This window comes from Centroberyx gerrardi, chromosome 18 (assembly GCF_048128805.1).
Source record: "Centroberyx gerrardi isolate f3 chromosome 18, fCenGer3.hap1.cur.20231027, whole genome shotgun sequence".
NCBI classification, from domain to species: domain Eukaryota; kingdom Metazoa; phylum Chordata; class Actinopteri; order Beryciformes; family Berycidae; genus Centroberyx; species Centroberyx gerrardi.
In genome coordinates, this window is record NC_136014.1 from 7,452,845 (window position 1) to 7,695,832 (window position 242,988).

General features: G+C 41.5%; 12 protein-coding genes across 17 annotated transcripts in view; 5 read left to right on the plus strand and 7 right to left on the minus strand.

Annotated features, from left to right (window-relative positions):
* Window positions 1-6,294, plus strand: part of ptprk (protein tyrosine phosphatase receptor type K) — a 107,224-nt gene extending 100,930 nt beyond the window's left edge. For 2 of the 3 annotated variants that reach the window (XR_013507432.1, XR_013507433.1), the window contains 7 exons: window positions 1-9; window positions 1,899-2,030; window positions 2,521-2,646; window positions 2,862-3,025; window positions 3,758-3,893; window positions 4,046-5,005; window positions 5,517-6,294. The exon at window positions 1-9 is cut by the window's left edge and continues 165 nt beyond it. Coding sequence is in view for 1 of the 3 variants with exons in the window: in XM_071906994.2 (XP_071763095.1) it covers window positions 1-9; window positions 1,899-2,030; window positions 2,521-2,646; window positions 2,862-3,025; window positions 3,758-3,893; window positions 4,046-4,099 (621 nt within the window). In the remaining 2 variants the exon portion in view is untranslated. Of the gene's footprint in view, window positions 10-1,898; window positions 2,031-2,520; window positions 2,647-2,861; window positions 3,026-3,757; window positions 3,894-4,045 lie in introns of all 3 variants that reach the window. The other variant, XM_071906994.2, reaches the window with a different exon arrangement.
* A 23,969-nt stretch (window positions 6,295-30,263) lies between these two features.
* Window positions 30,264-136,475, minus strand: LOC139917769 (disks large-associated protein 2-like). Of its 2 annotated transcripts, XM_078289810.1 has the most exons (15): window positions 136,458-136,475; window positions 135,788-135,842; window positions 83,921-85,071; window positions 67,852-68,063; window positions 65,219-65,228; window positions 64,863-65,012; window positions 62,664-62,883; window positions 52,332-52,367; window positions 46,875-46,937; window positions 39,040-39,398; window positions 35,384-35,469; window positions 34,276-34,682; window positions 33,458-33,549; window positions 31,079-31,231; window positions 30,264-30,479 (listed from the first exon to the last, which is right to left on the minus strand). In XM_078289810.1, the coding sequence occupies exons 1-15, from the start codon at window positions 136,473-136,475 to the stop codon at window positions 30,264-30,266; spliced, it is 3,228 nt and encodes a 1,075-aa protein (XP_078145936.1). The 2 variants fall into 2 exon arrangements, with proteins under 2 accessions (XP_078145936.1, XP_071763057.1); XM_071906956.1 differs by lacking the exons at window positions 46,875-46,937; window positions 52,332-52,367; window positions 65,219-65,228; window positions 135,788-135,842; window positions 136,458-136,475 and having other exon boundaries at window positions 64,863-65,016; window positions 83,921-84,604; window positions 84,674-85,060.
* Window positions 136,476-153,047: 16,572 nt separating this feature from the next.
* grcc10 (gene rich cluster, C10 gene) lies at window positions 153,048-155,276 on the minus strand. The gene is made up of 4 exons (XM_071906962.2): window positions 155,200-155,276; window positions 154,187-154,240; window positions 153,799-153,975; window positions 153,048-153,630 (listed from the first exon to the last, which is right to left on the minus strand). Exons 2-4 carry the CDS (start codon window positions 154,236-154,238, stop codon window positions 153,491-153,493), a joined length of 369 nt encoding a protein of 122 aa, XP_071763063.1. The 5' UTR covers window positions 154,239-154,240; window positions 155,200-155,276; the 3' UTR covers window positions 153,048-153,490.
* A 17-nt stretch (window positions 155,277-155,293) lies between these two features.
* On the plus strand, window positions 155,294-157,278 carry saysd1 (SAYSVFN motif domain containing 1). 2 transcript variants are annotated; one of them, XM_071906961.2, is made up of 2 exons: window positions 155,294-155,781; window positions 156,338-157,278. In XM_071906961.2, exons 1-2 carry the CDS (start codon window positions 155,557-155,559, stop codon window positions 156,659-156,661), a joined length of 549 nt encoding a protein of 182 aa, XP_071763062.2. In that variant the 5' UTR covers window positions 155,294-155,556; the 3' UTR covers window positions 156,662-157,278. The 2 variants fall into 2 exon arrangements, with proteins under 2 accessions (XP_071763062.2, XP_078145824.1); XM_078289698.1 differs by having other exon boundaries at window positions 155,297-155,764; window positions 156,315-157,278.
* A 646-nt stretch (window positions 157,279-157,924) lies between these two features.
* On the plus strand, window positions 157,925-163,107 carry bpnt1 (bisphosphate nucleotidase 1). 2 transcript variants are annotated; one of them, XM_078289697.1, is made up of 9 exons: window positions 157,925-158,026; window positions 158,611-158,732; window positions 158,932-159,036; window positions 159,243-159,350; window positions 159,550-159,598; window positions 160,890-160,981; window positions 161,062-161,259; window positions 162,278-162,383; window positions 162,701-163,107. In XM_078289697.1, the coding sequence occupies exons 2-9, from the start codon at window positions 158,613-158,615 to the stop codon at window positions 162,850-162,852; spliced, it is 930 nt and encodes a 309-aa protein (XP_078145823.1). In that variant the 5' UTR covers window positions 157,925-158,026; window positions 158,611-158,612; the 3' UTR covers window positions 162,853-163,107. The 2 variants fall into 2 exon arrangements, with proteins under 2 accessions (XP_078145823.1, XP_071763061.1); XM_071906960.2 differs by having other exon boundaries at window positions 157,932-158,022.
* A 412-nt stretch (window positions 163,108-163,519) lies between these two features.
* LOC139917770 (serine/threonine-protein phosphatase PP1-beta catalytic subunit-like) lies at window positions 163,520-170,899 on the minus strand. Its single transcript, XM_071906957.2, has 8 exons — window positions 170,847-170,899; window positions 169,645-169,776; window positions 168,672-168,902; window positions 168,068-168,172; window positions 167,869-167,940; window positions 165,961-166,112; window positions 165,453-165,587; window positions 163,520-165,359 (listed from the first exon to the last, which is right to left on the minus strand). Exons 1-8 carry the CDS (start codon window positions 170,896-170,898, stop codon window positions 165,255-165,257), a joined length of 984 nt encoding a protein of 327 aa, XP_071763058.1. The 5' UTR covers window position 170,899; the 3' UTR covers window positions 163,520-165,254.
* Window positions 170,900-172,764: 1,865 nt separating this feature from the next.
* LOC139917800 (phospholipase B1, membrane-associated-like) lies at window positions 172,765-188,897 on the minus strand. Its single transcript, XM_071906999.2, has 43 exons — window positions 188,846-188,897; window positions 188,245-188,298; window positions 187,034-187,094; window positions 186,915-186,949; window positions 185,806-185,890; window positions 185,662-185,713; window positions 185,298-185,378; window positions 184,774-184,839; window positions 184,606-184,667; window positions 184,424-184,499; window positions 184,208-184,315; window positions 183,920-183,994; window positions 183,605-183,676; window positions 183,343-183,420; window positions 183,179-183,239; window positions 181,831-181,889; window positions 180,602-180,675; window positions 180,116-180,159; window positions 179,828-179,936; window positions 179,452-179,503; window positions 179,236-179,316; window positions 179,081-179,146; window positions 178,896-178,996; window positions 178,391-178,472; window positions 178,197-178,301; window positions 177,870-177,965; window positions 177,334-177,405; window positions 176,921-176,998; window positions 176,748-176,808; window positions 176,596-176,654; window positions 176,028-176,095; window positions 175,889-175,932; window positions 175,387-175,486; window positions 175,237-175,288; window positions 175,032-175,112; window positions 174,879-174,944; window positions 174,674-174,768; window positions 174,134-174,215; window positions 173,927-174,031; window positions 173,747-173,842; window positions 173,568-173,642; window positions 172,993-173,040; window positions 172,765-172,911 (listed from the first exon to the last, which is right to left on the minus strand). Exons 1-43 carry the CDS (start codon window positions 188,895-188,897, stop codon window positions 172,765-172,767), a joined length of 3,216 nt encoding a protein of 1,071 aa, XP_071763100.2.
* A 2,710-nt stretch (window positions 188,898-191,607) lies between these two features.
* LOC139917797 (protein yippee-like 5) lies at window positions 191,608-195,001 on the plus strand. Its single transcript, XM_071906996.2, has 3 exons — window positions 191,608-191,777; window positions 192,364-192,530; window positions 193,050-195,001. Exons 2-3 carry the CDS (start codon window positions 192,390-192,392, stop codon window positions 193,269-193,271), a joined length of 363 nt encoding a protein of 120 aa, XP_071763097.1. The 5' UTR covers window positions 191,608-191,777; window positions 192,364-192,389; the 3' UTR covers window positions 193,272-195,001.
* An 861-nt stretch (window positions 195,002-195,862) lies between these two features.
* Window positions 195,863-201,237, plus strand: slc35a1 (solute carrier family 35 member A1). The gene is made up of 8 exons (XM_071906977.2): window positions 195,863-196,087; window positions 197,077-197,257; window positions 198,015-198,174; window positions 198,382-198,534; window positions 198,758-198,824; window positions 199,039-199,215; window positions 199,317-199,451; window positions 200,323-201,237. The coding sequence occupies exons 1-8, from the start codon at window positions 196,078-196,080 to the stop codon at window positions 200,454-200,456; spliced, it is 1,017 nt and encodes a 338-aa protein (XP_071763078.1). The 5' UTR covers window positions 195,863-196,077; the 3' UTR covers window positions 200,457-201,237.
* Window positions 201,238-201,789: 552 nt separating this feature from the next.
* On the minus strand, window positions 201,790-210,737 carry rars2 (arginyl-tRNA synthetase 2, mitochondrial). Its single transcript, XM_071906976.2, has 20 exons — window positions 210,605-210,737; window positions 210,239-210,312; window positions 210,009-210,111; window positions 209,471-209,554; window positions 209,266-209,363; window positions 209,109-209,164; window positions 208,722-208,805; window positions 208,515-208,591; window positions 207,069-207,227; window positions 206,811-206,917; window positions 206,292-206,387; window positions 205,963-206,023; window positions 205,182-205,258; window positions 204,935-205,059; window positions 204,700-204,767; window positions 204,442-204,551; window positions 203,601-203,696; window positions 203,361-203,435; window positions 203,150-203,213; window positions 201,790-201,983 (listed from the first exon to the last, which is right to left on the minus strand). The coding sequence occupies exons 1-20, from the start codon at window positions 210,638-210,640 to the stop codon at window positions 201,897-201,899; spliced, it is 1,737 nt and encodes a 578-aa protein (XP_071763077.2). The 5' UTR covers window positions 210,641-210,737; the 3' UTR covers window positions 201,790-201,896.
* A 757-nt stretch (window positions 210,738-211,494) lies between these two features.
* On the minus strand, window positions 211,495-215,410 carry akirin2 (akirin 2). The gene is made up of 5 exons (XM_071906970.2): window positions 214,895-215,410; window positions 214,097-214,231; window positions 212,993-213,142; window positions 212,825-212,896; window positions 211,495-212,147 (listed from the first exon to the last, which is right to left on the minus strand). The coding sequence occupies exons 1-5, from the start codon at window positions 215,076-215,078 to the stop codon at window positions 212,137-212,139; spliced, it is 552 nt and encodes a 183-aa protein (XP_071763071.1). The 5' UTR covers window positions 215,079-215,410; the 3' UTR covers window positions 211,495-212,136.
* A 2,903-nt stretch (window positions 215,411-218,313) lies between these two features.
* cnr1 (cannabinoid receptor 1) lies at window positions 218,314-222,564 on the minus strand. Its single transcript, XM_071906992.2, has 2 exons — window positions 222,446-222,564; window positions 218,314-221,445 (listed from the first exon to the last, which is right to left on the minus strand). The coding sequence occupies exon 2, from the start codon at window positions 221,395-221,397 to the stop codon at window positions 219,991-219,993; it is 1,407 nt and encodes a 468-aa protein (XP_071763093.1). The 5' UTR covers window positions 221,398-221,445; window positions 222,446-222,564; the 3' UTR covers window positions 218,314-219,990.
* Between the last annotated feature and the right edge of the window lie 20,424 nt (window positions 222,565-242,988).

Consider the following 242,988-nt stretch of genomic DNA (forward strand, 5'->3'; position numbering starts at 1 on the left):
CTGATGGATGTAAGTCTATAACACACTCACATGCACATACAAAAAGGATGTGTTATCTTCAACACATCTAGTAAGGGTAGTTTGGGACAACTCACATTGTGTGTTGTTTTGCGACCAGTACATGTGCTAATAGACTTGAAAACTAGCGGATGTGTTGCTTTTAACACACATCTCTAGCATGTGTTGTGTAAGAAGATAAAAAGTAATGTATGATGTCTGTCGTCCCAAACTGCAATCACACATTTGTTGAAAATTATACATTCTTAACAGGGTACACACAATTGTAGACACAGAGATACACATATACATGTACATGCAAATATATGTATACATATATTTACACAGGCAACACTCACACACACAGACTCCCCTCCCTGTTTGTGTGATGCTGTGTTTGTGGTTTTAGCAGCAGAAGGCTAGAGACAAATCCAGGTTCTGAAAAGACCACTAGCTTCTCTGGCCACCAACCAATCCCTGAACAGCTCACTGGAAATTAACCAATCCCTGAAATGCTGTTTGGCCATCAACCAATCCCTTACAGCCTCATTGTTTCAGGACATTGCCTCCTGGACAGTTTTACACTGGCAACAACTGACATTGCCTCATCATGTTGCCCATGTGCTATCACTTGAACAACAAAGTGATTTAATAGGTAGAAATATAAGGTAAGATAGCAATACCTGATCATCACTTTGTCATAATTGCAAGATAGTGTTTTATAGCAGTTCTGTTTTAATAGATAGTATACGGTGGAGAGGGAAGAAAGATGGGAAGGGGAGGGGTGTAAACATGTGACAAAGTTCATGATCAGAATTAAAACACAAAATGTTATAATAAATCCACAGTATCGACCCTAGTCCATTGAACCAACAGCTCATCCCAGAACAGCCTGGTTTAATAAGGATGTAAGTCACAATTTCAGTGAAATAGAAGTAAAATGCAAACCTGTGTCATAAAACCTGGCAATTAAAGTCAAATGTAATTGCTTACTGTTGCCCCTTTCCAACTAAGCTGTCAGAGGGTAAAACTATAATAATCATGCTAAAACTTATGGAATTCAGTCCAATTTCAAAAAAGATATACTTACTTTTGGCCTCTCTCTAACCAAGCTGTCAGAAGAGTTCCAGGTAATGGGATTTTAATTCAAATCTCCGATACTGGATTTGTTTCATGGCTTCAGTGTCTTTCTGCCACCAGGTTCATGCTTAGTACAGCCATTTACACCCTAATCCCCAACCCTAACCCTGACTCTGACCCTGACTCTCTCATGTTAGATTTGTCTCATGACTTCAGTGCCTCCATCACCAAAATCATTCACACCCATGTCACACATTTGAACAGACATTTTCACTCAGGATGAGTTGGGTTCGGTTCATTTTCAGTTCAGTCAGTTCAAAATGTAAACAGAAACTGCAAGTCTCTTGCTAATTTTAAGGGATTTTTTTCTCAGTTATTTTTAATAGGTTGTTACTGACAAATTTGTCATGGCAGATGTTTATTCAGTATGTGAACTTTGAAGAAAGTCAACTCCCTGAATTAGCTGAACAGAAAGTTAATTGACCCCAACCCTGATGTATGTATATGTAGATTGTTCAATGTATTTGTATGTGTAAGTGCCATACATATGTGGAACCCAGGTAGTAGGTCCCATGCATGTCCCTCACCCTCACATTTGATAGGCCCACTGCATGATCATGTGACCACACATCACTCATATGCTTGCTGTATCATGTCCCACATCCTGCAAAGTGTCCCATTCTGTTTGAATTCCATTTGAATCCTACTGATCTTACTGCTGGATTCAAATAAGGCATTTAAAGTTTGTGTGTATCTGGAGGAAATGACACCACTGTGTGTGTGGAGGAGGTGACATCATTTTTGTTTTCTGTTACCTACAGAGCTACAGACAGCCTGCGGCATTCATCGTTACCCAGCATCCCTTGCCTAACACTGTCAAAGACTTCTGGCGTCTGGTTTACGACTACGGATGCACCAGTCTGGTGATGCTGAATGAGATTGACCTGGCTCAGGTACTTCACTCATATAGTATAATCATTTGTTACATACACCTACATACAGTACACACATAGATATACACAAATAAATACACAGTTACATAGACAGCCAGGCAGATACATGTCAGGAGTTTGTCTGTAATGTAAGTGGGACTAGGGTTTGACCAATATTGGTGTGCCAATATTCAGTAATTTTAAATTTGACCATTTTCCTGCCCAACCATATTCAGTAGCTGCGGTCTGGAAGGAAACTCCATGATGACACTGACTGGCCAATATTAAAGTTTTAATGAAAGGCCAATATCAGCCTAATATATTGGTCTAACTCTAACATGAACTGACACATACTCACCATATTCGAATATTATACTTAATAAAAGTCTTCTGGCATCTGGAAAAGATGTGTCGACCAACTGTCTATCCATTTATTTCTGACTCACTTTCTCTGTGTTTCACTGCAGTCGTGTCCTTTCTATACATACTAACTCTGTGTTAATCTGTCCAGGGTTGTCCCCAGTACTGGCCAGAGGAGGGCATGCTGCGTTATGGTCCGGTCCAGGTGGAGTGTATGTCCTGCTCTATGGACTGTGACGTCATCAGTAGGCTCTTCAGAGTCTGCAACCTCACCAGGGTTAGTACTCTTTAATTACATGATGTTGTCATGCTGTGGTTTATGTACAGCGAACTAGCTAATGTTCAAGTGTTCAAGACAAGTCTGTGTTACTGAAGTATGTGGTTATACAAACATACTGGAATTCCTCTACACAATCATATCTGTGATCAAGACAGTGCCATTGTTTAAATAGTTTTAAAATTGTGTGTGTGTGTGTGTATTTGATTTTCCAGCCCCAGGAAGGCTACTTGATGGTTCGTCAGTTCCAGTATCTGGGGTGGGCGGGGCATAGAGAAGTCCCTGCCTCCAAGCGTTCCTTCCTCAAACTGATCCTTCAGGTTGACCAGTGGCAACGCGAGGGGGAGGAGGGAGAGGGGAGAACCATAGTGCACTGCCTGTGAGTACACACACACACACACACACATGTTGCAAACATACAGTATCTCATACGCTTATTTTTTCTCCCCCCCCCTTTCTCTGTATAACAGTGATGTGCTTGTAAATGCAATCTGAGGCTCAGTAAGAAAAAAGAGAGCATTCTGGAAAATATGAGTGAATTTGGTAAAGGGAAGATAAACAGAGCCAACAAACAATGTGTATATTTCTTTGGAAAGAGATGGCACAACCAGAGTTTAAGTGTTTAAGAGGTTCATATATGAAGACAGTACTCCTACCCAGTCTCTTGACCTGCCCACGCTGTTCGTATTTGTGATGAAGTTCTCAGTCTTGTAGTTTCTCAGGTAGATCTACTGTATGTCTGGGTCAGATACTCCTTTCAGATCAGGGTTTGAGGTTTTGTCAGGGTGGAGGCAGAGCAAATGTCACTTCAGTCTGCATGAAGGTCCTACATGACAAAGAAACACTTTGTAGCACCAAGTCTTTGGCCAGAGTGGCCAAAGTCTGTCAGAGAGAGCGACACTATGAACCAGCAAGTCTGTCTGCCTGATAACACTCTCAGTTTACTGACAGGCCGGTTTGTTGCCAGTGCGCCAACTTCCATGCCAGCAGCATTGTGTGTGAGGTGGCAAAACCACAAATAAAGTATCAAATGCATAATCTCTCACACTCATGTCACATAACTCCCTGTTATTCTGTGTGTGTGTGTGTGTGTGTGTGTGTGTGTTCATAGGAATGGCGGTGGGCGTAGCGGAGTATTCTGTGCCAGCAGCATTGTGTGTGAGATGGCCAAGAGACAGAGTGTGGTCGATGTCTTCCACGCTGTCAAGAGCTTGAGGAACAGCAAACCCAACATGGTGGATACTCCGGTGAGTTACAGCGAGGGAAAGATGGGTAGCGGGAGATGAGATACTAAACATGCCTACTTTATTCAATATAATCTTAGACTTAACTTCACTGTGTCATTGTATATCTAAAGTAATATGTATGTGCATGTGTGTCTGTGTGTGTGTCTCTACAGGAGCAGTATCGGTTCTGCTACGACCTAGCGCTGGAGTTCATCGAGTCCTCCTAAACAGAGGAGAGAGGAAGAGGCGGAGGAGAACGGCAGAGCGTCTCTTCACCTCCAGTGTGTTTAATCCTTTGCTTTCGCTTGACGTCCCAACTCCCCTCTGCGGTGGCCGTTCTGTAGCATCCATTTTGCGTCCCTACAAGTAATATAGCATTGTGATCAGTTCAGTTGGGGATGACAAGTGGCACAAGTGAAATCAGCTCATTGTACAGTGTGTTAGTGTCCAGCAAAGGGAAACGTTTCGCCTCTCAGACTTCTAATAAGAAGCATGATGGAGAGGAGTGGAGCGGAGTAGGAGATGTCATCTCCCTTACACTTATTGTACAGATGTTTTTTGAGTGCCAGCGGGCCCCTGTGTGTTTTGGGCCCCATTCAAATGTTTAGCCTCTCGCAGCCCTCCCATGGACTCAACGCCTCATGCTGTTACAGCCGCAGTCCTCAACATGCACTGTACACGTCTCCCTTCCTCTTGCAAGCCACAACCACAGCTATTGATTAAGAGCGTGGATCTCGCATATTCACTTTTCAGCGGCAGACATGTTAGCCCCACATTCCTGCCCACGCTAGTTTCTGAGTAACTTTACCTACCTGATCATTACAATGTTGTGCATCTCATCATGGTGATGGAGGACACTGTTCATATTCACAGCCAGTACTGGTTAGTTTTACAGCAGGGGGCAGGAGCAAGGGGCTCATGGTGCAGCCTGGCCAAACTCTAATGGTTTTGTTTTCTACGCCATACACCAGCAGGATCGTCTTTGCGTCTTCACCTTACATTTCTGGTCATTTCAGTCATCAGTCAGAACATATTACCATTATGTATTTGAGTACTTTATAGCCATTTTCAGAAGTTATTCTACATTGGTTACAGTGGGAGGGGGAGAAAACTAAACTGATTCTTGGGAGACTGTCAGATGACATACCGTATTTCCTCTAATATTGGCCCGGGCCTTTATTTACCTCAATTGCAGAGGGTACCAGGCCTTTATTGGAAGCAGGCTTATATTAGAGACAGGCCTTTATTTCTAATTCCCTCTGTTTGATAAGTATATTTGCTCATATTTTAGTACGAAGCCTCCTTGTTTTCTGATCTGCTTCTGTTGGGGTACATTAGGTAGCCGTTTTTTTGTTACTGCAATGCATTGCCGATAATTACGGTAATCGACGACGGCATGCTCCAGAGACTTCCGCCGGCCGAGCCATCTTGTGACATAGTGCCATCTTGTGGCACTTGTACGTTACTACAAACTACAGTTACATTATATAACAGGCAGCAGGAGTTTACCGGTATCCACCGTTGTTTTTTCCTTTGTTTTTTCCCATGGCCTGTATTTGGGGCCGGCCTTTATTTGTTCGTGTCGACCACGGCCCCGGCCATTATCGGAGACCCGGCTTTTAATTGACTACCAGCCACTATTAGAGGAAATACGGTAATAGAATAGAAAATAACATATGTCAATATAAGTTTGCATATAAGATTATATAGTGTCTTATAAACAATGGAACAAAAAACAGCACGTTTATGTATGGAGTATCAGGCTTTTAGAGGCAAGAAAGTTTTTTTTTTAAAACTATCATGAAGTGGAAAATGTAAAAATGTTATGTGTAGGATTTTCACTAAAATGTATACAGTAAAATAAAATGTGATATCAACCATCAGTGCTATGTTCTGCAGCCCCTGATAGCTGCTTTCTATCAGCAGAATTAATTTTCTCTGCTCTCTATGCTTTTGAAGCATCACTTACCGATCTACTGGAAAATGGTACCCCAAATTGTAAAACCCCAATTCAACACGTTAGCTTTTGTATCAAGTGCAACCATGTATCATATGGCATTAGCTTAATCATGTTTGTTCCAGGGCTGGGCCCAATGCACTTTGAATTCAGCCAATTCAGGAATAGGATTTTCTTCAAAATTCAAATATTGACAGACTTTGTGTATGAGGAGGTTGGCTTATCCGTCCTCAGAAATGACTGAGAATGAAAGCTCTTTCATGAGCTAGCAAATTGCAGTTTCCATTTATGGTTTGAATGGAATTGGAAGTGAATTGACCCCAGGCCTCATTTGTTTTGTGCACTGATGGCCGACATGTTTTTTTGTTTCGTTTTGTTTATTTTTATTATGTTGTAGCTGATGTTTATTCATAAGCCAAAGACTTTGTGTAAATATGTCTATATGGATAAAGCACATTGTTTGTATTTATTGTTTGTTTACTTGCATTGCTTATAAGAACAATCATTCTTCATTCCATGTTTACTCTACCACCAGCGTTTCTTAAACTATGCGTCGGGACGCAAAATGGGTCGCGAGCCTGTTTCCGGTGGGTCCCTACAGGACAAGAGTATTAGTATGTTTTAATGAGCCTGGGTCCCAGGATAAGAGACTACATCTACTCAGTTTGGGTCCAGGCAGAACAAGTTTAAGAACCCCTGATTGAAGCTGTATATTAAAAGCATTAGATGTAGTTTTTGAATATTTAGGTGGAATTCAATAGTAGTATCTTGTTTTCACTTATGAATCTCTGTGATGTTACTGTGGTTTCTTTGTGTAAAAGCCCATTGCTCTGCTTGTGGACAGTAGAACGTCAGTTAGCCTCAGAAAGGCGACCTCAGTGCGCTGACATGCACAGAGTATTTTGGATATTGGCTCATATCCCTCTTAAGGTTTTAGTTGGGATAAGCTGTTTATCTGCACCCTCATGTCCCGCTCACCAATATCCCTGAATACACACACCGACTTGTGATGCAAACAGGCTTAGTGAGCGAAATGTGCAGGAGTATGAAACAAAAACATGTATTGTGCCTAATCGTTTGAATTTCCTTGTTGATACAAGCATTTGACAGCATTTTAACCGCATCGCAGACTGCAAACAGGGCTTTGTTGAATGCGTTCTCATGGACGATCAATGTTTTGAATATGTTTTGGACCATGATTCAATGTGTTTCGTTAATCAAAACTCTTCATGAATTCCTAGTGAGGCTTAACAGGATTATTGAACACCAGAAGTGTTTCTTTTGTGCACAGGCTGGTTCTAAAAAGTTTTATTGTAAATAAAATTCCAGAGGTTCTACTTTAGTCGGAACACTAGCAGTTCTACTGTTAAAGGTGTTGCTGTAAATAGACTCACCAGTACACTATAAGGCTCTATTGTTGGAGGAACAGCAGAGATTTCACTGATAGATGCAACGTCAGAACGTCACTTCTGTTGTAGATAAAACAGATTGGCCTCCTAGAGGACTGAACCTCAAGCTGATGTTGCCTAATGAACATCCGAAGGATTCACTGCAGACAGAACCTCAGACGGTTCTTATTCTGTAGGTGGAACCTCCGATAGCTGCCACAGTTTTCAGTTTTTCTCTTCAGATTTCTGGTCCGACCCAAAGAATAGAGAGAAAAGTCTGATGAATAATATGAGGCCATAGTACTGAGTTAATGTAGTTGGACAACATTGCTTTCAGCGACAATGGGGATTTGCAAAACGGACTAAGTTGATGCAGATAGCATAGTTGGCTATTTAAAAAATCACAAAGACAAAATACTGTTACTTACTGATACTGATCATTGTTGGCAATATTGCCCATCTACATTGCTTCATAGGGTTAAACAGCCAGGCAATAGACTAGTGAAGCAGTCCAAGTAGAGGCTGTTACCAGAGATTATTGAATGCATCCTCATTGTTAACTATAGACTTAAGAGAAAAAGTGAGGAGAAAATACTATTGAGATGTCAACCATTCCTCCTTATTGAATCTGAACAAATGCCCCTGAAGAATAGCGAATGAAGCTGGTGTCTGGATTGGAGGCCAGTCTGAATTTAAAGTTGATATTCATGGTTCATAATTATTCTTGTCTGTAATGTTTGGCTTCTTTGCTGTAATAAAGACAACTTCTTTAATTAAAACTGTTAAGTGTTTGTTGTGTCTGTGGCTCGCAAATCAAAATGGTAGAAATAAAAATAATAGATACATAGATCATTTGTACTAAACAGTCAATGCTTCATAATCAACTTTCTCTAAAAGTTTAGAAAGAAATGGAAGCTAATAAATTGGTCTGCAATTGCTGAAAATGGAATGATTCAAACTGATTTGTAAGAGGAAGCTGGGCAAGGGCATGTCTGAAATATTATGGAACAGAGAGATATGTCTAATATAATTTCAATTTCCTCTTGGATCCTTGGAAATGTTTAATATTTCCAACAGGGTTTCTGCTTCTTGTAGAATCTGAGCCAAAGCACAAAAAAGCAATTCCAACTTTACATGAAACCTTATTACACTTCATGTTGGTGTTTATTTTGGCAGCATTCTGGCACTTTCATAGCAAACCTGATATTGCATGACTACTTTCTCTAGGGATACAAATGCTGAACAAAAATATAAATGCAACATGCAACAATTTCAAGGATTTTACTTAGGGATGAACATTTGAGAGAAATAAGCTTTTCATGAAAAAAAATTATGGGATGTTTTATTTTAGCTCATGAAACACGGGACCAAAGCTTCACATGTTGCATTTATATTTTTGTTCAGTGTATATTTGATTTATTTGACAATAGTGGGCCTTTAATGCACTGTTAACAGCATGATATAAATGAAATAAACTTGGTCCCTATAAAGTAATCGGTATTAACAGACATGCTCTCATTTTGTCTTATATTATCTTTACTGTTTTGCCAACTTTTAAAGCTGCACTAGGCAAGATTTTCAACAAGGACACACAGTGGAGTGCCAGCGGTGCAAAGCAGCCTACAGTGTGTCTGTAGACATTGTCATGCCTCCTAACAGCCACTAGGGAGAGAGAGAGAGGTTAACATGCAACAAAAGTCATGTAGCTTGTCAGATTCAAACTTTGTTACATGGCTGAACACTCTGAGCTACTCAGCCACTTGGGAGGAATGGACTTTGGTGAGTATCTTTGTGTTTTCAATCACATGGATATACTGAATATTCTGCTTCATGTTAACTTCCATGTCTCTCTCAACAAGATACTCTCACCTGATTGGACATCTTGGTCAACGGCAACACTAACCCACACAGAAATGAATCAGAAAAGCCCCATCTATCAAACTATTCTAGATCAAACACACCAATCACTGCTGCATCCTAGATATTTTCCAGTGATGCAATCCTTTCCCTAACTTATCGCATTTTTCACGTTGCTCATTAGCAGGACATCGTGTTTACCGATGTGAGATGTGGCGGTGTTTGTGTTGAGAGGTCATTAGATGGTCTTGTTCTTCATCATTAATTGGTGCTTCTGTTGTTGAATGGCAGCCTGACAGTGACCCTGTGAGAGGGAAGGAGCTCCCAGGTTGTTGAGGTGAGAGGAGGCGGACGGGGAGAGCCGTAACAAGTGTGAACAGGCTGAGTGCGTCTGTACGTACGTGTGTTTGTGTGTTCAACTTACAGCTATGGAAGCAGCTGAGGGAGCAACAGCACCACAGCTGTTCACACCTCTAATAAGGCGGCTGTGGAGTGCATCACAACCGGTGATTGACATTAACCTGTTCCGATTTCACTTGTCCCACAGATGAACTTACTTGTCCAAATTTCCAGGTAAAAATGACAAATATCACATCAATGTAAGTGTTAAAACTGTAACACTCAGAGGTAAAAATGACAACTACATAGAATAGAATTACTAGAATTTCTTTGTATCATTTTTATCATGATTTTCCATTTGTCTTTATTGCTTTTAAGACTTTGTCAATGTATGCATTCTTTTTTCTAACTTATTAACAATAAACATGATGGCCAGAAATTCAATTGAGGGCCTTTTCTATGACAGCAACCAGTTTGACTAAAAAGACATACAGCCACACCAACTAAATATAAAATAAACAGTCAAATAGACAGCAAGACTAAATCCATTCACAATCATTGTATTTGTTCCCAAAGTAGTTCATTGTCGTGTCAATTAACAATTAACAGTTCAAATAGTAGCAGTTCATCATTTCTATTTTTATGAGCCTACCGGTATCATTTTGACAAAATGCAAAACGTTTCATATTGAATTATGGATTGTAATGTTCATATACTTATCAGTCTTTCCTTTGGTTTGTTTGTAAAAGCCCCAGCATGTCACTTGAAGCTGGTTTGGACATGGATGGATTTCGAACCCACTCATCCTTCACATTCTCCTCTGCAAAATAATTTGCGAACTCCCGACACAACGCCCTCAGGTGTTCAGTGAGCACACGTTGTATTGTGACCACCAGAGCCGTTTCTTGCTATACGCGGACTACGCAGCAGTAGGGCCCCCGCGACCGCTAGGGGCCCCGTTGTGCCACCGTATTTTTGTCCTCCTCGAATATAAATGGCCACTTTTGGTAACCAAGCGTCCTCATGTGTTGTTCAAAAACACATACATTATAAGCACATAATGGCGAAAATAAAATGCATTTATTGTATGCTAGATAGATCAAAAAGCAGCTATTCTTTTGAGAGCTCTTTGCCTTACAAGCAAACCAATTTCAAAGTCAGCATCAGATTCTCACGTATTGACGTACTACGTTGTTGATGACCTTCGGACAGATTACTATTACTTATTCCACAGTATGTCACCGATACTGTGGTGTCCAAAAGGACGTAACCTTCGGGAAATGAAAAAAGAAAACGGAAGAAAGCAGAGGAAAAACAACACTTGCAGAGCAGAGGTAAGACATTAATTAAACGTATTACCTGTTTTTATGGGCAATGTATTTCTACAGGTCAGCGATCGGTGTAGTTACCTGAACCACTGGATAGCTAACGTTAGCTATGTAGGTTTACTATAAATAAGTAACATTGAAATAACATTGAACATTGAAATAAGTATAAAATGTATAAAAAAAGTATTGAAAAAACAATAAAAATAGCCTGCACATTTACAGCTAATCACCACTACAGAAACTATAGTTTCTGTAGTGGTGATTAGCCCAGGAATTAAAAACAACTTGTGATTGTCAATTTCTTTTTGTTTTTGAGATAGAGCTGTTTGTTTGGATTGAGTAAGAAAACGCTCATTTAAGCGAGGGTTCAGTGAACTGCAGCAACATTCTAGAATTCTACTGGGGTCTAGAGGGTTAAATACCCTGTTTACACTTGGTTTTAAAATGCGTCTTGGGCGATCGGATCACAAGCGGACAGCCGAGACACATCGCCGTTTACACCTGTGTTTATCATGCGTCTCCAAGGTGTCCAGCTGACCACTTGTGTTCAGATGTCGTTACTGCCTACGTCACTTCCGCTAGAAGGTCAAAGGGCCCCGCGCACAGTTATTACGTCAGTCTGTCGCCAGACAAGCGCCAGATTTGTTTAGCACGGGCTAGCTAAGAAAACAACAATGTTTCAAGAACTACTATACATGTACGGGCTGTTCCAACTGTTGAGATTGACAGGACTGTTGGTGCGCTGTCACCAAAACAACCACCACATCCTGCATTGATGATGTATTTTCCTGTTACGTCCTTGTCGGGGACGCATTAGGACGCATTAGCGTTTACACTACAAAAGATATGTGGTCAAATGTGTCCCAGACCACCTCGGCAAGTGGTTTGAGTGATCGGATCACAATGCGTCTTGGTGGTCGTTTACACTTGTATTTAGTGCTGTCCACTTGTGATCCGATCGCCCAAGGCGCATTTTAAAACCAAGTGTAAACAGGGTCAGAGAGATATCCACGTCAACTGCCCCAGTGGGGTCAGTCCCCGGACATATGGAATATGTAACTGTGTGGAGAGATAGTCTCGATACGATAGAGAACTGTAGTTACATCCGTAACTCTCGTTTTCGTTGCCTCACCTTAATCATAACCTTAACCATAACCTTTAAGGATAAGTTTGGTGATTTTGGACCTATATATAATTTGTCTCTTACATACCTGTAGTACTTGGACCCGCAGAGAATACTGACTCCTGAGAAACGGCGAGCTCACATTGCTAGCCTCTTGCTGCTAACAATAAGTCCATACCTGGTCCATACATGTCAAAATATGCCCAATGCTAAAAATACATAAATAATAAATAAACATGAGATAAAGAAATACTTCCTTGACTGATTAATGAATACACTCAATGTCTCTGTCTCTAATATGTAATAATGATAATGATAATATGATACTCTTTTAATCCCTGTAAAGAAGTTCTCTTTCACTTGCCCCCCTCCAGGCAGGTCAGAGGTCAGGACAGCTGCTGTACAAATCAGTGCATTTGCATCTGAGAGCATGGCCGTAGCCAGCTATGAGCTCATCGAGGTCCGGACCTCCTAAAACAAGACTAGGTCAAAACCTAGTATATGGCTGCACCGTGTATGAAACGCTAGAGGGCTTTTAATTTGAAACGACGGATACAGGAAGTGGCGACACGTTGCGACACCTGGCCGAGTTGAGTGGCTGTGTTCGGAACCGCATACTAACTGCATACTGATGTACTATTCATACTAAATATGACGTGAAATTGAGTATGTAGTGCGTTCCAACTGCATAGTATGTGAATTTTGTGTACGTGAGAAATGCCCGGATGTATACTAGATTAGCAAGAATTCCTGAGTATGCAGCATGAGCTTACTGGACATACTCAACCGCCCCAACAACTGAGCTGTAAATGTGGACGTGTGATGAGTAACGTTAACCGTGATTAATAACGCCGTATCGTTGTTCCTTTCTTCAAGGGACTGATGAAGACACCGAGCGCCTTATAAAATGGAGGGCTAAAAATGAGGACCAGTTCACCGGCAGGCGCAATGCTGCCATGAAAGGCTTTGAGTAAGAAAATTAAGTGTTGTAATTTTCATGTGCATGGCTCATTATAAGTTACTGTTCTGCTCTCCTGAGATGTATAATTGTACATATTGCTGGTGACCAGTTAGTTTTGTCGTTAAGGGATCATTGCAATGAGCCTAAGGGTGGGAAATTAGCACCTGCCACCAGCCAAATGCTGGTAAAATATGAAAGTGGCTGGTAGATTTGAGACACAATATAATGATTTACTATTTAGTGGCTGGTGAATTTGAATATTTATCTGTCAAAAAGATGGAGCGCCACCTGGTCTTCTGCACCCCAAATGCCCTCTCCACCACACACCTTGCCCCGGACAGCCTTGTGTTGCACCTGCCCTCAACAGCGTTCCGGACAGGCTCACGGAATGGGGTCATCAGGCAAATGGGTTGAGCCAAGCAGGGATACCCTCCGTCACCTATGAGGCACCATCCTGGAGGTGGGTACAGCTGGTGCACATACAAGGGGCTGCACCTGAGGACCCTGGCATCGTGCACACCGCCAGGGAAGCCCACGTGGACATCCAGAAAGCGACCCTTGTGGTCACAGACGGCTTGAAACTGGATGGAGTAGAACCCCCATCTATGCTCCCTGCCACATTGCTGAAAGCTGGGGAACCAGACAGCTGCTGGAACCCAGCCCCGATTTCCTCCAGCTCATCCCTGTTGGGGAAGCGGATCAGCCTCCTAAACATGCCTTGGATGCCCTTGCTGACCCGGTGCAGCGTGTCGTGACACGTGGTGCGGGGAATGTCAAAGGCCTCTGACACAACCCTGTAGGATGTGGCACTAGCCAACCAGTACACAAATACAAGAACCTCAAATGCCTTCCCCCATCCATGGTTGGTGATATTTATGAAATTATTTAGATTGACTATTTATTCTTATAATTTATTTGTCTATTAAATGATTTATGATTACTATTTATTTTGCTTATTAGTTACTTATTTTTTTATATATCTATTGATGATCAAACATACTGTATGTATCAATTTCTATGATCATGTAATGAGGCCTTTTTCACTTTTAGAAATGTGTTTGATGCATGAAGATTAAATGATCACTTTAAAGATTAATTTATTCATGAGTCTGTCAGTGTTCTGATGCTATAAGAGATTGTAATTTAAGAAGATTCTCACTTTTTCTCTCATCTCAACTCTTCACATCACATTAATATACTGGGAGCTAGTGAGCTGACTGAAACTATCACTATCAACTATTATCAGCTCACTAGCTGACTGATAGTTTAACTAACAATCAGTTTTTAATTCGGCTAATCATCTTTCTCGGGAGGTTCTTGTTTCTCAATCAATGTTTAGATCCGAAGCTTTCAGAGGTAAGTTGCCATGAGCAAAAGAATAGAAAAGTTTTGTAACATGTTCACATCAATATTAACATTAACGAATAATATAGATACTAACCAGAGAACATTTCTCTGAAAAGTGATAAATAAATATGTAGGGCTGCAGCTATCGATTATTTTAGTAATCGAGTATTCTACCGATTATTCCATCGATTAATCGAGTAATCGGATAAGAAATACTTTTGCTTTATTAAAGAGCAATAGTAAATATACAAAAGAGAAAAGCTGTCCGCACGAAGCTGTCCATACGACACTGTGATTTACTGAAAACGAGGTGAAATAATAATTATTATTGATATTTATTACTAGGCCTAAATATCATACAAGTTCATAAGACTGGCTAATGTACATTTATTTACTATGTTGAAGGGTTGCCCTACACCTGCTGACCCTACTCACTGCAATCAAACTAAACTGAATATACCTGCTGTATTGGACTGGTGCATTTTAGGCTCCAATTGCTACTTACACCACCTGATATTTTGCTTTCTGGGGTGACCATTTCACAGCTAGGCTACAAGTGTAAACTTTTAGTTTTCATATTTGGCAGCCTGGGTCATGTGCACAAGCTAGTTGTGAGGGGCCTTCAGATGGCTGGTCTCCCTAAAAGAAGGGCCAAGCAGTTAGCGAGGTATTGTTCAGTATCTGCTGTCATTGGTAGCCGCTCAATATGGAGAAGGCGTTGTTTTTTATATCCTTGAAGTAGATTCTGTCTGTTATCCCTCGACCTGCCACTGTTATCATCTTGTGTGTACGCAACAATGTGGCTGCCAATCAGGCACTTTTGTAACTGACTGACCCAATATCTGATTGCATTAATAGTGTTTATGTCCTTTGTACCTTGTATTTATGTGGACATAAATAAATATTCTAAATGTGTGTGTGTGTGTGTATGTGTGTGTGACTATCATAATAATAACATGAATGAAGCTCAGGCTTTCACAAATTGACTGCAGCATTTTATTTTCTGTGGTTATTTTCTTGAGCAAAACTTAGCTAACTTAGGGACATCATAACTAGCCACCATATTGATTTACGTTCTTAACTAGCCATTACATATAGCCATAATTAACGTGCATTCTTTACTAGCCTTCATCTCATCCCGTTTTAATATTAAGTGCTGACTCCGCCCACCCGGGCCAGTTTCGGCGTACGCCGGTAGCAATTACAAGTGGACCCTATCCTACAGTCCCTGCTCTCAGCGGAGGGAGGGAGCCACGCTGTGTGTGGGAAGCGCTGTGACCGTCAGACCTCTCTGGATTAGACAAGCAAGTAGAGAAAACCGGCATCAGCTGAACCAATTTATTGCCAAATGCTTTGGGATTCAACACATTAACATTGCTTCCCATGGTCAGAAAAAGTCGGCAGATTTGTCGCTAGTCGCTTTTGAGAAATAAAGTCGCCAGGGGGGTCTGAAAAGTCGCTAAGTCTAGCGACAAAGTCGCCAAGTTGGCAACACTGGATCCGAAACTTTGGACACTTTCTGTCGTTTTCTCTGGCCTGTCTCTTCTCTTCGCCCCTCGCTATTTTCTCTCTCTTTCTCCAGCGCGTTGTGCAACAGTAATAATCATCCGTGCGAAACACTGAGTGTGTATATAGTTATATGGATTAAACGAAGCTTCGATGCAAAAAATTTGCATCGATGATTTTTAGTAATCGAGTTACTCGAGTTTCTCGAGGAATCGTTTCAGCCCTATAAATATGATCATTATATAAATTGATGCAAGTCAATTCACCAGTTACCAGGCCATTTTAATACATTTATATTTATTGAAATGTGGTGATATCTGTACATATAGAGCCCCAGAGGCAGCGCTGTTGTTCTGTCCAGTAAAAACATGAAGCTTCACTTTACATTCAAACTAATGTGGCAGCTACAATTGTTAGATTTCTTCTGTGAGACCAACATTTATCTTCCAAAAGGAATTATATCATATATCAAAATGCTACGGAGACATTAGAGCCAGAGCTCGAATCACCAAAGAGCTGCACAGACCAGTTCATCGGATCGTGTTCTCCCCGGTGTGACGACGGACGTTGACCGGCCGATCAGCTCAGGAGTCGGGCTGCTAGCAGCTGAGATGACCGGCTGGTCCCGGCCAGCGGCTCCCATAGGCGGCTCCTCAGATCTCCGAAAACGTCGGTGCAGATTTCCAAACAGGCGTTATTTGGATAAACTGATCACATATTGGGAATCTACATGGTTACTTTCTCGCCTGAAAAAATATTAAAACTTAATAAAGTGACATATTAACAGTCGTAGAGCCAAAATTACAACAGCTTTTAGCCTGCTTTAAAATCCCCGGTATCGCTGCCGGGTGGTGCGAAATGCATTCTGGGATACTTGGCTGTATACTTCAGTGTGAACAGTCTGCTGGTAATGGCATACTTAATTTCATAATTTCAATCATTTAGTAGGCAGTATGCAGTACATACTCATTGAGTATTTAGTAGGCAGTACGTTAGTATGCGGTTCCGAACAGGCCCAGTGTCTCTCCCCTATCTGTGCATCGACCAGGCAGCCTACTGTGTGCGGTAAGTAAAAGGTTAAGTAAAAGATAAGTTATTGCTAAGAGGCTTTCATTAACAACATTAACTAGAGCATCAGTGTTGATACAGTATGCAGCATTTCACTTATTTGAAGAGTGCAGGACTCAAGCGAGGCTAGCTGGCTTGAGGCTGATAGCTAACTAGCTAGTTAACATGTAAACACTAGTTAACAGCAAAGAGAGAGGCCAGGCTGAGAGTTGGTTTTCTCAAATGAAATTCTGTAATTAATATTTTTTACATTGATCAAATTATTTGGCTCAAGAAGTGCCTGTCCTTTCACATTTTCAAATGCACAGATTTAAAAACGAATCTTACAACTATAGAAATTAAAAGCATGGAAAATAAAAAAATAAAAACCCTCTAAGTACTCAGATTATTTCCAAAAGGTAATGCATGTTGTGAAGATTAGTATACCAATATTTCCCTGTCGCATTTGCACTAACTGATCATAACTTATGTGTGTCTGTATCTGTCTTTCTTATTTTATGTAATTTCAGTGAGCCAAGAAGTGAAGAAGTGGAGGGAAAGACCATGATGTATCAACACAAGGGAGGCTAGTGAACGGCCTGTAGTTACTGTGTTCTTCAACCAAACATCACACACACACACACACACACACACAGAAGAAGAGTGAGAGTAAATTGTGACAAATTGTGCAGCGTTAACAAAAGTATTTTTGCCAACAGGTCCCTCTGTATGTATTTAATTATAGATAATGAGTTTGTGTGTAGTGTATAGCTTCGGTTGTGTTTGTAGGTGTCATTTTGGTATGAATTTTGCTCGTCCAGAAATGCAGTAAATAAGCTCCATTAAAAGAAAAAATTCTGGACCTCACTAATTTCTAAACCCTGGCTACAGCCCTGTCTGAGAGGGACTCAGTGTCTTGCTCAGTTATTATTATTATTATTATTATTATTATTATTGGTAGTATTTACGGTATTTATTAAGATTCATATTTCACATTATTAACCACTGTACATCAGTTACTCTATACGATAAATATTCATTGTTCAACTCATGGTTGGCATGGCATCACTGCATACAAAGAAATACCTGATTGGTCAACAGGAGATGAAGTGTTTTATAATAGGTGAGGGCTTGATAAATATTAGAGGTCCAGAGTTGAACAAAGTCAGTCCAAGCCTGCAAATACACAAGACCTGACCTAAGCTTATATCAGCTGACACTGGCTGACAGGTGAGTATTATCATTATATCATATAGTGTATGTGATATATATCCTGTATAGATTTAATCCTAGAGAAAGAAAATAATCAATTAAACACTATATGTAGTATAGATACATTATACTGCCTGCTTTATTTTGCAGGATGATTAATGATGTACTTGTTTGTTTTTATTTCATATGCCAAAGTGCAAGACCATTTTATGTAATGGACATGGTATCCTTAAGTCCATGTGTCTTATTGTACAAGTACTGTTTTTCGTAATATATTATGTCTGCATCAAATGCTGACATAGTATATATATTTTTTGAGAATTTCCATGTAAGCTAAAAGATATTTTTTATCTATTTCAGATAAAACTGTCGGCAGCAGAACATGAGAACAAAAAGAAGTAAGAAAATGTCTGTTGTTGGGGAGATGAGTTTATGTTTTGGGTCGGTGAACGATTCCTGCTTAAGAACAATCTGGCCAGTGTCAGTGCGGGGACTGATGTATTTCTTCTTATGCTTCATGTGTTTTCTAACGGTGTGCGGGAATTTTCTTGTCATCGTAACCATCGTTTGCTTGAACAAATTCCACACTCCCACCAACTATCTCATCCTGTCTCTGGCGGCGGGAGACCTCCTGGTAGGGATTTTAACAATGCCTCCTAGTGCGGTGCGCAGTATTGACGGATGCTGGTACTTTGGAGGCGTTTTCTGTCAGATCCACACTGGCGTTGATTTTATGCTGAGCACTTTATCAATTTTACATTTGTCTATCATTTCAATTGACCGGTATTATGCAATTTACCATCCTCTGCTATACAGTAGTAGGATCACTGGCCAAACTACATTGATTATGACCCTAACCTGTTGGATTGTTTGTATCTTACTTGGACTGGGAGGGATTTATGTGACAATCCTTGGTGCAACTGAAGAGAATTCCCGTAAATATGATTCATGTAAACTGGGATGTATTATAATTTTCAGTGCGACTACCACCACCATCTACTCACTATTCTCATTTTATTTCCCAACAATCATCATGGTCTGCATATACCTGAAGATTCTGCAGGTAGCGCAGAGACAAGCATGCAGGATCGCTCAAGCATCTATCAGCAAGAAGGAGCTAAAGGCCGTCAAAGGCCTGGCTATGGTCACTGGCTGTTTCCTTGTATGTTGGGCACCAGCTTTCATTATTGGCAACAGAGAAGCTTTTTCTGATATCGCTTCACCCCAGTACTCATATGAAATATTATTGTGGATTTCTTATTTCAATTCAACATTCAATCCTTTCATCTATGCATTCTTTTACAGTTCTTTCAGGAAGGGATTCAGAATGATCATTTTTGGCAAAATATGTAAGTCTAGTTAAAAATCAGTAGTTACTTGACTGTTTTCTCACTGATTATTGTAGATGTTCTCCATTATTGTTTGTGCTGTGTAATCTCTATTATTTCCCTCTAGCAGCGATTGCCATGCAGAGCCCATGGGATTGATTGGCAGCCTTGTGAGATGTGAATGTTTGCCAATGCTTGCTATTTACATCACACCTGAAGGAGAAATGGTTGCAAGCAACATATGCAAAAATTAATTAAGCATTACTGCAAAATTAACTAGATCGTGCTTTTCTTCACCATTCAGCAAGTATATTGCTGATGTCTTTTTTTTTTTACCAATCAATAACATTAAATATTGCATGTATGGCAGTTTAATGTTTCCTCGCCGTTCTTGTCTGTGCTGATCAGAGTTAAACTTATTTCATTGGGACAAAAAATGACCAATGTTGCACTGACATTTACATTCAACAATATTATAATCTATAACTTTTGACCTGATGGAGTCCCACCTTAACTAGATCTGTATGTCTGTTGTATGATATACCAATTTCATATCTATAGAAACACTGTGGTCAGCTGGGTCGACATTACACACCAGCCTACAACCACAAGGCAGCCTACCAGTCACAGCTCTACTCAAATGGCAGTATTACAAAGAAAGTGTAGACTACATTTAAAATCTATATGCTACAACATCAAGTGTATTGTCGTAGGTTATAACCTATATCTGATATAAAATTGACTTGATGACTTACTCACATTTGGCTACTGCAAGTCTTTTGCAAAGCCTCTATATGACTTATTTACTTTATCAGCTCCACTCTGTGGTGCAGCTGCATCACTGCACCTTCTGGAAGCTCCAATATTTTCATTGCTAAATTAAAATAGTGTCTCTGACAAGCTTGCCGTTTTCTTCAAAAAGTTTAATTTGCATAATTATTTACAACTGATGGTTGATAGCAGTACTTCAAAGAGGCAAAATATACTGAACCACATTGATAAAGCAGGGAAATAATAAAATGATATAAATAGTTCAAACCTTTTCAAAATGTTGCATTTAGAAAAGAAAGTTTACAATTCATTTCTAGATAAACAAATATAGAAATCAAATATTTAGCTTAATATGCAAATGAATCATACAAACACAAATTGATCTGTAGAATGCTGCAATACTGAACAGCAATGAAACACCAAATAATACATTCATTTTCACTATCCTGCATGCTATCTGAAGAGCTTATAAAATAATGTTGACAAAGAAAAGTGAAACAACAGAAACATGGTCAAGAGCGGAAAATAGTTCCATTTAAAGTAGGCATATATTATATATTTATATATGTATATTTCTGTACAAATACTGAATATTTGGCATTATATTCATCCTCATTATTGATATATCTAACAATTCAAAATAGTTTTAAGCTAAACATCTACCTTTATGCTATCAAATGTTTCTCATGTCACATTCCAAAACCCATAAGAGGCCTTTTGCCATTTGTACCCACAGCCACAACACAAGACATTTCTCCACCAAAGGCAAACAAAATTGTGACTGCTCTCTCTCCTCATAAAACATTTCAACAAAAACAACAGCACAGGTATAGGAACCTTTCTCTTCCCAGGGAGGCTTGCAGTAGCTTCTAACGCCAAACAATGCAAAAAAATGCAAATGTGGGCATACATATGCCCTATATTCCAGTTGAATTATGAATGTGTCTTGCAAATGCTGCAGAGACAGTCAGTACTGCCACTGACTACAATGTATGTAGACTGACTCAGATTGACTAAGACCCATAATACTGTTCATGGGCATTGTAGGTGCATGTTGCCTACAACAGGCATGGGGATTGGCAAAAAAATGGGACAAAACCAACCTGAATAACATAAAAGGACAAGAAAATAGGACAAAATATTATCGATCATAACTGTAAGCAATAGCTTTGCCTCACAAGGTTTTCTGTTTATCACGGCCTAAACAAAACAAAATGTCTGTTTAAGCAGCTCAGCAGCTTAACAGTATTTTGGGTTTGTCAGAAGTCTACAGAGCATGATGAGTCCACCATCTGAATGAAGCTTATTGCTAGAGGAGCACATGTACTCTGGTACAGTCCGGTATTCATGTAAGCATCATATCAAATATGGTCCATAATTGCTCAGTCCATATGTCATATGTCATATCATTGTTAATGACTGATATTTGGTTCGTGACAACATTGGTCTAATCTATGTCTTTAAAAGTCACATGCTTTATGAGAAGAGAGAGCAAGCAATAGAAAGAGATCTTTGCAGTGCAACTGCATCAGAAACAAGGAGAAAAGTTTTCATTGAAAATTTGACGGGGGTCTTATTTGAAAGGACTTGTACTGGAGAGAGATCCTCAAGTTTAGGGGAATTCAGGGCTCCTTCTTGAGGATATATTTTGTCACTGCTGTGGTAGTGTGTAGTGTTGTGTGTGTGTGTGTGTGTGTCTGTGCACGGGCACGCGTGCATTTGATGCTTTTGGTGTGTGCCGATTGTCAGAATTAACAAAAAATTGCAAATTTAGGAAAAGTACAAGGAGAGAGGTCGATTAATTTCAGCACCTATACTGACTTCGCTGAGGTTTATCTTTAGGACAACTATCAAACAACAATGTTAGTCCAAAATATGGTGCCACAAACTGTGTTGTAAAAAGCGTTAAATAATTCATATCTTGATTCAGTAGTGACTCAACAGGAGCAAAGAAATCAAAACCTTACGAAAACTGACCGCTTTAAAGGGGTCCACTTATCACATCCATATGAATCATTTTAGAGTCCTATGTTAGCCAACTTTTCTTTAAATTATGTAATTAATCAACCAGCATACAGTAAATCTGGGAATGAAGTGGCAATGGGCAAACTGTATCTGAATGAGTTAGTGTCGGTGTGGCATGCATAGGATGAGGATGACATCAAAAGTTCCATACATCTTCACTGCAAAGCCAAACTATACTGTGTGGCTCTGTGTGTCTGTAGCACTCATCCTGGCACAATGAACACTATGCTGTCAGTGCTGTGTAAATGAAAGGTGATCTGCACTGGGGCCTGCAAGCTGTGCAGCCCCACAAAAGGTACTGCTGCATAGTACACAGGCATGACAAAGTGCTCCTGTGGAAATTAGAAATACTCCTATACTTCACCGTGAGGTAAATAGCTGTATGTGTGCCTGCCTGTCGTTGTATGAAACACTATTGCACGTTTTTTAGCTGGTCAAGTTTTGTCAGTCTCCAGTTTCTGTAGATGAGATGCCAAAACAGGCATTAGAAAAATGTCACAAGATTACAATATCACAGCTAGGAGGCAAAATAGAAGAAACCCTTCAAATACATTATCTTTTATGACTTGCTGAGAAGGATCTGACATGCAGTCTGGTACGTTTGGCACACACGCATACACACATACAGTTCATACTAGATACTGCGCGGTATACACCTTCATATCCATTCACAATAATCCTGCCCATTGCATTTCCTGTGCCAATGAATTCCTAACAATCACTATGATTTCAGTGGAGCTTTGTCTGATGTCATCAATTGAGTTAAAACTAAAAACAAAACAAACTTAAAATGCAACATTGTGCTATGGTGAATCATATCCAAACATCTGCATGATCTGAACTCAAGAGGCAGTAACTGTCATGAAAAAATAGCCAAATATCAAGTAAAAGAAAGAAATCCTTAGGTCTCATTTTATCAAATCATCCTTTGATATCCCCTTAACTTTATTGTGCTGAAGTTTTATTATGGTAGGACGTTTGAATCGGTCAAATAGAAGTGTAAATTGCTAGTTTGAATTCTGCAATCCAACCCATCCTTTCCAGCCCTTTGTAATGGTATTATAAATCAAACCTGCACTCGCAGAGGTGTTGCATTCCTTTCACATAGCTCAACCCAAAACATTCATTCACAAAGTCCTATGAGAATCAAATTGTAAGGCACCTGAGGATTTGTCATTTACATAGTTGCCAAACTCCTAAGTCCCTCTTAACGTGATGGAAAAACATATGAGACACAAGCCTGAAAGAAGGGAAAAAAAATAGTTTGGGTTTCATCAGAAGCGGCATGCTATGACGAATAATCCTAAGGTATACAACAAAAAAAAATGGTACCATAATTATACAATAGCCCCACATGATACCACAAAAAACATTTCCCTAATATCTAGAATTCTGATGTTATCATCCACAAGTTGTGTTTTATGCAACTGTACCACGGAGCAGTACATCACTAGCAGCAGCTGGTGTCCCTGTGATTTTTGTGGACGTTTTCTGATATAAGCCTTGTTGAAGTGGCACGTTTTTGGTGCAAAACAGCGTAAGTGACATCATTTTTCATTCAAGCTAGTGACTGTGAGGTTTTGAGTCCGGTGACGACGACAGACCATCATTCTCAATGGCGATCCTTGTCATTCTACTGCCCCTCTTACTCTCACCCACTTGGTTTGAGTCAGGCTTCACGGTCAAGCACGGACTAGTTGACCAAATAGAAAAGATAATTAAGTTGGATTTTTTGTGCTAAACCAACCACATATGGGTATACAACATCACCACCACTTTCACTTTTCAATTGCCTAATCGAGTTGGAAAGGTAATAAAACAAGTGCAAAAAAAAAAATCAAAAGACGAAGAACTCTATGTAGGTAGGATTTGTTGAGGCAAGCCTGGATTGATTACGAGAGTACCAGATTGTTGACCACTAAACATTATGGAATCACAGTATGCAGTCTGTGGGAAGTAGACTCGATTCGCATGACTTGCAGTCAGGTGGAAGAGCAGTTAGATTGTTAATCCATAAAGTGTTGCCATACTTCGGAAAAGCTGTCATTGGTCCCTCTGATTGCAAACTTACATAAAGTTACTGTGAAGGTGGAGTTAGATATTTCTAAGCTAACAGTATTCTCCACCAGGCCAAAAGAGCAGTGAAGGCAATGATATGAGTCACGCTAGACGTAGCCTACAAGGGAAGAACAAAGATGGAACAGCAACAATCATCAAGTTTGTTTTTCTGTCCCTAGAATTAGTGACGATATATTGAAGAAGTTGTTTAGGTGAGGACTAATACATATGTGTAATATCTGTTTAAGGATTATCACAGTGCTTACATTTTGGGACATTATCAGAATATAATGAAACCAGCCTGGATTAGACATAGCTATCTATGCAGATGATGACCATGTCTACAACTCCATCTCACCAGTCCTCTGTCAGCTCTTGACAGAAATCGTCCTGTTCCCATTTGGAATTGTATAATATTATTCATTAAAGACACCAAATCAAAAATAAATATCAGGAAATGTACCGCTTCTCAGTTAGAAATAATTTAAAAAGTCTTCACAAAAAGATTCAAAAATCACTACAGCAAAAAATAATGGGGGCAGTGGACAGCCTTGGCGCGTCCCTCATGACAAAGGTAAATAAAGTGAGCAAGTAAGTAGTATTTACAGTAACTGGAGGGAAAATGAAAGAATCCATGTAATTTGAGTGCCACCAAATGCAAACTTCTGTAAAGTGAAAACAAATAATGCCCTTGTATCTAGTGGAACACCTTCCCTGTATCTAAAGAGATGACCAATTGTGGAGAAAGAGAGACGTCCAAGGTATGGGTAAATTTTATGATTCGTTGGATATTAGAAAATTAACTGCCAGCCTGCTCTTCAGAAGTATTGTGAAGAGGAAAAAACTGAATGTACTGAGTTGATACTTGGTTTTTAGTTCCTGGTTAAGGGGGCAATTAGATAGAATTAGTCACAATCTGTGGGATCCTTGTACTTCTTTGAAATAAGATTTGATTGCTTGTGTAAGTGTTGGTGGTAAAGCTCCATAATTGATAGATATATTTTTAAATCTGTCAATAAGGAAAAGCCTATATGGGAAAGGATTGGTGAACACTGATAGGGTTTGATGGTCGCCATGGTCTTACATGTATTGTCCTCTGTATAAACCAACAAAGATTCAGACATTTTGGAAAGATGTGGTTAGGGTTGGAAACGTCCAAAATTTGGTCAACAACGCAATTCTGCTCACCCTAAAAAATAAGTTAAATTTGGAAGAGATGATGGAAGCTTGTTTATTAAATGAACATCCTACCAACTGGGAGCATATACCGTATAGTATGTTCAAAGTAATGTTTAAAAATAACACCACAGGAATTTGAAATGAAGACCTTGTCACAAGTATGAACATACTGCTTGGATATGACTGAATCTGTATCTGAGATGGTAAACAGAATTTTCTTGTTCTTTAATATTGCAACAGCTCAAGCCCTTGTATTGAATTTAGAATGATAGTTTATGCAGTCTTTTCCGATTAGCTCTTTAAGCAGTTCTTTTGTATAGAAATACAGTTTATAAAATTAAGTTGTTAAGATGGACAAAAACCTTAGAATGCAAATTCTAAGCAAATGCTGTGCCAACACAGCATACTAAATGCTCTAAAACGATGTGTATTAAAGGATGTGGAAGTGATGTTGGGGCTGTACATCCCGAATTAAAACCTTGCAGGTTAAACCTAACTATGACTTCTCCAAGCCAAACTGCAACAACACAGATTATCACAAAATGCACATTAAATCCAAAACCGGTGGTAAAACAAAAACAGACATACAAATCTGAAAAGCTAAATTCTGCCCAGACTGTGGGAACTGTATGTATGTGTTTCCACCAATGACTTTGCCTAACTGGCTAATATTATTACAGAAAGTGGCTCTCTAAAACAATTTTTTAAATAACAAGCACAAATGGTGAGTTGGCAAACTATACAGAAAGTCCTTCAAAGCAATTTGGTTCAAGTAAGACAAGAAAGGGGGAAGTGAAACAAAAATGTATTTCCCTCGTACTAAGAGGATGGGTGTGGCACAAATTGGATAAAATGGAAACAAGTAAAACATCGATTTGGCAGCTATTAGAATAGGTTTTGCTGTGCACTATGCAAAATAATCCATGATTTACTCCATGAAAACATCAAAGCAAGTGTTCCAGAGCCCTTGTTAACGGGAGTTGGGTCAAGTTAGTTGCAAGTTACCATCAAGTTGGATCCAAGCGCCTCTTTCTATTGGATAAAAGAGAGGCTACTGGTTGTGCCGTTAAAATAGTGTTGAAATGAATCCCCTTGTTAGCAATATTTTTAGTGTTAAATTAGATAAATATTTCTTTGTATTGGTTAGACCAGACCTGCCCAAAGTAGGGCCAACCAATACAAAAACATATTTATCTAGTTTAACACCACTAAGTAGAGTGAGCTCACCAACTCAGAAAGCTTATCACTGTCATGGTAGATACTTGTACTTAATAATGTTACCTTGTGAAAGTGGAAAAGAAGGTGAAAGCAAGAAAGAGAGCCCCTATCTCTAGCTTAGCTCCAGCAGCAATACTAACAGCTGATAGGGCAGCTTGTCTTATCTAGGTGAACCGGTATGTTGAACATTTTTGCAGATATCTGTCCACAAAAAGAATCCTATCAAGACACCAGATTTTTTTCACAGCAAAATGTAATGTAACTCTGACCCCCATCACTTTGTGTAGCGCTCGGTAGCCTTTGCTGCTTCAAAAGATTGCGCTCATAAACAGTCATGCTCAGCAGCCTATCGAATGCATATGGAGAAACTGTCCGCCCAATGATATATTACTCATCTCAAATCAACAGCCAGGTACCCATCCACACTGAGTGACTCTTAGCCCAGATTGGTGTCAGGAAAAAGCCTTTGTCATTATGTCTTTACAATGTTAATTAAATGAAATGGAATTGTAGCCATAGTGCGTTCTGACTGAATATTGGACACACCATTTGAAAGATACTTGGTTGAATATTGAACATCTGGCAACCCTATAAAGTTGAGATCACTAAACATGGCCAATCAAAATGAATCTACACAGATTGGCCTATCAAAGGTATTCCAAATCATAGAGTACTGGGTTGCGACACATGATGTCTGCAGTGGTATCTGTCTGACTTGGCGAGGACACGGGTTGGTTAGAATTGACATGGATGCTCGTTGGTTTGGACAAGTTTTTCCTCCTCGTACGTTGCAGTTTTGTTTCTAATAAAATACATCTGAGACACAAAAAACTAACTACAGTTTAACAAAACGCTAAAAGTTTGGGAGCCACTTCTCACCTGCCTTCTATTTCCTGCATGCTCAACTGGAAGTCCAATTGAGTTGGGCTTTCAGCGCCTGTTCGCGTCCTTCCTGGGACCTTTTTTGCATTGTTAGGGGCTCTACATTCATGAGTGTTTTGGTTAAGGCTGTCTGGTAAAATAAGGGTTTCAGATTCAGCACTGATGCACAGATGTCACAAAAACAAAATACGCCAGCTGTTGGTCAGACAAATGCAAGCTTCAATGCAAGCTGGATGTACGACACCTTAATCTCTTTCAACAAGTCCGTCTCACTACCTGAAACAAAACAGTTGCAGGAGAAATGGCAAATTATCAACTGTCCAGGTACTTGCACAGACCGCTGTCCCACACTAAAATCCTTCTAATTACAATAACATGGGTAGCATTTAACATTGTACTGCAGCATAATTCGAGTGGCCCTACATCAACATTTGTCTTCATCAGCTGTGTTTAGATTGGTAAATGGGGGATGGATGGGAATGTATTGCAAATGTTAGTGAATCATCGTCGGTGCAGTATAAAATATGGACAGGTACAGTACAGTATATTGAGCTAATACCAGTATGCCCTTGGCTCAGGGTGGGCATATTACTATTCACTTTAAGGTTGGTGGAATGTCAAAGCCTGCAATCTCTCCCATTAGATAAATAAATATCCCTGACCTTCTCTTTGCATGTCTGGAAAGGGAGTTAAACCATAATACCGTCTCCTCATTTACATCACTGAGGCCAAGAGCATTGCAAAGATGATCTTTTCTAAAGTCACAATCGACCGCAACTCATTGGAGAGACAATGGGCACCATATTAATAAATCTCTGTTTAAAAAGTCCTTGAGTGTGTGTGTGTGCGTGCACATAGGACTGGGTAAAGGACAACAGTTTTAGAGTAAAAAGCAGCACCATTTACTATAGTAACTGAATATTGTTAAAGTGTCATTTGCACCTGTCTTTCCTAGACTACGTGAGCAGATCAAAATAACAACAGAAAGTACTTCATTATGCGCCACTTGGAACAAAAGGTTGGATGCGGTCCCTTTGGGTGATGAGACATTGTTTCTGTTGGCTAAGAAACACCCTTTAATAAGCAGGACCATTCCACTGTCAAATCAACCCACAATTGTTAAACTATAAATACTAAATGTATACTGTAGATTGTGATGTTGGTCATATGATAGATAAGTAGAATTAAAAGTCTTAGCATCACAATTGTAGTTAATCGAGGCTTGAATGCCATCAGAAAGAAATGAAAACCAAACAACACATGAGGTGCAATTCATATGAACTATAGATTAATGTCATGTTCTGTAGTAAATTTTCCATATCTGTCCTTGCAATTCAACTGCAACAATATCACATGAGCTTCATAAACTACATTTCCCTTGGAAATACAAACATGAATATTATAAGGTGCAAAATGCATTGTTTGATACAGTCAACTCTTCCAGGCTGCGCAAAACTGTCTTTTGTTAATAATTCATATTTGTTCTGCAATGGAAATGTATCCAGCAGCAAATAACACACATATCTTAAAATGTCTAGTCCTAAGAGTGATGGTAATACATGAATGGAAAATGAATAAATGTTGAAATGTTAGCCTAGGATTCATAGCCATTTTTTCAGATCTCATTCTCAGCAACATTGGTCAACAGCTGCAGCATGCCCGGTAAAAAAAACTAAAACAGAATTTATCCCCTTCAATTCTAGCTGTTTAACCACAAACTTACCAGGAAATGAATAAACAGACTTGACAATGAGCAGTACCAGTTTTTACCCTCCTCCATAGAAAAGATAGGGTGTTCCTCCCTGTCTAGAGAAGTTTGTACCCATCTACCATCATTTCATCTGTACTCCTTTCAGCAGTGTGCAGATCATAAACATGCTGTTTCAGAGGCCTTTCCACCTCGCTCAGATACATTCTGGGGCAAACACAGCTCTCTACTGCCGCTGTTCAAGTCCTTTACACAGGGTGCTTTAGCCCGAGACCACTGTTGCTGGTGAGAGACTCTTTAGAAAAGTTGCACTTTGTGATTCCCTTTGAATATGGTGGGAAAGTACAGAATTACCCTTACTCGCCCGGGGGCAATGGCAGCAATGGAAAAACTCTGGATTTTTCAAAGCTGACTGGATTAAAAAAAAAAAAATGGTTATGAACAGAGGAATCACTAACTCAAATGAATGTGTTTTCTCAAATTAATTCCAGGTGAAATGTTTGTTCTGGGGTGTAGCAGCTCATTCTCGTGGGACGGGATCTGCGGCAAACGGTCCCTCTTGGTCTTAAAGCTACACTAGGCAACTTGGCACGTTAGCAGCTCCAAATGGCAGCGACAGGTAACTGAAAACTGTTTGACCTTTAATACCCACAAATCCTGTAACGTGATGTCAGTAAACTGCACACAACATGCTCATGTTTACCAACCTGGCCGGTCTGTGATGCTTTCTAACAAAGGATACCAAAGAGACAAGAGAGGCAAAAGATCTAATGTTGGTGAGTCCAGCTTTCTCTGGACAGAGTGCTCAGTCACTGCTGTTTATGAGACAGTTTGTACTTTGCTCTTAAGTGTCAATACCCAACACCAGAATTTAATTTGGGTAAATGTGGTGAAGGTCTCAATTAGTGGGGATGGGACACTCTTCTCTATTGCAGCCCCAGTTTGTGATTTAGGCCAGGTGTATTTTTACATAAAAACCTTGCCTAGTGTAGCTTCAATAGGGACGACCCAGAGAATGGCAACAGATGACAAGATCAACGAGCAGTGAGAGACGCTGACAGTGATATAGGAGGAGGAAGGAGGCTGGGTGTGACGCCACTAGCTGGTGTTGGGTGGAGCTGGGGGGGGAAGAGGAGCCGGGGATGAATCCGTGGACCTCAAAGCCGCGTCTGGGCCTCGGGGATGTAGATCTCGATGCTGTCTGCCCTCTCTGTGGCTGAGTTCTGTCTGAAAGAAGCTGCCCGTTTGGCGGCCATGAGGCGTCTGCGGGCTTCCTGCCGCTGGCGGTCCTGCAGGTCCAGAGAGCGCTCCCGCGTCACGCCGCCACGCCCCTTGGCTGGCCTCTTCGGCAGAGGTGGTGGCCACTTCCGCTCCTTCGTACACAGAATGGCATGACTCAATCAGTTAAATTGAAAAAGTGTGAGGCCTATTATCAGAGCAATGTATCCTCCAAACAAGCTGATTGCGTGAGAAAAGTGCCAATGGAACAGTGTATTATTAACCCTCACTACAGTTTTGTGGATATGTGCCAAATAAAAACCCACTTGACTTTTACATTAGTAAAAGGCGCCAGCACCTGCACTGAAATTATCTGTAATTGTAGGTTTATGGTCTTTTAAGAAAGAAATACTGATGCACTTTTTTCATTCAAGCATACTTTCAATTCAACCTTGATTTTTCATTTTTTTATTTTTAGGTTCCCAATCACATATTCATATCAGCAGACTTTATATTATTATATTGGTGGGAAACTGGCCTTCTGATCAGTCATAAAATGATCATAAGGTGACAGGTCGGTAAAAAAAACAAAGGGTCCTTGCTCTGATCCACGTGTCAACCCTGTAAAAAAAAGCCTGTTAAAACACCTCTGCTAGTTAATTTGTCTGTCAGCAGGATATCTCAAAAACGTATGAATGTATTCCATCAAGTTTGGTGGACAGAAGCAGCCACTGCGTTTATGTCACGGTCGTACCTTCTTCTCTGGGCTCTCCACCGGCTGCCACTGGTTGCTCTTGATCTGCTGCAGCTCGTCGAACTTGGCAGTGACGTCATCGATGGAAAGCTGCAAGAGGTCCCAGAATCCAGCCAGGTCCTGAGATGTGGGTCTGGGCATGGCACTGGGGTCCTGCAGGGAGGTGAGGAGTTAACCATGGTGACGGTAAGGAGCAGGAAAGAATCGATGTACAATGATTGAATATGGTTTTTTGATCAAATCCCATACAGTGAACACTGCGCTTCAGCCATGCTTTCTACAGAAAGGTTATTATTGTAAACTAAAATGATAACTCGGTGTTAAAAAATATAATCATAAACTGAAATCAAAATTTAAACAAGGCTTTGTGAAAAAAATAAAACTGAACTAAAACTATCTTGTCTACTTGTAAAACTAACTAAATTTTGACTGAACTCTAATTGAAAAATGTATGTAAATAGATTTTATTAGAATTTATGATTTATTGCATGTATTACACAATACCTGTTGCAAACATAGAAAATATTCTGAACTAATCTGTTCTGAATTTCTATCATTATACCACCCCTATTAAAAATACCAAAAACTAAAACTAAACATTTGATAAAAAATAAAAAATAAACTAAAACTACCAAACCCGACTGAAAACTAAACTGAAATTGAGATTAAAAAAAATGCAAACTACATAAAAATAAAAACTAATGAAAAATCCAAAGCTATAATAACCCTGATCTATAGTAATGTATGACAGAAATATCAGATTTCAGTATGGATATGTCAACATAACATCAACTGAACTGAATAATCTCCAATATGATCTGGAAAATATGAAGCACGTATTGCCAGATCATATTCTAAACCAAGTCTGATTTCCCACTTCACCATTCCCACCACTGTGTGGCAGTAAAGCACCAACATTGGTTCATAACCTCAAATGAAAGTGATCAGCCAGTTTTCTGGGCCCTTAAATAACCTCTCATGACATCATTCTTATGACAGCAGAGGGGATCTAGTCTTAACAATTATTAAAAGTTGTTTTTCTGGCCATGTACAGTGGAGAAGTTGAGTCAAACAGTGTGTCCAGTACTGTGACATCTTTTTCCTTGAGAAGTTTGGGTTTCTTTTGTTCAGTCATGGTGGCCATCACTGCTCATGCTAACACAGTTCTTCTTCACAGTTCACACAGTTCTTCTTCTGTTTATTACAAACAAACCTGCTGCTGTTGCTGCTGCATCACTGTGCACCAGAGGACTTTTCTACCTCAGACCGGGTGTTCAGAACAGCAAATGTTAAAGCTTTCATGAACTGGATTGAATCACTACTGTTTTATCAAGCGGCAATAGACAGCAGCACATCAGACATTTATTTATATGAAAACGTTGCGGAGGATTACTTTAATCTTTAATTGCAAGTCATGGCACTTCATAGCCCCATCTGCATGCATGTCTGCTCCCTAATACACATGAACGTTCTGGGCTAATGTTACGCAACGCCTCTCTGTCAAACTTCAAAGCACGTCCGGAGCTGTTTAGAGATGCTCCGTGCACTTCTTCCTCTGTCCGGCAGGGAAACAGAGTTGTTTTCTCGCTCAGACACGTTTGAAAGCTCAGGGCAATCTACGGCCTGTCACTACCAATGTTGGACTTAATCCATCATCCCATTATCTATGGGGAGAGAGGGAGAGAGAAACGCCCCAAAAGCATCCAAAAGAGAGCAACACGCCGCGCTCAGACAAAAAGAAAAAAAACAACACATGTGGGCTGAATTCACAAACGCCTCCAAAAGGTTTTTGCATTTCACTGAAAAAGCCAGCCATGCTCTGGAAAGGTGTGATTAAGTGCCTGTCTGTGTCTTTCTTTCACTGTCTCTCTCTCTGCTGTATCTCAGGAAGCATTCCCACTCGTGACACTAGCCTTTCCTAATATGTGCTGACTCTGTGAATAATTAGCATCGGAAAATGTGAGAATTTCTCTTCGACGTGACATGAGGCCCGAACAATGAGGCGGCGTGGCAGTCCATTATTCAAACTCCGAGATCCTATTCAAACCGCTGCCTCTGTGCATTAATGGATAGTTTGAACACAGGTGCTCCGCTTCCCATTGTAATTCCCCTTTCGTTTACTGCGGGGTCAATAGCAGTGGAGGGACTGTTTCGCTATCGATCCCGCCGGTGTATTTCTGGAAGGTGCAAGTGCGGCTTCGGGGCCGGCACTTTCTCAAATCTCCGAGACAGAAAAGCCCATCAACAAGTTTACAGTAACACCGGATTTATTTTCTCACTGCAGCCATGAGAACATGTTTTAGCACCATGTGGGTCTATACAACGTTCTTATTCACAAATACAGAGATCCTTCACCAGGGGCTGTTACTGTCCACTTACCAGGTTCTGCTGACACAGCCAGTAAAACTGCTGAAACTTTTGAGACATGAGGAGCTGAGCGCTGCCCACCGCACTCCGGATTTTCCCTAGGACTGGAGGAGACACACACACACACACACACACACACACACACACACACACACAGACATCCTGATCTCACCACTGACTGCTTGGCAAAAGTCAAACGTCAACGTGTTGAGCATTGTTTTTCACTAGGATGCAATGTGGTCACAAAAACGCACTTTATGATTCTGTGTTTTGATAAAATAACTGACTTGGGCCCCACTGACCTGGTGTTAAAACTCCAATATAGGTAAAATATGCATCTATATTGTGTTTAGATAAGGCATTAAAACAACCAAAAGCTTTGTAAGAGTTTGGAAAAATCAGATTTCAGTGCAAGATTTACACCTGTGTTTTGGATCCACAGAGACAGAATTAATACATTTTCTATCTGTATTGTGATTTTGATGTAACATGTAAATGGGGCCCTATATACTCAAAAAGAGTGGTGTGAATTTTCAGTACTTTCCTCAATCGAATGTGGTTTAAACTCCTCTAAAAAGTGAATATGCTGTTTAGAATACCTTCATAGAAAACACACTGATGTAGCATAAATACAGGAGGCACATCTCATGCTTAAAACAAACTGTTAGCATACATTATTATTTGGTAATCTCATCACTGCATGCTCTAAAACTAGAGGTCCCCTGATTGTAAATCATTCTCATAGACTTCTGTGCATCTGTGATCTCAGGCAACAAAAGCAGCTCCTGCTTTGACAAGTATGGAGTATGTTTTACCCTCAGGACACTCACTCTCCTCCGACAGGTCATGCTCCTCCGCCTCTCTCTCCATCTCTTTACACCATCCCTCCATCCGCTTGGTTTCATTGTGAAGGAGCTGCATGAACCAGCTGCCGTCCCTGCGGAGGGGGGACACTCGGCCCGTTTCGGGGCCCTCCAGGCTGGGTTCGACCAGCCAGGGGTCGGGCTGGGGGCTGGGGGGCCCGCTGGAAGGCCGGTAGTCCTCCCTGTAGCTGAACAGGCCCTGGGTGCGCACCGTGCGGATGGCCCCGTACTGCGTGGGCGTGCTGGGCTCAGAGTGGCGGCCGAAGGCCCCTCCGAACTGCAGGCCCTTGTCCTCCATGGAGGGGAAGCCCTCCAGCTCCATGTCTGCTTGCACCGCGGTGGTCACGCTGTTAGAGCGCTTGAACCGCCCGTGCCTGAAAAGACCCACATGAATATGTGAAGAGAGTCAGGAGGGACAATAATGAAACAAATCAACTTCAAATGTACTGACCTGAGAACAATAGAGTACAAGAGGCATTTGAGTTGCTTACTTTCCCAACATAATCACCATAATATATATGAAATATAGCCAGTTATGCTAATGAGGTCATTGATTAAGCCAATTAATGCATTAATAAGCAAATATTACTATGTCAACATACTTGTCTTCACCTAACACATGGGCGGTATTAACATGAACTCAGTATCTCAAAGCATTAAGGAGTTAAAGTAGTTTCAAGAAAGTCAGTTTTTCCTCATTAATGTGCAAATTTATGCAGCAAGCTAATTAGATGATCTACTCTATAGGGGGAAACTGTGGTGAAAGCATTAAGTTTCTATCATGTCTTGTTCTTGAGTGATTGTGTTCACAAGAATGTGTCTACGCACACACACACACACACACACACACACAGACAGACAGACAGACAGACATTTTGGCCATTATTGTTTAGTAAATGTTTCCTTTTCACAAACTAGTTTCCAAGTATGGCTGAATATTTCCATTTAAAAAAAAACTGCCTCAACACACACATGAAGGCAGTGAGACAAGAATAAAGCCAAATCAATTTAAATACACTGAGTGAAAACAAGCGTGCACTGTGTACGTTGTGCTCTTCCTGTTTGTGCCACGTACCGTTTTTCATCCTCCACTTGGATCCCGATAGAATGGAACTGAGGAAGGCCTTTACTTTCAGACTCGGAGTCTGTCACAGTTTCCACCTGGTAAACACAGACAACAGCACTCCGTCCAATTAACGTCATTCACAACAGGATTCTGCAGACACAACACATTACTAAACCATTCAGAAGGACAGCTTGACATTTAGGAGTTTTTTATTTTTAAATGTTTATTCGCCAGACATTTCTCACTTATCACACACTGGATTAAAGTTTCAATTTTTGTCTTTCAGCTAGCAACAAGATTGCTGGACCCACTGGTTTTGATGAGGACTCTTAACAATGCCAAAAAGCTGTTTTTCAGTTAGAGACCAATCCATAATAACATCTATTCAAGAGTTTTAGTTGTACTCTGAGGCTGCAAAAGTTTTGTTTTTGGTGGAAAGGTCTGGAAACACTCAAGTAAAAAAGACCTGTATTTTGAGTTATGATGGGTTACTTTCCAAAGCTTGCTTTCCATGTACAGTATATGTTAAAGGTGCTACATGTAGCATTTTGTGTTTCTCAAAATTAAGAACACATTTCCCATAAACCCCACTGCCTGTCACAAAGAAGATGTTGCTACTCCCCTTCCTGGTGTCGCTCTGATTGTTTTGAAGGAGGAGAAGAGCCAATAACAGCCTTCATAACAGCCAAATACGCATTCAGACCAGGGAAGCTAATGTCAAGATTATGCAGTTAGAATAGTGGAACGGGAATAAAGTTGTGAATTACTTCTCCATTTGTGCCATAAAGCAATCCAGCAGATTTCCCATGAAATCTGACCCAGTGTCACACATTTAAAATGCAGCATAGAGGCTGGTAGAGGCTGACAATCTTATCAGCAATGGTCTTGTTTGTTTACAGTAATTATACTCATGTCTCAAATTTATTGTGGTAATGATTTATTGATGTTAAAATGCTACATATAGCACCTTTAATTTCCTTGAGACGGTATATGAAGGGTTAGGGTTAGACCTAAAATCTGCCAGATGTCAATAGAGACAAAATAATTTGTCAGCTACACAAACCTAAAGAGCAAGTGGAGAGAAATAACAGACTAAAATTCAATATGTCAAGATACTTCTTAAAATGTCAAGGCATCCCGTTAACCATCAACAGATCAAATCAGAGACTTGAATGGAGAGAAATGGGGGTGTGGGGGGGGGGCTGTACTGTAAACGGTGACAGATTAGGTTCCTGCTTTGTCCTCTGAGCCACTGACCCTCAACAAATGACAGAATCTTCCTACAAGTGATGGCATTTATGTGGTCCATCCCTCTCTATATCCCCGTGCACACACACACACACAGACACACACACACACACATATTTGAATTATATCAAATAGATTATATTATACATTATACCCGATAGATATTAGATCAAATGGCAAAGATGAATTTACTGACCTGAGATGATAGACTAGAATGATAAATATTGTGCTATTATGTGTTGATGATACAGATGACAGTGAAGAGGAGGAGGATGATGATGATGATGATGATGATGGTGGACTGTCTATCACAAGAGAGAGAGGATCCATATTGAAAATGGCATTATTTCTTCAATTCTAGACATTATTCTTTTGCATTTATTCTTTATTAGACAGCATATGAAAGCGAGAAGCATGAAGATGGGAGAAAGAGAGGGGATGGTGTGACAAATGCCACTAGCCAGATTTATACCTACAACAGTCTTAGGACATAATACCAGGGCACTGAAAGAATTACTCTACTTGTGAAATATGTTTTGTGTGGTCGAAATCTGCTTCAAGTGATTTAAGCCTAGGCTATAAAATAAAAGTATGTTCTATAAAGTAAATATCCACAGCATCCAGTAGGCTTAAATCACTTTTCCTCATTATTACGCTTTTGTGGCCAGTGTAAAAATGATAAAGCAATCAATTTACAGCTATAAATAATAATCACTAACAATTATTATGTCGAACAATTTGATACCGTTCTTCTCTAGCAGCTCTTCCTTCTTTATTAAAGCCCAGATATGTGTGAAAATGTGTGAAAAATAATTTTGCCCTACATTCACTCCGACTTACACCCACACAAAGGGCAAATAAAAAAAAAATGTTTCCGGGAGCAAAGCAATTTCGGCTCATCGGCCAAGATGGCAAGGGACAGTATCTTCTTTATTATGGTGGGGATGCCAGATAGGTCTGCATGATATTATGACTCTATTTGGTCTGGTGGCATTCTCATAAACTTTCATGACTGAGGGCGGGCTGCCAGGTTGACATGAGCTGTGAGCAGTTTTACAGTCAGCTGTCAGGACAGAACATGCCTGTCATGATTATGCCCCAAGAGGACGGGGAAATTAGAGACATTTATTGATGAGTTTAAAGATTATGGATCCTGTCATTAGCAGTCATGCACTTCTGAACTACAAACGATCCCATGGCTCATAATTCCTGTGGTCTTTTTTCTTTTTATATCCTCTTTGTCTTCACTGTATATTAAGCCATTATTTGCACACAGCTAATTCTCAATTTGATGTCTTCTAAACAAAAGAAAGATATAGGTCCCAATGGTAAATACATGACTTATAATAGTGTCATAACCTGGTCATAACAGATTCATAATGCATTCTAGTGTATTATGACATTTTCTGATGCCACCAGGATGTAATTCTAATGTGTGCATATGTGTGCATGATGTTATAATCAAATACATATATAAAGGCCCCAGAGGATAACATATTACTTATGACTCATAACCTGCTCATGATACATTCATGATGCATTATAGTGTATTATGACAGTTATGATGTAATTACAATGTGCTTATGATGCATGTATGATAACTCTGTGTTATAACCAACAATTCAAGTGGTTTGTTGTTACAAAATTAGTTCTCATGTAATTCAAATTTAAAATGTGTTTTCTGTGACTAAAAAAGTTGAAATCTCTTCACTTGTTGGAACAAACAAGTTAACGACTTGTTTTGACAGACTGCTCGCAAGAAGTGTTTTTGAGTGGATTTTCAGTGGATTCAGAGAAATGAAACATGCAAAAATATGATGTCACATAAATATAATTACATAACAATTCCTTGATTGTGAGAGGATGAGATACCAGAAAAAGACATAACTTATGTGGTTCTTACTACATATTCCAAATCACAGTTACAAAGTTGCTAACAGCACACTGACTATTTCTCCAGCAGTGATTGTGTCCCAAATTTTTTGCCGAACACATTGAGAGTTGAACATTTTGAAGTGCACATGCCTGGAGGCACAGCCAGAACGGCCCAGCTATCACTAGGGACACCTATTCTTGTTTTCATGTAACAGTCCAATGGCTCTTTGGCCTGAAAGTAGTCTAAAAACCAGTGTGAGAGCTATAGCTGTAACTACCAACATTAAGATTCTTCATTGTAGTTTTCCTCATTTTATAAAAGCTTAAGTTAATTTCAAAGTGATTTTACTGAGAGCCATGACAGATGTTCTTCCAATCACTTGGAGTCCATTTTCGCCTGCTTTTTAGACAACTGTCAGACCAATTAACCATCTGAATATCACAGGGAAAAAAACAAACGAATGGGAATTATCCTTTCAGCGGGCGCCAGATGTAAGCAGACAGATGAGATCGGTGTGAGAGTTAAGGAACAGACAGCATACCTGTATCCCGATGGAGGAGCGCGGGGTTTTGAGGTACTCCTCGGCCTTGGACACCAGCACCGCCTTGTCGCACGTCTGGACCGAGGTGTGGCTGCCCAAGGAGGCGTGCCTCTTGCCTGCCGCCGACTCCATGGCCATGGTGACGGCCTTGGCGCTGTCCAGGCTGTCGGTGGAGTTGTAGATGGCGCGGCCGAGGCTGTCGGTGGCCCACAGGCCGCCGCGCGGGTGCCTGCCCTCCTGGTAGGCATCTTGGGTGGACTCTGTGCTGCTCTGGGCTGTCACAGAGATAAGAGGCTTGGTGGTGGTGCGCGGGGGCACGGGAGGTGGAGTCTTCTTGTAACTGGGGGTATATGACACCGCTGGATAGCACAAGCAGGATGAGAGGGAGGGAGGACAAGGCAAGACAGAGGCAGAGGATAAAAAAACATGAGAATGAAAGATGTGGCCGGAAGCTGCTGTACACCGGAGTACAGTGTGTGATAAAAGAGCATCGCAGCATGATGGGAGATTAGGCACCGGGGCACTTTAGCACATAAAGCGAGGGAAATGTCAAGGAGGTGGGAAGCAACAGCAGCTTTGTGGCTAATATGCCCGTGTTTATTGGGGAAGTGCAGCAAAGGATTATGGGAAAGATTTGCTCTTTCACTTGCAAATGAGAATCTGATGGTAATCCATCCAGATGGACCTAGCAGCAGTTGGAGATGTGCCAACTTCGCTTGCTGGATGTTTTTTTTTTTTTTTTTTTTTGCAAAGCTATGATAAATCTGCTTTGATAAAACAATGATTTAAAATGCAGTTAGTCAACATCTATCTCATTATCAAAATACTTTATAATGTTAACTTTTTTTTACATAATTGAAAACAAAGGCAAATTGACAAATAGATGGTTAAATAAGATCTACATACTGTAAAAACATACATGCAGTAAATGCTTATTTAACCTCAATGTCAGCTTTCACGTAGCGTCTATGTCATTTGTGGCATAGAGGTGAAACTGTGAGTCAATTAAAGCGAGGATGTCAAAAAAAATTCAGAGCGCGTCTCTGCCGAGATGTTCCCAGTTGACGAGAGGATCCAGACATTCATTAAGGTTCCGCCACCTCCCAAACTATGGAAGTAACTGTTGACATTCCAAATAGGAATCAATCTGGATAGATCTAATAATAATCTCAGTTATGAATGTCTTATAAACCCAATGCTATCTATCAATTCAAACTAGTCACTAGTCAAAAATGTTTTTACTGTTTTTAAACTTAGCAAGACAGAAAGGTGATTATTTAAAACTTCAAAACTTGATAGACATATACTTCTTACTTTATGTTTTAAAAATTGCATGTCTTACATCAAGTGAAAAAAGCCTTCCAAGATCTTATCTAGTTGACAATAAAACGATTTTCAAACAAGGTCGTTTGCTCCATTTACTTCAAGGTAATGTCACTCGTTTGTTCAAATCTTGCAAAAAAAATTGGAACTATTTGGAAACAAAAGAAGTTCTCTTGGCGCCACGAAATCGGAAGGGAGAGTAAGCATCGGTCTCCATCCGCAAGTTCATTTCACACAACCTCGGAAACTACTCTCCTGATTATTGATAAAATTTGGGTGAATGATAAATCTTGCCATTGAGATTGAGCATTTACAGTCCATACTGACTGGTCCAACTGTATCAGCAACTATAACCGAGAACTCTAAACAAGCATATCTCCAGCCTCATGCAATTAATAATTAAACAGACCTATGAGCTTTTCCCATTAGAATTTGTAGAAATCAGGATTTTTGTCTCCCATATGATGATATGATGTTCCACTTGTTTGAACATGTTTTTTAGGATTGAAGATTATAACTCCTGCTAAGATGGAAAATTGCTGCATGAATCACTGAAGAGAGCCAGACTGTGAATCATAGCTCTGTGACAAAAACAGGCATCTTCACAAGTAGAAGCTGTGTAAGACAGAGGCACAATAGCCCTTATGAGCATCCAGTCACTCGCCCCTTCACTGTTTCATTCATCCGGAGAGCTGACCCAGCCATCGAGCCGTCCACTTGTGATGTTGCACAGCAATTCATTCGCCCATCCATTAATTTATAGACTCAATTGAATACTGAACGCAACCTTCCTTAATACAGCAAGGTCAGTGTGCCTTGTCCAATCAAACATACATACTAATGTGAACAGGCGCTGGCATGGCATGTGTGTGTGTGTGTGTGTGTGTGTGTGTCCACCGCTTTGGATTATAGGTGATTAAATGCAACAAGAAACCACAGTGAACTCCGTTTGGCTAAAACAAGTCACACATTTGACTTCATTTCAACTTGAAGGGGCTGCAGCTCTTGTACAAGACACAGTGGGTGGATACCGAAATGGAACGGATAGGGTGACTCAGGCAGGATGCACCTTCACATATCTGCTTTTTTTAGCGATGCTCGATTTGGGAGAGCGGCTTTCAAAATTGAATCTGTTAGAGATTACTTGTTACCGGCTTAAATTTGTAGTGAGCGACATAAGCCGCTGGATTTCCCAAATTCACTAATCCAATATCTCTATTGCTTGCAGTAACTTTTGAATTAAGCCTACTTTGCCTCCAAAATTCATACTGTAAGTCATTGTCATTATCATCATGTGTAGTACAACCAAACATTACATCAAGATGTTTAAAATGATTTTTCCATGCATGTCTCACAATCAGGATGCCTTTTCCCCAAACGTATTCAGAGTTTGCTCCAGTGAGTCTAACAAATTAGTAACCATTGTTTTTTGTAATAAATCATCAGATTACTGTCCATGTATATGATGTGTTACTCCCCAACCTTGACTGATAGTAGATGAAGGAGGCAGGAGGTTAAACTCACAACGCCTTACAACCTTTTTAAAGAGGTATGAAACATCAACCTAACTTTTATTTTCTGATGGAAATGTATGTTCTATTGAAAGACATCCATCCTGGTCCCAATCACAAATTTACTCATGCTCATTCTTATATGTTCTATGAAAAGCATGGCTTAGTTGCTCCCTCTGGCAGGTCAAATGACAGTGATGAATTGAGGTTGTGTTGTACTTTAAAGTCCATCCCCCTCTCTTCTGTGTCTCGGAGGCATGAACACCCCCTCTAGATGATGTGCATTTTGGTTAGGCAGGAGTGAGTGGCAAAGACACTCACGCTTAGCTGCATTTGAAATGCAAGAGTCATATGTTGTATTTTTAACTGTTGCTATTATTACTCGCTGAACAGAATCTGAATGTGTCTGAAGATGTCTGTATCCATAGTGATTTCCTATTGATCTTCTTCCAAATCATACAGGGTGGGTTGAAGAATAAATGATGGATCGGATGATATGATAACCGTTAACAGCTGAGTTGAACTTTATTATAATACATAACTCAAGATTGAGATGTTTTTAAACTATTATTCTGTATTTCATTTGTATTTTGTATTAAATAAAGACTGAAATATGGTAGAAAACCCCTTTTTCTAGCTATGGATTTTTGACAGATGTCCTGTGAACAATGATTTTTTTTGCGTGGAAAGCTCAGACTAAAGGGATGACTGACCTTTCTGACCTGAAACCGTATTGTATCAGCAAACAATAGACTTGAATATATAAAAAGAATTAGGAGGAACTGTAGATGGTGTAAGACCCTCTTTCGCTATAACTCCTCTGCCATGTTAAATATATAAATTAAAACCTATATTAATAAATGAAGGTTTCAAGATTAGGTACGAGCGCGATTTTCCTACTTTGGACCTCTGCTCATCGTTTCAGCCTCTTTTCAGCTGCTTCAGAAGCTGCCTTTATGGCCGGACATGAGCTCTGACCACAAATCACTACCTCCTTGAATGAAGTGCCGTTTAATGTGGCTACAAATCCACAACACCCAACTTCCACAGGGGAACTTTGGCTTTCCAGCCCGGCTGCTCAGCATTGGGTGCTAGTATCTAAAGCTTCCTCTTTCATACGCCTCACTTAATCCACGGGCCCATGGCACAGCGAGCTCTGCAGAGTAAACAGACAGCTGAGGTGTTGGGCCACGTTACAATGTCAGGTCTTAGGCTGGTGCGGACTATCTCTGGTGGAACTCTTGGAACATTTTCGGCTCACACTTCCCAACCCCTCAAAGCCACAAAGCCTCCCCTGCTTGCCCTGACTTAGGAGTTCCTCTTGTCCTGGCCATGACGAAAGGGACGTGGATTTGGGCAAATGGAGTTTTCACAGGTAGGCTACTGACTCATAAGCTTGCTCTGAACCATCACAGAAAACATGCAACTGTCTAGATCGTATTTCATTGCTTAGGGTCATAATATGTAGGTATCTGGATTTGGGCCAAGTTAGGAAGCTCCTCTCCAATTCAGTCCAGGCTTGACAGATGACACTGCTTGGCGATATGGATTGACCTCATTCTCCTTTTTCATCTACACTTATGCAAAACAGTTTTGGGTCTGGTGGTGAATGGAATTATGGATACTCAGCAATCAAAGATATGAACAGAAGTACTTAATCCATAGTACCATAATCCCCAAAAACCTGCAGTAGAACATGCAACTTGGGAAAGAGGCACAGAAAACAGCAAATCCTCATGCTTTGTTACAATATCCAACATTTCAACTTGAGGTGATCTTCAGCGGTGGTGGGCTTTTAGCTTCCTTAACAAAGGAACAAATAAAGGATATATCTGCCTGACTGGGTTAGTCTCACTTATTAGTGTCAAGAATGGGTAATCTGGCCTTCTGGAGAGGAAGTATCTCCTTCAAAGGCCCTTGAAAGTAGAGATGGCAAATTTAAAGCAGGCATGCAAGACAGATTTGAGGGTGAAGAAGCGCAACTGTAATGATACCATGTATCACGCTTCTGTCCAAATGTAAAATCCAAATGATCACTCTTAATGAGGTTTCATACGTTATGCACAACAGTGTGTCAAAGTGTCTCAGCCTGAAAATTAATTTGACCACACTCCCACAATAGGCTAATGATAAAGGCTATGCATCAACTTATTATCAGCCTCTAAGTTGTGACTGCATTTACACAGTTCGTCTGCAGTTCATTCGTATATGCTTGCCTGGATGGATCATTTGGAAACGATATTTGTTGGCTGACAGACCTACATATCGGTGTTGCACATAAAAGATTCACTGATTCTTTTATTGGGCTAATGTTGAGAAGACACTTCATTTACAGTAGACTCCACCTGGGCTGTCATGTCACCATATAATAGTCCAGTGATTCTCAATCCCCGAGTATGGTTGGTTTGCTATCCTACCAGGAAGTTAATTGCATTCATCTTGCATCCAAGGTGTAAATCAGTCTGATTAGATGGCTAGAATGAAACCAGCAGGGTTCTGGGCCCCGAGGACCAGAACAGTGGACCACTGTAATAGGCTTTTCTACCACTGAGACTTGCCCTACTCAGTCTGATAAAAATCACAATGTACTGTATTGCAATAGCGTCTATTGGACACCAGATGTCCTTCTACAGACTGTATATGGGGCACTTTGAGATCTGCCTGAGCACTATTTTGTCAAAGGATCAAGTCTTGAAAGCTTTGTTTTGCCCTTTTACCCGAAAAGTCAGTTCCTCAAAGAATTCATTTCACTGATACTTAAGAGTGTTTTTCATTTGTGTTAATGTGTCTAATGACTCAACATAAGATGAGAGAGCAAGCAGCTCCTGATTTTTATCAACATCCCTCTGTCTCCTCTCCTTTCAGCAGGTGAAGGAACCAGGAGCTAAACCAGAAACTGAGACAGAGAGGAAAAGATGTGCTAGAAGAAGACCTAAAAGGGCCAAAGGATTGAATTTACTTATGTTAATTTCTATGTGTATATCAAAAAAGAATGTCCTGGTTGAACTCTCCTTGTCCTCCATGTTCCTGACTGCAAACAGTCACAGACAACTCTACTGCTACAAGTAATAGCGGTGGTGTGAGTTGACAGGTGAGCTAGCTACTGTATCTGTATTGGAAGTGGGCAATTATTAGATTTGAGACTAGTAAAGGTGAAGTGAGAGTATCTATGACCTTTATTGATCTCTATTGGCGACCAGTAGAAATTGCAACAGCATCGATAGAAGTTGTCTCTGGCCCAGCTGGTCGCTCTGGTGGAGTGTCTTGAAACTCCAATGGGCGGGGAGTTTTTGTTCCAAAAGGGTACGGGCCAAAAAGTTTTGAAAGCCAGAAATCTCAGCACCTGGAGAAGTAATTGCTGAGTTATTGATATTGATCAACAATCCTATCAAACCCCCGCAGATGTATTATGGTCATTTTGTGCTCATTTTGAACTTTTCTTATTCTGATCCCAACATAGATGACGTGACGCCACACCAATGCTCAACAATCATACAGGGAGAAATCCATCATAGAAGAGGCAAAGATACAAATTTCTCCACTTACAGTAGCCTCAATAGACCAGAATGCAATGCAGCCACAAGACATGTTGTGTTTTGAGTAACGGACAAAATTCTCACTTTTTCTTGATTGGAAAACTCGCTCTCCGCTATCGTTATTGCTCTCTTCACCTACAGGTATAACCCACAGCTGAATACAACGAGTTCCCACACTTTCTCTGGGGGTGCTGAAAGGCATTCTGGGAAATGTAGGAAATCACCAACTTAAGTAGAAGTAGACCAGGTAAGTTGAGGGAAAGCATCACAAAATAAATCCCAGAATGTGTTCAACATAATAAATACTAGTATCCGAGGGTGGATTTTCCTTTAAGTAACATGTACTAACAGCTACAGCAGCAAGTTTGGCTAATTCAAGCTAGGGAAGCATCATGTTCATTGTGTAGTCAGTTGTGTTTGGCTATGTTTGAACTTGGTGTTTGTTGGTAGAGCACTGCTGCACCGGGCAGTTCAGTAAACACACCCCACATATTGGAGGTGCGGCCAGGACTGAATGGAAGTAAATGTCATGCTGTAAAATAGTGTTGCTGCTCTGCCTAAATGTATTTGTAGTGTCGTAAGAAAACAATGAGGAACCCTGACACTTAATGGTGAAGCATTAATTTGAGCAAAACATGTAGTTTGACAAAATGTCATCTCTTGCAGCTGAGAAGCGGGGGCATGATTACGCACTACAATACAAACTCGCCAACCCACCCTTTTATCCTCATGTAATCTGTTCCCACTATTTTGCTGTTTTTTAAAAATTTCACAGAGCAGAGAATCTAGTTGCTTCCTGTTTCATCACTATTTAAATAACAGTAACATCTTCAACACCGCTTCCCTTTTAGGCAACAGGTGAGTCACAACACCGTCAGGTCAGCAACAAAACCCAATACAACATGACAACAACATACCTCAGGCCTTCACACAAACACAAGTAGGCTAGCAGGCACGGCTGGGGAGCAACAGATTACATGTCATGGGATTATACTTGGGAAAATACTTGAAAATGTATTGGATTAGATATAAACCTGATAAGGCTGTCAGACACTGTCAGATTACAGACACAAAAATATAAATATTATTCAAACTGGACAAATTGCTGTGGGTTAGAATACATTGTTCATTAAAGCGCACAATGCAGTGGATTTTGGAGGCCAAGTGACCCATAGGTAACGGAAGGTAATCAGATTACATTAATGAGTTTGATTATTCGAGTGGATTACAGATTTCATTCCAAACTAGACTGATCAGGCATAACATTAGCTCATGTTTTTTCAGTTAGATGTGTACAAGGAGACTAAATAACCAAAGAGGAAAAAATAAAAATCTTTTGCAATCAAAAACAAAAAATGAAAATGTTTAAGTGCCTCTGCGTTAGGACCAAGAGCAAAGTGAGGCTGCACGCTCCTTGCTAAGAGAGGTGCTAGTGCGGCAGTAAGGAGAAGAGGGGGAGACAGACTGGTACCTGGAGGTGGCTGAGCTCGGTCCACACTGCAGGAAGTAGGGAGACGAAACTGGATCCCTGCAAGGAGCAAGCGACACCCGTTAGAGAGGAGCGATGGAGGTAAACAACAGACTTGTTCACACATACTGTGGAGCATCTTTCCATACCTACCATAACTCACTCCCAACACTTGCAGAACTCACACTCAAGTGACACATTACGAATATTTACAGGTACATTTCCTCTTAGCTAACCATCGGCATTAACTCTATCGGTAACAGGCAGAGACAGAGACACAGATATGCTGGATTTACAATGCTAGAATGCTTCACAGCAGTCTTTTCCCAATTACTGAATGGGCAGAGCGGGCGACCTCGCTTAGAGGAGCTGCACCCTACAACAGTTTCATTTGCAGTCATTTAAACTGAGAGCTTACTGTCACAAAGCCTAAATGCTCTTTCACCCTGTAAAGAAATAATTCTGGGGGAAATAATGATGTCTGATTGACACTCAGTATCCAGCATTAGCTGTGTTCCTATCCTCAATATGCAGACACCCTAATGGCACCGGTACACCGGGCAACTTTATGGACAACGCTCACAGGTAACATTGCCTAAGGAGTTGCCTGAGTCTTGTTGCACTGATTTCAAACAAGCTTATTTTTAACAGCAAACATTTAAATCAGTTTTTGACGTGGTTTGGTTTGGTTTCCTGTTGCTGGGAAAGTTGCCTATCTACGTTGTCCAAAAATTGCTTAATGCATTATAATACCAATAACAGCATCAGGCTGGTAGTCTGATAGAACTGGTAGAGGAGGGGAGTAGCAAGACGATGATCCATGGGACCAAACTTAAATGGGCAATACTGCCTTTAGCAGGGATAAGGATTAACGACTGGGGCAAAGCTAAGTAGGATATACAATACAGCAGTAAATAGGGTCATGAAAAATCACTGTTAGTCAAAGTTGTTAGCAAATTTGCCCATCTGCATTGCCTGAAAATGTTGCCCATGTATCATGAAAGATCAATCCATATTTCTCAGACTAGGCTCAACAGGTAGGTCAGTAAAGCACTACAACACACAACAGGAGATAACATGCAGCATCTGAATCCTTAAAGGCATACTGTACATACGCATACACAGATATAAGACAAAGAGCAAAACTCAAACAGAACTATGAAGATCAAGTCAAATAAATAAGGATGTTTTTAGGGGCTGCGTTATTAAAATGGAATTAAATGATTCTGATTCATGATTCTAAATTGCTAGGTGATTTACTTTCTTGCACATTTTTCTACAGTGAAATGAATATAATTAAAGAATTCAATTGGTCTTTGAGCTGTGGTATTTTTTCAGCAAGGCCCCAAGTGATGAAATATAATATGTATGTTAAAAGAACTGGTTATTTAAAAGTAACAGAAAATAAAAAAGACCAAAATGAAAGAGTTTGTAATTGTAAATTGTTTGAAAAGAACAGAACATTGCAATAATTTTGAGTGTAAAGCCAACAAAAAATGTCATGAGCAGACAAAGACTGAGAAGAGAGACAGAGACAGACATTAAAATCAACTATTGAATTAGCCAAACAGTAGACTACTCCACTACTGTGGGAAAATGCCACATGAATGTGAGCTTGAATTGGAACATTTTAGTTTGTGTCAAGGAGCTACAGTGGCATTTTTGTAGCGCTAAAGGCAGCAATGAGGTTAAGACAGCGGGGATACACAGAAAGTCAGACAGAGTGAGCTGAGAGGACAGACAGAGAACCCTTTAAAAAAAAAAAAAAAACAGAAAAGCAAGGCAGTCACATCAAAGCCTGGACTGCTTTTGGTGATGCAACAGTAGATATACATTGAAAATAGGTGCAGACTGAGGACCTCCTTGAGGTTTTTTAACAATCATCATTCAAATCTTAAACTGAAACGGTATAAGCCTTCCAGTTATTTCTGTAACCGAGGGGCATAAACCTGGCAATTATGGTCATGGTCACAAAACTTGGTTAACTTTTGTCATAAAGAAGAATTAGTCATTTTAAATCCCTTTTGCACTCGGCTGCATAAGATTAAGTCACACTTTACATGAAGTACTGTTTATCCCATGCTGTTACAGTGCTGTACTTGGTACATAATTAGGTAATTACAGAGTAGTTAAATTATAATTATGTCTCGTGTTCAATCTTTGCAGTATGCAGTTAAGAGACGATACACAACTGGTTACCTAGGTAGCTAAAATATAACTGTGGTACATGCATGGACTTTATGTAAAATGTGACCTAATGTCATATCATAAAGCTTTTTGGTATGGTGCAGAGAATATGTCACAGACCTTCAGCCTCTTGCTCTTTCAACAAGACCTCTCAAACCTTTGCTCCCTTGAGGACAAGACTTTATTTCAGAAAAATCGCTGCAAATGTTCTGACGGACAGCCTCTCCTCTCCGTCCGCCTCCCTCCATTTGTGCCAGAGGCCGTCCTTGCCATAGATGCGGACTCAGATTGGCAAAGAGGCTGGTGAGATACTGTTCTTACTCAAGTCAGGGTGGATTGGCTTAATGACGTGGAATGACTGACAAGCGGTGCACATGAGCATGGGGGCTGCAGATGTAACGGAGTCAGGGTGAACAGGCGTCTTCAGATTACTGCGGCAGGTTAAACAATAAATGATGATCATGCTAAATCATTAGTAGTCTACAGCCTCAAAATCTTGGCGTACAATAGTCACAATGCAACTCTTTCTCTCTGCCCTTTCTCTTCTCTCTTAACAACTTGCTCTTCTGTCTGAGCTGTCAGAGCGGTAAGGTCACAGGTGCACAGAGGCACATCAAAGCATATACCAACAAACAATCAGCTTCAAAGCATTGCAGCTATTTTACACTTTTGCATAAATACGGCCTGGACTAAATCAGATTTCTCTTAAACCAATGCAACTTAAGCATTTTCTTTTACAGCATAACACATTACAGCATCCTCAACCTGAGAGTGACTGAGGACAAATCTGAATCTGTCTAGTTCACTTTATATAAACTGGAACACTGAGGTTCTATGCAACGTTAGAGAGGGGAAGCTGACAACACAAGAGCGAAGAAGCTGCACAGTGGGAATGTACAAGATAGGAAGGCTGCCCAGTGTGCTGTAACAAATTAAGAGATTAGGACTTCATGTAAAGGTCACCAATAATAATGAATTTAAGCTATACTGTGCTTTTCTTCAACAAAAAAAAAAATTCCTTGAGGTAGATGACTAAATACTGTAGGCCTTGTGTTGTGCCAATTAAAATGCCAATTCACTGATGGATCCTGGCATTACGTAACAGGGAAGTAAGCCTCGTTTGAGCTGAACTGGCCCATAAATTCTGGCCCATAAAGTGATTTTTTCTCTTGGAAATTTTCTGGGAAAATATCAGTTCCTATTCTAAACCTGTATTTTCCTAAATAATTGATGCTCTAACCTAAACGACATCTTTTCAGGATGTGCATGTAAGACAGATATTGCCATGGGCAAAATAAATTACCGTGTTTAGCTGAAAAAGAGCATGGGCTAAGGAAAATAGATGCTTTCCTCCTACCAATGTTGCCTGATCCCACAAAATTGAAGTTTGTTATTTCTTCAGACCTAAGAGCTTGAGTATGGCACTGGTGGTTTGCAAAGATGGATAAGTGGAGGGATTGATCAATGGATGACTGAATGGATGGATGATTTGACAGAGGACAAATAGCAGGACTGGTTGAGGGTGTGTATAGCTCATTAACCCCCAGCAGATTCCACTGGAGGTGGTTAAAAAGTAAGTAGTTGTAGCCCTTTTGTCAAGAGGTGTTGGAAGTACAATAAAACAAGCATGTTGTCCATAGCCACATACATATATACATACAGTGGTGATGCCCCCATGGATGCAAGGTGGATTAACCTTTTATGTATGAAATATCACAACAAACCATTACAAATCAATGGCCTGAAAGAAACATTTCAACAAAGACCAAATACCAACAAAGACCAAATACCATCCTTTCATTGCCTTTGCTCCTATGATGTAGTAAGGGTACAGCTGAATTTACACTAAAAAGTTAAGTGTCTCAAATAAATACGCAAACAAATAAAAAGATTTAGTAACCTTCTCCGCAGCCTAGTTAACTCAAAAAACTTGCAACTAGAGCAACTTACCACGTTTTAACCATTAAATTAACTTTGCTGCTGCAATTGCAGTTGAATATAAAGTTTGCCACCCAATATAAATGTTTCAATGTGAATAGACCCTTCTCAACTGTTATTGCAGAATTACAAAGCTAATGCATGTTCAACATCCATGTAACCTAACAGCCATATATAAAACTCTATCTACCCAATAGTATATCTGACTACATAACTAGATTTTGTTGTAGATTGCAAGAAAAGTTGCTTTTCACTTTTCAACAAGTTAAAGAACAGAGGTAACATTTTCTGGGATTCACCAGCGGTGAATGTGTAACCATGTGAAAATGTAGACTATTCTATCCATCAACCTCCTTCTAAATCCTCCCTAGACTGGAGTTTAGCAGTAGCAGTATCTATCCTTCCTCTGAAACTAATGTTGGAAAGATGAGGTGAATTAAACTATCTTTACTCAAATTCAAAACTTCTGCAACAGTGAATCACTTTGCTATAGATATGGAAAGACAACAGTTATCATTTTTCAACATTGCAAACTGCATTGTTCACTGGAATATGACAACACTAATTACCTAAAAGCAGCATTGATTTGTGGTGGTTTGTAGAACAAAGCTGTTATGTTGGTCATAACCTGCCTTGCTGCATGCCAGAAGATCTAAAATAGAGACACAATACTGTGCTGATTTTATTCCCCTCTATTCATTTAAAGAAAAAAATATATACAATGGTTAAAGCAAGAGGGTGATTCAGTACTAATACCAATGAATTTGAACTGAACTATAATATTAAAACATAAGAAACAAATAAAACCAAACCAAATGAATTATCCTGTACCAATAAAATGTGGGTTTTGTTAAAGGTCACACGCACTTCTCAGGTGAAGTACGTTAAATTAACTAAGGAAAAGTTGTGCAGAAGAGATTTTAAATGGAACAATTATTCTTGTGTCTTACTCTGTGCAATTCCAGTGGATACTGTAATTAAAAATGCCAGTGTGTTAACACAAGGCCAACATATAAGATAGCAGTCAACAGGGATTTTGTTTTTGTTTGTTTGAATAGGTCAAGTAGCGTAGAAATCATTATCCAGTATCTGTGCATCAAGCTGCACAAAATTTGGGGATTTCCATTGGATTCAATGTATTCAGTGGCAAACAGATGAAGACATTTAAATGTATCTTCACATACTAAGTGAGTATGACAGCGTCTTCAACTTGGGATGTATTTTACTTTACCAAGTGGCAAATGTCAATGAGCGGGACAAAATGTATGAAAAAATGTATTAACAACATAGAAAAAAAGATATAATAAAGTGGTTCCCTACCAGACCTACCGTACACTCTACGCCCCCCAGCTAAGCTACGGGCGCCTAAAATGAAAACAAAAAAAACAAAAACAAAAACAAAAAGGGTGATAGCTTAGTACAAAAGCAATGCATATTGAGAGGATCAAAGTAAAAGACACTGTGCCTGGCCCATGCTGTGTATTCCTGTGGTTTTAAGTGTGTGAACTGCCCTCCACTATGGACAAGTGGAAACAAAAAGTGTTGCAAGAATTTGTGCTCAATATCAGCTTACATTCAGTTTCATCTTTGGATGCCATTGTAAAGCTATGACCCCCATTCTACCATTTAAATTACCATAAACATAAACATCATAAACATCTTGATCAATTGTTTTATATCAATTTATGAAAAATACATAAGGCCAATAAAAGTTGTAACTGAAAATTCACAAGAAACACCACAATAAGCAAAAAATAGAAAGAAATGAAAACAAAAATACAGTATCACATACTGGAATAATTTGTATAACAAAATCAAGCATAAGCTAACAAATGCAGGCTAAACTTCATGGTCTTTAAAAAGGATCCTTTATAATTTTGACAAAATCTGATTCACTAAACATTGCAGTCTGAGATCCCTGAAATTTGCGACATGATTGGTGCAAAACAGAGAAGCACGTTTCCTCCAACAAACTTTGAATAAATGCAGGAGGGGAACACAGGGGTAGAAAAGGATTTATATTCAAGCAGTGTTACAGGTTTCAGGTGATTTTTCAATGAGATCAGATTCCATCCAAAAACCTTGGTCTCAATAACTGGACATCATAGAGGTGGCACAGTAGTTGCATCAGATCTCTGGATGGCAACAAAATGTAAACATAAAAAACTCATGGGCTAATTGACTACATAACAACATATTGGATAGACACAATCTGAAGTTCATACACATAAGTATATATTTCATTACACAAAATATGGTTTCATGGATAAAAAAATATTTTAGATACCCTTGTTCATTTTTTCTTCAGTATTTTTGTTAAATATAAATCTTTTTGTGATAATCTTTAGATCAATCTCAGCATTTTTGCTACATCTCAACATATTTTAAGGGAATGTTAATTTCTTTGGGCTATGTGATGCAATGATAGTGAAACACTGGATTAAACTTATTTATAGTATGGGTGAGTTCCCCGGCATCGACTAATCACTAGAATTCACAATTGAACATGTTATAAGAATTTAGAGAACTTTCTACAGCACTAATAATCAGAGAATAACATTTCCAATAATATTATCACAGGCTTTGTTTACTAGTCAGTTTGAAATCGGAAAAGAAATCATGAATATATGATGTGCTTGTAATTGCTTTAAATTCTTTGATTTATGATATCAAAAAGCACACCACTGCTATGATGCTACTACTATGCAGGTTATTCAGGTACAGATATGCACTGTGTATGTCAGCTCTTTGAATGCTTTTCATTTCTTGTCGATTAAAGGATGTTTTTGTTTTTTTCATGTGATAATCTGACGGTTCGATTGCCTGAGAGAAGTGAAACCAGAACACAGGGGTTGGGTCTCTGATTACGGCCAAATAGATTCATATACTGTATGACAGAAGCAAAATTAGAAGACGTGACATCACATCCAGATATTTCCAGTGCAGCTACAATGGAGTTTGATAGCAGAACATTTGGCAGCTATCTAAACCATGAACAGTAAACGTCGTTTTGTTGTCAGTCCTTCAGAATCAATGAGCGAGAGCTTCTTTCTAGACTGAACATTTTGCACCGACGTTCAACAATCATACAGGGAGAAATCCATCTTGGAAGAGGCAGAGAGACCAATTTCTCCACTGACAGTAGCCTCAATAGACTAGAATGCAATGCAGCCACGAGATATGTTGCGTTCTGAAGGGCCGCGATCATAGACACACCCCAAAATTCACAAACTAGTTAGCTAGCTAGCTATATTTCTATGCCCACAGGCCGCTTTGATTGAAAGCAATAAGTTCACGTCCTTTTTCTGAGGGTTGTTAAAAGTCATTCTGAGGAAAACACGGGAAATCTAACTGAAGTAGAAGTAGACGAGGCAGGTGGGGGGAAAGTGGGGATGCACTGAACATCACAAATTGATGATATCAAAGAGTGTGAGAGTTTCCAAGGGTGGATTTCTCCTTTAAGTGTTAATAGTGGCAAAATTCTCCAAAATCAAATCCGCCATTCCAATTTCACTTGGGCCATATACTGCACAGGGTCAAGACCCATGAATTACTACATGAAAAAAAGCCAAACTTGTACTTTAATGTTGAATATAGTGTCATGTGTCATATTAACAAAATGCGCATGAGTAGGTTTCGATGTAATCAACATGATTAAAATTAACTTTCTGCTTTGTGCTACAGTACTATACTTTCAGGAATCTCACCCACAAACTTATAGATTATAGTATATATGCCAATAGAAAAAAATAAATAAGACAATTGTTTCTGACAAGATCATGGAAAGAAAAAGTTAGCGTTGCCTGAGGCTCATGCAAATAATTATCCACTGAAAGTTTCTGAAAAATCCACTCCATTCTGGGCGTTGATGACTTGCATGAGGGTCTAACATAAAGAGCTAACATCTACGACTGCAAATATTAAGATGACATAACAATATAACAGAGAACAAAGGACTTGCATAGAATGAATGAATGTAGTTTTGAGACATCATGATTGGCCAGTCTTCATCATGGATTCAGCACCTTTAAATTAGTTTGCACTCCCCAGACATGGGGAAGGATGCAAGTTAGGAATGCCACTGCAATCCCCTCTTAATCATTCAAAAAAGGAAAATATGAATACAAGCCTTCCCAAAGTTTTTTTTAATATATTAAAATGATTATAGGCTGATTTGTTAAATGCTCTCACAGTCATATGCCTTTCACTGAAACATGAGGATTTATGCCGACCCAGCATGTGGCTGGTCTCTACTGAGAAACTCAAAATCTTTTTGTTTTGGGTTGATAACAACCATAAATCGGTGTAGAGCTATATTATTGTTACTCTGTATTGCAAATGGTGGAGAATGGCAACAATACAGTAGAGCTCATTCATAACTTATAATTCTTTGTACCAAAAGCTGAAAGTTCGGCTGAGTTTCGGAGTTGCTGCCAAAGAACAGAATTGCCAACAAAACATGCCCTAAGATAGTCTGCCCCTGTAACACAAACATTAGATTATCAAGGCAAATGACCACTCAGCTGGGCATTTAACCTCAGGTTCAATGAGTTACTGTACCAGGTGTGTGGGGGATGGAGCTAATAACTCAGGTGAAAATGACTGTCTTTATTTTCCTCTGTGGCTTCGATTTTAATTTTGATCTTATCTCTAGTACAACCTTTGTATAAATATCATCTTTTCAAAGTGCCACTTGTTTCTCAAGTATCGTCTTTTGGTCGTGCAAAGGGGGAAGAAGATCCACTTTCCTGATAAAGTGAGAGATGTTGCCTCTCCTTTATAGAAAGTCTTTTGGAAAGGTTCACATTTCAGTCAGGGGTCTGATACATACAGGCTTCCCATGGTCCTGTGCTGCAGTGACCGTCCAGAGATAAGTGCTGTGAAACTTGGAGAAGTTTGATGTAGGCCTCAGTTCCATGGGCCTCAGTAATAACTTTGGTACGCCATGTTGGTACAATGGGACAATGGAGCAGACGAGCGGTTAAGGGGAATGCGAGTGGCTAATGACCAACTATTTTTTATGAGGAACAGACAAAACGAGCAATTGGCCCAATGTAGCAGATGATTGAGGGCTCCCACCCATTAAGGTTTGCCAGGAGCCCGGCTAAGCCATCACTAGTGAGGCGGTGTTAGTACATTCAGCGGTACTATACTGCACCTCTGGGGACATGGTCGGAGAGGTAGAGGCCCTCAGCGGCTCTGATTGTCTACGAGTATGGACCAGTGTTTCTCTCTAATCTTTCAGCAGTGATGAACCAGAGGTGTCCTGGTGGCTCAGTGGTCTAAGGCGCGTACCATGTAAGCATTATGTCCTGGGTTCGAATCCGGCCCAAGACCTTTGACGCATCTCTTCCTGCCTCTCTCAACTTTTAACTATCCAATAAAGGCAAAAAAATAACAAAAAAAAACGAATCTTAAAAAAAATGCAGTGAACCACCACAGCAAGAAAAATACCACCATGGCTTAAGAAAGCATTAAAGTAGCATTAAAGAAAAAAAACCATTAAAAATTTTGCCCAAATTTCTACTCAGTGTATGAAGAATTACAGCGTCTATGTCTAAAATTACTACTTTTATCAAAATAAAGCATCGCGATACAACCTCCACTAGAACCAAAAATGGAACTAGATGGGAAAGTCATTGAACCAAATGTTAAATTACCTCCAGCCACCACTGCTCAAACAACTATAGGGGAAACACTGGTATGAACTACTAACCTATGAGGTGCGCAAACAGCTGGGTGATGTACATGATGAAATGAATGGAGACAGACCTCTAAGGTAAACACGATGGAAAAAGTGCTGGGTTTGGTTTAGAACCACAATTACTACCGTAACCCCTCTCAGAGCTATGTCAGAACACAGTATGGTTATAATTGCAAACAGTACAAGTATTGAATATAAGTTTCTCTATATACAAAAATGGTACATTTATATACATATATAGAGTTCAAACATGAATGCAGTTTGTGCAGGAATGAATTGAAGCCAATACATTCATACTTCATGATCGTTCTGAATCCCGACTATTCTCTTATACTGTTTTCATCTCCACATGTTAGACTTTTAAGTAATTTCACAGTCCTGAACAAATGATCCATTGTAAACATTTTTAGCCAGGGACTCTGTACTGTAAGTCCACTGAGCCTTTAGACTATGTCATCCACACAGTATTCCAGAGGAATAGGCTTTCATAAACGTTTGTAGGGGTTATTGGGATTATTGGGTTTATAGGGGTTATTGGGATTGTATAGGGATTATTGATTACCATTACTTTCTGCTGTGTTAAATGATTACAGTTACCACTTTATGTTCTGTGGTTCACCAGTTCACCATTGAGAAGACTTTCTTAAAGATTACCTTAAAATTGGAAATTTTCAAAATGCCCGTTTCTAGTGGTACTGGCTACAAAATGGATGGAAGAGATAATGGTAAGGGAATGCTTTGCTTAGAATAACTAATCAGTAAACTACATACCAATATATTCATAAATAATGTATTTATCTTTTGATGCATTCATTAAAAAACTAGGGTTTATAAAGTTATTCACAGTATTTTATCAGTATACTCAGGTGCTCAAGAAATGTTTCTACATGAAGAGAAACTGGAATGAACATGAGCTTTTTAAATTCCTCATGTGCAGAGACAGGCCGACTTATGTCTCACCTTATACTGATTCTGACAGATTACTGAGCTTTGTGGCTAAATGACCCTCAGGTTTTACCATCACTATTTTCATGCTTACTTGAAGTGACTGTTTATCTGAAGGTTGGCTATTTAAGACAGGGGAGGGTAGATAATACTGCACTTGTTGGCACTTGAGGATCTTAACATCAGTCACATTCTCTTTCACATTCTTATGTCACCTCATTATGGTTTAAAAACAAAATTATTCTCTTTTATTCCATGGCTAAGCAAGACACTTGTTAAAAGATTGTTTGAACATCATCATAACCTGTTCAAGAGATGACAGACTCTGTGTCTGCATAGAGTAAAGGGACATCTAACAACAGCACTGCCCTGCCTTTCTTGATGAACTCCAGGTTTTCACCCTAGCTTCCTGGTCTGGCTCTATGTGTACAATGGGAATGATTAAAATGACATAGACAGGTATGACATGGGCCCACTGGTGTACTTCCTGCTCCACAGTTCCAGACTGGCGCTTCTGTGGCCACCTGAGTCTGACTGCTTGCGGGCCTTTTGTTTTTTGATCTCCCATGTGAAGTCCTCTATCGGACGCGGGCTGGCAGGGCTGCTTGACCCTTCCGGCGTGCTCTCGGGGGTTCCCTCTATGATCTCGATGTGGGGAGGGTCCATCAAATCCATGATGCTGAAGGGGGCCGGCTCCGGTTGGCACATTACTGACTTGTCCTCTGTATTCTGCCGAACGGGCCAACTCGAGCCCGCTTGGATTCCTACGGACACTCGGTCGTCTGTTTGTGTGGTGCTGTCGCTGCCGGGCTCGCGGCACAAAGTCCACATGTTGTAGCACTGGGTGAAGTTGAAGAAGTTGCTGTTGAAGGTCTTCAGCTCCCCGCACACATCCCTGCGCAGCTCTGCCAGCTCGTAGCGCATCGCAGAGATCTCATCCTTCCACTGCATGTTGAAGGCAGCCACCATGTTGGCAGACTCCTTGAAGGCCTGGATGGCCTGAGGGACAGGGGGCTCAGAGGTGGCTATGGGTGAGGCAGCGGGGACCCTGTACGTAGGTGGGGATGCCGGTGGGACAGAGATTGCTGTTACGGTGGAGCTAGTACTGTGCTGGCTGCGAGCAGCAGCCGTCTCTCTCTCCAGCCTCTCCAGCTCCACATAGGCAGAGGAGCTGGCACCGTCATCATCCTCTATCATGTCGTCATTTAGTAAAGAGGTGCCATCCAGAACATCATATCCCTCTGGAAGACAGATTTAAATATGCAAACAAAGGGACATTCAAAGTGAAAGGAACAGCTGGAGTGTGATTTGATTTGGATTCTGAACTAGGAAATGAACACATATCTATGGAAAACATACAGTATGTGAGTAGCGAGTCATTCCAAAGACTTAAAAGATGGGACCCAATACCTCCCTGCTTGGTACTCAGGATCCAAGAGTTGGATCAGGGGTAAGCACCCACCATGGATTGGCGTCCTGTCCAAAATGGTGTACTGTCCCTAAGCTGCTTCACCCCACAGAAACAAGAGGTAAGCTCTCACCCTATGGGCCACCTCAGCTCGAGCAATGATTACTGGTGTGAGGAAATGGTACCATCCCCTCGAATGGAAATCCACTTTTGATTCAAATTTAAATGTACTGGTGGTGGCATTCATAACAAAATGCTTTTTGGCAGCAGTGCTTATCATTAGTAAAAGCTTATATAGTTGGATATATGTTTATATGTACTTTTTATGTGTAGAAGTGTAGCTTTTTCCTAAAAATCTAGAATGGCAGGGAGGTTCAGCTCCAGTTAATGGTGAAGGATGAGAGTTAATTCCTATCAGAAACAGTACAGAATAGAAAACACACGTTACTGAAATAGGTTCTTGAGTGTCATTGAACTCACATACTACTGAATGTCATTGGACTCACATACTGTAGGCTTTTCATAGTGTTTTTACACTGCCTTCTCAATCATCTCAAGGAACATCAAGCTTCTTTCCATCTTTTCACTGCACAGCACAGTGTGGAACGGAATCAAACATAAGATATATCAATCATTTTAAAATCATAAATCCATTTTCAGAGAACCTCTCTCTCAAAACATATTTCTCAGAACGATGTTTCTCAGTGACTTTAAATTTGTGCCATTTTTGTGCAAAAGAAAAGATGTAAAGGGAATAGGAGAATCATTACCCATTGGGCCAAGAAGCAGATATGAACCCTATTGAACATATCAGGTCCATCGCCACAAGGCTGATTGGACCATGTGGAGTAACCCGGTTAGGGGGGGGCACTCCCCCCCTACAGGGCTGCACCAGGGAGAGGCTGCAATCCCACAGTCAAAGACAGCTGACAGACTCAATGCCAAGGGTTAGACTGCCACACGTGGCCTTTTACGGGAAGTCAACTTTCATGGAAGGAAAAAAAATAAAGTTCACACATGTACAGCAGACACATGCTGCTCTCACAAATGATTGGAGACAGTGGCAATGCGATAACATTCAGTGCTATTTTATGGTTGCGATATGAAAACATTACGAAAAGTTTGGGAAGTACATTTGTGTCATACATTTACACTGATATGGTGGTCTTAGCACACTTAAAATAGAGACACGGCAAACAACTCACAAAAGCCAGCAAGGCATTCATCAATATAATCAATATTCCTCCTTTCATTGGCAGAATTCATTCAAACGTAACAAGGAAAACAATAGAGCAAATCCAAGCGTCTGAGTTTTGTGAGTTGTTTGGAACCCTGTTTGCTGCTCAGTATAACATAACGGGATATTTCTACCTGCTATATTTTTTTTATTTTTACTGAGAAGGCAGTGCAAAAACACACATATACATAGATATATGTATGCGTGTCAACATTAAAATACCTGCGACAATCATCACTGACGCCTCCAGCTGTTCTTTCCCCCTGGTTATCCTTCAAGTGATGGCTGGTCAAATGGAGAGGGGTTTGCTGCTCGTCTGCCCTATGGAGCATCATGGGATCCCTTCCCCACTCAAGGGCCCGCTAGCCTCACATGGGGTTTGGTTGGTAAGCCACTTACAATCAGTTCTTAACTAATATACTAGCATATAGATATCAAGATATCAATACTTGTCCTAGCCAAGATAGGCTGGATAATTTCCTTTATTTAATTTTGAGGCCACTATTCCCTCATATCACTGCAAAGAGGACACCAAAGGTTGATACCAGAAATATTTACAATATGGCTTGCTTGGGAGGTGACAGCATATAACTAATCACCCTCCAGGGAACCCTCCTTCTGGGTCGCCATAACCTTGTCTCATATACTGTAATTGATGCATCAAGCCAATCTTCAAAATACAGCTTCATAACATATAGTATAGTCAACTGCTTTTGTTGCCCATTGAGAGCTGGCAGAATTGGAGCAGAGAGCTTATTGGGTGAATAGAGTTCAGCAGGTAAGACGGTGGGATTGGAGAACACTCCTTTATCCTCTGTACTTCTGTCACATCGAAGAAATCGTAGATGGAAACCCAATCGAGCATGAGAGGATAACAAAACAAAATTCCAGATTGAACAAGAAAACAAAGCCCACAAAATGAGTAAAAGTGCAAATGTCTCCAATATTAAATTGACAGAATCAAAAAGTGTAGAAAAACAATAAAAATCCAGGTCATAATATTTTAAAAATGCACGTAATTAAATGAAAGTGTTTCAATAGGGTTCATAGCTTTACTCTTGCAGGCAAACACCAAATGCACTTAGAGTGAGGGAGTTATTGCAATGGCTCTGTTTGCACAAAGAACCTGATATGTTGATTTTAGGGCTATATTGTGTGTACTGTGTTGCATTAAGCTTTAAAAGCCTTGCAGTATGTAGTACAAATAACATTTCAAGAGTCCATAAACTTGGACTACAAACAACATGCACTGTAATCAGAAACTCTAACATAAACTTCAAATCTATTTGAAAACGCGCTGTGCAAGTTTGTGTCCATTGTTACACAAAAATGGAAGCTCAAATTGAAATATAATCAATAATATTACATTTGCTCAATCGGAAACTTGCAATTGAAGGGAAAACTGATTAAGACCCTTCAAGGAGTGCTGTGGTAATATTTACTTGGCATTACTAAATTAGTTATTTGGACTGAGAACACTGCTCAAGCGCTATACAGTTTCATGCAACACAATACAACAATATTGTAAATAACTGAAGGCAGTACTCTTCAGGAACTATGAAAATCCCATCCCTGGACAGTTCCTTTGTGCAACCAGTGTGTGTGCATGTGTGTGTGTGTGTGCGTTCTAGTCTCTAGAGGTTGTTGACTTACCTTAAATTGGTTACATGACTGTTTGTATTTTTCTGCCTTGTGTTCTGTAATCTTATGATGTCAATTACAAGGTCAGTTACAAAGTGTTATGCTAATCTATTAGTGTAACAGAGCAGGGGGAGGAAAGGCGGGAGGCTTGTTCAGTGTATCCTCTCAACACAAATATGTCAACAACCTACCCCTCCCCTACCCCTGGCCCGTTTCCTCCTTTCACCCCCTCCCTATGTAACTCACACTCTCCTCACAACACATATAGAACACCACAGTTTCACATGCTTAGGGTAGGGCCTGGTCCTCTTTAGGCATGCCATGTAACGTGACTGTGCCGTGTTGTGATGTCGTGTACAGTGGCCGTGTGTTGCCGTTTGAGCGGCTTGAATGCGACCCTCCCACCACCCTTACCCTCGTCTCCAGCTCTGCAACACCACAAGTGACCGTCCGGAAGCTTGGCTAATGATGCGTGGATCGTGCAAAGTAACACACACAAGCAAACCCATCTAAACACTCGGGAGTATGCAGAGGCAAAAACAAACACACACGCACACACACCATAGCTTCCAAAGAAAATGACTGGAATCATTCAGCCCGGCATCTCTCAAGCTCAAGGGTACCCCACTGTACATATGTAGGTATGTCAGGTTTGTGCGCATGTATAGGATGTATGAGGATATGTAGTCTAAGCCCTCTCTCGTTTGGGGGGGGGGATTTTTTTACCTGTTGTGGATCTGAGAGTTGAAGTGACAGTGGAGGATGTCATTGAAGGCAAGCAGTCGTCATCTTGGGAATAACCAGCCTGAATTGCACGGAGGTAACTGTGGCTTCGAGTGCGGAACGAGCCAGGCAGGTCCAAGGCCTCCATGGCCTGGGATTCTACTTCACTAAAAACGGACTCGCAAACTGACTCAAACTGGCCATTGATCTCAGTCTCACTCACCTGAGAGACAAAAACAGGAATAGCAGTCCTTAATTTTTCCTCTTCCTTTCTCTTTCTCACTTTGATTCTTCCCCTTTGCACAGCAAATATGAAGGAGTGTTAGCATAAGGAAATGCCACTGTCAATTCCGACCTTAAACTGAATCAATTTCTTGACCAAATGAAAAAAATAGGCAGATAACAAAAAGACAATCAACAAAAGTATTCAATTTGTGTTATAAAGCATTCCATTTAGCACAAACCCATTGTAAGTTATCAAAGATGTATATGTTACTACATGGAAAATAGGAAAGCAGGTGTCCTTTCAACCTAGTCAGAGGCAGAAAAAGATTTAACACAGTAACAGAAGAAAAAAAAAAACACTGCAGTCTCAGTTTCCAAAATCCAAAAAAATGGTATCTGGTAGCTCTAGCAAGTCTCTTTTTGTGATAATTTGGAAATATTCTAAATTCTTCTAGCTGACACAAGATGATACATTCATTTGGTTCATATTTAGAACATGCAGTAAAATCCTCTCACTATAAAACAGAAACAGTCTATCCTAGCATATTCATGCTGTAAACTGTATAGTTTGGATATTATGACTCTATTATGTATATAGCTTAGTAGAGAAAATCAAACAATATTGATGGATGCTTTAAACATGCAAAGACAATAATGATCTGTTCAGCAGAATAGCATTAACATAATATTTTCTCATCTTTTCAACATTTTCCATACTAGTATATTACCAAGGAGAGTTGGGTCCCACAATTTATTACTAGATTAGAGATCTTATTCCAGCAATTTTGACTATCAGCGTGCTTAAAATGGGTCATAGCACCCTCAACAATAAGTAGATTGTTCAACCATTCCTATGGACAGAAATTCCTCCTTCTACTCCTACTCATAGAGGCTACATAGAGGCTTTTCAGTTGTGTCACGAATCTCCTAGCAACCACAGCTGGCGCCATCATGGAGGTCCACTAGAGAATTCGCTGTGCACAAATAATGGCTAAATATATAACAACAGGGCAAGAAATGAGAACTACCTTCAAAAGATTGTTGAGGTGTGGGTGTAGGTCAATTCAGTAATGTCATGAGCAAAAATGAATAGTCTGATAAGGTAGATTTGTTTCCAAATGTAGGTTACTGTGATACAGTAAACTGTCTTGTCTTTAGCCCTTGTCTTTAGCCCTCTACTCCAAAACACTCTGAGCTCTAGCTTGAGAAGAGTCAGCTCACTCAGTTAACCTGAATAAACAGCTGGTTTTTGGCTTTGTTAGCTAGCTAACTAGCCAGCAGGCTAATTTATCAAAGCAACTGATGTTAATGTCAACATGCAACTACTGGCCACTACTCATGCTAGCTTCAACAAGATACATTAGCTAGTGTGCAAATCAGATGTGATAACAACAGGACAGTGTTGGATAGTTACCATACCGGTGGCCAATTTCCGACATCCTTGGGCCAAATCCGGACACACAATTTATTGATATGAAATTGAAATTAGTTAGTTTCTCAAATGTGTATGATTTCACATCACTTGCATTTTGGTAGGAAACTCTTATGCTAAAAGACTGTAAACCACATCAAAGAGCGTGAGAATTGGCCACTGGTACATTAACTAACCAGATACTATGGTTAGCTAGCTAACAAATTGACATTATCTAAACACAGAATTGATCAGATGATGAAATGATCAATTCTCCGTCAAAAACAGCACAAAAATTAACCATGTCTATTGAATTCTGTTGTACTTCTAGACAATTAGCAATTAGCTGTTTTCAGCTGTTGTTGCCCCAGAGCTGTGGACCTCCAATATGGCCGCCAGAGAGTGCGTTACGTCACCTGAAAGCCCTCTATACTAAAAATAACATTACTGCTATTAGTAATAATACCAATACCCCAATTAGCTAATTCTATGTCCTGCTCCACCTGTTCTTCCTCACCCATGTCTCCAGGTGTTTCCTCTGTGCGATGCATGTGTTTGAGACTCACCTGGCTGACGCAGCTAGCCTGACTGAGGGTGCTGACGGCGCGCATGTAGCTCTGGTTGCGAGAGCGGAACGGCGGGGGGTTGAAGGTGGCTGGGTCCAGCGTGACACTAGGGTGGGGCCGCATATCTCTTGTGGTTTGCAAGTGGTAGCCCTGGCTGAACAAGGACAGGGGGTAGGGACAGACACGAATGTACAGTTCAAAAGCCACACGTAGTACATCACTGGATAATACTGTACTTAGTCTGCCTGCTAGCATTTTATCTGTCTGGGATAATTCATGGTCGAGTGTTTATATCTGAACAGAATATTAGCCGTGAATGACTTATCTCCTTGCAACACTAGCTGCCCTGTTAGGACCGACATTTGACTTTTTTTGATGGCTTGTGTCGTTACCGCCTCAGAGAAGATGGCGACTCTTCCGTCCCAAAACTACATGCGTACAGCTTGTCTTTGATGCTCCTTACTGACACAATGACAGCAAGGAGCTGCAATAATAAGACATGCTGATATTCTCCACTGGAGAGTAGAAAAAGAAAAGAGCTGATTTGTTTGTGGACAAAAGCAGGAAGTGATCAGCATCCCAGTGCGATGACAATAAAGTTCTGGTAACAAAAATAGAGAATCTGAGCGTCGAGTGGCAGTAGGGATGACGGCTACATGAGACTTCCACAGGCTCACAGACTTTGGCTCTATGTGGAAGCTGCACCGCCTGAAAGTAAACAGCCGCACGGATCTGCTAGAGCGATTTGCAACACGCAGTGGAATAACAATAGGCTGAGCAGCAATACGAAGGTGATGCAACAGCATCCTCTGGGTCACAATTACACTTAAAGGAACATACTGTAGTTTCTGTTGATTAACCAGGCTACAGACACCCGTCACCAGGGAGAGATGATTAAGCAATGTGCAACTACTATTAGTGCACTCCAAGAAGCCAATTTGTTTGAAAAATGGTTGAGAAATTGATGACCTGTAATGTTTTGACCACTCAAGTCGCCGTATTCTAATATTATATTTAAGGCCTGTAGTTTTCTGAATTATTAATCCTTACTGTTTCACTCTTTACTTCACCAGTGCAGTGACTTTTATTGGTGCAGTACATGATTTATACACTAACAATATTTATTTTCACCCTATTTATCCTCACAATGTACTGTCTGTTTTAATGCTACACACAAAATTGCTCCTCTGGGGATAAGGAATATACTGAACTGAGCTCTACTCTACTTTTAGATGCCATACTGTATCATATCATGTCATATCATGTCATATCATATCATATCATATCACTGTATAATCAAACGCTTACACATGGGGCTTCTCATTGTATACCTAAACAAAATAGTCAATCATTAATTTTCATAGTGGCGATTTATTCAACAAGAATCCAGTGACTTCCACATATCCCCTTCCATGTGTCAATGTTTTTTCCATCCGGTAAACCCAGGCGCACTGGAGCCTCCTCTCTTGAGTCTGACATTGTAGAGATGTGACAGTTTTTCTACAGACTTGTCAACAACACTGCGATAACATGAGGCACGCTGCCCGGTTAAGATGTTGGGCAAATATTGAGCTAGCAGATGATAAAGGTCACAAACACAAACCCATTTGGTACTGTGACACTCAGCAGAGCACTGTTTTACCTGATCTTATGAAGCCGCCAGGGCTCCAGTATTAAGCCAACAACACTCAAGAACAAGTCAATAATGTGGTTACAAAACAAGTCAACAAGCAAATGCAGCCCAGCTCTTAGTAACAACTTACTGTAATACAGTTGTCCATGCATGCATAAAATGATGTCAGGAACAATAACAAAAGCTGGTCCTCTTATTTTGTTGCCAAGCAACATCAGTTGGCATCACTAAATAATGCAAAATCTCTCCCAATCTCACAGGGATAGCAGAGCAAAAAGCTGCATCAGCAAACAACAGTTTTACTTAGTATAGATATTGGACAGCAGGCAGACAAAACACTCAGGTTCACTTGTCTGTGTTAGTTTGATCAGATTTAAAGTAGAACAAAAAGGCTGAAGCCATGAATTAAAATTTGAAGCAGGCTGTCAAGAAGGGAGCTATTGAAGGCAAAGTTCAGTATGTTTACAAGCCAATCCTATTGATCTCTAATCAAGCCCCCACTTAACACATTCAATGAGTTTTCACCCCAGAGCTTTTGTTTCTGAGTAACTGACACCAGGCTACAGTTAGCAGCGCAAGTGCAAGTCAGGTGGGCATGAAACATTCACTCGCATAATATACTCACATCCAGGTACTTACTTACTACTACTTACACTACTACAGCTGACATGCACTAGCATTGCTAACTATCGCTAACAGGGGGCTGATGCAGATTTGTCACAAACAAGAACTCGGGCATGAAAACCTTTTGGATGTCCTAAGAAGGGCATTTAAGGGTGATCAATGGGATAGACTTCTATTGTTTAGTAGAAACACCAGACACAGGTTACTTGAGATGATTCCATTAGAATAATGTCACAGGCTAGCTTCTTATGTATGGCATACTTTTGAGAGGGCATTCGTTATTGTGATTGTGGGTATAATGGTGACATAGCTATGTGTGTATGGATTCCATTAGATATCCATTGATTCCCTGCTTCAAATTGTATATAATCGGACAAAATGCATTTTGGTCTCATAAAACACAGTTGGAACACCTACTGGACCAATCAGATTGCTTGGCTGCAACTACACATTGTATAAGTAATGCAGAACATGTTTACCAACTAAATAGCGACAACCATTACCAATAAGATCACATAATTTTTAAGAATGCCAATTTTAGAAAAAGGCCAATTGTGTCTGTGAGAATTTATGCATCATTCCATTCTGTCGTATTTCCCCCATACCCTGTGGGTGTAGTCTGTATCTCAATCTCTGTTACCTCTCCTGGTTCCCTGATAGATAAAAACATTAACTTTGACATGTTACACAAAGCTTTTGCATAGACATAATAGGCATAGTGGCCAGGCCTACCTTTCTAAGTGGGGTCTCTGCATGGCTGATTTGAGGACGAGAGCATCAGGCCGGATGGCCTTCTGCGGGGAGGTCTTGGGGCTGGTGTCAGAGTCACCACTCTCATCATCCACCTCTCCCATAGCTTTGACATAGCTACTGCTGCGCATCCGCCGACATGGGATCTCCTCATCCTTATCGCCTGGGTATCCACTCCACTCGTCCTGAGGCACCTGTGGGAGAAAATCCACCTCGATCAAACACCTCACCTTCACAACCTTAAAGCCATTACATCTCAAGATATTACATGTGCACTTCAGGAAGTGTCTGATGATAGAAGCATGTTGAGCTATGCTGGAGGAGAGATGTAAGTGGGTTGTCCTGCTCAGAGACAAAATATCAGGCTTGTACAGCGGGTTGTGTAAGTGGCTTTATTTGCAAGTACAATGGGGCCCAATTAGCCAAACAAGTGTGAGAACTGAGTCAGACAGGCAGTAGGATGAGCTCTGGCTGAGCTTTTTCCCCAAACAGTAAATTTAGCAGATTCACATCCATCCCCAGGTCCAAGTTCCACCTCTAGCACATACCCCTCCGAGCCTGGGCTCTCTAATTAGACAAGCTCGCTGCTCAACCGTACCCATGAGAACAGTATCCAACTGTTTTCTCCTCTAACTCTTGCTCACGCTTTGCTTTCGCTTGATGTCACAGTTCCCATCTGCAGCCATTTAATAATGGCCACTTTGTATCACTCTCTTATGATAAACATTAACTTTTGTTTGGAGAGGCAAAATGACTTGGACCAAAACAACTATGGAACCTGGAAATTACAGGATTAGCCAAAGCTTTCCAATGTCTCTAATACTTCCAACCACTCATAAGCCAACACTCATAAGAAATGGTCTCCGTGGTATGAGATACATAAACCTAGATTATACAAGTTGCCTATACTACAGCCTAACTGTTATTGTGGCCAAACGATATAATAAGATGAGATGGGTGAGAATAATAAATAGTGATACATTTCTGGTATAATTCTTCAAAATAACAATAAGGTGTAACTTTCACCAATTATGGCATTTTCAGAATTGACAACACACAATCTGTTCAGCAGATGGGTATTAATTAGCACAACTAGTAGGGTCTTCAGACTGAAAAAGGCACTTTCAGCTTCTCATGAACCATCCTCCACGCCAGTGAAGAGAGTTGCTTTCCAGTTAGAAAGAAATTAATCATGGCAAACCTTTTAATTTACTGTCTCCTTAATCCTTTCAATAAAGAAACATCTCAGCTCAAAATGTCACAATTCTAATTAAAATGTGGTTTGCGTTACTCATCCCAAGTAGCAGGAAAAAATAATCAGGGTAGTTTGTTAGTATTATTAGCAAGTACCACTAATTTAGCCAGCCAATAGCAGGTTAACGCTAGTTAGCATTAGCAGTAGGAAGAGTGCTCAGGAAAAGATAAAGATAAGATGGAGAGGTTAATAATTTTAAAAACTGTTCTTAAAAAGCCGTCTGACATTCATCCAGTTAATGACTCAAAAAGAGAAACTGCTCTAGCTAAAAGTTTTGGTCAGGATGTAGTTTTAGACTCGAGGTGTTTTGGGGCCATCCATGCTGTTTTATATTGAGACAGACGACTATGTTATGTGGAGCAGCATGTTTTTATGGTCTAATTTTCATCGCACAACAACGTATATCACACTTGCTTGCTGCCATTTACACAAGCTGATTAGGTGCTTTTTTTAACTTGCATGATCATTTGTTAACCTTTTTATTTCATATGATAACTTTTTTTCTACAAATAATTGCAAGTATTCACTGTACAGTTTAACATTTCGATAATTACATTTAACCATCATCCATTTTGTACAATGCTGCCCCACTGAACCCCTGCCATCACTTGCCATGATTCAAAATGTTAGTGATAGTCTTCCATAGAAAAACTGGACATTCAAGACCTTCCTTGCCATAAATGGGACACTTGGGTGCAGTAGGGCAGAAAACACAACATATACTCACCACAGAAATATACAGAAAACATTTAAGACATGCTAAATAAACACATTAAGACACATTAAAAGAACCATGAATTTATTTACAGGGAGAGACAACTGCTAAAACAATCCATGCCTTGACGTTTCCTAGCAACAGTGTGACGATTGAAGGCAAATGATTATTTGGAAGATTGTTGTTAAGATTTAGCCAAATACTGCAATACGGTAACTACAGTCCAGAGCTGAATTCTCATTACATAGAAATGCAAAAAGGTTGAGAGAACCGGACAATTACAATCTAGTCTCTTACTGGCCATGTACACACAGTCTGTTTTTTGTATCCACAGATGAACTTATGAATGAGAGTAAACATGTATATTTCTGGTTCCCATAAGAACAGAGTGGATGAACTGTATGTAAGGCAAGGAGAGTCACTCCACTCCACAGATCCTCCAGCACTTGTAAACACCAGTGACCATAGGAACGACTTTGCTTTAAACGTCTGTTGTAAACAAAGTATGCCCACTGCAACTGCCAATAGAGGCTTCTTATTATGTTACTACTTATAATTTATGCACTTCTGAGTGGCATGCTGGTTTCCCTTGGCACCATTAAATTAATTTTGAATTGTGTCCTTGGCCCCAATGCTGATTAATGGTTTTGTCTCAGACTCTGACTGCGACAGTCGTCCTTCCACCATTTTTTGAACAAATGGAAACACGTGAGTTCTGTACAGTAAAACACTGCACAGATAGCAACCAGTTGTCTAGCTCAAACACACATACAACACACACACACTGTTTCAGTAGAAGCAAAAGAGTAGTTTGATGATTTTTTCATTCAGTTGTCAAACGTAAGGGTGGGACACAACTGACTTTTTGTGATCAATGAATGAGAATTAAAAGCCGAGTTATATATAGTTGCCCTTCATTGAAAGCAGCTCAGTCACCACTTTCAAGCACTGACTGAGTGAAGTGGTTTGTAACTGACATGTTCAACATTCAAGACTCCCAACAATCCTTTTAATCACTTGGACACATGTTCTAAATATTACTTTCTATTCCCTGAAAAGTTCACAATGAACAAACTATGCACATCATCTACAGGGAAACCACCACTGGTATCACAGCCAGAGAAACTTATACAAAGTTCTGTTACTGTAGTTTGTTGAAGGGGCACAATAATCTTAGTAAGTTATAGCAAGTATGGTGCTAGAATCGGCTTTGTTGTTTTGTATTGACACCACAAATTCTGCGTAATCCGTTGCTGCCATTGCGCAGTTGGCTTGTGTTGTCACCAACATGATCTGTCCTCCCACAACTTACATAACTCCCATCCATATTTCATTTTTTATCAGAGCCACACATCATGAACTCAGCTCTGATTTCCATTTCATGGATCTTTTAAAGAAAAAAACCCTGCAATGTAGCTTGTTGTTTTGCGTATGTCGGGTTCTGTCATTTCTATTTCACAGAGAACACAGACCGAAAAACAGAATATGGTTGTGTAAATGAAACAAAACACAGAGCAACATGTAATTCAGAAGTATTAGTGGTGTAAACAGTATAATCAGTCTTTGAGTCATTTGTAACATGAAAAATGAGCCATTTTAACACCACTGTAACTTGTAAGGGGGGCGGGGCTGTGCGTGGGAAGCGTGCTTGAGCATTTTCCACTGACTGCATTTGCAGTTGAATGTGTTTTCTGATGTCTCAAATGTTTTGGACAAACTTAAGAATTGAGGAAGAGACTAATAAGCTCAAGGGGAAAAAATGCACAATGAATTAGGATGTGAGGCCAGAAGTTGTGTGTGTGCGTGTATACATCACTGGCTGTAAGAGATCTGGGGCAGACGGCAGGATCAAATAATAAAGACAGACTAGTATAGGAAGAGGAACTCAAATGCCCTTTATGGAGGGAAGAAAAGAAGGAGGAAAGGAAAGGCTAGTATGGTAGGAATTAAAGTAATAATCCTCCATCCGCCATTTTCATGTAACACAACAGTGATTCATCCTATAGCCAGTTCATGAAAGCTTTGACATTTGCTGTTCTAAACATCCGGAGTCTGGTCTGGTAGGTCTTTCTCGGGAAAAATCCTCCGGTACACGGGAAGTGATGCGTTTTACGATGTATTTCTGACAGCGGCAACAGCGGTTTGTTTGGAATAAATAGAAGAAGAACTTTCCCTTATATTGTCTGGAAGTGAGTGAGGGAGAGTGTAGGTGAAGGCTCCGTCCCATCTGTATTCTTTAAAATAGCGGGTGGAGATAACAAGGAGCCCTGCATCCTGTGAGGGGAGCGGTCAGCTAAGTTTACTATATAGGGAGTGAGCAAATCAATGGTGCTGTCTAAGTTATAAGCAGGACTTTGAAAGAGAGACTCGGCTGATGTGATCACAATTTTGTTTGGTTTGGGTCTGGGTTGGCTGTGTGATAGACTGGCGACCTGTCCAGGGTGCGATATTTTTCCTCCTACATAGGCGAGGGGAAACATTTGCATATCATACTCTGATTTGCCGGTGAAAATGCCCGACTCCTCCGCTGAATCATAGCAGAGGACAGACAGGAGCGGGCTGCTTCTATTAGCGCTGCTGAAAACGGAAGACTGTGCCTGCTGCTGGCAAATGTTATGTTCAGCTCTTGCTTGGTTCAAAACGAAGCGTTGGATTGGATATGGCTAACTCTTCTATTGGATTTTCTACAAAAGAACAAACAAAACAAAACAAAAAATATCGATAGCTGACATACCAATGTTACTTAGCGGAATGAATTGCCAGTAAAGCTAGATTGGCAGTGAGTGCCACACTTGCTTTCTGTCATGTAGCCTAATTCACTTGATGCACTTGAGCATTTATCTGGTTTTTCTGATGCTGTGAAATTATACATTTTACACAATTTTTGTCAAATGTAAAGAGGCGAATATTACATCTGACAATGATCTCTGAAATATTTGATTCAATTCAATTTTAAAATCACATTTGATATTGTCACTCTTCCCATACCATGCAGTCCAATATGATGAAAATATATATCAATAACATCTTGATTATCATATTTATTTTTTTCCACATATTTCCCAGCCATGGCACAGCAGATAACAATTTAATGTACTGGGAATGCATAAAACTGCACAGTTGCAGAATACTTTTAGTTCATTATAGTTTAACTTCAACAACTGTATTTAACTTGCCTATAGTCAGTTTTGATTGGTCTGCCTCCCACTGCATAAGCTTGCCCCAAGGCGATGCAGCCATAGGTCAGTGGATGCAGCAAAGCAGAATCTCTGCAATAGCCGTGTTAACATGGCAATATTTGACAGTTAGGTAGCATTAGCTAAATCAGCCTCCTGCTGCTACCCCCAGCCTAGAAGAAGTGAACTCCTGTCATAGATTAGCCTCAGACATTTCTGTTTAGACCTAACCTTAAGATGCTCCAAGGTCTCTGCATCTTTAGCTCTACCTTGGCAGATCTCACACCACTTGACAGCCACAGTATAATGTGTCACACTTGATGAGCATAGTGCAATTACCTCACTTAGCGTAACCCTTTGCGATCCCTCTGTCCGACCTCTCCTTTTACGAGTGCAATATGCAAATTTGTGCAAATGCTTCCCCTTGCCTATGTAGGAAAAAACAATATTGCATCCTGGGTGTCTCCCTGCCTTCCGCCCAATGCATGCTGGGAAAGGCTCCAGCCCCCCATGCCCCTGAATAGGAATAACCGAGTTAAGAAAATTAATAAATTAATAAATGAATGAATGAATGAATGAGTTGGGACAGCAAGAGTGTAGTGCCTTTCAGTAATTAGTTCTGGTGGAACCAAAAGCATGGTTCAGTTTTTCTTGGTCAATAAAGGAGAGAAAATGCCTCTTCCTAGAGGGTAAAATATACTATTGAAGACTTTGGTAATTGTCAAAGAGGAGGTCTGGATCAAAGATAACATTTTTTAACAGCTTTGTTTGTGGTAACTGTTTTTTCAACTGCCATTGAAAAAAAAAGAGAGATCTGACAAATGAGTCTTTGCTGTTTAGGGTCTAAATGCTTGATGTCTAAAATCAGTTTGGTTTGAACTGAGGAGTAAAAAGTTGTTTATCATCCATTTTAGATGTCTAAGATTATTGTTCCAGTATATTACTTAATAAAGGCACCCTGCAGATTTCCATCTACTGCAGAGAAAATAAATGTGGGTTTGTTGATTCAACATGACATGTTAATTCAATAACCTGAATGACAAGTAAGTTCCATATTTATTTTAGTAAAAATAAATATGGAATTAAGCATCATTTCGAGTTGTCTGACGAACCATATATTCAAATTTTATTTGACAGTTTGACTCGAGAAATGAGCTTTTTTCAACTTTCATAAATCATTGTAACCAAAAATAAGTCTAATTTGAATATTTCGAGACACTACCAAAGTCAACAAACCTTTTAAAGGCTTGAGATATAGCCAGTCAATAAATTTGAGAGTAAAAAAATGTTTTATTCAGTAACTCATAATGTTGGAAGCTGATGTGTTCTTTTGTTAGTGCTAATGTTATATCTTAACAATTGCAGCCTTATAAATTGTTTAAATTCTACAAATGCGCTTCTATTCATAAATGTTTGCTGGAGACCATGTTTGTGGTTTTGAAGCTTTGCCAATAAATGTGTAGTACCAGGTGAGACTCATCAGAGCATCTGTAGAAGGAATTCAAATACTACTTTACTCATGTCTGCAGGATCATCTAACTGGTTTGAATGGGAAAGGGATTCAGGTGAAGCAAACTATTAAGAATTATACCCATAGTGCAGATCAAAACACAGGCATACTTTACCGAAGGATTTTCAGAAAAGGAGCAATAGAATTTTCCTCACACTCTTGCCAATGATGCACTTTGTATATTTTTATAATTCTGCTTGCACAGCAAAGGCTGCCAATCATACCCCCGAGGCTAGGGTTGGAACTTTCAAACCAGCACACTGTCATTAATGGCACAGCGTTAATTAAGGTGGCAGTGATTTTGAATAACAATTCATCTAGGTTATTAATAGCCATGATATCACCTATAATACTAAACAAGGCACTGGCTACTGAATTAGCTGACTACCAAAAGAGCACAGCACGTTTGTGGCATACTGTACCTTAACTATCTAATATCAAATTCAATTCTAAGGGGAATGTTGGCAAGTATCTAGGTTGCAGCCATAGCAACTGGAAAAGAACTATGGACACAAACACATCATTCAAATACATCAGCACAGCCGTTACTTTATGTTACTGTAAATAGCCATTAAAATAGAGTGTTTATAAAATATTCAATGGAAACAGTGGTTGCGCTAAACCTTACAGCAACAGGATTAAAATAGTGATTAAGTGATTGTGTGCTAATTATATGGTGTTGTGTATTGTTAGTTCTGCACCGTTAACATGTGTACAAATAAAAAGCTGCTCATGTATTGAATGTCTATAGTGCAGTAGGGTTTAATTAGATTTGAGTGTGATGAAAACAAAGTAGAGTACATCCAGGTCAATTCCTATAAAGGAATTACCTTTAATATCATTGATGATCATGCTCAGTACAGACTAGCTGCCTTTGAGCGTAGTTGTCTTTGCCGAGGATGAACTGTAATTAATATTGACAAGTCAAATTAGCCACGTGATCTAAATCAATGTGACAGACTCGCTGTGGCTTCCTTTGCCTGAAGATGGCGATTTACGCCGGCAACGTGCCGCATACTATATGTTCCGGTGCAGTATTGATCAGGCATGCGGTTCGGTAAGTACAACTTTGTGTCAGCGTGTGCTGCAGATGTAGCAGTAGTCCCGGCGGACCGGGTAGCCTCGGCTCTTGGAACAACAGCCCCAGGCTCAGGGCTCTCCCTAATGCTCTGCCAGTTACTCACTTTACCCAATCATGCAGCTTGCCTGGCTATTTCTCTGCAACAATCCCTGGGCTGCTCTCATAGAAAGCAGAGTGGCTGATAGACCCTTTTTCTTTGCCTGGAGGTAACGCTCGCTCTACTGTATCTCTCCTTTTCTCACTATCTGTTCCTCTCCTGTCCGTCCTCCCTCACTCTGTCTTTCCTTTCATACCGTGTTCCCTCTCTGATTCGTCAGCCCGTCTTACCGGGGCAGACAGGTGAAGGACTCACTAGCATAAGGCACTCGTGTGAAAATGATGAACATTTGTCTCCTCCATGGGGGGTCAGATAGGGGTAAGGGAGGAGGGGTTTGAGGATGCCGTTAACACTGGCCATTCCTTTCCACCACACTTATAGGTTAATGCATATTTTACAATATTTTGCAACGTTTTCCCCAATATGTTTTTGTTGACGAGGTAGAAAGGCTTCTGAAGCATTTAGACCATATGCCACTATAAAGCTCCTTTGAACCCAACACAAATGAAATTCTTTGGGCCCATTCTGCCTCAGGGAAAAATATGCGAACACCATCGTTCAGTATGCAACATATTCAACACAGTGGAGCAGGGACAGTCGAATAGCTTTCCTCGTGGGTTAGATTGTTTTCAAATGACTAGGAAGCCAGGTGAGCTGTAATGTGAGTGAAATGTTTGAAGCTTTACTATGGGTCTCTTACAGTTACACTTGTATAGAATATACCATAGATGTAACTAAGATGTCCAATGAGCTTTAAACTGGAATGTTTCTAACCAATGGTCCGGTGCAGTATTGATCAGGCATGCAGCACAGTAAGTACAACTTTGTGTCAGCGAGTGCTGCAGATGTAGTAGTAGTCCTGCACAGTATGAACTGGAGTTTGGTCCCGCTTCTAAGGAATGGAGTGTAGCTTTAACTGCATTGTAGTTGGCTGGAAGTTTAACAGCGATGAAGCTGCCTGTGGTTGTGACATAAGAAGCCATCTTTGCGTGTCATCTGCTTCAAAACAGAGAAGAAGAAAAGTTCTCCCCACCCATGCCCGACTTGGGAAGGCAACATGATAATTAGCTGGCCTGCTTGTGTCTTCCTTCAAAGACCTATCAGCAAAACTATCACGCACGCTAATCTGCTATGCGTGCATTTATTCTCTCCCACATGAGAGTAGGAATAAAATGCAGCAATTGTCTGGAAACTAAATTAATCAGGCTTAAAGACAGCAATAAAGAAAAGGAATCATTTTCCTCCTAATGCACTGCCATTGATCGTCTGGGGCTGTGGTTAACAAGGCAGCCATCACTCACGGAAGCATAGCGCTAGCTCATTAGCATTCCCTTATTTCTGTGCTCATTTGATGCTACACCTGAAAGAACATGTTCTGCTGTGCCTCTGGGGCAGCGAGACAGGCAAGCAGCATTACACCATCATTAGTTACTACTACACACTGAGAATACTTTGTTCAAAAATAACCTTGGGACAAAGCATCCTCGCAACGCAGAAGTTGATATTGTATGTCTGTGTGGCAGAGGTAAGCATGGGTCCAACACAAAATACAAACACTAACCTATGAGAAGTGCTACAGAAAAAGTGCTAGTGCCTTTGAAAATGTTCAACTTTGCCTTTGAAACTCAATAAACTAATAAAAAGAATTTCATAATTTCTAACTTTCCCATAACAGAATGCTAGTTAGTTGAGTCAAAGTACTAAAAATAAACTTATACTACACATTTTAAAATCATTCGACAGTGTTAACTAGATCCCAGAGAACCCAGAGATCTGAAAAGAAACCATGTCCTTCCACCATGACCTCTGCTGAATATATAAACACTGAAGGTGTCATTCCAGTTACAGACTTATACTGATACCATGTTGTTTTAAATTGTAGTTAAAATTTTCGGAAGGAAAGTTTCTGTATTGAGATAAGCAAGTTAGCAAAAAAATGGCATCTTAGCATTGATAGCGTTCCTTATATAGGGCTTTCAGGTGATGTACTGTAACACACCCTCTGGCGGCCATATTGGAGGTCCAGAGCTCTTGGGCAACAGTGGCCAATAATAGCTGATATCACTTCTATATGTACAACTTGGCTATCTCACAAGAACTGAGTAGACATGGTCATTTCTATGCTGGTTTTGACTGGGAACTGATCATTTCCCCTCTGATATCTGATCAATTTTGTGTTTAGATAATGTCAGCTTGTGAGCTAGCAGCTAACCATCACTCTCTTGTTGTAAACACATCTGATTTGCGGACTAGCTAACGCATCTAGTAAAAACAAACATTAGCTCTGCTAGTAGTGGCTAGTAGTCGCATGTTAATATTAACCTTGGGTGCTTTGCTAAATTAGCCTGCTGGCTAGTTAGGTAGCTAACACAGCCAAACTGTTTGTTTAGGTTTAATATGCTGACTCTTCTAAAGCTACAATTCAGAGTCCTTTGGAGTCGAGACTAGGACCAGATGGGACAAGGGCTAAAGACAAGTCTACCTTATTGGACCCTTAACTTTTTCTTATATCATTACTGAATGGACCTACAGCCACACCACCACATTCCTTTGCAGGTGTCTCTCTTTTTCTAGCCCAGTTGTTATATATTTATCCATTATTTGCACACAGCCAATTCTCCACTGTACCTCTATGATGCCACAAGATGTGGTTGCTAGGAGTTTTGTGAACTGCAAAGCCTCTATATACTGTATACTGGCAGGTTATTTATGTAACCCAGGCTTCCTGAACAAAAGAAATGAGTGCAACACAGACTATGGGAAGTGTTCCTTCACAGGCCCATAGATAAATTCTATTTAGAATTATTCCCATAGGCCGCAGTACACATGATATTTAATACATTCATATTAGAGATCATAGGGTCCTGAAATCATAGTTTGCATTTGTTTAGGTGCTGGGATCTATAACTCTATAACTGAATGTGGTTTACAGACTGCCAGTTTCCCATCACTGATGTAATGCCTGGGACCAGGTTTTGACAGCTTATTCATTACAATTACTGGATGCATGCAAGTCAGCCAGATGTTGAAGCATACCCCTTGGACGGGGATGCAGACCATTACCCTAATCTGTCTCCATAATTTCAGATGGAGCATGTACCTACACACACATACGTAGAGTGGGAGTGGGCACGCCACACTCTCTAAGCACAGAGTGACTGGGGTGTTTGGGCTTTAGATATATCATTTGTTACAATGGCCGCTGTACATCATAGGGAGGACGCCAGCTTGACCTTCAGAGATGTTGCAGTGGATACTCAAATGGAGACATCAAGGAGAGACAGAAAGTTTCTCCCCAGACAATCCTTTCAAACTCACTGCCATCTCCAGGGAGATCTCCTGATTACACCAAAGGAATAGGACTGCACTAGCTATATTTCAGACAAGGACGTGCAATAACATTTGATTTATAGATTATCTGTGTACTGCAGAAACCTTCTATGTACAATTTTGCCGTTTTTTACTGCACACTCAACATGGTTTCTCACTTGCACAACATGTTTCAAGATCTTGGGACCAGGCCAAACCATTAAATTAATTATTTATCCTTTATTTATCCACATTAATCCTGTTGCGATCAAGTATGCCTGACCAAGACCTGGCCAAGACAGCAACAGATTTATTTGCAGACAGAGTTACAATAAAACCATTTCATAAATAGTAATAGTCAGTCTCAGAAAAAGTAAGAAAATAGGAAACAATCCATTAGAAAATGCCCAAAGAATGCATGGGTGTCAATAGTATAATCAACCAGTTTTATCAAGTTGACTTTTTGGAGATTCAGAAACTACATGCATCATGCACCATGCATCTTCATAGGTACAGCAAGTTTGCTACAGTCCAGGGGAAAGACAAGGACAAGCATTTAACAACAAGAAGCCCAATAGATTTTGGGGTCAAAGAGAAGGTGAAGGAGCCACAAACTGACGGCAAGGCATTTCACACACACCCTTCCCTCTCTTCTCTGTGGCACACACTGTCTGGTAGGACAGTCGGCAAGAGGCATGCAAACATTTATTGTTCACTCTCCATATTAAATAAATATACATTTTTAATACATAATGGTTCAAATGCATAAACCAATGTGTAGATGGTGTGTGTGTTTTATTTGATGTCACTAAATTGTATTTGTTACTATAAATCTATTGTCCTGATCTTGTTTGATTCCTGTTCTTGGAGCATAGCCAAAACCTCTGCAGCATCATACAGTATCCAGGCATTCCTGGCTCATTGCATAGCCAAGGCCATCAGTGTTTTATGGTCAGAAGGTTGCTCCTTTCAATCTTTAAGCCTCTCTCAGACCTTAGAAACTATAGCCAGAAATAATAAGAGAATTCTCCTCCCATTCCTTCATATCAATACTGGAAGGCTAATTGTTGTTATGGGTATTAGCAATGCCAAGAAGTTTCAGTTTGGTTTCAGATATGACAATTAGACTGTCCTCACAATAAAGCAACATTCTTGATGATATTGTCATCATTATCAGGCAAATTAACTATTTGATAATAGTTTTGCACACACATAGCTTGATTTTTCCACAAGAGTCACATGCATGATACTACTGAATCTGCTTCCATGGGAACGACCTGTCAAAGCGTGCTGGCAACTGACGGTAACTGATATAATTAAAACTGCTATTTTCTTGCATGATTTTGAAAATCTAACAACACTGGTTTGTACAAAAAGTGGGTCAAGGAAAAGTCATGGAAGAACAGTGTTGCACATTTTTTTAAAGCTCAGATGCACTCATAGCCACTTAATTATGTACACATCCCCATTTCCGGCAACAGCTCGCTCCTCCAGACAGTGAGTCACATATAAATAAAGCACAAGTATAAAGCATGGGGTGGAGAAGTTAAGTTACTGTCAAAATAGGCATGAAGCGTGATTTAAGCAACTTTCAACGGGGTTTGATTGTTGTGTCAGACGCACCGGTTCCAGCATCTCAGAATTGGCCGACCTCCTGGGATTTTCCTGGACTATAGTATCTAGAGTTTACCGAGAATGGGTGAAGGGCATCTCAGAGTTTACAACTCATTGAAAATTGAAACAGATGGGCAACAGCAGCAGAAGACCATGCCAGGTTCCACTCTTGTCAGCTAAAAACAAGAAGACGAAGCTACGGGGGCACATGATGACCAAAACTGGACAACTGAATAGTGGAAAAACGTTGCCTGGTCTGACAAATCCTGGTTTCTTGCAACATGCTGATAGCAGGGTCAGAATTTGGCATAAACATGGTGTCAACAGTACAGGCTCATGGTGGGGGTAATGGTGTGGAGAATGTTTTCTTGGCACACATTAGGACCCTTACTATCAACTGAACATTGTTTGAATGGAACATTGTACCTAAAAAGTGACCATGTTGAACAGGTGCGTCCCTTCACTGCCACAATCTACTTCCAGCAGAATAAAGTGCCATCGTCTCACGATAGCTCCAGGAACATGACAGTGCCTTTAGTTCAGTGCCCAGTTCTCATCCCATATAGAGCAACTTTGGGATGAGGTGGAACAGGATGTCTGTAGCGTGAATGTGTCGCCGAACAACCTGCAAACACTGAACAACCCTATGGAGTCAACACGGACCGGTGTGGTACGTTTCCAGCACCTTGTTGAATCCTTGCCTCAAAGAATTCAGGCAGTGGAAGCAAAAGATCGGGTACTAGCTTGGTGTAAAATTCCACACAGCGGTAAATTGGCAGCGTGGGCATCGCTTCTTAGTCTTAACAGGCAGTATATCTACTGTAGTGAACCATTAAAATGAAACAAAAGTAACCAAATTAGATCCACTGAAAGTTATTACACTCCTGATGCCAACATTTCAACATCTACAGCTGGCTTCCATCATTTCCACACCAGGTGCTACAGAAGCTAATTGGATCTCATTAATAATTACTAATATTACTTCATCAATTACGTCCCATGGAAGAAACAGCTGATGGCAGATGATGGAGGAGATTCACACCATTTAATTTAGAGTGCAGTGTCTCCATGCCCTGCCAGCTGCCTAGACCTGCATAGCCTTGATCAACGCACATTGTCTGGCATATACAGTCTGGCATATACAGTATGGCATTATCCAGGCAGCTTCAAATACGCTATCATCATGATAGTTAGGCTATACCATAATATGGAAGCACAATTCATTGTTTTGCTATACACTATGTAGCGCAATTTTGTACTGCAATGTTGTGATTTACAACATTTTACAAAGTTTTTCTTTCATTTGATTCTAATAGCAAGCAAATATAACACCCCTTAAAGCAACACTTCACTGATAATTCGCCTCTAACTAAATGATTCCCCTTTAAGATTTTCACTGTGGTCTTTAGTTCATCTGGTTTTTCCTTTGCAAATCAATTATACTTGATTTTGATATACTGAGCAAAAATAAGGAATCCATGAATCATTTACAAAGACCTTTGAGATTTTCATTTTTGTAATTTTTTTCAAATTCCATTTTCAAGAACTGCCATTCCCTTGAAAATCATTGTGTAATCTTTCATTACTAGAGTGGAAATGCAGGTAAAATACTGGTATATTATGGCATCACTGTCAATTTAATATCTTGAGGGAAAAGGCTCACAATATTTTATTGGATTAGTTGTACCTCATCCCTACTGGGCTATAGATCTACTTATCATCTGGACGGGTCAAATTTGTTACTCAGTGTGCTAGCTACAGTAAATACAGTAATTAGTCTAATCTTACATCATCTGGCTTCAAGAATGGGTACTTACTGCTTATCAAAACTGCACTGATACAATACAGTGTTGTGCAACAACATCTGTTGTCTCCCATCAAAGTCAACTATTCATAGCTGCTATACACAGTAACATGAAGGCAGACATATAGTGAAAAGGGTATTGGGACAGTAATCTAAGCTAGTCTTTAGCTGTTGACTCATCTGCAATTAATGTAATATGAATTTCAAATCAAAACATGAATATGAAGCAAAAGAATGGATTGTCACCTATTAATTATGGACCTTAATTAACCTCCATGTCAAACCATTTGAAACAGGAATTAAAGCTATGCTACTGTTGCACCCATTGTCAGTTGCTCTGGATAAGAGCATGAGGTAACTGCTGAAAATAAAGGCTTAAGGTTACTGTCCCAACACTCAGACTTTTGATTGTATGCTTTTGCAACCAAGCTTTTTGAAGCCAATACCTGTGGCTAAAGTAGTTCAGCCCCTTTAATGTGTCAGTGGGGGAGAGAAGACAGAGGCCTACAAACCTGGATATTACATCATGTGTTGCTATTTTAGTGTTCAACGTCCTACCACAGCTCTGGTAAGCATACACAGACTTACAGCACCAAACCTGCATGTTTCCTACCTTGCTAGCCTATTATCGTCAGTTCTCAGTGTCTTCCGCCATGACATTGATCCACTCAATTGATCTCTACATCTTAATAGACAATAACTCCCTGAGGTGACCACACAAAGGGGAATCCAGATTAAATATATTGGCTTCTCACACTCATGGACACTGTAATTGTCCTCAGGAGAATAACAAAAACAATGGTTGAATCCAATAGGTTTTCCTGGCTGGATTTCTAATCAATACATCAATCAGTGCACTTTCTCAGGAGGGCCTCTATGGGGATCAGTGGAAATTAATCTCAATTATTGGTTGTTATATCTTCAGATATGTGATGCTCAAGGTTTCCCATGCATTTACCTCACTTTTCCTTTACCACTAAATTTCAGCCTTGAAATACGTTTCTCGTTTGCCCTTTTTGGGCAGTTAATATTCACTGCTGTCTCCCATAGTTATAATGAAAAGAATTTGTCCCATGCATTGTATGATGTCACACTTATGTAAAAATAACATACTGTATATGAATTCTTAAGTTGAATGGTATCCCGATATACAGTTAATATCATTAACAGAGCGCTCCCTCTCTAGTGGATTACACAGAGAATAATGCTAACTATGCTTTATCATAGAATAAGTTTGAGGAATAGAATTTTATTGCTAATAGTGCCAATAGTATTGCCAAAACCAGCAGTAACACACACACACACACGCGCACACAGTCTAGTGGCTCTGCAGGCTAAGGCACATACCATACCTATGCAACATCATCAGTCTGAATCCCCTATGTTGCCTGTATTCTCTCTTTCTTCTGTCTTTCCTGTTTCTCTCCACTGCTCACTTTAAAATAACTATGAATGACAGTGGATTTAAAAATAAGTATAGTCCCACTCACCTGCAGGTAGTGACAGGCCCGCAGTGAAGGCTTCAGGTCCGTGTGCATCATGGGTTTCTCCAGATTGAGCGAAGACTTCCTATAGGCCTCCTTGGCCTGGCTGACAGTCAGTGTGGACCAGGAGCTCCTCTTCATGAATTTGCCCTCGGGTGCCATGGCCATGCTCTCGCAGGCCGAGCACTTGACATCGTTGTTGCTCTTGGAGGTCTTGAGCGACAGGTCTCCAAAGTGGTGGCTGTGCATGGAGTCTGGGTAGCAGTGGGCAGCATGTTCCCCATGGTGCCGCGACATGACGCTGGGTGTGCGGTAGGTGCTGTCGCTATCCAGGTTGTCGTCAGAGCTCCACCAGCCGCCAGAGCGGTGCTTACGTTCTTTGCTCTTGCTCCTCTTGCTACCGTGTTTGGTGGAGTGGTGGCCGTGATGGTGGTAACCCCCCTGCCCTACCATGTCACCTTTGGTGCCGTTCATTTTGGACGAGCCTTCCAGCGAGTGGGACTTGGTGAAGAGCTTCTGGACGGAATGAACAAGGTGTCGGATGCGGCCGGGACTCTCGCTGCGTTGCTCGGTGGTGGTGGAGGTGCGCTGGTACTGCAGTGTGTGGAAGCCGTCGCGGTGTAGTGGCAGCTGTTTCTCGAACTGGTCCAGCAGGTTGGCGGGGAGGCGGTTGCTCTTGGTGCTGGCGTGGTGAGAGGACGAGGCGGCTGCTGCTGCAGCGGCAGCAGCGACGGCGGGGGAGGTGGCGGAGGCTGTGATGGCAGCACAGTCGTCCCGCGTGGCGGAGTCGTAGTACTGGGAGCTGTAGTGCATTCTGGGGAAGGTGCTGCTGGAGATGTGGTCAGAGGTGGCGGCCGGAGGTATCATGACCGGGGACATCATCATGCAGTCGGAGTGGATCGAGCTGCGCGGCGAGTAGCGGTGGTGGAAGTCCATGGGGCAGCTCTCTGTGGGGCTGAGCAGGTAGGACGAGTGGCGGGAGTCGGAGCCATGGTGAGCGTGGAGGTCGTGGGGGTGGGGGTCGTAGTCCAGACCGTGGGGTAAAGGGATCTGGTGCTGGGAGCGGCTGCCCGATAAGCCCTTCATGTTCCTGTCTGGAGGGAGGCGTCTGCCTTCATTGAAGTGTTGAGACGGGGACCAAGGTGAAAACTTCTGGTCTGTTTCGGAGGAGAAAGAGAGAAGAAGAAGAAATGAGATAAGAGAGAAAAGGAGAGTGAAATGCACTCAGCGACCTTAAGAAGTCAAGAAGGAGTCACTCTGTTTCAAGTCCAAATCCCCATGAAGTCAAAATTACTATTAAAGTTCTCCTCCTATACAGCAGCATGAGAGACGAATACTCTCATGAGATACATTTGCATTCATCATACGTTCTCAATGAAAGGGGAATCCCCTTATCCCAGAGGCAAGATTGTATGTGCGTGTACATGTGAGTGCGTGTATGTGAAAAATTTCCCCTTCCCACTTCCCATCCTGTATCCAGCACAATATAAACCAGGGATCTTATAAGGAGAGTGAACATTCTCACAAGGAGAGATGCAAGTTAAGTGCAAGGTATTACCTATCAAATGAGGATATTACAATACATACTAGCTGAGGGTGACAACTCTTAATTACAGCATTATGAAGTTGTTATTCCCCCTGATCAAGCTGCCAGTCACAAACCTGGGTCACCTTATAACTATTACTAGAAGAAATTAGGCTATCAGAATCCATTTAGAAAGAAAAAACAGTATAAACCCTGGTGGGGTTTTTGTCCAGAGGTATATGTCTGTTGGCTGTGGACCGTCAGGTAGAAATTCTCTCTTTTTTCTGCAGGCATAGGGTTTATACTAGGATTCAGTGACACACACTCTATCTGTGTGTCAAATCTCTCCACCAGAGAAGAGTCTGTTCCATTTCTGCCCCCAAAGCAGCTCGGAGCTATTCTTGCAGGCTGAGAGGGAATGTTACTTTTAAAATATAATCTGTCACAGATTACTGATTAACTCAAATTGTAATGAGTAAAAAAAATCTGTTGGATTACTAGCTTTTGTGCGCAATTGATTTTATTGTTTTCCATAAGGGTAGAGGTGTGCAGAGCAATTTTCATTTTCTCTCCGAGCCAATAAAGAGAAAGCTAGCCAAAAATAGAAACAAAGATAAAGAAAAAAACAATACTTACTTGTTACTTGTTCATATATTACTATATTAATAGTAGTAGTATATGAACAAGTTAATTAAACTGATCATTTAAATTGCCATAGTAATTTAGAACAGAAATAGTTGGCAAAAACAAAATTCTCACCCCCTTCCCATCATCCTATCGTTTACCTACAGTATGCTACCCAAATCCAGCCATCAAAGTTGCCAAGTCCAAAGACTGGATGAGATTTGCCAACAATGGCTCTTGTTCAGTATGGCATATGTCATTCAATGCCTTCATAAGCAAGAAAAGGCTGAAGGGTCTTTCTCAATATGCATTCCTGTGTCCTCCATGCCATGTTTGACATAATATCTAACAGTCAAAATACAATTCCAAAACACAAGAACATCGAGGATGGAGCACAGATAAAGTTCCCATAAGTTTACTTGACAACCGAGGATGCACCGGATGGTGACGAGAATGAATGGGAAGACTCAAGATTCATCGAGAGAACGACACGTCACGTCCAAACAACTATAGTCTATAGTATAGAACCGGTAGAAACAGCTGGGAAAATGAATAGCTGTGTGTTTTAATTCATCGCACATTGTCAAGCACACAGCCCATCTCAAACCTTAAAGATACGTCCTCTGTACTCGTGTTCTCGAAAAGTTCATTCCCTTCCAAGACAACTCTCCACAAGGACTTTCAAAGTGACACGAGGGGCAACATGACACAGTGGCAACATGACACAGTGTTGAAAATCCTGTGTCCTTTTCCTAAGACACCATGGTTGCATCCCAGTGGCTGGAATTTATTCATTTTGAAGAGACCATTTGTGACTGCTCAAGATGACATGCAAAGCATTTCACATGGGTTGCTTCACCAACTACACAGAGTTTTCAACAATCCCTCCGCTCATCATGTCTCAACATCCTGTTCCAAACAGAAATACATTACAGAAGAAGGCACCATCAAAATGCTTTTTCCTTCTGACTTTAATAATCAGCTAAAGATCTGTTAGACCAGCAGCATTTCTTACTCCATGTTTGTAAGCTAAGCCCCTACTTGCTTCAAATCATCCAATATTGGTCCGGTTCCCAAAAGGACAAGGTTACCTGCCTCAAGAGCTTCAGGTTCTTAAACGCATAACAAAGCACTCTGGTATCCCCTGTAAGGAGGTGGTTACCTTCAACAAATTGAGCTACCTGCTCTGGAATCTCTGATAAAAGTATTATTTTTCAGCCCTGTAGTAGTGAACCAACATCTAGCTGTATACTTAATTATTTTGAGTGTAGCTTTGCACATCACTGGGAGGTGATCTCAAAAAGCAACAAGTAGAACATCAACATTTTGCAATTCTTCAAAGAGATTTTTAGATGAGAAAATGTAGTCAATTCGTGAAAAGTTTTTATATCATAAGGAGAAGAAAGAGTCCCGTCTATATTAGGGGTTGATAGTTCACCGTAACAATCCCTTGATGCCAATTGCTGCTCTGGATCTCTGCCATGATTTTTCTATACGATGTTGAATAACAACGTTTAAATCACCTCCGATAATAAGCTGGAAGTCTATAATTTGTGCATACACTGACATCATGGCAATTCTCATTCCACTGATCATGATATTATTGACAGTTGGTTTTCCCTGCAGCATCACCACCTAAGCTTAGTATACTGGATGTTGTCTGACCAAAATCCTTTCTTTCTACGATGGGGCAATTACCTTCTAATGTTTGTTCTGCAACCCGACAGTAACCTTTTGCAAATGAAATGATGCTTGGATCATAGCAAGGTCCTTGAAATTCCTGGTAGCTTATATTTTTATGAGGGACGCTCAGGCCATGCAAGTTCCAGATTAGTAAGTTTAAGGTGGTCATGTGTATCCAAGGCAAAGAAAAAAGACTGAAACAAAGGCTGAAAATGGACTGGTGAGAACTCACCTAGAGACCTCTCCTCCCACAAGTTGGTTTCCTGATGATAAAGCCACACGCTCCATGTTAATATCCAAGAAAACAGAAACAAAATTCACTGGACTTAAAATTAAGTTAAGGACTTAACATTTCGTCACGTTTCGCCACTCGTTTCAGTTTCGTAGAACTGATGAAGTCTCTCGGATGAGTTCATACTACTCTTGAAGTCCAATAGATTTTATTTCTATTTTCTCAAATAACTTACTACCTGGATGACTGAAATGAATCTACACACACACATTCCATGCTAATGTAGCCAAAATACCCCCGACCCTGTGCTGTGTCTTCCCTGTTCCGCTCTAAGCATTTTATATGGAAAAAACCCTCCATCTGAGGAACCAAACGCAGTCTGAACTCCTCCCACCCAACCCTGTAAAAACCCCTTTGGGTCCTTGAAGATGATGAAAGTAGGCAAGCCTTATTATTATAGCCTTTCCATAATATCTGCTCATTGGTGCTGTCAATTAGCAGTACATCATTTCTGATTGTGTTACCCATGAACATTGAGATGTGGCACATGTTTAGTCTACAACATTGTGCAGTACAGTACTACAGTATGGGAGTATGAACCTTTGCTCCCTCTAGGTAATAGTGTGGCCACTATAATCTGTAACAAATGCACAACGGAGCAGTCCACTTCCAGTGGTGAGGCTTTCAGGACAAGGTCCCCATCCATGAAACACAGGAGTTTCATAATTAGTATCTGGGGGCTGCTTTGTGCGCCAACGGAACCAGTTCTGTGTGCCTGCATAATATCCATTGGCAATCCTTTGAAACTCGGAAATCAGCAAGCTTTAGCCTCTTTGGAGCCTTCTGGTAGTCTGAATATACACAAATGATCCATCCCAGATCTGTCCTCAATTCTCCTTTCCAGATTTATTGAGGCTGGCTCTGCTGGTCTTTGTGACTTTGACCGGTATGTCCAAAAAAAAAAAAACCTCTGCAATTTATTAAATTTCCATCCTGCAGCATTCTGTGTTGGTTTCCATGTTATTAATTTTGAAGTTCAACAGCAAAAATCTTCCTTTGAACTTCTTCTCAACGTGAGCAAAATGCTTTAATGAGGCTTCATCAGTGAATTTGAGTGATGCAGTGGTTTTAGGATCAACCAGCTCTGATGCTGCTTTCTGTCTTCCCTGCATCATTTTGGTAAAAGTTGCTTAGTAGTACCTGGACTCACATTAAAAATTAGAAATAGATATCAAATTAAAGAGGTAAAAAAATAGCATGATCACTAGTTCAGGAGAACTAGTTCTAGCATACAGATACACTAGATTATGGTGCCATATTTATGAGTTTACATGACACTATGTCTCTGTCGAATTGTAATATCACTTCTGAATCCATTAGATTACTTGAATTCAGAAATGTAAATGTAATGTGTCCTGTTACTTAAGGATTACTTTGCCTCAAAATGTTAAATTATTTCAGAGTGTGTAAAATGATGTTTGCCTATAACATCTATCTAATGATCAGAATTATTTTTCTCATTAAACATAGTCTGAGAAATCCAACGAGTAATGGACTACTTTTTTTGAATCTGATAACTGACCAAGTGTAACTGATTACAGTTGTCACGGTGGGTAATCAGATTACTCTAATCCCATTAGATGTAATCCGTTACTCCCCGGCCCTGATCAGGAGAAGCTCATCATTGTTTAGGCTTTAACAGGATTGAAAAAGTTCCCTCTCTTTTCCTCTTCTTTCTCTCCAAGCTTCTTACCTTTCCATTTTCATATCACACACACACACACACACACACGAACCTTGATCATGATTTTTACTTTTCTGAGGCCTATCAGGACATAAGCAGGCATCTGAACTAGAAAGGACTTTCCAACATAATGTGTTAGAATGAGCAACAAAAGCATCTGGCGCCATGCTTTGCCTCCCACCTAACAATTGCAGTCTACATCTTACCAGTATGTGATAAAGGCTGCAAGGTGCAGAGAGACAATGGTGAGGCGCCTTGAGTGTCTGTCACTCCCCTGTAATTAATTAGTTTAAGTTCTCTGCAGCAGGAAACCCCAGTCATGAACAGAGCACATCCTCTTACATAATGTTTGGGATCTCTGATCTCACACACTGTTTCAAAGGAGCCAGAAATAAAATGCACAGTTGTCATGGCAACCACTGCTGAAAACCCGGGAAAATGTAATAGGATTTTCAAGGCTGTTTAGGGTGGATCCTGGTCTTCAACAAAAAAAAAAAAAAAAAAATACATGTGTAATGTGATACACACACTTGAGCTTGATTGGTCATATGAGCTATTGTGTTTGGTGCACCGTTGCAAACAGTGCCGCATTTTGCAGAGTTCAAATGAATTATGAATTTAAGTCTGAGCTCGAAGACATAAATATGAGCCATGGATAGCTGTCCACTGAAACATTACATCAATAGAGTAGAGTGCAATTTTGTTAGCTGTTTTCATTCATTAATCCAACCAGGACCTGACTGCCAGTGTGATTATCACATTAAACATGTCCTATAATACGGCTTGCACAGTTTGCAGTGTCTCTCAGAGGGATAACCAGGCTGGACCTCCATTTTAAATTAATACACATGAGCGATAAATCAACACTGGAGAATCACTGACCCTGAAAATCCACCATCAATGGTAGAGGTTTACACTGTGCTGCAGGTTTTCACCAAGTTATTGTTGGAACATCGGTGGGTGGAAGTATTTCTTGTTTTGGTTTGATGTATGCCTTTGCCTCACTTCAAATTTTGGTTTTAGTGCAGGGGAGAACATTAATAACTGCTATTACTGCTTAGAGGGTGTACTCAGCTACATCATATCATTCATTTTCACATTTGACTTCTGCACTTCTTTTAGCAGTGGTGGTAAATTTAAATCTGTGCTGGACCCCCACTGCTGCCATTTATAGGTTAACACAAAACATTGCGGGTGATTAGGTGCAGCAGTAGATGGGTGTTTGCAAGGCTTGAATAGAGCAATTACTGTACAGTTTATACAGTACCATGCCTTCCCTCTCTTTATCTCATTTCCACCATCACATCTCTCTCTTGTCTCTCCAAGTCCTCTCTCACTATCTCTCTAATTCAGCGCAGTGAAGTAGATGACATGGACTGGTTGCCAAGGCAACAAAACGTGTCAAATTAAGACTAACAATAGTAATGTATGCACAGAGAGCAACTGTATGTACATACACAAGACATGTAATGTATGTACAGTATGGTATAGTACCTACATACAAACAATAATGAGGTCATCAGACACACACTGTGCCAGTATGTTTGTGGAAACAGTGACATAGACTGCATTCACACCATCCATCGACAAATCATTTAAATGTATTTCTCATGTAAACAACAGCAATAATTGGAGCATGCGTATTGCAAAAGACCAACCAAGACATTTTATGTTCAACATGGATGAGGAATACACACATACTCTATTATCACACAGTCTATTATCTGATTTGGACTAAGCCTTGTAATTGTAGTGAGTCACAATACAGTAAAAAGCCAGATACAGTAATAAGACAGCTCAGCATGCACACATAAAGACAAAGCCAGAAAGTACGCCATAAATAGCTACAAGAAAGGCAATTGAGGCCATTACTAATTAAGCCAAAAGTTTACCCTGGTTTGCTATACTGTATAGTCAGTGGCAAAAATATTAGGGCTGTTCTGTGAAAACGGTTCTGTTTGCAGTGTACTCCAGAAAAACTGCATTTCGCAAAAGATGAATATCTGGCATATATTGAGCTTAGATGGATTCTGATTTGAAGTTTCTGCATTGAATTTATTATGCATAGCTGCTACTGGGGATGTTAGAACCTTATATACCCAAGTTTTATGGCCAAGAGGTCGGCTACTAAACATGTAATCAAACAATTATTCCTTCCTCTCAGGATGCTGCTTACAGCTTACTTTAACTGTGTAGATTCTGCCTTTGTACTCACTAGTTCAGACTTCCAAAAAAGAATGCCATTTGACAGGACATTTACTTGATCAAATATTTATCTTTCACTATGCAGAACAGAAACCCCCTGTCTACCTGTAGCAGTCATTCCCTGTGCTTGCTTGGATAAATAGTGTGGAATAAGGGCTGTTTAACCCATCCTACAATAGCTGGCCTCTGAAACCTGCAGGCACTCAGCCCACCATTATGGACATACATTAGTGCTTCCCTATACCCCAGTCTGCACTGTAATTACCACAGTACAACATCATAGCCCAGGATAATCAGGCAGCACCATGGGCGCACAGCACCCCATACACCTGATGTCGCCCACTACACCAGACAATGGGGCATCAGGAGGACGGGATCACAGAGACATGAAAAACAGGCATTTAGAGGCAGTAGAGAGGGGCAACACTGACAGCTAAAAGACAGGGGTTAATATGGATAACATTGTGAAATGTAAGGACATATACTATGAGAAACACTGTTGGAAATCCTTTTAAAGCTACAATATGCATGTTGCCCGCCCTCCTCCCCCTCAGGTCCCACCCCAACACTTGTCACTCATCTTGATGATCTGTCTACCTTGAAACAGCATCTAGCCTGAGGCTGAGGCAACCGGCGTCCGTAAAGCCACCTCAGGCGTTGAAGAAGCAGATGTTGAACGCAGCCGATCTGCAATAAAAAAAAACAATGCTGATGTTCACTGTGTTTTTAAACGAGTCTTGTCTGTTGTATGTTTAACTTCGCTGTACTTTCTTTTCTTACTGCTTTCTGCTGCTGTTGCTGTGACTTCTCTGCTCTGTGTTATAGGCCACTTTCATGATACTCTATTAACCACAAATTATTTTTCACTCCACAGGGAGGTCAGATGTCAAGGTCATTTACAGAACAACACCTCTGGAGCTGGTAGGGATTCAGTGTCTTGCTCAAGGACACTTCAGCAGATGATTACTATCACAGAGGCTTTACCCTAGTCTTCTAGTCTCATTAACTCACTACGCCATTTGTTTTCTCTCTGGATTTGTGCAGACAGTTTTTCTGTTTTGAGCTCCCTCAAAATAGAAACAAACTTTTGGGCAGTACTAGATGCTACTGGGTCTTTGGAGCCTCTTTAGCCCTTTAATTGTGAACTTCTTTAATTTTCCTGTAATTGGTTGTTCAAGCAACTCTTGCTCCTTCCCCTATGGAGCGACATTTTTTTAATTTGGCAAACATAACAAGTGTAGTACAGCATAGATGTTACAAATTCGGCAATCATGTATCGCTGCACGATGAAACTGTAAAGGACTCGTGAATATTATGAAATTCGTAGTGCACTTTCTTAGAAGATACAAGACATCTGTTTGCTCCCGCAGAGTAGTGTCTATAAACAGTAATTTGTGTATCATTGTCAGCCTGATCTGCATTTTCTCTCTGCAACCACCCCAGGATCCTGATTACATTAACTCTCTTGAGGTGGTTTGATTACCCCATAATCAGCTGTTTAGAGACTAATCTCACAAGGCAGATTGGTCTCTCCAGCTATCAACCAATTCATTTCAAGGAGAGTCAATTTGACATAAATCATTTGGGAGACAGAAGGGACAAAATAAACTACCAGGAAGATGCTAAAATGTTTTTACTTTTTTAATCAATCACTGAGCAGAGGTAGGTTATGGGTGTAGTGTAATTACCTATTACCATACGATTGCACCTTCTCAGCTGAATACAGCCCCTTAAGTTACTTTGGGGGTAAAAGTAATGGGCTTCTAATGCTAACAGTGTCTCTTTATGCCTGTTAGCATAAAGTCATCATTTCTAACCATTTTACAGCATGTAGACAAGAGAAAACCAAAATGTTAAAGACATCATGGCTGACGACATGGCTAACAGAAATGTAAAATAGATGATAAAAATAATTTTCCAACAATCAAATCTGTGGTTTGGTATGGAGTGTGTACTGGGTGGTAGCCTTGCCTCTATTTATCCACATGTTGAATACAAAGGTCAAGGTGAAGAGAGCTGCAGGGAGGAGTTGGGGCAACAACCAGCAGTGGTAATGGGGAAGGAAAACACTCCCTCAGTATGAAACTTTCTTTGAGCTAGATGATTTTGTGAGAAACTTCTTTATAAAGCACATGAAAGAAAATTCAGATTACTTTTCTTAATTTTGCACCACTAACTGAAACTCAGAAGTGTAGACCAAAAATGTGTACTAAGAACAAAAATGCTAGTATGCAAAATTTTCATAGTACACCATTTTGAAAATGCCTCCTTGAACTGTACTCCTTGTACTATACTGTAAGGAGCTAGTAGTGGCTCTCCAAGCAGAGCAAGAGGCCACTGACACATGTCACCGTCCAGGGCGAGGATGTGGAGGTGGTGCAGTCCTTTAAGTTCAGGGGGGGTTCGAATCAACAACAACTTGGACTAGCCTGACAACACAAACGCACTCTACAAGATCGGACAGAGCAGACTCTGCCTGCTGGAGCCGGCTCATGTCATCCAATATTTGCGAAAGACTGCACCGCATCTTCTACCAATCCATAGTGGCCAGTGCGCCGTTCTTTGCTGCCGTGTGCGGGGGAGGTGACACCGAGGCAGGGGATGCCGGCAGGCTCAACAAACTGGTAAAAAAAAAGGCTAGCTGTGTCATAGGGCTGAGACTGGATACCCTGCAGGCAGCAGCAGAGGGGAGGATGAGATCCAAACTGAGCTCCATCTTGGACGATATGCCTCCCACTCTCTCTACGATGAGCCGATGCAGCTGCGGAGCACCTTTACCCTCTGGCTCATCCGCCTGAGGTGAACCGTGGAGTGTTTCAAGCACTTATTCGCTTCTTCCCACAGCAGCCCCAGCCTCAGTCAACTAGGAGGGTGCCGAAGTCTGGTCGCCTGCACGTCTCCGTGAACTAACCCGCCCGGCCCGTTTTCTCTTCTCCTGTGCTCTAGAGTCGTCTGCACATCTAGCCTGCTTGACACAATCTGATCTCCATTCTTGCACTTGCACATATTCCTGTGCGTATTTCTCTATATGAGCCAGCACTTCTAAACATATTCCTGTACATGTCTTTCCCATCTGTAAATCTGATTTGATGATGTGAATAGCTAATAATGCACATTTGCACGTGTACATTTTAATTTAGGACTGACTACATAATCTGATCCAATTGTGGTGTGAGAGGATAGCTGAAGACGGAGGCAAGAAAAAGAAAGAAGACACGTGGAGTCAGAGAGATTGATGGACAACGGAAGAAAGAGAATTAAGCTCCGAAAAAGGCTTTTGAGAAAAGTAAGCTAGCCTATGTTTCCATTTTTAGGGTGAAGGGGAACATTTGAGGAGATTACATTTACAGTTGAGAAGATTATATGCAGCCACGGTTTGAATGCGAACAAAGCTGTGCGACATTTGAATGATACAGCCATCCATGAAAGAGAAGAGTCAAAATTCACAAACTTTTTCATAAAGATATATTGATGTTGTAGCTGAAATAAAAGAAAAAAAATAAATAAATCCAACGGGTCATTTGATGTTTTTACAGGTCACAATGATGATAAGGATTGATTTCTACATGGGATTTTTAAAGTGCAAATATAAACTCTAGATTTGCAAATCCTCCCTGTTGGCTCACATTGCAAGTCCATGAAACATTGATGAGAGCCATCCTGTATCATGGCTTATGCAACAGCTATTGTGGCGCAAGATCAACAGGCAATTTCCTCTCTACCCTAGATTTGCTCCTGTCAGCACCTGATGCAGCCTGTAAACGGGTTATTCCTGAGAAAGAAAAGCACACACTCGGGGGGGAGAGATTAGGGCCAGTGGGGGAGAGAGGAAAGAGAAAAAAAAAAAACGGGAAAGCCTCTCTGCTCTCTCTGCTCTCTGGGAGACCAGTGTGCTGCTGCTGCTGCTGCTAAGTTAAAGCTGTTCTGCTATGCTACAGTCAGCGCCTGGCCAGCTTCTCCCAAGATGGTTGCATAACTTGGAATAAATGAGTCCTTCCTCCTCCACACCAATGCACAGCCAGCTAATGCCATAGGGAAGAGGAGAGCAACAGGCAGCCAAACTGTAGCACATGAATCACACCGTTAAAAAAATAACATCCCGAGACGTTTCATCGACCACTGTGGGGCAATAACATCCTTTCTTAATCAATGGTTATTACTCGCCTGGTTTCTTTCCAAGCCCTGACCTCTAAAATCAAAGGTTGACCTAAAACATTTGGTGTCAAAGACAAACCACCATCCACAATTTTTGATGAGTGTTAAAAGCAATGCCGATCCAAGTGGGAACTAATAAAAAGGTCACTTGGAAACCAAACCAAACTAAGCCAGTTAAGAAGTTTTCAAAGACACCATATTGGTTCCCATTAATTCTGTCAAAATTGACCAAAAAAAACACAAAAAAAAACAGGGAGTTTTTCAGTAATAGGCAACTGGCTGGCAAAAACAAGCAGGCAGCTGAACTGTGAAGAACCAAAATTGCCGGAGCAGCAACTCTCCAACTGAAGCACTGGCCAGGAGGTTTTTACTGTATCTCAATTTAAAGTATTTGACACTTCACTTAACAAGATGGCTTCAGCAGGGAGCACCAAATCTGGTAAGAAACCAACTTCAAAGAAGAAAGCCGGGGTTAGGGAGAGGGTTACTGCCCCATGAACTCAACAGAATAAAATAGGATCTATAACAATGGAAAAGTGAAATACCAATGCATGGTGGTTAGGGAGACTCCAAGGGTGCTTCCATACTTGCCTTGTTTGGTGCTGTTGAACTGAACCCTGGAGCATTTTGTAACAATTTTTCCCAGTAAATGGCGGACCTGCAAGATCGCATGACTTTGCTTTTTGTATGGTTTGTTTGCCAACTGGCACCATATATACAATTTCACTTCTGATTCAAACTAATTAACTATAGGTGGAAAGATGGCCATGTAGCCCGTGTAGCATAAACATTCTTGGCTATGTTTACATACACAGAGGAACCCAGCTACTGGCCATACTCCAGTTAAGGCCTTCTTCGAGTTAAGCTGTTTACATGAACCTTTGATACCCTGCGATTGAGTCTATCTGTTTCCATGAATAAACCAATTAGCAGAATAGTCCTGTCTACCTGAGGTGTCCTGCCCACAGATAGAACAGTCTGCCAGTAAAAAATTATGAAAAGATTCGGCCGCCTGCTACCCCCTCCGTCTTTGACAGAGCAATAGCATTCATTCTTTGATTTGTTTTCTTGACTTATTCCTATTCAGGGTCACAGCGGTCTGGAGCCTATCCCAACGTGCATTGGGCATAAGGCAGGGGAAACAACCTGGACAGATTGCCTGTCCATCACAGGGCTAACACAGATCAACCACCAATCACTCACATTCATACCTATGGGCAATTTAGAGTCTCCAATCCACTTGAGTTGCATGTCTTTGGACTGTGAGAGGAAACCAGTGCACCCAGTAGAACATGCAAACTCTTCTTGCTGTAAGGCGACACAGTGTTAACCACTGATCCATGGTGCCACCCTAAGTAAGAGCAGGTTACTTCTAAGACAGGGGAAAGAAATGATGATCCCAGATCCCAGTAGTAACAGTAAGTACTGCTCGTTGCCATGCTTATTGGTGATGTCAAAATAGAACCCTGTGTCTGATTTTGCGCAGATGATGAAAACCAAAAGTGAAAGCAGTGAGATGGTAGAGGGTTTCTCATGAGTTTACTGGGGTTATTCCAACCAAGTTATGACGTTTACATGGACCGAAAACCAGGTTACTTTAATAACTGTGTTAGGAAGGAAATTTTCCATGTAGAGTATGCAAGTGTAGCTCTTGAAGCATGTCAAACCCTGTCAAATGAGTCAAAGAAATCCTTCATTCCTCCCTTCCTTCCGACACATCTATTATTTCTTTGATTCTCCAATCTGTGAGATCTGTGTCATTTTGGTGACACCTTTGGCGCTCATTGCTGTGGTGTTTCTGGACTGCACTGCCCAGAGATCACCTGTCAATCAAACAGTGTGTCCAGTACTGTTCCTTGGATTTTGTGTTGATTAAGTTTGAGTGTCTGTAGGTGGCGCTCTTTTCTTTGTCTGTTCAGCCATGGTGGCTATCACTGTTATTTATTCCAAACAAAATGCTGCTGCCAGAGACATAAAACGCATCACTTCCTGTGTGCCAGAGGATTTTTCTCAGCAAATGTAAAAGCTTTCATGAACTGGGTGCGGGTTGATTCTCTATTGTGTTATATCATTTAGTGACAGAGAGGAGCAAAATGGATATTTATTTACGGGAAAATGTTGTGGATTATTACTTTAAATGGAGGCATTGTCACTGCAGCAGCACTGCAGACAACAGGAAGGAGACAGATCTATTATAGTAACGTGTTTGTGCTCGTATGCACAGGGAGGGTAGTGAATATTATATAAGTGGAAAGAGTGGTAGACCCTGCAACTGAGACAAAACCATATTGAATAGGATGTAGCTTTGCAGCAGAAAGCTGCATTTCACCTTTTGATTTCCGCCCACTCCCTCCCACTGCTGCTGCTCTCTCCTCGGCAGGCAGACACTGGCTGATGTTGTAGTGATGCCACACACCCTGGACACTGCCTCAGTCTCTTTTCTACGCCCTTCAGCGAAGGAAACGCCAAATAGGGAGCTTCTAGTCCATCACTGCTCGCTGCGCGGCGGCCTCCAAAGCCTCCCACACTACTAACATTTAACACAAAGAGCTCCGGTCCTCATAGAGCTGTAACATACCCATCCTTAAGCGCACGTGTGTGAGTATGCGTGTATACATGCGTGGATCTGTATGCATGCGTGTAATCTGGTTATGATAATGAAGATGAGAGTGGGATGTGGAATGGAAGAGCGTTCAGAGCAAAGGAAATATGGATAACCTTTGGGTCTGAAATAGCCATAAAGGCCTCAAGAGCTCAGGTGAGATGTAGTGGCAACGCTCCTCTTTCTGTCTCTGAGTTCCACTTTAAGTCTAATCAGGTATGACACAGCAAACCAACCATTTGAGATGACGAGAAATGTTGTAATCGCTTTTCCATCGAGCCTGGTTCTTTTCAGCAAGGACTTATCCTACCACTGCTGCGGTTTCCAGCGATACATAATGAACTCTGACTTCAAAATACTGCACAATAACTGGCATATTTTCAAAGACTTTCCCAATATCAACTACTGACACAGGGAGGAACTGCAGGTACATCAATGTATTTGCATCAAATGATATTCCACACAATGGAAAGAAAAAGGGAAACAGGTGTGGGAGGCTTAAGTTTGGCAAGCTTGCCAACTTGTCTCTGCTCATTCAGGTCTTGTAGCAAATGTTGACACGTCTCCATGGAAACTGCTCATACAGATTGGAGACGTCTCACTTTCTACAGCCTGTGCTAGTCCTGGTTGGAGTAGGATGTTTAACTTAAATTATCCTTATATTATAATATCCTTTTTTATTAAAGCTGCAATATGCAACGTGCCTCTCAGTAAAATAACAACAAATAAATGGGATATATTCTACATTATTAGTCTGTTGCGACCCCCGTTTGCATGAAACTGGCTTTTCAGTGATGTTCGGGATGTTTTGGGGCCTTTTGCTGTGGGTGTGGACAGTGTTGAGCTGAGTTGTGGCTATCAAGTGCAGCGAGAAAAGACCTGTGTTTAGTGAAGCTAAACGTGCAGCAGGCAAGACCCGTTCAAAAACACGGTGAACATCGGTGAAATACAACAACACAGCTCAGGTTCTCAGTCTTGCAGTATTCTCACTCAGTATTGCTATAAAATAGCTGGATGAAATTAACTATGCAACAAATCCTGTTTTTTTCTTGCATTGCTCTTTGTGACACTGCTGCATGCTCAGAAAGAAAAAAAAAAATTCTAAATGAAAGCAAGCTCATCCCAAAACTGTTTTGCAATTCAATGATTGTTACAGTATGAGGAAACAGAATGAACATAAAAGCCATTTCCAGCAAATGTCCTCTACCTGATCTCTGCAACAACTCAAATATCTCAGCACAAGCCAGGATGTCATCCACTCTGTGTTTTGGAGATGCTTAGTTCAGAGTGCCAAAACTATCGCTTTGACCAGATGCTTTGAGTTTCATCACACTGATGGAAAAGTAACCCTCTTATATTGCGCAGTATAGGACTATATCTCATACATAAATCCAGGGTAAGAAAGATTTGTGAAAGAAAGATATGTGAAAAGTGTCCTGCATTCCGACATGCAATGACATAAGTGAAACATCCCCAACAAGCCTGACCCTTTCACTTTCATACTAGTAGCGACATCATCACTGACAATGATGGACAGCTTTAAACAAGCAAAGTCATCCAGTCTCAGCCCACACATGAGAAACACTGAGACAAAGTGGCACCAAAACAATTAAAAAAATCAGCATGAATTTGATGTTTTCTGACTGTTATGGCAAGTTGTTGCATCATCAGTAAGTATTGTAACATCAGTTGAAAAAATGTTTCTTCACCCCTTACAATATAATAACTAGCAGTTAATGTAATAACGTATTATATTAGCATGAAATACATTATTACAATATCAGTCTGAAGATGTTGTTACAGTATCCGGCAACTTAATACATTAATTTAGCAGGACATTTTATTACATTTTGACAAGCTATTGCATTTTCCTGCAGTTATTACATTATCAGTTGCTGCACTCCAAAATGAGAATGAGATCGCCCTTGGCAAGATTGTGCTTTTGTAGTAAAATGTATTTCACCATAAAAAAAAGCACTCCTACCTATATGGCTTATGAAACAGCTGCTAAGTAGTTGTTACCATGGAACTAGTTAACCATCTTTCAAGCGTTCTCCTTTTTTATTTATGTACACTACAATGAAGAAAGCTTTTCTTATTGCACACAGGCATTAGCAACTATTGCACAGAAGCCATAATACACAGGAGGGTATTTTACTGAGATTAAGGAAACTGCAACTGTCATGCGGCAAGGTACAAAGCACTTCCACAGAACATCCCCTCAAATATTCATGCTGTAATAATAATGCAGAGACTGTGCGTACGCCGGAGTCAGGTGTTTGCTTCCAAATGTAAACACTCAAGATACTGTAATGCGCTTTGGATAAAAGTGTCCTGCAGATGGCATAATATTTATCTGTGGGAATATTGTCTTGAAGAAAACACACACCAATTTAAAGCTTTTGAATTGCTCTGACACACGTCATTTGGCATCACCAATCGCATTAAACAAAATGCTTACTAGAGTGATTCAAAATGGCCACAGCAAAATGGCTCCAGATGGGGGCTGTGACATCAAGCAAAAAGCAAGAAACTGCCATACTGAATATCCCACATAAATTGTTTTCTTTTTCTCGCCACGTATCTATTGATTGTGCAGTGAGCAGCTGTTTCATCCTACTGGTAGTACGTAAAGTAACATGACCTTAGGAATGGCCATTTTTTCGAGCCATCCATAAATAAGCAGTCAGAGCCGGGGGCCTTCGCTGTCAAGGAAACACACCACTTCTCTTGATATGTCAATTTGCCATTTCTGATCCATACGTATATTATTTTCAGCTCCTAAATGTATTCAGCCATGTAGTTTATTATGATTTTCATCTTGCTGTTCCATGATGTCTGCAGGTGATGCGCCGTGGAAAGCACACAACATTTTAATGGCCTATTTGTTGCATGCTCTTTAGTAGGGGCTTCCAGGCAGTCGTAAACGCCGAGCACTTTGAGGACAATGATGGATGATGCAAATTGAAAAATGTTTTTCCTCTTTCCTGGCTGCCAACATGTTCTGTCATGGTTTTCTGGAAAGGGATTCCACATGTGGGAATTAAGAGGTGCACCACTCTCTTAATTAGGCTGTTTTGTCATGTACTGCTCCATCTGTCTTGCACCCACTGCAGCACAGAGAGAGAGAGAGAGAGAGAGACAGACAGAGAGAGACAGAGACAGAGAGACAGAGCGAGGGGGGAAAGAGGGAGAGAGGGAGGGGACCACTCCTCCTCAATACCTGTACAGCTTGCACCGGATTATCAAAGAGCCAGTTGGAAAAACCGAGCTTTAATGATGGCTAACCAAACGCGAAACGCATGAAATATAGAGGACGGGCCCTCCCCCTGATGGCTGTGCTGAAGACAGATTAAAAGATACTGCTCGCTGCTCGAGCAGGCGCAGAGGGAGCGCTGCTAGGAGAGGAGTCTTACAACAGGCTATAAAAAGAAGGCAATACTTGGCAGCAGACCTAAACAGCAGGGCTGACCCACCCAGCAATGTTTGTTAAGGCGCACGATGGAAAAAGGGGGGGCTAGTGAAATTTAAAATCGATACATGGGGAGAAAAGACCATTTGCACCATTTCCAAGAGAATAAGAATGAGGTCTAACTGTATTACCATAATGTCTGGAGGTTTAAGTAAAACAGCGCTCGTAGAGGGGACAGATAGTTCCAACAAACATGCTCTATCAAATTCATTTATGTGGGCTTAAGTATGGCGAGTGGCGATGATCGTGGTCAATAAGACCCCTGCCTGTTTCCAAGGTCAGGGAGAAACCCCTTCACTCAGTCCATTTGTGCTTTGGTGCGTAAAAGTGGAATATCATATATAAAATAGAGAAATGTCTGCACTCAAACTAGTAATCATTGTATTTTATTCAGAATAAATAAAAAAGGTCATGTCAAGAGGCTGCTGAGATGTCCAGCACAGGACAGGTCACACTATTAGTCCAATACTCAAGAACTGGTAGAACAGAGGCTTGTTGCTGTGGCAACCTCCTTTCTATCGCCACAGAGACGAAAGGCTGCATTGTGAAGCCAAACACAATTACAAAAAAGACACGATTTTATATAAACTTAAAGTGTAAGGTAAAATAAGGAATAACGTGTGAAACAAAGTTTACAGCTAAGTTATAATCTAACAAGCTGTGACCACTATTCTGAAATTTAAAGAAAAGTGCCAACTCATTCGCTCAGATAACTCATTCGCTCTGATCAGATTTTGATGAAACTTTGGGGGAAATAATGCATCTTGCCACTAGATTCTGGCATTTTCATAATAACACTGATTGGCCCAAGGGGGCTCTGCAATTACAGGTCAAAACAAGGTGACATATTTGTTACCAATTGGCCCAGTAGGTGCCAGAAGGGATGACATGTTTACTGTTGCCTTGTTTTTAATCCCTTAGTCACATTGTGGGGAAAAGTTTTTGTTTTCACAACTCAGTCAATAGGGAAGCTGTTTTATTGCCACTGTTAGCATTCCTCACTGAGACAAATCGCATAAATCGCATAAAATTCCAAATGTCCCTTTAAATTCACTGCAACATACCCACTATACATCGAAGCTTTGAGTCTTCCTACAGTTCACGTTTTGCTTTCCAGCCCATCTCTTATTTTCAGGTGCTGCCTCCTTCCATGTTCTGATACTGTATTGATATTGTGAACAGATAACAATGCACATGCGTCTTTGCACACTGCCATTTCTTCTGTACAAATGGTTCCTCCATTCTGGAGTTTTTGTAAAGGGGACAGCTGCTGATGCACATTCTGTACATGTGCCATCGGCATCCGTACAGTGAATATATTTGATAAGGTGTATAGTTTTTAGCCCCGCGACAGCAGGGCCAGTTAAATCAGATGTGTTTACAACAGGACAGTATTGGTTAGCTGCTAACTAGCAAGCTGACATCTAAACACAAAATCAGTGGGGAAATTATCAGTTCCCAGTCAAAACCAGCACAGAAATTAATGTCTACTAAATTTTTTTGAGATGGCAACAAGCTGAGCTGAGGACCTCCAATATGGCCACCGGAGGGTGCATTGCATCACCTGAAAGCCCTTATTTGATAGTTCACAGTGGAGAGAGACAGGAAGAATTAGGATAGAGAGAGGGGATGGCATGCGACAAAGGTCCTGGATTCGAACCCAGGATGTTGTCCTTACATGGTATGCACCTTAGCCAACCCATCTTATTTTTTCTCATCGGTGCTCTGTGTGAGTCGCAGCAGTGCTGTGCTGTGTCGCCACACCGCTCTGTCTGTCACTCTGCTGCCGGCGAGAAGACGGTTCAGACTGTCAGGGAGCTGGCCGAGTGGAACCCGCAACCACTAGGTCCCAGGATTCATTACAGATGCTGTGCTGTGACCTTCACTGCGCACGCACTTGTACATGCGCGCGCACACACACACACACAGTAAACACGCAAACAAATCAACACGCACGTCACATGTGTCCCTATGGTGCTGCTCTGACAGAGGAGGTGAAGCAGCCGAGATCTGGGGCAGCCATATAGGCGTACAGCTCACCTGGATCACAGACAAACAGACTATACAGCGAGAGACGACACAGACGCCATCTGCTCGTGAAAATACATAAATTCAGTGTCAGCGGCTCTGTTACACCTGTTCAAACAGACCCTTATCAAGATCATACTTGGCTTTTCAACTCACAGGTAGAAAAAAATCCTAGTGACACCCACTACAGCCAGGAAAATCTGTGACACCAAATGTAAGGACATTTCATTACTATTCAAATCTCAGGCAATAATAATAATACAAGTAGATTCATAGATGACACATCTCGCCGTCTCGGTAACCTGCACCAGCTCCTGGGCTCTGGATGCAAACTGTGCCGAGCAGCCAGAAGCAGGAAAAAAATTATTTGTCGTTTGCTGTTGGTCTATTAATTTATTTAGTCTGTTAAATTATTCACGCATCCATTCATTGATTGGTTAATTTATTCATTCACATTTGCTGTGGGCATGAGATATGAGCCCAGCAGTGCAGTCAAATGCAGCTACACACACTAAACCCACTTTCTTTTCTGGGTATTTACAGTATACTCACCTATCAGGCCTAAAAGTTGGATTGCGGTATACCTGATATCTCAGCTACCATTATATCACTGGATGTCCATTTCTATGCAATGCTTAGCCTCAGTGCGTACAGCCTGCCAGTAGAGAATCTTATTTATTGATTGGCGGTGTCTTCTTAGAAAAGGGTAGGAGATAAATATGCATTCTCTGTATGAGGCAGAGCACAAAGTCAGCAGGGCATTAATTACATTTACCTGGGATTTAAGTAAAAGTGCTACAGTGCATAACCCACTTAAAGTGGTAATTGATTTTGTCTCTATCTTTGGCGCTATGCGGTCATTGCTGGTGTTTTTGCACTGCACCTCCCAGTCAACAAACAGTCTGTCCAGTACTGTGACGTCTTTCTCCGTGGATTTTCTGTTGATGGAGTTTGAGTTTCTTTTCTTTGTCTGTTCAGCCATGGTGGCTATCACTGTTCATGCTAACTACCCAGTTCTTCTTCTATTTATTCTAAACAAACCGCTGTTGCTGCAGCCAGAAACATAAAACGCATCACTTCCTGTGCGCCAGAGGATTTTTCTCAGTAAAGACCTATCAGACACTGGGTGTTTAGAACAATAAATGGAAAAGCTTTCATGAACTGGATATTGGTTGACTCACTAAAAAAGTGGCAAAACAGAAATTCTATTATATGAAAATGTCACTGATTATTATTTGAATGCAAAAATCGAATAAAATAAAAAAGAATTGGCTTATTCCTATGATCTTAGACAGACCAATGCATATGTGTGAACATGACCGCCTCTAAAAAAATGCCCAAAGCTAAACAAAATAGAGAAACAAGATTCTAATCTGTTATGTCATTGAGACAATGACGTTTTATAGCTGGGGTCCCAACCTGCCTGTGGCCATTTCCAGAAACGGTAAAGCAGTGGAAATCCCCTCTGGACTTGCTCTCTGTTACTACAGCAACACTTGCATAACTGACAGTGTGGCAGCCTTAAATCTTCAGCGCTGTCCATTCCACTTGAAGGAGCAGACAGCTGTTAACAACACTGAGAGCTCCCTTGTCAAGCTTACTGCATTACATGATTACACGGTACATGTTCACTTCTTCTGCCGTGCCAATGTAAAAGAGCGTGGTATATGAGTCGATACTGTGGAGTGTTTTACCGTGCGGGTTTAAGGAATAACGTCATTGTCTTTATGGACATGGTATTCTCACCAAATGTAGTGTTTTTGAGGTATTTATGGTACACTTTTAGATACACTGGAGGCCTATCGAAGTGATAAATCAGCACAGACTTGCAACCAAATGCCTCAACAACTAAAAAAGATTCCAAACAGTTTGTCTAAAGCCCTATTCACACAGGACTAGTATTCATGTAATTAAGGAATTACCCCTCAACCTCTGCGTTTCATGAAAGGCGTTCGCACAGGATAATGGAATGAGTCGTCTATGTGTTCGACAAAACGGATTGGCAACTGTCCAGGGTGTTTCCCTTCCTTCCGCCCAGTGCATGCTGGGATAGGCTCCAGCCCTGTGTGACCCTGAATAGGAATAAGCGGGTATGGAAAAATCAATGAATGAATGAATGAAATCACAGATGCCCCGTGGCCGGATACAACTGTGCAAGGTCAATATTGTACAATTTGTTCCTTCCTGGTTTTGCAAAGCAAAACATGAAGTTTGCACCAAAAATGCATTCAAAACCTTCCTGTATAGATTCCACTATTACCTCCATTTTCCATGACAGGAAGAAGATAGAAATCACGTGTCTAGCAGAATAAGAAGAAAAGGAAATCGCATGCAAAAAACAAATTACGTTCAAGAGTTCAATTTGCATGGGATGAGTATTATCAGGGGACTTCTGTCTTCACTAAAATACGGTAATTTGCACTGGAATTTTGACTTTACAAATTACAGACATGGCAAATTCGCATGGGATTAAAATCAAAGACGATCTATGCTTTTATTACAAATCGCTGGATGTCCCCAATTAATATTAGTCCTGTGCATATAGGACTTAAGATAATAAATTAATTCAAGGAAAGAGTAACGCAGGACTCACGTGTCCAAAACATTGTCCTTTATGTGGGTTATTAAGTACTGTAGGTCAAACAGTTCAGTAATGCAGCACCACAATATCTGGTGAGTGGAAAAGGTTTTGATCTTCATGTGATCAAATTTAGGTAGAAAAATCCAGAGTGAGGGTTCTAATCCAGAGTGTCTCAACAGAAGACGTTCATTCATGAGTGTCTAAATTTTATAATGCAGTATTAAGATTGTTTTTATCCTTTGTGTTTGTGTGTGTGTAATATGACCTTTATTTTTTTTTCTTGTGTGTGTGTGTGTGTGTGTATGTATATGTGTATCAATGTATGTGTACGAATGTATGTACTTATGTGTGTGTATATTTGTGTGTCTTTTTTATGTGTATTGTTTTTAGCCTGTGTCTCGTAACTCTTGATGAGTGGTCCTCAACTTTCTTTTTTTGGGGGTTATTGTGTTTGTTGCTTTGTTTGACTTGTTTGTTGAGAAGTGACACATTAATAAAATTATATCTATCTATCCATCTCAATTTAGCGTCCAAAACTGGTCACAAGTTGTCATGAATTACGTACTCAACTTTGGCTTTAATTCATGTCCAGCTCACATCAGGTTACTCAAATGGATGTCAATATGTTTTCACAGCAGACCAAGTCATCTGGTATGGCATACATCCATTAAGAAGTAGCAGATAGTACAAAACAGAAAGAAAAAAAATTATTCTGGCGGCAGCACAGCACTCATTATTGATTTTTTTTCTTTGCAATCTCTTTCCAGTAAGCTTCCAAAGACAGTGCGTAGATTATTTATTAGCATTATCTATTTGTCATGAACCTATTCCCTGTAGTGTGTGGAATGAAAGCAACAGGAGTGGGAATACCGCGGACGTGACAAATGCACAGAAGAGCTCCTAGAGGGGGGTTTCGCTTTCAATCCTTTGATCATAGCTTTCTTTTCAGTCCGCTACCACTTCTCAAGGCTGTGATGCCGACGATTGTCTCTTCTGTCAGAAAAAAAAAATCCTTTTGTTGGTGTTGTGTGTGTGTGTGTGTGTGTGTGTGTGTGTGTGTGTGTGATGTGCGTGGGGCTGAAGCATATTCATGCGTCTCCTCACGTTGCATTATAGGTGATGACAAGGTGATACTGCAGCTACGCTCCCATGGTGTGATGCTGAGATGCTGGGGAATCCCCCGGATAAGAGCTGCACCACTATGGTGCAGTGGAGTCAACAATCCTTTCACAGGAACACACAGCCTGGGTGACTAAGGCGCATGACATGTATTTTCAATGTTTAGGGTTCAAATCCAGCTATCCTGTCTCCCCTTTGATTTCTGATATTCTCTACTGTGCTATCAAATAAGAAGAGGCAATTGAGCTGCCTACTGTCCCACCATAATCACCATGATATATCTCATATAACCCGTTATGCTAATGAGGCCATTCATTAAGCTAATTAATGCAATAATTCGGAAATATTTCTGTCAACATACTTGTCTTCACGTAACACATGCGTGGTATTAATATGAACTCTGTATCTTAAGGCATTAAGGAGTTAATGCAGTTTCAAGAAAATCTGTTTTTCCTCATTAATGTGCAAATTTATGCAGCAAGCTAATCAGATCATCTACTATATAGGGGGAACCTGTGGTGAAAGTATGAAGTTTTCTATCATGTATTGTTCTTGATTGTGTTCACAAGAATGTGTCAGACACAGACAGACAGACAGACAAGAGACAGACAGATGTCATACCATGTACCACGGTGGTGGGACATTAAAAAAGGCCTAATTGTGCAAAACTCTAGGATTTCTGCCTGGAGTCTACTTCAATTACTGTCTCTTGTGTGGGAGTGAAAATGAACAGACTCCTCCATTCCAACGTTAGACACTGATGCATTAGGGCTTTCATACCCCTCCAATGTGATACCCACATTATGATTTCCACTAGGTCAGCCATGGATTTGCAGTGACATTTAAACACCTGGGGATCATACAGTCGACTCTACTGCATTTCAGCTCTCTGAATCGCTAACAGGGAGCCAGCGATGACTTTCATGAGAGCAGGAGGACATGAGTCGACTCTTCTGGGATTGACTCTCCATCCGTTGCCAAACAGCACCTGAGATTTAATACCACAATATGAAATCACAATTCCAATGATGTTGTGGTCTTTTTTGTCTTGTGCAAATAGTTCACCACGATTAACCTTTATATCGGATATAGCTGGCAGCAACTGAAATCATTATAGGTATCATTTAAGCTGTTGAATGAAATAATGAAGTAATCCACTTTTATTGCTGCATACCCAACTGTGATATATGAGCAATAATTAATAAAATTATTCACAATCCCAGTTGGAAACATGATTTGTGTACATACAGTGGGGACTGACACCTCACAATCACACTAATCTACACAGAATATAACTTACTGCCCTAATATCAGACAACCATGAAACTCAATAAGTCAAACATGTAGTAACTTTATAAAACCATAAAGATTTCATTTGGGCAAATAGCGCAAATCTACAGGGTCTCAGTTAGTGGGGATGGGGCGCTCTTCTCTGTTGCAGCCCCACTTTGTGATCAAAGCTGATAAGATGGGTGTATTTTGACATAAAAATCTCACCTACTGCAGCTTTAAAGTGTTCGTGAGGTACCATGGCATTTTCTTATTCCATTATGACTGAAAATTGTATTAAATCCCCTGATGATAGTTAATCATTATCCCAGTAAACATGTTACCCCGTCACTACATGCTCACATGCTGACCTTAGCTGGCTAGATTCTCATGTTCTGTTTAATGAGATTAATGCCATAGTGTGAGGTTAAAAACCAGTTTAATTACGGAAATAAACAAACAATCTGTAACCTCTTATGCATTATTGATACCGTGCGTATCAGGCTATGAGAGGGGAAACACAGCTTCCATATCAGGGGCATTATCTGCATTTGTTTTGGGCTGAGACATTGCGTGTGCCACACATATTGATTTTACCGCAGGGAAAGTGATTTATCAGAATTACTCGGGGATGCTGGACACCGTGCGCATAAATAATAAGGCGGTGCAGCCCTTGTTTAATTGGATAGACCTCTTCTCTCTGCTTTTGAGACTGCAGATACACATTCATTCACAGACGAGTATGACCATGTGATTCCTCTCCTGCCCTCCCTTCTCTTTCTTTCACTCTTTCTGTCACACACAGTTCAAGTCTAGGGACATACTGATTTGCTAAAACCTGTTAGCGATCAAGAACTCCAGGAATGAAAAGGAATGTAGGGAGAATAAACAAGATGGCTGAGAAAGGACTGAGATTGATGCCATACCTGCAGTATGCAAATAATCCTCACAGGAAAGACAAGGTAGAGGGAGGCAGCAGTGAGAAGAAAGAAGAGCGGCAGAGATAGTCAGTCTAGACGGACACCGTTTCTGACAAAATTGTGCTAGATTCCTTTAGAATGCAAGCTTCCACATGGAGCCATTTTGAACAAAAAACCATTAAGGGCTTCATAATGGAGACAAATGAGCTCTTTGCAGTGGTAATCCCAGGTCCCTTGGTTCCAGTCCCAAAGAAGGCCGACCATAACTTCATAAGCACGTCATTAGATATAAAACATCCCTGCAAATGGACAGTCTTCTGGGCTATGACATGCACATGAATCAACTTGGAAAATGGAGAATGCTTTTACACATTCCAAAAAATGGATCCGTCTTGAATTTAGCCTTCAAATTTGATTCCTCTTGTGCTCTCCTAAGTCAAGTGCCAACGGAGTGCGGATGTTTTCACTTATTTCACTCGTTTTGGTGCAATTCAACTCACTTCAAGATCAAGATCATGTTTCAAGATCATAGCTTCTTGAGCCAATTCAAACTCCACTGAAAGAAGCAACATTAGCTCAGAGTGTGAAGCCTTTTTTCTCCTCTTTTGACTGTTCTAGGTGCAACAATACATGGGAGTCTACCAAGAATCTCTGATAAAAGAGTTCTAAATTGTATCTAGAGTATATTCTCCTACAAGGAAAAGCCACAGAACCTAGTTCCACTTTTTTTCCACAATAAGTTGGGACAGCTCCAGACTCTTATTAATTTGTTCTCATTTGGCTGTCTCACAGTTAGTGTACTATGGAGACAGGCTGCTTATGAAAGTAAAAGCAGGATGTGGAGATAATGACCAGTTACAGGCGGATCAGCTGCTGTCCTGCATCCATTACCATGTCATTTGGCTGGGATGGTGACTTCTTGCAAATTTTCCTCATGATAAAGTAATGAGGTTATCAATATGGCAGCAATATGCTATCAAGAGTGAGAATATGCTTTATGTGTTTATTCATATTACAAACAATACTATTTAATTTAACAGTGGTTGTGATTCAACTGGATAAAAGATACTGGATTCATTATTCAATTTTAGACCAATATTAAAAACTGCTTTGTAAAACACATTAACAGCATAAATAGGACAAAGTCTTGCTATTTTGGTATAAGATTGTGATATACATTTTTTTAATTAATTGATCTACTTTGTTTGTACTAATATTTATGTAATGTGCTATATTATTATTTGTGGGGACTATTTGTACATTATTTTGTATTGCTGTATCAGTGTGGAGTTTCAGTGTAGGGTGACGAGAATGACAGGAAAGGGAGGGAGGGAGGTGAGGCCGTGCCATGAGCTGGACACCATGACCACCGGAGTAGGTCACCCATACAGCACCTCACCAAGGCAGTAGCCCCAGGCCAGGCAAGACAGAGGGAGGGACCGGTTAACAAGACTGGCCTGTGACCCTCACTGCAGCAAACGGGCCCGCTGAGCCACAACTCAGCACAGGAACAACGACAGCAATATAACAAAGTCAGAGACAGAAAACCCTTATACGTCTTTTATTCTGTCATCGTAAGTGCAATGTTAGTGGGCAATGACTACATAGATCAAAAAGTGTAGCCTATGTCTGTGCTAGCTGCAGATTTCAGGGATAAAACATGAAGCAAGTACAGTCCTGTGTTTCAATCTACAGCAATTCCAACAGCCAACAGGCACTTTCAAGAAGAACTATTCAAGCCAAGGCAGCTAATGACCTTGCAGTTACGAAGCATCCATTCGATTCCATTTAAGTACACACTGCATTCTCAAACCACCACCCTTCAGGCATTATAGCCTATTGATCTCTCGCAAAAAAAAGTTTCTCTGTAATTGCATGCGATCTCACAGTTGTACTTCACTCTCCAGCCAATGAGGAAAGAGTTTGTGGCCTCCTTGGAATAGCCGGGGCAGAGGGAATCAGCTCAAGAATGGGACTGCGATGTTACTGCGAGTGTTTGGTGAGAGATGTAATGTATTCAGCATTCAAACACCCACAGTAGGAGTTCAAGGAACTTAGCCTTCACCGTGCCTTTTTTTGGATATGGGTATATGGGTATCCTTCACACAAATGCTAAGTGGTTGCCAGGCAACACCAGAGATGTCAGTGGGAGACGGTTTGCAAGGTAGGGCTCACTTACAACTTTGCACTTATCCAAAGAAGAGAATGAAGCACCCATAAATTAAGAGCAGAGTGAAAGAGATATGAATATAAATACAACTCACATTGGATTAGAGCAACGTATTAGACAGTTAGAGCCTACACAGGACCGAATATATCCGGCAAAGAGGAGCACATGCCCAAATCAGTCATCTGGTCACATGGACAAATGATCCTACCCTGCAATAATTAAACCACATGCTGCTACAGTGTTCAGTGAGCAGGGTGGCACATTAATGAGCCGTAAGAACATGCTAAACGCACCATAAAGGATGACACAGCCATTTATTATCAAACACCACTTACACCATATTTCAGCTTATGCTAACAGATGTCATTTACATGGAAATAGCTTTGGCCGTACACATTTCCTGCATGCTATCCCCTCCATTCTGGAATAAGGATTCGGCAAGAGCTGCACATGCTAAAAAGAAAAAAAGTATTTCATCTTTTTTGGTCAGCATCAAAAAATCCCTTGGATTTAAAGTTTGGGGTTTGATTGCCTGTACCTCAAAGGAGACCGCGGTGGTGTGTGTGTGTGTGTGTGTTATTGCTCTGGCTCTAAGTTCCACCACAGGCCTCGTCTTTTTTGAAAAGTACAAGGCTGTCACAGCACCAGCCCAGATAAAAACAACTCGGATGACCTCGGCTGTCAGCGGAGCAGCCCCTCTCTGCCCCCGCGGAAGGAAAAATAGACACTCTGGGAGCTCTGAGAGACAGTGGGGATGGACGCGGAGATTACACTCCCAGCGCCATCACAACGCCATATATCTAATGCAGCTGTTTCTGAAGGTGACACCTAACGTCTCTGTTGTAGCGGCGAGGGAGGAGGCGCACCATTCGGGGGACAGGAAGACAGACAGTGACCCCCGGTGAAGATTGAGGCATCGAGGCTGGAGCATGTTTGGCATGCTCAGAGGTGAGGAAGAGGAAGGGGGGGTGACATGCAACGCGGGCCGCGAGTTGGACTCGAATCTCAGAGTGCAGGACGTCCCATGCTGATGCAGCCCAAGACTTTGTGGATTTGTGGCCATGTGAGAAAGCCACTTAGTGTTTATCAGGTTGTTTGTGCGGGCCGAGAGTTTTGCTACAGCAGTGTGTGTGACTCTGTTCACAGCAGAGCCCCGGGTTACAGAAGGCAGGAGAAAAACAGAAGCGCCTCTGCTTCTACGGTAAGAAATGCGCCTTGGGGCACCGAGCACTGTGTAATGTGAGACTTTCCCCCCAGGCGGTAAATAAATCAAAACACACACACACAACCACACAGATACACACCAACAGCCAGACATACTGTATATACAACAAAAGGCCTGTACGTGCATGATAACTCACACACACTTGCAAATGTGCGCGCACACACACACACACACACACACACACACACACAAACACAGTTTGCTCATAACACACATTCCGAAATATATTCTGGGTACAGTATCTTTGTGCAGCACCAGACATGACAGACTTTACGTTCAGGCATCTCACTAGACCACTAGACCATTGCTGCCATTTGAGGGAGAAATAACAGGTGGTGACTAGCTTAAAGGGGAAATAAGTCACTTTTCGACTGCACCATAGCACAATATTACCATAATGTATCTGCGGGAGGTTGACTCAACAATTACTTCGCCAGGTGATGAAATTTCTGGCTTTCAAAACTCACTTTCCAACCTTTTACACTGATTTGGAAAAAAATCCTCTCACACATTGGAATTTCAAGATGCTCCCAATGTGTGAGACTTGTGTGGGAGGAGGTATGTTCTGTCCATGTTGTTGCAATTCCTATTTGTCACCTTAATGCCCCTTTAAGTCGTCTGGCTTTCAATAATATTCAAAACTAATAGAACACAATTCATGTGTAACTAATCAGCGAACTTGTTTCGACACATAGCTAGGTTGAGAAATTATGTAAAGCAATCACTCAAGCAATGCATTGCAATGTTGTGTTAGCATTGTGTCATTTTAAAAGCCATACTGATACTGGTAGGCATCAGTTACACAGGACAACATCATGTTTTCAAAATGTAGCAATAAGACGTAGAACCCTCAAGACTCCATCTGTAGTATAACTCGTTTTGGTGTATGAGGAAAATGAAAAATGGAATTGTGACAGGTTGTACATTCGGTTTGGAAATCCAGCACAGCTCCTCCTAACATGGCAGACGGTGTCAGTTATGTCTGAATTTACCGCTGTCATATTGAAAATGGCTAAATTTCAAATGTGCTGGAGACTCGGAGGAATAAGGCATCAACCATGCACTTACAACATCATAGCTAATCTCTTCCGTCCCTCCTGTTCTCTCTGCCGCATACCGTCTAATGAGGCAGAAACCCCTTCAAATACATTTTTTAGAACAAGAAAATGCACAATATCCAATCTACCAGCCGCATCTACATTAGATGCAGCATAGGCGAGGCATCACTGACTCATCAGACAGTGTTTCTCCAGAACCAAGGGACAGCTGGCAGCAAGAGTCCATGTCACGCAGACAGGCCCAGCCAGCCCTGCGCCCCCCCCATCCCACCCCCAAGGTCACAGCCAGTCTCTCGGAGAGCACCGGCTCCAGAGCAGCAGATGGTGGCTAAATGATGGCCTATCATTACTCAGAGAAGATGGCTGTCCTTTGTGTAAATAGGGTGGTGGTGATTTTTTTGTGTGCGTTTGCTGTTAAACTTTGTCCGATAAGGTTCTACATGACTGAACTTTGCACCCATCTTATCTGCTGGACTCCTGTTATTTTGAGGGTGCGCCTCTGTTTCAGGTGTCCAAGTGTTACCCTGCATTCAAGTGATGTTGGGTCGTACTTTTCTCCAATTCGGGAATACGTCACAACTCGGGTAGTAGTTTGCATTCACGTGCTTTCTGGTTGGAAAATTAGAAAACATTTCCTCAACGGTTTACACACACTGCCAGCCTTCTAGGCTAGCGTTAGCAATCGAGCTAGCAATAGCCTAGCTAGCAAGCGATTTTCAGCTATTTCAGGGGATTATGAATGTAAATACCACAGGAAATTGAATGCCGTAGCACTATAGTTATCAAGGAATATCCATGTCTTTTAAATTTGTACTTGTGGTTCATGTTCGGTTTTATTGTATGAAATTCCTTACATTCACGTACGACTCTGTGTTCTGTTCAGCCATGTTGGAAAGAGCGATTACGTCACAACTCGGCCAATTCCTGCTGCATCTACAATCCTGATTTTTCCGACTTGATCATCCGACATAATAAGGTGTTCAGGTGGCACTTCCTGGTCGTAAACAGTTTCAGACCGTAAATCCGACACCACTTGAATGCAGCATTAGAGCCCAAGCCTCTCTCCTGTCATCATTCAGCTCAAAATTCAAGATTCAAGCTTCATGCTGAACTCTTGGTGCATCTTTACCCTTTTTTGTTAAATCAAATAAAAGCTTAGTGGCACAAAAAAGTTTCAAGGTTCATGGCAACCAGTGGATGGAAGTTGGTTCGGTGAGCTAAAAACACCAGAATGGAGATATACTTAATACAACATAGCTAGGAGCACAGAGTCCCTATACAGGTACATCGACAAACGCACAGACCTGCACCTCAGCAGGTCACTGGAGTTCCCTTTCTAGCTGTTGGACATTGGTGCTGCTGGAGGGCTGACGGAGGAGGAGGAAGGGAGGAGGGAAATGGAGAAGAAGAGGCATCTGGAGGGTTAGTGGGAGGGAGTGGAGTTGTTGCGTGAAACACTAATGTTCGATGATGAGGCATACCAAGTTTAGGCAACAGCACCACGGGGGCCTTTGTTAGTCATGAGAAGACGACACAGTGAGGAGGTTTATGGGCTCGTGGCACGTTTTGAGCTTTTAAATGTGGGAGGCAGACACGTATTCGCAATTTAAAAGAGCTAAAGAAACGATTTCCTTGTCTTCTTTTGGAAACACTGACTCCACGGCAGCTGATGCACAACACTTCTGTTCTGCAGGCTGTTTGCTTTGCGTAAAGTCGCCGATTGACGCACACAGTCCTGAGGGTCTTGGTGACAGAGACAGCTAGACCTGGCTGAGTGTTTTCTCTGCTGTCCTCCTGTATCTAGGCAACAGCAAACCACCACGCTTATTATATCATCTGGCAGAGTGGGCCTCCATCTATTAATCTTAAGGCATCACTTAGCTGAGCTTACTGAGCGGTGAGCGGGAGGAAAGGGTGCTTCACAAATAGAGAGGGAGGGATGAGGGAGAGGAGAGCCGAGGGTCGTGGCATAAGGAGGGTTTGTGTGTGTGTGTGTGTGTGTGTGTGTGTGTGTGTTGGGGGGTGGGGGGCATTCTGTAGGCTACATCGGAGGCATCTCACACAGAGGATGTATATTATAATTTGCTGTACATTTGCAGAGTAGAGATGGGAACAGTGCTGCTTCCCCAAACAGGCAGAGAAATGGATTCGGCTACACCTCCTTTAAAGGGGAATTAAATAATCTATGACCTCTATAGGCAACCCGTAGGAACTGCGACAACATCGGCACAACTTGTCTCCTATACAAGTCTCATTTACTTAGGGAATGGTGAGGGGATTTCCTGTTGTTTCAACTAAAATGCTTAAAGATCCAATCTAGAATTTATTTGACCATCTGAGCTTGGGTATATTTACATTGGAGTTTTGTCCAGATGTGGAAAATAAACTTTTCAGAATTTTGTAAAATGCAGGTCTGTTGTACCCCAACATTCATAAACATTATGAATGTAAAGAAACCTTTTACAGACTCAAACTACATGAGAAAACTCTTATTTAGCTGTCACATCCTGTTATTTCGGAGAGAAAAAGTGTTCAATAACGCAACAGAGAGTATTTAGGGACTGGGTCTTTAACAAAATGGTCTGTGTACAAAAAAACAGGATGCCATTGTCTCCCCTCCTACCTGCTATCGCCCCCCCACTCCCCCCCACTCCAACTGCACTGTATGAATAATCCATTTTATGTATGCGAAGACACTAATAACTAATACAGTCTGTCATGCCACCAAATGAATATTAGCTCTGTTTACTCGCTTCCTAATGAGTTTCCTGAAACAAGTGTCGTGTTTTATGCAGAAGACGTCTTCTTCAGCCACCCTTAGCCCCTTGATGTAACCAGATGTCTACACAGCCAATTAGTGCTGAAGTTTAAGGTTGTGAACCAGTGTACTGTATGTGTGCACGTGTGTGTGTGTGTGTGTGTGTGTGTGTGTGTGTGTGTGTGTGTGTATTGTTCTCACCCAGATGGAGGTCCCAGCACACAGCTTAATCTGTGCCCCAGTGACACAAAGATACTGATGTAGCAGGTACAGTAAAATGCTACTGAGCTACTGTAGGTTCATTCACCTCAACTACAGTCTTGACTACAGTAGAGGTAATAGCTATATTTGTGGGCCATACTCACCATACAGAGTCCCTCCTGCATTTTACTGAGCTCTGTCCTCCTCAACTTTTTAAAAGGGGCAATGAGTAAGATTTGTACTGCCCCATATAGCACAAAATGACCATAATATATCAGCGGGGGGTTAATAAGAATATTGATCAATACCAATGACTCAACAATTACTTTGCCAGGTGCTGAGATTTCTGGCTTTTTTTTTTGATAGAGGAAGAGTGCCTTGGTTTTCCTTTCTTCATGATTTTGCATTGAGAGTCCTGTCCAATCAGCTCCTTCCAATTATTTTACTCCTTTTCAACTCCGTACATTCTATCATTCTTCCTAAGAACTCCCATGGGAAGACACTCCCCACCTATTCTTTTCCCAATGTATTTTCAACTGCTCAACAATGGAGGACGGCATCAGAGGACATTTCAGCCACGAAGGCTAAAAGGCCTTCTTCTCAAGCCAAAAAAGCAAATGACAAAGGTGTATTATTATTCCAGTATTTAGTATGGTGATATTTTCCCTCTTCACTAGATATTTCTGTTGGATCTCTGCCCTAATTAGCTAGCTTACTCCTCTCTGTCATGAAAATATGACTTCATTGTTTGTGTCAATTACAGGCCACCGTAGCTCAAGGGATCAAGGGAACAGGAGAGGTGGTGGGGGGGTTGTACCAGAGACTTGTGTAGGAGGAGACAAGTTTTATCAATGTTGTTGCAATTCCTACTGGTCACCAATAGAGGTTGATAAAGGTCATAGATAACTCAATGCCCCTTTAAGTCACAAGCGTAAGTGATTTTAAGGTGGAGAATCTTGGTAGGGACACAGCACAGAAAGCCGCACTGAGATCTTGCCTTCACCACTGTAAATCCACTTTTCTTCTGTCTAAATCGACAAGCTGTGGCATGGCTCCAGATTGTGCAGAATTCTGCAGTCAGGTTATTGACAGTCTGTTACCTGTTCATTTGGGAATTGATTTAAGATTTCAGCTAGATCTGGCTCCTAGCTACTTCTCAGTACTTTCAACACCTTATGAGCCAGAGTGTCGCTATAGAGCCACAGGTAGGGGCCCCTGATTTAGTCTGAGCTACAGACTAGAGAAGAGAAGGGGCTTTGTCATCCTGGCCGCTGGGTTTTGGAAGTCTGGAGTTAGTTTGCAATGTGGATGTCATGCACTTCAAGACTGACCCCCTGTGAGACTAAAATCATCTGTAGGCCTAAGCAGGTTGTCTTGGGTCTTCTTGATTTTTGTCGTTTGTGTGATGTCATCATCAGCTTAGCCTAGGTGTTGGAAATTATTGCAAATTTTGAATGTAGGCCTACAATTGACATACTTGGGTTTGATACTTTAAGCTGTTATGTTGGTCAGCTTCACAGACAAAACAGGTGGCGAGCTTGAAACTAGAACTAAGCTAGTTTTCACGTTTCTTCTTTGTTCTTCCTATTGGATTTTATTTTTTATTGTTTAATTGTCTGTAAAGTGCTATACAAATTAAGTTCAGAATTATTATTATATTAATTGATAATTGGCTACAACAGTACTTATCTTGGTATAAGAGCATACCCCCCAACAGACAAAACTCTTGTTATGCTGCAAATATTTCATTGATTACAGGAAGAAGCAGTACTGTTCTGAGTTTCAGCTGTAAACTCGATCACAGTCTTTTCCACCCAAAACTCTGCCAGAAAAACTTATTTAAACATGAAGATGATGGACAATATTTTCAAAATCATTATTATGCTAGATTCCCTTTTACGCTCAGTTCAAAGTTTTAAGCGGCTGCAACATCTTTCAATCTCTCTGTCCATTGTTTTTATTGGATTGCTACGATTTTGATGTCCTGCTGAGGTGTCTCCATCAGCTGTGTTTCGCTGCACACAAGCAGCAACTCGACTCAACTGCGATTTGTCAAAGCAATTTTACTAACCCTAACCCTTCAACAGAAGCTGTCTCTTCTTAAGATACCAAAAGCACACTGCAGTGACAGAATATTTAATAAAGATTCTGCCGAGAGAGATTACAGCAGCACAAACTGGGGGTATTTCACAGTGCAATATCCCTCATTATGCCCATCTGCAGTGACAATAGCAAGCTTTTGTCCTGGTTTCAGAGTGCCTTGGGTGGTACTGTTGCTATTGTGGAGGGTTTTGTGCAGGGATGGCGGGTTGAGGATTCTCTGAAAGAAGAACGTGCAAGAGCAAATATGAGGCGAATGAAATCCAATCAGAAGCCCTGGGCAATAAGATGTTCATCTAAATGTATGTCAAAATATTTTTTGATTCTAGGCTTTCAGTGACCTCACACAGATTGTATGTTATACTGTGGGGCTGGTTGCTATTTGCATGCACGCAGTAATTCTGGACTGCAGCTCATACAACAGATCCAGATAAGGTTTTATTAGGATAAGCTGTTCATGCGTCTTCCTATCCCCTTCACAAAGATCCCTGTGCACATAAATAAATACCACAGAAACCGAGCTTGGAGTCCTAGTATATGACCTCGGTACGTGTGTGCCTTAGTGTCCCAGCTAATATTTCACCTCACATATCTTAATTGAGTTTCTCAGAATTGGGATAACAGTTCATTATAAACAGGATGTGATGCTTCCAAACTCCACGTCAACTCAACTCCTGAATGATCGGGGGATATTGGTGTACTGCACAAAAACACCCATAGTGTGTTGATCCAATCGTACACAGAGCTCTGATTTTGGTGTTAATGGGCTGGCTGAGTAATGGCTTGGAGAAGGAGGTGCGTGCTTTTACCCCTCTCTCCCTCTTCTCAGCACACAGCGTGACACACAGCACACACATGCCCACTCTCTAAACTGGTCAATCTAAAAGCCTGCTAGTCAGACAAATACTCTCCATGACTAAATCCATACTATTCCCTCGGGGTTCTGTGAGAATTTTTGCAGAATTCGGCATCAATACGGGGTCCTCCGAGGAAACCGCGATGACCTCGAGGATTTTCCATAATTACTGAAACGTTCTGAAGTAAACTGTCACCGCTAGTGGGTGCAACGGTACGATGTCAGTGTCCTCACCTCTGTGTGACATCAGAGTACAGGTCAGACTCCTTGGGCCTCTTGTGAATCTGTGGTGATTGATCTATCTAATCCCATGCAATTAAAACGCTTAGCAAACACTGAGGCTGCTGAAAGGGCTCAAACTAAATGGCTGGCTTTGATTTATGTGTTAACACCCGTTTGGGACTCATAAACGTCCACTTTAGGCCACAGAATATAGCAGGGAGCTCTACTCTTCACTCAGGCGTTTTCAAAAGTGCACAGCGGATTCGCTGTGAAAAGCCAGGGGAACAACTACAAACTCACTTGGGGCACTTCGGAAACTGCAGAGACCAAAGTATACACATCACTAATTCACCAACCATTCTCTCCAGAGCAGTGAGTCTGAGACCGCAATCACAGTATGAACTTGCCATTTAAATGTATTTTTGTCCTGTTAAAACAAACCAAACTATCTTCTTTAGGTGAAGCCACAAAGAGCAAGAGAAAACAATCTCACTCGTCTTTGTTTCACACAGTCCTCTCCCTTTTTCAAGCGGACTAATATCTTAATGTCCACAGATTGAAAATGAAGTAAACTGTTAAGTAGACTCCAAAGTGAACTCAAGACAACCCCAGAGAGGGAGGATGGATCCCTCTCGAGTGGCAGATCCAATAAGATAGTAAATATTCCACTTCCATGCTCAAGTTTTGCTGATGAGCCAAGGGTTTGCAGTTCAGGCCAGGCTGAGGGTGCTGTATGCCAGCAGTCTGCTAGAGTCCAGTAAAATCCTCTTACATAGGCTTTGTTTCCAAGTGGGTAGAGCCTTCTGATTAGCAGCTAGTTACGGACGTGCCAAAGTGACTGAAAATTGAAAGAATGGTTGAATGGTTGAGTCTTGTGTGGCCAGCTAAAATGTGTCAGTTGTAATTGAAATGCAGTTCAAAAGCACTATTTAAGGCGGAACCAAAAAGGTGGAACTAATGCTGTTCTGAATGCAGGACAGCAACTTTTCTACAACCGAGTTCCAGATAGCAGCTATACTAACGATTATTGTATTGACATGCTCAAGCAAATCTGGACGGTGGTGAACAACAAACTGCATAAAAATGAATGTTAAAAATGATCTGTGTCAAAAATAATATAATTCTAAAGTGATTTCAACAGTGGTAACTGTGACATTAAAGGATAATACCAGTGTTTTTCTAAGTTTGTGCCAATCATCTAGATTGTCCCTCTCCTTTCCATTCTTCTTGCTGGTGTCTGCACACAGTCAGCATAGTTGGAGGTATCAGGACTCATTTTCCTCCCTTCAGAAAAAGCCATTTGCTGCCATTCATACAGTATGAAAAACAACTCCCAAGCTAAATAATCAACATAAAGTCTTAATTTGGTTTTGTCAAAGTTTCTGTTTTATCTGCATTTCATTGTGCTGTCAATCGAAGTGGAGTTGAGTGTTTTCATATCAGTGCATGCATTACGCTACACTCTACTTCCTGTCAATCACCTGACACCCACAGGAAGAAATGGAAGTCTCCACCAGAAAACAATCCCTCAAAACCATGTTGCCTTACCAACTTTATGGTCACATTCCTGTCCTCTTATTTAGGCTGTGTTTGTTAGCCGCAACAGCAGTTCATTTCAAGCTAGGTTTACACCATAAAGTTAGTATTTTAAGAATGACGAAATAGGAGTAAATGTTAAAAAATCTAATTACATTCGGGATGCTTTGCAAAATGATGGGGGGCAATTCGTAGACAGAGGTCTAGAGGTGGGCTATAACTCGAAATGACACCAGTATTCTCAGTTGATGCATAGCTGCATGTTTACTATACATGGGAGCCAATAGATAGCTAATGTTTTTTTTGGAGGGGGGGGTTTACCAGTGATGGCAAAAAGATGTGAAATCAACAACCATTACCTGCTATTTTAGTTTGGAACAAACTGAAAATTCTAATTGTCATTCAGTGGAGCCAAAGAGTAGTCGACTGTCACAAAAAATAGATTTTTACACATCCTTACTACCACTGCAGTTATTTTATGCTAAACAGCAGCTCATTTCACAGGGTTATAGTGTCTCTGAAGAGGGGAAGCCTCAAAGCCAAGCCAAGTCAAAGCCCCTACCAGCAGCAGATGAATGAATGTGTTTAGTTAACGGTGCTGCATAAATACATGTGACTTGACAGCATGGAAGAGTCAGCCATTTGGCCATTCAGAACTATGATTGAACACTGAATACCCGCTAAATGCTTTTCTGGGGACGACAGACGCCTGTGCTTGTTAGCTGGTGTGTGTGTTTGAGTATGAGATAGACAAAGACAGAGAAAGCGAGCAAAAGAGAGAGCACAAGCCTCCAGCTGAGTAAACCAGCTAAGCGGTGCACCCTGCCATGCCCTGCCGGTGTGTTATCCTGGCCCCGGTGGTCACGGTTCCCCTTTGCCTGTCTGGACGCTAGGCTAGCACATTAGTATTAGCACTCTGAATTCCCCGTGTGGACATGTACCACCTGGCAGGGCACCGCCGGCCTGCGTGAGGCTGAACACTCTGGCCATTAACGCACGGCAGGTACCGTGGCACTGGCAAAGGATCAAGCCCATGTGGAAATGTTAACCTGAGCGTGCACGCACACACACACACACGCAGGAGTGCGCACACACAAACACAGCTTCTCCTTCGCCTGCCCCGATCTGTACCGATCCTATAAGCGCTCCCCAGAGTGCGATGGAGTGAGATGACTGCTACCACCCTGCTTCTCTACAGGCTAGTCCTGCACACAGCCAATCCCATTATCTGCTAGGGAGATGTTCACTTTAGATGCTGCCAGGGAGAACATACACACACGGCCATTCACACATATACACGCACACACAAATCAATTTCATGCTTGATGGGAAACCGATTAAAACTACATAGGTCGATAAAGTTGATTCTAATCTCTTTTTATAAATAGTATTAATTTGAAATGTGAAATCAATGATTAAATCAAGGACAGTGTAAAGAAAAAATGGTTACACCTACCAAGCCAGGCACTAACGCCCAAAAAACGTCCAGATACGGTTAATGAATACAAGGGCAGTCTCTTGACCCATGCCCTTCCACAGAATGATCTACCCTTGAAAAGGACGCGGCCTGCATGTTGACAGTGCTGGGGGCTTTAGGCAAGGTAAATCCTGTTGCTGCAGGGATTGCCCAGTCTTCCATACAGCAGGGACTCTCTGTTAAGGTCTGCACTGCATCATTCTGGCAAGACAGAAAGGTCCTTTTCACAGCTTTTCTCCACACTCTCCATCCCCCTGGTGGCTTTTTTGTCTGGCCAGGAATCACTTGTCACCCCTGTCACCGTGAAGCGAACCCCAATAGTCTGCTCTAACAAGAGTTTCTGGCCTTATAGCCTTGGGGATACGTATGCAGGAAACTATAGATACAGATCTAAACCCATATAGGACACAAAATGCAGGGGGTCTTTCGTAATCTGATTACGTAAACCAAGGATTACAGTTACTATCAATCACTGCATAGACTACATTAGATCAGAACACCTACTGTTTCTCTGTCTGTCACTCTGTCTTGATCTCTTACATACAAACACACACATGAACACACACACTCCAGTAGCTTTCATATAACACACACACACACACACACACTCACTCTCAGCCACTCAAGAGTATCGCCTGCTGCGGTAGCTTTCATATCACACTATCACACACACACTTGCACACTCACTACAGCAGACCTTTAACAGTAGCAGTTACTACTATAACGATACACCATGAGCCAGTGGAATACAGCGCGCGCGCGCACACACACACGCACACACACAGTAGTTGTCATGTAACACATACTGTCCACTCACACTCACTCACTCCCTCATCCTAACAAATGCATGCTACTGGAGCTTTTTTTTTAATCACACACACACACACACACTGCACATTCACTTGGGTAGAGCTTTAACATGAGTAGTTACTAACACAATACATTGTAAGCATACCACTCAATGGCACACAACATACGCACACACACACACACACTAACAGACACATACATGCTACTGTCGCTTTTATATCACTATTATCACACACACACACACACACACGTACTTGCACTGAACGTGTATTGCTCTGGCCCAGATCCCTCCTATGAAGCCACACTGTTTGGTGGAATGTACAGCAGAAGGGGGAAAAAAACGCTACAGCTCCTGAGTATCTCCATGGAAACAGGCTGGAGAGCAGCATATCCCACTCGGCGTACTGTCAGAGACTGAGGATGAATCCGGTCCTCATTAGGGAAGCCAAACCACACCACACACCAGGCGGTTGATTCCATTATTAACTGCAGCAGCTTTTTTGCAGGGGAAAAAAAACACACACACACACACACACACACACACACACCCTCACCTGAACGAGGGGTTTCCTCATGCCGAAACTATAGTCAACACCTGAATTCTCTCCCTCCAACTCGCTTGTCGGACTTGTAAAAGAGGTTCTCTCCCCGGGCTGACCAGTGCAGATCGTATGATTTTCACACACACACACACACACACACACTAATGCAGTCTCATCCTTGCTCATCGTCAGTTTTTTCCCGGCAGACACCTCGTATGTTCCATTTTGCCTTTCTATTTTTTTTTTACAGTAACTGACAGCTGACGTGGGAAATGAAAATCTTTCATCACCTGAGACCAAGCCAAACTGCTGATGACGCACTGTGAAATGGCAAAAAGACCCAGCGGGGGGGTTCAACTCGATTCAAAAAAAGATATTTGAATTATGTAATATTGCTGCTGGATACCGATGATACAGCCTTACAATCGTGCGGACAAAGAAAAAAGCTTGAGTGTGGGCCAAAGTGACTCTTGCTGTAGGTCATGTGCTGCAAAATGTGGTGTAATACACAGAGAAAGCCTTCATTTGGATTGTCTCATATTGATATTTAGTGGCATTGAAAGAGCTCACAGCAGCCATGAAAAGAATGCTGCAGAGAGAAATTCAAGGTTCAGCCACCACCGCTCCCTTCCATAGACACAGCATTGAGCTTTCATGCTAGTATAGCTTTCTGCTATACTGGTAGGACCAATGCCAGGCTGAAATGTCATGTAATGTCATGCCAGAAAACATGTCGTGCTTCATATTTCCTCCAGCACATTTCACTACAGGTGCTGATAATCTCACCAAACGACCACAGTGTCAAAAGTGACCAAGAGAGCATGTGCGCGTGTTTGCCGGTGCACGTCTCCTCGGTACAAAACAATAAATCGTATCAATCGCACTCGGTGCTGCCGCTATCCAGTTCATCGATGTAAAAGGCTGCCTCTGAATGCTCTCTATATTCAAACTCTTATTCACTCTTCCACTCACTCATACACCCACACAGCCTCGCTCGCTACATCACATGGTGTTGTACCAAGCACCACTCGGAGGGATTAACACTGGGAACCAGGATTCTGGTTATTTCCATCCAGCTTCTCTTCATTTTGCCACAGGGACGAACATCAGGTGCCCGGGAAATATTAAGATAAGAGAGATGAGATGAAACTTTAATGATCCCTGTGGGGGGAATTGGGTCATTGCGGAAGCAAAAGATTAGGATATAGACAAGAATACAAAGAGAACAAATAAAACATATTGAGGATTAAAGATCCAGCGTCTTCGTCACGCTCATACGGAGCTCCTATTGGCTTGAACGAATTATCGCTATGTTGACTATTGACAGATTTGCAGGTTAACAGATGCTTGTGGTTTACACATCTACAATTTTACATGAAAGAGCATGCGTGCAGGGTATGCAAATGTGCATCATTAGCTATCCACATTAGATTTGTAGGTCAGATATTCAAGTGTGCATTGTTAAATGTTTGCATAATCATATGTACAAACAGAAGTCACAGATGTACAGAAATGTGACATGCAAATGTGCATTGTTAGGTATGCACATTGGCAGATTTACTGATGGAAGTTACATACGAACAGAAAGTCCAGAAATATGTACTGGCTCATTTACAGAGATAGATACAGGTCATGTACGTAAATCAATATGATTCTAACAATGACGATGTGTTTAAGCACTGGAACTACAATAAATTATTTTCTGTTCTGATGTTATCCTGAGATGTAAGGATATTTATCTAGACAGATATTTATCTGTAACTAGGCCTACTGTAGTTTACAGTGTTTGATTTTGACTTAGTCTTATTAGTGCAGCACAGGATGCTTAAGTTGGCTTCCTTGCTAATAAAAGTAAATGGAGCTGGAGAAGTTTGATTTAAAAATGATCTGTGATTTTATTCAGCAAAAGTGCCAAATGAAATGTCTGACAAATTTACCTAGTCATTAAATTCAAAGTAATTTAAGTGCTTTTTATAATGTCGATACAGAAATGAGGAAGGGGAAGATGCCAAGGTGCCACTAGTAAGGCAGGAGATGGTGACAAGAGGGAGAAAAGATGTGAAATTATAACTGTCAGGCATCTAATTTAGATAAGCTGCTAAAATGGACCCAATCCTGAGTCATTAAAATGTAAATTCAATGAGGGATCCTGGGATCACCTGGGAAGAAAGTGTCATTCTCTGGAGAGGAAAAAATACATCTCTACGAAAAATATTGATCCTTTACAACTATAAGGTGGTGAATCACAGCAGTATTGGCTATCATCACAAAGTCCATTCCTAGGAATGGTAATTTGGACTAATCTTCCTGTAGGTGAATCAAAAGTTCTATTATCGACTAGTCTAAAAGTGGAATGACGTCAAAACCAGACGTAACTGACAGCTGTTTTATTGTGTCTGTCAAAAATGTATAACCCCATATATTTTTCCATAGCTGAATTTAATTTTCAAAAATGGATTTAAAATTTACATCACTGTTGTCAGATAAATGCTTGTATCACCAAACCCTAACTTCTCAGGACTGAGGAAAAACAGCCGCTGAATCAGGTTGATTCCCATTCATTTGATATACAATGTGGTGTTTCATAGGCCCTAAGGTCATGAGACCTACTTAACATATAAAGGACAACAAAACTAAATTTATAAAACTGAAAAACACTGATGAAATGAAAATGTAAATTTGGCTCTTTGTTCGGGCAGCTCAGTATACAGATTAAAGTAATCTGCAAAATTTTCATTGCTAATCTCTATCACTGATTGTTATAACACAATAGTGATTCAACCTATACCCAGTTCATGAAAGCTTTTCCATTTGCTGTTCTCAGCACCCGGTGTCTGGTAGGTCTTTCCTGGTAAAAATCCTCTGGCGCACAGGTGATGCGTTTTTGTAAATTTGTTTGGAATAAGTAGAAAAAAGGAAAAAAGACGTCACAGTACCGCCCACACTGTTTGATTGACATTTGATTGATCTCTGGGAAGTGCAGAGCAGAAACACCACAACAATGACCACTTAGCACCAAAGATGGAGACAAAATTGAAAAAAAAACGAGGATCTTGTGGATTACCACTTTAAATTTCACAAAACTGACTCACTCAGCGATAAATCGACTTGTCGGTTAATGGCTGGTTAATGATTCCCATCCTGACCTCCGACCCCCTCAGTAGGAGATGCCACCAGCAGCCAGACATACTACAGTTTGTTAATCCTAAGAGATGGAGAGACAGGAACTATAGACCGATTGTATGATCACACCGCTTCATCTACACTCTGCTTTAATGACCCATGAAGTGCAGGCTCCCCGTGACTAAAACTAAGGGTTAGATAAACACATTAGCCATCTCATAAATAGGTCCGTTTGGGAAAAATACTGTGCAAGTAATGGCGGGAGCAAACCGCCGGTGTCAAATCTTGCACATGAAACCTGACATTATCTCCCACATGCAGAAAATGTTTCATCACTGTGGTAACCAAGACAAACCATTGCCAATTCCACTGTGATGTAGCAGAAATGCAGGGGCATCGAAAAAGAAGATCAGTTCTCCTTCCAATCCCCAACGAGCTGAGTTTTGGGGCGATGCAAGCTTTTAGCGGGGTACTGGCTAAATGAGGTGATTCAGGATGCTACTGTAGCTGCCGGGGAATCAGAGCAGGGAAAAGCCGCCTGGGAGTTTTGAGGAGCAGAGAGTCCGTTCCTCAGAGATTCTCCTCTGCATTCCAATGCCACACATGACAAATGGCTACCTCAGCCAGACACCTTGCAGCAAATATAAGGAGCTTCGGTCCACACAGCTGTCTGTGTGTGTGTGCATGTAGGTGTGCCATCAGCTCGCTAAGTACGTTAGGAGGTGTTTGTTGCAAGGGCAAAGATGCCACGCTGTATGTACAGTATGTGTGCATGTGTGTGTGTGTGTGTGTATGTGTTAACACTGAGGGATTACTGCTGCTAGTGATAAAAGATATCTGTCGATCCCCTGCTGCATATCACAATACAGTTATCCACGCAAACAAGCCTAGCATGGTGTCCGATCTGTATGCAAACATGAACGAGCCTGAATGCACGGGCGCGCACAAACACACACGTACTGTACATATAATAATCTGGTGTCTAATATCTGATGTCTAACATCTTCATATCCTCAATATCTAACAGGCATAAACCATTAAGGTGTAGGTGTTTTACAGTACATGACCTGTCACATTTGAGCTTTTTTTGGCAAACAAATGCGGTGGTACAATATTAGCTAAATGGCCAAAAGCACAAAACCCTGCCAAAAGCTTCTTTACAAGCCACACACACACACACACACACACACACACACTGAAAAGCCCTGAAGCCCTGTCAAACAGCAGAATGCAGAATTTGGATGGAGCTGCAGCACCAGCTTGCCTCCGTCTCTAATTATGGAATACGGGAAGGTAGGTGTGTATGTGTGTGCGTGTGTGTGTGTGTGTGTGTGTGTGTGAGGGGGGTGGGGGGGTGGGTAAGTGATAAATCTTCATTAGGTCACTTGTGGGCTGGGACTTGAGGCACCAGACCCAACATGTGATTGAGAGATTGAGGGGATTCAAGAGGGATCGCGCCATCCGGCTGTTGGCCGGCAGTTTTCCCAAACCACAGAGACATGGAGGTAAGTTCTACTACTGCCAGTGTGACCCCCGACCCCCCTCCCCACCCCCCTCTACACCCCCCCACGCCCCTCTACCCCCCCCCCCCCCCCCACCCTCACCCATCCGCTGTCTTTACCCCCCTTTCCCCGTTTCTTTTCTCTCTCCATCTTCATTTCCCTCTACCTATAACAAACAAGACACTAACGCACATATTGATAATGACAGGGATCTGCGTTTGGCCCTTCAAACTAAAAACATACTGCATGCACTCATGTTAACTGTATGGATAAACACGTTCAGTACATGACAAACGAACCCTGCATGATCTATGGATGTCTGTATAAATAATGATTAGACCGAGGAGGTGAACGTCTGCGTTATTTGGAAGCCTGAGATTCTGCAGACTTCAGCGCGAGGAAGCTCGATCTAAAATGTTGGTCACATCGTCAAGATGAAAATCCCCTTGTTGCCCATTGAGAAGACTGGGTGAGGAACCGTCCCTCCCACCCCGCTAGATTCTCTCTCTCTCTCACACACACACACACACACACACAAGCACACAAGCACACGAACATACACACACCTGCACTGATCACTATGATTGAGGGAGAGAAGAGGTGCCTTTCCTCCAAAACTCAAGACAGATGTGTTTCACGCATCTGACGGAGGTGTCATCGATCTCTCTCACTATCCCCGAGAGCTTGTTGTGATTTCCGCCCACCGTGAGGAATACCAATTACCTAATCTGCGCTGGCAACTTCTCATCTACCTGTTAAATTCACACGCACACGACTGACATTTCCACAAAAATGACTCCTACAGAGAGATCTGACATGTCTCTTCCTTAGACTAGCCACATTTCTCCAAGATGATCTTCTTACCTTGCAGCGAGTCTATGTTCCGGAGACATTGGAGCACATATGCGGCGCGTCTTCACACGATGACAGGGAAGCGGCGGACAGTCATGCAGACACACAAGACTGAGGTGTTTCACATCTGAGAACGGCGGGGGGGGGAAAGCAGGATCGCTCCTCTGTTTCGCTGTTCCTCTCTTGTTATTTTTTTTCCCAAGCCCTCTGAGGAATGGAGCGCTGACGGAGGAGGAGGAGGAGGAGGAAGAGGAGGAGGAGGAAGAGGAGGAAGAAGAGGAGGAGGAGGAGGAGGAGGAGGTGGAGGAGGAGGAGAGGGGAGGCTGAGGAGGGAGCAGTCTGCCGGGCTGGGCTGCTGTGTATCACCTGGAGCAGTGTTGGGCTCCGCATTTACTCCTCCACTGCAGCAGTGCGAGGCAGCGGCGCGAGCTGCATGTTCCACAGGCTCCCACAGATTGCCGCAAAACAAGGACACGGAGTCTCCATCTGCTGGATTCAGGATTCTGCAGCTCTGGATCTCCACGCGCGCCTATCCCCCATCAGCATGCACACTCATGCTGTCTCTCCCTCTGTCTCTGTGTTTCTATCTGCATTTCTGTCTGTCTGTCTGTCTGTCTGTGTGCCTCAGCCTCGGTTTCCCCCTATCGCTCTTTCCCCCCCCCCCCCTCTCCGATTATAACGAGAATGTGACTGCCGTGTTATTTGGCTCTCAGTTGTCCTCCACTGTTTTGCTCTGTGTCCTCGTAGTGACTGGTGTGTGGTCATACGTCTGGCGCTCTTGGTAATAAAACGTCAAGCTCAATAAAGCCTCAGCCAACCTCCTGCTCTCCCTCCGATGACATCACTCCTCGGGCTGAGCGGGAGGGAGTCGTTTCCTGGTCTTTTTGGGACCCTGCTGACGTCACCGACATCAGACACGTTTCTCGGGCCATGTGCAGGTGTGTTAAATGCCATACGAGCCATTGAGTAAAACAAAGCCAAGTAACGCAACTTACAGAAAGGCACTCCGAACCCCAACAATTCTGCTTGAGGTAAAAAACGGTCAAAAATCCTTGTGAAATTACATTCGCTGCTAAGTAACGCAAACTTGAAATTTACTGTAATTAGATTTAACTTGAACACAAGAACACATCTGTACAAATGTCCTGAGACTATTCTTATTCTTCTTATTCTTATACAAGCACAACCTGCATGTGCTTTATGGGCACATGGGCTTCGTGAAGTGAATTGCTCCAAACCAAGCCTCTATAGACATCAGCATTTCTACGCAAACCGCTTCTCCAACGAGAAATGCAAAGTCCACAAGCCAGCGCACTTGATCTCCAAGTCAGGCCGCCCTCACATTCCCCTCACGTCCTCCCTCCTTTACCAGCCTCTTCTCTTTTCCTACAGCAGAGTGGAGCTTCTAGTTTGAGAGAGACAATCTGGGAAAGGAATAAATACAGATTTGGAGAGGATCATATTGATTTGGGCCTAATGTATGACTCATTGGTATTCCGATGGAGTCGAGGTGCTGCTCATGAGAAATGTGAGTGCTCCTTCTCTAGATGGAAAAGACATATCAGCAATAGCCGATGCAGATAGAAAAGAGGAGAGGTTAAATGAGGACAGCTGGTACACAAGGCCACTGCACAAAGACGCATAACCAAGTGTAAGCTGGAGCACAAAACCTGGAACCCTTGAGCAATGGAAAAAGTCGTATGGTCGGATTGCTATGGTCGTTTTTCACACTTTTTCCTATACCTGGACAGGTTTATGTTGGGAGAAATCTGAAGGATGCCTGCAACCCACAGTGTCCCTTGCCAACTGTTAAACATGGTGGTGTATCTGTATTTGTTTGGAGAGCCATCTTGAGGGAGTCGTTAAGTCCAATGATTATGCTGCATGGTTGTATAACCCTCAAAGAAAATGAGGCCATTTTACAGAACCAGGTGCAGCCTAAGGTGCAAACACTGTTCCATCGTAATGTTCCCATATTTCAAGATGATAATCCCCCCTAACTCCCTCCATGGCCTTCCCAATCAGCAGATCTAAACATCATTGAACCTTTAGGGGAAGCAGATTTCCTCCTCTTTCATCCCTCAGAGAACTGGAGGCTTTCCGTCTTGAAGAAAGGTCCAATATCCCACTACACACAGTTCAGGATACAGTAGGACAGCAACTAAAAGAGGACTGAAGCTGTTCTGAAAGCAAAGGGTGGCCCTACTCCTTACTAAGTACTCGATATTCATATACTGTTAGGTGTTTCCATTATTTTGTCATTGTAAAGCTATTACCAAGCTGGAGTGAAGACATTAAAATAACCCACAAAATTTCTCCCTGCCAATTGTCAGCATCTTTCTCATCACCTGAATAAACTAGTAAACAAGTTGGTTTGGATCTAGCCCAAGACCCCCCCCCCCCCCCCCCCCTCCCCCTCTCCCATCTTTCCTGTCTCCTGTGTCAACTATCCAACAAAGCAAAAATGCAATTCAGTTCAATTAAATCCAAATACAATTTTCAGTTTGGTACAACATTTTCACATTTTAGCACACCAACATCTTAGTGTTTGATCAACAGTCAATATTGGCCGTTCCGGAAACCCATAATCACCACCATTCAATTGCTTTCATTATGAGAGCCTAATCTAAAAAAAACATACTCCTGAAACAGAAACAAAAATGGCAAAGCGGACCCGTGTAATATTATTTCATTCTGTGTCAGGAATCCAACTTTCCAAATGGCTATCTCACCGATTGGCCATCATCGACAGTGAGAGCTGGGAAAAAAGTCTGAAAACAAGTGATGAGAACAGAACTCTGCTAATTTCTGTGGGTGAAACAGGAACTGTGCACAATAAGGTGAAAAGTCTCTAACAACATTATACTTTGGAAGCCTTTTACTTTGTTGTGCACACCTCCAAAGGAGCTCTGGAAATAAAGATGTATTATGATCTCTGTGTGCTTCTTTTGGGTTAGGTCTTTACAAATTTACCCTTGAACTGCTGCTTACCCAAATTTTTATCAGCAGTGCAAGCAAGTCAAATAAATAAATAAGGAGACAGACTTTCCAAGGCAACACAGCACACAGTATCCTGAAATGGCCAGCCCTTGTGATACACCAGTGCTTCAGTGATAGCAGTATTTAAGTATATTATCAGAGTGGATAGTCCCACCTAGTGGTGTAACATGGAGCTGGACTGCTTTAGAAAATACACTCCAGAAAGACTTGCACCATCTGTGCCATAATCCTGTTCTAGTTTTAATAGCATGGTAATAACAGAGATATTTCAAATGGTTACCATGCTCCATAGAGTCATATGTAATAAAATTATCTTGAGGTTACATTTTAAAGCTTACGCTCTTGCACAAAGAACAGCAAACAGCATCGGCACTCCTTGTACTAGGAGGTACGGCACTCTGTGTGCTTGCTTTATATTCTCTAAAATGAGCCGGTCTCCACTCAGTCTGCCTCAACCTTGAGAAACTGATGAGTAAGGCTTGATCAAGTGCAAGTTCTGTGGATGACTGATAAGGAAAGCGCTTTAGAAATTCTTTAGGTTATGCACATCAAACAAGCACAGATATTCCCGTATGCCGTATGTTCACTTCAACAGGAACCACAGTGCTGACAACGCCTCTAAAGGCACAGCAGAACGATTAACTACACGCGATTAACTACGAGATAATCTCCGATGTGTGGTTCGGCTAAAACTCGACTGTCAGCCCGTTCACAATGCTTAAATAGACATTTTCAGAAAGCGTGCATGATGACAATAATACATATATGATCATTGTTCCAGCATGGTAAATGCTGACAGCACGGTCTATGCAGCTCTAAGATTTCAGAGGTCTGATACAACTCCTTTATACCCAGGTGAGCACAGTCAAGAAAAGATGTGTGGATTGAGTCAAGATCAAACCTGAAACCTAAAGTCATTATGTCAGGATGGTGTTATGGTTTAGAAGCTTGGATGAAAATGCAACACACCAAACACAAGCAAACAATTGCAAAATGTGCAACATGTGCACCACCTTAGATATTCCATCAGTAGAACAAAGTAGTAAAGTCTCAATGTAAAAACTAGTCAAAACTGAGCTCAAAATGCAAGAGAATGCTATTCTTCGTGGTGGGAATCATGGGAAGAAACAGAGCAAACTGGGCAATTCAGAGCAACTATCTTGATTGTATGTATACTGAACTCATGAGGATTACACATTAATTAATGCTGTGAGATGTGACAATGGGTAAAGACAGATATCATGCACTTGTAACATGGTGAGTTTTGGACTTTTGCTGCTTTGCTTCACCTTTCCTTTGCCTCTCTGCTATCCTGTCACTATGTATATATCATCAAATAAATTAAAACACACAAAATATTTAAAATGATCACCCATATATGAACTCACAGTGACCTTTACTTTAACCATCAGGTTAATAGTAGTTGAGGTTAGCGCTGATGTAAGCCTGCATATGTTCATCTGTGATGCCCTAAGAAAGGACCCATGCAGTGTTTGGTCCTGGGATGGGACGCTGTGCTCTGACCTTTATTGTGAAATGCAGTACTGTAGAGTTTATCTAACTAACTGCTATCTCAATTACACTCAACGCCCAAACTCTCCACACATCACAACAGCCACTAGCATTTTAGAGCTGGGCTTAACATTAACTCGACCATCAACACTATCTAGGTCACAGCATCAATGATGGAAATATTATTCATGCAAGCACAAGTACAAGTTTCCTCTCTGATGAGGACTGAGTCATTTTCTACTCCCAAACGCATAAGTGCCGTGTGTGCCGGCATAACAGACAGGTACGTTCAATTCATAAGAATGAGAAGAATGAGAAGAAGGATTGCAGTATTTCCACCCGAGAAGCAACTTTAAGGAAAGACCTCTGGGATCATTTTCTTCATCTCATCTGACATTATTCATTCATTCATTGTATTTACCCGCTTATTCCCATCAGGGTCATGTGGGGCTGGAGGGTTTATTCAAGGTCTCTGAATTCACTTAATGATGACACTAATAGCACCAACTGCAGACATTGTGCCAAGCTCAACAGAGTCCAAACTTCCTAACTGCTACCAGTTAGGAAAACTCGCTGCCTGAAAAGAACAACGAAGCAACTCCACCGCAGAATGTGGACAGCACTACATTCACACCGAGGCGTGCTGTCATTCCTCCACATTCCCCATACTATGAATCGGTTGTACAAAAACACACATAGCTGCACATCAGCGTGGCAAGAATGACATTTCCCCATTTAGTTTTGATTTAGCCACCCCTCCCACCTCTTACCTGGTTCCTTCTCAAAGAAAAGACAGCAGTGAGTCTGTAGTAGCCATGGCAACACCTGTGACAGATGAAAAGATGGATGACGGTTATAGTACAATAAAGCTGAGTCACTCCAGGCGCACATATTTGTTGAATGGAGGGGAGCAACACAATGGGAAGAAGTGGGCACTACAGAGAATGAAGAAGCCTAAGGAAGAAGCTGTGTGGATTCCCTCCATTCACAGTGACTTTTACCAAGGGAGAAATACCCCCCCCACACACACACACACATACACACACCACCACTAGAACCACCTCCATCCTCCCCCTACACACACCCCCCATCTGCTCTAATCATTTCTCACACACCTACACAGCATGCATCATTCAAGGATATTGATTGATTAGAGCAGGAAAACACCCCAACTATTGAAAAATAATTCAGTGACTCATTCATGCCCTGCACAACTTCTAGCAGTTTCCAAAATCTACAGTTTCAGTCTGCACATGATCACTACTGATCATTCAAATTTCAGCATTACACTGTCTTCAAGTGAACTACGTCAAAATCCAAGAATGCACCAGACTCAGTGCCTGCACTTGAGATAACAACAACAACAGCAGCAGCAGTAATGACAGTCTGGGCTGTGAGCTCAATTCATGCACATACACGACTCTCTGCTTCCCTCCTTACCTTTTTCAGCGCTGACATCTTCCGCCTCAGAGAAGGTCACTTCATGGAACCAAACGACGATAATAAACGGGCAATAAATAAGTAAAAGGTGATCATGTCCCCTGGCATCCGTGGAAATCTTCATTGCCTGGCTCGTGTGAAACATCTGCGGCAGAGCGGTCGTAGTTTCCCATGATGAAGGCTTTTTATATCTTGTCCGACGCAAGTCCTGCAGCACCACACTTCATTCTTTGGAGATGACTTATCTAGCTCTGTTGTTGTGCCCACTGACAGCACGGCTCCTCCGCTGAAGACAGCCTGTATCAGACGCCATTTTTACAAAGTCTACACCTACAGTAGCCTACTTGTACACGATGTAACCTATTTAAAAAAAATAAATGGAACTTCTCAGCACCCTAAGCACACACTTAAGTTAAGTAGACAAAATAAAGTAATGAAAAAGTCAAAGCGCCCCCTTTGACTCTTTACAAGTATAGCCTACACATCTGGATAACAAATTAGCTTACGTAAATAAAGTGAGTTAGCCTATGTCGTAGCATGATGTGTGTAATTTAAAGTGAAAATACACCATAAAGCAGAATTCCTGAGTTGAATTCATATGGCCTTTGGTCAGTTTAGTCTATTGAGTTGCATTTGGTGAGTTTAGTCTATAGTGTGTCCTTTAAGGCAAGAAACTTTAAATTTAAATGTAGTTTGTGAAACCTACTTTACCTGATAAGCAAAATATCACAGCTGGACCAATTAGCCTGCTTGATGTCTAACGTTAGCTAACTTACACCTAGCTAGGTACTTTAAAGATGGATAGCTGGAGCAAGAAATAAAACAAATAAGTCTACAATGACAGACAAGTATATCCTCCATTGTTGTTCCCTGCTGTACTTTTATTCATTTATTTTTTATTATTGTGTTGTTTTTTTGTTTGTTTTTTATATTAAATCTGCAATAAGCAGACTTTACATAAGCATACCAGTCTTCATTTTTTTTAAACTAGCTCGTTCCTCCCTCGCTGTTTAAAAGCGGCCCTCACCCCCTCCCATCCCAAAAAAAATCGATGAAGAGAGCGAGTAACCTTGTTAAGTTAGTAAACTTGTTGCGGGTTCTGTTCTGTCGCCCTCTAGTGGTCAGAAAAATCGTTAATTGCTTCAAGGCATTAGTGTTGAGACTGGGGAGGTGGTAAGGGAATCAGGTTTGTAACTGGATATTCATCAGTGAAAATCTCAGGCTGGGAAAATTCTGTCTAGGGAACGAGAGTGAATAAGAATTTTCCTCTCCCTCAACAATTACTGTTGAAGTGCCCTTAGACAAGACACTTGAACATTAATTACTGCAGCGGAGCTTCCTGGTGGCCAGCATTAGTAGACTGTAGTTGTACTGGACAGGATGTAGGTGTGATGGTGTCAAACTGTATGAGTGTTGAAAAAGAGCCTGCAAGCTCAGAACACATTCCCTGAGTCAATAAAGATAAGAAAAAAAAAACTTTGCAGAAGCAGCCAGCCAGCCCAGCCTGTTGTTTTGAAGCGCCTTAAGCTTTGGAGACGATTGTGTATGGTAATAGAAGTGAGTGGGATGGGTGGTAAGGAGGATGGTGAGATTTGCTAAGAAAATGATTCTGCAGAGGCTTAGGTCACAGAGAAATCGTGTGGCTCCGGTGCATAGAAACAGCCGCAAGCTGAAAACTGTCTGCTTCTCTTGACCTTTGCCCACATTGCAGAGACCCTAAAAATACACAAGTGTACACTGTCTTTGTAATGAGTTTTGTTCCCAGGGGGCCTGTAGGCTGTGTACACACCAGAGATGATGAGACTTTTTTTCTAATGAACTTCCTACCTGAAATCCTTGGCAGTGTCTTTTTAAGCTTTTTTAAAACTCACCTTTGCATACTCTTGCTTAATGTGACTATGTGACTGAGAAGTTGCCCTTACACACACTTTGTTGTCGTCTTTTTTAAATTTCATTTCACTTTGGGGTTTTTTCTTTTCTACAGTATTTTTTCTATTGTTTTATGTATTGTAAGGTGATTTATAATGGTTTTGAAAACACATAAAAAGTTTACAATGTCCAAAAATACTATATATGGTATAATAATTGCCAACAATAAACTCTAGTCACCATGAGAGGAGAAAATATATTGAATTGAAATACATTGATGTTTGTTTTAATTCCTTTTTGACTTTTTTTCAAAACATTTCTAATAGGATGTGAGGATGTGTGAAAATTGCATTGTTGTTTTTTGGTTTTTGATAAATGAGATTCTATATAGGTCTACTTCAAGACTGCAAATCCGGATTCTGTAATCTTGATCTTGTGGTATCTGGATCAGAATGATCCTATCTGCTAATTATTTTGAAAAACTGACAACATCAGTCTGATCCTCGATCGCAAAACTCGCAAAAAATCTGTATAATTTGGATCCAGATGTTTTGGAAAAACTGGGCCCTGGTGATTGGTCAGACTACTTCAGGAAGCTGAATCTGACTGAAACAGGTTATGTCAGTCAGAAAGCTGCTGTAGCAGAGGCAACTTTGTGGAGAGAGCATCCACTAAATATTCCCAGTTCATTTTACAGGCTAAACAACACCTATCCTAAAGTGAGATCCGGCAGATTATCATTCTTCCAATTGCTCAATGCTTGAGCTTGAGTAATGTCTAACTTGTTGGTAATTTGAATGCAGTGCTAGAATGACTTAGTCTCTAGATAAACAAGCTCAACCAACATGACCAGCCTTCCATGATGGGAATGTAGATCGATTACTCCCACATAAAATCACTTTATCCACCTTTTAATTTGCAGAACAGTACCTGACATTTAGGCTGACATTTATTATAAATCAAACTGGTGTAGGTCATGTGAGTCTTCTAAGGGAAAAATCATAGATCAATCCTTTTCTGAAAATATTGATTTGTGTTTTATTGGTAGTTATTTACCCTATGATGATCAACAAGAATAAAAGACTGCATTTTGATTTACTACTACATCACTGTATCTCTTGTTGGAAAATGTATCCTAGTTGTTTCTTATTTACATGGACAGTAGAGGCCGCCCTAACTTCTGAACAGTACTACTGGGTTTTTTTTTTCTTCTATCTGTTTTAAAGCACTTTGCACAAACCATTTCAGCTCACCAGGGACAAAAAAAATAAGCATGGGCCCTTAGATTGACGTAATAGAGCAGGGGCTCCCAAACCTTTCCATGTCAAGGACCCCCAAATAGATCAGTTGGATTTAGTAAGACTTTGATATATATGTGTCGTAAGGAACCCCACGTCAGAGGATGTATGTTGTTAGATATGACTTGGTATAGAGCTGCAGAACTGTCTATACTGTAGGTGGGTGATAGCCACAGTGGGGAGAGTGAAAACTAAAATCACAATTGCCAACCATGTACATTTTGGCGACACGTTTATACATTCCAGTGACATAAAACTATTCCTCAATTTGCTGGTGGACCCCCTTGGGACCCCCTCAACGACCCCTGGAGGCCCTCGGACCCCGTTTTGGGGACCTGTAACGGAGTTTCCCCCCCCCAACAGGCCGTCTTGGCTGCTTGTCTGCTAAGGATTAATTGGATGGTTCAGCTTGTTTTCATTTCACTTCTTGTGAGATATGCCAGATATGTGAGATATGACGGCTGTACACCGTGTGAAGCCTCTAACCTGTTACCTGCCCGCCACCACACCTGCATTTAACAAAAGATAATTACTCCAACCGGCTTCCATGCATTGCTTTTCCACCGCATTTAGCCTGATGACTGCACGCCTATCCCCGTGTAACACATAATGTAGACTATTGAATCATGACTTGCGTGAAAACATTTTGAGAAACTGCTCCATTGGATGTTGTTAACACTCATGCCGTCGAGTCGGGGCTGCAGCTGCTGCGCAACCAGTTTGTTTCTCCCTCCTTCTCCCCTTTTTGTCGCATTGGAATTAAAGGCGAAGGAGAGTTGGGGATTGGGAATTGCACCTTAAGTTATGGATGACGGCTGCTTTCCTGTAGCTTTGCGGTGAATATGGGCTGTTACAAAAATGATTCTCAACAACTCTGGCCGAGACTGCCGGTGAAATAGGGGGGACCTGACGAAGAAAAGAGCAAGGTCGACTCGAGACAGCCGGAGGGGGAAAACCGGACAGTCGGTGTCCAAACTGGAAGGCGCCCCGCGGATAGGCTGAGCAGGTAGGATGGGTGAATGGATCTGGAGGTTAACGGTGCATGTCGTGTGTCTTCTTCAGTGTGCATTGTTGGTGCTAGGATACAACCTAGGCCACACGCCAAAACGATATTGCAAAATCCTCTTACCTGCCCCGATACGGGCGGTTCTCTCTGTATGAAGAGAGATGTACGCCGAATTCTGCTGAAAAATTGGTCAATTTAAGGTTGTGTGGCTCGTCGGCAAACGTCCATACTTGGCAGAGCATATTTTAAGACGTTTCTAGAATGGTTAGTGGGCTCTCTTCAATTCGGCATACATCCTATACACCAAGCAGCACTTATTTCAATACAATTTCAAGTTTCGGAGTAGGTTCGCCAGTGTGAAGCAAAACAGTGTGAACCAAAACTGTCAACAGTGTTAACTTGTAAAAGTTTAAATTGTGTTGACATAAAGTGCTGTTTGGTGGATCATATGTATGCCGAATTTACCAGTGGACACTAACGATTTCAGAAATGTCTAGAGTTATGTTCTACAAGTATGTATGTTTGCTTATAAGCTAGGCGACATTAAATTGCCAGATTATAGAATGGAGTTTGGCCTGTCATGTTCTCATTACGAGAGAACGGCATGTATCGTGGCAATGCTTACACATGATAGCCTAGACCGCCTAGACACTACAGTAGGCCTCCTGCAGACAGGCCGGTCCCAATCAAAACAACTTACTACAGCAAGTAGTCAGTTACATCCCACATCTCTTCAATCCGTCGACAATTTATCACCTCCTAATAATGACTAATTTTATGGGTCATAGGCTATAGTGGGTTATGAATCATGTGTGCAACATGTCTGCATTAATGTTATTACATGTAGACCTATAGAATCCTGGTTGTCTAGTGATTTGATACTTTGCCTGAGGTGTACCATAGATGGCCTTAAGCCATTTTGTCACTGTCAGATAGCCCCAAGTAAAAACCACTATAATCCCCCTTTAATATTACTATAGGGATTTAACAGTGTGTCTGTGGTACTCTATAGTGAGAGCAGTGACCTTATCTTACGTTATAGTTTTGCTGTGATACTTGTATAGTATCCTTCTAAAATGAATTGTAGGTTAAGTATAGGCTTTTATTGTTGTTAGGGAGGTCTACCTGGGCGTATAGAATGAGATTTTAATTTAATGAGGATTTTTTTCTTAGAGCCCAATTTTCATATAAGGTGGCCCTGCTTTAGGAAAGCCTGGGCTAAAGATTTCTCGAAGCAAGGACTTGTAAGACTTGACTTCGGTTGACATAATCAGGTAGTCCTCAGACTCCTTTTTTTTATTTGCTCTGGTGAAGTAAAGTTCAGCAGTGAGTCATATTGCTGAAATATTTATGCTGTGATTTGCTCCCCGTCCACACAGCAGTGGGCCTGACAAGACAGAGGAGAGAGTGAAGGACACTGGGATAGACCATCCAGCTGCCTGCCCCTGCTGGATCATGGGTAACCACGCTGGCAAGGACAGCCATGGCACTACAGGTAGCCCACCTGAGCACAAAGGCAATTCCACACAAACACACACACACACACACACACACACACACACACACAATGGTTTCATTTTGAAACACTATGGAAAAATTGCTGATTTTCACAGCTCATTTCAAAATACAGCTGATTGAAAATGCTGCTGTTTTGTACGAAGTCAGCTAATTGAAAAAGTGTTACATTTATGGAACATACTTTAACATTCACTCTTTCATTACTTTCTCTATCGCTCTCTCTCTCACACACACACACACACACTGTGTATGGCCAGCTTCTCGCATGAATGCTTGGATTGTCACCTCTCAGTCTATTAAACTGTTAGACGGAATAGTTTTCAGACTATTCTCTTCCTGGTTCCCACAGTCAGTACCTTGTGTTCCTCGCGAAGCAGCGTCCCATTCAGTGTCTGTGTTTGCAAAAGAGAGCATAGTTATATGTCTGTTCATTCAGCAGAGAAAGGCCCATAGTGCTGGAAAATTCCCCTCCACTGCCAGGAATATGTAAAGACAGAAAACTCATCATGTTCCTTGTCCTGTAAAAATGGGAAAAACACTGATATATGGAAGCAGAAGCACTCATTAAACACATTCAATCAAGTTATCTGATGTCTTTTTTAAAGCTGCACTAGGCGAGATTTTTGTGTAAAAATACACTCATCAGCATAAATCACAAAGTGGGGCTGCAACAGAGAAGAGCGTCCCATCCCCCCTAACTGAGATGCTGTAGATTCGCCCATAATTGCCCAAATGAAATTCTGCTGTCTGGTATGATCGTTGGCAGGAAATCTTCTCAGCAGATGGGAAGTGGCAAATCGAAAGTTAAGAGCCAAATAGAAACTGTCTGCTAAACAGCAGTGAGCAGCTCTCTGTCCAGAGAAAGCTGGAGTCACTCATTAGATCTTTGCCTCTCTCATCCCTTTGGTATTCTTTGGATTAAATCATCACAGACCGGCCGGGTTGGTAAACATGAGCCTGCTGTGTCTGGTTTACTGACGTCACATCGCATGACTTTTGGGTACTAAAGACCTTAAAGTCACCATGAAATGAAAAATGACTTTTTCACCTTTTTTTTCCATGTCATAATATCCACATATTTAACAATAAATGGCCAAAAAATTCAGAATGTTTTATTTTCTTGTATTTTTATATCAAAAATCCCATTACTTTTATTTCCTGGAAAACATTGTATCTTTAACGGTGACCTCATGGTGTACCAGCAGGTATGAATAAAAATTCCAGCCAATAAAATCATCACAGATTTTTGAGCAATCCGTCCCCTCCGCCGCTCCCATCAAATAAAACTGCCTTTCTCTCCCTAACTGATCTCCCATTGGTTTTTGAATGATCCCTCCCTCGCGTTATGTTCTGCCCCAATATCCTGTTTCAACAGGAAATACATCACAGCAAGATGCTCTCAAAATGCCGTTTCATGGGTTCTTTAAATCTCAAACAGCTGCCTCTCGCTGCCATTTGGGGCCACCAACATGTGAAACTGCCCAGTCCAGCTTTACGTGCCTTGTTTTCTAACTGAAAACACTCGGCCACTCATTCATTCACTCGCTCCGACTCCCATTTACAGCTGTTTTACATGCTGCCCCTGGCGTTCGTCTCCTGGCTGTCAGTATGCAGGGAGCGGACTCGGGCTGGGATGAGAATAGCTCCGCTGCGAGCTCGCGCGCTGCCGTAGCCCAACAGAATACATCACGCCCCTGCCAGGGAAACGTCGAGTCGGCAGAATCCTGCAGCCCCGCACAAGGGCAGGGAAGGGAAGCAGGAGAGATTTCTTAAGTCTGGCCAGGTGTCGATCCCCTGTGGCCTGTTTACATCTGCATGTGTTAACAGTCAGTGCACAGCATCAATAGCATATCGTCAGTGTCAGGCAGAAACTGCATACCCCCAACTTTGCTCTTTTGTTTTCTCACTGCAGCTGACAGCTGACATTGTAGAGGATGTTTCATGATCCTGGGACCAAGCCAGATTATTAATAATGCATCAAGCATATTTCTCTCAATTCCTGGAAAAGCGTCTTTTCGGAGGCACGTGTTTTCTGCAGGATACTGGCAGTATGGCCTACAGATGTAACGGCCTCGTGGCTGCAGTGAGAGCTGCCGTTAGATAGTAGATCCAGTGAAGTAGTGTGTCTCCCCGGATCGGGCCACATGGGGGATCAGTGTGTGTTTTCCAGCCGAGGCGTTGGCAGGAGAGGCTCTTTGCCGCATCAATCAGCTCCAGCACAGTAAATGAGGGAGAAGACACTGACTGCTTGCATCTGCATCGAAGAAAAGCAGTGAGGAGGGGGGGGGGGGTTTGCATTCACCACACCCGAGTGTTTCCATCCTCTATTTGATTTTTTTAAAGTTAGAATTAGCTCAGGACAGTGGTATTCTATCCTTTTCTTCTCTGACTCTCTCTCTTTCTTACGCCTCCTCAGTGTCTATTTTGCTCTCCCTCCCAGGTTCTCCTTTAGATTTCTTCCACACGCCTCCCACCACGCCCTCGGAAGCAGAGCTGACCGCCATGGCCTCCCCCTCCTCAGCATCCACCAATAAGGCGCAGCAGCAGAAAGGCACGCCGTCGCCCGAGGCCGCCGGCGGCAACCCCCCCTCCGACTGGACGCAAAAACTGTCCATTCCCGCAGAATGGGCGGTGATCAGCGTAGACGGCGTCGCTTCCCCGGGGAGAAAGGGGAGCGAGGCGGCGGTGTCACTGCCTCCGTCCAGGGGCTCCCCGTCAGAGCAGAGCTGGCAGGAGCGGGACAGCGGGCTGGAGCCGCAGGCGGTGGCGGAGCGGGCCGGGGAGGAGATGACCCTGGTCCTGCTCAGTCTGATGGAGCACTACCGGGCCTCGCTGGGCCTCACTCCGGGCCAGGATGTCACCACAGGAGCAGTAGGTAGGCCCTCCCTCCACATCCACACGGCTTTCTGTTTTCTTTCCTTAAAGGGGCTTTAAGTGACCTATGACCTTTATTGACCTCTATTGGTCAATATTGGCAGAAGCTGTCTCCTCCTACACACTCCTCTCTTGCCGTCTTCACATCATATCAGAGGAAGCGGCATGGAGAGTCTTGAAATGCAAATACGTGGCGTTTTTGTTCCAAAACTGAATACGGGCCAGAAAGTGAGTTTTGAAAGCCAGAAATCTTAGCACCTGGCGAAATAATTGTTGAGTCATTGGTATTGATGACCTATCAAATCCCTGCAGATATATTACGGTCATTGTGCACTATGGGGCATGGAAAACCATACTTATTTCCCCTTTAAGTTATTTATTGCACACATAAATATACAACGCAGGGCAATGAGGAAAAGATAAAGCAAAGGCTGTTCCTGACAAAGCTGCCAACAAGCAGCAGAGGTCAGTTATTTGCTTTAAATCAAGGCATTGCTTTTTGTGGCCCCTTTTTCACTAAGATTTAACATGTGTCTTGTATCTGGATTGTGTGTAGATATGATTTAGCTGGATTATATTTACACCTGACATAAAATAAATGCGTCTCCAGTATACACATTGAAATCGGATTTTTCTTTCCCTCGCAAAAAATAGGAAAATAGGAACACTCTTCACCATGAAGTCAACACCATTATTGTACGAGGTTATACAGTTGTATTTGGCGGTACAGGCTCTGCTCTGCTCCCTGTGTGAATCCAAGCAGCATGCTGAAGATTCAGCGGGGAGCGCAATCAACCCCCCACAGGGCAACAGAACAGAACCCAGCAGACGCATATCACTGAGATACGGAATATGCGTCATTTCAAGAGACAAGCCGACAGAAACATACCATTGCAAAGTGTATTTGATTAATAAGGAAGCAGACAGGGGGTGCAGGGAGGAAGCAGCATGTGGCAGACAGGGGATGAATTAGGAGCTGACAGCTAAAATGGAGCGCCTCGTTTGAAGCGCTGAATGTGTCTGTGTTGGTTCAGGCAGCATCAGCTGATCGTCAGCTGATCCAAACAAACAGCAAAGCTTCGTTTGTCATGCATATCACTTCCTCGCAGTATTTATGCAGTATTTACACTTTGTCTGGCTTGTTTCCCCATCCACAAAGTTACACTGAGATACTTTTGGATTGTCAATACAGAATCTAGAGTTAAATGGATAAGAGGAGGAGGTTAGACTGGCTAAATCAGTGTCCTCCTTCAAATTTCTCCTCAAGACCCATTGGGACAAAAAGGCCTGTTCATAACATCGTCTAATACTGAATTAAATTATATTTAATTCAGTTATTAACATCTTACAGTTTTACTTTCCTTCACTATTGCTTCTTTTTGCCATGTACCTTTTACTGCCATTACTTTACCATTTTGGTCAAGTTTGGTCACAACTCCTGTTGTGAAAAGTGCTATATAATAAAGTTTATTATTATTTAGTCCAAATTACAGACTGTAATTGTAATGTTATCATTTACAACCGTGATCAGCCATTGTTATATCTGAGTAATCCAACAAGAACTAACCTATATTTTCAGTGGTAACTGTAGTTTGCCTACTGTGTTGCTCTCCAGTAAATGTAATGGATCAGTTACCAATTGTGATAGTTAAGAGTTAAATCTATTTCCATGCACTCCTTAATATTCCACAACCCCTTGGGCTTTTGTGTTTGTCCTGTCTGTGTCAGAGCTGCTCCGGCGCTTGGTAACGGAGAGAGATGAGCTGGTTGAGGAGGTGCACAGCCTGAAGGAGACACTGAGGGTGAGTCAGAGACAAAGCCCTACTTCCTACTTAAATTGTCACCCAATTATAGGTAGCTGCAACATGGAACTGTGTCCACGGTGCCGGGGGGGCATCAGACACGGGGGCGGCATACGAATTTGCAGGCATCACAGCGGCCGTCATCGCTTTGCGCTCGGTTCAATCGTTTTAACTGACCGGTATGTTTTCCCGTTTCAGAACATATTTCCGTTGGTCGTTCCAGGTCATGTAAAAATGAAGTTTGATCAGTCAAGGGATAATTTAAAAACTTAGAAATCTTATTAAAACCTACAACTTGTCACTTCCCTGCCTGCAGAGCTGCAGTCACCCATGTGGCTCATTCCCCTCTCCTCCTGCCACTGACACAGCAAGGGAAAATGATTTGGCCACATGTCAGCTAAATAAATGAAATGTCAAATCAAATGTCATGGAGAACTTTGAAAACTTGAATGATTGTGGAAAATAAGATGTGTTAGGTCCAGGTGCAGTATTTTTAAGAAAATAGTATTCCCTTGCACCCTGCTACCTCTAATGATCAAAGGCCATAAGACATATTTAAATATCTTAAGCAGCATAACTATATTACAAGGCACCACATCATCATATTAAGAAATGCTGCCACGACATGCAAGTTGCAGTGAAGAGACTTGAGATTGATATACTGTATCTTTACACACTATGATTGATAATGTCCTGGAAAAAAATGTATTTCATATTTCCTGCAAACAGTGGGACCCTACTGCTTCTTTATGATAAGCAGTTTGGTGGCCGGCACAGGTGGAAGATTTCTTTTCTCAGAAAGATTTTTGTATCATAAAGTCTATAAAGTTAACCTCAGATACTTTTGTTAAATAGTCATCGCATTCACAGGCAATGAACTCATCCAAGGCTACAGTGTTTTTTGTTTGGATTTCTTGTGGGCCAATGCAAAGTCCCTATTTATTGGGTGTGTTTGCAGTACACTATCACTGTAGTGCTTTATTGATTGACACACATAACACACACGCTCCATGTGTGCGCTGGACGTTGAATCATATGTCAGCTGGTGCATTTCACCTCGTTTATCTTACCAACAATACAAGTATGCAGATGTTTTTGTTGGAAATATTTCTGCCTTAGGTTCTGCATGTGTTTTTGTGTTTTTCCATTAAAACAAAAGTGGGTGTGTTGAAATTCCAATGGGTGGGGGGAGCCTTTGTTCCAAAATCAAAAGTAATCAAAAGTGAGTTTGGAAAGCCAGAAATCTCAGCACCTGGTGAAGTAATCATTGAGTCATTGGTATTGAGCAACAACCTTATCAACCCCCCTTCAGATATGTTATGGTCATTTTGGGCTATGGGTCAGTAAACATTTTACTTGTTGCCCTTTTAAAGAGACGTGTTAATGGCCACAAATAGGCTGAGCTGTACAAGACGGAAGGAATAACTTGTGTATTCAGTCTGATGGTGGGTTTTCCCTCTCCTCTCCCCCGCGGCAGGAGGAGAGGGCCGAGTGGCAGCAGTTCCAGTGCGACCTGCAGGTGGCGGTGTCCGTGGCCGACAGGCTGCGGGGCGAAGCGGAGCAGGCTCTGGGTTCGCTCCAAGAGAGCCACCGGGCCGCGGAGGAGCAGCTGGCCCAGGCTCTCGGCAGACAGCAGGACAAGGACGGAGAGCTGGAGAGGCTCAGAGCGGAGCACAGAGACGCCCGCCGCCGCCTGTCTGAACTCACCCTGCAGGGCCAGCGGGAGCGCGCCGAGCTGGACGCCCTGAGGGAATCACACAGGGCCAAAGACGTAACGGACTCTAATAAAGAGGCGGAGGGAAAAGACTCTGAGGAGGGCCAGACTGAAACGGACAAACAGGAGGAAGACACGCTGAAAGATGCGGAGGAAAAACCAGCGGAGGCAGAAGCTGAAAGTGTTGAAAAGCAAGAAGAGGAGAGCGAAGCAAATGAAGGGATGGATGTTAAAGATGCTCCCGAGGAGGCAAACGGGACAGGGAAGCTGACGGGGAAGGGTGTGGCGGAGGCGTACCTGCGCAGCTTGGCCGCCATAGAGAAGAAGAAAGAGGAGGGATGTGGGCCGAGAGATCCAAGGAGGATCGTGATGCTGTCTGAGCGATCTTGGTGAGTCTACACGAAATGTGTGTGACCTCTATGACAAGAAGGTATTATCAAACATGCAAACTTTCTGTCTTTTAGGAGCCTGTCTCGACTCCCCCTCCCAATTGACACCTCCACTCAGAACGGGACCTCGCAAAACACAAGCACAACACTGCCACTATGCAAGGTAAAGCAATTGAACTGATGTGAAAATGTTCAGTATACTTTCATAATTATATCAAATGCTATATCAACATTTGCTGATGATGAAGCAATGTAGAATCAGTCCTTAGTGTCTCTTCCCCTTCCAGAAAGAAGAGCCAGCCAAAGGGAGAAGGATGGATCGCATTTTACAACGGCAGGACAGCTGGTCCAGCTTTTATACAAGTGAGCTCAAGTTTACTTACCCACCATGGCATTCTTTTTGACAATTTGATAAGTTTACCAAGGATAGCTGCTTTGTTTGTGACTGCTTTTTTTTTTTTTGTCCGGCAGAAAAACAGGATGAGGACCAAAACTCAGATTATATTAGGTAAGTGGATATTGCATTCTTTTCTTTGTTGGCACTGACAAAACCCCTCAACAGTCACTACAGTCTGTTTTACACAGATGTGCCCTGCTTGATTCTGCCTTGTGGGTTGGTAAATAATGCTCTATCATATGAATGAGTCAGAGTTGCATTTTCAAAACCAGCATGAAGCCACATTCCAACCTATAGTCACAAATTCAGCTTGAAGCTACCTTTTTATACCGTGTGAAAAGTGCTTGCCACATTCTATGACTTGTTGAAATGGTTTGCAATGAATCACTCAAAAAATCTGTTATGAATTCCAGCATTACAACTTCAGTGTGAGAGGGTTCATGCTGACTTTTATGGCTTTTACTGAGGCATTAATTAATCTGTGACTTTCAATCATTGGGAGTCTTGAAATTTTTGTTCCAGAACAGAGTACGGGCCGGAAAGTGAGTTTTGAAAGCCAGAAATCTCAGCCTATCGTCCCCCACAGATATATTGTAGTCATTTTGTGCTACGGGGGCGGTAAAAATCACACTAATTTCACCTTCAATGGGCAGTGTGAATGAGACTTAGCAGCAATACCTAATTTCTAAATGAGAGCTCTTCTTTGTGAAAGGGGCTTACAGTCTTCTCTCTCCTCCTCAGACCTCAGGATGGCTTCAGCGCTCTGCTGCGGCGTCACGGCGGCTCCAGGAGAAACTCCCTGCTGCGCTGGTGCCAGAGTCGGACCCAAGGCTATAAGGTTAGAGGGGAGAATTTCACCATTCATGAGATACACAATTGAAATGGGTTTCTTATATTTTTTGACCTCAGGTATTCAGTCCAGGCTAATTAAAACATGGAACTCACCAGAAAAGTGTCCTTGACCACTTTTTAGTCCTGACTCATAGTTTAGGAGACACTGGTAGGCTATAACCAATCGTATCTTCTCTGAATCATTATGTTTTGTGGCAGAACATTGAGATCACCAACTTCAGCAGTAGCTGGGAGGATGGCTTGGCCTTCTGTGCTGTGTACCACACCTATTTACCCTCTCACATCCCATACAGCAGCCTCAACCCTGCAGACAAGGTAAAACAATCAATACAGAGTAGACCCAACCAATGCACCAGTGCACTAACATTGTCATCTGTTGGCAGGGTTCAACCATTGTGGGTTTGTTGCCGATAGCAGATATTTTGTGCCGTTATTTAACATGTTTAAATTTGACCATTTTCATGCAAAGAATCTCCCCAAAATGACAGGTTTTCAGTGTTTTACCCAGATTTTTACTCTTCGGGGCAGAGTAGCCTCTAAAACAGCATTTAGACCATCATGGGACACTAAAACCTTTAAGGTTACCTGTTGAAGGCGGGAAACTCTGGAATACATTCAGCACTTAAATAAAAAGTTTTAAAAAATTAATAAATCAAATGTACAAAGAAAATTATTTTTCATTGCTGGTTATACAGACATAAAAAATACAATATAGGCCTGATATATCAGCAAACTGATATATCTGATGAACCGTACTGGTAGAGATGCCATTGAAATTGCACTAATATTAGCACAATTAACACAAAAATGTATATACTTGTACAATTGCAGATGGTTAATTTCATATTACACTAGACCTCTGAAAAATAACATTGCCACACAAAAACCCAATGTATATATCAGTGTGGTTAAAGTGATATGTGGGCATTAAGATGGCGGCGTTGTATTTTAATGTGACTGTCCTGAAGGTAACCGGAAGGCTGCTGTTTCACCCTCTGTAACAGATTAGATGAGGGATAATATCAGATGAAACTTTATTGATCCCTGTGGGGAAATTAAGTCGTTACAGCAGCAAAATTAACAGGAGTCAGTAGGGAAAAGACAAATAGAGAAAAAGCAATATAAAAAATAAGCAATAAAAACTAATAAAAGGAGGAGACTAATAAAGCAATTATGCAATAAAATAGGATGCAAACAATTGTGGGGTTAAACATGTGTAGGTGTCAATTATGTGCGAAAATATAAGTATGTATAAACTTAATAATGAAAATACAAATGTATCAGTATCTAATGCACATATGCAATGTAATGCACAGATTATGTAATAGCCAGAATGAAATGCCCAGATATCCACTCAGTAATAGCAGTAATGACTATTTCTATAAAGTTTACAAGGCCTTCTTACATGAATCTGTAGAAATGTGTAGTTAAGAGGTGATGAGATGATTCTGACTTTGCTGTGGTTTCTTCTTGCAGAAGGAAAACCTGGACCTGGCTTTTCAGACGGGAGAGAGCGTGGGAATCGTAGCCATGCTGGTAAGACATTTTGCACGACACACTTCTGATGCGGAATGCAGCTTGTCACATAACATCTCAGACAATACAGCTGTGATCAGCCATGTCTCTCTGAGGGGGAAAGATTTATGATCGGGGCAAAGTGCTTTTCTCTGATGACAGGCTTTTCACAGAGGAGCTCGATTTGTAGATCTCTCTTAATTCATGATAACATTTTAGAGCTGTTTCTGGTCTTTTAATGGTAACTGTGCGACAGACGGTGGAGGAGATGCTGAAGGCAGGCGGGCCGGACTGGCAGAGGGTGCTGGGCTACGTCGAGAGCATCTTTCGCCACTTTGAGATGTGAGGTCGTCCTCCTCTGTCCAGCTCTCCTGCCCCGGTTCATCATGACTGGAGCCGCCCAGCAGGCTGAAGGACTAAACCACTGCTCACCACAAGAGGGAGCGCTGCGCAAACTGAGCTCGCCAGCCAAGACTTTGAGATGTGCCACCGTCAGCAATACTGGATCCACCCTCTGGCATTATTCTGTGTGTGAACGCACAACTTTTAACCGACACCCAGATGAAAGAGACTAAACAGCATTTCTCCCTGGGAATGCCTTTTATTTTACTGTACGCATGGTAATGACACTGGATCTGAAAAGCTATGGGGTGATAACGCACAGGACACACAAATGGAAGATTGTCAGATTTACAATCCAGAAGTAGAGGACTACAGTCCAGAGAATATGCACCTGGTCTACAATGACTGTCACATCTGTTACTGGGTGCTGGCTGCACGTGTTTTGCACTTATTGTTTGCATTTTGTTTTTAAATATGAAAGCACTTTATGATCACATATGATAACATGAACTTTCCTGTGTTTTTAAGTGGATGATTTCAGTGACTCTGACACTTCAGTTGTACATACTGTACCTAGACCCTAGGTCTCCAATAGACATTTTTTTAATGTATAACTCTCCTGCTATGATAATCCTATTAGCCACATAGTGTCGTGTCTGCTTGCACCCAAACTCAAAACCACAACAGAGAGGAGCCAGACATGAACCCAAACTTTATATAGTGGCACAATAATGTTTTATTCATAAACACCACAGCTAGGGTCAAAGGAGAACTGCCTTTGAGGAAATGTGTGTATATATGTATATGTATGTGTGTGTAAGCGCTTAAGTATTTTTAAAAACAGAGTAAACTTATAAAGTCATAGTTGCCAAATCCTTATTGCAATAATAAAGTTATTAATATGGATGTATGGAAGGTATTGCTTATTTCTTTTTCTCGGACTGCTGCAGTGCCACACAAGAGACGGGATTCACAGAAAACTATTTCTCAAAGAATTTTAATACACAACTTAAGAATGACAACATTTGTCAACATCAGACAGCATATAAAAATGGTATAAAAGATGGCATCAAAAGAAAATGTTTAAGGTTCAATGACATGACAATGGCCATAAAGTAATATGTAACAAATAAATACTGAAACATTAAAAAGCAATAATTTACAGTAACATCGTTTTTTGCAAGGATGCATTTAATGAAACTAGAAATGTAGCTCAGGTGTGGATTTCATCTTTGCTGGAACTTGAAATCAACCACGTGTTATACACACACACTGTGTTGTATATTATTACCACAGCGAGTCTGAAGAGTTATTTTCCATAATTCAAGAAAATTAGATGAAGTGAAGACAGGATCACGTCTAGGTCAAAAGCACTAAATGAAAGTAGCCTTGCAGACAATTTGCACTTAATAAACATTTGATATCCATTCAGCAAAACCAGGGAAGGTTAATATTTCCTATGAAGCTGGTATGGCTCCTCCTATAGGTGGTGTTGATAGAGGTGGCAAGAGGAGAGACTTGAGTTTGGCTGACATGGCTGCGATCTCCGGGTCTTGGGTCTCGTACATCTTCACCAATCTGGCAAATTTTAGAACACCTGAAAGTGAAACAGACCCAGGATCAACTTCATAAAACTGTCGTAAACTAAACCACTGTAAAACCATAAAAGCGGGTTAATCAGTCCTATTGTCCTTCCTGAATCAGCATCTAGTTAAATATTGAGCCTAAATCCATTCCTTTTCTAGGCCACAGAGCATTGCCTCACCCTCTCCTTCGTTGTTAAAGCCATAGGCTTTGATAACCTCCTGCTGAATCTGGGTGGCCACAGGGAGCACCAGCTGCAGCATCTTGCCCATGTCGTTGCAGGCACTCTCCCGCGCCTCCTCCATCCGCGCGGCGTTCTCCGGTACAGAGAAGGCCTGGATCACCTCACTGAGCACCACTGAAACACACAAAAACAGCATCAGCATCTCTGTACACTGTAACAGAAGAGTATGCACACACAACTCCTTGACAGAAACACAGCCTAAAATGAAAGAACAGATGCTGCCAGTGTTTCTCCAGTATTTCCTCAGCAATGGTGTGTGCCACCTCAGAAAGAAAGCTAGAGAAAATGCCAATGTCATTCAAAAAAGAAGGCCAGCTCTTCTCACCTCTGGCCTGCTCAACAGTCAGGGTGGGCTGTTGTGCCGGAGCTGAGGCCATGTCTGGGGAGAGAGGAGAGAGACTATAACCAGCAGGAAGACTAACCTTTACTCAGATGAACCATTTAAGATCAATCAAAAGAATCTTCAAAAGACAAAGGAATTGAATGAAACTAAACTCCTAAATGAGCAAAACTATTTTAAGTATTTTATTGTGCAGCTTGCTTTTCCTTGGTCTGAGTTCACACAGCTTGATGCAACCTTTAACTGTTAACCCTCTGCACATCAGGGTGTGTCTGCTGACTGGGTTGTGAATGAGAACAGCCTCAGTGGAGATTTTCTGAACAAGCAATAACATTTAATCCCCAGACTTTACTAGTAATTTAAAAAAGAGTCTGTTATAAGTCACTGTTATGAATGTACTTGTAACATTTTTGAAAATGACAGTCCCAAACTAGATATGACAGTGCAAGACAGTTTTAATGATATGGACACAATCCTCTTCTTGCCAATTCTATACAGTAATGAAAACAGTGATATATATATAAAACGGAATTTGCACGTAAACTACCAAATGTGACATGTACTCTGTGTTAACCAACTACAGTGTTAGCAATATATGTCGCATACTGGGTTCATGGCTGAGAGCCGTTTCACAGTTGGTCTTAGTTCATACTTAGTATGTGGTCCTAAACTAGTAAGAATGCAGTTAAGTTAACCGTAATGACACTCTTTCTGTCGTGTCTAAATCACTTAAGATTAACTCATTTCCCACAGTGACTTGCACTCATAAAAGCGACTGGTGTGGTTAAGTGATGATGAATTAGCCAATTGATTATCTGAGCTATCGTCGTCGATAGCCCCATTACGTGCCGTTCACTTTTTCTCTCGGTGTCGGTTTCTATCTATAGCTTACAAGCTAACTAGCATAGGCGAAGGTTACAAGCAGCCTAATAAACAGCTTAAATACACATATATCCATGCAATTATTTCATATTAAATGCTCGGTTTAGAGTACTCACCTCAGATGAAAACAACCTAGCCGAGCAGTGAAAAATTATGTTGAAAAACGACACGTTTACGGCATTTGACGGTCTTTACGACACGACGTCGTATTTTCAGATATACACGGACGTGAAAGGTAAACAAACGAGCAGCAAGTGAGATATTTCTCCAAAATGCTGCCTCTAAAGTGAAGGATACTCGACATTATTGCGTTCGATACAGATAATATTGAAAACGATTCTGAGAAAGAAGTAACCTCAGTGACTACATTATGTTTTGAATGAGCTGTAATATTCCTGGCAGCTTCCTGGTGCGGTACTAACTTACTACCTGTTTTGCCACGCAGACCCGGCTAGGTAAATGTCAGATTTGTAATGGAACAAAAGCTAGCAGAGTTCAGAGCCCGAAGAAAGGCTGAAAATGCGACCAGAAAGGACGAATGTACCGTTCCTCAGTCCAAAACACTAACAGTAGCGGACACAGCTGTCCAGCCGGACAGTACAAGTGAATCAGCAACAACAGCTGGCAGCAAACAGTCAGAGGAACTGTCAAACACTACGACACCTCCGAGTTCAAGGGACAGTTATACTCAAGTCGAGGTAAATTATTTCATTTATGGGATGAATTTATGTGAAGTCAGGGGTTCTTAAACCTTTTCATTGAAACGGACAAGCAAATTCCTCCTGTCCTGTGGGCACCATAGACTGTACTAGTATTGTAGTATTGTACTTAGTTACATTTTAAATCGCATCCATTGCAGAGTACAAATTGCAGCAAAGAAGATAAGAGTAATCTGGCTTTACTTTGTTGTTGCACTTTATTTTGTCATTTCCAAATATTCCAATTAAAGGAATCTAGTTTAATCTCTGGAAAAGATCACTAACAGTAACTTTTACTCTGAGTACATTTTAAATGAGCCACTTTTTACTTTTACTTCAGTAGATTTTTACAGCAGTACTTTTACTTCTACTTAAGTAAAATATCAGCAAAGTAACAGTACTTCTACTTGAGTAGGACATTCTAGTACTCTTTCCACCACTGCCTATATATTGCTACTTGGTAAGTCATACCAAGTTAGCAGTGTAGTATTTAAAACTCCTACTGATGAAAGGTGTTGAGCCCAGTCTCTGAGCTTCTCCTGTGTCTTCCCCTCAGGCCCGTGATGCCTGGCTGCTGGACAGCGCTCTGGGCAGATGGCTTGGCTCCACACAACTCGCCTTCTCCAACCTGACTTTGCTCAAAATGCTGCTTTGGCTGGTTCTCCTCGGACTGTTTGCTGAGCTGGATTTCGGCCTGCCTTTTTTCCTCATCTCCCTCTTCTACTGGCTGTACGAAGGACTCCGCAGCCCGGCCACCCGCGAACCCGGAGAACTGAGCGCTTATTCTGTCTTCAATCCGGACTGTCAGCCTCTGCTGGGTGCGCTCACTGCAGAGCAGCTGGAGGGAGAAATGGGTTACAGACCACTGGCCAACAGATAAAGTCTCTCACTGGGATGGAAACACATGATTTACAAATATATATCTCAGATCACCAATTGCCCTACAATAAATTGATTTAGACTTTTTTTTTTCAATAAAATCAGTTCTATACAGGGATATATCTTACAACAGTAACTTCAATATAATTATGTCGGTGCAACACAGGTATTCATTTGAGATTCATATCCTTACACCTTTAAATGAAAACTCAAAAAATATGACTTCATGTATGTACAGTGTGACTGGGAGCACTTTTCTAAAATTGGGCTAAACCCCCTTTCAAAATGCCCCATTTGTCTCAGGGCTTAAAAATCTATCTTTAACCTTCAATGTTTACTTCATTTTCTTTTAATAACTGACATGGAATTGATAGAAAACATGGGACTGGTATTCAGGAGTGTGAACGACACCTTTGATGTGGACTCAAGTAGACTTACTGCTCATCCTGTCCAGGGACAGTCCGATAGGTGTCTTCCTCCTGTTGAGCAGGAGCACAAAATGACAGAATACTCAAAGAAGATAAGGGGAAAGCTGATTTTAGCACATGTAATTAAAGAAATAAATATTACTTACTCAAATTCAAAAGCCTTTAAAGTTTAATAAAGTATTCTGCAATGTCCAACAATGCTGTTTGTACCCCAGTTTTCTTTTTTCTTATATCATATCAGGCCTGAGCTGAAAGGCCTCATCTTTCCTCCTGTTTTCATGTTCAATTTTTTAGGCCTTTTCAGAGTGTCATGAAACGCGACGGACACTTGGACCCACCGTTCGTATGAGTTACTTCCGCCTTTTTGCGAACGAGAGAGTGTAAAATATGCAGTGAAAGCGAGAGGCTTCACTCCTACATACTTCCGCCTTCGCTTAATTGGCGTTAGGTAAACCACCTGGTTTTACCCTGGAGTTAATGAGAGTGTCCAACGTTTGGTTCAAATACTTTTTTCCTCTGCGAGAGGCTTATTTGATTGAGCCAAACGGCACAAGTCGATCTTTTGTGAGACCTTCAATTTGTGAAAAAAAGTCAGCAGTTCAGTTTAACAGTTTCCAGTTTACAATAGTTTACTCCTGCATTGGCAGTAGCCTATATCGCTGTCATATATCCGTAATGGATATTCATGAAGGTTGGTGCGTAAATTAGCTGCTGCATGCATTAACTAGCTAGCTATCCTGTCAGCTGCCCATTGTGTGTGTCTTCCTGTCTAGTGGACAAGGGTTTCCACAGGGCTATAATAAGGAGTGAACTATCTTGATCTTGGTCTTTGGCTGAAAGCCCTTGGCACTTCCTACGGTTCGCTGTTTTGGCAAACTCAACGCCAGGTACCTGAGCGAAGCGAACGAAGCTCGGCGACTCTGCCTTAGCATCAGTAAGTATTTACCCCGCTTCATTATCTAAACTTTTTTTTTGTAACTTATGTTATTCATGGGGATTACTATTGTTGATTCATCAGCATGTTAGCTGCACCTGCAGAAGCATACCGGTGTGTATACATTCTCATTGCAGTGTGAATGTACTATAGTCTCTCTCTCTCTCTCTCTCTCTCTCTCTCTCTCTCTCTCTCTCTCTCGCTAAATACTCTAAAATCCAAAGTTGCCTGCTCACTCTTTAGATTTAGGTTTGATCCTGCGTGTCCTTGTATGAGCACACGAGAGGACAGTGGAAGAATACACTGCACGCACAAAATAGTAGGGGCAGTTGCTCTTTTCATGTAGTAAATTATCCCTTATTGATTTCCCTTATTAAATCTACACCAATCACAAAGCAACAGATGTAGATAAAGAAAAGCATTTTAAGCTTTGAGACAGCTGAGATGTGGATTGTGTAAAAGGGACTGCAACTCCCTAATATTTTATATATTCACTGTATAGTGACCATCATGTCCTGTGCCTCCAGGTACCAGGTATTAGTTGTGTGTGTGAATGTGTGTTTAAGGTATTCCGTCTCTATCCTCCAGTCATGTCTGGAAACCCTGCGGTGGTGATGCGTCTGGTGGCCTCTGCCTACAGTGTGGCTGAAAAGGCTGGAGCCATTGTGAGGAAAGTCCTTCACAGTGGAGAGCTTGGCATTGTGGAAAAGGTGCGATCGAATCCCATTTATATTCTGTATTAAAATCCCAGTGCAGAATGCAGATAGACTGTGCCACAGTGTAAATACTGTCACTGTTGTCTGCACTGGAGTTTACCGCTGACTGTCAGTGGGGCCAAAGGCAGATAATAATGATACAGTGACTGGACTGAGATGGATGGTTTCAACTTGTTTTTTTTTCCATGCACAGACCGGGGCTAATGATCTGCAGACACTGGCAGACAGACTAGCACAGCAGAGCATCTGTGCCTCTCTGTCTAAACGCTTCCCCAAACTTACCATCATTGGGGAGGAGGTGAGTGTGTGCAGGGAAGGCAGTGTGTTTTGTTGGACCATGTGTTCTTGACCTTGTTAGTCCAAATGGGGCCCAAGGACTGCAAGGCCACCCCCCCTCTCTTCAATCTTTCTTGTCACCCTGTACTGTATACTATGTAGTAAAATGAATAAATCCTTAAAAAATAGAAGCATGATAATATTAGGCTTTGTCCCCCGTTCATGTAGGACCTTCCGGCCGAGGAGATAAAGGAGGACCTCATTGAGAACGGCCAGGCTGAGGAAATCCTCCTGAAGACCTGTCCAGCGGAATATAGCGGCCTGAAAGAGGAGGAGGTAACAGCCAAGACATTTAGAAATACACTGCATTTGGTGGTGGTGGATAATATTTGAGTTGCAGGTATGAGGACACTATGCAGTATGTTCCCTGTGTATCACAACCTTTAGAAACAGCTGCAGTACAGTTGTAGTGAAGAAACTGTTGACTCTTACTGTGCGCACACACTGCTTCTGACTGATTGTTTCTAACTCTCAGCTCGTTGTGTGGGTCGATCCGCTCGATGGCACAAAGGAATATACTGAAGGTAAGCTCTTCAAATGTGCATTCTTTTTTTTTACATCTGTTTTGAGTGGGTGTGCTCTATAACACGCAATTGGCACTGCAAATACTTGGAATTGTTTGTTTTTCGCCCTGTGAGCTGAAACTTAATAGTGTGAACTATCCAGTTTTTGGCCAAGAGGCTCACTGGGCATTTTCCAAGTCATTTAGCTGATGAGTTGAACTGGCTCCACCAGCTGCTATCACTGTCTGGCTGAACCTTGTATGTTAAATCTGCCCTTCAGGTCTGTAGCAACTGATAATGTAATCAATACCAGATAATGGAATAACTTGTCAAAATGTAATATAGTGTCCCCCTCAATGAGTTGAAAATGTAATAAAACCTGTTAATGTAATTAATTCCTAGATGATGTAATAACATCAAATTAAAGTAACTGGTGGTTATTACTTCAAAAGGGGTGCAACATATTTTTAACTGATGTCTAAATATTGACTAATAATGTAATAACTTGTAAGAATAAGAAGACTGGAATAACTCAAGTTATTACATTAGCAGTCAATATTATTATGACACCTTATGAAGTAATAATTGTCGATTAATGTAATAATGTGATGTAATTATATTATTCAGCAATTCATTACATTAACAGGTTTGAATACATGTTGACAAGTTATTACATTATCCGACAGTTATTATATCATCAGTGACTACAGTGTCTTTTATTGAAACCCTTATTTTCATTTTATTTTATTTCATCCTCCTTTTTTGACACTGGGATGCAAAGGCTTTCTATTTATCATTTTGGGCCTGCATTTTTCAGCCTGCATTCTGGCTCTTGGGTATGGGACCTGAACCTTCACTTTCCCTTTTACTTTTTCCTCTTTCCCTCTCTGTATCATCCCTGCTTCCTCTGTCCATCCATCCCTCTCTGTCTCTCTCTCTCTCCCCCTGCTGAGCAGCGGCGAGGCGTCTCCACCTCCCAGCTGAGGCCCACACAGCGCACACAGGGTCGGACGCCTCTCAGCCTGTCAGCACGGCTCTCTGTATGGTGGCAGATAGAAGGCTCGGGACTGTGTGATAGAAACCCAAACCCCGGCCGTGTTAGTTAGAGCGTAGAATGTGCTCATGCTGGACAGAGAACGAAGGGAGACTTTTAATGAGCAACTAAGATTCAAATTCTCCTTTTCTTTCTGTCCTGCATCTAAACGCTACCTTGACACCTTGCTGCTCACAGTGGAAACGTTGACATAGCTTAATTAAAAGTGTTTGCTTTGTTAAGTGGCCTCCAGCTAACATCCGGGTATTCTGACCCCAGGGCTCCTGGATAACGTGACTGTACTCATTGGTATTGCATACGGAGGCAGAGCCATCGCCGGCGTCATCAACCAGCCTTTCTACAACTACCAGGTACAGACCAGACTAAACGATCCCGCTGCCGTCCCGAAAGCCGCCGCACCAAATTTTGACCCGCTCTTTTGTCTCCTCAGCTCGGAGCCGGGGCGGAGCTGGGAAGAACCATGTGGGGAATGCTGGGACTAGGGGCGTTCGGATTCCAGCTGCGGGAAGTCCCGGGTGAGAGACGTGTTGTCACCACCACGCGTTCCCATAGCAACAAGCAAGTCACGGACTGCGTAGACGCCATGGAGCCTGACGAGGTCATAAGAGTTGGCGGAGCTGGAAATAAGGTGAGATGGGATTTAGAGTTGAGCCTGTTTATGTGTCATTATACTCGGTCCCTCAGGGTGACATACTATATTCCATCACAATTTTCATTATTATGCAGACGAGACACAGCTTTACTTAGCTTCAGGCCAAACGGCAAAGCAGGTCAGGACAGCCCTCTAAACTGTTACATGTTGGATGTCTGGAAACTTCATCCAGCTCCCTGACAACCAGTCTGATCTTATCTTGTTTGGCTCCTAAACGGCAATAGGCAACACTGAAAATGACCTTGGTCCTCTGTCTGCAAATGTGAAATGCACAGTTAGGAGCCTTGGTGTTGTCTTTGACCCCAAACTAAATTTAGAAATAGAAGTTAAGGTTGTCCAATCCTACTTTCATCAACAAAGAACCATAGCCAAAGTAAAGTATTTTGTCAGTGTCTGACCTGGAGACAGTTATATACTTGCTTTTATGTTGTGTGGTGCTCCAATACTAGTTTTCCCCTATTTGAATTGAATGTTTTCTATATTTATTTTATATTTGTTGGTATTCACTTTCTGTTTTAATCATTGTTTTTAATCTATTTTATATTTTCCTGATTGTGTGGTACTTTTGTAGCATTGCTTTTGAGTAGTAGTAGTTATGTCAGCACCTTATGTGGTGTAAAACTTGTCCAGAAGCCAAAGATAGCACAGTTACATTACCATTAATTATAGAAACAGGAAGTGGTATGTCAGAGGAAGAAAAAGCATCTGTCTGACATGTCATTGGGGAGAAACTGAAAATGCAGTTCATTTTATGTTCTATTGTCCTTTATATGATGAGCTGATAAGTCTGCTTTATAGAAAACAAGTTATTTCTTTTGGTTAGATGATTATGAAAGACTGCAGATGTATTTTGTAAAAGGTGGATTCTATGTGGTAAACTGAACTCATGGTAAATAAGTTTGTTTAGAAAATAGTCTATTAGTATTAGCAGCACCAGGGGAGCAGGCTGCTGTGGCCTGAGGAACGCCTGTTTACATGAATCATCTCTCTGCAGATTATCCAGCTTGTGGAGGGGAAGGCCTCTGCTTACGTCTTTGCCAGTCCAGGATGCAAGAAGTGGGACACTTGTGCTCCTGAAGCCATTCTGCATGCTGTTGGAGGTAAAAAACCATCCTTCCTGTGTGCAGCCCACATGCCACAGCGGAACATGTTGGTGGCATTAATATGCAAATATGAGTCCCCATGTACACATTTTAAAGAATACTTTTAAAACAAACTAGCAAAGTATGTCTTACATGCCTGCTTCTGTAGGTAAGAGTTTAATCATTACATTTTATAATATGCATAATTTTCTGTTCTTTGACTTGGTATTGTGAGACTTGATTCTGTGTAGCAATAGAGGACAAATTTAGCTGTTTGTAAAAATGTTTTGCGAGTAATTATTCATCTGCTTCCTCTTTTTTTTTTTCTTCTTCAGGTAAACTGACTGATATGCGCGGCAATGCATACTGCTATGACGCTAATGTAAAGCACATGAACTCTGCTGGGGTGCTGGCTACGCTACGCAACCACCAGTACTATGTCAGCAGAGTGCCACAGTCAGTGCTACAAGCCCTGAAGTCAGACTGAGGTCTGCCTCAGTGTGAAATAGGAGACGGCAAAAACACTGTTGTCTTTTTGTGGTGCAGAGAACCGTCCACAAAAGGTTAAAATCCATAAAGACAAAGAGAGTTCCTGTGCACACGAGGTGACATGTGTACAGGAACCTTCTTTGTGTCAAACAGAAACTGTCATAAAACCATGATTAATAAATGAATAGATTTTTTTTATGCAAATCCTACTGTCATATACAGCTGTCATAATGGATGAGAATCAGTACTGCAACAACACTAAGTTTCTATTACATCGCATACATGATTTTTGTATATTTGTAATAACTTGTAGAAGCTTTTGATCCTACATTGTGGAATATTATGGTTGTGCAATAAAACACCGATTCACTTGTTGAAAGATAGGATTGCAGATTAGCATCCTAGCTTTTAGTTTTCACACCTCATGGAGCAAATACATTTTCACTTTTTATCTGCTTAAATCAACATTGCCAAAAATCTGACTTGAGCTCCATGTAAAGATCTGTTTGTAAAACGGCAATATATGAGTAACTTGTTTTTAAACGGCACAAGATTGAGCATTATGATTTCAAGATCACACTTGACTGAATTACCTCAACTTTTACGTCATTCATACATTGAATTAACATTTAATTAATCTGAAATAACACAAGCAGAGAGCAGGCTCAACAGCACTTCCATTTATTTCACTCAGTTTGAAGCAAACTTGTACAAATCTCAAAACTGTTTTTAAACAACATACTGTTTCCAACTTGAAGACCAATAGATTTACAAGGCAAAAGGCGAGATCCAAATAAATAAAATACATAGGTTAAATGTTCATGTTAGTGAGATGAAATTAGTTACTTTATTCAATTACCACTAGGTGGGAGTAATGTAATATGTTAGCACAATGCAAACAACAACAAAATGCCATCTGTCTCATCTTGATGAGCTTGAGCTTGACTTCTTTACAATGTCATGCGATTTCCAATGATTGGATGTACGAGGAAGATCAATGTCTGAGAATATCTAATGCTGTGAATAACAAACAGCTCTCCAAATGTGTTGTGTGGAGCTGTGATTACCTTTCAAAATGAATATACTGACAACTACCTTGTCGTGCCTTTATGTCCATTTCTTATTCAGCATGTAACATAGAAACTGTGGGCCAGTGCAAGTGATTACTTTACAAAGCCCTGTATCCAGCAGATGACTTGCAGTATATGCCGTGTTGTACACATTTTTATTATTTAGCCTCTGCTTTGCACTGGCGGCTTTGTCTCTATTTTTCTAAACTACTACTTGGCAAGTTGAGGGACACGTTTTTTTCTCCTCACTGGATCTGATCACTGGTGTTTTTAACACTTTCCACACACTCACAGGATTTATTTAAGAACAGAAAATCTGATTTTTGACCCCTATGGTTGCCTAGATCTGTTTTTCCCCTTTAAATCAACAATGAAAACATCAAATCTACGTCACATAGGATTGAAAATCCAATATTCTGCTCTTGTATAAATCCAACCACAGATGCTCTCTCATAGACACAAGGGAAAAGCCACTTCCACTCTTCCATTTCCACAGAAGAAAGTCACATTCACAGAAAGGAGTTTGGTATGAAAAGAGGCTGCAGAGCATCTATATGAAGGTCCTTTTTGAGATAGTGTATGGTGTCCTTTGTTTTTTTAAATGTCACATAGGCTATAATGAATGAGTGGCCTACAAATATGTATGCTTGCATACAAGATTTTTAGCAATATTTATTGCCCTTGTATTTTCAAAATCTCAGTATTTCATTAATATAATATCTCCATGGGGAGAACAAACATTCTTGAGTCAAAGGGAAGGTAATGCCAACTAGCAATACTGAACCAGTGTCCTACTGGAGCCAATATATGGAAGGGCAATGACAGTAACTGAACAAATTGCATGAACATTAGTAGAATAAAAGGTAAGACAGGGAATATTTGACCCTATGGTCTGGAAGAATCTATGGTTTTTACATTGGCTAGGGCAAAGAACCCGTCTCAGTCACACCAACACACACGCGTGCACACACATTCACAAGGTCACTATGGAAACTGGTTATCTGAAGGCAGAGAAGCATCCTTTCCAAACATGTTGCCCATTCCGCAAGAGGTTGGTTTTTATATTGCTGAACGGACTACTAGTGAGGGCTGAGCAACACATTCCATGGCATTGAAAATGATAAAAAGAAAGAAAAAAAGTCACTGTCACGTATTAATAAAAATACCCAACAAACAAGCAAAAAAAAAAAAAGAAAACACTCCTTAAATTTCTGTTTACACATGAACAAGCTGACAGAGGAGGAGGCTGGAGTGTTTGAGACAGCCTGCGGGGACGTGGGCCAGAGATTTGGAAGAGGGGGGCAGGAGAGTCGGGGAGGGGGCCAGCTGCTCACCTCTTTTTGGGGGCTTGAGCGGTACGGGGCGGGGTGACGGGACGTCCCGAATTCACTCCCCCGTACTGGTACTTCGCTTTTTTCTCCGACGGCTTCAGGATCTGAAAGACAGGATAACGATGTTAGTACAAAACCCACGCGTTCACCTGCCTGCGTGAGAAAGACTTGAGCTTTTTTTTTTTTTTTCTGTTTACCTGAAAGGAGCACATGAGGGACTCGTCCACGCTCATCATGCCGCCTGCGTTGTCAAACTCCCCGCAGTAGTTGGGGGCAGAGAACAGCGTCACCAGCTGTCGTTTGGCAAAGAACTCGTAGCCGTCTTCAACGACCTGCAGGGGAAAGGGATGAATTATTTTGCTTTTTATGAAGTGCTTTTTATTAGTGAAAAGCTCAAGGTCCTGGCAGGCGTGCAAGCAAAAGAATACAGTCAATGTTCCTGTGAAAGAGAAGCTGCAGCAGAGTTAATTCATCACTTCAGATCAGTAAATGAGAAGCCAAAGGAGTGCCCATACTACATTTAAACATTTACCAAGCTTAGGTTTTTTAATAAAATGTATTTTGGCATTTTTAGCCTTCTCTGCACAGCGCTCTTTTGTAAAACCTATTTGTTGTTCCATTTGATTAAAATTGTCAAACCACATTTAATTCTCCGCAGTATCATTTCACATGTAGTAAACCTCACAGGGGATTACGTGTGTTTACCTGATGGGCTCGGCAGATGAGGTCCAGGTCGTGGCGGTTGAGGAACTTGCTGACCACGTCGGCCCCGAAGGTGAAGGAGACTCCCCGGTCGTTCTCCCCCCAGCCCTGCACGTCTTTATCTGGGTCTGACCACAGCAGGTCACACAGCAGGCCTGGCACAAAGAGGCACGAGTCAGTCAGCAACAGTAGTCAGCCAGCAACGAAAATATACTGTTGGTAGAATGGGTAACAAGTAACAAATTGGTGCTTAATGTTGGTAAAACAAAGTCTATTATAATAGGATCAAGGTATCAGTTAAAAGCTGAACCAACACTGAAATTAAATATAAACAATATACCTATTGAACAAGTACAAGAGACAAAACTTCTGGGTATAACCTTGGATCATAAATGATCATGGTCTAAACAAACTGATAACATTGTGAGCAAAATGGGAAGGGGTGTGTCAGTTGTAAGAAGAGTTTTAAAAGTTATGCCACCAGATGTCATTAGACAAGTTCTAAATGCTTTAGTTCTGTCACAGCTTGATTACTGTTTTGTGATTTGGTCCAGTGCTTCAATGAAAGAGATAAAAAAATTACAAGTAGCTTAAAATAAAGCGGCACGTTGTGCTTTACAGTGCTCTTACAGAACTAACGTAATAGACATGCATGACAGTCTGAGTTGGCTAACTGTCAGTCAGAGATCCTCCTATGCTTTGTTAAACTTAGTTAGAAATGTAATGGTGGCACGATCACCAAGGATATTATATGAAAGGTTATTCTCTCAGTTTGCTCAACACAATTATCAAACACGATATGCAACAGAAAGAAGGTTCATGCTACCTAAAGCGAAAACAAGTGTGATACAGAAAACTGTCATGTACAGAGCCATGGTCAGGTGGAATTCATTGCCAGTGCATATTGTTCAAGAGAATACTAAAGATCGGTTCAAAATTTTGTTAAAACAGTATCTCCAAATACTTCAGGAACCATAATTGAATTGTGTGTGAGTAAACTAGGAAAAAAATGGTGTAGGAAATAAAATGTATACCTGGGTGAAAGTAGAAATCCCCTTGGCAGAGAATGAGAAATGTATTTTAATACCCTATTTTCTTGGAATTACATGTATGAAAGCGCAGGATGGATAAATATATAATTTAAGGTCATTCAGACAAGGATTTACAAGTTTGCTATTAATTCTTGAGGAATTGCGATTGATTTATATAGTAATTTTTGTGTTTGGCTTAATGTCTGTTGAAAGGATGACAATATTGTTTCTCTTTCATATGTACTTGATTGTTAATTCAATGAGATGAGCTGTTTTGTTTGTTGTGTTTATGTGGTTATAGTGTGTATACGTGTGTATGACTGTATGTGTGGTGGACCCCAGGAAGAATAGCCAATGCTTATGCTGGTGCTAATGGGGATCCTAATAAAGAAAGAAAGAAAGAAAGAAAGCCTTTCTTTGGACTACCAGGGGAAGGTCCAGCAATAGATTTTATCTTGTCCGAAAATGAGAACATCATTTATTTTCCACTATACCTAAAAATTCCATCTGAAATTGAAAAATCCATCTGAAAAATTGTCGGTTTGTCTCGGATTATAAATCAATATCAAGTGGCACTTCACTTATTGTAGCCATGTTACAGTGATTGCATCAATTTTCTAGATGTTTGATAAAAGGTTGCACTTTTCATTCAGATTTACACAATCTAGGTAGTGTGATGACAATTTGATTTTTACTTTTTATTATGAATTTGTCATAATCAAGAGACACAGATATGTCATTACACACAACAGATTTGTGTCATGACTCATAAGATAACTAACTAGCTCTTTTCCTGGTGACCCCATGTAAAATTTGCCGTCAGCTGATAGGGCTTTTGTCCCCCATTTGTTCCTAAACACAAACACTCGGGACACCAGACCTGTATCAGGGACATCAGTGGGTCTCATGATGCGGCGAATTTGCTCCATGGACTGCAGATCAGGTGAGAGACCTGAGGGGAACGGATGACGGTATTAAAGCGGCCACACCACATCACACTGCAGCAAATCCCTGGTGCATAACAACGTACAGGAGAAATGGAGTCGATTCTGATGACATAATACAGACACTTGACAAACCTCCGTGGCAGCAGAAGATCTTCTCATCGATAATGGCAGCAATGGGCAGACAGTTAAAACAGTCTGTGAAGGTCTTCCAGAGCTTTATGTTGAATCTGCGCTTGCCTGGGGAAAAAAAGCAATAGTTAAAATCACATAGAAATCACACTTGTAGGAGATAAGATGAGACTTTGAACAGGGAATACACATTCAGATTTTATATTTTTATGCCCTAAGGCTGCTCAGTTTCTCTTGGTAAACTTCAGTACAGTCTCCCTTGATTAGAAATGAGGAAAAAAAAGTCCTGTTCCCTAATTTGTGAAGCCACGGTGAGGTACAGCTCCACAGAGAATGAATATGAAAAGATGGAATCAGTGACTATCTCAAACTATCTTTTTCGGGTATAAAGTTACTTTTACTGGAATGGAACTGATAACATTACGATAAAAAGCTTGTTTGGTTGTAAAAGTACGTCTCCTAACTAAAGTAAGTCTGCTAACTGGACTCTCCTCAGCCAAACGGTCATCATAGCTCAACTCTTAAACTGAGTGGCAGTCATTAGCAATTCAACAAACAGTATGCATATGCAGCCAGTATAAATGACGGCATGCGTTTCCCAGCTTACACTCATCATAGAAGCCGTAGATGCGGTTAATGGAGGCACACTCGTGGTTCCCCCTGAGCAAGAAGAAGTTTTCTGGGTATTTGATCTTGTAGGCCAGCAGCAGGCAGATGGTCTCCAGCGACTGTTTCCCTCTGTCCACGTAATCCCCCAGGAACAGGTAGTTGGCCTCCGGAGGGAAGCCGCCATACTCAAACAGCCTCAGCAAATCTGTGTACTGTCCATGGATATCACCTAGAATGAGTAACAATAACGAGTAACAATATCAGGCATGAACTTGGCATTTAAGCAAACAGATGGGATTAAATGGAGTTGGATTAAATAGAGAATGTCTTTACTGTTAATGTCATTATCGTTGTGATATAAAGCCACAGCTTCTTCTTCAGCTCCACTATGTAAATTGTGACTTTTTTGTATCAAAATATATTGCAATAACTTTTGCCATTTGGTGGATGCTTAGTGGTTCTTTTACGGGAGTTAGGAGACTAAAGCATGAAAAACCATCTTCGCTGAAGAGGGAGATGATATCAGTCACTCTCTCACACACACACAAACACACACACGGCGGCACCCTAGGGAGTTCCCATTAATATCCTCCTGCTCTACTTGCAGTGCTCAGCTGCATGGACCTCCAACATGTTCAATTATTTTGTCAAAACAACATGGTTTTTCACTTATTTTTGGAGACAACTAGGACATTCTGGTGCATTAGAGAGACTTTTGGATTATCTTGGTTTGGATTATTTTTAACTTGCACTATGATGGAGATAAATTGTGAACCCTTGCTTAAAACACTGTGGGAGGCGTCCTGGTGGCTCAGTGGGGCTAAAGGCACACACCATGTACTCCTGACACCCATGAGTTTGCATCTGGCCCACAACCTCTTACACATCATCCCATCGCTCTCCAATGTATACGATAATGATGGAGTGCCACATGCAAATCTTTAGTTGATGGTGACAGATGCCGGACTTACCACAGATTTTGAGCGGAGCCTCCAGCTCTAGCAGGATAGGCTGGCTGAGGAAAATCTCTCGGGACTTGATGCAGAGCCCCCGCACCTCCGCCTCTGTCATCTGTACTATCTTCCCCGGACGACATCCTCGCACTGCAAGGTAAAAGTGCAATGAGTGTATTAGTCTTCACAGGGGTAGATCATAGAAGGGATGAAGGTGAATTGAATCACTGCTAGTTCAAACACTTATCAAACACCTCCACCTTCTTAACTGCAGATTTGAAGGGGAATTTGTTACCTGCCACCATTCTCATGTGATTCTAACAAACATGTATCAAATTCAACAGTTACAGTTGGCCAATTAGTTAGCTACAGTTTCATTAGCTAACCATTGTTTTGCATTTGCTTTTTTACGCCTGGGATGACATAACGGATTCACTCCAGTCAAAACAGGTTGTTAGTTCCCTTCACAAATGAACTGGCAGGTAGAGGAATGAACAGCTTGTTGGCCCAGCTGGAAATGTGTGAGTGTGGGCGGTGTGCTCCAAGTGGCACAAAAGTCTGGAGGGCAGCTCTATGGCTACAACTACAACCAATAAAACATTAACGAGCTAGCTAGTTATGTGGCACTGGCTCGAACTAGACTAACAAGTCAGATAACAATAAAGCGGCAAGTCCATGCAGGCTTCAGTGATTTCTTACCGAAAGGGGGTGTGTCCCGGGTGGCAGCAGCTAGTTAGCTAGCTAGCTAATGCCTTGCTAACAACAAGACCAGGTAACGTTACTTAGCAACCACACGAACAGAACCCTAACCTGCCCTGACTCTTATCAGGTGAAAACAAGCAGTAGCCATACTACTGGTTAATACAGCTCTCTGACAGCAGGTTAGCAAGCTAAATTGTTGATTTCAGCACTCTCTCCCCATTCCCCCCTCACAGTGCCCCAGGAAATGGGTTTGACGACAGCTGAGGACAATTACATAGCAAGCCAACATTAGCTAGTAGTGGTTCTGACTGCCATGATAACGTAACTCTTGGAGTGGGAAGCATTTAACGCTACCTCGGGTTAGCTTACCGTTTGCTGAGCAACACAGATAAGGTTACGGCATGTGAAAATGAATTTTGATTTATTTTCAGTTGCTAACTACAAACAGCAAAACATGCAATTCACTCATTTTCGTGACAAAGGCTACAGAAATACAGAAACTCATAATGCTACGCTACCTTCCAGCAATCGAGAAATGATGCTGTCAACGTTCAATTCGCTTTCCGCCATGTTTCTGACACCTACAGGCAGAACGAACGGGCAAAATCCGCCCTGAAATTTGACTTGTAGGGGTGAAACATGACCAGACACACCTATGGATCAGCCAATCAAATACTAATTACTGTATTAGTTGTCAGGAGGAAGGGAACTATGGAAGTTTTTGCGTATCACCCTTATAATTATAGACTTGTCAAGTGATTAATTGCTATTTCTTAATAATACATCAATTAAAAACAATTTATAAATGGATGAATTAATTTGATGTTTAAATGACACAGTAAAACTGTTCATAAAACATTTAATAAAATGGTAATTTCATCAGTCAATTCATTATTCCATTACAAAATTCTATCTCTGATCAAAATTACTATTTTATAAACCGGTGTGCAAAACCATTTTTAAAAAGGTATTTAAAGTCTACGTTTTTTTCATTTATTAATGTGCTTTCCTATTCCATTTTCCATCTCACAATTCATTTGTTTACAGCTTTACCATTTACACTTTCTGCTTTGGCTGTACTTCATTATTAGATAAGTCTTTTTATTATTAGACAACATGCAGCCAGTGTGCCAGGCTAACATTAGAGAGTTCTACCTTCTGCACAGTCAATAGGCTACAGCATGCTGATAACCAGAGTAAGCCACCACATGTCAGGAATGGGGATCCCTCAAATTCAGCCTGGTCTGGCAGACCAAATGGAGAGCCAACCTGACTGTGTGCCATCACAATCCTCCTTCCACCCATCCAACAGTGGTGGCATAAATCTGGTAGACAGTAATGGGCATGTGCATAATTTGTTAAGATGAATTTGAAATATACCAAAAGGCTTCAGTAGTAGCTTGCCTGGAAGTCGTTTACGTGTTGAACCTACAAGTCGAGTATCAGGGCAAAGTTTGCCCGTCTACCAAGGCAGGGGGGAAATACTATTTTTCTCACTAGTAGGTTATGAAGGCGTGTAGGTAGTTCACATGAAAATGCAATCCCACAATAGCGCTTTATTTTTTGCACTTACCAATGTGTAATATCGGTCGTAATCACTTTTTTAAATGAAATTTTACTCCAATTTACATCTGGATTGTCATGTACTAGTGTGCTTGTTTTCTGGAAATGTGAAATGGAAATGCAAAGTCCAGCTTTATGGTTAACCCTAACCCTCAAATTTTACTTCAAATTTGAAAATTGAAATGCAATAAAACAACTGAACCCTATTTTTCAATTTATGTATGTATCCATTTCCAATTTGCATTAACATTTTCAATAGAGTTAACTATACTTTATAGGAATACTCTATAGGAATGCTAATTTGTCTGTCTTGCTGGTGGTGCCAGCTTTCTTGTGGAAGGTACTATCTATATGCCATAGACCATAGTTAGACCATGCCATATTGTGACTCATTTAATCATCTGAAATCAGCATGACTTAATGGTGAAAATTAATAGTTACAAAAAATCATATATATATTTAGAGGTAAGTCAGATATTAAACATCTGATAGGGCATGAACCAGTCTGTTTCAATGGGCTCAATGCTAGTGTTTCCATCTTCAAGAAATTAAGTAGGCATATCAAAATACAACATCAAACATGATTCAAGTATAGCAGACATTTTATTGTTCCAATAAATAAGAATGAGTAAGGACACAAAACGTGGATTCATAGTGGACAATCACCTATGCATAAAAAATGTCACAATTTCTCTGGGCAGTATAAAAAATTAAGAAATCTTTACTTGAGGCTACAGTATAGACAATACAAAATTCTTGACATTTGAAAACAGTACTAGTGTGTATGTGTGTGTGTGTGTGTGTGCGTGTACGTGTGTGTGTGTGTGTGTGTGTGTGTGTGTGTGTGTGTGTGTGTTTTCAAGCACAATCCCATTAAAAACCAGTTCCTTTCATTTCCACTGCTCCCTCCACATGTTTCTTCTGAGTGCAGGAGACAATCAGCCAGGCGGCACTAATACCAACTAGCAAGCTGATGATCCCCACAACCACCGGCACCCACACCGGTATGGAGGAGGGACACTTGGGCACAAGAGCGGTTGGCACGGGACTGGAGCTGGTGGTGGAGTCTGTGACTGGAGCAGCAGTGGTGGTGGGGGTCACCGGTAGACCTGGGATGCTGTTCATCTTAGTGAAGATGAAGGGATGAGCCTAAAAGAAAGAGAAAGAAGCAGGATAGTGGAAATGTGAATATGTTTGAAGCATCTTTGTAGACTTGTGGCCATACAGTATGTAGTGAAGATTCAAACACAGAGGAGTCATTTTCTGGACTTCTAGTCAAAATGTGGTGGGATGATGTGTTCAAATTCAATACAAAACTATGACTGATCTATCAAACACGATTAACTCTGTTTGTGAGATATAACAGTAACATGGTTTGTGAGGAGTGGGATTTCTCTCTCGTCAGTCAGTTGTAGCTTTGCCACCAAAAGGACAAACTGCTTGCAATTGTCAGAGTTGAGGAGTTAGCTCTGTTTATCTCCTATGCAGGCGCCATCTTATTGCATTTCTGCTTTATTAGAAAGTATACAGAGGAAAGTGACAGGATACAGAGAGAGAGAGAGATAGAAGATAACATGCAACAACACTTGTGGGCCGGATTCAAACCCACAGCATTGCAAGTACATGATATGTGTCTTGACCAGCCAAAACTACAGAACTCTTTGTGCCTACTGTACCTCAGAGGGACAGTGAATCTTGGAGCGATCATATGTGAAGTTGTTGTAGGCCTGCTTCCTTCCCACTGGCTCCAGCTGTTAAAACAGAGAAAATCGGTAAAACCACAAACCAGAACAAAAACCGCTGGGAAGCACTGATCAATGCGAGTACAATTCCAGTACGACCGTCCCACCCTCACCATGTTATTCCAGAGGGCGATGGCCAGCTCAGCGTGCGCCCGCTCACTGATGTGGAAGCAATCCATGGCAAAGAAGCTCAGGTCAGCCTGGCCTTCCTGGTGAAACATGAGGTCATCTCAGCATACATTTGATTATTTGTGTACGGGTGTGCATCTAAATTGTGTGTCTCTGTGACTTACTCCGATGTAAGGGACAAAGGAATTGCGTAAGTAGGGCTGAAGGACAACGGTGAAGTCCTCTCTTCCATCATAGCGATCCCCAGAGATAAGATAGTGAGTCTCAGCCTAGGAAAAAAACAGAAAAAGGAAGGTTAGAGGAATGACAGAGGGAACCCTTGTTTTTTGAAAGTATATAAATAGATATTTGGAAAAGTGCTTTGCTTTTACCTGGTACACCTGATTAACTCGTTTGATCTCTTCAAGCTCTGGAGAGTTTTCCTCTGCATTTATAACACAGGGACAGTTGGCCCTGTAAAACATAGATTCACATTATTCCTCCCCTTTGCTGAGATTAGTGAGGAAAAGCTGATCCCAAATCAACTTCGCAACACCCTTGAAAGTCGGGGTAGACTCCTTGTTCTTTAGTGATTCAGAGTTGAGATGCGGCAGAATTGACTTTTCCACTCCACAATCCTTGAATTTCAATGCAACTCCATGACTGATCTAGTGAAATAACTGGTTCTAAATGCTTAATAGTACAGCAGTAAGGCCTGTGAGGAGTGAAAACACACTGCTTATCTATCAACAGCTGAATCAGCAGTTGCTTTGTTGCCAAAGTGGCAAATTTCCAACGACTGCAAGCGTTCAACTCTGTCCGACTCAGAGTCAGAGTTGGCAACAGAAGTCCTGATGTTGTACACGACTAGCTAGATATGGGCAGATAATCAAAAACACAGATCAATCAAGATGGAAGGATACAAAACAAACCTCTGCATGAGGGTGCAGCCCAGGTCGTTCTTCTTAACTGTTCTCAGCGGATCTATCTGCAAGATCTCCACCACATTGACCAGCAGCCTCGGTACCTACAGACACAGAGAAGGAGAGGGGGGCGGGGGGACAGTGAGAAGAGTAGAAAAACATGGCACACTATTCCTCATGACATGAATCTCCTCTAGTTTTGAACATAGCTCACCTCTTTATAAAGCATGTCCAAGCTGAGCATGAGATTGTGGCTGTAATTCTTGGGTGACAGGTTATTCTGCAAAAGGTATATTTGTATTTCAGTACCATATCAAGGAATGCACAGTTAATTCTGTACTGTATATGCATGTTAAGGGACACTTACTTGCTCCATGCAATAATTGCAAAGATCATTTCCCCCAACAAATATTGTCACGAGCTTCCAGTCCTTTTCAAAATTCACCTTCTGTGTGACGCGTGCACAGAGGATGAAGAGGAAAGAGAGAGAGAGAGAGAGAGAGAGAGAGAGAGGATTATACTGAGGCATTGCAGGGATTCACATCAGCCATTCAGCATTGGGCGAGTCTCACCTTGTTTTCTCTCATGGCCTTGATGAGAGCTTGGACTTGGGCTGGCATCTCACTGGAGACACAACAAAGACAGGCAGTAGGTGGTAAGACAGGAGAAAAGGACAACTAATACATAAGGAAGTTAACTGAAAAAAAAACATATGCACATACGAGGTCTTAGCTCCAGCCACGGCCATGTTGAAGCCCTTCTGCTTTGACCCCTGACCTTTGGAGAAGCCCTGGAGAGAGGGGTTGAACTTCCTCAGGATGTCTGAGAAGATACAAGGGAAATGGTTTTAGTCCACTTGTCAGATGGGGAAAAAGGTGTGGAGTATGTGATGTGAATGTGTGGAATTATCTCAATTTGTAGCAGGGCATTGCTGAAACAACAGCACACACTGTTTGAAAACCATCCCAACTTAAGTTGAAAAAAGTTAGGATATATTTCGCATGTGTAGCTCAATATCAAACTGTAAAGATGATGTTTTGTTGTATTCACTTCTCCTAAATCTGATTTATCACACTGAAAATGGCATCCAATAAGTGATAATAATGAAAAGAATGTTCCTCAGCATAACACAGTGTCCAATCTCTATCTCCTATGGTAGAGAAATAGTCATTTCTGTCAGGTATGAATAATCATTCATTCATAAAACATGTGGCATAAACTCACTTGGTAGTGTGGTGACAGTCTCTAGAGTCGCATCCCCTCCAATGCTGCAGAAAAAAGCAACAAACAGTGTGGTTTGTACAATACACAGCAGTGAAACAGCGCATATTATGTACTCATTGACCTTGCAGGGTCACTGTACCTCCATGCGACTCCCTTATACTCTCTCTTGAGGTCAAACAGGCTCTTTGCTTTAGCGGCAGTACCCGCCTGCAAACAGAAGACAAGCAAAGCCTCAGCGCCATGTGAAGACACAGAAGAAATTGCAGAAGGCACAGAGAGACGGCTTGGTCTAGATAAACACAACTGCTGCAAAGTGGCAACATTAGCAAAGACTTGGACATGAAAGGGGCAATCATCACCAATGCGAGTTAGTTGGCTGATAACGAATGATTAGAGGGCTCATAGTTCAGTAACGGCATTAGCCGATATCAGCAGGTTCAGTCAGTGCTGAATGCTGAATGTTCTTCTTCTATGCTTTCTCTTTCTCTCTCTCTCTCTCTCTCACACACACACACACACAAATTCTCAAGCATTTCGTGTAATGTAGCCTAAAGTAGGTGAAAGACATTTTTGGAAAAGCTGTACAGAAAAAATATCAAATATTTTCTATGAATCCAGCTGTCTGGTATGATATGTCTCCTTACTCGTTCTTATGAATTGAATTGCCTTTACTTGGGTTCTGTTTGATGTTATATGTTGACACTTACAGTGGAGGAGTCTCCCAGCGCTGCCACCACCTTGATGTCTGCTGGTCTCAGCTTGTGAACTATGGATGATGAAAGAGCACATCCAGTTCATAATCACACCATCATGCCCGCTGTCTGCTGATAATGGTTTTATGATTGTTTCTCCGTCTCACCTGAAGTAGGCACAGAGTCGGATGGAGCAAGGTCCAGGCAGGAGAAGTCACTTCCCCAGTTCTGGGGGGAAAAGAGACACGGTCAGACATTGGCAATGTGTAGAATGACCTCAAGAAAGTCACTTAAATAGTCTTCTTTAAAAAATGAACTTCCAAGATGTAGATATGCTTACAGGGATTGGTCCAGGCGTTGGTGCGGGGCCGCCATATGTGTAATTGCTGTTGTTATAGGTCCGAACATATGGTGAAGTCTGGGAATAAAAAGAAGAATCACATTGTATAAACATTACATCATGGCAGTAGATGACTATAGTGGTATGCAGCCTTATGGTATAGGAAAATGAAACGTACATTCACAAATATTATTCATTTTCAATAAAAGAAGCATGGGTAGTCCATTCAATTAATAAGACAGAAGGAAAGCTAAGAGGGACACAAAGTAAAGGAGACAGAGAAGAGAAGGTTCTGGCAAGATTCAAATGTAGATCTGGTTCCAGAGACAGGGGGTGTTAACCATCGCACCATCTCTGGCCACATTCATATAATATTCCTAGCACAGATTGGGTGATTAATCACAATTTCCTACCTTGGATGGACATTTCAGGATAATCTCAGCAGAAAATTCCTGCTTTGCAGTTTTATTACCCAGAGGCTCCAGCTATGGGAAAACAAGAGCCAGAGTGAGAGTTCAGAGATCATTCAGTACATTTAAAATGTATATATGGCATCACATTGTAACACAATACGTGATGATTGTATCATAATATCTGATTGCTGACTGCAATGGGAAAGACATACAGTAAGACATTGCTAAACTGAGCTTTGATCTGAAGGGCAAACTTTGATCAAAATATGAAACATGGCAGTCTAATTTGTTGTTTAAAGGCATGCATTAAAAGGAGTTTCAACAACAAGGAGAGGGGCTCCATTTTTTTTTTAAAGGGGAAGTGGTATTTGTGCTTGTGACCCAACCCAACCATAAATTGAGGGGGGCAGCTCATCCTTCTCCTAATATTGAGGGGGACATGTACCCCTGTCTCCCCCAAATCTTTGCCTATGAAAAAGCCTTCACAAAAATGCCATAAGCATAAAGTAATAGCTCCTTGTCTGGCTGGTTCCTACCATGTTGTTCCAGAGGGAGCGAGCCATCAGCGTCTGGGCCTTCTGGCTGAGGTGGAAGCAGTCAGGGCTGAAGAAGGAGCGGTCAGGACGCCCATCCTGTGGAACAGACCGAAGGCAATGTGAGTATGTGAGCCTTGCTGGGCCCTGACTTTGTCTCATTTATCAGAGCAGCAAAATACAGGAGGAATTTGGCCCATGCCAGTGCTTTAGCATACAGTATGTTAAGTGACCAATCCACTCGTCACATATTAGGTAAGGTCACAGATGGGCTAAACTCCCCAAAAGTCGGTGTAGTTCTTAAGTGAGGGACGGTGCAGTGTTTCTCACCGGCAGCTTGGGGACAATGACTTCTCTGAAGAAAGGCTGGACAACCACGGTGAAGTCTGAGCGGGTGTCGTACCGGCCGGACTCCACAAGCTCACTCAGCACATGCTGAAAGAAAGTGGAGAAGGTGACGATGCATGAGGATGCAGAGGCGGGGCATTTCTGCGATCGCAGTATGGCTTCCTAGTCCATCCTACCTGATAGCCTCTATTGAGATCCTCCAACTTCTGAAGAGCTTTAGAGCCGGGCTTTGGCCTGATGACGCAAGGACACAGAATACTGGCAAGGGAGAGATAACAGGGTATTATACCGACTTTTATGATTATTTCTTTATGACATTTCTGCTTTATCATAGCAAGAGGATTACATAGATCATGAGCTGGATTCAAACGCATGACATTTTGAATACACACACACGCTTCTGGACCATTAGGAGACCTCAAGATGTTAGAGACTGGATAAATTAAGATGATACGCACATCCTGCTCTTCCACTAGTGCGGGATAAGGATTAAACTGCAAAATTCAAAGTAGGTCCACACAACATTCTTGGCAGGAGTTGGCCTTCGTAAGATGGGTGACCTGACGAAGACTTGTTAGCTATAATAAAAAATTGGTGGAGCAAGAATCTTGTGCGGACCTACTTTCAGTTTTTTCAAGATCTTAAATGCAGACTGCAAATGATAAATGAATTGACACTCACTTGACCAGCCAGGTGGGACATTTAAGTGAAGTGTCTATGTGCATTTCTCTTAGTGGGGTGATGTGAAGAGGCTCCACTAGGTTGACCAGAGCCCGCGGCACCTGACGGATATAAACTCAGTTAATGCTAACATATGATTAAGGGGACCTTCATATAGAATGTAGCAGCACGTCTATTGATCTCACCTCTTTATGAAGATAATCAAGGCCTTCGCGAATGTAACGAACATAATTCTCTACAGAGTAATACAGCTGTGGGAAGGAGTAGAAAGGGGAGAAGTTTTAAGGTAGTGTCTTTTAAGCGCTCCTTTTCCTTCTCAAAACTCTTCATTAGTACTCACAGAATTGTAGCAGTAGTCACAGATATCGTTGCCACCAACAAAAATGGTGATCATCTTCCAGTCGGACTCAAAATTGATACGCTGTGTACAAAAGGAGAATGTCAGCCTCTGGTTTTGCTATTTGCTATCATTCATGGGTAACAACATCTAGAGTAAAGAGTTAGAGTAAAAGCGCTATATTACCAACAGATTAAAAGTAAATATAGATATTCTTACAGAGTCATTCTTCATCCTTGCCACCAGGGCTCGCACCTGCGTTGGTATGTCCCTTAAAACACATACACAATTGCATATCACAATTAAACAGCAAAAAGTTAAAGAGGCATTTCATCCATAAGACTTACATCTTACTTCTATCTTAGTTTTCAAAGTAAGATTCTCCAGAACAGGTTTTCATCAGCAGTCAAGCACACACACGTGCTTTTGAAATTTTCATAATTTCACTGAGCTATATTTAACACTACATGAAAGAAGAATCGTAATAATAGCATAATATATCAGCTTTGTTTTTTATTGCATTGCCCCTTTAAAGCTGATATTCTGTGATTAAAGACTACTTAGAGGCTGCTGATAGGCCTCTAATGGGACTCACCTGCTTCTTTCTCCTGCTACAGCCTGGTTGAGGAAAGCCTGAGGAGTGTCCTGCTTCCCCATGCCGACAGAGTAGCCAGTCAGGAGGGGGTTAAAATGCTTTAAGATGTCTGTATAAAAAAATAAAAAAAATTAAAAAAAAAGAGTTCAACATGAACAGTGGCAACACCCATCCAAGATCAACAAACACAGCAGCGAATGCTATGCTAACAATAGTTATAAGTTATCAACTACAGTATAATCATAGATATCTGATATCTCAAACTGGATACCAAGGAACAAGACTTACTGGGCAGTGTGGTGACAGTGGTGAGGTTTTCATCTCCACCAATACTGGAGAAAACAAATAATACAGTGTGTCTGTGTACCTTTTCATAGCATAATCACATTACATTACATTACATCATTGTGCATTGCGATAATTGTGCATCATTTCATCAAGTGCATTTTGTCTACAGATAATCACTGCGTGTTACCTGACATTTCCTTCTCTAACGTTGGTTTCTCTATCTTTAAGGTATTTATGTCCCATTTTTAGAGGAAATAAGAAATTATAAAAACATTACAACTGATATTCCCCTCTGAAGATGTATAGGGAGAATATATTTATATAGTATTCAAATGTATCTAAATATTTAAATAACCTGCATTACATTAAAATCAAAGAAATGGATAGCTGTGAAACCATATTAACACCATGCAATGCTGCAAAAAGTTACAGTGTAAACATTATGCTGAATTATTGTGTGATGGTTGTGTTGTGATGATGACCAACCTCCAGGACAAGCCCCTGTACTGACGCAGGACATCCAGTAAGTTGTTAGGGCTGGATCCAACGCCATTGCCTGCCTGCCAATTACAGATAGTATTATTAATTAGAGATTATGATAACATACGACCCAGTCTTTTTCCCAACTCACCCCATGATAGATTGTGTGTCCTTCCCCAGGAAAAATAAACCAGTATACCAGTTTCTCCCTCTATTACAGATATCAAAGAGTGATTCTGTTATACTCTGTTACACTGCTGTACTTTGTTCCAAGTTCTCAGTTTCTCTTTGATGTAAGTGTCCCAAGGCATTGAGATCTTTGGATCCTTCAAAAGGGAGGCCTAGACTCTAGACGATTGATATGCAATGACAGAATGAGGCAGGCCCATAGCTAGATAGAATAAGTAAGTACTGAAAGTAGAACTTGACTCAGGGGTAAGGACTGAAAGTTTGAGCCCAACCTGACCAAAACTGGAAAACTTTCTGTCCTGACCCGAACCAAGCTCAAGAAATATAGTTTTTTGTGAGGCCAAACCCCACTGAAAGCCAAAATGCTAACAAATTTCTCACGATAAGATTCTAAGAACATTTTTGAACGCAAGACTTTTAAGGAAGACATTCAACTCAACCATAGTCCATTGCATCCAGTCAGATCCAATTGGTAGATTGGAGTTTTAGTTCTACAAACATTTCTGCTGCTTTCAGCTGCTCTGGAGGCAGAAATAATCTCATTGGCTGTGTTAAACATCAATGGGCGGAGCCATAGAACCAGTTTTTCAGTTTTTATTTAAAAAATATATAAATGGCAATGACTTTTTTTCCCCATCCATTCATGCTGATGACATTCATGATGTTGGAAGATCAGCAGCTATCAAACTAGCTTACATACATAGCTATAGGCTAGTACGGCTAGTTTGAACTTGGAAGGTCAGCTAGCCTAACTAGCTAACCTACATAACTCTGTATGGCTAGATTGCATATGTTCTATTAGTAGCAAGAGAACTAGGCTTCATCATATTAACTAATTCTTCTCGCCTTTTTAATTTGACTTCAGCCTAATGTTACTTAGCCAGAAAAACTGTGGTTCTTTGACTCCATCCATTGAGGTTCAACTCAACTTTGTATAACTAAAACTCCATATTTCACCCAGCAGAGTCCACTAAGTCATTTCTCAGGATTATAACAGAATGGTAACAGATAAACAGAAAGCAGGAACCCAACAAAGGTTCACTCACTGTCAGAGAGTCTCCCACAGCAGCCACTACTTTGATGTCCCCAGGCCGGAGCGCATGGACTAGGAAGATACAGGACATCACATCAGGATAATAATCAATATTCAACATTAAAAAGGATTTTAGAATATGTGCAATCCATTCCATTTACTTTCATTGGCTGGAGTAGTAGTATGATTATGTAATAGCACTGTTTGAAAGAACTTAAATTCAAGTTAAATTCAAGAGAAATGGCTTAATTCCCTCCAATTTACACTTCCATTACTTCAGACAGGAGGAGAGCACCAATTTCTATAGCACAAAAATCAGTAAACTTTTTAGATGTTGTCAAAGGAGGCTTAAATAGAGATCAATAGGATAGGCTTCTAAAAATTCTGAACTTTCTCTTGTAAACATACTTGAAGTCAAACAACTTGGATAACTTAGTCTCATTAATTTCCCCAAACAGAGCTATCAATCACTTTCAACATGCTATTCTGTTCTTGCAACATGCAATACATTGCACTGAAAACCTCTACATGCTGTATGAATGAAGTCTGACTGACTGATTAATGTGACAAGTTTCAACAAAGGAACAACAATAATTTCTGTGCGTAGTGTGAGCATATCTGAAACGTGTACTATAATTGATAAGATTATGGTATCGTGCAGGCAGCTGTAGTAAAACCTAAAGTGTTCTGTATCAAGAACAAACTACACACAGTTTGTATTCCTTCATCATAAAATACAGAGGCAGAGGACGTGTGTTGTTATGCTGAGCCCAGCAGACACAGAGCAGATACAGTAAAAGTACTGATCATTCTATATCTCTGCATAATCATTAATGTATGTGTGGTACAAATGACCCCTATGCTATGAACTATACAGATCTAAACTTTTCCCAGTGCAAATTAGAATAATAGAATAGATTATAGTGCATAAAGTTATGTAAAGTAACACAAAATAATGTAATACAACTTGATTTGCGCACAATAAATTGTTTTGTGCTGTCTATGCTCCTGCTTCTGTTTTGTTTTTTGTTTTTTTGTTTTTTTTACAAATTATTGCAAAATATTAGATGTTCAAAGATGTTCAAATGGAATGCAAACTTTTTTTCTTAGGTTACATTGCATAAGGTAACATGGCATGACCTGAGGATGATGTGGATGAGGATCTGACTATACTGTACCATACTCTAACATAACATAATATAACGTAACATAACACAATGCAATGCAATGTAACGCAATGCAACACACTGCAACATATTGTACATTTTGGCCCCTAAGAACTGTAATTATTAACTATTACTAACTATTCTTGTTCATATTCTATGTACAGTGATGATCCAAAAGAGCGCTCATGGTCTTACCTGAGGTGGGCGGGGAGGCTGAGGGGCTCAGGTCCTCACATGGCAGCTCTGTGCCTGTAACCTGACCGGACACACAGAGCACATCCACAGTCACAACTACACAGCAGGCGCACAACAGTGCTGCCAAGACCTCCATGTGGCAGGAGAGCAGAGGAAATACTCACTGGGTTAAGGAGAGGAGCGGCATCACTGTGGTGATAATACGAAGGAGAGTTTCCCTCTGTCCTTATGAATGGTCGGTCCTGGAGAAAGAGGGGAGGGCAGAGAGGAAGATATGTAGGTGGAGAGAGAGAGGCAGATAGCGAGAGAGAATATATGTGGAGGAGGAATGAGGAGAAAGAAGAGAGAAGTGACACATTGAAACCTATTCAGCTGCTTCAAACTTTGTCACTATGGGTGCAGAAGGGTTTAACAACAGTCTCTCACCTCGCTGGGACATGGCACTGTGATGATCATTCCATTGTCCTCTGTGTTATGTTGGCCACTTGTGGGCTGCAGCTGAAAAGACAGACAAGTCATTCTCCTCTCGTTTGCATCAACGGGGAGGACAATGACAATGGTGTGTATGTGTATGTGTGTGTGTGAGAGAGAGAGAGAGAAATATGTGAGGAAATGAGAACAATTTGACCAGCCCTCACTTGGAAAAATGACCATTTTACAGCGAGGAGTTAAGTTCATGGTTAGAGTTAGAATTCTAGAGAAGAGGAGGGTGTAGATAGTTTAGACTGCTTTAGGCCTCACCAGGTTTGTCCACATCTGAACCATCATTTCATCAGTTTGGCGTGATGCTTGAGATTCAGAGGGAGTCCTCCCACTCTGTTGAAAATTGACAAAAATGTATGTTAGAAGCTCTTCTTGCAGCAAGACAACCAGCACACTGTATCCACTGCTTTTGTTCGATGTCTTGTAGACTTTTTAGGGTCAAACAAGGATTGGTTGAATTCAAATAGGGATGCAAAATGGTGCAAGCGAAAGGCACTATGGGGTGGAAGGTTTAGGGATGATGTCAGCCGGATGCCTGTCACTCACAGCGATAGAGGCGGGGTCTGTGATGAAAGGCGTGTCCTGCAGAACGACGGTGAAGTCATCTCTGTCTCCATGCCAACGCTTCTTTACAACGTGCTCAGCCAAGGACTCCTGTTCAAAGTAAATACGTTTGAGTCATTTAACTGTAAAGCGTTACTATATATTTGGGGAAGAGATAATATGCTGGATAATGGAGATGCACAGGAGACAGTGACAAACCTGCAGCACTTGAGTCAGCATGGCCCTCACGAGTCTGAGCTCTCCTTCACTGTTTGTTTCCGCACATGAACACAACCTGTCGGCAAAATACAGCAGATTCAGCTCATTAAAACAGTCATGATATTTGGAGACAGATTCATTTATGGCATTCAACAGAGTGTCACACTGCAATATGGACTTACCTGTTCTGGAAAGTGTCATACTCCCCGTCCCATAATGCAACACTGACAATGGTCCGCTTCAGCTACAAAGACATGGGACACAGTCATGAGCATTAAAGTGGCAAGGGTGTAAATATTGGTAATAGAACAGCAGTGAATGTGGAGGAAAATCTATAATCTTTCACAAACCTGAGAGTGCAGCACCTGCAGAGCTTCATCCACCTCCTGAACTGTCGCTCTGATAATGGACTCCACCTGCACACACAATTACAGCCAGTTACAGGGAAACAAGCATGCTTTTTCTTACAGTTATTCCCGTCTCAGCACAGTTGGTTTGGCCCTTACACTCCTTAACCAGTTGTAATGTGATTTTATATGGATTTAAGATGATTGTACTGTTGGACTTTATGTAAAATCGCCCTGGATTAGAGCATATGCTCAATGCTGAAAATATAATGTAGAATACAATTTTTATAAATAAGAATTGTAGATACAAGGTTTCTGATAGGCTTGCTGAGTGTGTAACTTGTGTTGATAAGAAGAGGCTACAAAGTTTATCGAAGATGGGAACATAGAGAACATGTGAGAATAGGACATGTCTGCCTCTTGGCTTGACTCCTGTGAGACTAACCCTTATGTCATCATCTGAAGGGCCATACATATACTGTATATCCCTAAACAGTAAACTCATGACATCAGAATAAAGCTCTTACCTGCTGCTCCTCGCAGGCACAGAGCTGATCCACTTGAACAAAGAGCAGCACCAGCTTCCAGTCTCCATCTGCATCAATGGCCTGTAGGAAAAACAGTATCATACCAGTTACTGGAAAGCTCTTTTCTGCCTGTAAGACTTTGCTTTGAGATTAAAGGGACACTTCAACATTTTGAATTTTTGTTAGCTGTATGCCTTGGTTTCAATGTAGAATGCTTGCAACACTGACAAGCCATTTTTAGGTCAATTGAAACACAAATGTCGATTTTTTTCACAATATACAAGGATCTGATGAATAAACTCAACCAAGTAAAATTCAAAATGTCTAAATATCCTTTTAGGTGGTAATGCAGCCATTTGAGTACCTGATTGCTCTGGAGGTAGAGAGACACTTCCCTCACCTGCTCCACCAGAGTCCTACAAACAGAAAGAAAAATCTTCTTGACAGCAGCAAAATATGATTGTAAGCATATTCTCATGTTTCAGAAAGCATTTGTGGCCATTTGTACCTGTGCTGGACAAACTGAGGGCGGTACAGGTTTGTTTCATCCAAGAGGGGACTGATCAGTGCAGGGTTGAACAGGGTCATCAGCTCTGACAGAGAGAAATTAATACAATTTTAAAGCCCAAATCCAGAATTTATTTGCCTGTATACCTTGTAGTTATATTGACACAGATTCTAAAAAAACATGGACTTGAACATGAAAAATAGGCTCTCTGTAACTTTCATTTCAAGCTGTCACATATCACATCAAACCCTCGGCTAATCAATTTGAGATTAAGAAAATGTCCAATCCAGGGAATCACAAGATAAACAAAACCAGTATTTTAATCTTAAGGAAATGAAACTTTAAAGCATGCTGTTACACTGCTAATGTCTGTCGGCCGAGACAATCAGTGAATGTACATTTGATCTGTATAATGTACCGGCAGCTTTATTTTATCTTATGAGAGACTTTGCAGTAAAAAGATAACAGGCCACAGACTTGGAGTAAGGAGATTGTATTGGGGTTCATTGGTTAGTTTAGATATCAGTGTAGTAAAGATAGCGCACAGTAGTGTAATAGGATGAATTGGATGAATTATTTACACTGAGTACTTTAGATATTAGTTTATATCCTTGTTATGGTCAAATACGGGACAAGCTGTTTTGTTGCCTCTTCATATTGTGATCACAAATCTGAATACATCAATGAACAGAAGATTCTGAATATTATTGTGGAAATACAAAGACAACATTAAACAGGATTAGGTGTTCATATGCCTCAGTATGCTGACTATTATATCATCATATCCCTGCTGTCATATTTGGGTGTCTTGAAATTCAGGATAATTGTTAATGGTGTACGGCTTTTACATGTATTCATACATGCACCACTGAATAGGAGAGGTGGGTCACCCTGCCTTAAAGAGCTGCTAACTCTAACAAATTTCATTGTCCTGGGTTTCAATGGAGAGTTTTAGTGTCACATGATGCTTTAAATGCTGTTTCAGAGGCTTTTCCACCCTGACAAGAATACAATTGTGGGGGAAACACTGAATCCTTGTAATTTTCTGGCATGAGAATGGAAAAATTGAAAGTTTAATGCAGAAGAGAATTTAAAGGTTGGGGATTTACCTTGGAGTCTTGATACCACTTTGGACAGCTCACTGCTGCAGGGAAACAAAGGGTCACAGGTTTGAATTTGGCTCAACAGTCTTGAATTTCAGAAATATCACTGCATGGTTGAAGCTCACCTGTGCATGTGAAGACCAATGGAGGAGAGAACAGCCACATCTGCGGGCCGAACACTGTTAACTTGAGAGAGAAAATTAGTCATTTGAATTGAATTTCAACATTGTGAGTATTCAAGTTTCAACAAATGTGAAATAAAATATTCTTGCAGTAGTTGGGGCGATGAGACTGTAGGGAACAGGGATTATAAAAAAATAAACATGATATTTAACAATACGTATTAATCAGCCATTGTACAAACACAAAGCAAAAGTCTCTCCTAAAGCCTGAAACTAGAAAGTCACATCTATAATCTGTGATTTCATTGACATTCACAGTGGGAGAACAAATTTACGGAAACCCTGACAGTTCACTGGCTGCTTTTCCTGGCTTATAGACACATTTTCAGATTCAGAAACTGTTAGCACTACTGTGAAATGAAGTTCATTTTTCTCTCATGCCTCTTGAGAATATCACAGACTTGAATCTTAGTTCTGTGTCCTCTTGATTTGGGAGACAGTTTCTCATTCTCATGAATATTAATGTAGCTGTTTAAGCTGATTGGAAATAACATATTCACTTACTCAGTTTGATTGAAGTCAGATTTAGGTCTGATTTCCATGCATAACTGTCTTTATATAAGATCAGTTAGAGTAATAGAAACAGTTTTGTCTCTATTACCATCACTGATCTTTTGCAAAGACTGTTACCAAAGTTACCCAAGACCACACTCTAGACCACATAGACTATATATATTTTGAGATTTTGCTTCAAGTTTTTCTTTCTTCCCTAATGGTTAGGGCACACGAAATGTGAAAATCTTAATTTTCTTTTGACAAAACCAAATTTCTTTGTTGATGTGTATTATCAATGCAACACACTTTATACCAAATCTGGCTTTTCAAGGCTATATTAGTAGTGGTATATGTTCTGCTGATAATGCACCCATAAAATCAATATAAAATCATCATGTTTAACATGAAGTAACTATTAGGGAAATTTGAAGCAAAATCTTTGAATATATACAGTATATAGACTATGCGGTTGTGAATTTGGTCTAGAAAAGAAGTATAATAATGCATTTTGTTGAGTTATAATACCACAAAATCATACATCACTATCAGTACTGGTCTGGATATCCATTAATTGTCTTCCCCAGTCATTGTCTACATATCATATCGTAGCCATAAATCATGTATAGCTCTAACAGAGAGCTGGTGTCCATGTGACTTACCAGTGGAAGGGGGGGACTGGGAGGGGAGCGACTGGGGGCAAGGCAGTGCAGAGACTGGAAGCAAGGGGAGATAAGAAATACAGTAAGATATTAGGATCAAACATTAAACTCAGTGTTAACAAATATAACTGAAAGACAAGGCATGGTTTGAAAATGAACAGCCATACAGAATATTATTATTAATACCATTTTAATGCTATTTGAGCCGGATGAAATGTTGAGTTCTTGGTGCAGCAGAAAATGAGTGATATTAATTATTTATGAGATCTGTCAAATCCCAAAAGCAAAAGAAAATATGACATGAAAATGTATGCCTGAAACTTTAAGCACAAAACTGTCACTGGTGCAAACTGGACTTCACCAAAAATGGCTTAACCTAAGTATTCTAGTATATTTGTCTTTCCTCCTCTGAAGTTTGTCAAATTGTTCTCAAAACCCTCTGGCTCAAACCCCACTAAATGATGATCAGGTACAACTTCACTACAAAAAATGTACTTCATTACAAACTGTAATCAGCTTCACCAGTTTAAGTAGATCTACAATGAACAAAGCTGCAGCGTTTCCAGAGTGAGACGAGCATTAAAGCACAAACAGCAGAGACCTGGTGTCCATGTGAGGCCCAGCAGTGGGATCAGCAGCAGTAGTGGAAGCATCCTTTGCCTGCTTTGGTCAGAGTTTTGTCCTTGTGGGTCTTTTCTGCAGCGGTCAGTTGTCTGTCTGTGTCACTGGCAGCTCTACCTCGCCGGTACACTCTATACATCATTAATATGCGCGGGGGGTGGGACCGGCCCACTGCTCAAAGGGCATGGCCATGAGACTTAAAGGTTCATAATGAAATAATGACACTGATAAGGCCATTATGACACGTTGTGTTGTATTGAGTGAAGGACGCTGATTGACTGGAGCGACTGCTTCACAATGTGTTTTGTGTTTCAAGATTAAACTGTATTTTCAGTTTCATTAAAAACACATATTTATATTTGGCTGAGTTATAACAATACATTTGAGAACCTACAATACCAGACAAAAGCATCAAACACTACTAAAATATCACAATGCTCTTCTAACGTGTCACAATAACAATAACATTACAATAGATAAGCTGAAGGAAATCGTACATACCATAATATACTATATTGAACTGTGGGGTCAGGCCTAATCAAGACAAGTAGAGTTACAAAAGAAAGTAAGTTCATGATTACAACATTTCTCAGTTAAAAGGAACTATTCCTTATCTGTTCTGGGGCAAGATAAGAGTGAAGCTAAGCTCTTTATCTGCTGGTTTTACAAACTGTATAACGTTCCATTAAAAACTCAGTCAAACCATTAAACAATTTGGTCGCTATGCTACAATCTGCACATCTGCATCCACACAGCAGTTAGCAACCAATAAACTCAAATAAACAACAAATGTCTGGCAGACCCACTCAGATGAATTCAGCTAATATCAGCTTGAACCAGATTGATGAGACATAATGAGGAAAGGTGTTTTGAAACACCCAATATACAAGACCCTGACCTTGCTGACTTGACCTCTCTGATACAGCAGTGTAAGATCATGAATCACACCACTGCTGTTTAACTCTGTGAATCAATAGACAGACCACAGATCAAGACTATTGTGGGAGATATGGTGATTTCCCCTGTAATAACAGATGCATGGCGTGACGGGGGCAAAGCTCCATAGGCCCGAGGGAAGATCTGAGGGGGAGTGGGATCCTATTGGTTGTTAGTAGTTGATGGTATCTTCTTGTTATCTGTAGATTTTATGGGTAAGGTGAAGAAAAACAACAGTTTGCCTTGCTACCATCGTTGTGATGAGTTGATAACTCCTTACATAAAACTGGAATACACACAAATGTTTGCTCATACACTTTGGTTTCTGAGCTGCTGAGCGGGCCGTTTGAAGCCAGCAGGTTCGGACGAATTCTTGTTGAGACCAATAGCAAAATTAGAAAGTATAATAACTGTACTTTGGGGGGGGGGGGGGGGGGGGGATCCCAAACAAGAGCTCAGATATAAGTTTGGAGAGCCAACTTTGGTGACCTCAAAAGCTTATCTGATGTTTGTTCTAAGTTTTGTCTGTTCTCTGTCTTTTATTACTCTCCCACTATAATCCGGCTGTATATGAAGATGATGTGATTATTTAATGTCTTTATAGAGTGTCATCAGAACCAAATGGCCGGTGAAATAAGCCTTTTCTTATGTAACAGTGATGCTACAGTGTCACGAGCCATTATCTCTTATGTATCTATCTCCTCTGATTAGAGAGGTGAGGGACAGTCAGAGGGAAGGGAAGGGCAAGGACGTTAAAACAACAAATCAGATTTACCGCTACTGTCCTTCAGCCCGGAACAAACGCTGCCTCTCATCCTCTCTGTAACACACAAACGCACACACGTTACATGTGTGTAACATGCTCACAATGACTGTATCATCCTTTCATGTGCCTGCCAGCATAGACACTGTGCTTCCATTCAAACACATGCACACACACAGGCACACACAAACTTCAAGGACTTAATCGACTGCTACTAATCTTAAATTCTGAGTTTTAGTCTGTGCTGAAAAATGTCATATAAAGTCATGATCTCTCCTTCATTCTGGATCTTAAATGCAGTGGAGTTGTAAAACTTGTCATTGGCAGATGAGGCAATGATTACTGTAATCCTGATAGATGGCCACACTCTCCTGCCTTTACAGTCTGTTATCTTCTTTCAAGGTCGGTTCACTCTGCAGAAGCATGGTGTGTATCTCTGCGCTTATCTCTCTGCAGGCTTAGCTGCTCTGAACAGTCTGAACTACAGTACCACGGCTGAATATGCAACATCATGGCAGTCCTCAGGATCTTTGCCAGGATTTTAAAAAAAATGATTGGCCCTCCTTCTTGTCCCTGGAGTACAGCACCCTCTTCCTTCCTCACCTCTACAGGAGCCTACAGCACGTCCACGGTGACTCTGCTGCCCCCTCGTGCTCGTTTAGTAAGCAGGGAGGGCGGGGCTACGTCAGCGGATGTTGACGGTCCTCTCAACAGCTGTAGAGAATGAAACACACAGCTGCGTCAAGCACATCTAGAATAAGACAGGAAGTGATGTGCTTTGCCTTCAAAATAAAAGCAGAAAATGTTGCCATTGGAAAAGACATGTATGCTATGAATATGTGCTGTGAAAATGATTTTGGGGGAAAATAACAACATCATTTTCATTTACCTATATATTCCTCTTTGAATAAATCTTTAAATTCACCTTGGTACTTTGTGGATAACCTCAAAATCTCTGGAAAATATGTTCGTCAATATGAGTTTTATTTTGAAGGTTACAACCGGAAGAAGTACGTTTTCATTCCTGCTGTCTTGACGCTGGTTAAACAAACTGATAGCTAACGGTACAGTTGCGTCAAGCTATTCTGCTGTGCTGACAGAGGCAACAGCAAGAGACGACACACGAAACTGGCATCTAATACAAGAATAAAGACACTTCAACGAAAAATATATTAATACGAGTGTTTGAATCTGCGAATCTGTCATCGACGAGGTGAGGAATTTGGTCGGCGTCGTCAACATCAGACTGTATGCTCTTCGTTGTGAACCAACTGTCCAGTCGTGCAAAATGTACTGATTATGCTGCTTTATGTAAACCATGGTGACATTTTATTGTATTTCTTTCTTCTGCCTGCCTATTGACATGTCAGTCAGAGGCCTAATGCTGCCTTTAAGTACTCCTTATGAGCTCCTCTTGAAATGATAACAAAATGGACCCTGTAGTGTAGAAACCAAGTGGCGCAGGGCTACTTTGTGGCAAAATGACGGGGAGAAAATAGCACCAGGCATGTAATTGATGTTTTAATTAAGTTATTAGGGAAAAGTTGTTACATGGCAAACAATAACAGGTATTTACCATCAATTGTTGACATGCTTTCATGCTCTCCTCCATGTTTTCCATCAGGACACACTCCTTAAATGTCACACCTTGGACACTTCTGGAACATTGATTTGATGACCTCGGAATTACAGTATTTCTCACAGCACTTTAAGGCAGCATTTGTGTGTGTGTGTGTGTGTGTGTGTGTGTGAGAGAGAGAGAGAGAGAGAGTCTAACTGGGCTTCTGTCTTTGCACAAGGTTGTTCTTCCCTGGTGGTGGGCGACATGGGCCGGATCTTCTTGGACCACATCGGTGGGACCCGCCTCTTCTCCTGTGCCAACTGTGACACCATCCTGACCAACCGCTCCGAGCTCATCTCCACACGCTTCACCGGGGCCACAGGCCGAGCCTTCCTGTTCAACAAGGTGGACACAAAGCACTAGCATACCATGCTGTTGTATTTGCAAATAGACAAGTATGTCTGACATAAAATAAACCTGTTATCCATGAATGATGATCAGTTCCTCACTAAGAAACAGTGACAAGACCCTTTACTTGCCTGTCTACCCTAGCAAGCATTTGATGGACAGCTATTTTCAGGAGACCAAGTTCAATTTCAACCCAAACGAGCACAAAATGATCACAATATGATATTATGGCAACTTAAAATTTGACATTAAAACACCTTTGGAAACTGTTTTTAATTGATATCAGACAGATATTTAGATCCTGATTTCACAAAATGATGCATATTTACATGGGTTTTCAGTGTTGGTGCAAGTCATAACATCTATTCAACGTTGAAATGCATGCTGGGACTCTTCACCACTTTGTGAGACTTTGAAGCCCACTCCACCAGCTGAAATTAACTTTGAAAAACCTAGAACTTCTCCATAGAAAAATCCATGAAGCGATGAACGAATGCATGTCCTGTCGTCCTCCAGGTGGTGAATCTGCAGCACAGCGAGGTGCAGGACCGAGTCATGCTGACCGGGAGGCACATGGTGCGGGACGTCAGCTGCAAGAACTGCAACAGCAAGCTGGGCTGGATCTACGAGTTCGCCACGGAGGACAGCCAGCGCTACAAGGAGGGCCGCGTCATCCTGGAGAGGGCGCTGGTGAGGGAGAGCGAGGGCTTCGAGCACGTGCCCTCCGACACCCCTTGAGTCCACCGGACGCCTGTTCTCCTCGCATACCGCAGCTTTCTACCAGCAACAAGTGCATGGACAGTCTGCTATTCGTGAATATACTGCAACTACACCGAAATAACATCACAGGCTACAAATAGGATGCAGTGGGCAGTTGGGAGAAGGAGGGGTGGACACTTTCCCAGAAATGTATTAGGATTTGTCCTAAGAAGGGAAATGCCATTGTTTCCCTTTCCCTCTCATATCATCCACATTTTAGATGCGTGTCCACTTGACTGTGATGCTGATGAAATGTGTAGGTGCTGGGGGAGTGTGGCTGCTGTCCAGAGAAGGACAAGAGGCTCAGTCAGATAGAGAGATGGTTCAACCTTATGTAGGGATCCATTAGCCATCAGCTGCCATCGGTGAGTACTCACTCTTAGCAGGAGATTGGGGCAGTTGTGATTGTTCAGTCTGATTTAGCGGAGTAGAAGAAGTCAGCAGCGTTACTTTGTGTTTGCAGCTAGTGTTCAATGTGGCGCTCTATGTGCAAGATGCTTTAGTTCAATTTAGTGTTATTTTCCTGTACCACTGTACCAGAATTTCCACCAGAAAGAACATCTACCAAAAGTAAATTGAATTAGAAAAAAAGTTAGAAAAAAATAATATATATAACCTATCTGTATCACATTGTTGATGCTGTTATTGATAAACTAGATATCATTATTGGCCTGTAAAGAATTTGTGTATCCACATTTTAGTTTTACCTTATGACAATTGATAACAAAATTGATCATTATACTTTCTACAGTGATGGAATGAAAACCAACTCTTGTCTTTAGCATTTCTCTTGCAGCAGATCTCTTCTTCCAGCCACCTGCTTTTAATGATCTTATTTTCATTGGTTGGTTGTATTTTCATAGTGACTCCAAGATTTATTGATGATTGATTTGAATGAAAACGTGGGCATATCTATTTTGTTTTTGGTCACAAAAAATAAATCCAGAGATTATTAAAGGATATCTACCTTTAACTACAGAAGTTAGTTATGAAACAAGGAGATTCCTTTGTTTTCAGCTCCACAGAAGCTTTGAAATGTGCATCAAGGACGTGGTGCAGCCTGATAAGTGTCACAGCGTTGCACAGAACAAGTCTCTTTTGAAACATATTATGGAGTGACAGGCTATTAGTGGAATGAATATTCATCTTAGGCAAACAGCACATCAAATTGGTCAGCAACCAATAAGTGACTCACATGTTTTAGGCCTAATCACGCAAATACTTAAATGCTGCTCCATCTGTTAATGGCATAAAGTTGGCCAGTCGTTGGGACTAAGTGACTCATTCAGTGCTGACTAATCAAAAGTAATTTGAGCTGGAATAATCAGACCCACTGCCAAGGATGCAGCTTGAGGGATGGCAAGACAGACGTTACCCAAAACCCTAATAAACCAAAAAACATAACCTGGTCTGTTTGTGAAAAGTAGGGTTAGACTGATATGAGTCTGCCAATATATTGGTTTGCTGATATTGGCCTTTTACTAAATATTGGATATCGGCCTGTCATGTCATCCACATCTGATAAAATGGAAGTTCCTCTCTGGCCACAGATGGGCGACAAAAAACAGCCTTGAAAGTGAAATTTTATTTTCTTCTGGCATTTTATTTATTTGTTTATTTTTTTGTCTTCATTTAAAGGCTTAATGTATGCCAGAGGGTTTTAGTGTCCCATGATGGTCTAAATGCTTTTCCACCATTCCAAGAATAAAATTCTGGCAAACACTAAATACTTGTCATTTTTGGCATGAAAATGGCCAAATTTAAAGATATTGAATATGGGCACAAAATATTGGCTATTGGCAGTTTCAATACAAAAATATCAGTAGTACTAGACATACTGAAGATATTAGGCTCGTTTGAGTTGACTACCTGCTTGCCTGGAAAACAGACTAGAGTAGCCGAGTGCAGTCAGGCGAGGAGTCAACAAGCCGAACACTCCCGACTGCACACTCACTGTTCTTCTTCTTCTTCTTCTTTTTCAGTTTTGTTTAACGGCGGTGGATAAACAATTTAAAAGGTGCATTACTGCCACCCACACTCACTGCTCAAACGACCCAGACCTTCACGTTACTTATTTTTATTTTAATGTAGGCATTACAGGTGGCATTTACGGAAAATATTACATAGCGTTCTAATAAAATGGTATACAGACGGCTCATGGAGTGACATCTTGGAATAGATATAAAAAGTTAAGTCTCTTCATTTCACTGTGGGTGTGTGATACAACTGTGATGAACCAATAAGCGCTCAGCTCGAGGTGTTTCCCATCATCCTTGGAGCTGTGCAGTCGGTGGAGAGCAGCTGCAGCATAAGCGCCTCGCACCAGAAACTGCAGCCGCTTCGGTCCCGCGAGATTCCCGTGGATCGCGCAGTCGGGTCGGCGGACCAAGTCGTGCAACTTTTCTAACCATCATGCAACGGACCAAGCAAGTCGCTGGTCAAAACTGCGCAGGACTTGCTCATCTCAAACGAGCCTATTCCATCATCATGCAGGCTAATCTGACATGCTGCAGCTAGCTTTTCTAGTTGCCCCGCCGGCATTTACAGGCGTGAGAAACAAACGCACCCGTCGTAAATTTGTGTCGTTGCATTCTGGGAGAAGCAGGAAGGATGAGACCAGTCAGAAAACCAGACCGAGTCGCTGTTGAATTACAGGTTGAGCAACTTTCCTCAGTCAGTCTGCAATTAAGAGACCTGTACCTGTACCTGTACCTGTAGTGATTTGTAACAGACATGTAGTGGGATAACTGGCTTCCTCATCACTCAGACACACACCAGAATAACAATGGCTAACGGTGAGTTTTAAATTAATTAATACAGCGAACGGGACAGGGGCTAGCATGAATGGCTAACGTTAGCTAGCTGCCTGGACAGCAATCTAGAGGAAAATGGCCCGTATGTAAAAAACAATAATAGACAAAACTGAACCAAAATGTAGAGCTGCACATGTACAGCATTTGCCACTATGCGTCAGTTGTAGCGTTGCTTAATGTTTGTAACTAGGGATAATACTTTATCCCCAAATGCTGCCATACAGGGTGATATGGGTTGGAAAACTCTATGGCAACGCCAGTGGCTATGTGTTTTTAAGAATTGGTAGAGGCTTTGTAGCATGCCTGACAATCGACTCTGTAAACGTGTGTTTCTGTGGGCTTCCCACTTGACTGATGTAAAAAATTATATGTACACTGTGAGAACATGAAAATGGTTAATACCATGAACTCTCAAGCCATGTTGTCAATTATAATGCGCACGATGATTTAAATAAATTGTGTGTCATTTTAGCTGGTGAACATTGTATCAACGAATGTGCCAAAGCCTGCCACCTCATCCTTAACACAAGACGTTCATTCATGAGTGTCTAAATTTTATGCAATACTAATATTGTTCTATAATATGACCTCTATTCTGTTTGTGTGTGTATGTATGTACTGTATGTATGTATTTATGTGTGTGTGTGTATACTTTGTAGTATTTTTATGTGTATTTATTTGTAGTCTGTCTCATAACTCTGAGTGGTTCTCACCCTCTTTTTTTTTTCTTTTTCTTTTTTTCCCTGTCATTATTGGCGTTATGTGTTTATTGTAAACACACTTTACTCTGTATGATCTGTACGAGCGACATATAAATAAAAATTATATCTATCGATCTACTTTATTGTTAGGTTTAACAGCCGTTCGTGATGGCTTTGGCTATTGCTGTCGTATGTTTTAGTACATTTAGTAACACTGTAACTTACTGCTCCTGTCCTGCCATTCACACTGTACTGCTGCTGTCCTTTCAGAGCCTGTGAGCGTGGTCTTCAAAATCTACTGCCTGTCAGTAATGACACTGGTGGCAGCAACATACACAGTGGCCTTGCGATACACGAGAACAATTTCATCAGCAGACTTGTATTTCTCCACAACTGCAGTGTGCATCACTGAGGTCATCAAGTTAATACTGAGTCTGGGGATGCTGGCAAAGTAAGTGTTTCTCACCATTACTTGTTCCATTACAATATTGGCTGGTGGCAGTGGCGGGCAGCGTGAAATAAGTTCACGTTTCCTCTAAAGCTGGAAAAAGGCAGACACCTTTTTGCAAGTGCAACTTTTTGTACTTGTTCCCTTGACAGTGAACATGACACCAACATTGTGAAAACAGAAAATGCCCATTGGATTGTCTTTTAGGGATGTGGGTGATTAGTATCACAGATACACAGAAGAGCCTTGGTTCTCATGTTTCTAGTGTTGTGAGAGAGTTACATTTTGTTGACCAAGATGATACAAATAACATTTAAATTCTGTTTTAAGCTGAGTTTCCCCTGAACTAGCCTATAGATAATTTCGGTAATATATTCAAGTGTCTAGTCTGTGTGTGTTAAGTTATTTTTAGCTCATTTTGTATGCATGTCACAACATGGGAGTAATGGGCCTTGACGTAGGATTACTGGTCCAGTGATCAGGTGAACTGGTTTCAGAACAGCTTTGCTATTCTAAGAGATGTGAAACATGGGCCGAGTCTTGCAGGTATTTAATATTGTGGTACAGTTGGTTTTTAAAATTGTCTGCGCCAGTTTGGTTACGCTGACTCTTCTGGGCTTTGGGGTTCACCACAAGTAAGCTTTAGCAGGAAATTCATCAATAGTGAATCAACAATCCCATGTGGGATAAAGTGCTATTTGAGTGAATGGAGTAACCCATTTGGACTTTTTTTACAAGTGTGTATTTATATTTCTTCCAGAGAAACGGGCAGCCCCAGTAGGCTGAAGAACTCAATAGTGGAACACGTGTTTCAGAGTCCTAAAGAGCTGCTGAAGCTGAGCGTTCCCTCTGTAGTGTACGCAGTTCAGAACAACATGGCCTTTCTTGCCCTGAGCAACCTTGATGCAGCTGTATATCAGGTATGAACCTACTGCTGTTGTTTCTGCCTTTCAAACTAATAGGAGTTAATCCAAAGCAGCGCCAGTGTGTGGACTTAGACTAGAGCCTACGAAAAGGGACAAGTCACAATTCTTTCAACCGTGTTACAGGGTGTTGGTGAAAAACGGTTAATAAAAAGAGAGTTTGGACAATTTGAGACTTGACTTGACTTGAGTTTCCCTGCGCAGGTGACCTATCAGCTGAAGATCCCATGCACGGCCTTGTGCACAGTCCTCATGCTGAACCGCTCGCTCAGCCGGCTGCAGTGGTTCTCCGTCTTCATGCTCTGTGGGGGCGTCACCCTCGTCCAGTGGAAGCCTGCAGAAGCCACCAAAGTCCAGGTAGGGCTGCGAAGCACGATCTGCGCTGTGTTCAAATGTCAAAAGCAATGTTCTGATGGCTCAGTGAGTTTGCATGCATGTCTTGTGCTCACTGTAACGTGGCTTTGGCTGTAGCCCAAGACTTTTATTTCCTGTATTTCCTTCAGCCACAGCCGATATTTACCATCTTGCCTGGTAGCCAGTGCTAATTTTCCACCCCTTATACAAACCGCTGTCTTTTCAGATTGAGCAAAACCCTTTTCTTGGGTTCATGGCCATTGCTGTTGCTGTCCTTTGCTCTGGATTTGCAGGTAATATTGTGCTATCAGAACTAATTTAGAAAGGATTGGTAGCAATTTCACCTCTTTGACCCAATATTGAGGGACCTAAAATCCATCTGACAACAGTAACTTGATGACAAAAAATCTGTGTATTCCTTTAATTGTGGGGCTGTCATGACAAGACATGAAATATTTTTGGATTTTTATGACCTTTTATGAAGATTTTTTGTTTGTCCTGGTCAAGGTGTGTACTTTGAGAAGGTCCTGAAGAGCTCCGACACGTCCCTGTGGGTGAGGAACATCCAGATGTACCTGTCTGGCATCGTGGTCACCCTAATTGGCGTTTACCTGACTGACGGTGAAAAGGTCCTGGAGAAAGGCTTCTTCTTTGGTTACACACCGTGGGTGTGCTTTGTAGTATGTAAGTAAAACTAAACCTGCGGATGTTCATGTTTTTATTTGTTTTCAGTTTGTTTTGTGTGTATATTCATTTTGTGTTGTGGTTTTTTTGTGCCCTGTTAGTCCTGGCCAGTGTGGGCGGTCTGTACACATCCGTGGTGGTGAAGTACACAGACAACATCATGAAGGGCTTCTCCGCCGCGGCCGCCATCGTTCTCTCAACCGTGGCGTCTGTCGTCTTGTTTGGACTACAGATAAGTACGTCAGTGTTTCACAACCACATTCTTAATACGCACCGACTGAACTGCTATATATACACCGAGGATTGAGAAATGGGCCTTTGTTGTCTTTTCTATTACTGCGTCATCAGAAGTTCAAACAAATCTTGGAAATTCTAAATATATTTACATCAGATGACGTCAGATAGACAGTATGAGCAGGAAAAGCCATTTGTTTTCAGACCAGAGCTGCACAGGTGCTTAACTTTGAACTTTAATATTTAAATTGCCCATCTCTAATGCTTACCGCCTAGGTAGCCAGATTATGATACTGGAAAAGATTTGGGAAATAGCATTTTCAGTGCCTCTTGTGTATCCCCTTTAAAAAAGCCCTTGTCTTTCACTTCTGAGAAACTGGACAGGTTTGCAGGTATAAGATAACGTGTAATTACCCATAAAAGAAAGGATTTGCAAAATCTGAATTATTCTTTTTTTTTTTAATGAATGTCTCAAGTATTTTTTTTATGATTGTCTCTAGTAGGCTGGCATACACGTATACATGTATAAGTGATTTGAGAGTATAGCTCATATTCAAATATACGGCCATTTGCTGATCTTGTCAACTTGACAACCATGACAGAAAAAACCAGCCTGACCTGTCTAGCCATCTGATTCATCTGGCCTGCTCTTTGTATGACCAGATTATTTTATCCATAGAAATAGCACAGCTTAAAATTAGATGTCTTCTGCACCGAACAAGAAAAATGTTACTTGCTCATTATTTCAAAATGGATGACGGCATCCTCAATTGTTACGATTTCACAAAGGTTCTCAGTTGGCTTCGGTAATGTTTTGGTTTTTTTCCAAATGGTGTCAAAGTCTCATATTGCTTTTCCCTTCCCGTCCCGCAGCTGTCACCTTTGCCTCCGGAGCCATGCTGGTGTGCGTTTCCATCTATCTGTACGGACTCCCAAAGCAAGACACCCTCAAGCTGCCCAGGCAAGACGCAGACAAGGAATCCCGACAGAAACTGATCACTGTGTGAGTCTTTAACCCGCACAAGACACGCTTCTTTCACCGGAGGAGCCGACCTGCGTTGGGCCGCCCTCCGGGGACCTACAGGAGCCCCTGCAGTGGGGGACTTCGGAGCGACCCGCCTCCTGTTATTTCTCAAACACAACAGTTGGGTTGGCACTGTATTCAGTTCATCACACAGCAGACAGCCTGTGCTCCACTTTAATGTAGGTCTACACCCCACACCCCTCCCCCTCGAGCCAGCCAACTGGTTTGCCAAAATGATTCAGATAATCTTTCAAGAGACGTTACAGGACACGTATTTGGCCATTTTTGACAAAACTGGCCCTGTTAACTAGCTGCTCATAAACTTTGGAAATAATTCTAAGCAATCACTGAAATCTATTAACTCGTCTTCAGCCATGCTGGAGCGTTAAGTAAAGACTTGGCTAAACAAATGTTGAAGCCTCCATGTATATTGTTGTAGTGTACGGAGCACAGAAATATCACTTGGACTGCCGATCATGGAAATTTTCAACCAGTCATTATAGTCCGATATGAACTGTGCATAGTGAGTGTCTTATTATTCTCATATCACATAGTACTGAATGTGCCCGGCTCACAGGAACCCCTGTGACAGAGGGAGGACAACCGACTGCATGTCTAGTAACACGTTTATAGTAGCATATCTCCAGTCTCTTGATTCTGTGGTTATCAGTGTTGTTTTTTTATCATGTCTGTAATATACTTTTTGAAAGACATTTAAAAGCTTTTATTAAAAGCTAAAATCAATGGAAATATGTTCAAAGCTACACAGTTGCCATGTCTGAATTCTTTTCAGAACATACATAATACTGACTGTACTAACTGGAATATTCAATGCAGAATGTGAAAACTTTCAATATACAACATGACTGTTTCAACGTTATATTCAATATGAATTGAAGTATTAGGCATCACATTGTGGGTGTTTTACTGACATTGAGCTTGAATATTATCAGTGTTTTTCTGTCTTTTCAATTGTCTGTCATTATGAACAACACTTTTATTTCAGGGTAATTTTCAAAATAACTTCCAGAGTTATGTGGTTTCTTGAAATACCCGTTTCAAAGTACAGAAACTGACATGAACGTTTATGTTAAAATGTGACTGACAGCCTTCCTCGGTGGACTGGTCAATATTTACGTCAGCCATGCTTCAACAACGAATGTACAAAAAGAGCTGAGCAACAGCACAAATAAAGGTTGAAAATACTTGCTGACAGTACTAAGGCAAAACGTATTTACCTTGATGCCAACAATTTCCTCATTCCCATCTAAACAGAAATAACTCTTCTGTGAGAAACTGAGTTCAATCAAGGGAGATGTTTGTTTTTAAAATATTAAGGCTCTTTATTTACAGCAAAATTAACAGTATGGCATCAACAGCCATGAAATGACATTGTTCAAATAATACAAGACTTTTATAGGTTTCACATTTTATCAACTGGTGTGATGCCCAGGATCCTCATCCCACTGGCCAGGACTGAGCAGGCTCCACTGAACAGCCGTAACCTTGCCTGTTGATATTCAACAAATTGTTATGAAACTTATGAAACTAAATCTTTAGACTGATATTTAACTTTTGCAGATGAGAGCATTTTCTTTATTTATCAAACAGTTTGTGAACAGTCATCCTCTGATGTTGGCAGGCTCCAGGAATCTGAAATGACCAGTTTTCCACTAACTAGTTCATGGGCGTGGATTGGCATGGCAGTTGCCATACCCTAGCATGGAGTAATTCAGAAATATTCTATTGTAATCATCATACTATAAAGCAAGGATTGACTGTCTGTGTGTCCTTCGCATATCTCGAGAACCGTTCGTCCGATCTACTTCACACTTGGCGGGTGTATTGCTGGGGACCCAAGGACGTGCAGTGTTGGATTTGGTGCAATTTGGACACACGACACGTTCAATATTGATAAACTTTGAATAAACAAGCGAACAGCGCTCTGTGCAGCAGCGGGGCGAACGGGCACTGCACTAGTTAAACAAAGAATTTAGCACTAATGTACTTCAATAATGTACTTCTCCTGTTACTTTCTGTGCAGACTGATACATTTTTTCCGTATTTTTACGCTGCAGGCTATTGAGAGAATAGGCGCGAGCTTGCAAATCGCATGATGAAACAAAAAAGAATATGTATAGATGGATGTTTTACCAAACGTAAAGATTAAAATATATCAAAAACTATCTTCGAACGACGACGAGTGATGACAGATTGACCCACCTAATGCTCATGCAGCTGCTCAAAACACTTGACTTTGTTGAACCGGTGACAGGCTTTGCCTGCCTGAGGTTCAGGCGTTGCCCTCTAATGTACTAAACCAACTGGCTGCACCAGAAAGTAAAGCATCAAGATAATTGCATAACTCACTGGATCGGATTTTCAAGATGAAAGCGGTGACATCACTTGTGACACTTGTTGGTGGACAGTTCATGAACTCATACAGAGGTGTAGTATGTGGTAAAAAGTTAAAAATACTAGAGTGGAATATTGCTTTACATTATTCCTAATTTTAAAAGGTGGTACATTTAGCATTTTTAAAAATCGATATATTTGTTCAATTAATTGTGATAGCTTGGTGTAATAACTGTAAATAAACAAATGAGACCACGGTCAAGACAGTTGTTCGCCTCATGTCATCTCACGGCAGTGGTACTGCTGGTGTTCGGTCTTTACCTGCGCTACATCCAGAGGGCTTCCTTTCACCGGCAGCTCCCTGTGTGCTGATGCAACCAGGTGGCTGCAACACAGAGTGGAAACATTATTTGACTTACAAATACCACTAGGGCTACACTGGGCTGTCACTTAAACAAACACTGGGCAGAAAACATCAAGGAAGTGCCAGATGTCATGACCAACCCCACAGAGCAAACATCCTATTCCTCACCACAGCTTCATCAAGAAGTTGATGAGATGTTTAGGCTGCAGATCCTGGGCGGACTGGTACAACGCCTCATCGTAGCTATAAACACACATCAGGTCATGCGGTTTGTGAGATGCAGAAATGCAAAATAATTTGATATGAAACTGCCGCACTGGCCACATATTTGAATAGATGACTGCTTCTCTCAGTGTCTCATATTTCACAATCGGAACACAAGTTTCATGAAACGGATACTGGTCTTACCGGAGGAGGTGCTGCAGAATGACGATACTTCTCTGCTCCAGTAGAAGTGACGGATCTAACGCACCCGCCTCTACATCTCCATTCTTCCGTATTAAACTGCAATAACAACATCACAGCTCCGGTATGAATGACTGACATCATTAGATGCCATCTTACTGGTTCACTTTTTTTAAGGAAGTCACTACTCTTCCCAGCAAAAGCTGAACTGAAGGAGGTTTATAACTTAAGTCTCTTGAAAGGAGCCTGTCACTTTTTGCACTTTGAATGTAGGATTATTAACTAGCTTTGTCTGACTAATTTGGGTATTTTACTACTATATTTTTAGAACAGGTAGTGTTTGCAGAGTATTTGTACCTACTACATAGTACATGTATGTGTATATTAATATCTTGTTTTGATCCTGGGAACACAGACAAATTCCCTACAACCGGTTGACATGAAATAAATCAGCGGTTCTCATTCATGTGCCATCAGCATGACCCAGCAGTATGGAGGTTTTCATTCCAACTAGACACTAAACCGGCCGATTTCACTGATAGCACCTTCAACTGTGTGAGTGGAGGGAACTAGTAGGTGAAATGAGCTTGTGTAGTGTTTGGCTGGAATGAAAACCCTGCAGACTCTTGGATCACGATGGCACATGATTGAGAATCACTGCAATAAATTCTTCAATCTTACTATACACTATACTATACACAACTATACACACATTTCAAGCTAAGCAACATTACCTCAAGTACAAACTGATCTGCTTTGGAATGAGGGGTTCATATAAAATCAACAAACAAAACTGTACTAGAATTCCTATTTCATTATATATCAGAAGTTGATGATCACCAACCTGCAGAGGCGAGCGTGTGTGTACTGCAGGAAGACGCCCGTGTCACCCTGAGCCTGCAGCATCTTGTCCCAGTCAAACTTATAATCTGACTGCAGGGGACCTTTGAAGTCCTGCAACAAATAAAGCAAACGGAAAACGTGATGACAGGGCTCTTTCAAACAGAAACCATATCAATCATGTTTTTCCCACCAGGTCATACTGCCTGGTGATTATACCAGGAACTATAAATTCCATTCTGTTTGAACTCTATGAACTCACTTGAACTATTAGCGCACTGATTCCCACTTTCTCTGCCGTGTCCTCTGGGACGTCCATTTCCTTTGTTGCTGTGGGTGTCATTTAAAGAGAGAGAGAGCATTGTACAACTGTCCCAATACAAGCTCACTAATCTCAGGACCGTCTGATGTGATGCAGATGGGTCATTTTGCCGACAATTATGACAAAACCAGTATTTTTCATTCCCAATAACTGCCTAGCGTGTGAGAGCCTTTACTCTTTGACTGGCTCATGTTGTGCAGCATCCTGGCCCGTGCCTCATCCAGCACGTCCTCCAGGAACACCACCTCGCCGCTCCTGGTCTTCATGCCCCGCACCAGGCCGAAGGACACATGCTGGCACCTGCAGCAGCAGAGACACTCCGCATGAGACTAGAGGCATCTCAGACAGTAGAAATGAAGAGTGAAGTTTATAATTGAGATGGGGGGGGATATGGTGTGTGCGTGTGGGTATTTTCTAGCTACCTCTCAGCCCAAGAATGTCCCATAGCCAGCAGGATCTGGAACAACTGGTGGAAGTGATTCTCTTGACTTTTGTCTGTCTTGAAAAGAAAAAAGAAACAAGAGAAAATAGGATTCAAGGAATTCAACGGTCAACTGACAGTTTTACATTTCAAAGACATAAAATTTGAAGCAACAACATCCTTCCATCATGGCACAGTCAGGCAAACATAAGAGTTGATGATCACTAAACTTGAATTTTGTTCTCGGGTAACGAGTTCTACACTCACATTGATACACATGGAAAGGCGAGTATCAAGGGGAAAAACAGGCCAGCAGGGTTCACATGCATCCCTCGTTAACAGATTCCCATCCATGTGGGTCAACAAAAACGTATACATCTATTTTGTATTTTTGTTTTTGCCCATCATGAGCTTCATCATCATTAGCCATGATGTTTGGCATTTGGCTTTCTCTGCTGTCTGCAAAGTGTAAGAATGAATAACTTTTTGTAATGCCAACAGTCAAAGACCGACTAGTAGCAACACTGTAGTGTTTGCTGCACACTCTGGTATCTAGAACACCATTTAAATAAATGATAAATGTCTACAATTAAAACTCCATTAACTAATCAGCACTTAAGATGTGCAGTTTTCAACTCTTTTACGATTGTAGTTTACATTCTGCATGCATGTGCTTCATGTATCTGGAAGTTGCCCCAACTGTTCCATCATGGCTTTAAAGCAAAACAATTAAATCATTTAAAAGGTAAATGCAGTGACTTTGAGTACACCAGTATCCTTACCACATAAATCATCTCATCAAAATGGTACTTTTCTTCTCTGTCTATGGCTGCAGCAATATCTCTGTAATACACAAATACAAAATAAGCCGTTACTGCCGCTTCCTCAAAAGCTCTTGGCTTATGCATTATTCATCTGATGACTTGGCCTTGATGTGCCATGAATAAAACAGAACCAGAACATCTCCAGTTTGGAGCTGAACCTCCAGCGGCTTCCTTGCCTGCCTGTCTGTGTTGAAGACGACCACAGTCACGCTTTCTTGGGATTTTCACTAATAAAATTCCATTACTTTTCCATGACCTTTACATGACATACTACTACTACTACTGACCTGGTGATATAGAGAGAGGTGCCGTCACTGCGGAGCACTGTAGAGAGGCTGCTCATGTCTCCAGCAGGGGAGAGATCCACAACACCAGTTCCCTTCCTGTCAACACATCAGTCTCCATGAAATGACAGCCCAGGGGTGGGGCGGGTCCAATCAAATCCAATCATATATCCATCACAACTGCAATGACAGAGCAGAGCTAGTCCTGCAGACTGAATAATACTGAACTGAATAAAATCAAGTCACTAAGTTGACTCCCTCCCCACCCTGCCAGACTTCTCATTTTACACCATGTAAACTTTTTACAGGGTTCCCACCCAGTGTTACTCACTCGTGATTTTTTGTGTTTTTCCATACTTTTTAAGACTAGAACTGTCCAGATCTTTCTCTATATTCTTTGTTCCTGTGTAGGAACCCTGTGAATAAACTGGGTGGTATGTAGCTGATCCTCTGTCCTCTCAACAGATATTTATTTAGTCTTTGTCATTTCAGTTACCGATCAAAGGCCGTTACACAACGTACTCAGTGGTTTTCAACAGGCCCTGGCTCTGTAGCTGCTGTACCACCTCCTGGGCTTGTTCTTGGTGAAACGACTCTCCGGAGTAAATGTCAAAGTGGACACCTAACCGCTGAAAGATTGAAATTTTACAAAACGAACATCAGATTCAACAATCATGCGTTTTTCTTTTTCCCCCATCACGAGATCAGATTTCAGGGTTCACTTAAGTTTTAAACATGGTGTGCAGAGCATTTCTCATGCTGCCAGTCTGTTGGCTGTACCTGGTAAACCTGTTGATACTCCGTCACTGTGATCTCCCTGAACTGTTGCCATAGCGACGTGGCCTGGGCTTCACGCTGTTCCAGCTGTCTAAAGAAGTCTCTGGCAGCCTGCCGGATCTCCTCATTGTTCTCTGCTGCCCTGTTGACTTGAACATAGACCTGCGAGACACAAACATATCATTTAAACACCACAACCCACCAAGGTTATGTTGTTTGGTATGAACTATGACAGGAAATTCTTGTAGGTAAGTTGGGAACTTGCCTGGCAGTGAATTAACATTACGTGTGGAGCAAGGTTCAATCTTTTTCATGCTCCCTTAAAGCAAAATTATGCAAAATAACAAAATTGTTTTACCATAATTAATGCAGATGACACCCACATTTACATAGCTCTTTCACCAAGTGACTATGGTGCCATAGATTCGCCGCTTCAGTGCATTAAACAAATCAGTGATTAGATGTGCCTGAATTTCCTCCAGCTAAATAAAGACAAAACTGAGGTCATTGTCTTTGGCGCCCGTAAAGACGGGCTGAAAGTTAGTGCTCACCATGAACCTCTCTCCTTGCACACTAAAAACCAGGCCAGAAACCTTGGTGTAATTATGGATTCAGATCTAAATTATAATAGCCACATCAAATTAATAACAAAATCAGCCTACTATCATCTTAAAAATATAGCAAGAATTAGAGGATTCATGTCCAAACAAGACTTATAAAAGCTCATCCATTATCTCTAGTAGGTTAGACTACTGTAATGGTCTTTTTTCAGGTCTAGCCAAAAAAGCTCTAAGACAGCTACGGATGATTCAGAACACTGCTGCTAGAGTTCGAACTAAAAGTAAGAAAGCTGAACACATTACACCAGTTCTCAGGTCTCTGCACTGGCTTCCAGTTTGTCAAAGAATTGACTTTAAGATACTGTTGGTCATCTACAAATCGCTCATTGGTTTAGGACCAAAATACATCTGACTTGCTCTTACCATATGAATCCTCTAGACCCCTCAGGTCAAGTCTGGCGAGGCATCGTTTAGTTATTATGCTACAGAGCTGGAGCAAACTCCCAGAAGAACTCATAAGCGCCCCATCTTTAAAAACTAGGCTCAAAACTTTTTTATTCTGTACTGCCTATGCAACTTGATCTTCTCTTTTTATGCATTTATTCTCTCTTCTTATACACTTTATCATCTCTTGTATTTGTTTTTTATTGATCTTATCCTGTATCTCTTATCTAATGTCTTTTATACCTTGTGTAAAGCACTTGCCTTTCTGTACTAAATGTGCTATATAAATAAACTTGCCTTGCCTTGAATGAACACTGATAAAGATGCATTGTACAGGCACACCCACGCACAGTCAACTTGCCAAACAGGTCTAAATAGATATGATAGCTCAATCTGTGGGTAGGGTCAGCGGCTTAATTTCTTCCCCCAAACTATGCAAACTCACCTCGAATAAATGCTGTAAGGGATTCAATTTCAGTTTCTCCTGACATCCAAACTGGTCAAAGCCGACTCCCAGCAAACCTGAAAACCAAGTCGACGAAAGATAAAGTCACAAAAATAGATTCCTCAAAGAAAACAATAAAGACTTACGTAAAACCAGAGGAGGCTCTGGAATATTTTGCACACCAGCATGTTTGTATTATTCACTCACCAAACTGCATGCCCCAATCTCCAAGGTAGTTCATTCGGATAACATTGTTTCCGAGGGACTGCTTCAGGTTAGCAATGAAGTTACCTGGAAAAAGAGTTTATATTTTCAGTGCAGTGAGAGCAGCAGGGTTGGGGGGAATTTACTATCAATTTAAAATGTAAACTGGAAATGCATTTCACATAATCTCACAAACCTCAATATCTTTATAGATTGGATGTAAAAAAGGAGGAGGAAGTTGGAGGAAGTTTAACAGTTTTAAATGTTTTTAAGAAATTCCACCTCCTGAATTGAAAGTGGACTGGCCCCAATCCTTGGAAGCAGCATCTAATTATAATACACTGCGCCCTCTGTTGGTAAATAAATGAACTTGAATAAAAAAAAACTCACCAATAATTGTAGAGCGCAAGTGTCCAGCATGAAATTTTTTGGCAATATTTGGAGAACTGCAACACAAAACACAGTAGCTCTAATCTGTTGAGCATCTTTAAGTGTAGGACCTTGCATGTAGTTTAAAACAAGATACACAAATACTTCAAATACAAACCTAAACTCCACCAATGTAGTTCCTTTCTTCACATTATTAAAAAGTTCACTGTTTAGCCCAAATCTGTTATCCTCCTTTTCAAATGGCTCCAGCATTTTCTAGAACAGAAATAATCAGCATGAAAGCAGCATACAGGTTATGATAAACGCAGAAGAAGTCACTACTTTTCAAGTCTGTTGTTTTCACCGCAAGAAAGCCGACAAACCTCTACAAGAAGCTTGCGATGAACTCTAAAGTTGATCACTCCACGTCCGGCAGATATCTCCTCCACCACGCTGTCCTGCTTCAACTAAGCAGATAAAAAAACAAGTGGATTGTGAATGAAATGCAAGGCCCTTTCCACTGGGTCAAGTATTACAAGCACTCATGTCCTTTAGAGTTCAGGATTAAACCAAGAAGGTCGACATCTCTCTTGATAAGGCACCACTTAAATACTGATGTCAATACACCCAATACGGATTACATTTGGATTTTCCAAACTGCCTCCATAGGTGGGTTAGTTCAATCGTTTTCCCTCTTGGGTGTATTTACACTTGTGGTTCACTGTAGGTTTAGTGCTCTAGATCGACAGATGTGCCACTAGAAAAAAAACAAAACTATAAGGATCTTTCATCAACTTTAGGATTTTAATTCCCGGTGAATATACAGACTTGGTGAGTTCAAAGTAGTGTTATGGTAGAACATGAACATGCCAATTTATCTGGTGTTTGCTTTACTGTGTTTACTTTAATGATGGATCTAACCTCATTGGCTAAGGCTTCCGTCTGCAGCTGAAGGTCTCCATTAGATGGTAAAATCCCTTTTGTTCGCAGTGTGTTGACTGACAGTCTGAAGTCAGCAGACTCCCTGAGAAGCACAAGATGAGGAACCTTTTGAGAAACTGGTGGGAGGTCAAACCCAAATGGAACAACTGACTCAGAGGACTGGTTTAGTGGATACTTAACTGTGGGTGACACACACAAACACACTTAACTGTTTCTTAAAAACTGGAACTGCTGAGAGAGCTGATATGAGGGCATCTTCAGACTGTTGCAATGTCCTACCCAGCTGTAGATACAAATACACAAATGGAAGAGTTAAACACAGCTATCAAGAAGCCAAAATAGACAGCAGCTCATATAAAGGCTAGCTGCCTCCTTACGGCCATGCGTGCTAACGGTTATCTACAATAGCTAATAGGTTATAGTCTATCAGTCTGTCAGTTTGAGCTGACAAACTGGCTCCTGGCAGCCCACTTGTTTGAGTGTCTCCAGGGTCAAGGCATTTCACGCTAGCCAACACAACAAAGTGTCAGTTAGGAGCAGTCTCAACCAATTTTAACTGCTTTCTGTTTAATTACCTTCGCTGCAATACTTCTTCTAAAGAAACAAGCCATGTGCTTAAAGGCGCATAAACACGATGTAGGCAAAATATAAATTTCATGAATACAGTCAAATAGTATGCTGCAAGGTGGTTTGATAAATCCGTTCACATTGACATTAGCCCATGCATTTGACTTCCTCCTTAGCCGCCGCTTCCTCTCTGGTCGTCCAATCAAAGCGCTCCGTCTGGTAACGTCACCGACTTGAATGGGTCTGTTCGATTATTTGCTCCTTTGCTCCTGGTTCACACGCATCACCGCCGCACACACCACTACGTACAGTACATTAGCAAAATGTTATTACATTTCAGTGCCTATCGTGCAGCGGATGTACAGGATGTTAGAAAGTGAGTTTCAACTTTTTGAGACCTTGTTAATGAGAGTTAGAATTAAATATAAACAGCTTCGCAGCGTAAATATATGAACATAACCCAGGACCTGTCCGAATACAGGTCTGCTGTACTCATTACTGTTCGCTACACTTGTAACATCTCTCATTCCAAAGTTGTGTCATATGTAACGATTAAAGATTTTAAAGGCCTTTTGTTCATATATTTTTTTGGCTTTTCCAGTAGCTTTAGACACCCTGAAAAGTGGAATATCCCCCCCCCCCCTCTCCCAATATTGACATGGATGTTATCTTATGCCATGTGTAGCATTTAGCATTCATATGTTAGCCTCCCTAATGTGTTGTTGGGTGTCTTACTTTGCAAAGCATACCTTTTCCCAAAACTTACCAATAAGTTTGTTTTTGGCTCTTCCAGGTGAAGCATGTTCTCCCAAATCACTACACCACTTGCTACTGTAAAATTCTCATACATTTCAAATAAACATTGCAAAGAGAAAATACTGATGAGAGTGCAACTGGAGACATTTTTGTGTAAACACTTTATTCGTTAGTTTTTCTTGAATCAAAGCCCCATTACACCTATAGCAAATAAAATTAAGAAATTTTGGTACAAGGAACAAAAGCAAAAAAGCAAAAAAAAAAAAAAGTTAAAAATACAGTGTGTACAAATGTAATACCAGTAATTGCCAGTACAGTTTAAAACATCGCTGAAAAAAAGCCAAGATGCCTGTTCCTGAAGTCCAGTCTAAAGGCTGCCTTGGTTTGTCTGCTCATGGGTGACCAATCCCTTTTTCAAAATGTACATGTAGAGTAGCTATACAAGTAACACCACCTCTACAAAATAACCAAATCTGACAAAAAAAAGGCTAAGTGTGTGGTGGCAGTTGGCCTCGTAAAAGGCATCAGAACAAAGCCAAATAAATATTGACACGGCAGTTTAAGAGGCCACTGGCAGAGTCACAGAGGGCCTCGAACACGTTGACAGCAGGAAGCCCTCCTAACACTAGTTGCAACAGCAAACGTGGATGCCACTGACTGATGCCTGAGGCAGTGTGTCCACACAGAGGCGATATGGCACAGGTAGGAGAAAAGTCCAACTAGACCCACTGAGTCCCTGGAGCGGCTCGCAGCAAACGGTATTCCCAATATCACACGGTCACACTCAGGAAACATCTGTGGAGGGAGAGGGGGAAACGGTCACATACCAGAACAGCATGGGAACACTTTAAGATCAACTCATTTTAGAAGCCTGTCCTACTCGTCACCAAGCCTTGTATTCATCAGAGTTTGTCTCAAAGTATACAATCCTTTCAAACTGGACTATAAATTATTACTGCTAACTGAATAGCTTGAAAGAGGGCATGATTAGTGATCATTAGGAATGGCTTCAAAAAGTCATGAGCTCTCCTTTTATGAAAGAGTTAAGTGTCCTTAACTAGTCACCTTCTCGAAATGCAAAAACTGGGTCATTTCCTCATTGATGCCCATGCAGAGTTTAACAGTGCTAACATTTTAACAATATATGCTCCTATATAATTCATGCTACCTAGAAAATGAATAAAAGCGCATGAGCAACTTGAGATTTATTTAGTAAAGTATTTACTATTTTCCGGTCTTCGCAATTTTTTTTCATAGAGACTTTGGCAAACAATGACATTGTACAACCCTGAATTCCACCCTCCCCTTACAGTTTACAATGCATTATTAAAAAATGAGTCTCTGGATCACAGACATTGTTAGGTGTCAACTGGTTACAGAAGGCAAAAAATTGGAGATGCAATCTCTCTGGAGGCCATCAACCGGCCACAAAAATGTGCTTGTTTAGGAAGAGAATGAATAATTATACTCACAGCTAGCAGGCTGCTCTCCAAACCTTCGCATTAGTTGATCATGGGTGAACTTGACGAACGCATCATATTGCTCTGTGGGAAGAAAAAAAAAAGATTTATTAGCGCTCAAAGTGGAGAGTACTCACTGCTCCAGTGTGAATTGTTTTCTATACAGAATAAAAAACATACCTGCAAGTTTGGCCGTCAATATCTCATCATACTCCTCACGTATTTTTTCCTCTCGCTCTTTCAGTAGTCTTTCACAGATCATCCCGACCTGTCTCAGGGAAAATAAAGGCTGCTCTTTTCTGGTGGGAGACGAGGCGCCGGCGGACGTTCCTGTAAGGAGAATGACAATGTCGGGTGGTCATTACAAGTATTTAAAGATGACTTTATATACTGCAACAGCATTGTGACTAGGGCTGCCGTGATTATGTCATTATCAACAATGTCAACCAAGACAAACATACAACAAAGAAACAGAAAAAAAAAAAAAACAATTAGCACTTCCCATTCTCTCACTTTTCCTTTGTGTTTTGCAAATGGCTGATGTACGCAGGTCTGTGGACAATGACCCCTCGAGCAAGCCTTCACAAAATGACTAAAGAAGCCTTCAGCAATGTGCGGGAACACTTATAGTAATGTAATACTGTGTGTAAGATCGACTTGGGTTACTACAGCAGCACAACAAGCTTGCTCAGCCTGCGTGAAGCTGGGCAGAAAGAAAAGCAAGCCACCCGTCATATTGACAGACATACGTTGGAACGTTCTGAGTAATAAAAAGTTCCAAAATGAAAACAAAAGTATGCTAGCACTTTTTAGGTGCTGAGGTGGAGGGGTGGGGTGGGAGGCATGAGTGATTGGAGTGAGTCAAACTATGTTGACTTTAACAACCCGTTTACACTTAAGTGCTGTGGTAGCACAGTGTTGTTGTAATGAAGAATCACTAAGCAAAATATTTAATTCATGTGTTGACTTAGCTGCTACAGTTAGAAAATCACTGCACTACTTCCTGGACGAGCGCACACTGTATTTCCCTTATGTGGGGCTCTTGAGGCGCTGTGCTGCTTAAAGAGCACATACCGTAATTCCCCTAAGCACTGGAGCCAATCTGTGAAATCAGCTGGTGTCCTGTTTGGCTGGAATGAAAACCTGCATTCTCTTGGCCCTCCATGGCACATGACTGCATATCATTTTTCTATGTGCTAGTAGATACAGGGGAACGATTTTCAAGATACTGCATTTAAAAATAAATAAACAGTCACATTTCTTTTAACAGCTCTCTGTAGCTACCTGCTAGGGCAGATCCACTGTGAGCGTTTTGCAGGTCCAGAGGACAACAGCCTTCTGCCTGCTGGAAAGTACTGTCCAGGTGCCTTCGTTTCTGCAACCGCTTATACTCCTGTTTGATGTTGTGTAGAATTTGCTCTGAAACACAAACAAGTTTGGGGAGAAAAAAAACATTTGGTGCATTATTTAACTGACAACTGTACACAGCCCATACAATTTTGGCTGTGACTGTATGGAGACCATGTCACCCCAAACTCCATTCACAAACCTGACAATTTAAATGTTGCCTTGCTCATCGGCAAACATGGTAGGTAGAACATGATTTTTACACCTTTTATGAATGGCTACGAGTCACTCTACAATTTGGCAAGCATCAAATACACCAGACAGCATTTATGTCAATAATATTTTAACTTTTAGAAATTGTTTTCGTGTTATCCCATAATTGTCTTCCATCAAAACACACCGTGGAAGGCGGTGTGAACAAATTCTAAAAGTTGAAATTTTACCGATGGATAGTGAATCACACTTATGCCGAATTTAGAAGTGGACAATAATGATTCGTAACAAATCTTACATCATGTTCTACGAGGTCTGCATGTTTACCGATAAGCAAGGCGACATTAACTTGCCAAACTATTGAATATAATTTGGCGTGACGTTTTCTCCACACGAGAAACACCGGCGCATATCGGGGCAATGCTAACGTTACATTGCTCATAAAACTCAGACCGGTTTATCCTCTTGGGATTTCAAAACACTCAACAGGCGGTTTATGTAAATGCTGCCAATGCGACCTACCTGTCGTGAGTCTGGACGACACGACCTCTCCGAACGGCGAGGGCTCCATACGCAGATATTTTTGTGGTGAAGAAGTGGAAGCAACTGTAGACATGATTGGGGCGCACCTCCTCCTCTTGGGGGAATTCGGGCTCATTAGTGGGTCAAAGTCCATTGTCCTTTTCAGAGTAGCTCCGCAAGCCATTGTGTTGGAAGGTAACTAAAAAGCTAAAAATGAAAAATCTAAAATTGTCGTTTCTTTGGCGGTGTCACTGACCTGGGCCCCGGTCTGGCTCTTATGCTAGCTAACGTTAGCTAGGTCGGGCAGCAGCGATTCCGGCTTTAGACAAATACCGATTTTCTCGCCTCTCGTTGCTTTCTGCTACCCAATCTCGTAGAGGTTTAATGGCCGAATGCGACTTGTAATGAACTGAATCAAATCATTCGGGTTAAATATCGTATGGAATCAGATGATTACAGATTTCGCTCTACTAATTCAGTGTAGTAGTCCTTTGGGCTCAGTCGAGCAGCTTTCCCTTTATTCCTTTTCAGTTGATCGATCTTGCGCATGCGCAAGAAAGCGATCTCGTGCTGGTACTTGTAGTTTTTCTTCCCTATCGCACCCATCATTTGACAAGCTTGAAAACAACATTTCCCATAAAGCAATACGTATCCTCTTTTCAAAAGTGTTTTGTTTGAAAAAAAAAAAGAAAGAAAAAACAACACAGCGAAGTTTCAGTTCCACCCAAGACTATTCCAATGAAGATTTATTAGCCTAAGCCCAAGTCTTTAAAGACAACATCAAAGATTCCTGTGTGACAACATGTCCTCAACTCGGAATGCTATTTAAGCAATATGATCAGGATGACATAAACAAAATGGAATAATACTTTTTTTTTTTTAAATGGAATAATAACACGGAAGAAGAAAAGGATGACATTAAAAATAAAAGTATATTTAGTATCCAAATGGCCCAAAATCATTAAAAAGAAAACAGAATAATAACATCTTAGTAATTTTATCTGTTTGTTTAAAAGAAGAAAAATAAACAATTAGGCTACCAGAGCATTAATCAATAGATGATCAGAAAAAGAAAATCCATAAGGAATACATATGGTTTCTCATATAAATGAGAGTGATCATCAATGATCGCAATTATATTTTTCTGTTATTGACCGAGGGGCAGGAGCCCCCCCACCTGACCCAGTCCATTTGGCTCACGTCTGCAGGCTGAACGCTCTCCACTTTGAAGAACAGCACTTGGTGCATCCATAAAACATCAGAAACTCTCACCCTGCTGCACACTTCAAAAACTTAAGGAGATCTATAAAGGCTGTTGCCGTCCGTCAGTGTGGAGAGGCCTTAGAGCTATTATGATATCAGGAGAGGCTCTTGAGCAGAAAGGCATTTGTCCATGGACTGTACTCGTATAGGCTGGATTTACACAGGCACAATAGATCTCATGTCTGACTCAAGGCACGCATCTGATCTCATCTGTTCAGGGCTTTTATTAGAAAGAGATTTCAAGAGATTGGATTTCTCTCATGGGTGTTTAAACAGGGTAAAATCAGGTTACATGTGTTTTGTCCCTATTTAGCCGCCCACAAGAAGAAAAATCAGAGGACATACAATATTTCCCATTAATGTCAGTCGGTTAGCTTAGGTACATTCAGTCTGTGGATGAACAGCTATCTTTATAGAGATAGATGCTAACCTGGGCATTGCAACTACTGTGTGCTAAATGTATCAGTGATGACATGACCAGTCCCCAGCCAAAAAGAGCACAGTTGAGCCATATCTAATGTGTACTGTTGAGACGGCCAAGTGATAAGTTTAGAAATGCAATCAGCTGTTGCCAAGAGCTCCTGACCTCCAATATGGCTGCCAGAGGCGCATTATGACACCTGGTAGCCCTCGATTTCATTGTACTGTTTTCTATTGTTGGGTGTTACCTTACATTGATTTGAGTTGATAGGGGATGAAAGGGAATCACATAGCCCTTGCTAGCACAAAACATTTATAACTTTGGGTTTTAGTAAAAATGTCAACTAATCTATACAGGGGCACTGCTAGGAATTCTGGGCCCCCTGACAAGATGTGGCACTGGACGGCCACCCTGATGCTTTTAATGCCTGGTTCAGGCTTTCTGTGTGGCTTAATGCGCCCAAGCTCCCTTTAAATGTGTCGTCCACATATCTTGGCATTCATGCTTCATGCCTGAAAACTTTGAGGGGGAAAAAACAGGAATCTGCCAGTGGTCCCAGTTCCTCTTTGTTCAGCCAATCCTGGATGGAGGTATGTTGTTTCAAATTTGGATTGGTTTGCATTCTTGTTGGTTGGGTTTTGCTTGCTTTCTCAGAATACCCTGAACATGTGTCTTTGCATGGCTCTATAGCACCCTGCTTGAGCCACCCACAACAACATGGGTGGACCTGAGATAAGAGGAAATCCTGAGTAGGCTATTCTCAAGGTCAAGATTCCTGGAGGACCTGACTATACTGACAAGAGCATAATAGTGCAAGTATGTAGCTAAGTGTGAGCTTGAGTGATATATTGAACTAAAGGTGCTACATGTGGCATTTTTAAACATCAATATATCACTCTCAAATTGATTGTGATATTATGTTAGTATAATGACCATAAACAAATGAGACCATGGTGGACAAGACAAGGGAATCTCACGCCTGTTGTATTGTCTGTGCTGGTGTTTCTCAAAATTAGGAACACATTTCCCAAAAATGCTGTTACTATAGGATGCTGCTACTTGCCCTAACTGAAAGTGCTAGACCATAGGAAACGGTTGCACCCTGTATATGTATTTAGGTGTTGCTTATTGTTAATTTGAATCCCAGCCTTTTACACATGGAAGGGTGAACCCGCCCACTGACTCTTCATAGATTGGGGTATAACATTTGGTGGAAAATGTAGTCACACAGTGATAAATGTATAATCTTGTTGACATCTGAGTGAACAGATGTAGCAGTGGGCCTATAAGCCAAGCGATGGCAGCAAAACACAGCGGACACTGCTGTCATGGGATAATCTGGTAGGGGATTCCTTGCATTTTGCCCTAAAAGGCAAAGGTTATAGGAAGTGATCATGTTGCTTACAGAGCGCTTTGTGTAGAAAGGCCCTCCTTCCTCAGAAAGACTGATGCTATTGAAAATGTTGATAGATTTTCCACATGGGGGCGCTAACACATCGCCGAAGGCCTTTGGAGTCACTTCAACTCAGGGCTTGGCTTCCTTTATTCCTCTCGCTCTGTCAGTAATTGGTCTGGCTCGGCCTGACTGTCGGATGTATTAACCTAAATGTGCTGTGGGCTCCTGTTACTCATCATCACTTCCCCAACACAGTGCATCAGTCAAATAACTGCAGACAAGATGACAACCAGCCGTGTCTTTATTCAAAAGTTTGAAAACAGCAATACTAAAAACACTTGACCGATTATTTTTAAGTAATAGACTCCTCATTATGCCACCACTGTACAGAAGCCACTTGACAGTTGACATTTTGATCTCCAATACTCAATAATACAAGAGGCAGCAAAGCATACTGATAAACAGCTGTCTGGATAGCTTTACATCAAGATAAATGTCTTACAGAACAATTGTGTTGTGAGATTTCTAGATTAAAAGTACTACATAATCTATTAGAAAATTACATATTGTCCAATTCTTTTGAAAGGTCAGTCGTCAATTCTCCATACAATGCACACACAGAAACTCCCATTCAACTTACCAGCCAGTGAAAAGACCTTTGTTGCTTTCTTTAGATAAGTAAAATTCACAGCAGACATAGTTTTATTTAGAGTTACGCCAAAAGTACTTCACTAGGCCTGTGCATGGGATGCTTTTATGTTCCCAAATGATCCCCCTCAACATAGCACTAAAACAACTCACTGCAATGATCAAAGGCTTGGGGTTGGAAATATTTCAGCAAGTCACAAGGTATCACAAACATACAAGGCTGAATCCAGTAAAATCCATACATTTGATGAAAGCAGCTATATTTAAACCAGGTTCATAAACCACTTCAGTTTGTTACAGTAGTGACCAGCACACTGCATCCAAATTCGGCTTTAATCAATGTGTTCAAGCTTTGGCCAAAAGCCTGTTGTGTTGGCTGAAGCTGAACGGTTCAATTTGAACACTTTATTTTACAAGAAACACTGTACAGTTGCTAGGTATACATTTGAACAAAGACGCATTACTATAAATGTCTAACAGCTAGCGAGTAAAGAAATGGACAACAGGGACAGTCGTCACTCTGCCACAGAAAATGCCATTTCAGATTTCAGCTTTATTTGCCACATATTGTGAATCTTTTTTTTTAACCTCCATCTCATTATACTTCAGGTAGAGATGAAAGTATGTTGTTTATTTGCAATGGTGATTCTCACAATCAAGCAATATTCAGATTTTTTTTCCCCCTTGACCTGCAGTGTGAATCACTTCACATTTCCCAAATTCTCTGTCATCTGTCAAGTGTCATCTGCTAATTCTGTATTCAATGAAAAGTGAAAGGAATACAAAGATGACATGATTAATGCCAATTTGGGAAATAAACTACCAAAGTTAATTCAACTTTTCTTTCACTTGCTTATGGAAATGTTGTTTATACGCAACATATACATGAAGCCTATAGAGAGTCAAGGCGCAAGGATTTGCGAAAATGATGGTGCGAGACACATGTTGACGTCTAAATGACATAGTAAAACATCTCTAATTAAAAATGTCAGTAGCCCCTTATCCCATAAATGAAGATATATTGTTTCAAAACCTGAATTCACAGTACAAAAATATAATATGCCTTCACTAATTGGATATCATGAAGTCTATGGTAAACAACAGACTTATGATAGTCTTTGATTATCCTTTCATATTGTGAGTCCTTCCTATGACCTTTCATTACCATTTGGCACTTTGGCACACTATATACTAGTACACTAACATAAAATAATGCAGTAGTTAACCACTGAAGCGTCTATATAAGGATGTAAATCAGTACTTTCAGGAGAGGAATTTCTCTCTGGTAAACCTTAGTTCTGCTTTTTTGTGTTTAATGGCATTGTTTGGAGAAGGTGACATTTACACAGTTGCCCCCATGACAACCAATTAGACAGCTTCTGCAGAAGTTTCAGTTGATACAGACATTGTCACTTTGGCTATTTTCACAGTGGTCTTCACGCAACTCTCTGCAGCCCTGTTGGCAGCGATGTGTCTGTTCTGGCAGTCCGACTCCAGGCTATTGTCCAGCTGCTGGGCGCTGCCCCTGCAGGCATGGCAGGAGCTGAGGAAGGCGTGCCGCAGGTCCTTGCTCCTCAAGGCGTAGATGATCGGGTTCACGGTGGAGTTGAGCAGGCAGAGCATGCAGCAGAACGCAAATACTGTCTTGATGTCATCGTCCATGCTCCAGAAGAGGTCGTAGACCATGATGGCGAGCACCGGGCCCCAGCAGATGACCAGAACCACCAGGATGAGCACCAAGGTCTTGGCCAGTCGGATGTCCATGCGCGCCTGCTCGGGCCGGGCGGTCTGCACCTTACTCCCATCCGCCGAGTACACCACGAGGCTCTTCTGGGAGGTGCGGCTCAGCATACGCACGGCGTGGTGGTGCGCCTTCCACAGGATGTACATGTAGGCGTAGATAATGAAAATAACCAGCACACTGGTCACCCCGATCCAGAACATTAGGTAGTTCTTATCGATCAGAGGGAATAATTCTGAGCAGACGGAGTTGAGACGTTTGCAGTTCCAACCCAGCAGAGGTAGCACTGCGATGACGATGGAGATGGTCCACATCATGCAGAAGGCGATGACGGCCTTGGTCCGCGTCACGATGCGCCTGTAGGCCAGAGGCCGGTGTATGGAGATGTAGCGGTCGATAGCGGTCAGGAAAAGGCTCCCCACAGAAGCGGTGAACGAGGCGGTGACTCCGCCCAGCTTGAAGAGGAAAACGTTGGGACTGTCCTTCCTGTGGAAAACATGGAAGTCCAGAAAGCTGTAGACAAAGATGACGCTGCCCAGCAGGTCAGCCACAGCCAGACTGCCTATGAAGTGATAGGACGGCCGGCAGCGAAGGGTGCGAGACTGCAGGATGACGCAGAGCACCACCAGGTTCTCCAGCACCGTGAAGGTGCCCAGAGTGAGCGACATCACAGCCACAGCCAGCTGCTGGCTGGGAGTCAGGATCATGAAGCACTCCATGTCCATGAAGTTCTCCCCACACTGGATATTGTTATCCTCATCTCCAAACGCGCTCCTGTTGCCGAACAGGTCTGTGGCATTGGTGGGGTAGAAGGGGATGCCTTTGAGGATCAGCTCCTCATCTGCAGGCACTTTGTCTGGGAAAGCATTGCTGCGGAAGGCAGACAAGGGCTTCTGGAGGGAGAAAGTGCCCTTAGTGAAGTCTACATCACCGGTGGGGTCGTCATAGTTAGCGTCGTTGGAGCCCAGATACTGTAAACCAGAGGTAATAGTCCGGAAGGTGGTGTCCGCCACACCATCCAGCACAGATTTCATGGCTGTGTCTGAGGGTAATACTGCAGTCTAAGATGATGCCTGGACAACCTACAAATTGATGAAAGACATTTCAGACAGGCTTTTTTTTAACCTGACCATAATATTGAAAAAGAGAATCATGAGAATACTACGAGAGTGTTTTCTAGTATGGCTGCAGCAGTGCAATATTTGAGTCTATACACCTTTGATACATAAATATCCATGACATGAACTGGAAATGACCTTCATACCATACAGACATTACATAGCAAATATTTCAAAATACGCAATTCTATAGTTTTTTCTATACATTTCTAGATTTGAGTGATTTTCATACATAGATATGACATTTTATAGAGGGCTGGGCGAGAAGCCTCATCATCTGGCTGTTGTTTTCAGCACTTAGAGATCTCACAGAAGATCATTCACTACTAACTATAACTTTTCAAGAAGAAGAAACCTACATATATCAACATGTAGCTACAAGGAACACCAGCTTGAAAAAATATAGGTAAATAGGCCTCCAAATTGAAACAGCATTTTTTTTTCAAACAGATCTAGAAACAGTTGATAAAGGATAGGCATGCAATGCAATACAATTCCTGCCTGACAATTGCAGGAAGGAATAGTATTGCTGCTAACCTCTGTTTAAAACAAAATATTCACACATGCTCCGTTTAGAGACATACCTATTAAAACAATAAAGTCAATTATGACAACGGAATATCACAAATTATTATTACATAATTTAGATCTGTGCAAAATGTCATTATTTAGATCTGATATTATGTAGCCTAATGAGTTATGCAATGCTGTAGATGTACTGACTGTCATTTCGGCGCAAGTAGGACAAATTCATTCATGAATCCACACATTCAAAATAACAAATTTCATAAGTGAATTCCTGAAAACAAGTTTTTTTTTTGTTTTTTTTTAACGAATTATACTTCATACTTGCACAGCTGCCTATGTCCAAATCAGATGAAACATGCAAAGTAGCAATACAAAGGAAAAGCATTGTTAGAAGCCTAAATGAAACGTGTTAAAGAGAAAAAAGGGTTTTATTTACCTTACATAATTTTCCAAGTGCGCAGAATCTCCCCTTTTCCACCGCGCGTTAATCCAAGTCAGACGCGCAACATCAAACCAAAAATCTTACATGAAAGAGAGACAAATGGCATGCGTGTATTATTTACCATTAGAATTAAGTCATGTTTTGAATGTTTTTTTTTTAAATGTATTTTATATGTTTTGGAAGTTTCTATATAAAGTGACTTGTCGCTCTTGGTGCGCGCTCCTGGTTTGTGGATACAGGATGCTGCCGGCTGCTGGCTCCACTGTCTCCAGTCTCTCTCTCTCTCTCTCTCTGTTCATACTTATGAGGCGTCGCTCCTACAAGCCCTTGTCACGTGTTCCCATAGCTTTACGTGCCCAACCCATGAAGCTGTCAAGTGCGATGCATAAGAACAAGGGAGACCGCAGCGGTATAAAAAAAGGATCTGATTTTAATTCCCAAAGCGCTCCAAACCAGACGGGCTGTTCGGACAAAGGACAGACTAAAACCTAGACTCAGAAAGCATTAGAATAACCGTCTTATTCCCCCAATTCATAAGGTAATTGTAAAATGCACTACACCAACAATAGGCTATTCACATCACAACTGGCCAAGGAGTTAAGGTTATCTTTGTTTTTCTCTCTCCATGATTTATTAGCTTGCATTTGGCATAAAGTCTCCAAGGGCAGGTCGGGGTTGCAGACTCGTGATGGTCGGTGCAAGTCTAATTCTTTTGTAAATAATTAACCTGCCATGCTGCAGAACTGAGAATCTCAGAAAATCCCAAAGAACCAGCGGACTCATTTTAATGCGTGCTGAGCTGGAGAGGTTGAACCCAAGTATCCCACCATGCCTTCTTTCCCTTAATAACTGTTTTCACTTTCTGTCAGGCTGTCTAGTTTCCTGATGTTAACTGATCCAAGCACAAATAAAGAAATAAACTCTACAGGTGGATTTTCATAATGTGAGTTAGTGCTAAGCTTAAGGCAGGGGATTAAAATGCACATTCTTAGGGATTTAATTGACTTGTGGGGGCCAATGCTGTGGAGTAGGCTCAAAGTTAGACATTTAAAGGTATAACTCTGTGAAAGTAATGTGACAACACAAGATGATTCACCCATACCTTCCTATGTATTCTACCCTTCACTTGCACTCTGATGTTCCTTATCCTCGGGCTAAACCAGCTAGTTATCAGCAGGTTCAATCAGGTTCCACACCAGACGACAAAATTAACAAGTCAGATCCTGTTACGAATCACAATAACAAAGTTCTGGCCTTTGCTTGGCCTTAATTTAAAACCGATTCAATTGGCCGATTATGAATGGTCTAATTCATTTGGCAATATCCACGCAGACATTTTCACAACGTCTCACACAATGGCAGAGTCAGCGGTGCGGCTACACGGAGGCAGGGCTGGAGAGCGCGCCGCAGATAGAACCAGAACAGAGGCAGAGATGGCTTTTGCATCAAAGACACATTTGCGGCCGCGGACGTCCTCGGCGGGCAGGACATGAAAACCTCGTGCCACTTCAGCGCTGAAACGAGGCTATGGCTCTATCATCATCACAGGTGCAATTATTAATATTGCCCAGCCATGGCTCTGTCAGAGATGAACATAATGTTCTACTCTCCAGTAGCTCTGAAATGAGGAGTGTGCTGGCAGCAGACGGGCATGCTAACGATGGCAGAGATGTCTGAAATATAAAAGAGAGTGAATTGTTGTTCTGGTTCTGGCCATTTATTACCTTTTCATTTTGCGCATAAATCAAATGGCTGCAAATTTGACTGCTGGCAGATTGACAGTGTAAGCACCAATTATAGGTACTATGCTCTCCAAGCCGTTTGTCATTCATCTTTATTAATTCAGGTAAATTGACAAAAAAACACCTTATTTACAGCAGCGACCAACTGGAGGAGCTCCAGGAGGAAGCCGAGTTACACACACTGATCCAAACATGAGAGCTGCCAGTATGGAAGTCCTCTACCTCCACTGCTGACCGCTGATTAGCTCCACCAGAGTAATTGGGGGATAAATGCCTTGTTCTAGGAAACATTAAAGGCAATTTGTGCAGGAGTGAGCAGAGCGACGCTGGCTCGCTTTCCAGGCTCTGATTTTCTCAGATAGTGCAGGGATGTGAAGTAGTGATGTTTCAGTCTGTGGTGAGCGTCTTTAACCCTTAAAGGAAAATCCAGCTTTTGATACTCATACACTGTTAGATATCAGTCTGTGATATCCAATGTATTCCAGGAGTTTGTTTTTTTCTGGTGTACCCACTTTCCCTCAACCTGCCTCATCTACTTCTTCAGTTACTGACTTCCTACGGTTCCCAGAATGCCCAGAGAATGAGCGTGAACTTCTTGCTTTCAATCAAAGGTGGATGCATGGGCATTAGATATAGCTAGTTAGTCAACTAGTTTGTGAAGGGGGTGTGTCTATGATCGTGGCCCCTGCCCACCACTCAAAACACAACATGTCTTGTGGCTGCATTGCATTCTGGCCTATTGAGGCTTCTGTCGGTGGAGAAATTGGTCTCTCTGCCTCTTCTATGATGAATTTCTCCCTGTATGATTGTTGAACATCGGTGCAAAAATGTGAATCTAGGAAGAAGCTCTTTGATTCTGAGGGACTGATACCAAAACCTGACGTTTATGGTTTTAATAGCTGAAACATTTTCTGCTCTCAAACTCTAGCTCCACTTGAAAATATCTCAATGTGGCATCATGTTTTCTACAAGCCCCATCATCTAGTGTTCAAGTGTTTTAGGGTGGATTTTTCCCCAGATATTGATTTATACTTTTTATGTGACATGTTGGAATGTACAGGGTTTTCTTGCGTCTACATTTAGTAACCAGTCACATCCTTTTGATAGACAGCTGGCATCATGTCTCTGTGAGACTGATGCCTCTGCAACCTGGATACCCACAATCCTTTGTGCGAAAAGTTAATGATCAGTAATGAATTATCTTTTGTGCTTATATGTCTTGTCTGTCAAATCAGAAACCAGTTCACTCATACATCTTGGATATGTCACTGTTTGTTGTCTACAACACTGGTGCAAAATCAATGAAAAGATTTGAGAAAGAATTATCTTTTGTGTTTGTTTAGACATGCAAAACCTATAAATAGAATAGAAATCGACCTTACTGTCACAACCATTCATAATGTGGTGCAGATAAAAGCATCAGTCCAATGCTTTTTCTTCCGCAAGAGCAAGAACTGAACAATCCAGCAAAAACATCCAAATATAGTTGGAGTCTCATCAACTACACAGCCTACAGCTTATTATGCTCATCCCAGACTTTTTGCGATATCCAACACATGGTACAATTAGACTTTATGCAGCGGGATAGCTTGCCAAAACTGACTGGTGTACTGTGACAAGTCTCTGACTTGGTTGGCATGCTAACCTGTGACTGAGCAGTGAGTGATGGTTCAAGGAAAGCTCATGGCCATCTGCGTGGTGGAACATAACATTTTGTCCTCTGATGACTCATATTCAGTCCACAGTTCAGCTTCGGGAAAAAAAAATTTGCAATAAGAGGAAGGAAGTCTTATCTCATCTCCATACCTGCTGTAATTTGGCGGAATAATTGGTATTCAGTGTTAAATGTCAGACTCCTCAGTTTAGGTCTGTTCAGCATAATTATTGCCATTTGTGCATATTCAAATGCATAAATGGAATATTGCCTCCATAAGGTCTCAAAATTAATTCATAAACACATAGTAAACATATACAAGATGTAACATCAGCAAGACATCATACTGTGCAGGAGGTGCAGAAGGGAAACAGGTAAGTGCTTACTGGTCTAACAGGGTTCACATTACGATGATGCGGGACAGGAGGCAGATGGGAGTTCACTCAGGACCCATAATGCATTTAGCACCGGCCTAATGTCCGATCTCTTTCCCCCAGGTTGTCCCAGTCTCACGCCCCCGGTTTACAGGAGCCAAGTCAGAGTTTCACAGATACTTCACCGTTCATCATCCACATGCATCAGCGACTGCCTCATCGATATCAGGGGCCAACTAAAACTGAATAAACAAAATCTGTTCTCGCATAAACCCAAGCCTCGTTTCCCGCCGGTATTCCCCTGATCTGACTCTTAAAACTGCTGCACTCCTCTAGAAACTCGAGAGTTCACGTTGACAAAATAGGCTAAAGCAGTGATTAAGGTTATCACAAGGCACCAGCATGAGTCAGATTCCAACCCCGATTTTGAAAATAGGCCACATATAAGCTGATGCGTTTGTGTTTTGCTGGTAAGCAGTAAAACAAGCTCAGTGCTCATTTTTCATCTGCCGCACTCGCTCATAATTACGTGTGAAACGCTGAGAAAACTATAGAGACGAATGAGCCGGTGCCGGGTGCGTCCATAAATAGACGCGGTCCAGCTAAAGTTTGTGTTGATGTCATACGGCTCCAGCTGCACCGTCAGTTCAGGACAAATTACAGTTTACTCAAATCCTAAAAAACTTTTGCTTGCTATCAGAATTCTTAATGACAATTTAATCCAATTAAACAAATGAAAAAAAAATCATCAGCGGCAGTCATGTTAAATAATTAGATTAGTTCCAATACAGTTGTTAGGAGTCATTTGTCTGTGTTGCATCTGCATCTATAGAATTTGTGAACAAAGACATTCAGTATCAAATAATTGGTAGATAGACGTTTCCATCGTTAGTCCTTGTAATTGCAGTGCGATGCCCCGCATTGAAACACTGTCACCCAACTACTGGGCTTGTTTATGTGTTTTTAGTGATCTGATGTTTTGGATATGAAGACATTTTTTTGCGTAGAAGCAGATTGGCTGTGCTTTTAAAACGGGGACAGACAGATCGATGTATTTAACAGTACTTTGAGTCTTCAGAAGGTTTCTTAAAGGGGCATTAAGTAATCTAGGACCTCTATTGGCAACCAGGAGGAATTGCCACAACATTTAACAGAACCTCCTACACAAGTCTCCGGCGCAGCCTCGCCCCCCCGCCCCCTCACTTACTTTTGAGAAGTTTTAAAAGCCAGAAATACGCATCACCATCTGTCAAAGTAATCGTTGAGTCATTGGTATTGATCAACTTCTATGAATCTATGTGAATATACCTAAACGTTTACATGATGATATAAGCCTGGTATGATATAATGCCGCTTTTCAAAAATAACTTGGCTGTTAAGGATCAGCTGAAACTTCACTTGAGAGATTTGACAACTTGCCAATGACAGATTCTGAAGTAAAGACATGACAATCTGCCAGTGACATGTGGTTGGCTACCACGTCCCGGAAGGACGGAGCCACCAGCGGAGACTCTGTAGCCCCCACTCTTTCTTTCCTGACATGACTGTAGCTTATAGTCAAACTTCACCAGCGAGGAATATACCGTATTTGTCGGGAAATATATGTCGTTTCATCCGTTGTAATGCGATAACTCAAATGGATCTGGGAAGACAGGTGGGTTGGTAGTGAAATATGAGACGCGACGCACCGCAAGCAGGAAAAGTGCAAATCAGCGCTTGTTTATCGCCCGGTCCCTGCTAAACTCATATGGAATGCAATAAAGTGAGGATTTCTCAGATGGATGAACACCACCCCTCACCCCTGGTGCATGTGGACTGATGAAACTGCCTTTGCAATCGTCCTCATGCACTTTTTATGAATCATAAGTCAAAATGACTAATGCGGTCGAACACGCTGCGCTGAAAACTGAATATCAACAGTCGCACGGACAACAAAACCCAATCAAAACCGAAATAAAGCGTCACACCTACTGCACTGCAATCATATTTGTTCTCTTGAGCTTCCACTCTATCATATGCAGGTAAACACTGATGTACATCCTAAAATCCTAATAACAAACTGCAGCAATATCAGAATTCCTCACTCTCCCGGTGATACATTATGGGATTGTTTTTTCATTGCATTGGAAGATAACCATCCGTCTGCTTGTCCCACTCCACACATCCAAACTGCATCCCATTCGCAGCGGACCATTAGCTCTCACAGTGTTAAAAAGTAGAAGGCAGTGGACTGATGTGGATGCTTTCCATGAGTTGAAAAGCACTCTACAGAGTGTGTAAGGTTATTATAGATAACTAAAACTAAACCTAAAGACTTAAAGTTAATGAAAAAAATACAGAAACTGCCTCTCGAACTAACAAAATAAAGTAAAAATGAACTTGAATTTGCCTTTTGATCACAATCAGAATTGTGATAAAGTCATCTGATATAGCGTTACATTGAAGTATTGACGTAGTACATTAGATGGATACACAACACAATGGCAAACACAGCGACACATTTCACCCCAGAGGAATGCTACAAGTTCTTCAAAGCATCCCGAAGCAGCTTGGGATCTTTGTCGTAGTGCGAAAGCATAATTTTCTTGATGTCACTTTTTGGATCTAGGCACCCAGTGTTCTCGGAGGTGTCATCAGTGTAATCTGTGTATTGTGCCGTTGCAGTTGGTGGTAAATTACCCAAGAGAAACATCTCGGGTCATGATGACCATTTAATGGCAAACAAAACAAAAACACATCTAAATGAAATAGTGACCAAATAATCCAAAGCTGCAGCTAACTTTTAGAAAGGGATAATGATGACAGTAATGTTAAATACAATCATTTTTGCTGATATGAAATTATATTAGCTCTGTAACTAGCTTTGCTGCTGGACTGTAACAGAGTAAAAGATTATGGGATGGCAAAACATATTTTCTTTTCTTCTCTTATTCTGTCTTTGATAAAACTTTCAAAATCAAAGACATTAAAGTCACACACAAAGGCAAACAAAAGTAAAAAGCATTCAAAGGAAACAGTACCTTACTCCTTTAAAAAGTAAACAAACAACAAAGAGGGATAATTAGTAGTTAGTAGAGATCCTGTTTCTCTTAGACAGTAAAGGATACAACAGCAGGACTCAGCCATTGCTTATGAGGAGTTGTCTCCAAGACATGCTAGGTCAAATTGTCTCCAAGACAAACAGCATTAATTTACTGAATAAGAGCTGTTTGGTATAGATTTGTCTGTAAGATGTGCTCAAATTTGAGGAGTCAAAGTGCAAATAATATAATTTGGATGGAGAGCTTGTGAAATTGTGATGGTCAAGCGTCTCATTTGTGAATACTACAGCAGCATAAAATGGAGCTAATATCGCGATTCATTTTTCTGCCCCACGATCCATATTGTCACATTTTTGTATTGCGATATATTGAATTTCGATATATCGTCCCATCCCTACAGTACTATGTGTCAAAATAATGTTCTGCTTCATATCAAAGATGACATTGCACAATGGACAGCCTAAAGAACCAATGTACTGCAAGACTGCAAACTATAAAGTGGATTATAATTTGTGATTATAAATTTCCTAATGGAATTGTTTATAGGGCGACCAGTTCAAGGAGGAATAGAGAAGAAACAAGAGAAGGAGGAATTACTATACTGGAAGCTGCAGGCCTACTGGGTTACTCCAGATAATAAAACAATGAAGTTTTAATGTAAATGTATATAAGTGAATACTTTTACACAGACAAAAATGAAAGGTTCTTTAGGGGTGCAACAGCCAAACCACCTTTCACTCTGGCCAGTGTGCATATCTGCGTGTCTGTGAAGTGCGAGCATCCCGGCTCTCCATTGAACTAGCACGACTGCCTTAGATATACTGTTGGCATGACAACCGCAGAGGATTGAAACGAGTCACATGACACAGCCAAGGTTGAGCACAGACAAAGCCAGAGAACATCATTTTTTTTTTTCCACAGGGAAAGTCTTTGCAAACCGAGGGAAAGTCTTTGCAAACCGAGAAGGTGCAAAAAAAGATGTTCTACGCCAATTATCTCAGGGACAGCAAATGGGTGCAAGGATGCTGAGCTCTTGCTGTAAAAGGAGGTTGAGGTGGGTGAAGTGGGTGTACTGTATATTCCAACCCGACACATAGTGATCCACCAAGCGTTACACGGTGCATGTCTGATGCATTACAGCTCCTAGAAGAAAGGTGAGGGGGGTAAGAAAAGAAAAATGAGTAAAAAAAAGGGTAAACATCTGCCATGTGAGCGAGGCGAAGCTCTGGTGTCATGGTAACAGAACCCATTCAGATGAGATGTTGGTGCTGCTCCATCACGTCGCTGAATAGCAGGCTCCAGGACAGATATAGCCATGGCGCGCTGATCCCAGCTGGAGTGTGTGTGCACTGAAGGGGATTCGTTCATACAGTGACCAGGACTACCGGCCTGGATCCTCCTCTGAGATATTAGCAGGAGTGGTGACAGTACAAACACTCTTAGAAGCTTAGAGGCTTTCCTGAGGTAGGCCTGAATCTACAGCCACTTAAAGGTGCGATGTGTAGCATTTTTAAACAACAATATATCTATTTCAAATGAATTCTGACACCTTGGTATAATTACTGTAAACAAATGAGACCATGGTCAAGCCTGTATCTCATGCCAGTGGTATTGTTAGTGCTAGTGTTTCTCAAAATCTCAAAAGAGGATGTTTGGCCCCCCTTCCTGGCATCGCTCGGTGTGCATTTGTTTCCTCTTTGTCTTTACTAAAGAGGACAAACATGTTGGAAGTGATTTTTATATCAGCCTTTTATATCACTGCTTCTACCATCTGCCACTGTGAGAAACTCTGAAAGCTTTAGCTCCGTTTGCACTGGAAGAACAGCGCTCTCTTCCTGTCTTGTGCCATAAAGCAATCCAGCAGATTTTGCGCAAAATCTGACCCGGTGGCACACAATATAAAATGCAGTGCAGAGGCCGGTAGAGGCTGACAATCTTTGCGGAAAAGGTCTCGTTTATTTTCAGTAATTATATATATATATTGATTTATTGATGTTAAAATGCTGCACGTAGCACCTTTAAAATGCAGAAATGCAGATGAGAGATGAACCAGAGCTTCCCTTTCACATTGAGGAAACATTTTCAAAAGGGACATGCAGTTGTCTGTTATGCAAATCAAGATGGGCAAAAGGCCGTCAAATAATTGGTGAAAAAGTCAAATGATCAGTCTGTGTTGCTGCTTATAGATCAAACCTGGGAAGGACTAGTTTTGGTGTGGTTTTGGACATCCGTGTGGTCAGTGCTTGTATCTTATTTCAGATACCATTTTGTTTAGTGTTTTTTAGTATATGCGGATGTCATTTTGTTGGCGCTTTTATTTTGAAGGCCTGAAGAGTCAGGGGCTCTAAGCTGTGATTTTGAGGGATTCTTTTACTTATTTAATGTCATTTTTTTAAGTACCCACCTTTTTAAACACTCACCTTGATGCTGTGGATGCAGGAAATCCAGTGAATATTATTTTTTTAAATATCAAAAGCTGCTCCATAGGGAGAGAATATGAACTTGCAAGTCATTAGATGCATATGAATATGCTATGAGTGGGCATGTACAGGGCATTAAGTGCCATTACATAAAGCCAGAGTGTCTCTTGAAGTAAGATGTCCTCCCCAGTCAAAGACAAGGAGGCTAGACTACAATGTATGAGGGTTGGGATGTAATACACAAGCAAGAAAACTATGTACTAACAGGGTGGAATTGGCAGAAAACACAATCACAGATATAGCTGCTATATAAATAAGAATATGCTTTTCAATTTCTGACTAATGTTATTTAACTAGCTGCAAAGCTCTTTGCTACAGCGTCTCAGTTAGTGGGGATGGAGCAAACTGACTCAGCATATTGGATTACCATCACCATTAGAGAAGCTGCAGTAAAACACTTCACTTTTGTTGCCCAGATGCATTTTTGTGATGGTGTTGGTGAAAAAAAAAACCCATCTGTATGATTTGAGCTTCAAAGACAAAATCTGAAGTTCACAGACACAAAGGTCCGTTTTACAGATGGCAGCATGCGTGTCATCCTCATTGAAATCAGATTGCTCTTTCCCTCGCAACACGCAGATTAAGATAAGATAGGATGAAAGTTTGATTATCCCCGGGGAAACTGGGATGCTGCCGCGGCAAATACTGCCGTAACTGGATACATCAAACAAAAGTAGAATAGAGCGAATGGGGATTTAATGAATTTACACAACTGACAATTTCAACACTAGAACAATGGGTCGAGTATGGATTACAGCATTTAAAGGGTTTGCAAAATAACAGCAGCTGGCTACAACTAAATGAGAATAAAAAATGTGAAATGACAGCATATATACTGGCTGTGCAAAAATGTGCATCAAATTCACATTAGCATTTAAATACGTAGACACCTTAGCCTTGGATGGAGGTAGAGGATGGAGAAGAGGCATCCAGATACAGTATATGTGCCGACTCATGCAGAGATGGAACAGACGTACATTACATACAGTAGACGGTTTGTATAGATGATGCAGACACTGCAGCAGGAAGCACTGTGCAGTCCCAGGGGGGTGGGAGGTGTTGTCTAAGATGGAGTTCAGGTGGGGGGGGGGGGGGGAGCTGTGGAGGCTGGAGTGGGAAAAAGGCTGAGGAGGGGAGGCTGGGGCTGTGATGGACAGGATGGAGGGAGGGGCAGAAATGCTTCTCCCCGTCACTTCATGTCTTCAAACAATTTAAAATGCCTTTATTAGGTTGGCATACCAACAAGGAAAAAACACATTAGCCACACTTGTGCATTTCAGCTGAGTGCTTCCATCAGAGTCTTCAGATTTCCTTGTTGGTATGCCACTGTAATAAAGGCATTTCAATTTTTTTGACAGAGGAAGAATGCCTTGGTTCCTCCTTCTTGATTTTGCATACAGAGGAAGAAGTCGTCTTAGCGATTGTTGTCTGGGGATAACAGTTTTATGCAGCTGTTTTCATTCTTGTGTGAAAAGCTCAGTTAATCAATTTGAAAGTGACAAAAATGTCTTCAGTCTCATAAATTGAAACCTAAACAAAGCCAGCGAAGGGGCAACAGTGTATTGCATGAAAGTTTCGCATCAGCGTGCAAGCATCAGCGTGCAAGCATCAGCTCATAAGAATACATGAAGTCAATTCTTGGAAAGTTCCACCTGCATGGTCTTCGCACAAGAATTCGTGCTTGGTGTGCAAAGGCTTTAAATAGATGAAACATGGCATCGTCACTCCCTTACTCTCAGGGGCTAGATTCTGTGGTTTGTTCTGAATCTGTTGGTTCCCTCGGCTGTAAAGACTGCTAACCTCCACACAAGAAAGTTACTATAAAAAGAGAACCAAGCTCTGTGCTTTTCCATCACTGCTCTTTCTGGTGAACACTCAGTGGACTTGTTGGATTTTCCCTTCCAAATCATCTGGGATGAGAATATTGATCCACCGCCAAAAAGTATGCAACTGCTGCTGTCTAACACTATGAATGCACACAACACTTTGAGATCTGAGAACATCGTGACATCGGGTTCATCATCTGAAGGATTCGGCTGTTGGTTTAGGGAGCCGCTGGTGCCAAGACACCCTGAAAAAAGAAGGAGACATTCATTCATGCTGCCCACGATGAACCACCGAGGATGCTGAACAGCGCCGAGCCTGTTTTTCGGGCTGTTGGGAGTGAGAGGGCACTGTTTGATGTGGCTGGGGGCAATATTGTGGGGGAATCCAAAGTCCTAAATCCTTACCAAATAAAGCCGTAACTCAGATCAGCGGCGCTTTGTGTCGCCTCTGCACAGAGACGGACAAAGGGCCTGTGCAGCGGTTGTACAAAGGCTTTTCTCTGCCTCTCGCTAAAGCTCTCATTTCAAAGCTTTTCCCCTCCATTATATCAATTACAAACACCCCCTCAAACTACAATCCGCACTCGATTTTCCGCTCTTGGATTTCAAAAATACATAATTACAAATAGCAGTTGGGGTGCAATCTTTTTTCTCTATAGCCTCCCAGACACATAGGCTGCATGTCTTATTTGAAACATAAATGTACAATGTCCTTTCTCCAAATGTCCTTTCAGCAGATGGATTCTGGAAAAGCAATTTGTCATATTCTCTCTATTACTGCTATCATGTTTCTTTGAGTCACTCATAGTTTAGAATGATCAACAAGCATTGAGAAAGACCGCTATTTGGGTTTTCCGTATCAGACTGAATTACAGTATTAGGACACAGTGTAGCATGTGTTCATTCACACGTCAATCACTCTTTATTTCACAGCCAGGCGCTGCTCTCATTCAGGCCTTTTGAATTCGTCTGAGTCAGGCAGGGCTTTGAAAATCACACCAGCGACGGTAGCGGCGGATACAGTTGGCTAAATGGAGCTTGGAGTTTCCCCCTCTTGAAGTGTCTCATCCTCGGGTATCAAATGCACTGCCAGGCAACGACTACCGAGCCAGGTAGAAGAGGAGAGGCGGAGAAGACGAAAAATCAGACAAACGGAATCTTGAAATTTCAGTCTTTACTCTAAAATGAAGTACGGGCCAGAAAGTGAGTCTTGAAAGCCAGAAATCTCAGCACCTGGTGAAGTAATCGCTGAGTCATCGCTACTGATCAACAACCCAATCAAGCCCCCGCAGATATACCACAGTCATTTTGTGTTCTGGGGCAATAAAAATCGTACTTATTACCCCTTTAATCTTCTGCTGGCTAGCACTGAGTAAATAACAATAAACGCCTGTATGACAAAACTGGGAATGATACAAAGGCTGATTTGACGTTCCCGGTCCGCTAAGGGTGAGGCTGTTGTACAAGAGCCAATAAAGATCTTCATAAAAAAACATCTGTTTCCCCCAACCTTGACCAGTCCCACAGGACAGGCTGATCGTACCGCAGAGTGAGTGATGGCCGTTTAGCGGCTTGAGCGCAGAACCGGAGCGGCAAACGCTGAAAAGTGATCTGATAACACAACGCCAGTCATGATAATAATATTCAGAGGATTTTTCCTGACTCCCACTGATATTGTTAGAGGAGCTGAAGCCAGATGTGAGTCATAGGGTTTTGCTCTCTCACATTCTAATAAATCTCCGTGCGCGTTAATTTGCTCGAGGCTCATGTGCTGTAGGCACTTGGGTTTGGAGGGCAGAGGAGGAGCTGCTGTGTTTGGATAGGGGCAGAGCAGCTTTCACACCACCATCTTCAGTGGGAGGGAAGGGATTTGTTCAAACAATACAATTTGAAGCTTCCATGTACTGTATCTTTAGTAATTATCTGCAACATTTTCTTGTAAATAAATGTCCATTTTGCTACTCTCTATTGCCGATTGATATAAGTGACTCAACATATATCCAGTTGATGAATTGATTTTACATTAGCTGTTCGAAACACCCGGTGTCTGGTAGCTCTTTCCCGGGAAAAATCCCTTGGTGCACACACAGGCAGTGATGCGTTTTACGTTTCCAGTTTGTTTGGAATTAACAGAAGAAGAAGTGGGTAGTTAGCATGAGCAGTGATAGCCGCCATGGCTGAACAGACAAAGAAACTCAAACTTCATCAACAGAAAATCCAAGGAAAAAGACGTCACAGTGCTGGACACACTTGTACGTTTGACAGGTGATCTCTGTAAATGTCTAAATGTGGATTACTGAAGACGCTCTACATCAGTTTGGCTTGGAAATACATAAGATTTTATAGGCAAATCTTTGAATGACAGTAAATGGGATAATTATGGGGAGAAGTAATGTTTTGGACACCGTTGTGCTATTTCCCCAGTTGATCATTAGGCCATATGATTCATATTGGTTGTTACTGTTATTGTGCACTGTACACATTTATCTATGTTGGAATGGAATCATCAGTCAGCTCCATCACAGCCACAAATGGCACTTTTATTAAAATGCTGGCTATTTGTCTGGCATGGCTTAGCTCAGGTATACTATGGCTGTCAGGCTGGGAAGGGGGGCTGTAAATGTGTTTTGAAATGGTCTGTGACAGTGGGATCGAAGCGCAACTCTACACGCTCAGGATGTGATGGTAAAACACCGCAGGGACGACTACACGACAATTAGTCCTGTCTGACAGCCAGATGAATGATAAGACGTGACTAATGTATCCTACGGCCTTTTTATTGTGCATCAGTGTAATAATATACACAGATCTGCATCAGCCGGGCGGCGGTTGGACCGGTGTAAGCACCGAGTATCTGCTGCGGTTTGAGACGGGGGCCGCGGCTATTCTGCATGGTTTGTCCATAAAAAGGCACATAAAGGGAGCTCCAATCCCAGAGATCCAAAGGGTGAAATGAACGCTCAGAGACGTAGGGACACGTCGTTAATGTACAGATAAGTATTTCATCACTATTTTATCTTAGTTTGGGGCAGTTTGCTGTGAATGTTCCAGCTGTACGGAGCGGTGCCGCAGCCCAAATGACTTCAGACAGATTCTCCAAAGACAACAAAGTCTTTCTCCCGCGTCGATCTCGTCGTTAAGATGGCCGTCCTGCTCGTGGATCCTCTGCTGAGTCCATTTGGTTTACGGCCGCTCATTGGACACACACCAACACCTCCCACACTTCCTCTTTAGTGTCACCGTGTCCCTGAACATAATGAGGTGTGGCATGGTAAAGCGGAGAGACGACGACTATACCTTCTGGCATTTTACGGTCGCAGATTCCCAAGAAAACAGTAAAAGTTCACAGAAATGCCTATTGAGCAAGGAAGCAACGAGTCACCTGCTCCCCCCCCCCCCCCCCCCATACGCAGCAGCACACCGTCCGCTGCAGTTCCACATGATAAATTGCTGTTTTGCTGTGACAAAAGCTGTGCCAAATCCAACTTACTGAGTCATCTTCAAACCTCTGTACCGCCTCTTTGAGTATGATAATCTGTGGATCTGCAAAACCCAGTCATGTAGAGAGCCTGTAAATTGCGCTGTCATACGATTAGATCTAGAATTTGGGACCAGATTTCACCAGAAAACCGAGAAGCAGGCACTCGGCTCTGTGGATGACAGACACATATATTAGGGCGGCAGCCAAACTGCAGGGAAAAGTAGAGTTTTACCCGGAGGACAGTATGATGACAGCATCCATAAAACAGGGGAATGAGGTTTTTCTGAGGACAACACACACACACACTCACACTTTCTCTTCATTTATGCGATGTGATGACAAGTGAAGATACAGTGTCGGTGCCGTAATGGGTTGGCTGACATGGAGCCCTGCGATCAGTGGAGAACTATTAGGACTGGAGGAAACTCCAGGCCTACCATCAGCTGCATTTCAGACTTGTTATTCCTATTTTCTGTTATTCCTATTGGATGCAGCAGGCCAGTCTGAGCTCGAGCATTTGCCGTTGTCTCAAGAGAGAGTGTTTGTCCCACCAGTTAATATGTGATGTCACACCCATGTGCAGTATAGCCACATAGAGTAAACTGAAGAAGGTGGAAAAGTTGACTGTGACAGGGCTGAGGATTTCTGAGATTTTGAGGTTTTTTTGGGTATGCTGGTACATTTTTCGGTTCAGAAATGAAAGCATTTCTCTAAATGTTAACATTCAGACAGACTTTTCACAACACCAGTCTCAAGTCAAGATTATTTGTATAGCCCTTAATCACAGTGACAGTCTCAAAGGGCTTCGCAATACACACATAATGAAACAATACATGAAAACAACACCCGCCAAGCCTTTGACCCTTAAAAAGAACAAGGAGAAACTCCCATGGAAACCTCAATTAGTAAAAAACAATTGGAAGAAGCCTTGGGAAGGACACAAAGGACGGTAAGGCGTGCAAATGGGGGCAGAGAGTGGGCAAAGAAAGATGAAATGTTAATACCAAAGAGGAACAAAAACAAAATACACAGAATAAACAAGGCAAGAACGCTTGGGTGAAACGTCCAGATCAACGGCAACTCGGTTCCCATCAAGGTCATCATAAGATCGACACCCGGTGCTGGGGCGTCAGCGCCATGTCGGTTACCATGGGCAACAGCAGGGAGGAAGAGTTCGGGGACCACAAAGAACGCCGATACTGCCCAGCTGCCCATTCATTGTAGATGGAGCAGCTCCAGGCTGTTCGGCATCATGTTCTCTCTGGAGTCTACCTTCAGTTGTTTACAGGCCGTTGTCTGCTATAAAAATGCTATCTGAATTATTTATTTGAGAAGTATTCCCCTTTAAATTCTTGAGCTTACACATATAGTACAGATAGAGACATGGTAGCCATACAGAAGTGCGGTTTTATGAAAAGCCTTCGTTTGGTGTATTTGCTGTTGATGCTGAGATGGTCTCCTATGCGTGGAAAACATTTCATGTCCGTGGAACAAGGCGATAACGCTTTGTCAAATGCTCAGTATGTGCACCAAAGAGAAAAAAAAAATCACTGTTTTTCAATTTCTGGAAACCTGACTTTAGAAGACACATGCAGATGCGAGGTTCGTTCCTTTCTTTCTATTCTGCAGGGTGTTAGCTGCCACTTTCCCCCCGTTTTACTCACTGCCTGTCACCATTAGACCCCCAGTGACAGGGAAGCAGAGTGACAGGGAAGTAAGTGACATGGACTGCCTACACTTTTTCTATGCATTTACATAGAAAAAGCAAGGCTGCTTTTTTTTCCAAGGATGTCTCCCATGACTAACACACGACACTTCTCCTTCAGCATGCGAACATGTGGTGCAACCAAGGTCGATTCGCCCTATGAAGAAGTTTCTGCCAAGCTTGTATAAAGTCAAAGTTTTTCCCCCCTGGCTGCTGAAGGGTAAAAAGCCAGGAAATTAAAAAATGAGTTGTGATTCATGCTTTTCTTCACTCCATTAACTCCGGTATACGAGAATGCCAGCGCTGGGCTACAGAGGGCGGGGGAAACATTCAACCAGGCGATGTCACATTTTTTTTTTTTTGCTTTGTTTTGTATTTATAGGGGACTGACATTTTCCAAATGGTTTTAACTCATTTAGGGGGCCGGCTTGTGGGGCGAGAAGCTTTAAAGTTTGACGCTTAAAACAAACGGCAGGGTGTATTCTATCTGCAAGCTGGCAAGTGGAGGGTGGTTGGTGTCACATCACATCTACCCTTCATCACTACTGGGTGTGTCCTTGAGCCTGACACCGAGCAAAGCACTGCATCATCAAGGCCGCTGCAGTGCAAATCCAAACCTGTAACAATAGTTTGGGGTATTTTAACTCAATTTGTAGCAGCGAAAATGCAGAAAAAGGCATTTCAGTGACTTGGAAGTCTTTAGTAAAGTAGGCAAAACTAATTTCACTTTCTCCAGAATAATTATAGGAGCATTTCAATTTCACTCTGACTCACCTTTGGGTCCTGTTCATTGGGAAGCAGCATCGGAGCTCCCCGCAGCAGCAGGTGCAAGGTGACGGACTGCTTCCCGTTACAAACGATGCCAAGCAAGCGGCTGTCTGCCGTCGCAGCCCGGCCCCGTCTGATCTTCTTGTTGCTTCTGATGGAGATGGAAGAGCGACAGCGGCGACTTCGTAGCCATTTGCCCAAATGGGAGTCATTTGTTGCCACATGGCTGCGCCTGAGACGAGCTTATGAGAGGGAGAATTTGCGATAATAGATTTGTGGCGCCATGCCTCCCCGACTGTGGCACTGAGAAATTCATGCAATTAAATTTCTAATTTCAGCAGGGGTAATCGGGTTAGACCTGTCTGACTTCATTATTAGAGCAAACCTTATTATTCAAATCAATCCGAAGGAGACTTGATTCACGATGGTGTCTGGAGTTCACCGGACTTCACCATTACTTACTTTTTTAAAGATTGGTGCATTGCAGATTATCTGTTAGTTAGCTTTTTTACCTGGTCAACTGCAGGTTTTGGAATTTAAATGATACACCTCCAAAGATTTGATCCATAATACTTAATATCTGCTTAACCTGGGCACACACACACACGCATATACACAAAATCAACTGATCAACAGATCCAATCTACTGCCCCTGCCACCACCCTAACCCACCTCATTATACAGGAAGCCTCACTCTGTTTCCCCCCCCCCCTTCCTCCACACACATGCACATACACACACATACATACACACACACACACACATACATACACACTCCACACTGCACACCCACAGACATTTACCCACTTGTCTGCATACAGAATTTTTGCACAGACATTTTGCACAAACATTTGCACAGGACTTTTGCACAGACGTTTCGTCACTTAATATTACTCTGTATATTGTACATAGTGTTCTTTGGATATTTATTATTATTCTGTCTTATCTCTACTTTTTTTTATACCTTGTGTTTCTTGATAAATGGCATTCAGAGTGGAAGGCAAAGGAAGAATTTCATTGTACGGGGAAACTTGTTTTTAACTGTGCATATGACAATAAACGCTTTGACTGAAAATGTCAGTACACCGGGGATTTGAGCTACACGGAAATCCCATCTTTGCACCTCTGATCACACAGAGCGAATCGTACAAATGCATTATTCAAAATGCAGATAATACTCAAAAGGAAAATGGCCTGCAAGTCTCTCCTCTGCTGATTTATTATCAGTGCGGAGCTCGGCGGCTCCCGGGCTCGCACACCTGAGCCGAGAGCCGAGAGCAGAGAGCCGGCCTCGTAATCTTCGCCGCACCACCTGTGCTCATGCAGAGGCACAGAGTGTGTTTACATTGCCCGATCCATACAGTCAACGCTGCTCCCCCCCCTTTCTTGCCGTCTCTACTCCAGGGCACAAACATACCCAAAGAAAACAGCAGACATTATTGATGTGATGTGCCTGGGTGTGTGTTTGTGTGTGTACGTTCTCGAACTCGCATCCTAGCGAGGACCGAATGTTCTCACAAAGAGAACGATGCAGAAAATCCTCCAAAGACCGGACATTTCGCCGGGGCGGATATATAGATCGAGTCGGGCTTTGGTTAATATTAGATCAGGCAGTTAGCGGTAAGGGTGAAGGTTAGAGGATGAATTTAACTCAATGGAATTTAAGTTCAATGGAAGAACAGAAAAACAAGAGTGTGTGTGTGTGTGTGTGTGTGTGTGTGTGTGTGTGTGTTCCTGCACCTGCTGTACGAGAGCGACTACATCTCAGCGGCAGCAACCTCCTGACAAAAAGGTGAGGGAGGCTTTGATGAGAATCAGCCAGCTTTCATGTGCTGCCAGAGGGGAGAATGCACCGGGAGTACAGCTCATCTATCTGTGCTATAAGGAGAACAGTCGCCTCAGGCACAGACAGGCAGGCGCTCGAACACACACACACACACACACAGCGTTGATTTGTTACACCCTTGTGTTATACTCCACTGACTTACATTCATTCCCTCACTCCTTATCTAAATTCTCAACATGTCATGCCTAACCACAACCTCCACCTGAATCTTCAAATAAGAAATTCTAACACTTCACCCTAAAAATAAAACTTTTCACCAGATTGTAAAAACTCCAAAACACAACAACGTTTCTGAAATGCACACCTTTAGTCAGACAGACAAGATATAAATATTCCTCGAATGTTGAATCATTTCTGTGCATAAACTGGCTCCGTCCATTCATGGTGAAGAGGCAGATCGTCACTCATAAAAAAACAAAAACAAAAAAAAAAACTGATGGAAAACATTGTTATGAATTATTTCACATTGCTTTCGTAGCCTAAACCGACCGAGGAATTTCAGTGCGCCGGCCAAAATCTCGTTACCAGTCTGGGCGGGTTCTGCGCGGAAGTCGCCGAGTAAATCATTTGGTTATTCTACAAACGCTAATGTTGGCGATACACAAGGCAGTGCAGATGGGCAACACTCCTAGCAACAGGCAACAACGTGAGCAACAGGGTAACGAATGTATTCCGATGTCTCCTGGCAACAAGATTTTACTATGGGATTAAAGCACAGGAGCGATGATGAGGATATGTGGCTGTTTTTTTGATCCCTGTAGGGAAATTCTCTTTTCACTTACCCACCCTCTACAGGGAGGTCAGAGGTCAGAGGTCAGATACGGAGCAGCGTCCTCGCAGCTGGTAGGGATTCAGTGTCTTGCTCAAGGACACTTCAGCAGAGGCTTGAACCCTGGTCTTCCGGTTTAAGGACAGACTCCCTACGCTCTTTGCTCACCCTGCTGCCACTCAAGCATCTTCAGCGCTGCTGCCCAAAAGATGCACTGTGTATCACCTCCCTAAGAAAAGCAAACAAAAACAAAGAAATAGTGTCTGACCGCTGACTGCTACCGCGACCCCCCCAAGTCCTGATTGAGTCCATTCACAGAGCTGATGGAGATGTGGGAAGCTTGAAAGCCAGCAGAAACTGATGCGTACTGTCCTTTTTAAGAGTGTGTCAGAGCATCTTACAATATCTACACATAGAGGTTAAGCGGGTAAAACACACCAGCAGGCTACACACTCGCCCCTGTTTATAGATTCCCATCCAGACCATAATATTTTTAGGTTGGCGAACCAAATCTGCACAATTAATTCATCATTTGTGCGAGCCTGTTAGGATGTTAGCGGTGTAAAATCTAAGACAGTGGTTCCCAAAGTGGGGTCCGGGGACCACCAGGGGTCCTCGAGGGGCATCCCCAGCAAAATGAGGAATAGCTTGATTTGACTCCTTAGCAGTTAGAACAGGGTGACAATTAAATTTCTTCACCAAATCCAATGTAAACAAAAAGAAAATCCACACTGATGGGGTTCCTTAGGATAAAATCTGATCAAATGGTCGCCGATCCATTTCTGTTTAGGGGTTACTGATATGAAAACCTTTGGGAACCCCTGATCTAACACGCTTGGATGACAGATATA

What these genes read in the sequence shown, in the direction of transcription:
- saysd1 (XM_078289698.1), top strand. Translation starts at nt 155,557, where the DNA reads ATGGAACAAAAGCTAGCAGAGTTCAGAGCCCGAAGAAAGGCTGAAAAT. An exon ending in ACCTCCGAGTTCAAGGGACA is followed by an intron (nt 155,765 to 156,314) that starts GTTATACTCAAG and finishes CCAGTCTCTGAG; the next exon opens with CTTCTCCTGTGTCTTCCCCT.
- slc35a1 (XM_071906977.2), top strand. An exon ending in AGTCTGGGGATGCTGGCAAA is followed by an intron (nt 197,258 to 198,014) that starts GTAAGTGTTTCT and finishes TATTTCTTCCAG; the next exon opens with AGAAACGGGCAGCCCCAGTA. An exon ending in GTGGGTGTGCTTTGTAGTAT is followed by an intron (nt 199,216 to 199,316) that starts GTAAGTAAAACT and finishes GTGCCCTGTTAG; the next exon opens with TCCTGGCCAGTGTGGGCGGT.
- LOC139917797 (XM_071906996.2), top strand. Translation starts at nt 192,390, where the DNA reads ATGGGCCGGATCTTCTTGGACCACATCGGTGGGACCCGCCTCTTCTCC. An exon ending in GAGCCTTCCTGTTCAACAAG is followed by an intron (nt 192,531 to 193,049) that starts GTGGACACAAAG and finishes GTCGTCCTCCAG; the next exon opens with GTGGTGAATCTGCAGCACAG.
- LOC139917769 (XM_078289810.1), bottom strand. An exon ending in GGGCCTGTCACTACCTGCAG is followed by an intron (nt 68,064 to 83,920) that starts GTGAGTGGGACT and finishes TTTCTCCCACAG; the next exon opens with GTGCCTCAGGACGAGTGGAG. An exon ending in GCTCCTCCATCGGGATACAG is followed by an intron (nt 35,470 to 39,039) that starts GTATGCTGTCTG and finishes TGTGTTTACCAG; the next exon opens with GTGGAAACTGTGACAGACTC.
- cnr1 (XM_071906992.2), bottom strand. Translation starts at nt 221,397, where the DNA reads ATGAAATCTGTGCTGGATGGTGTGGCGGACACCACCTTCCGGACTATT.
- rars2 (XM_071906976.2), bottom strand. Translation starts at nt 210,640, where the DNA reads ATGGCTTGTTTCTTTAGAAGAAGTATTGCAGCGAAG. An exon ending in ATCGCAAGCTTCTTGTAGAG is followed by an intron (nt 209,364 to 209,470) that starts GTTTGTCGGCTT and finishes TTTCTGTTCTAG; the next exon opens with AAAATGCTGGAGCCATTTGA. An exon ending in GCCCTCTGGATGTAGCGCAG is followed by an intron (nt 201,984 to 203,149) that starts GTAAAGACCGAA and finishes GAATATCAACAG; the next exon opens with GCAAGGTTACGGCTGTTCAG.
- bpnt1 (XM_078289697.1), top strand. Translation starts at nt 158,613, where the DNA reads ATGTCTGGAAACCCTGCGGTGGTGATGCGTCTGGTGGCCTCTGCCTAC. An exon ending in TTACCATCATTGGGGAGGAG is followed by an intron (nt 159,037 to 159,242) that starts GTGAGTGTGTGC and finishes CCGTTCATGTAG; the next exon opens with GACCTTCCGGCCGAGGAGAT. An exon ending in AGCCTTTCTACAACTACCAG is followed by an intron (nt 160,982 to 161,061) that starts GTACAGACCAGA and finishes TTGTCTCCTCAG; the next exon opens with CTCGGAGCCGGGGCGGAGCT.
- akirin2 (XM_071906970.2), bottom strand. Translation starts at nt 215,078, where the DNA reads ATGGCTTGCGGAGCTACTCTGAAAAGGACAATGGACTTTGACCCACTA. An exon ending in CAGTGGATCTGCCCTAGCAG is followed by an intron (nt 213,143 to 214,096) that starts GTAGCTACAGAG and finishes TTCTCCTTACAG; the next exon opens with GAACGTCCGCCGGCGCCTCG. An exon ending in ATTGACGGCCAAACTTGCAG is followed by an intron (nt 212,897 to 212,992) that starts GTATGTTTTTTA and finishes TTCTTCCCACAG; the next exon opens with AGCAATATGATGCGTTCGTC.
- grcc10 (XM_071906962.2), bottom strand. Translation starts at nt 154,238, where the DNA reads ATGGCCTCAGCTCCGGCACAACAGCCCACCCTGACTGTTGAGCAGGCC. An exon ending in GACTGTTGAGCAGGCCAGAG is followed by an intron (nt 153,976 to 154,186) that starts GTGAGAAGAGCT and finishes TGTGTGTTTCAG; the next exon opens with TGGTGCTCAGTGAGGTGATC. An exon ending in CTTTAACAACGAAGGAGAGG is followed by an intron (nt 153,631 to 153,798) that starts GTGAGGCAATGC and finishes TTTCACTTTCAG; the next exon opens with GTGTTCTAAAATTTGCCAGA.
- LOC139917800 (XM_071906999.2), bottom strand. Translation starts at nt 188,897, where the DNA reads ATGCTTCCACTACTGCTGCTGATCCCACTGCTGGGCCTCACATGGACA. An exon ending in TGCTGACTCAAGTGCTGCAG is followed by an intron (nt 184,316 to 184,423) that starts GTTTGTCACTGT and finishes TACTTTGAACAG; the next exon opens with GAGTCCTTGGCTGAGCACGT. An exon ending in GAGTTAATCAGGTGTACCAG is followed by an intron (nt 174,032 to 174,133) that starts GTAAAAGCAAAG and finishes TTTTTTTCCTAG; the next exon opens with GCTGAGACTCACTATCTTAT.
- LOC139917770 (XM_071906957.2), bottom strand. Translation starts at nt 170,898, where the DNA reads ATGGCGGAAAGCGAATTGAACGTTGACAGCATCATTTCTCGATTGCTG. An exon ending in GGCTCCGCTCAAAATCTGTG is followed by an intron (nt 168,903 to 169,644) that starts GTAAGTCCGGCA and finishes TACTCATTCTAG; the next exon opens with GTGATATCCATGGACAGTAC. An exon ending in GATCTTCTGCTGCCACGGAG is followed by an intron (nt 167,941 to 168,067) that starts GTTTGTCAAGTG and finishes CGTTCCCCTCAG; the next exon opens with GTCTCTCACCTGATCTGCAG.